This window comes from Manis pentadactyla (assembly GCF_030020395.1).
Source record: "Manis pentadactyla isolate mManPen7 chromosome 15 unlocalized genomic scaffold, mManPen7.hap1 SUPER_15_unloc_1, whole genome shotgun sequence".
In the NCBI taxonomy this organism is placed as follows: domain Eukaryota; kingdom Metazoa; phylum Chordata; class Mammalia; order Pholidota; family Manidae; genus Manis; species Manis pentadactyla.
The window spans coordinates 3445039-3701593 of NW_026644588.1; the positions used below are offsets into that span (position 1 = coordinate 3445039).

The following is a 256555-nucleotide window of genomic DNA, read 5'->3' on the forward strand; positions in this document are numbered from 1 at the left end:
ACTCGCTGGGCAAGGTGTCCAGCCTCGGCGTGAAGCTGGAAGACGGGCTGTGTTGGTTATGGGTGCACAGACACACAGACTGAACGTTAGAACAGGAGAGAGGCTAATAGCAGGCACATACAATGTCGTGCAATGGGACGCAGGACACGGGACACCCCGGCGCAGTGGGGAAAGGGTGCGCTTTCCAATAAATTGTGCTGTATTAATCAGGTTTCCACTTGAAGAAAGCATCTGAGCCCTTAGCATGTGCACACACATGCCCACACCACGTTATTTCCCCAGAACTGAAGCTACAAATCTGAAAAGTGCATGTACAGCTTTGGGAGGAATCCAGAGAACTTCAGACTTTGTGGCAGGCAGGTCCTTCTCACTTGGCACACACACAGAAAGCACTAAACACAACACAAAAATACAGATAAATTGGACTCTAGCAAGATTCAGAAATTCTATTCTATACCAAGATATCAATAAGAGAGTGAAATCTCAAGTGGAGCAGGAATAGATATTCACAATGAACACATCTGACCAGGGACTTGTACTTATGAAAAAGACAGAAAGCTTCCTACTGTTTTGTAAAAAAAAAATAGTCAACCCAAGTTTTTTTTTAATCAACCCAAGTTTTTTTTAAAATGAGGAAATGAGAAAAAATATTCAAACAGACATGCAAAAATAAAAGGATATCCAAATGACCAAAACCGTATGAAAATATTCTCAACTGCGTTAGTGTCCGAGAAATGCAAACTAAAACCACAAGAAGATACCCGTAAGAACACGCCTGAAATAGAAGGGAGGAGCTTGGAGGGCGGGTGGGGGTGTAGAGTGCTGGGTGTAAGTGGGCATGATCACTTTGCAGAATGCTGGGCAGTGCCCACTCAAGTTGAGTAAATGCACAGCACAAAACACAACAGTCATGCTCCTAGGTTTATACCAACAGAGATGCACATACATATGCTCATCAATAAGCGTACTGTGATACACAAAGCCATACTACCTATCATAGTCCAAGCGCAGGGGTAACACGTGCCTGTGAGCCCTGGAATGGATAAACACATTGCGGCTACTCACACGAAGGAACATTCTACAGCAGTGAGAACTGGTGGTGTACGCGTCCATGCATTACTGTGCATACATCTTAACAACATGTGGTCAAACGGAAGAAGCCAGACACCCACAGACAGTAGAGTGTATTTACATCTATGGAAAGAATGCAAACAAGCACATTGAACCTACACTGATATGAGTGAGGATAGACATTACTTTTGGAAAAGCGTCGCTGGGAAGCCGAAGAAAGGGGCTTATATGGAGCCAGTAATGCTGCTTATGAATCAGGGTAGCAGTGGCAGATGTGTGCTCCATTTGTGAAAATCCATTGCACTGTGCACGGCACACGGGCACTTTGTCTGTGGTACTTCAATAAAAATGAACACACACACACACACACACACACACACACAAGACACATCATAGAAAAACTACTGAAACACAAAGACAAAATCTTCAGAACTTTGGAAGAAAAAGGACGCATTATTTTCAAAAGAGCCATGGTAAGATTCACAGTTCGTCTGCAGCAGAAATGATTAATGGCGGCAGCAATGGGTACCATATTTAAGGGCGCAGGAGGGAAATGATGGCCAGCCTGGGACTCGAGGGCAAGAAACGCCCTTCAGAATGGGAGGTGGAAAACAAGACACGTCTTGCTATGAACAACGTTTCGTCCCCAATAGATGGGTACCAAAAGAATAAGACGTTCGTGCAAAAGGAAAATAAATCGTCCTTCCCAGTGGAAACAGATGCATGTATGCAGGAAGGGAGAGCAACAGACAGGGTAAATATTCGAACAAAGAGGAATTCTGAGCAATGATTTCATCATTACTGAATTAATAAATATCAACACATGCTCGCTCTGTATCTGATGAGGTTTCAAAACTCATTGTATTTCCCCATGAAGTTAAAAGTGACATCCACACAGGTCATGCATATGCGATGACACTTGTATCTACCAAAATGCAGGGGAATCTGAACATGAGATTCCAGGTGTCGTTACTTTAGGTGGGGAAGGAATGGGGCAGGACGGGTACACCACAGGGGTGGATACGGTTTGATTGATTTTCTAGGTTTCCTGCAGGATGTTGATTTCTGGGGCTTTTCTTTACGTGGTCTGCTTAATTTTCTTTAAATTGGCCTCTGGACGTTAACTGGGAGGATGGTAGTAAATGTTTACAATCAGCTCTCAGAGAGAAAATACCTGATTTGTAGCAGTTGCCAATTTCTGCCAGGTGTCAAATGTCACACCTTGGCTACCATTTGGTTTCACGTCACCAATGTGGCATCCATGAACTGTGAAACTGGGGAGAGATGTTGGCAGCCAGGTGTCAGGAACTGGTTTGAGCCGGGCTGGCCCCAGCGTGCCACTGAATACAGCATTACGTGAACAGTGCATGTGCCCAAGGGCCCGGGGCTGTAGGGCTGTCTTTAAGGAAAATACAGATTAGAGAGTAGAGAGGGGGAAGCCTGAGCAATCAGAAGGCAGGCGGGGAAGGGGGAGAGGGAGGGAGAGAGAAATCTTACTTGGTCCATGAATAAGAGGATTTTAGATAGCATCCTCTAGCAAGAACCGGTTTTTACAAATATTGTGCTTTGCCAGTTCTATCGACCTTCAAGATACATTCAGTAACCCACTGACCTTCATGAAAGAAAATTAATGGTTTTATAAGTGGTATTGAGTCAAAATTCTAGGGGGAAGAATCATCTGAATGTGTGTTTCAGTTTTTCTTGTAAGAATAATATACTTTCACATGCAATTGGTAAAGGAGTGTTGTATATTCCAATAGTAATTAGAGCTTCTAGTGAAGGAAAAGGAGAAAAGAAAAATATTTTTAGAAAGCTTTGATATGAGTTTAGCTCTTGGGAATGGTGAACTGTGACCACTTCAGACATAGGTCTTGAGGCAGCGATGAGATTCATGTCCAGCACTCATCAGGGGAGAGGTTTGCCTAAGACGGCCCTGGGTCTTGTGTAGGAAGTGTTCAGGGAGGTATGCTCTTTGCTCAGCCCCAGCCTGGGGAAAATCATAGACCTATACCGAGTAGAAAGAAACCGCACATCCTTACGTTCCGCTGCCAACTTGCAGACTATTTGAGCTGTGGTGTGGCGCCCGGCACACCACAGCCTGTGCAGCTTTCGGTTCTGTGCAGCTCCTGCCTCAAGGGCAGCAGAAGTATTTTTGCAAGCACACGTTCATCACCTGTGGTCTTGGTAAGTCCTGCAAGAGCCCGGAGGAGAGGGCTGGTGGAAAATTCTGTCCACAGCTGGGGCGGGAGCCCGTGGGAAGCTGTGTGTGTCCCACGCCCCATCCCAGGCCCAGCAGCCAGGGCTGGTAGCCTGGACAACACAGTTACAAGGAGGCCAGGATTCCTATGGAGGAGGGTCATCCATCAAGAAGCCTTCCTTCCAGGGTTCCAACAGAGGATCCAGTGCAGATGGGTGAGTCACCCCCATCCACAGGTTGCTTTCTTGCCTGAATTGGAAGGGGATCCCCAGGCAGGAGGGTGGAGCACAGAGGGGTGAGCTAATGCGGGTGACCTGGGAGGGCTTTGCAGTTCTGCCTCCTGGAAACAGCAAAAAGCAGAGACCCCTGGGCTTCCAGGCTCCGATTCTGTTCCATGGACCCCGCTGCTGACACTCCCATTTGGCCGGGCCAAGCTGGGGACGCTTAGAAATGGAGGTCTCTGAGATTCGATCAGCTGTTCTGTGTGTGGAGGGCGAGACCCAGGGCTGGAAGATGCAGCACGCTCTGAGCACCAGGACCCAGCTTGGGAGCCCGGGTCTGCCCACGGGAGTGGACGGTGGGTCATGGCTCATCGGAGTCCCAGGGGGAGAGCTGGTCAGCGGGAGGGACTGTGCCTCCAGCATTCTGGGACTAGTTGGATTAGTCAGGTGCAAACACCATTTTTTTAAATTGAGTACAACTGACATATATCATGCAATTTTAAAATGTACAACACTATGTCATTGTAGCGTTAGCTAACACCTCTGTCATGCCACATAATTATAATTTCTTCTGATGGTGGGGACAATCAAGATCTAGTCTCTTAGCAGGTTTAATGCCTAGAATACAGTTTTATAATCTGTAATTACCATACCACGCATTAGGACTCCAGGGTTTACCTACAAGTCACAAATATGTACACTTAAACATTTCCCCAATCACCCCTCCTCTGGCTCCAGGTAATGACCGTTCCAATCTGTTTTTTCATCTAACTCATCTTTTGATAACATTTCATGTTGCGTCTCATGTCATTTTATTGGTATAGATGCTGGCTTTGCACCTGACATTCAGGTTACATTTAATTTGCAAACGCTGTGTGTAGACCTGAATCTATGAATGGCATCATCCTTCAATATTTGTGCAACACTCCAAGTAAAGGTTTTGTTTGAGGAAGATGCACGATGCTTGTCCTGTAGTGAGCCTTGGACATAAATATTCTCCAGTTGTTGGGGATCAAAACTGTAGGAGAATGCCAAGGTTGAGGGCCTTTTGAGAGTGGGGAAGGATGACAGCTCTGAATTGCCTCCTTAAGGAAAAACCCGGAATAACCGCCCTGTGGCCCCTGTGATGTTCGTATGTGGAGGAACCACAGATGTTGGTACTTTCAGCCGTTCCTGTCCTAAGTGGTCAGCCCATCCCCACATTCTCCCCGAGCATGATTAGGACCTAACCAGGAAAACAAACTCTTCTAGGTATTTAAAAGTATTTAAAAAACCGTCCTCTGAATTGGGTCCTGGCACAAGAAAAGAACATTAGTGAAAAAAACGGATACAATCCAAATGAGCTCGTGGTTTAGAGATTTGTTGCATCGGTGTTAACTGCTTGGTTTTGACCGATGTGGACATTAGGGGAAAGTGGACAGGGGGTTTACAAGGGTTCTCGGCATCTTTGCAACTTTTCTGCAAATCGAACATGATTTCAAGTTAAGAAGCTGGTTTAAAAAATGTTACCAACCATACATTTTCCCAAAAGAAAAAAAGAAAGAAGATCAGTGGTCCCCTGGGGGCAAAGGGGCGGGAATCTTTTGGGGGTGACGGAAATCTATGAAGGTGGTTTCACACCTGCCGGACTCATGGACTCTCACATACTTACAATTTGTTGTATGTAGATTATTCCTCAATGAAGCTGATTAAAAATCACTAATGAAGATGGAAGAAAGGTCGGAAGGGGAATTTAATGCATAGAAGCCACTGGCCACTGGAGTCAGAGCTGAGAGGCAGAACGGGGTGAACGAGGCAAGCCTGAGGTTTGCGGGGTGGAGCTGGTGTCTGGGGAGCGGGCAGGGCTGCTGTGGCCAAGAGCCTGTGGCCGCCCCGCAGAAACTGGGCTGTGTCTGCCAGGAGCAGGAGCTCTAGGAGGGTGCCCGCATCTGCTTCCTGGGTGTCTCAGAAGGATGAGAAATAGCCCGGCCAGCTTCTGAGAGCCGACCAGAAAGGCAGCCTTTAGGGGTCCGCCCTTCCTTGACACACAGCTTGGGGGGTGCGTCCTGTTGTAAAGGACCAAGGGGCATGGCTGGCAGGGCTGGGGCCCTAGACTCCTTAGAGATGGGAGAGCAGAGAAAAGAGAGGAAGAGATACCGAGAGGCAGACAGACAGACAGACAGACAAAGACACACACAGAAAGAAAAGACCAGAAAGTCACAGACACACAGGGCTGGCTGCTGTGTTAGTCATTTCCCAGGAACAGCATTTTTGGGCCTCCTGTTTGCTGTTAAGCTTCAAACCCTGTGTTCTTGGGCAGCTCTCAGAAATGGATGAATAATTTTGATCCACTCTTACAACGAAAGCTTTTGAATTCTGGTTTAGCAAAGGGAGAGTCTCCCCAGACTCCTTAACTAGGGTGACCCCTGGGCTTTTATCCTTTAGTCCCTACGGTCTGCAAGGCCATGAAAATAGAACCTCACTTATCGCTGTCAAGGCAAGAGCCTCATTCAACATTCAGCCTGACTCTGCGGAATCCCCCCTTCCTTTAATTTCTGATTGCATAGCCCTCATGTAGTTTTCATTTCTATGGGGCATTTACGAAGGTCTTTAGAATATTGTATTAAGCTGTTTTGGGTTTTTTAAAAAATAATTATATTTTGAGATGGAGTGTTGGTCCATAGACTTACTCCAACATTCTGACAGACAACCTAGGGTATTTATTGTATACCTTTTAAGAATTCCAGGAATAGGCAGTCCCAGGGTTGGTTTAGCAACTTCTAAGAACCCTGGATCTGTGTTCTTCCACCTCAGGCTGCTCAGTGTTCTCACCGCTGTGTTCAGGCCTGGCGCCTCACGGTCGTGAGATGGCTGCTGCAGCTCCAGACACCACATCACCACGATTTAGCTGCCTGTGAAGGATGGGAGTAAAGGGGACAAGGTTTTCATGAGACCGTCTGTTCCTCAGGGAGAAATAGGATTCCCTGAAATCCGGCTATAGCCTGCTTTAGGTATCGTCGGCCATACCTGGTCATATGCCCCCCTCTAACCAGTCACTGCAAATAGGATTGCTAGATTGCCTTAACCCAAACTTTACCCTCTCCCCCAAGACCCAGGCTGTAAGCTTAGTAGGATATTTTAATGCACTCAATACCTTGCTGGGAATTTAACAAGTATTATAATATTGAAGGCTTAGAAGAGGATTTTAGACTTTCCATTTTAAATATTTGGAAATGTTGGCATAAACTGACGTACGGTCTTGCCCAAGAACAGATGGCTGTTTTGTGGAGCTGGGGCTGACATGCGAGTCCTACTGTTGGGCACAAATCCATGTTCTGCTTTGTCTCCTAGATGGAGAAAGTGGTTTACACCTCACGGGTTCATCGGAGATGAGTTCAGCCTCCTCAGAGCTCTGGGGGAGAAGCATCTTACGGAAGCCAAGGCCCTCCCCTGTCTCTGTCTTGGGAAAAGCAGGAAGGACAGGAGAAATGGCTCTTCCCCTTTTGGGGAAGTGGTTGTTGTGGAAACCCCTGACAGTCCCGGCCAGCACATCCTGTCTCCTGTGTCAGCTGCAGGCTCTGCCCCTCTGCTGTGGCTCCGGGACTGCCCGGGCTGCAGGGCTCTGGGCCATGACCCCCCATCTCCCCACCTTCCTGGGCCTCGGTGAGTCCTAGCACAGAGGTGGAGGGCTGAGGGACAGAGGAGGCTGGGGGGAGACTTGGGGAGGGAGGCTTGCTTCCTTGCCCCGTCCTGACTGCAGTCCTGGAGCAAAGAGGCCCCCCTAGGGTCAGCCCTTGCCTTTTGCCTTGAACCTAAGTCTGACCACAGAAGCTTCAGTCCTAGGAATGGGCTCCGGGGTATTTAGGACTTCACGTGTTCAGGCCCAAGAGGGGTCCCGGGAAGGAAGCGCCTGTTAGAAAGGAGGAATTGGGGATTTGCCTGGAGACTATTTTTGAGCAGAAGGAGGGACGGTAGCAGGACGCGATTTGGGGGCAGGGGGGTTTGGAGTTATGGAGGCTGATTGCTGGCTCCAGCAGCCCAGTGAGAGCAGCCCCCCAGGAAGGGAGGGTGGGCGCTCTCTCACTGGGGCTTCTCTTCCAGCTCTCTGCATGGGCCAGGTGATCCGGACGCAGGAGGGTGAGTCTCTTCTCCCCACCCTCTGCACCCCAGAGGCAGCTCTACACAGGAGTGGTGCCAATCCTGGGGGCTGGGGGAGGCCCTGAGATGCACCCCAAATTGCAAACAACCCCAAATGTGTAACCCTTGCTGGGCCTCTCTGCCTTCTCCACCTGTGCCCTCAAAGACCGACCCACCCACCAGACCCCACAGAGCCAGGCTGGCCCACGAGCGCCCCCCACACAAGCCCAGACCCGCTCAGCGCCCACTGGGCAGAGAACGCCACCCTTGTTGGGGCGAAATCTGAGTTCAGACTTGATCCCATCTTCCTCACTCCCTACAGACAAACATATCACCCAGGGCAGGTGGGTGATTTAGAAGGGTTTAGGTCTTGGTTACATTTTTCATTTATTTTTCGTATACATTTTATTTTCAGGGGAAATATTAATTTTGTGTGGAGTGCCTTGAAAGTACTTCCCCAATTTGAAAGATTTCACAGTTTATCCTCAGATAGAGTAAGATCGCTCAGGCCTGGCTCTGCCCTGCCCCAGGGCCGCCGCGCCGCCTTACCCCCAGGCCTCCCCACGCCCCGAGGCCTCGCACGCCCGCCCCCTCTGTCCGCTCAGCTTGGGACATTCACACGAGCTCGGCTCAGATGCCTCTTCCCTTGACCTCCGGGAAGGGCAGCACGCGGGCAGCTCTGCTTCCCCTGGGCCGCCCGAGTCCCGCACTCACCCCACTGAGTTATGGGCCCGTTGGCAGCTGTGGATTTGGACAATTATTTGACCAGTGTGTGTCCTCCTCTGGACTTCCCAAAAGGGCAGGGGTCACGTGTGTGTCTCCCAGGCTCGGAGAACTCGCGGACACGATGGGCACCCACAAAGGGACAGATAGGTGCTAAGATGTGGTTGAAAGAGTTCACAGGAGCTGCCTGCCAGCTCCCTGCTCCATCCGGGGCTGGGGAGCCCTGAGACCTCCCCCCCCCTCGTCCAGGGCTGCAGACCCCCTCTCCCCACCCTCTCTCCCCACCCTCTCGTCCCAGATGCGGGTTTTCAAGAACCTTAACAAGATGGAAATAAGGCAGAGACAGAGGTAGAAAAAACAGAGGAAACCCAGATATGAGGGACCCGCGGAGGACTTGCCTTGCGCAGGGGCCTCCTCCCCTGGGGTCTGCGTGGCCAGATCTGTGGGCACCACCACATGCTCCCCCCACCCCCCACCCCTGCCGGACTTCCCGGAGCTTTGCGGACCGGCCCCTCAGCCCCCCGCAATCTCACCCCAGACTGGCCAGAGCCGTTCCGATCGACCCCAGACTCCTGTGTCCCCACCAGTCACCTGGCCATGCTCACCCTGCACCTCCCTCCCTCCTGGCCCTTTCTGTCCCCCAGAAAGTGGCTCTGAGCAGGTAGGGAGACACTCTCTGCAGCAAATACGCTTGGGCCCCTCGCCCCCGCTGACACCTCCCCTGTCACCCTGAGTGAAGCTCAAGATATGACCAAGTCTCAGGGTCCTTACGTCAAGTGGGAGGAACAGCTCTGCCCTGATGAGGATTCACATCCGCCTAGAAGGGGCAGAGGCGGCAGCGGGGGTGGGGCTGTTTTGTGGGAGATGGAAATGTTCTAAAATTGGACTGTGGTCATGGTTGCACAGCTCTGGAAATCTGCTAAAAAGAAAATTGAATTGAGCATCTGAAACAGGTGAATTGTCCTAACAAGGACCTGAGAGCGGCTCCGCTTCCCTCCTAGGGGCCCTGCCCAGGCCCTCCATCCGGGCCGACCCGAGCTCTGTCATCCCCCGGGGGCAGCCTGTGACCATCGAGTGTCACAGCCCCGCTGGGTTTGATACATTTCGCCTGGAGAAGGAGGGAACCGGCAGTCATTCAGACATGGAGAACCCACTGCACGAGACGGTGGCCAGATTCCCCGTCCCTGCAGACGAGGACATTGCTGGGCACTATTACTGCATCTACCTTAAAGGGTCCTGGTCCGGGCGCAGCGAGCTTCTGGAGCTGCGGGTGACAGGTGAGGACGCCTCCCTTGCGCCCCAGGTCTGTCTGGGAGTGCGTGACGGCCAGACTCGGCCCTCGGAAGGCTGCGCAGGGTGCAGAGGGCATGGGCCGGGACCCAGGCAGCCCCCACGGAAGCTTCGGCCGTTGCCATGCCCCTGGGCACAGGAAGCCCCAGAGAGGTCAGCTCCTCGTCCCCAGCTGGCGAGCCGCCCGCCTCCTCCTGAAGGGGCTTCTGGGGCGCCCTGCGCTGGGAGTCGGTCTCCAGGGCCCAGCCTCTGCCCTGGGCCCGGACTGGGGAGTGGTAACACTGCTGTTGGGGGCTGCCGCCCAGAGGCCCTGGGGGCTTGTCACAGGGTCCACGCTGACGGCACAGACCCGGGAGTCAGTTTCGGGGGCCACAGCCCAGGTGGGTGGGGCTCCTCTGACCCCCTCAGCCCCTCTTTCCTGGGCTGAAAAGATAAAAGTTGCTTGCCCAGAGCACCAGGCTCTGAGGGGTGCAGCCTGCGCAGGGCGGCCAGACCCCTGACCTCATGCCTGGGCGATGACGCCTGGACACAGGCCAAGGGCACCTGGAGGAAGACGCCCCTCTCCCCGGAGGGCCCTGAGCCCCTGGGCGGGGCGCGCACGGGGCAGTGCCCCCGCCCGCTCCCTGCCTTCTGCCTCCCCGGCAGCGGGACCGCGGGGATCAGGGTTCCAGCTCCAGGCCGGCCCTCCCCAGGGGGCGCGCGCGGTGCGGGGCGGGCAGTGCTGCGGCCGGAAGAGCGCCCTCGGGGGGGGGCTTGCGCGCCGTGGGTGCCCGCAGCGGTCCTCGCCGTCGGGCTTTGCTGAGGAGGGCCTGTCGGAATGAGTGGAGACGCACGTCGGTGTGTAGGTGCATGTACAAAATACAAACACATAATTTGCGAGGTAAAACTTCAGCTCTGTAATTTAAATACATTAGAATACGTGTTTACATTACGTATTGCAACATGTACCTAATAGAATCAACATGCATTAATATACGTATTAAGTGTATTAAAATGTAACCATTAAAAATACATTGATGTTATTACATATAAGTGTTCAGAATTACATAGTATTATAGATGGTTATAACATTATAATGTATTACTATATATATGTGAATGCCAATACAAGTACATATTATATATATTAAATATGTATAATTGATATACAGCTTACATTTCAAATATTTTAAAAATACAATTAAAATATTTCTATAAATTATACATAATGTCATAACTTTAAGTATATTTATGTTTGCTAATAAATATATTTTTATATGGAATATGTTATAAATATAAAAATGTGTTGTGATATATATTTCTATGTATATAGCATATATATAACTTTAAATTGTAGTAAATGTCTGGAAGGAAAGTCCAGACGGCCACGGCATTAGAAGGGCGGGTGGGGTCCTGGCTCTGCGGCCAGGGACGCAGTGTTGAGGGGACGTCACTCCGAGGGGGGGTTTCCTGCCTTTCGTAAAGGATACTGAGGACTCAGCCTTCCGGAGCAGCCGGAGGGAGGGGCGCTGTCCAGAAGAGGGGACACGGGGTTCCCCACACGTGGAGCCCAGTGATCCCTGGCCCAGGGGTCACCTGTTAAACGGGTGATGCGGCGCCCTGCAGAGCGGGTGCACGGAACGGAGCCGGTGGGTACCCCGCATGCCCCCGTGGGGCCCTGGCTGGTGGGATGCCGCCTGCCCCACAACGGCGGAGCTTCAGGCAGCTGGGCCTCTGCACATTGGATGGGTTCCAACCCTGTCTGGGGGTGCTGAGAGAAAGGAGGAATCTGAGACGGGGAGTCTTGCGCTCGGGTGGGAGGTCAGGAGGGGGTGAGAAAGGAAGGGTTCCCACTCTATTCCTGAAGGGGGCCTGTCTCTGTAAGGGGGGGAGCCCAGCAGGGCCAGGCCACCTCCTGCAGGCAGACGCTGGATATCTGTGCCACCCAGTCAGCCAGGTGTGGCCACTGAGCCCTTGAAACATGGCTACTGCATCTGTGGATCTGACTTTTACATTTATTTAACTTAAATGTCAAGAGGAATAGTCGCGTATGGTCACCCTATTGGACAGCACAGATGTGGAGCGGTTCTGTTCTCGTTGAAAGTTTCAGGGGGAGCAGGCGAGGGTCCAGGCAGTGAGGGAGGCCCTGGCGAGGGCCTGGGAAGGCTCAGAGCCTTCTCTCTCCAGCTCAGGCCTCTGACCTGTGTCTCCTGATCCCTCCTTCCAGGAGACACGCAGACACATGCAGAGGACAGTAACGATGGCGGTGAGTGACGGGGACAGAGCAGCACGGGCCTGGAGTGTGCTTCCTGCAGCAGGGGGACGAGAACGGGCCTTGGTATCGCCAAGGCCGGTGCTCTGTGCGCGGAGGCTTCAGCACTCAGGACCCCGGGTCTGTAACAGTCTCAGGACTGTTAAGCATGAGAGAGATCTGGTGTATGAATGTGCACATGACAGTCCCCCAGTGCATGCATGGTACGCAGTAGGCCTCGGTAGGTGCGCGCCGCTGGTAACCGGTCCTGCCTCCCCTGCTCCACCAGGCCTGTTGGCAGAGCACATATATATTCTCGCTGGGGTTTCTGTGGCCTTTCTCCTTTGTCTCCTTCTCCTGATTGTCTTCCTCCTGCGCCAGCATCAGAGAAAACACAGTAGGTCTCAGGAAGAGGGTGGGGTGACCTGGGCAGGCTATTTGGGGTGCTGGGAAGAGGGCCGGTCTTAATTCACACTCCTGACTGTCTTTAGGGCCCCTCAGCAGCACAGGCAAGGAGCAGATGCCCCAGGAGAGGTGAGGACCCTGGGATGACCCCCAGCCCCCCTGCCATCCTCTGATTCCTGGGGGGCCCAGCACTCACCTGTTCTTTCCTCTCAGGGCCTGCCCAGCTGTGGACGCCTTGGAGAGGACACCAGGTAAAGGCTCAAGGAGATTGGACAGGCCAGAGGGAGGGGAAGTGGGGGTTCAGCACTGTTCAAGGAGCAATGAGTGGAGGACAAACACCTGGGAACATTCTAGAATGTTCTAGATGGGAAGCAAGAGCAAGTCTGAAGCTCTGAGTTTTCAGGCAAATGTGCCTGCTGAGGTCCACCCCAGAGAACTGACCCCTTGTCCTCTCCCCTCCAGATCTGGCCACAGTGGACAGGCTTCCTGAGAAGGACAGGGAGATATGCACCTCAGTAAGTTTGTGTATCAGCCATCCGTTGCTGCATAACAAATGACCCCGATTTTAGCAGTATAACAAAATTATCTCAGTTACTTGGATTAGGAACTTAGGAGCAGATTAGCTGGGTGGTTCTGGCTTACAGTCCTCATATCATGTCAAGGTGGACCAGGGCCATAGGCACATCACACAAAGGCTTGGCTGTGCCCAAAACACCCACTTCTGGGATGTTGTACCACGTGGGCTTCTCCACAGCAGCCGGCCTCCTCCAGAGGGAGGGGGTCACAGAGAGGGAAGGGCCTTCCCTGGGAGGGGGCATGACCTCATTCTGCCATGCTGGTCACACAGACCAACCCTGCTTCTGTGTGGGAAGGGACCCCACACTGGTGATTCCAGGGGGAGGGATCATAGGGGCCACTTGGAGGCCGGCTGCCACAGTGTTCCCTTCCCACAGCCCCCTACCCTCTCAGGGCTACCCCGGGTCACCCCTGCTCACCCTGGGTCTCTCCCTCAGACCCCCGCTGCAGGAGACCCCCAGGAGGTGACGTATGCTCGGCTGGACCATCGGATGCTCGCACAGAGGGTGGCCCGAGCTGCATCCCCACAGTCCGCAGAGCCCACGGCCGAGTCCAGCACATACGCAGCCCTCGCCAGACACTGACTCGAGGCTGCCTGGTCCCTGCTCCTAGAGATGCAGGAAGGCACTCTCGCCAAAGCCTGAAGTGGTCATTTGGGGGGCTTCCCTATGGAATCATCTGCCTCTGGGAAGTCATCCAGTCGTCTCTCCTGGAGGCAACAGCTGAGTCTGGAGGTCCCCGACCAACACTGAGGAGATTTATTAGCCATATGGTCCCTCCTAAAATCAACTGGCTCTTTGGAGGGACATGTAGCACTTGTTTCCAGAAACCCAGCTAGACACTTGGTTGTTTCCAGGCACCCAGCTACAATCACATGGCTGTTTCCAGAGACCCAGCTACAAATCACTTGGCTGTTTCCAGAGACCCAGCTATAGTCCTACAGTCACCCAGATGACTCCAGATATATCCTGTGCGTCCCCAGCTGCCCCAGAGACTGTTTCAATTGTCTGCTTGGCTGACTCTCAAGATCTTCCTAGAGTTCAGCTGTTGATCTTGAACCTGCTGTCCTAACGCAGCAGACGGCGGAAACCCCCTTTTCTGGATCATGCTTCCCTTTGTTCATCAATAAATGTCTGCACAGGACCAGCCCACAGCGGCTCTGCACAAGCCCCTGGGACACACAGGTAACCCGGTCTCCGTCTCTGCTCCAGTCGCTCAAAGCTTAGCGAACAAGCCGAAGGGGGCATCAGCGTTTTCTGACAAGGGGTGAATAACAGAGACGTCTGAGGGGACGTGTGGCCGAGTGACAGCACAGATAACACACACATCCCCACATGCTCACATGTACACACACACACAGGCACTGCACAAATGCATGCACGCACAAGCACCCATGAATGCTTGCACACACGTATGCACACGGTATAAATGCACATGCACAGACACATGCCCACACACATGGACATGTGTGCATTGGATGAGGGCGATGGTGGGACTGACTGCACAGGGAGGGTCCCCGAGGCTTTTGGTGCATGCAGAGGAATGTGGCAGTTTGGGGTTTCCTATGCCTACTCCAGGCTCACCCACACTGGGCACCATGCAATCCCAGACACAACAGGACCCCTCCAGCTCTAGGACACTGTCCTTCACCTGGCCTCACCCTCAAGTTTGGGACCGGACGCTCTTCTTCCCAATAGGCATGCAGCCATTCCTCTACCCTCAGTGACAGGGTTAGTTTCCTGAAGCCGCTGTAACAAACTACCACATACCCAGTGGCTTCAAACAACAGTTCATCTCACAGTCTGGAGGTCAGAAGCCCACGCTGGGTCTCACCAGCTAGCAGCATGGTGTCTCAGGGCTGGCTGCCTTCCCCAGGCTCCAGGGCAGAACTGTGTCCTTAAGCTGTGCAGCTTCTAGAGGCGCCTGTGTCCCTTGCTCGGGGCCCTTCCTGTCTTCAAGGAGCACTGTGGCATCTTCCGGTCCAGCCCTCAGATCGGACTCCTGCACTTCTGTCCTACTGTTTCTGTCCCCCTGTCTCTGACCCTCCCCCCTCCCTCTCACGAGGACCCTGGTGATGTCATGCGGTCCACTGATAACCCAAGGTCATCTGCTCATCTCAAGACTGTTAACCCCGTCGCACCTGGGCAGTCCCTTGAAAGGATGGACGCTTGGGAGTCTGACTAGATCCTCACTGTGGAGCAGGTCAGGCAGGACACATCCGAGATTGGGAGCGGGCTGTCCGGTGACCCCAGGGGCCTGAAGTGACTTGGGGGTGGCTGTGTGATGCCAACTCTATGTCCTCCCTCCCGGGGCTCCCAGCTAGGGTGTCCTGGGGTGAAGGCGGGCCACGGCACGTGAGCAGGAATGATGGGAGCTGTTTCCAGGGTCCCCTGCTCTTCTGTTTGCTGGTGGCTTCTGATGCCCAGGGTGGCCCCAGATGCCCCTTGTTGAAGGTGGCAGGTGTTGGTCACCCTGGCCCCCAGAGCCTGCTGTACCCCTTGTATCAGCTGTGCCCCAGGTGTGTGTAAACTGGATGCTTTGACATCTGTCATGCATGCATGTGCTGGACACACCTTGTCCTCCACACCCAATACTATGCCTGTGTCACCTGCACTGGCCCCCTGCCTCCCTCCCTGCCCTGCTCCCCGGGCAAGAATCCTCAGCCACCCCCACCACCAAGCTCTCACTCTCCGGGCCACCGTCCACGTGCCCTCATCCCCCCCGGGCTGGGTCCCAGACCACAAAGGTATCCCCTCCACCCCCGAGGCCGTGGAAACCATGGAAACCATGCAGTCCAGCTGGTCCTCAGCCTGCTCGTCCCGCCTCATCCATGCCTTCTGGTGTAAACCGTGATCCCGGCCCCCAGCCACGTTTCCCCTTCAGCCCCTCCTCCTGACCACCCCTGGTGCAGCTCTAGGCGGCCCTGCCACGGGGCGTGGCCCTTCTCCTGGAACTGAGACTGACACACGGCCTTTTCCCTGGCCGTGGTCTCCTGCTTATGGTGAGCAGAAAGCAGGCACCCCTTTCCTTGAATCCGCTCCTCACTCCGTGGTGTCAGCCCCCAGCACTGAGCTCCACTCCCGGACACACCCTCACACCTCCTCTCCCTGACCCCCAGGGGCCTTGTGGGCGCCCTCCTGCCTCTCCCACGTCCTATTTGCTAATGCTGCTCACATCCCATCTGCAGCTGCCCCTGGCCTGGCTAGCACTGTTGCTGACACTGCAATCCATGCAAACAAGGCGGCCCCACCCTTCTCTACAAAGAAGCATTTGGGATCTGCCTGGCCATGGCCCCAAAGCAGGACCAGCTATGCAGCCAGAGGATGGAGGGTCACAGGCACCCGCTGCCTGGACAGCCCTGAGCCACTGGGAGTGGGACATGTCCCTGTCTGCACCCTGAGTATAGCGTCAGACCCAGAGACCCACTCAGATTAAAACAGAAGGGACTCTACTAACTGCCCAGGAGGCATGAGTGGCTCATTCTGATGAACTTTATTTATTTTCTCCAGTAGAAAAGATAAGAAACCTACATGCCTGTCACAGACCTGATACGAGTATTTTATTATGCATTTAAAGGATATTTTAGAAAATTCACCCTTAGCTCAGCCAACTCTTAATATGATGCCGTTGCTATTTTAGCTCCATGCAAACAATAAACACGTTTAATCTTCATTCCAGTCCTCGCCTGCACAGCCCATCCTTTTCCCATTTGTCCTGAAGAAATAAGGGTCGGGTCATTAATTCACTGGCCCGAAGTGGGGAGGCTCAAGCGGGGGGCTGAGGACCGGCGTCGGGGGGCCGGGCTTGGCGCCCTCACTGGCAGGGAGGCGCCCGTCCAGGCTGGAGAGGACGGCTGCCCGGCCCTCCAGCTCGAGTGCAGCTTTAATTTCTGTTTGCACGTGAGGTTGATTTCCTTCAGGGGGCTTCTTCTTACCCGTTTATCAGTGTTTATTCTGTTCCTTCTATTCTGTACTAGATTACTCTGCTTCGTGTGGGACACGTTAGTTAACTCTCTTCTTTCTCTCAGCTGTTAGTGCATTCGTCAGGGTTCCCCAGATAAACTTGAGAGATAATCTAGAGCCCCCTTTCGGCTGTTTTTTCCCCTTAAAAATCCATCGGACGCACCCTTGCACACACACACAGCCGTCGTGGGCTGGTGGCACGGTGCACGGAGCACACGCCCGCTCCCAAGGTTTGGTCTGTCCAGAGCGGGCCCTCTGCTCCCTCTGGCCGCCAGTCCCCCCAGGGCAGGGGTCCTAAGCGCAGTGACGGGTGGGCAGGATCCGCCACCGCCTGTCTGCTGCGCTGGGAGTCTGCAGAGGGCGGCGTGTCCAGAGAGCCCTGCAGCTCTTCCCTCTGCTGCCCCGGGAATCCAGGGTGCTGGTTTTCTCTTAGAAGGAGAAGGGCTCTCCTCGGGCAGTGGCTCTGCCCGCAGACCCCAGATTCCCTGCAGCACGTGGGACGCCCTCTGCTGATACCTGGCAGCCCCCTGAATCTGCAGGGAATCCGGGGAAGAGCCCAGGGGTCTGACCTTCTGCTTCTCGGAGGTGCTGGGCCAGCTGCTCTGGGCACCTGGAGGTCTGGGCAGGGTGGGGGGTCAGCCAAGAATCGTAAAGCACGTGGGCCTCGACGTCGGGAGGGAGGGCCGACCCCGAGAGCTTGATTCTCTCCTTGACAAACAGTGACCACGGGGGCTGGGTCTGCCCCGGGCTTGAGCACAAGGTCTGGGGAGCACAGCAGGCCTGCGCCCCTGAGAGGCTGAGCCCACCAGTCCAGGAGGCACAGCAGGCCCCTCCTCTGCCTCTATGGGACCCCACCTTGCTAACCCGCACCTGGGACAGACCCTTCCCAGGGACTCCGGCTCTGCCTGGGAGCCTGCCCGGTGACCGTGGCTCAGCTGGAGGTCCCTCGGGCTGTGACCCTGAGAAGTGTCAGGTCTTCCCCTCCACACCCCCATTCCAGGCTAGGCTCTGCCTCATGTGACGTTACTGCAGGCCTAGGAAGCCCCCAGCACACCCAGTCCTCAGCCTTCCCCCCCAGTGTGAGCAGGTGACGGGCAGCGGCGGCGAGGCCTCTGCACACCGCAGAATCCATGGGTGCTCCTAGCTCCCTGGAGGAGCCTGGCTCCCGCTTTGCTGTCTGGTGCTGCGGCCGCCGCAGGCCCTCCTTGGACTCGGCAGCTGCGTGCACACCCTGGGCTCGTCGGCTCCAGAACCGCTGAGCCAGCCCCCTCCCTGAATCCCTTCTCCCTCCAGTGCTTCCTGCCGCTCTGTTTCTCTGCAGCCTCCTGACTCACACAGGCTTGGGGGACACAAGCGAAGGAGATTTGGGGTCCCTGCCGCGCACCGCAGGAGCTGAAATGGAAGCCTTGAAGGTCAAGGAAAGACAGAGCCCTGGGGCCCGGTGTAGCCGGGGAGCGAGGTGCAGACTGCCTGACACAGGAGGAGGAAAGGACAGCGACTGACCACCCTGCCGAGTCACGGCCCCTGGCTTCTGTGCCATAAATGGAGCGAGAGGGGCACCACTCCAGACGGGACTCCACCCACCATCCCAGACCCACCCGGCTCCTACGAGGCTCCTGGGTCCAAGAAGGCAGCCCTCCAGCCACACTGGGCTGTTCCTTCAGTGCCTCTGCACCTGGAGCCCCGGAAGCTCCCCTTACAACTGGGAGCTTTGAGAGTGTGAAATGCCTCCGGTCCCGCCCCCGCCAGCCCTGCAGCCCCCCAGCCCCCTCGTCGGGGGGCCTCTCTGGACCAGCTGGGAGGCCGCCCGTGTGCGGAGCGCAGCCCAGAGCCACAGGGCGCAGAGGGTGGAGACGGGAGCACCTACCCACCCACCCGACCTGGTGCCCTGACCTGCAGAGCGCGGGGAGGAGGGCTGGGCGCCCCTCCAACCAGCATGGGCCTCTCTGTGCGCCTGCCAGGATGGGGAGGTGAAGTCCTCGGGGATGTTGACGCTCCCCCTTTGCATGTGGGAAACGGAAATGGGGAAATGCGTGGTCTGAGAGCAGTCAGCCTGCAGGACCAGACGCTAAACCGGGAGCTCCCGCCTGCTTCTACTCCGTCTGTGTGTCACGTCTCCACGATGTATCTGCCACCTACATGTGGGCGCCTGTATCTACTGGTTTTGTACCACTTACCACCTGTCACCTATCTCTGTGCTCGGTCATAACCCATCTTAGTCCATTAACTATCCGCCCTTCTACCCATCACCCCGCCTCGCCACCCGTCACCGGTCTTACGTGTGCCGGCATCTATTACCCTTACCTACCACCCGTCACCTCTCTGAATCTCTACCTGCACGTTATCTCTCTGTGCTGCCCAGTCAACACTGTGGGGCTCGGCTGCACATGGATTCAGCCTGGTGATCACATTCCTTCCCCAGAAACACCTTCCGGAAGCCGAGGCCTCTCTGCGCCTCGAAAAGGGGAAGGCGGGCTGGGCCTGAGAGCTGCCCTTCTCCCCTCCTGTGTGACCACAAACCCAAGCCCCAGGCTGAGGCCCCTCGTCTCCCACCTCCACCTGCCTAAGGACCCTCATCTCTCACCTCCACCCTGCCTGAGGCCCCTCGTCTCCCACCTCCACCCCCCCTGAGGCCCCTCATCTCCCACCTCCACCCCCCCTGAGGCCCCTCATCTCTCACCTCCACCCCCCCTGAGGCCCCTCATCTCCCACCTCCACCCGCCTGAGGCCCCTCATCTCCCACCTCCACCCCCCCTGAGGCCCCTCATCTCCCACCTCCACCCCCCCTGAGGCCCCTCGTCTCCCACCTCCACCCCCCCTGAGGCCCCTCGTCTCTCACCTCCACCTGCCTGAGGCCCCTCATCTCCCACCTCCACCTGCCTGAGGCCCCTCATCTCCCACCTCCACTTGCCTGAGGCCCCTCATCTCCCACCTCCACCCCCCCTGAGGCCCCTCGTCTCCCACCTCCACCCCCCCTGAGGCCCCTCATCTCCCACCTCCACCCCCCCTGAGGCCCCTCGTCTCCCACCTCCACCTGCCTGAGGCCCCTCATCTCCCGCCTCCACCCCCCCTGAGGCCCCTCGTCTCTCACCTCCACCTGCCTGAGGCCCCTCATCTCCCACCTCCACCTGCCTGAGGCCCCTCATCTCCCACCTCCACCTGCCTGAGGCCCCTCGTCTCCCACCTCCACCCCCCCTGAGGCCCCTCGTCTCCCACCTCCACCCCCCCTGAGGCCCCTCGTCTCCCACCTCCACCTGCCTGAGGCCCCTCATCTCCCACCTCCACTTGCCTGACGCCCCTCATCTCCCACCTCCACCCCCCCTGAGGCCCCTCGTCTCCCACCTCCACCTGCCTGAGGCCCCTCATCTCCCACCTCCACTTGCCTGACGCCCCTCATCTCCCACCTCCACCCCACCTGACGCCCCTCATCTCCCACCTCCACTTGCCTGAGGCCCCTCGTCTCTCACCTCCACCTACCTGTCCACTCTCTCCCTGCAGGTGGATTTAGAGAACGCCGCATGATGACCTCCCGGCTCACCCGCTTCAGTAGCTGAATGCTGGTCACTCCGGGTCCCTTACAGAGACTCCCGTCCGACCCTGTCTCTCCAGCCACACCCTGACGCTCTTATCACCAGACCCTTCATCCTCTCTCCATTCCTCAAACACGCCGTCCTCACCGCGGACCCAGCACTGCTCACACGCTGAGTCCTCGCCTCCGCCTCCCGGCCTCCCCTTACCTGCTCAGCTGGGGCGGCTCCTGCCGGGTCTCAGACCTCAGCTCGCACATCACCCCTCCTCGTCAGATCTCCCGTCCCTCCAGGTGAGGAAGGGTCTCCTTGCTGGGTGCCCTTCTCACGCCAGAGGGCGCTGGCCACAGGTCTGCCTGGCATGGGGCCTTTCTTGTCGCACCTCCCAGTGTGCCGCATGTCATGAGAGCTTCCTGCCAGTTTATGTCTCTCTCACAGTGACACAGTCTCTGCAGAGTTGGGCCAGAGGTCAAGCGGCAGCCCAGCGTGTCACCAGGGATGCAGGCTCCCTTTCTGCTCCACAGCTCAGTTCATGCCCATCAGGGTTAAGGTCACCTCTTGATGCAAAATGGCTGCTGGAGCTCCGGCCACTGCATATGCCTACGCTCTGGAAGGCAGAGAAAGGCAGAACTAAGAAAAACACCTTCCAGGATTAATCGCCACCATTTAAACTGCCTTCCTGGAAATCTCATGAGCAAGACCCCTTCCATCTCATTGAGACAGACATGGTCACGGGGTGGCACAGAATGGATCTTGGTTGCAAGTGATGTCTTTTGTCCGTGAGGCACTGTGCCCACCCAAAAAGTGATGCTTTGTTTTAAACAAGGGTGTTAAGTGCCGGTGTTGTGGAGGTAGTTGCTGTGTGTGCTTGATGGCCCTCCTGTCCACCCAGGTACTTCCTCATTATGGACCCTGACAGCGGCTGAGCTTGCGTCCTCGGGGCCCTGGCCAGGCCCCCTATCAGGGTGGAGTCAGGCTCTGTGACCCCCGGGGCTGGCTGTGACCTTCGTGTGCCGGGGCTCTGCTGGGTTTGATACGTTCCACCTGGAGGAGGGAAGCTTCCTATATCCAGGTGTGCAGAGCCCTCTGCAGAAGGTGGCAGAGGCCAGGTTCCCCTCACCGCGGCGAGCCAGGGCCCTGCCGGGAGGTGTCGCTGCCTCTACTCTTAGAGGTCCTTCTGGTCAGAGCGCACTGAGCTCCTGGAACTGCGGGTGACGGGTGAGGACGCCTCCCCTCCGCCTCAGGTGTGCCCCCGAGGCCTGGACACTGTCCCCAGCTGCACCCTCTGTCCACAGGCCCCCTGCCTTCCTGCTGGCCCCCAAGCCCACTGGCTCCCTGGCTCCCTGGGCACACATGTCCCTCTGCCTTCGCACCCAGCTTTGGTCCCTGGAGTCTGTTCCCATCTGGACACACAGATGCCTGGACACTCGGCCACAGCCTCGGGGGGCATGGGGCTGCCCTGCGGGGCTGGGGGTGGGGTACACTTCCAGAGACCGGGTGCAGGACAGGCCCCCCTCCAGGGAACCAGCGTGCTCCCACCCAGGATGGTGCTAAGCCGTCCTTCCACTGGACCACCACCTGTGGGGCCCCAGGCCACACTCCCCTGTGAGTAGCCCGCCCTCCACGGTGCAGGGGCCCAAGCAGGGTGGACGGCACTTGGGGAGCCTTTGAGATGACCCTGTCTTTGCCCCTCTGTGGTCAGCCCCGGACGTCGGGGAATCAGGGCCCACTGGGGACATTTGGACCCCCCTCCCGGGGATGGAGGGCTGCTGGGGGCATGGTGCACGCTTCCTTTAAAGCCCAGCAACTTCTCTCCTGCACCCATCCCGTGGGTCAGATGCACGGTGTCCCTGGTGGCTCCCATCGTCCAGGCCCAGGGGGTCTCCAGCGGGTTTACCCCGAGCTGTGACACCACGCACTGCCCTGGGGACCATGGGTAGCATAGTGGCCCCACCAGGTGGGTCACCCCTGGGCCCTGCTGAGTGGGTCAGACCCCGGGCCTGGGCCAGCACCTCTCCAGCGGGTTCAGGAGGCCCTGCAGACCTCAGCTCCCCTGAGGCTGAGCCCCTCCTGCGTTGGGGAGTAGCCGGCCTCGGCCTAGGCATCCAGCCCAGGGCTGTGCCAGGAGTACGTGTGGGGGGGCCCCTCAGCCCTGCCCTGCTTGCAGGAGGGCCTGGGCTCCAGTGGGGAGGGGGCGGCATTCTGAGCACTGGGCCCCCCACATCCTCCCAGCTCCTGACAGCAACACCAAGGCCTATGGGGGTCCGTGCCGGGCACTGGGGTCTCGTCTTTCTGATGGACTGAGACACTATCACCCCCATGCTGGGTGAAGGAAACAAGGTAAGGGTTCTGAATGTCCCACAGCTCCTGGGGCGGTCACCAGGGCTCAGCCTGCAGCCACCTGTCCCCACTGTAGTCAGCAGAGCAGGACCCAAAGTCTGGCACTTGGACAGTAAGACGGGAGGGTGACATTAGCCATACCGGGAAAGCGCATGCACCGTGTCTGTCCTGGGCTGGACAGCATGTGTGTGCCCCCCAGGGAGGGGTCCTCTGCGGAGAGACCCAGTGAGGGTGACAGAGAGAGAAGAGGGAGGGGGAGGCCCCCAGGGGAATGCATGCCCCCAGCACACCCTTCCAGGGGACGTTGCCTCAGCCGGGGGCAGTGGCTCCTGAGGATTAGAATGGCCAGGCTGGGTCCCGCCTGGCTGTCTGACTGTCCCTGCCACCTCCCTGCCGCCCGTGAGGGACAGGCCCAGCGGCCCCAGTGTCTGGCCGTGTTTGTCCTGCTGCCTGAGTGGATTCCTCGCTCATCTGCTCCATCTGGTACGGAGGGGAGCCTCCCAGGAGGCAGAGATCCTGCAGGTACCCGGAGGCCCAGCCCCTGTCCCAGCTCCGCCAGCATCTGTGAGGCTGGGGGCTCTGACCCCAGCAGAGGGGACCCCCATTGCCTTTTCCCCTGAGGTCTTGGAGGGTCTCTGGAGCCTGGAGGTGTGACGACCACCATCCTTGTGGGAAGTCAGTTCCCAGGGACCCACTGGACCTGGGGGTCCCAGCGCAGACCCCACCCAGCCCCATAAGCCTGCAGGGTCCTTCCCTCTGTGCCCTGGGGCCTCGGCCCCAGGGGACCCCGTTGGTTGGAGGAGGCTGGTGGCCAGGGCAGGGAGCGGAATCACCACCTGTCTTGGGCCGAATCGCCCAGGGTGCCCTCACTTCACCTGCTCCCCAGATGCTCAGATGCTGGGGAGGAGGCCCAGGGGAGGCTTGGGGGATGGGCATGTGACCAGGGGACATGGGGTGGGTGGGGGTGGAATGGAGGCCGCCCCACCCTCCTGCCCAGGCTCAGGGGCCCTGGAAGTCCCAGCACTCCCAGAGCCAGGCGACAAGCTCAGGACTGGAAGGTGGGAGGGGCGGTGGTCCAGCCAGCTCCCCGCCTCAGGCCCAGCAGGGAGGGACTGGCCCTGCCTCCCTAGTGGGTTCCTGGCGGCTGGGCGGGCAGGGGTGTCTCCTGCCCCTCTCACAGCAGAGGCCCGTGTACTGCTGGGACTGGCAACCCCGGTAGGGGACTCGCCCTGGATCCGAGCCAGTGTGGTCAGGGCAGGCCTTAAGTTTCCCAGCCGGGCCCTCCTGGGGTCCTCCGGTTGGCTGGTCGTGGGGCCTGCAGCTGTGGACCCAGGGGCCTGGGGGACCAGGGGAGGCGGGGTGTGGGTGTTCCCAATGAAGGGGGCGTCTGGGAGCTCAGGATGCAGCCCGAGAAGGGCAGAGGCTGCCCCAGGCATTCATCAGCCTTTCCTGACCCCTACCAGACCCCCACCCCCAGAAGCAGCCCCCAGGCAGTAAGGCACCTGGGAATGTGCCGGGGAGGTGCCGGCGGGGTCGGGGCCTGGCTCCTGATGGGGCACGGGCTCCTGTCTCTGGTGCTGGGAGGGCTCTGTTCCCCTGGCAGTGACCCTGCCTGCTTCCAGCCCGCACCCCCAGGCTGACATGGTGAGCTCTGTCCGCGTGGGCCTGCTGATCCTGGAAGCAGTGCTGGCAGAAGCCTGGCACAGCAGGAGCAGCTTACACACGGGCCGCAGGGACGGACACAAGGTTTTGCCCAGCAGAGGGACTAGACCCCAGAGTCCGGAGGGACACCCCAGGCCCTGAGGCTCAGCGGGAGCCCAAGGAGAGGGGTGCCTCCAGTCTGCAGGCTCGCAGGCGTCCAGGCGACTGCCCCGCCCTCCGGACTTAGCCCGCGGGCCTCTCCTGGGCTTGATGTCTCCCACTCCGAGGGTTTACCTCCAGGTCTGACCAGCAGCCACGGCCCAGCCCCTGTCCCCTGGGCCTGCCTTCCCTGCAGAGGAGGCTCTGCTGGGCTGGTTCCTCAGTGTGGGCGCCCCTCCCTTTGGCGACGTGGGCGTGGGGGCATGCACCATGGCAGGGCTTATTATCTGGTTGTGTGTGTCCACTTGTTTCCTTACGTTTAAAACCCCAATTCCTAGTAAGTTAATATAGTTACTTTCTCTTTGCTTTACCCTGAAGTCTTCTTGTTAACTGAATATAAGCTATCTTTGTTTTCATTTGCTTATATTTATGTTAGGGTGTGCTTTCCCTTCTTTTGTGATTTAATTGTGTGTTTTGGAATATGTAGAATACTAACAGCCTTCAAAAACTGAAACTACATAAAACACTACATTCAGGAGTGGCCCGCTTCGTCTTGTCCCCTTGTGCTATGTCCCCACATATTGGAGGTAACGGTTTTTGCTAGTTCCTGGTTTTCAGAATGAGAGAATGATATGTGGAAAGTAAGTCAACGGACACATAATCTTATGTAAGTATTTCCTTAGAGAGAAGTCAGCCCGCGGTAGCTATTGTCCTGTAGCTTGCTCGCTCTGTTTCTAACTTCCTGTTGCTCCTGCAACAAATTGCTACCAAGTTCATGCTTAAAACCACACGCTCTTCTGATCCCTCAGCTCTGTAACTTAGAAGTCCCCCTCGAGTCCCCTGGGCCACACGGACAGTGTCTGCAGGGCTGTGCTCTGTGCTGGAGGCTCTGTGCTGAGCCCCGGTCCGCGCCTTCCCCAGCACCCATGAGCCGCCGCGCCCCTCAGCTCACGGCCTCCAAGGCGGCCACGGTGGGTCGAGTCTTTCTCACGTCTCGTCTTGCTGACCCCGTGTTCATGACCACGTTTTTCTCTGACTTTCACCTTTCTGCCTCTTTCTTTCACTTCTAAGGACCCTGGTGGATGACATTTAGAAATTCTGGAGTGGGAGAATTTGTTGAATGAGTTGAAAAATGCAGTAGAGAGCGTCCGCAGTGGATGATGGTGGATGGAAACCATGATGAGTGAGTCAGAGGATAGGGATTTTGAAATAATCATGAAGAGATGAGAGAACTTCAAAAAGAAAAAAGCCTGTGTGATCTGTGGAAAATCATCAAAAGACCAAATATTAGAATAATTGGTTTTGTAGAAGAAAAATGGAAAAAAAAGGGAGAAGAAAATTTATTTAAGGTGATAAAAGCCAAGAACTTCCCAAAGCTGGGGAAAGACTTAGACATCCAAGTCCACAGAGCTAATAGGTCACCCTAGGATCTTAGTGCAAGACCTTTGCTAATACACATGACACAGAAACTGTCAAAAATCGAAAAGAAAGAAAGAATCCTAAGGGCATCCTTGGAAAAGGAGTTTAAGCTACAGAGGAATCCCCCCAAGGCTCTCAGTGGATTTCACAGCAGAAGCCCTCCAGGACAGGAAAGGGCAGAATGACATATTGAAGGAAAAAGTTGCCAGTTATATTTTACATATGAAGGAGAAATAAAGACTCTCCCAGGCAAACGGGAGCTGAAGGAGCTCATCCCTGAACCTGCCTTACGAGAAATGTTGAAAGTTGCTCCTCAGGCGAAATGATAAAGACGCCAATCGGTGACATGAAACCGCACAAGCGTGCACAATACCCAGGCACTGGTGAAAAGCACAAGGTCAGACTGAGGAAACTGATTCTACCGTAGGCTGGTGTGTTAGCCTCCCAACTACAGTATGAGGCTTGAGGGCAAAGAGTACTGAAAATAACTACAGTTAATCTAATTTGCTACAAGACCACTACATAAAATGATGGAGACATTTTTTTCCATCAAAAAATAAAAGGACGATTACTAGGGTGGAGCTATGAAGATAAGTTATGAGCTGACAGTTTTCTGCGAATCAGGCATTTACAGGCAATCAGGCTCTCAGTCCTTAAGATGTTTAATTTCTCAGGACACATACATGATCTTCTCCGTTTCACACTGTCTGATTCCATTTCAGATGGAAATCTTTTTCTAATAAATATTAAGTAGACCTCAGGAAGAACTTCATCCAATTTAGATAAGATGGAATAATATCTTTTTAAAAAATCCAGTTCAGGTTCAAGATTAATACAAAATCTGAATCATCTTTGAGCTATTAAATAAGTGACATCTGAAAATTTAAATGATTCCACAAAAGAAACTCCAGGTGCAGCAAGTTTCCCTAGTGAGCTCTCCAAACAATCATGGAAGACAAAACATGCATCTTATACGACACTGACGGAGCGAACGCACGTCACAGGCGGGCAGGGAAACCTGAAAGGCCGTCTCAGCCGAGGAAAATCACACTTCTGTCTCCCACACACACCTAGATGGAAACTGATTTTTAAAAAGGGGGTAAATATCTCATCTTGACATGACTGCTCAATTCACATGGGCTGTGGGTGGGAGACAAGTATTTTAATAAAGATCAGTTTAGCTGCAGAAATCAGAGTATGAACCACGCACTGTTCCCTAAAGCTGAGGCGGGACCCTGTGGGGGGCAGAGCCCTGCCCCAGGAACAAGGGGCCCCTCCCAGGGAGGTGGGGGGACGCCGTGCTCAGCAACAAGGGAAGCCCCTAAGGGGCAGGGGTGCGGAGCCCCCAACCCAGGGCTGAGGCGGCCAGTTCCCTGCCCTGCTCCCCGCGTCCCCCCGGGGCTCGCGGCCTCGGCACCCCGGCCCTGAATGCGCAATGACCCGTCAGACGCGGGTCTGCGGCCCTGGGCTCTGAGGGCAGCTGGACGGCGTGGCCCCTGAAGCACCCCCAGGGCTGGGGGACCCCGTCCCGGGCGAGGCCCCGCTGGACGTGCTGGTGGGCGGGCTGTGTGAGGGAGACCCCCGGGGAGGCCCTGGGAGGAGGGCCGTGGCTGGTCCCCCTCCCCTGAAGGGGCGTCTCGGGAGGCCTGGGGCTGCTGGCTGCTCCGCAGGGACCCAGGGCCGGGCTCGGGTGGGGCGCCCTTACTGCCGATTTGGAAGACAGACCGGGATGGCTAAGCAAGAATACAGGCGGCTTGTGGAAGCTGAAGGCAAGGGGGTGATGCACCCCGGAGCCTGCAGAAAGGACACAGCCTCTATTTTAACTCAGTGCGGGGGTTACGGTTTGAACTTCTGACCTCAGAACTGTAGGATGGTACATCTGAGTGGCTTTAAGCCATTAGTTTGTAGTGATTTGTTATGGCAGCAACAGAAACCAAATACTCCTATTTGTTTTATATTTGTGGGTGGTTTTTTTCGTCTAATGTCAGTATTATAAACTCGGAGTCTGAATCTTCTTGTCCACAGATGCATTTCTGGGACAGACACATTGCAAATGTGCACAAAACATGTGTGGATGCTCGGATCACTGAGGAGCTCCGGGCCAGGAGGTCAGGACATCCCAGGTGAGGGGAGCCCACAGCTACGGTGAGACCAGGAGCAGAAGCCCACACAGCCCCGGGGAAGCACAGCCGGGCTCCGGGAGGCTGGTTCCCCTTCCTGCTGATGTGACCTCCCACTGCCACGCCCTGTGGTCGGCCTGTCCCGCGGGCACCGTGGCCGCAGGGAGCAGCCGCCATGACGCCCACCCTCACGGCCCTGCTCTGCCTCGGTGAGCGCCGGGGGCGCCCTGGTCAGGGAGGGACGAGGGACCCGCCCCCCAGCCCAGCCTGGTCTGTCGGGAGACCCCGGGGCTCAGCAGCCCCACCGGGAGGGGGGCTCTGCTCAGGCTCCAATGCAGGGACCTCACCGGACTCTCTCCCAGGGCTGAATGTGGGCCCGAGGACCCGCGTGCAGGCCGGTGAGTCTGTCCCCAGGGGCCCAGCCCCCTCCTCCTCACGGGGATGAGGGCCACCCCCCTGGGCAGCTGGGGATGGAGACCTGCAGGTCTGGGCTGAGTGGTGGGGTGCCTGGGACGTTTGGGGCTGAGCTGGGGACCAGGGGTGGAAGGGCTTGGGACCCAGCCTCTGGTTTACTTTCAGGGACCCTCCCCAAACCCACCATCTGGGCTGAGCCAGGCTCTGTGGTCCCCCGGGGGAGCCCTGTGAACATCTGGTGTCAGGGCACCCTGGGGGCCCAGTGGTACCGTCTGCAAAAACATGGAAGTTCAGTACCTGGGGACACACAGAGCCCACTGGGACCCGGGGACAAGGCCACGTTCTCCATCCCAGCCATGACAAGACAGCGCACAGGGATGTATCGCTGTTCCTATCACAGCCCCACTGGCTGGTCAGAGCTCAGTGACCCCCTGGAGCTGGTGATGACAGGTGAGACCCACTCAGGGCCCCAGCCCCAGGCTCTGCCCTCAGGAAGGGGGTCTGCTCTCGGGTGTCCCCTCTCCCAGCCCAGCCCTGGGGGTATGTGGGGACGTGAGCCCCATTTATCGCTGCCGCCTCCCCTCTCCTAGGAGCCTACAGCAAACCCAGCCTCTCAGCCCTGCCCAGCCCTGTAGTGACCGCAGGAGGGAACGTCACCCTTCAGTGTCACTCATGGCAGGGACTCAAACAGTTCGTTCTGATGGAGGATGGAGAACACAAGCCCTCCAGGACCCTGGATGCACAGCGACTCCCTAGTGGGCAGCCCCAGTCCCTGTTCCCTGTGGGCCCCGTGACCCGCAGCCGCAGGTGGACGTTCAGATGCTACGGGTATTTGAGGAAGAGCCCCCAGGTGTGGTCGGAGCCCAGTGACCCCCTGGACCTCCTGGTCTCAGGTGAGGACCAGCCCTGCTCCCTCTGGGTTTGGAGGCACCAGACAGGTTAGGGGGTTCTGCTCCCAGGGGAGCCCAGAGCAGGGGGTGGGCTGAGGGGAGCTCAGAGCTCCTGGGCCAGAGACACAGGGGGTGGGAGTCAGTGAGACCCGGGTAGTGACAGGATGTGGCTTGGGGAGCATCCCCCGCCATGCCCGCTGGTCTTTCCCCAGGTGTGTCCGGGAAGCCCTTCCTCCTGAGCCAGCAGGGCCCTGTCGTGACCCCTGGGCAGAACCTGACCCTCCGGTGTCACTCTGACGTCGGCCATGACAGGTTCGCTCTGACCCAGGATGGGGGACGAGGCCTCCCTGAGAGCCTTGTGCGGCAGCCCCAAGCCCACATTCCCCTGGGCCCTGTGAGACCCTCACACGGGGGCCGGTACAGGTGCTACGGGGGACACAGCCTCCCCTCCGAGTGGTCGGCCCCCAGCGACCCCCTGGACGTCCTGGTGGCAGGTGAGGAGCCGGCAGGTCAGTCGGGGGCCCAGACTCTGCACAGGGCCTGCCGGGGGCCCTGGTGGTGATGTCCAGATATGAGGGTGTGAGTAACCCAGGGAGGGAGGGAGGCAGGAAGGCTGGTGGCTCCGTCAGAACAGGGTGGCAGCACCCCTCACCCACCTTCCTCTCCCTAGGACAGCTCCCGGACAGACCCTCCCTCTCGGTGCAGCCGGGCCCCACGGTGGCCTCAGGGGAGAAGGTGACCCTGCTGTGCCAGTCGGGGAGCCCAAGGGACACTTTCCTTCTGTCCAAGGAGGGGGCAGCCCAGCCCCCCCTGCGTCTCAGATCAAAGAACGGGGCACAGCAGAGCCAGGCCGAATTCCCCATGAGCCCTGTGACCTCAGCCCACGGGGGCACCTACAGGTGCTACAGCTCAAACAGCAGCGCCCCCTACCTGCTGTCACACCCCAGTGACCCCCTGGAGCTCCGGGTCTCAGGTGAGGACCCCTGATCTGTCCTGTCTGAGCTCGGTCAGCTCCGGTCCCAATCCTCAGGAAGGCCTGGGAACTGGAATGAACGAGGGGTGCAGGGGGTCCTCAGAGGAAGCCTAGCCCAGGAGGGATGGAAGAGAGGCGTCCCTCTGGGCCCCGATCCCAGAGTGTCAGCACAGATGGGGTGGGGACAGGTGGAGGGAGGTGGGGGTGACCCAGGAGGTCGTGAACAGACACAGTGGGAAGTCAGGGGGCCCTGCTCACCCCTTAGGGTCCAGATCAGAAGGGGAGGCCCTGGGTGGGCAGCCCGACCTGATACCATCCTACAGAGAAGCAGCCGTGGGTCCCTCCGTGCAGGGCTCTCTCTGCACCCCTGGGCCTCCCAGCTCAGGGCTCCCCTGAGACCGAAGAGGGCAGGGGTGGCTCTCCAGGTAACCTCGCTACTTGTGTGATTTCTTTATGGTTTTTACTTAATTTTATTTTCATTTACCTCGCTTTATTTATTTTACATTTTTATTTGATATAACATTCCTTTGTATTTTACCTTCATAAGAAATCAGTTGGGCTTTTCCATTTAAGAAAACTCGAAGAGTAGTTAATGTGATATTATAGTGGTTACAGGTTTACGGCGTGGGGATTTGACATTCATGTGCATTATAAACGCTCACTTGCTATCCGTCACCACACGCAATGATTCCCGGATTACTGACCGTGTTCCCCATCCTGTACCTTTCATCCCCGTGACATATTTCATGACTAGAAGGTTCTCCCTCTTTATCCCCTGCACGTATTTCGCCAGTCCCCACACCCTCCTCCCCTCTGGCCACCCCCCGATCGTTCTCTGTACGTCTAAGTCTGTTTAGGGCTTTTATTTGTTAGCTTATTAGTCTTGTGCTTTGATTCTACATATCTGGGGTCAGTCCCACACACAGTGTTTTCATTATCACAGGCCTTTCGTAGAGTTTGCGACAGGGAGCGTGGTCCCTCCAGCTCTGCTCTGCCTCCTCGGGATTGCTCTGCCCCCAGGGTGCTCTGTGGCTGCACGCATGGTGGGGACTATGTGCCCCAGCTCCGTGTTCAATGCCGTTGGCATCTGGATAGGGATTGCACTGTGTGTGTAGATTGTGGGGTGGCATGGCCATTTATAGTGTGTCATATATTGCATCTTACATATTTTATGTATCATACACAGCATCGTCTATATTAGGTTGAGGTTCGTTACGTTTGAACACATTCTGCAAGCAGTACCCTAATATTATTCATCCCCCTCTTTATCTATATGATGCCATGACTTACATCTTTTTATTTTGTATATCCCTTGCCTACTGTATGGAAGTTATTTTACTACTTTTTCCTTAGAACTTCATCCTAGCTGGTAACTGATGGATCTGTGACCTTTCTGTAGTGTTTCCACCAGTGATTTTTTCCCTTTACTGATTTTCCTAGGTCTCCTTATGGCCTCTTCCCCTCCCCTCCCATAAAGCAGTCCATTTAACATCTCTGTAAGGCCAGTGTAGCGGTGGTGAACCCCTCTGACTGTTGCCTGTCTGGGAGACTCTCTCTCACCTTCCAATCCGAACGATGACCTTCCAGGCAGGGGATTCCTGGCTGTCGGTTTTGTCCTTCTAGTCCTGTGAGTGTGTCAAGCCCCTCCGCCCTGGCCTGCTGAGTCTGCTCATAATCAGCTGACGGCCTTATGGGGCTCCCCTGGCCCAGAACTGTCTCCTCTCCTATTGGTGCTTTGAAGGTGCTTTTCCATCTTTAATCTTTGCCTTTTTAGTTTTCTTGTGTCCTGGTGAGGATCCTTGGCTTCATCTTGTTCGGGGCTCTCTGTGCCTCCTGGACCTGGACGCCTGTTTCTTTCCCCAGGTGGGGGAGTTTCAGCTATAATTTCATCAAATACGTCCCCCGCCCTTCTCTCCTCTTACCCTCCTGGGACGCCCATAATGCCGGAGTCAGGGTCCTTGCTGTGGCCCATGGGTGGTCCTTACGTGCCCCTCAGGTTTTTGAATTCTTCTGTCCATTTGCTCTCCTGCCTGGGTGCCTCCCACTGCCCCGTGTCCCCAATCACTGCCCCGATCTTCTGCACCTTCAGACCTGCTGCGGGGTCCCTCCTCTGTGCTGTTCATTTCAGTTGTGTTCTTGAGCTCTGAGCGGCTCACTTTTACATTTCTATCTCTTCCCTGAAGTCTTGTCTGAGCTCATTCACTCCTCTCCCCACCTTTGTGACCAGCACTTTGAGCTTATTATCGGGTAGATCGCTTATCTCCACCTCATTTAGCAATTCTTCTAGCATTTTCTTCTCCTCTCACTTGGCCCGGGTTCCTCTGCCTCCTCACGCTGTCTGGCTCTCTGCATGTGTTTCCATGTATCAGGGAGGTGGGCAGTGTCTCCCGGTCTTCAAAGCAGTGGTCTGATGTGATAGGCATCCTGTGTTGCCCAGAAGGGCAATATCCCTGCCATGAGGACCAGGTGCCCCAGGGGCGTCCCCTGCCAGGCTCTTTCCACCCTCCCGTGTGTCTGAGCCCTGACTCTGCGAGTGGGCTGTGGGGAGCCCGCCTCTCTGCCCGGCTGGCGGCACTGGCGGCCCGACCACTGCAGCTGCACTTTGAGGAGGGCTTCTTCCTGGCCAGGTGCCCGGGGGGCCTGGTTGGATCTCCTACAGGTGTGCTGGTGAGTGGGGCCACCTCCTCCCCTCCTCGGGGCTGGGGACGCTCTGGGGGCTCCGTCAGGGTGGGGCTGGTCCCCGGGTGTGCCGGGTGGGAGTCGCTTGTAGAGGTGCCTGCACAGGGGAAGGCTGGGGCGCAGGGAAGCCCGCGGGCTGAAGCCTGGTGTTGTAGGAGCTCATCTTCCCAGGGCGGCTCTCAAGGGCCAGGCAAAGCGTTTCCTGGGCTTGATCCCTCCTCCCCTCTGTGCCTCGCTCCCTCCAGCTACTGGGCTGGACTGGGCTTGGAGCCCAAGCAGCTCTGCCCCTTTTACACTGTCAGTGTGGCCTCCTCTGCGGCATCAGCTGGGGAAGGTCCGTTCTGCGGGGCCTCAGGTCGTTTTCTGAGTGAGTTTCGTGATGTGTGGTTGCTGCCTGCGTGTGTGCTGGGAGGGGGCTGTCACAGTGGCCTCCTGTCTGCCATCTGCCCAGACCCCTCGGAAATCAGTCACTTTCCAATTGATCACTGATTTACTGATAACACTTATACCAACCCCAAGGAAACTGAAATTTCACTCGTCATTGTGCACCAAATTCACTGACATCAAATACCTCTTGATAATGACGACAATGTAAAATGCTAAATGTAACAGTGTCATTTTAAGGAAACATCCCATGGTTAGCCCCAGTCACCCTGTGGCAAACACACTGAAAAATCTCTGTTTTCTGCAACAGCACGATGGACTTACCATTTCTCTTCATTTCTCTGTTTCGGCAGGGTTTCCTTAGGGAAAAACTTTTTGGAAAACTAAATTGTGAATTTCTTTTCCAGACAATTGTATGTCTCCTGAACAATTACATTTTCTCTGATTTATAATCGTGGTGAGATATATTTAAAAGTCTTTTGGTATCAAATACTAGGATGCTAATCCTACAAGGTTATGTCTGTCACTCATTCATAGCTTCTGAAAAGTATAAGCCTATTTCAGTGCTTCATGTGGAGATCTGTAAGAAGACTGACTTATAATTTGTTTCTTCATGTCCAAACAGTACAGTGGGTTTGAAGGATTCCCTATTTTTTTGTGCCCACCCAGTTTTACAACAGCTCTGATTTTCTCTGTTCCTTAACGATTTGAAGACGAGAACTGCACCCTCCTCTTTCTGGACATTATGTATGGGAAAGGTAGATAGTCTTTTAAGGTGTAAGACAAGTGATTAGTCTTCTCTCCTTGAATATGTGCAGCAGTTTCCAAAGTTTCGTGGAGCGAGAAAGAGGTGAGGCGGAGGAGGAGGAGGGTGGGCTCCCTCCTCTGACCTGCGCCCCCGCCTGACTCACGTGCCCCAAGCGCCCAGCACCCTGCGCCCGTCTCTCCTCTGCACCCTCCCTCCACCCCACAGACATGACTTCACTCCTTCCCCAAGAACATGCTTAGACCCGTCTGGGGACCTGCTCTTCCTGTAGCCTGTGATGTGCCTTGTCTGGGTCTTCATGTGGCCCTCTAGGGCACCGTGTCCGTGTCTGATTCAGGAATCAGCTTAAATGTCATGTCAAGTGTGACTGTGTCTGTGGCACTGCTCACAACAGGCCTGCCTTGGTTGACGCACACAGGACCACACTCACAAAGCAGAAATTCACTTTGCACGTCCCTCTGAATTAACACCACCCTTCAGAAAATGCATCTTTGTCTCTGTGTGTCCCCTGCAAGTAGGCCTGACTCTGTAAAGTGTGATTTAATGACAGAATAAGTAGATGGGCAACTCCAGGTGGTGATTAAAATGCAGCCCTGAAAGGGAGGAAACGGGGTGGGGGTGCCGCGGGGGACCCGGGGCAGAGCCTAACCCTCTGTGCTCCTGCACTCAGGCGACCCCGAGGCCAGCCCCTCAGCCTAGGATCTGGGTCCCCAGCCGCTGAGTGAAGGGAAGTTCTCACATCCAGAAGAGAGAGCTCACATGGTGCCCGACCCAAGGATAAACAGGACAAGAGCTCAGTTATTTCTGTATGAGACCGTTTTTCCCCTGAGGCCTGAGCTCTCGGGGCCACATCTGCTCCAAACAGACTCAGAAGCAAAGCATGAATTGGAAAGACAGGGAGACTGAAAGCATCCAATGGGAGCAGAGGGGGTCCTCCTGCAGCAGAGGGAGGGCTGGTCAGGCGGCTTGACGGGCATCTCGCAAGAAACGGGGGGGTTGGAAGGCCACGGAGCCCAGGCTCCTCAACTCCTCATCCAGCCCCGCTTTTTACTGTCCTCAGGGGCAGCTGACCCCATCAGCCCATCCCAGAACCAGTCGGTCCCCAAGAAAGGTGAACAGGAGCAATTCTCAGCCATGGGGCCGGGCCGAGGGTCCTATCCTGTCAGGGGAATGTGGGTGTCCAGGGTATACATCCAGGATCCTGGGGTGATTGCGGTCGGTGCTGACCTCTGTGACCTCTTTGCCCACAATTCCCAGCCCCCCACCCCCAGGATTACACGGTGGGGAATCTCGTCCGGATGGGCGTGGCTGGTGTGGTCCTGGTGGTCCTCGGGGTGCTGCTGTTCCAGGCTCGACACGGCCCTGCAAACCACCAAGGTGCAGCCAGGAGGCCCACGCAGGGGAACAAGCCAAGGATCCCGGGGGCAGAGCCTGGGAAGTGACCTTGGCTGCCCCGGGGGTTCTGGAGAAGCGTCTGGGGCGCAGGCTGTGCGAGCCGTGTGCAGGCCACGGTGGGGCGGAGGAGGCGGTGCTCACGTGCAGCGACGATGCCTGGACTCCTCTGCCAGTAAGCTGCAGGATGTTCCCTCCCGGCCACAGCTGCGGGTCTTGACTGGCTCCTGTCTCTCCCCACTTCTGTGAAATCTGCTTATGCCCTGCATGCTGGTTGGGTCCCCACCGCCAGACACATCTGCTCTGGTACGTGTTTGTGTAATAAATTGTTATTTATTGCTAGTTAATACATACCTTGAAGGACACCAAAGAATCTCCATCTCTCCACTGCAGAGCACGCAATCTCTTTTAATAAATTGTCACAACAATAATAACGACAATCCAGCCTGATAAAGATAAATCCAAGTGATGCCCTAACACCCTCTCCGGGCCCCGCAAGCCTTCCACTTGTCATCAGATGCCGCTGTGCAGTCTGCTCAGAAATATCCTCCTGGAGCCAAGACATCCTTTGAAGGGAGAGCTGGACTGACCTGCTGTTAAAAACGCTGACTCACGGCATTTGCCCGTTTCTCTGGTGTATATGCTCCCTTCACGGCCAAGTTTAAGGACCCACGTGAGGCCCTGGTGCAGTCGGGAAGCAATGCACAGAATTGACTTTCCCAACCCCTAAAGCCAGAGGGGGACCCCTCTTCTTGCACCCTGAGAGCCCCAGCCTGTGCTGGAGTTTCCTTGCATTTGATGTGTGGGTCTCATCCCTACTCAGTGGTGTGGCACAGTTTCCCTGAATATCAATCGTGGGAGAGAGTAGTGGACACACAGAATTCCAATAGGCTCCCTGTAGGAGTGCTAATTACATGAATCAATTTAGAGAGAAGACTGACTTACCCAGTAAAGTAAGAGATACCCAGCGATGATCATAAGTATATACTTTAGAGGAAATGTGTGCATGTGCACCGGGACCTATTCATAAGAATACTGACAATAGAGTTATTCATATTAGCCAAAACCATTTTAAGATCACATGCACCAAGAAGGAAAGAGAAAATTTGGTGTTTTGTGTAAAAATTTGTATATTATACATCAGTGAAAATTCCCAAACTGAACTTCCAAATGGTCATGTATATCCATCTTCAAATATGATAGGGAATGAAAGATCATAAAAACTACGTGTTTAGGATTATTCCAGTCACCTCAAGTTAAAAAGGAGACATCATGTATTACTTAGGAATTTATACCTGGGATAAACCCTAGAAATAAAGGAAAGAAAGAATTCCTTGAAATCCATGGTGGCCGTTACCAGTGGATGTTTGGGATGGAGACCACAAAATCTTCTAGAAGACTGGCAGTGTGTTCCTCACTTGCACCGGATGACTCAGAAGTCCACTTGCCATTACTGGTCGATTAGAGATTCCTGTTCTGTGACTGTCTCCGCTTTGCAGACAGTTAGTGAGGAGGGGTTGAAGCAGGTGGCAGAGGCCACACCCTCCACCAGACACTAATTTCAACAATGTGGCTGTTGATCTGTTACAGCAAATACTTCACAGGTTGGCACTGGGATTTTCTCAAAACAGAATCCCCACCTGCCTAATGAGCCTCTCAAAAGTCTAATCAGACAAGGAGCCCCTCTCCAGGGGAGAAACCAGGCGTCTGAACAAAACACCTTGCCCACAACCAGATGAAATGCAGTTAAGAATTTAAAGTGAGTTCCAGAGCCCACGGCCTGAGTATCTAAACTGGGCTTGAGCCACCAATACGGGCTCCGGGGGGGCTTTCAGAGCCTGGGTTCAAGCCCATCAGGTGGTGGTTTTAGGCCACACCTTGGAGTCGGATCCACAACAGAGCTACACTCAGGATGTCTGGTCTTTTTCTTGGACCACGAGAACAGCAGAGCCCTGACCGAGCGGGAGCCCGGGGGGATCGCTCTGCTCAGCACCCACGAGGCGGCTGTGCAGGGAGCCCTGGGAAACGTGGCTCTCGCACACTGCAGGGCAGACCAGCATTTTCCAAGTGCCTCCTGTGTGCAGGGCCTGCACACAGCCCGACACTGAGTTTCACCACATAACCCTTAGGTGGGGGCATCTCCTCCTTTGTAAACATAATCTCAGCTCATGAAGTAATTGGCCTAAAGCATGCTGGATTAGGGCGACCCTCTTTCTCTACACATGGATGGTCCAATGCTCATTGCCATGGAAATAAGGCCAGCAAATCTGGGGTCTCAGGGCAGGGACAGCCCTGGATGAGTGGGTCTCCATTCAGGGACCCACTTTCTTCTCTTCTCCAGAAAGAAGGTTTGTAAGGAAACAAACTACTATTTCTGGGGTATCAATTACCAAGATCTGTCACTGGGGGTTTCCTTCTCCTGGAAACTGTTCACAACCAAATGTCATCTCTACTTTACATGACACACCACGGCTAAGGGATCCTGCGTCTGCCCTTCAGGGTCAAGCCTCCAGTTTGTTTCCATCTGGGAACGGCATGGAGAGAACCATGACCCCAGGGGCCGGCACCCCCTGTACACAGCCGCCTCCCATGTAATTGCAGAGATGGGGTGAGGTAGGGACCAGGATGATGCTGGGAGGGAGGGTCCTGCCAGCTGCTCAGCAACACTTGGGCAGGACCGGGTTGGGAGGCAGGGAGGGGAAGACGGCAGATTCTGGGAGACAGATCAATTTTCAACAAGGGTGCCAAGACACACCACGGGGAATGAGTTGTCTTATCAACAAGTGGTGTTAGGAAAAATGGATATCCGGGTGCAAAAGAATGAAGTTGAACCCTTGCATATACCATAGAAAAACACTGGCCCCAAATAGGTCAGTGTAAGAGCTAACATTCTAAGCATCTTGGAGGAAAACACGGAGTAAATCTTCAAGACCCTGGACTTGTCAATCGTTCCTTATATATGACACCAAAAGAACAAAGAACAACATACAAAATAAATAAATCAAGCTTTATCAGACTTTAAAATTAATGTTCATCAAAGGACACCATCAAGAGAGTAAAGAGACAACCTACAGAACTGGAAAAAAATATTTGCAAGTCATGTATCTAGTAAGGGTCAAGAATGCAAAGTTATAAAGAACACCTCTATGGCAACACAGAAGACAAACAACCCACTTTAAAAATGGTCAAATGTCTTGAATAGACATTTCTGGAAAGAGGATCTACAAATAGACAGCCTAAGGAAAAATGCTCCAGTCAGGAGCCTTTAGGGAAATGCTAATAAAGCAACTGGAGCTACCCCTTCTCACTCTTTGTTTGGCCTCAGTGTGAAAACAAAAGTATGGCCAGGATTTGGAGAAACTGGAACGAACATACACTGCTGTAGGGACTGTGAAGTGGGTCAAGCATTTTGACAGTTCCTTTAAATGTTAAACTAGAGTGGCCACCATGACCTAGAAATTCCATCTCCAGGTCTTCGTTTCAGCTATTCCAGATGAACCTGTGTTCTAGAGATCTGCCGTTCAACGGTGCGCCTCCAGTTAACAAGAGAGTGCTGTGCTGGTAAAATTTGTAAAGAGCATAGTCGCACGTAAGTGTTCTGACTGCAGTGAATAGAAAACAGAAAGAACTGAATACAGGTATTCCCACAAACACTTGTGCACGCATGTTCATAGAAGCACGCTTCACAACAGACAGAAGGTGTCAACAACCCAGGGTCCACCGGCTGATGGACGTCTCCATAACCTTGGAATTGTATTCAGCCTTAAAAGGAAAGAAGTGCTGATACCTGCTACCATGGGGATGTAGGACAAAAACATATGAGTGAATAAGCCAGCGGAAAGGAGTCAGGCCCAAGCGGTCACATGTTGTAGGATTCCGTGACGTGGAACAGACAGAAGAAGGAAACCCACTGAGGAGAAACCAGACTTGTGTTTGCCAGAGGCTGAGCTGGAGGAGGGAATGGAGGCTGACTGCCTCGTGTTGGTTTGGGGGAGTAAGTCTCTTAGGACTAGTTACAGGTGGTGGCAACTTTGTGAATTGACTGAATTTCAGGGAATTCTATACTTGAACATGGTCAGTGTTGTGTGAACTCACATCAATCAAATGAAAATCAAGTAAAAATGTCATGCCTCCCTATGGATCCCTTACACCTTAAGGAGTTGCACGGCGTTCCTACCGAGTTTATCCAAGGAGGGACTCTCCCAAGGTCAGAATGCCAAGAGCCAGAGGGCTTGGAGACGATCCCACTGGTGGCCCCTTGACTCTTGAGCTTGGTGGAGGTGGAATCCAGGATGAGCATCCTGTACCTGAGGTCCTTCATGCATCCTGCACCCGGGGCCCTTCCTGCATCTTTTACCCATGGTCCTTCCTGCATCCTGTACCCGGGGCCCTTCCTGCATCCTGTACCCGTGGTCCTTCCTGCATCCTGTACCCGGGGCCCTTCCTGCATCTTTTACCCGTGGTCCTTCCTGCATCCTGTACCCGTGGTCCTTCCTGCATCCTGTACCCGGGGTCCTTCCTGCATCCTTTACCCATGCTCATTCGCCATTCAGCCAAGGAGATGGTATGGCTTCTGACGTCCCTTGTTGGCAGGGACGACAGGTGTAGGACTTCCAGGTAGCCCTTCTTACCCAAAGGGCTCCTGTACCACGTGTCTAATCTGATCACAGAGATTTCTCCAGCCTGAGACCTTTCCATGTCTCAGGAAACTACTGACGCTCATGACAGTCCAGTGAGGCCCGTAACAGTGAGGCTTTTAACATTCTCCTACAAGGGCAAAACTGAGCGAGGGCATGTTACTTGCCCAAAGTAGACGGTCAGTAAGGGCTTCCTCTGAGCAGCACTGTCTCTAGCTCCTTCTGTGGTCCAGGCCTCGGAGGGACAGAGGTGGTGAGGAGGCGCAGGGCACGCGGAGGCCGCGTGGACAGCTGTGGGGACAGCTGCGGCTGTTGTGGAAACAGGCAAGTCAGAGGAAGTGCCCGGAGGAACAGAAGCACAAACCCAGGCCGGGAGGCAGGGGCGGCCCCCCGGCGAGTCAGAACAGGGCGTGAACACCTCTCCGAGCCCCCTTGCCCGGGGGCGCCCGTCCTGTGACGGCCCGGGAAGGGCAGGGACTGGGGGGCCCGTGCTCTCCCGTCTCGCCCACCCACACAAACCCAGCGGCCCCTCCTCCAGGACCCCGACGGCCCCCACGGGGCTCGGGGCAGCCTCCCCGCCACCCCGGGCTCGCCTGTCAGGGCCCCCGCCCCGCACAGACCCCTCCGCAGGCCCCCGCCTTCCTCCCCTGACGCCCCCGGGCTCCGCCCGACAGTCCGGGGAGACCAGGCGGGGCCGAACTCTCCCCGCAGACACCCCCCCACCCCCCAGCCGACCGCCTCCTCCCCGGACACACGCGCGCCCTGCGTTGCACGCACACGTGTGTCTCCCCGAGCGCCTCCTGACCGGCTGGGCACGCAGGCTCCCTGCAGACGTCCTGGACCGCGGCGGCTGCAGGGGCCCAGCTGCAGGGGCGCTTCCCGCCCCCTCCCGCTCGCCGGGGAACGTGCTCGCGGTCTCGGGACGGTGGCGGGGCTGCCCGGGAGACCCGCACGGCCACGGAGAGCAGGGCTCCTCACGAGCGGTGGGGAGGCCGGAGGCGACCGGTTCCTCACGAGCGCGGACCCCCCACGCTGCACCCTGCAGGGTGGCGACCTTCCCACACGGCCACCTGCTCACACGCCCCTGGACTGACACCAGTCCTGTTGCCTGAAGGATGAGACCCGAGGACCCCTGCAGGGGCGCAGACCCTCTGAGACTCACGTGTCTCAGGGGAGGTCACACCCCTGCTGGCCAAGAACATCGTCCCCTCACCGCACCCGGACGGACCCCCGTCCTGTCCTGGCCTCTCCTTCTCCAGAAGGTCCCCACAATCCCGTGTCTATGGCTGCTCGATGTCCACCTGCCATTGAGTCCCTCTGTCCCCTGTTCTCCCTTCTCTGCCACTCACCACCCACGCAGCCAAAGCGTCACTGTCCCCACGTGTGTGTTCTCTGTGGTCACCGACCAGCCCCGTGCGCCCGGGGAAGGGACTGGTCACCTTCACCAATGAATCGCATGCCAGGACAGGGTCACTGCTCAATAGACGTTGGCTCATTGCCTGGATGGTGGAAGGAAGGAAGCACAGCTGCATTTACGGAGCCTCAGGAGGGGAAGTGACTTGCTCAAGGTCACACGGGCTCTAAAAGGCAGAGTCACCACTGGAGCAGAAGTCGGGCTGGTCTCCCTGCCCTCTGCGGGTGGTGGAGCTTGTGGGGTCTGGAGACAGCTCTGCTCTGAAGGGTCCCAGAGCCTGCTGCGGCCTCGGCCCCGTCCTTCAGGGAGCAGAGCCGGGCGCTGGGGGCTGTTCCCTCCGGAGAGGCCCCTGGAGAGGAACCCGACACGAGGCACAGGGAGCTGTCCTTGTCAGCACGCCCCGTGTCCGTCTGTCTGGCCTCGGGGACATGGGGGGCAGCGCCTCGACCACGACCCTCGCTGCCCTTCTCTGCCTCGGTGAGCTATGGGGGGACAGAGGAGGGATGGGGCTGCCCTGCCCTCCCAGGCCTGGGCCTGACCCCGCGGTGCTCGGGGGCTCAGTGGGGCAGGACCTCTGGGGTAAGAGGGGAGAGCACGCTCAGCCCCAGAAGGGACCCCAGCGCTCGGGGTCCAGCCAGGCTGAGCTTCCGGGTGGGCCGCTCAGAGGGGGGCTCTCTTCCAGGGCTGTGTCGGGGCCCCAGGGACCGCGTGCAGGCGGGTGAGTCCTCCCCGGGCCTCCCACTTCACGGCCCCTGGGCAGCTGGGAGCACAGGGGCTCTGGGCCCGCGGCGACCCTCCGGGGGGCCTCGGAGTGACAGCCGGGGACAGGGGAAGGGCTCCCCCGGACTCCAGGTCTGATTCCTTTCCAGGGACCCTCCCCAAGCCCTCCATCTGGGCTGACCCAGGCTCCGTGGTCACCAACGGCAGCCCTGTGACCATCCACTGTCAGGGGCCTCAGGAGGCTGTCACGTACAGTCTGTATAAAGAGTACCCCGGACGCTGGACCCCGATAGTCCAGGATGAGTTCAGGGACAAGGCCAGTTTCCCCGTCGGGCCCATGAGCGCACACCGCGCAGGACGGTACCAGTGTGCGTTTCACAGCAGGAGCAACGGTTCAGAGTGGAGTGACCCCCTGGCCCTGGTGGTGACAGGGGAGGGGAGGTGCCAGACCCTCCCCCGGAGACCCCTCCCCATGGAGGCCCCTCCCCCAGGGGACCTGCCCCCCTCGCCCTCCGCACCTCTAACCCGGCTCCGCTCTCTCCCTCAGGAGTGTACGACCCACCCGCCCTCTTGGCTGACCCAAGCCCTGTGGTGGCGTCAGGAGGGACGGTGTCCCTCAGGTGTAGGTCACGGTTCACAGGGGGCACTTTCCACCTGCTGAAGGAGGGAGGAGCTGACGGGCCCCAACACGTGGCTGCGCAGCCCTCTGCTGGGGGGTGGCAGGCCCTCTTCCGCATGGACCCCATCACCACCTCCCATGGCGGGACCTACCGATGCTACAGCTCTCCCATGGCTTACCCCTACGTGTGGTCACTCCCCAGCGGCCCTCTGGCCCTGGAGGTCACAGGTGAGGGAGGTTGGCTCAGCCCTGGCTATTTCCTGACCCCAGAGTGACTGGCCCATGGAGGCCTGGGTGGGGGAGGGCTGGGGACGCTGGCCCCCGGGGGCCAGAACCATTGGAGATCCGAGAAGGGATTCCTCCAGCGCTCCTGTGTCCCCCCGAGGAACTTTGTTCTGAGGAGGAACTAATATCATCCCATCACAAACAAGTCAGGCTCAGGAGGGATGAGTGGGAGGGATTCTCAGTTACGAGTCTGGGCTCAGAGGGTCACATCCCATCAGCGGGAAGCAGGGGCCCTTGACCGCCATGCAGGAGTCCTGGGTGATTTGGGGTGTCTCTGCCTCTGTGACCTCACCGTCCACCATTTCTAGCCGCACACCCCCAGGACTACACGCTGGGGAACCTCATCCGGTTGGGCATCGCCGCCTTCATCCTGCTGGTCCTCGGGGTGCTGCTGGTCCAGGCCGGACACTGCTTGGACACGACCCAAGGCGAAGGCAGGAGTCAGACACAGGCGGCAGCCCCTCACCCCTGAGGGATCTAGAACCTTGGACTTGGTCTGATGGTACCAAGAGGTTCTGGAGGAAAACCTGGGGCACAAGCCAGGGACCTGTGTGCTGACAATGTCGGGGGTATACACATGGTCTGGGTGCGGGACAGCTTCTGGGCTGCCTCTGTGGAAGCTCTTCTGCAATTACTGTGGTGATTCCGCACCCTCCTTGATTGTCCCATCCCCACGGCTAATTTATATTATAATTGGAAGTTTGTGCTACCTTAGCCCCTTCACCTATTTAACCCACCCCCACAAGTCTGCTCTGTTTTGTTTGGTCGTTTCTCTTGTTTTACAGATTCCATGTATAAGTGAAATCACATGGTATTTGTCATTCTTCTCCTGGCTTATTTCACTGAGCATAATACTCTCTAGTTCCATCCATGTTATCACAAATGGCAAAATTCCTCTCTTCTTTATGGCTGAGTAATATTCCATTGTGTATAAGCACCACATCTTTACGCATTCATCCCTCGATGGACACTTAGGTTGCTTCCATATCTTGGCTACTGTAAACAGTGTTGCAATAAACATAGGGGTGCATGTATCCTTTCAAATTTGTGATTTTGTTTTCTTCAGGCAAATTCCCAGAGATGGAATTGTGGATCACATGGTATTTCTGATTAATAGCAACTCCAGTTTGGAACAGATACATAAAAAATCATTCTGTAAAACACTCTTGGGGCTCCTTGAGCCATTCTCTTACGAGATGTCACGCGGTACAGTCTCTCCAGAAATGACATCTGTTTGAAAGAGCACACTCATGTTTGGAGTGACAGCCAGATGGTGTGTTGGTAAACCGGCTCTAAGGAAATATCATTTTTTTTCAAAAGCCCTGAGTTGTGCCTTTTGTCTATTTCTTTGGAGAAAATATAGCATGAACCATAATTAGGATGTCTGGCCTCATTTTTATCTTCAGCGAGGGAGAATTAGAAAAAGCACAAAGGAAGAAGTGGCTTTCTTTTCCTGTGGAATTTCTCCATCAAAAGCCTTTGTACAGGACATTCCAAGAATCTGTTCTCTCTCATCTAAGTAAGAAAGAAAGAAACTACAAAATAGTCCAAAAGCAACTAATAAAATGGCACTAGTAAGTCTTTGCATGCCAGTAGCCATTTTCCATGTAAACAGTTTATCAAAAGACAGAGTGGCCAAACGAATTAAAATAAACAAGATCCAACAATATGCTGTGTACAAGACACTCACTAGATTTCAGACACACCAGGCTGAACGTGAGGGGTGGTTCAGTGGAGTGAATATACCCGTTATAAAGTGTGTAAATCTAAGGTGTGTACAGTGTTGATTTCTGTCCTTTATATATTGCAAAATGATGGCCACCATGGTGTTAGCTACGTCACCATCACATTACACAATTACCTTTCCAGTGTGTGTGTAATGGGAATATTTAAGATCTACTCTTTTAGCAATTTTCAAGTATATAATACAGTATTGTTAACTACAGTCGCCATTGACCAGTGTCTCCTCATGTCCGCCACCCCAGTCCCTGGTATCGACCATTCTACTCTCTGCTTCTATGAGTTTGACTCTTAGATTCCATGTGACATGTATATATGTATAAGTGACATCACAGTGTTTGTCTTCCTCTAATTTATTACACATAGGATAATGCCTCCAAGGTCCATCCTTGTAGCAAATGTCAGAATTGCCTTCTTTCTCATGACTGAATATCGTCCCATTGTGGATTCTTTATTTATTCATCCATGGATGGACACTTAGGTTGTTTCCATGTCTTGGCTATTGTCAATAATGCTGCAATGAACACAAAGTGCAGATATCTCTTTGAGATTCTGTTTTCATTTCCTTTGGATATGTACTCAGCAGTGGAATTGCTGGATCACATATTGGTTCGGTGCTTTTTTTTTTTTGAGGAACCTCCATACTTTTTTCCACAGTGGCTGCACAAATGTACACTCTGGCCAACAGGGCACAAGGGTTGCCTTTTCTCCACATCCTCTCCAGCACTTGTTCCCTCCTGTCTGTTGAGTACCAGCCATTCTGAGAGTGTGAGGCAATACCTCATGGCAGTTCTACTTTCCATTTCTCTGGTGATTAGTGATGTCCCCTGTGTTGCTGACGTTTCCAAAGTGGACTCCAGAGCCCCCGCAGAGCTGTGCTTGTTCATGGAGAGCTGTCCAGCTGCTGATCTGTGCAGAACAGAGGTTGGGGTCTCCCACATCACCATTTGGAAGATGTGTCATTTATTCTTATATAAGTTTTCTTCTCACCCACTAAATCTCTGAAATGTTTGGCTAACTGTCCGGTTATGTATTGACTTACCTTTTATGTAGTTCAAAGCTGTGTGATTAGATACATTTGAGTTTATGAGTGCTATACCTTGTATGTGAATGGATCATTTAAACATGAAACAAGTGTTCCTTATAAAAACATTTTTGTTTTATATTCAACTTTGTTGAATACTTGTATAGGTAACAGCTCCTTCCATTAAATAATAATAATAGGACATGCTTGATTTAGAAAACGTTTAATGATTTTATTTCAGATGAGATTTTATTGTGAGTACACAAGTGGGTTTTCCTTTTCTGGGGTGGGAGTGCTTTGATCTAACCCTTGGCTAGATCAATTAATCTTTTAATGGATGGTAAGAAATTAGTAATTTTGAATTATTACTGCAACTTTAAGTTCTGGTTCATTACGTATCAAGATATCCTACATTCTCTTAGCTTCCTTTGCGACCTACCAGGCTCCTTGTTGTTTGACTGACACTTAATTGTTTTGTATAATTATACCAATCATTTTGGAAGGTTTAGATTGTATTGTTAATTTTAGAGAGTTACCTACATCGTTGTTTTGGGAATTTACATTTATAATTTTGAACAATGTCTCACTTCATCCTCTCTTTCAGTAAGAAAAGAGCACAATTACACATTAGCCTAACTCCTAGTCCTTAATATTTTTGAAAGCACTGTCTCACACACACACAAATATTTCCTATACTTTGGTTCAGCTAATATCTTGATTTGGCCTCCTTGAATATATATGCAAATCTGCATGTGTGTAACTACATATAAATGTAACTTCCCAATGCTTCTCTGCTTCCCGTTTCCTTCTCACCGTCTCACATCCCTCCTTTCGTTTGGGTTCATTGCTCGTCCACCTGAACTGCATCATTTTGTGCTGCTTTCAGTGAGCACAAAGGCAGCAAAACAGCTAACAACTTGCAGCTCCTGAAATACCTTATTTCACTCTCTCCCTCTCTGCCAAGACACTTCTTCATATTTTCTTATCTCAAGTGAAGAATGAGATCCAACTCCCTTGGGGAGAAATCCAGCTGATCCTCAGGGATCCTCCTTCCTCTCTCCTCACACCTCCTGGAGGCACAGCCTGGAGATGCGAGGCCTGGGGTGGCGGGGCCGCCCTCGTGCCCTGGAGCTCAGGGGTTTCCCTGTTGACCCTTCCACATTTGCCCCGCAGGACAAATTCGGCTCGGTACAGAATCCTGTGCCAACAGTCATGCCCCAGGGCAGTGGTTCAGTCTTCTGGGCATCTGTTCTTGCCACTGGGAAGTGCGCTCCCCGTGAGAATGTCATTCTATTGACAGTACCTGACTTTTCCCTAGGAAGGGATTGTAGGATTTTTAATCAGACCAGTCCTCACCGCGCACTTTTGCAACTGATGTGGAATTCGTGAAGAATAAAATCAGCCGTTTTAAAATATGCAATTCAGAGTACCATGGGTTTTTTTCCCCCCGATTTACCCTGGATTTCTTCATTTTACCATAAAGGATCAAGATACAGGTTTTATTTTTAAATGCGTGCATGTTACCATTTAAGTGACTTTCCTCTCTGTGACACGCTCAGCTCTTCACCTCTTGGGCTGTTGGTGGACGCCGTTCTCACGCCTTTCCTTCAGACACACTAGCTATGGCGCTGGCCATCCCCGTTCCGTTCCCAGGGAACTTGAATTTTCCATTTGTGGTCTCTCTTTTCTGCATTCTGGAAAATTTCCTCAATATTGTGTTTCCAGTTCCACACCTACCTCTTCAGCTGTGTCTTGTCCTTGATGGAATGGAAATTTTGAGTGTGTTCATTCACTTGGATTTCTCACCAGTAAGATTTCTGACTTCCTTCTGTAATTGCCCCTTCCTCTGTGGTATAAACCATATTCTTGTCTCAAAACTTTGATTTTCTCCTTTGTTTTCAGATTCTCAAACACCTGCTTGATTTACAATAAGCCTCACATGTTCCTAGCATTCTATTTCTGTGGCTATAATCATGAACATTATTAATGAGCATTAAGATTGTCTTCTGCAGCACCGCTGATTACTGAAAGGATTCCTCTTTGCTGTCCATTCCCGTTGGAAGCTTAGTTTCCATACACCTTATTTCCCATAGAGGCTTTCTCCTGAGGCTGTCCCAGCAGTCAGGCATGATGATGAGGACTAGCGCAACTGCTCCTGCCCTGTGGCATCCACTCTCCCAAACTTAGCATCCCCTCAGGGCTGTCCAGAAGGGACAGGACCAGTGCAAGCCTCACACTCCCCCAAAGACGGGTACCCAGGCTGCCTGTCCTGCAGTGAATCTGTTTCATGTCCATGCAAAGCACGGGGCTCAGTGCTGACCACGGGCCAGTCAGTGGGCAGAGACATCCCAGTGTCCCTCCACAAAAACGGGGAAGGGAGGAACACAGCTTCCTAACTCACACAGACCCTGGGCCCCTCCCGCCCTGAGGACCTAGGGTCCCTCTCCTGTTTGACAGAGGGGAAACCTCCACTCTGATGACTCCTGGCTGTTCCCAGGCACAGGTGGCCTCTCAGCTTTGGCCTTTTTTATCTGTTGTGCCCCTCCCACTGTTGGGAACTTTTGTTTCCCTTTTCCTGCATTTGGCAGTGTCTACACACTGCAGAAACATTATACACAGCATTTCTCAGCATTGGGGGCTCTCAAGTGAGCACATCCATCATCCACCTGGACTGCAGAGTGGACGCCACGATCTTCTCTTGTACCAAATCCCATACGTCTCCATTTGATCTGGAAAATAACCATGACTGAGCCCCACCCACGGCCCTGGTGGCCCTGACCATACATGCACACCGAGGAACTGCTCCCAGTGAGGAGACGGGGGCTCAGGGATGGGGCGGCATTGCCACACAGGCTGTGGATGGTAGATGAATGCTTACATGAATTCGGCTTCCCCCCAGATTCAGAGCAGCAGCCCAGCTCCAGTACCCCTGGTGCTGCAGGTAGGACCTCAGGATGAGAAGGAGGTGTCTGAGACAGAAGACAAAGGGCACTGTGGAGGCAGAAATGACTTAGAACTTTATTTCTAGGAAGTTGGGTGGATTCTGCTGCAGGAGTGAAAGGCAGCCCATAAAGCGAGAGGCGAGAAACAACATCTATGCTGGGGGGCCAAGAGTCGTGTCTGCTCACCATATGCCCTGTTTTCCGCCTCTGTGCTCACTGGCACAGTGGCACTGAGCTTGACCATAGGGTCAGGCATGTGTCTGCTGCTCTGGGCAGGGGTGAAGCGCGGTGCGCGCTGTGTGTCCCTGTTGGTGGGAGCAGCCAGCCAGTCCAGACGCACACGTGCGCAACCTGTGACTAACACACCTTTTCCTAATGTCTATTTGGGTAAAAGATCACTTTTTTTTTTTGTATCATTAATTTACAATTACATGAAGAACATTATGCTTACTAGGCTCCCCCCTTCACCAAGTCCCCCCCACATACCCCTTCACAGTCACTGTCCATCTGCGTAGTAAGATGCTGTAGAATCACTACTTGTCTTCTCTGTGTTGCACAGCCCTCCCTCTGACCCCCCCACATTATACATACTAATCGTAATGCCCCCTTTCTTTTTCCTCACCTTTATCTCTCCCTTCCCACCCATCCTCCCCAGTCCCTTTCCTTTTGGTAACTGTTAGTCCATTCTTGGGTTCTGTGAGTCTGCTGCTGTTTTGTTCCTTCAGTTTTTTCTTTGTTCTTATACTCCGCATATGAGTGAAATCATTTGGCACTTGTCTTTCTCTGCCTGGCTTATTTCACTGAGCATAATACCCTCCAGCTCCATCCATGTTGTTGCAAATTGCAGGATTTGTTTTCTTCTTATGGCTGAGTAATATTCCATTGTGTATATGTACCACATCTTCTTTATCCATTCAAAAAGATCACTTTTTAAAAAGGTAAAACAGTTGGTCTTTTACAGGTATAAAATAAACATGAGTGGACATTTTTACCTGAATCGTTATTGATAAGGGCACCAGCAAGGTCTTACAACCTTTTTACAGTAGAATCCAAACAGCACGCCTACTCAGAGGACAGGAATAGGGGACGGAATTCCCAGGCGGAGTGCAAGGTCTCTTCCACGTGCTGTGGCCTAGTCCTGGAATTCTCTAAGGCTCTCAAGCTTCAGCTCTGCCCTCAAAGGTCACTTCATCCAGCCTAGATCTTCCTGCATATCCCAGACTTCTCTCCATCGCCTGACATCCCATCTCCAAGGTCCAAGAGGCTGTGCCTCCAAGCACATAACTACGTGTGCTTCCATACTTGTTAATTGTGTGGTTACTATCTGAGTCGTCCCCAGGACTCATGATTCCCAGAGGGCCAGACCTCTACTATTTTATCACCTAGTTCTGACTTTTTAGAAGTATGTGATTGTGTTAAAGACACTTAACATGAGGTCTAACCTTTTAACAAAATACTAAGTGCACAATCCAGCGTTCGCTAACTAAACACACGATGTTGTAGTGCAGAGCTCCAGAAATGGTTTGTTTTGCATAACTGAAACTTTATGCCCATTGATTCAGCATATTCCAGCTTTTTATTCTCAGCAAGTATGTGAAATATAGTCGCTTTTCTTTGGAGAACATATGGAGGTTGGATGAGTGGATGGATAGATGGGTGCCTGGGCAAGTGGGTAAATGGACAGACAAATGTATTAATCTATTATTCATTGAAAACACTCCACAATACCTTGAGGTGAGCCACCAATCCCTTAGAATGTCTGTAAATTTGACGAGAATCTCTTTGCCTGGTAGAAATCCCTTTCCTGTTTTCTTTCTCTACACATCTGGGACATTTCTAAGATATGAAAGGTTAATATCAGAAAATAAGATACAGAACACAATTCTGGATAATTGGGAACTTTAGGTGTTTCACACGCAGGATTGAGTTGGTGGTTGCTGATCATTTTCTGTCCACCAGGCTCTATTATTGACCAACACCAACCCATGTATTCTCACACACCTAAGGAAGGGAGCACCTTCTGCTTTTAAAGGTGAGGATTCCGAGGGACAGGGAGATGAAGGCATTTTCCCATCTCCACGCTTTGTAAAGACAGAGTCACAATCCCAATTCAGCTATGTGCTTGGCTCCAAAATCCATTCCCTTCCATCTCACTCACCTCATAATGCTAAGTGAGGAAAGTCAGAAACAAATAGCGTGTGATTTCACTTCCGTGCAGAATCTAAAATGGTTGAACTCATAGAAACAGAGAGTAGATGTGGGGAGATGTTGGTCAAAGGGCACCAACTTCCAGTTATAAGGTAAGTTCTGGGACCTAGTTGTACAGCGTGGGGATTGTAGTTAACATACTGTATTACATAGCTGAAAGTTGCTAAGAGAGAAGATCTTAAATGTTTCCACCATACACAAAATAACATGTAGCAACTAGGTGAGGTGATGGAGGTGTAAACTAACAGTGTGGTCACACTTTGCAATATACATGTATCAAACTGTCGCCTGTACACGTAAACATATACAATGTCATAGGTCAATTATACCTCAATAGGGTATAATAGGCACCAATTTTACCTCTGCAATAATAGTTCATCACTGCAGGAAAAAGACACGGAAATATATCCTTTAATACAAACTTGAAATGTAAAATTTCCCAGTTTCATTGACTGTTTAGAAATCAAGGTACATGTAAACCTCAAGAGCCAGAACTTTTTTTATTAGTATTCAAATTTTCCTTCCTCAAAGGCCACTCTACTATCTATTTCACTGCCTTACCGGCCCAGTTCTGTTTGTAGTAAGTAAAAATGGAAATGAAAATCAATTCGCTCCACGGATTTCTTGGCTTTATCCCAATGTGCAGACACTTTTAGCCTGTCTCCTTGGCAAGAATCCCACACACACCTTCAAGCACTCCCAAACAAAGTCCATGGCCATGACTTCCTGTCATGATTAACCAATAAGATATCATAATTTTAAACAGTTATTTCCTAAGTGTTTTTGTTCGGAGGATGACTTTCCATTATGAGACCTTGGCTCTCTGCTTCCCACTTCTATGACACCTTTTGTGAATCACGGCACTAATTTCTTTTTATTTATGAAACACTGTTATTTTTGCAATTACTTTTTGTATAAAAATACCATCTCATGGAGGGTACAGTCACTTACAGTTATAGATATTTAAATAACAGCATTGATTTACTGTCTCTTCATAGAGTGCAATTATTTAACCAAACATTAACATAGAATTTATCCTCTCAAAATAATCAGGCAGTTGCTGGGAAGCAGGAAAATCAGCACAAAGGGTGCCATCCATACGGAAGTAACCACGCGCTGCTCTCTGGTTGATGCGTATCTCGACATGCCCCCCGCCCCACAATTTTACCCTTGGCTGTATGCTCTGAGAGCTCTATAGCTCCTACACTCCAGCGGATATAGGCCAGAACCTTCAGGGCAGCTTTGCTCTTAAAAGGAAATGCGTGGTAAAAACAGGTGTCAGAGTGAGCAAGAAAGATAAATGCACTGGGGAATATTCTGGCAGTGGAGAACTATACACCGACCAGGAAATAAACCGGAGCTCAGCAAAACAGTGTGTGCACCGCAATATAGTCTCAGACATAAAGGTGCCTAAGTACCTTATCCTTTTCTTCTGAATTGAAACATAAATAATTATATATATGCAGACACAAATATTGCATATGATAGCACGATGGTGGGGGAGAACCATACTGACAAGAACAACTCTGAAGAAATAAACAAAAGACCCAGGGCAGTGGTCACATCAGATTATAGGAAGGGCAGGGACGCAGGAGGCACAGCCCGAGCCACACTGGTGTTCCCTTGAGTATCCTGGTTGCTGGGTCAGCTTGATTTCACACCTTTTTTCTTGATAGAACTTATTTTTTCTGACACTGTTGGCTGTTTGAAGTACCTTCATCATTATATACATATATGTATGTGTATGTTTATTATGATTTGTATATATTTGTTTATGTATTTTGTATCGATACAATATAGATCATTTTTTATTAAAATGTTATATAAAATAAAAGTATATATATATGTGTGTATGTATGTATATTACATATATCTTCAACATGAATGTATATATCTATTCATACTTATATATATATGAGTGTCTACATATGTTGCTGGGGCTGAGGGAGGGATATCAGAGTTTTGGCTGATAAGTAAAGAATGGATCTCAAGTAGACCTTTCATGGCCGGAATTGGCAGATTCTGATCTGTGCTAATGCTGCAGAATCAGATTTCCTCAACACTCAGCAGGAAAATTAAAAAATTTGTCACTATTTCTCCATTTGCAATTAGTAAGTATCGAAAATAAGAGAACTGTTTTTTTCTAAAATCCATTTTATCACATGAACGATAAACACACACTAATTTGGTAGCAGAACATCACACGTGGTTATACATTGAATCGTACGTATATCTCAGAAAAGACAGCCAAGATATGTTAAATCCCTTTGTAGGGTTTTGGAGGTAGGGAAATCTGATTCAAGACCTGGGTGCGAGGGATCGGTCAGCCAAGGGTTGGAGCAGGGCCTTCCTCAGGGCTGTGCTCAGCCATGACTGTTATCTGTAAGTTTTCCACAACACCTCCCATATTTAGAGTGAGAAACAGCCGGTCATCTTCCTGTGTGGTGGGCAGCCTGTAAACTGCAGGCGGTGAAGTTCAGCCTCTGGTAACCACATTCTGTTGGTTTTCCAGTTTTGCTCAGCTCCTGCAGCCCATCCGACAGAAGCAGCACCATGTCCTCCGCACTCATCAGCCTCTTGTGTCTCGGTAAGTTCTGGAAGGGGTGGGGGGAGAGGGTTATGGGGGAAAAATCCGAGTTCAGGCTGGGCGCCAAAACAGGGCACTCTTGCAAGAGGGTGAGGTTCCCAGGGTGTCAGTCATCTCTGATGTGGCTTTCCCCCCAGGAGCCTGTCTGGTCCAGAGGACCTGGGCACCCATGGGTGAGTCCCCCAGCAGTGCCAGTTTGGTGGGACACAGATGGGTGTCCCTGGCGGGAGATGGGAGCTCAGAAGTGGGTGACGAGGCTGGCTTGGGCAGGGAGCCCCCCAAGAGCACAAGAAGTGGGGCTACCTGGCAACCCTGGGCTTCTAGTTCTTCTGAGACACTCCCCAGACACCCGCCTGGGGGCCGAGCCATCTCCTGAAGGAGCCTGTGATGAGCAGAAGCTGGCCTCTCTGCAGATGGGTTAGAATAATCTTGGTGAGGAGGGAAGGACCCAGTGCTGGGCCCCCCGGAGCCCTCTGAGGACCCGGAAGTGACTCGGGGCCTCCAGCCCAGGCCTGCTGACCCCATCTTGCATGTGTATTTCTGTTCTTGTAGAAAAAATTTTAAGAGACCTTTGTTCAAGATGTTACCAACACTCTAAGTAAACCTCTTGCTCTGAGAAGACCTGTGGTGACCAAGCGGGGCTGGGCTGAGTCCCTGGCCCCCACCAGGCTTCCCTGGGCCTGGGGCCGGTGTGGGGGGAAGCCTCCGAAGGCCACGCGGGAGGGAGAGCCCCTGAGGCTGGCGACGGGGCGGCTCCCACCTTCCCCTCCACGGCCGTGCCCCTCTCCCCAGGTGGACGCCACAAGCCCTCCCTGTCGGTCTGGCCGAGCCCTGTGGTTCCCCTAGGCGGACACGTGACTCTGAAGTGTCAGTTCCCCCTTCCCTTTGCCACATTCAAACTATTCAGAAGAAAGGGGACCCGCGGCCGTGAGCTCCAGAGACGTCGTTCCAAAAGCTTCACGATAGACCCCGTGAGCGTGGCACACGCGGGGTTCTATGCCTGTTCCGTGGCTCTCTGCCACAGCTGCGAGTGGTCAGCACGCAGCGACCCCCTGCAGATCGTGGTCACAGGTAGGTGTCCGGCCCCACCCGTGACAGCCCTGCGTGCGGACGGCCCTGCCAGAGCCCGGGAGCCCAGGAGCGGGGGCAGGACTGAAGGTCACAGAGCTTAGAAGGAACCTGGAGGAAGAGGGGCTGGTAGCTGAGACGGACAGAGAGCAGACGGAGGCGAGCAGAGGCCCAGGCGGCAAAGGTCACGAGCAGGGGAGGCTCCGCAGCAACAAAGGTGCAGGAAGAATCAGGCCGCTTCGGGCTTGAGGGGTCAGGAAATGCGCTCTGAAATGCCAGGGGAGGGGTGGGGAGGGGTACTTACACCCTGTTTCTCCCTAGGTGTGCTCAGGCGTCCCTCCATCTCGGCCCAGCCCAGCTCCCTTGTGCACGCAGGGGCGAGTGTGACCCTGTGCTGTCACTCACGGCTGATTTTTGACACGTTTATCCTGCACAGAGAGGGGGGCACACAGTATTCTCAGCAACACAGAGAGAAGTTTCCTGGGGGGCACAGCCAAGCTCGCTTCTCCATGGGCCCCCTTACGCCTGCGCATGGGGGGACCTACAGATGCTACGGCGCCCTCAGCCACGCCCCCCAGGAGTGGTCGGCCCCCAGTGACCCCGTGGATGTCACGGTCACAGGTGAGCGTGGTCGCCCAGCCCCCGTTCTCCTTGTCCCCGGGAGCCTCTGGGGTGATGGGGTGTTGCAGGGTCAGTGCAGGGATAGACAGACAGACAGACGGGCAGACAGAGGGAGCAGCAGGCCCAGGAGAGAGGCAGAGACAGAGAAGAGCCGGGAGAGAGAGAGGGGGCAGGCGGAGCATGGAGGGAAAAGGAGCAAAACACTTTGCAACAGGGGAAGCCCAGCCTGGGGCAGGGCAGCTGAAGGGGCCCTGAAAGAGGGATGGGAAGCAGGCGGCAGCTGAGGGGTGAGGGGGCCTGACTGGGGCACCAGGGAGGCTGGGCGTGACCCCCACTGCATCATGTCCCCTCCTCTGCCCTGAGAACAGCCACACAGCAGACATTCTCGGCCAGGCCCCCAGATGATCCGAAGGGAGCTGGCACCCTGAGGTGGCTCGACTCTGTGGTGTCATGCGTCCTTCTGCACAAAGAGGGGGGGTTCCTTCCTGCCCCGTGGGCGCCAGGCCGCACTGGCCACTCCCTGCAGAGCGAGCGTCCCCAGGGCGGACGGGGGCTCCGGCTCTAACGCCCGGTGGTTGCGGGCCAGGGACCTGAGGCCAGCACCATGTGTTCTGAGGGTCCCGCAGCAGCTAGCGGGTCCGTTGCTCGAGAGAACCCCCCTCCCTGTTGGCCTCTAGGGGCAGTAAGACAGAGAGATGCCTGCAGAGGGCAAAGGAGCCAGGGCAAAGCGGAGCTGGCAAAGGGCACACACACTGCCGAGATGAGTGGGAATGGGGGGCATTGATGACACACTGTGGGCCCCTAGGATGGGGACAGAGACCCCTCCGCTCTCGCCCAAGGACAGTGGGAGTAATTTGTGCTGTAAGGTCGAGGCCTGCTTTCCTCCTAGGAAAACACAAGAAGCCACATCTCTCGGCCCTGCTGGGCTCCGCGGTGCGGTCAGCAGGGAACGTGACCTTGCTCTGTGGCTCCGAGAGCTCCTTTGACGTGTACCACCTGTGCAGGGCTGGGCAGGCCTGCCCACGCCGGCTGGCTGCAGGGCGGAGCCACAGCGGGGCCTCCCAGGCCGCCTTCCCCCTGGGCCCCAGGACTCCGGTCCAGGAAGGGGCCTACACGTGCTACGGCTCTTTCAACCACTCCCCCCATGAGTGGTCAGCCCCTAGTGACCCAGTGCACCTCTCTGTCCCAGGTGAGGAATCCTGAACCTGCCCCATGTCTCTGATACACTAGACCACGGAGCTCTATCTGAAGGGTGCCCTGTTGGTGACAGGGGGTCCGGGGCTTCTGCAGAAACAGAAGCAGTGAGAAATACAGAGAGGCTGGGACACAGGCCCCTGCACGCCCCCCACCCTTCCTGGGTGGAAGCCCACGCTGGGGGCCTCTGGGTCCAGGTGAACGAAGAAAAAGGCCAGGGCAGACCCAGGAGGTCCTCGCTCCTTAGGCCGCACTCAGGCCGGAGACTGGCGGCAGCGGCAGCCCCTCACCCTCACTCGCTTCCCAGAGGCCCTCCTGATGCACAGGTAGACCCCAGATGAGGAGCTTAGATACTTACCATCGTAGGGAGGCATATCCCGGGAGGAAGTCACACACCCAGGCACTCAGGCAGAGGGACCAGAATGGCCATCAGCCCTTAGGGGATGACAGAGCTGGGGCACTCAGGGGCCCCCCTTCCAGATGAGTGGTCCTGCTCCGGAGGGGCAAGACAGGACGCTTGCTCACCCCTTCTCTGTCCTTCCTCCTAGAAACCACTGAAAGCACTTGCACATCACCTGGTGAGCCAAGCCCCACAGACGGTGAGCAAGGAGGCCTCTGAGCTCAGCTCATGAGCCTCCAGGGACGCAGGGCTCTGGTGTCCCCAACTCTATGACCTTGTCTCATTTCCTTCCCTCTCTGATCCCCAAATTCTCCACTGGCATTTGAGACTGCATACAGCATGGGAATCAGGGGGGCATTCGCCCCCTCGTGCTCCTGGACTGAGGCCTTTTCCTAGTTGGACAGAGGGGTCAAAGGGACCAGGGTGGGTGGGGATGGGGGCGGTTATATCATCCAACTGTTAATCGTCTATGAGCTGAACATTCAGCCGTTAAGAAGGAAAGGGATCATGCCTTTATGAGGGTTGCATTCCAGGAGGAGAAATTCCATTAAGATTCTTTAATCCCTATACACTGAGCTGGGGTCATGCGATGCAGAAAGGGTACGTAGACACTAATGTAGAGTGCGTGGTACCCGGCTCAGGGTGACAGCCCAGGTGTGCTTCCGTTTCAAAGAGACCCAGTCTTGAGAAGGTTGGTGGAGGGATCTGAGTGCCAGGAATCCAAGGCGGCAATGAGCTCGGACTGCGGAGCCAGTGCACCTGCCGTGCGGTGGGGAGGTGACCTGGAGAGGTGGCCAGAAGCCTGCTTAGCTACAGGTGGACGAGTCGTGACAAGGAGTGTGGATTTTATTCTGGCTGCAATGGGAAGCCATTTAGTACTGACATCAGCAAAGCATCACACTGTGCAAAGTTTAGAAGGAGACAGTTGGCAGGGGAGAACAGATTTGCACAAGGGGGCCTAGAAGCCATGAGATGGTTGGGAGGCCGTGCAGGCCCTTGTGCAGAAAAATCATGGTGACTTAGCCAGAGGTGCTGGGGGAGGCGCAGGGTGGGTGGATTCGGAGCACGCTCCAAGGTAAGGCCCTGGGAAGGGGCTCTGAGAGGGAAATACTCCTATTTCTTAGCTGAGTAGCCGTAGGCTTGTTCGTGCCTCTTAGAGCTTCCGGGTCTCTGTGTGGAAACTTGGAGTTGGAGTTCAGTTTTTAGAGAAAAGGACCACAGGGCAGGGAGCCTGGTGGGGGAGAATGGCATAGCCCTTGAAAGCCAAAAGGTTGGAGTCAGATTTGTGGGCCCTGCTCGAAGCTCTGACAGATCTAGGAACTGAACCCCCATAGCATCAATCTCCCCAACTAACAGTGCCTCCCTCCACGGCGTGCACTGAGGAAAAGAGGCATTCACCACAATGTGGGAGCTCCCCAACCCGCAGACGGAGCCCAGCCGCAGAGAAGGGTCTCAAGATGCGGTACATCCCTGGCCGCCTCCCCTCCCGTTCCAGCGAATGTCTCCCTGCCCCACGTGTGGTCATTCCTGGGAAGGACATCAAGGCTCTTAGAAGTGACTTCATGTCCCGGCACCCTGACCCAGAGGCATCCCCTGCTCTCTAGCCCCCTCCTTCTCGGTTTTCAGAGTGTGCGGCCGTGGTGGGGTTAGGAGGAATGGGAGGGAGGGGTGGTCAGCCAGGGCCCTTTCATGCAAAGCCTCATGTCTTGGCCTATGGGGCAGCCCGGAAAAGCCTGGGACCCTGGGTCCGGCCTCCGTCTGCCTCCCAGGACTCTGCTTTGAACGACCATCATGACGGCCCTGGGGTTTTGTTGGGAAATGGAGAGAGTAAACCGGTCAGATGTAGGCATGCTGGGAGGGTTTGAGGTAAAGTGTGTAAAGACTCCAGCAGCCACTGGTGTAAAGAGACAACCGATAAACGGAGCTCCTACCGTCTGGTTATTGGCAGAAGCCTATCATCCTCAAGGGGACGCCGACAAGTGGTACATTCTCACTGGACTCTCTGCGACCTTCATCTCCACTGGCATTTTCCTGGCCGTTCTTGTTTGCCTCTGGTGTTCTACCAAAAAGCGTAAGTCTGAAGGAGAAAGGACCATGTCATCCGAGCAGACACGGGGTGTGATTGGGGCCCAGAGCTGCATGCTCACCTCCTGAGGGCTGGTCTGTGGTTTGGGTGTTCAGATCCCTGGTGGAGGGTCTTCCAGGGAGACCCATGGGCCCCCTGGCCTTTCCCACAACTCGCCCACCACCCTTTTTCTCCTCAATCTCTTCCTCAGCTCTTGGGAGCCCACCGACCTGCAGAAGGAGGTGGTCTGCAGGGGAGGGAAATGGGAGGGGATGGGCCCCTGGGGCAGGCAGCGCACGCTTGGGGCTGTAGGTGGGATGGTTCTTTGGACTGGAGAGGTGGACAGGCTGAGCAACTCGGGCACACCACAGCCTCCCCCTGGCCCTGATGTCCTCCTCTGTGACTGAAGGGCCTGGAAGAGCGCTCCCCGGAGTCTCAACTGCCTCTCCCACTCACAGGTGCTGCCATGAAGAGCACAGGGCCCGAGGAAGACCCAGCAATGGACGGCGAGGTGAGCTCCCCAAATGCCCGCCACAGCGTCTGCCCCGCCGCATGTCCAGCGACCCCACCTTCAGTGACCGTGTCTCAGCCCAGGATTCTTACCTTTCTCCTTGCAGGACCCAGAAGACACACAGGATGTGATCTATGCCCAGCTGGACCAGTGGATCCTCTCCCAGGGATTCCGTGCCACCTCCCTGAGGCCCACGGGCCCCTCCGTGAACCCAGCATCCACATGACGCTCAACGACACCAAGCCTGCGGAGGCCGGACCCGGCTCCAGGCCTGAGCCTTTCCTAGCGAGGACCCGGGTATCTTCCGAGGAGGAGTTCCCTCACGGGCCCCCTTCCTCCTCCTCCAAACCATCGCTACCTCTCCACGGTGACAGCAGCAGAGCCTCACGACGTTCAGGATCGTCTTTAGAGCCCAGAACCCCTACCTAACCGCTCAGCTCCACTGTCACTCTATTACGTCATACTGAGAATCCTATTATAGGACTCTGTTATGAATATCAGCCGTTGCCAGAGATTCTTCTGTGCCCACCTGCACATACTGGAAATCCAATCATTATCATCCTCCTTTTTCTGAAATTCTACTAAAGCAAACTTAAAAAGTCTGATGTATATCCTCTGTCAGTTAATTCTTCGATTAGTCAATAAAATGTTACAGAGATTCTGAGCTGTCTAATATGGTAACCAGTAGCCATATATGGCTATTTACATTGAAATTAGAATAGGTTAAATTAAATAAAATTTAAAATAAAGTGCCTTGGCAACAGTAGCCAAAATACAAGTGCTCAGATTTACGATGCAAACTTGAAGACTTGGTGCCCGTGTTCTCAGGGTTCCCCACCCAACGGGAGGGTCCGCCGGGCGATGAGAATATTCAGCATCTTTTATGAGATGCTGTGTCTAATGGAACATGAGTCCCAAGCAGAATCTTCTAGGATGTCTTATCACCTCTCAACTCCACAAAAATTTCTGCCAGATGCATTTCCACCCACACCCTGTGGATGGCACCGCCTGATTACATATTATCTGGGTCCCCACTGTTGTCCCCAAGGAACCCACACGTCTGTTCTTAGCACACGATGTTCTCCGGGCCATTCCGTCTCACCCTTTATTCTTCTGCTTTCGAACTGAATTGGTATCTACACAAAACAACGCGCACACTGCCACACGCAGTAAACTCATTCAGCTCTTGGACCGGGAGCGTGCCGTTCCTCCACCCGGCAAACTCCTCGATTTCCTGAGTATCTCAGTGTAGGCATCATCTTCATCACACGGCCTCAATTATGGGGGCCTTTTGTCCCAGTCAAGCCTGTGCCACACCCCACCTTAACCAACAGGCTGAGTTATAATTAGAGCTTCTCTCTGGCCCGCCACACTGGGACATGAGCTTCCTGGAGTAAAGCAGAGTGTGACGACTCCCTGGGACCCCAGTGCCCAGCCGAGATACTGCCCAGTAGGAGGGCTCAGGAAACACATTCGTGCCGGATATGAGGACACCCAACACCCCACCAGACACAGGAAGGTGGTGCAAACTTCTGAAAACATCTCATGGGACCCAAGAATAGTCCATCTGCCTCCCTGGGTCAGACAGAGGATTACGTTCTTCTGGTTTCTGAGATATGTGGGGCTGGTGGCAAGCGCTGGTCAGGGGAGGTGAGTGTAAATGGCTGGCAGGCACAGCCAGGCCAGGCGATTTCATGTGTCTATTCCACTGCAAGGTTTGTCCCGGAGGAATCCTGTTTGGAAAAGAGATGGAAAAATATAAGACTGGAAGCACCTTCTTCCCTCTGAAAAATCACACAAGCACAGCTACCCTACAGAGTCAACTGGGGCTCACAAGAAGCTACACAGGAAATAAATACATTTTATTTTGCTTCCATGACATAAGCGGTGCACTCAAGATATAACAGAGCATGAGAATTATTTTTAAAGACAGAGTGGTTTATGACACATTAAAGTGAGACCCGAAATGGAATTTCCTGTGTTCAGTGTGCAGTACCCACGGCAGGCGACCCATGGTGTGCCATTGGGACGTGCATATTGTTTGAGAGCTGAAGACCGTCAAGGCCCAAGAGACCCTGGAAGATACCTGACTCCCCGACGAAAGACTTTAGATGCAGGCATTGCTCCAGGAGGAGAGCCAGCACTATAAATAAATACATTAAAATGTAAGGGGAGGGATGTGGCTGTCTGTTAAAATCCCCTCTGTGTTTGTTTCTCGCAGCCCATCAAACATTTGTTTGTCACACATTTACTCTTTTCATATTGCTGTGAATTGCTTCCCTTTTCCTTTGGCGTTTCAGACCCCTGCCCCATTCTGCCGGGTTCAGGATGACATCTACGCCCCGTTCTCCCTGACTGTCTTTGGAACCCACATCTGTGTCTTCCCCATACATATGAAATTAAATTTTGTTTCTTTTTTCTCCCGCTAATGTGTCTCCTGTCAATTTGATTCTTAGACCAGCTAGAAGAACCTTGATGGGTTGAGGAAATTTCTTCTTCCCCAACAGATGCTCCTATGCTTTGATCATACTGAAGTGTGGCTTCTATTTTTATCAGGTCAGAGAATAAATTCAAAGATTTCCACTCATAAAACTGTTCCGCTTCTGTATTTTCCATCATACGAGGAAGCATGTACTACCTTATGTAACTCGAGAAATGAAAAGTTCCTTAGTTACTTAGAAAGGGATTTGTTGGCACAATTTTTCCATTCTTCTGTGTTGCTCACTGATCCCAGTGTTTTTTTTGGTGTGTGTCTTGTTTTGATTTTATTTTCACCCTATTTACTCAGAAATTTTTGAACAAATCAAAGTGTTGAGAAGCACGCAGAAGGTTTACATTTTAGGTAACAAAAAAATCATTAGCCCCTGCAAACTCTGATATTCTGTTCATGTGGGGAGGTGAGCATTTATGAGCAGAACCCCGGAACATTCTTAAGCCAAGCAGGCTTGTCTTGACTGTGGGACAACCGAGGCGTAGCGCCAGGTTAGCTGCACACACTCATGAGGACCTCTACGCCTCTCTCATTCATGCTCAAACCACCGGGGCATCTTTGTGTCTAAGCCATTTAAGACCTGGAGCAGCAGCAGTCCCAGCCCGCCTTTATGCTGCCGAAAGAGAAACGACAAGGAGACCTGAGCTAGCAGCCCCACATTTCCGTGTTCTGTAGAATGGCATCAGTGCCCTTGGAGGGGGCCAAAGGCAGACTGCCCCCAAATGTACTGCTTTGGCGTGTTAATAATAACTTCGAGTTAAAGTTTCTGGGCAACAGCTGGCGCGAGAGGGGCGCTGGGACCCCCCCCTCTGTCCCCTGAAACCAGGAAGTGCATCTCCCAGCGCAAAGGCGCCCTCCTGCCCCGGGCGGGTAGACGGCGTCCTTGTCTGCAGAGACGGGGGACCCGGAGGGAGCCCGGGGCTGAGATGTCTGCCTGAACAAGCCTCTGACGTGTTTACTGATTTACTGCCCCAGCCCAAAGGCTGTTTAGATGTCCTTGCTAACTGAAGCTCCCAAACAGAAGAATTCTTTGTCCTGTCAATTGCTCACGGATTCATTGTCTCTTTGTATAAAATGTGTAAAAGCTGCCTGGTCACCTCTTTGGGTCTCAGTCTCCTTACTGGGCCTTCGCACATACGGAATAAAACTGGCTTTTCCTCCCGTTGGTTGATCTATCCCACGGGGACTCGTCGCGGGCCGAATCCGCTCTTCTCACCCTCGTCCCGCAGCAGCAAAGAGCAGAAGGGCCGGGACCCCGGGGCGCAGCCAAGCGGACGCTGTGTTTGAAGCCCCTCCCAGCGAGGGGCGGGCCCGAACCTTTAGTGGCTGCCGGCTGTTCACCTGCCCTTTGAGTGGCAGGGTGGGGTCACGTGACGGGCAGCTCTAGTTCTGCGTCCGCTCCTCCTGGCGCGAGCGACTCTTCCCGAAAGGCGCCCAGACAAGCCCAGGGGTCGCCGAGAAAGCGAAACCCCCATTTTATTTTGATGAGATTTAAGGGGGTGTGGTTTGGGGGGTCCTTAGTTTTGTTCTATTGCGCCCGTGTTGGGGCCGGTATGGCCTTGTCCCCAGGGGTCCCTGCAGAGCCGTGGGACCCCCTTCCTGACCGGTTTGCTTGGTTATTTCCTTGAACCTCATCTTCCCCGTCCCCGGCTGCTCAGGTCTTTCTTTCTACCTAACAGACCGGATCCCTAGACCAGCTGGAAGAACCGTAAGGGGTAGAAGGCAGTTTCTCCTTCCTCCCCAGCGCCCTGTGGAGCAGGCCTCTGAAGTATCCTTCTGGGAAATGAGTCCATTACCTTATTTCTGGGTCGTGGACCTGGGGATGTGGAGGGAGGGGCTGCATTGCGTCTGTTGACTGAAATAGACGCGCCCTTGCATTTTAAGGCAAAGTTTATTCAGCGGCTTGCTGAGGACGGCGGCCCCACAGCAGCCCACCTCGCGTCCCGATCAACTGCCCCAAAACACCTACGTTTGGGGACATCTTAAATACTTAACCACTGGGGGCGGGTGCCGGGAAGACGTCACGGCCATCCACACCTCAGGACAGTGTGGTAAGGAGCCGACACGAGGGCTCTGATGCCCTCCGCGAGTGAGGAGGCGTGAGGCTGCGAATGTCCCTGCATTCTTAGAGATAAGTCCTAGGAGTGGAATTCCTGGGTAAAATGGTATTTCTAGTTTGAGTTTTTTAAGGAACCTCCATACTGCTTTCCACAATGGTTGAACTAATTTACATTCTCACCAGCAGTGTAGTTGTATCCTGCAACTTTGCTGAATTCAGATATTAGTTCTAGTAGTTTTGCAGTGGAGTCTTTAGGGTTTTTTATGTACAATATCATGTCATCTGCAAATAGTGACAGTTTGACTTCTTCTTTACCAATCTGGATTCCTTGTATTTCTTTGTTTTGTCTGATTGCCGTGGCTAGGACCTCCAGTACTATGTTGAATAACAGTGGGGGGAGAGGGCATCCCTGTCGTGTTCCCAATCTTAGAGGAAAAGCTTTCAGCTTCTCGCTGTTAAGTATGATGTTGGCTGTGGGTTTGTCATATATGGCCTTTATTATGTTGAGGTACTTGCCCTTTATACCCATTTTGTTGAGAGTTTTTATCATGAATGGATGTTGAATTTTGTCGAATGCTTTTTCAGCATCTATGGAGATGATCATGTGGTTTTTTATCTTGTTTTTGTTGATGTGGTGGATGATGTTGATGGGTTTTCGAATGTTGTACCATCCTTGCATCCCTGGGATGAATCCCACTTGGTCATGGTGTATGATCCTCTTGATGTATGTTTGAATTCGGTTTGCTAATATTTTGTTGAGTATTTTTGCATCTACATTCATCAGGGTTATTGGTCTGTAATTTTCTTTTTTTGTGGGGTCTTTGCCTGGTTTTGGTATTAGGGTGATACTGGCCTCATAGAATGAGTTTGGGAGTATTCCCTCCTCTTCTGTTTCTTGGCAACTCCCTGGTTTTTAAAATGAAATCTTAGACTTAGGACGGAGTCCCTCCTGTTCTTACTATACTGTTTATATCTTAGCATTTTTTATCATAGGCAGAAAAAATTAATCCTGATGCTTGCCCCATGTCCTGCTCTATCTCACAGGGACATGGCTAAATTCTGGCTTATCCCTCAACTCAGCAATTCTGTGTCCCAGTGGCTACTTTAGGAATGGTATTTCACTTTTTATTTTGGTAATCAGCCCATTTTCTAGAAAAAGCTCTTGGCTTGTGTTTTTGGCAAAGCTGGCCTTGCCATCCTTTCCCTCCCTCATCTACAAAGCCAGAGACAGCACCGTGTGCAGGATTGACCTAGTTCCTCTGTGGGGCTGGGGTATGGCCAGAGCCCAATGCTTAAGCTGGAGCACATGTGCCCCGGGAGATCACCCCACCCACGTCTGGGGCCCGTGCCCTACATGGCTGCACACCCTGCTGCCGTCGAGGTGAGGGCACCCAGCTCTGGGGCCTGAGTAACGTCCATTACCAGAAGCAGATTTGGGGACATACCTCAGGGGCAGTGCACCCTCAAGTACCTTGTCTTTGGTGAAAGACATGCTCAGAAATTACAGCACCCCTTGGGAGGGCGCAGCAGCTTAGACTCTGTGTGTGAAACCACACGTCCCTGAGGTTAATCAGTTGAAACCAGTGATGCAAAGGGCCTTTTAAATAAGCCAAAAGTCATTTCCTGCCCATTTCTGCACCGTTAAAATCCATGAACACTTTCTGGGCCATCCTTTCTAAGGCAAAGACGGCCCAATGGTTTTCTCAGGACCCCTGGAGCCCAACAGTCCAGGCTGGTTGCAGAACTGATTTCAGGCCACCTGAAGTTAGGTAACTACACTACCCTGTTGTCCATCGCCCCACTAAATCCCAGCGTCTGCGGGCTTCAGCCACCGTCTGTGAGCATACAGCGCATGTGGTATGGCTCAGGAGGCAAGCGAGAAAAGTCCTGCCCACTCTGCCAAATATCCCTGTACCTCCATGTAGGTTCTGTCCTCCGAGGTGGGCGAGGCACGTGGGGGCCCTGCCTGCTGCCCCGTCGCTGGGCTACCTGCTGCAAAAGACCCGTGCCTCTGTGATTGATTTTTCAGATGCACAAGGGCAAATGTAACGACTTGGCTCGGCGGCGTGTGTGTGCACGTGACACCCACAGAGAGAGCTCCCCACAGACACCTCGTTATCTACTGTACAGGGTAATACCACTTCTAAAGTGAGCCTGCACTCTACCAGTACTGGGGAGAAAGAATTTTCCTGTACCCTTGAAAGTTCGTCTAGCTGGTCTAAGAACTGAACTGACACGAGGCAGATTCACAGGAGAAAAAAACAAATTTGATCCAGGGAATCCACACAGACGAGAGAGTCCAAAGACAGGTGGTCAAAATGAGGCCTGTGGGTCACCCTGAACCCAGGAGAACAGGGGAGGGGTGTGAGACTGCCAAGGAAAAGGGAAGCACTTCACAGGAGCATGAAGAGAGCAGATGTTTGATGGTCACATACCCCTGGGCCACACACAGCAACGGGGAGCTCAGAGAAATGTCACGGGCTTAGCCACATCCCTCCCAGTCGGCCACCCTGGTCACGTTATAGTGTAGTTACCTAAGGGGGCAGCTCTCTCCCTGGAGTGGGCCCTCCAGCTAAATTCTTCTTAGGCAGCCGTGGAGAGGAAGGGAGGCCCGGGTATCTTCCTGAGTCTTTGGGCCTTGATGGTTTTCAGATCTGAACTGATCTGCTTGTCAAAGAGGCATATCTTGGGGTGGCCTGCCCTAGGGCCCTACAGGGTCAGTCCATCTACCTGATGCAGCCACAGACAATGCCAACAACCTGTCCCCTAGGACCCTGAGGGAGGGAGAGGTACCCTAAAAATCAATACCATGACTTTAGACCTCTTGGAGGTCTCCTCCCCAGAACTCTGGGAGGATACGTTTCTGTTTTCCTAGGTCAGCGAGTATATAGTGCTTTGTTATAGAATCCTAGGAACCTCTATCATCCATCTACCTGTCAGTCGCCTATCAATCACGTGTCTATTAACCACCTTTATACTGATCCCCTATCTATCTTTCAGTCTGTGTGGATTCATACTTTATCAACTTATGTGCATTTGTGTATGCATGTGGTCCTTGGATTGGAGAGAATCCAAGAGTGAAGTTTTGACTCATAATCGAGAAACAATTTCAGATAAGCAACAAGAGCCAGAATTTGCATGTTTCTTTCTCTATTATGAATGCAGAATCAAAGTCTCTATCAATTGTCTTTTGTTTAGCAAGAGAAACAAAGAATTTGCAACCAGTTCTCAGTCAAAACTATGAGGCAGGACATATGTTTGGTATCTGTTCTGCAAAGAGTTTTATAAAGTTCATGAGATTCATGTATTTGCTCAGGAAGGGAGTATTGCATGATATAAATGGAATCAGAGTTAGGGATTTCAAAAGGCAGAAAGATGTGTTAAAATCCTTACATAATTGGAGACTTTAGCAAAAGGAAGTGCGATCCCTTAGGCAGGAGACGTGTTTCTAGCAGACTAAGGCAGGTCCTGGGCAGGAAGTGCTGAGCATCTTCCTGTGTGGCAGCCACTGGGGTGGGGGACCTGCCCCCAACATCCTGCAAGTTGGTAATTTTGCTCAGCTTCTGCCGGACGGAAGCAATGCCAAGTCTGCCAAATTCCTCCACCTCCTGGGTGTTGGTGAGTCCTGAAGGCAAGGGCGGAGGGGATGGTGGTGCAAACAGGGCTTCCCGGCCAAGACCAGGCCCCAACCAGGATGGATGGATGGAAGCCTGGATTCATCAGGGATAAGTCATCTCAGACGCGGGTCTCTGTCCAAGGCTCTATGAGGGCCGGAGGGTCCAGGCATGCGTGGCCGAGTCCTCTGTCCCCTCACACCCACTGGGCCTCAGCAGCAGCGCTGGGGGCACGGAAGCTGGGGCTGACCCGCAGCAAGACCGGGAGCTGGCGAGCCCCATGTGTCCCAGGTTCCCATTTATTCCTGGGGACTCTTTCCAGATGTCCGCAGGTTGAGCCCAGCTCCAACGCCGCCTGGGGGACACTGCGCAGCTCCGCAGCTGGGGTCTGGCTCGGGGATGAGTGCAGCCTCTATAGTGATGGAGTAAAGGGACAGGAGGACCTGCAGGCCCCCCACGGGGCTGGGGAAGGGACTGGTCTGCGGCAGGCCACCTGGACTGGCGGCGCCTCCCGGTGCAGGCCCACGACCAAGGCTCCATCACCTTATTTTCATCAAGGAGAATTTGCTCTTCTTTTCCACATGTAATGGTTGTTTTGTGTTTAAGAAAACCTCTGTTCAAGATGTAAGCAACACTCTAAGTAAACCTCTTGCTCTGGGAAGACCTGTGGTGACCATGCGGGGCTGGGCTGAGTCCCTGGCCCCCACCAGGCTTCCCTGGGCCTGGGGCCGGTGTGGGGGGAAGCCTCCGAAGGCCACGCGGGAGGGAGAGCCCCTGAGGTTGGCGACGGGGCGGCTCCCACCTTCCCCTCCACGGCCGTGCCCCTCTCCCCAGGTGGACACCACAAGCCCTCCCTGTCGGCCTGGCCGAGCCCTGTGGTTCCCCTAGGCGGACATGTGGCTCTGCAGGGTCAGTGCCCCCTTCCCTTTGCCACATTCAAGCTATTCAGAAGAGAGGGGACCCGCGGCCGTGAGCTTCCTGATAGACCCGTGAGCGCAGCACACGTCCCGGGGCTCTGGGCCAGGCCAGTCAGCACACAGTGACTCTGGCAGGTCTGGCCACAGGCAGGTGTCCGGCCCCACCCGTGACAGCCCTGCGTGCAGAGGACCCTGCCAGAGCCCAGGGAGCCCAGGAGCGGGGGCAGGACTCCCAGTCAGGAGGCAGCCACACAGGGAGATCCCGCCTGGGGATTTAAAGACAGGGTGTGTCGTCTGGGGAGTGGGGGGTCTGGGGAAGAAGGGGAGCCGAGCAGGGCGGAGAAGAGTCCCCTGTGCGCGGCACCAGTGCCCCCTGGGAAGGAGCTGGAGCCTCAGGGAAGACAGGGCGCCTCAGGAAATATCCTTTCTTCTCCTTGCCAGTCTCCCCCCATCACCCCCATGGCTCTGGAGGACAGTGAGAAGGGGACCAGGAAATGCATCCTGCAGGGCCCACACGCCCACCATGCAGGTCAGGGAGACGATGGCAGGAGAGGGTCTGACAGCCAAAGAACCAAGAATAACGCAAATAGTCATTAGTCCCCCCACCCCTCAAGATGAGCCTGTCCTGGAACCAGGAGAGAAGGAAATGCATGTAAAGGTGAGGTGTGGCCTGGCCCCGGGTGGCTGGGATGCAACGCTGAGGTGCGGAAGGAAGTGCGAGGAGGGAGAAAGGAAGGTGAGTCAGTCCTGGGAAGGGAGGGGCCTCACTCCTGCAGTTCTCAGAGGCCAGGGTGAGGAGGGCGACTCCTGTACACCCACACCCGCCCATCTCCCTAGGTGGGCTCACAAACCCTCCACCCAGGCCACCTTGGGTCACCTTGCAATTGTCACACTCATTCTGCACAAGGAGGGGGTCACATGGCATTCCGAGCAATGCACAGAGATGCCTCCTGGTGGGCACAGCCAGGCTCGCTTCTCCATGGGCCCCCTTACACCTGCACGTGGGGGACCGACAGATGCTACGGCTCCCTCAGCCACGCCCCCTGGGTGTGGTCAGCCCCCAGTGACCCCCTGGATGTCATGGTCACAGGTGAGCGTGGCCGCCCAGCCCCTGTCCTCCTTGTCCCCAGGAGCCTCTGGGGTGATGTGGTGTTGAGTACAAGGTCAGAGCAGGGATTGAAAGACAGACAGACAGAGGAAGCAACAGGCTCAGGAGGGAGCCAGTCGGGGTAGGGAAATGGAAAAACAGATAAGACGTATGGTCCACAGAGAAACCAAGTAGACAGTGACAGAGAGACACACAGAGAAGGAGGGAATGACACAGACACGTGTGCAGCAGGAGGGGGGCTCCGGCTCAGGCACCAGGGGAGCTGGGCATGGGCCCCGCTTCCCCACCTCCGCCCTGAGAACACAGCCACACAGCAGACATCCTCGGCCAGGCGCCTGGTGATCCCAAGGGAGATGGGTCCCTGCCCGCGGATCCACCTTGTGGTTTGCCGTGAGGGATGCCCTGGTGCCGGGCTAAGGCCTGGTCATAATGAAAGAGGAGGAGGGGAAGGGATACCCATGTGGAGAAACATGACACGTAACTAGAAGGGAAGGGACAAAAAATGCAAGATCTCATAAAGAACTGGGCATAGTCTCATGTGGGTTCTGCAGCAATGGAGCCGAGCTTGCCTGGTCCTCCCCCTCCTGTCTCTTGATTTTCGGGAAAGGGTGTCCATTCTGCCACATGCCCTGTCCATCCCACCTGGGCTCAAGCAAGTTCCCTGCATTTCCTCCTGGTTCTGCTGGGCCTTGGCCTGCACCGCAGCAGAGCCAGGAGGACCAGCCCCAAAACGGTTGTTGTGTCGGGCCTCCCCACCGTGTATTCTTGGAGCACGGTTGGCCTGGCCAACGATGTGCTTGGGAATCTAGAGTGTGCTCCTTAAGCCCGTGCCCCAGCACCATCTCTCCTCACTACCTCTCACCTGGTAGGGGAAGCCTGATAGGATAAGGTGGGTTCAGCACTGGGTCCTGGAGAGCTCCCCAGGCTGGCACCCAGACCAGACTCTTATCCAGGGACCCCTGAGTTTTATATACAAGAAGATGTATCAACATGACTATATGATTTACACGTTTCTGAGCAGAAGATTTTATATGTATATATTTTCTTAAATTGCCCGCATGCCATATATCTACATGTTTAGTATGGAAATCTTATCTTAGTTGTTGAACAGGGTGAAAACTGGGTCTTGTTTCAAAAGGAATTGCAGGCATTTACAGTTCACTTGAGGTCAAGCACAAAGGCCCTGGGAAATAAAGAGAATTCAAGCTGAAGACAAACCTTCAGATCAATGGATCTTGTCCAGGGAGTGGCAATTTCTCTTCCACCCTTTCACGTTCCTTAAACAAGAAAGATGCATGAATGACAAGAGACAGTTCTTCATTGACGTCTCCCAAACCTAGCGGGAGGATTTCAGTCATGGCATGAAAAGCTAAGTAGTCTTATGTCAGACTCAGTGTCCTGTTAGAAAGGGCGTAAAATGCTTCTGCACTGGATGCAATATGTTGGTAGGTGAGCCTGAGAAACACGCACAACCGAATAGTCCTGAACTTTCTAGGACAAAGGAGCAGCCACTCCACATCTACTTTCTAGCAAAGCAACTTCTTATGTGGAGACATTCTCAAAGCATCCCCTAGGAGGAAGCACCACGAGATAATGCCTTACCTGTATTCCACCTGCTGATCTTAAACACGAATTTTTTTTTTTTTACCAGCAAAGATGGGTTTCTTTGGGAAGAGCCCAGAATCACAGTTTGTGACAAACAAGCTACAGAGAAAACCACAGGCTAGCCTCACAAAGGAGAAGAAACTTACTTTACCAAGGAAGAAGTTGTGGGAGGTTGTTTTGAACAAAATTGCCCTGGAGAAATGCAGCTCAGGGCGAAGGCCATGTCTCATTGTCTGCGTTTCTGGGGTCCTGGATTCTGTACAGTGGATGCGATGCACACCTTTCCTTGTCGGGTCCTGGAGCCCATGATTCCCTCCTGGCCAGGATTCTTCTCTTGGGGTCCTTAACTGACAGCTCTTCCTGGGGTGACCTCCAGTGGTACCAAATGACAGTTCCCCCTGCTGGCCTCCCAACTCCATTTTAGTGAGATTTCTCTCCACTTCTACACTGCTGACCCGGCTCTACAATTCACATAACAGTGAATAGAGGACTTATTATCTCCCTATTACCTAAAAGGAAACTGAAGTGCCCACTCAGGGGCTCTTGTCTGAAAATACCAACATGAAATATAATATGCAAAATACCCAAACACCCAAATACCAGAGCAGATTCCTTTCCACATGTCCATACTCTGCTATCCCCAGGGAGTTTGTTCCCAGACCCATAAGTGACTCCTTGTTTGAAAATCCTTCGTGGATCTCCATTTAGGTCTCACGACATGGCCCCCAAGCTTCCGAGACAGGCCTTCAAGGCTCCTCACAATGGAGCCCTGCTAACCTCTCCCGCCTTATTTCCACCAGAATCTTGTCCCTGCTCCAATCATCAATTAGTTATTTTCTCCATTACAAACATTCACAAAAATTCTGTTGGCATATAATAGTAAGCATATTTTGCTCATGTATCTGGGGTGAACTGGTGCTGGGGATTCTGCTGAACTATCTGGGGCTCATCCAGACGTCTGGTAAGTTTGCTCCCAGATCATCTAGGCTGCTTTCGATCTGCATTGCTAGGGCGACAAGGCTCTGCATCATGAATCCTGGGCCGTTCGGAAGTCTATTCCTGCAATATCGTCAAGGTGACGGAGAACACAGGGCAGAATGAGCGAACACGTGACATGTCTCCTCGCCTGGGTTCTCAGCTGCCGACTCACCACTTCCCGCTTGTTATTTGCCATATCACATGACAGGGGTGACTTTAGAGTGGGGAATTAAGCTTCACCAAGGTGCAAGGGCACTGAAGCCACTCACTTCCAAAGAACGGAGCGCAGAATGGGGAAAGACTCTGGCTTCACAGCGGAGAACTCCGGGAGACGCCACGGCAGCCTAACTGACTAACAGCAACGTCGCGATCAGCACCCCTAATGGGAGGACAGGAGGGACACTTCACACTGTGATATTCTTCCCAAAGCTCATGATCCCAGTCTGGTCGTGTGAAAGCATCAGAGAAACCTGAACTACAGGACATTCCAACGACCTGGAAGAGCACTACTCAGAACTCTCAAGGTCACGAAAAATAGTGAAAGGCTAAGACATTGTGATCTGAAACAGGAGTACACAAGTCACGACTCAAAAAAGAAAATTAGGCGTATCATATCCACCCTGATGACAGCACAGGTAAAGATAAAGTGAAGGTACCCAGAGAAAAGAAACAGTTTATCTGCAGAGGAACGAGGGTAAGAACTACAGCAGACTTACCAAAACTGAGATAACATGAACGTGCCTAAAGGAAAACAAACTATCCAATGAGAACCCTATTTCCAGGGGATATACACTTCCTAAGTGGTGAATTTATGAGCTATAATGTATTTTTGCTCTGCAAGCATTGTTAAGGAGGTTCTTGTCTAAGCAGAGGACTTGGATTTCAGTCAGGAACTCGGCTCTACGTAAGGAATGAGGAGCATGAGAAACTAAACTAGGTAAGGTAAATAAACTTGATTTCTAACTTTCTTTCCTAAAACCCAATTGATTGGTACATGCAAAAAGAGCGACAGTGTATTGTGTGTTTAGCACAAAGAACAGGAAGGACAAAATAAGAATATACAACAGTTAGGCCCTTATAGTACAGATGCAGTCATATAGCTGAGGCAGAACCTGTGTGATAAAAAATGAATATTGTGAAATCTTAGCAATCGCTGGAGAAAAAAGAAAACAGCATGTCAATACTTTGTCTATAGGGAATATAAACTGGAATCATAAAAATGTTCAACTAAATTAAAGTAGACAACACAAGATGAAGTAAATAAATAGAATGGGACCCCCAGCATAAATAAAAAAGGGAGCAAGATGGCAGAACTCATTCCAGCCACAGCAATTATCACTTCAAACGTGAATGGTATAATATACACTGGTTTAAGGGCAGAGATTGTAGCTTGGATAAAAAAGAGAGACCCAACCAGAGTCGTCCATAAGAAACACTCTTTAAATACATTATATATACTGCCATGTAAATAATAATCCTTATAAATTATAATAAACAGTGGATATAAATGTCTGGAGGAGGATACATATATACAAATACTAACCCATGAAATCTTGAGCATCTCTGTGAACATCAGACAAGATATATATTTCAGAGCAAAACAATATTATCAAAGACAGAGTAGCATTGCATGAAAAAAAGGTCTATTCTCCAAGAAAACATAATTCTAAAGGTGCATTCAACTAGACACAAGTTTCACCACACAAGAGGCAGCCTGCTTGAGCTGAAGAGAAATAGGCAGTTGCACATTCTAACTGGGGACGTTCACACCCTTCTCTTCCAGCTGTCCTTAAACCTGAACGTGACACAGCCATTTCCTGGACGGGCGGGTGCTCTTTAGAAGGCTGCCTCCTCTCGTGGCCTCCCTTTCCATTGCTCTGTGGAGAAATGGAAATATATGTTCATTACTGTCCTCAGAAGGGAGCTTCCTGAGAGCCATCCTTGTCTGAACCCTGTAGCGTCTCCACAGGTTGAAGTGCAGAGCCTTGCAGGGTGTTCTGAGAGGCAGAAATGACGCAAGTGATTTGCCCCAAGGAGCAGAGAAGGGGACGTGCTGGTCACAGAAACCGGCGCATCAGGAGGAATCTGTGTGAGAAGAACCACCCGGGTGCGGGGCCGCGAGGACCTGCGCTTTCCTGGGCGAGCAGAAGAGGGTGGCACAAACCCCAGGCCGCAGCCCCCTACGCCGGTTCCCTGAGGTCACCCTTGACCCCTCCAGGACACCCAGGCAGGGGGTGACGGTCGCCCTCAGCCCCGGCTCTTGCCCCCGCAGCCGTTCACGCAATGACCACGCAGCCCCCAGCGCCCCTCCGCCCTGTGTCGCCTCCGTCCCGCAGTCCCGCCCCCGTCCTCCCGGGGTCCTCGCTGGCCTCGTGTCCACCCACACTCCCCTCTGACCGCAAGGCTGCCCGGGATCAGCCCCCATATGACCTCCCCCCAGTCTCGCTTCTGCTTTCCTCCGTCCAGATGGGCGCGGTTCCCGGGTCCGCAGCCCACGCCCACCCTCGGGAACATCCCCCAGCGGGCCGCTGAGCATGTCTGCCACTCCCAGGTGGGCCTTCGTAGAGCCCTTGGGACCAGGCGGGTCCCTTCCCAAGCCCCAGCTGACCACAGAGGCCGAGGGGGGCCCTGAGGGGACGTCTTCCCATCTCTCTGCTCTAGACGCGTCTGTGGCGCTGGGGGGTGCAGGGGTGTGGGGTGACAGCCCCCTAACACGGCTCAGCTCTCCCGCTCAGGGGTGTGCAGCCCACCCTCCCTCTCGTCTGACCCAAGCCCACTGTGGCGCCAGGAGGGACCGTGTCTCCGTGTCTGATAGAGGTCAGAGGTCACAGGGGGCACTGGACTGGGGTGGGAGGAAAGGAGGCACCGTGAGGTCAGCCACTGGGGACCCCACCCCGTGGAGTGATGGAAGGTGGGGAGCCCCATGCTCTGTCTGTACCCCACCTCACAGACACACAGAGGCAGGGCTGGGCTGTGTGGGGCAGAGACTGAGGGTGTAAAGAGCTGACTTTTGAGGCAAAGCTCTGGGGTAAGATACATGAAGATGGGCCACAGCCCCACAGCCTCCCCTGCCCTGTTCCCACAGCATTTGGGGTGCAGACCCTCACCCTCACGGAGGAACCTCATGTCTGCTGGGTAACAAGGCCTCCATGCCCAGAGGTTCAGGTTCCACCAGGCTTTGCCAGATTCTCAGGTCAACATGCCAGACGCACACAGAAGGCGCTGTTTCCCGCAGGGGCAGGGGAGGAAGGCGGGGTCTGCGGAGGGGCCTCCGGTCTCAGGCAGCCTCGAGGTCACTGACCCCTGCCAGGTGGTCAGTGTGGAGCGTAGCCATAAAGAGGAAGGAGCCCCCTGAGGCGGGCGAGGCGGGCAGAGAGACCCCAGGCCCGGCCCCTGTCCTTGGTGCTGATCCCAGGATCCCGGCCCCACCGGGGCTCCGAGGGTCTCAGCCCGCGCAGGAAGAGCCGGGGCGCCTCTCAGCTTCGGGTAGGACGGTTGGGGGCCTAAGCCGAGCCCTGGTTGGCTCAGCCACTCTTGGACTGACCCACTGACAAACCCCATCCGTATCTGGGACATTGTTCTGCCAGCCGGCATAGGCAGAAGCTGTTCCAGTCAGTTCTGACTCCAGGGCCAGTGAATTTCTGTGCACAGAATCCGTGTTTGGTGGCTGCATAAATGGGTGAAAATTGGGTCCAGCACAGAAGAGGTAAATCCAGACCCACTTCCTAAATCCCCCTCGGGACTCACCAGGTGCTTCTCTCTCCATCAGATGACAGACGCAGTGCCGTGCTGGCAAACCAACTCTGAAAAGTAATTTTTCCCAAGGCCCTGATTCATGGCATTTGCCTGTTCCTTTGGTGTGAATACTCCCTCATGGCCAACTTCAAGACGCCAGTGTACGTGCAGCTGGGGTGGAATGCATAAGACGCCTCTCGCGAGTGTGTACCGTCCAGCCGGAGCCCAGCTCACCAGGGACCCTGAGCTGCACGCGTATTTCTTCTGTTTTAAAGGCCATGGTGATTTCTGCCTCAAGGTTATGCCACAGTTTCAGTGAGATTGTGATGCCCAAATCCCAGTACATCCATATGACAGGCAAAAGGAGAAAACGAGCCATTGCAGGAGAAATAGGGAGTGCCTAGAATCCCAACACAACTGGGAGGACTGAAAGCTGCTTCCGTCAGTTTGAGGAAGACACGCAGCTCCGGCCCGTAACCGCACACAGGAACGTGTGTGGGCAAGCGTGTGGCACTTCCAAAAGAATATTGACAGGCATGTCGTTCAACGTAGACAAATACCACAGAAATGATACCACAGCCAGTGCATGTTGTGTTATATATGTGGAATGAAATATTTTACATCGGGAAAAGCACACACTGAAACTGTAAACAGGAATACAGATCACTTTTCAAGCACGACAGCGAAGGGAAATACTAAGCACGATGTTATTCCATTGTGTGCATTAAGTTCAAAGGAGAAACATTCATTATTTGGGGGACATAATTCTGTTTAGACCTATAAATATTTGAAGGGAAACCTTCCCATGTAATTCAGTGTAAAGAACAAGGAGACTTTGGAAGTTTTGTTGAAGATGCAAGCTGCTACCTGGACCTGCTGATGTTCTTATGGACTTTTATTTGTCGAGTGGCAAGTCTTTTGTTGTTAGTGGTAAATAACACCTTTCTATTCATAACCTATGCTTATTTTCCATAAAATTTAGTGCAATGGGGTTGAAGTAGGATGGAGGGGGCCATAGCCTTCCCTAGACACTGAGTACCAACCAAAGTTGCTCCTGATCTGGTAAAACAAACACTTCCCATGTCAGCACTAAGGTTCCCCCAAAACATGACCACCGTCCACCTGTTCAGCCTCACCTGAATCTACTCAGAGCCACTTTCCAGGTGAGACACTGGTCTCTGGACAAACCCACTGCCCAACATCACAGGATATGTAGTGAGGAATAGAAAATGGGTCCATATGAGCTTCCAGGCTCATCATGTCCCTGAATCTGAATGGGATGCAGGTCAGCAACATGGCCTTGGGGGCATTTGAGAGATGGGGTTCACCTGCCTCCAGCTTTGGTTGCCAAACCAATTATTTTTGGAGCTTAATGGTAGGAACTCGTATTATGCCATTCTGCTGACATCTCTGTGAATCTGATGTCTTGCTGAATCTGCTTTTTTGATTCTAACATTCTCCAAGTTTTGATATAATGTAATGTCATCACCCTTTTTTCTTAGTATTTCAGAGATTTAAACAAACATTCCATGTTGAAGTATTTTACTAACATCATGAAGTATTAGATTTTTTTAGTAATATCTTCTTACTGTTATTGCTATAATTAAATTGCACCATACATACTCAAGAAGAGAATGTACACACTAGCAATACGGAAGAATTAGGGATGTCTGGATTTTGACTAATAAATACTCAACATTTTAGGGACAATAGGACTTTTAATATGTGCTATATATATCACAAAATATTTTCCTTATTTACTTGATTTATATACATATATCACAAACCATTTTATACATATTATATAATATGTGTATTACATACATACCATATATATGGTGCTGACACAAGAACAGATACACAGGCTAATGAAACAGAATAAAGAGTCCAGAAATAAGCCCTATTGTAAGACCCAACGGCCTTATTCCGGTCTGCGCTTCCCCCCAGTGAGGAGACGAAGGCCACGGCAGATCGATGCAACAAGCAAGAGGTTTATTGTTATTCCAGCTAGCTGGGGTCCAAGTGTCTGCCCAGCGCAGCGGGTTTCAACAAGGACCCCGAGCACTCAGAGCCAAGGGTTTATATGGCATTTTCAAAACACTTAACTCTTAGTAATTTTCCACAGCTGCACATTATTTTTGCAAGTCATACATCCTGAGGTTAAGCGAGAGCAAGATAAGACCACTCCTCAATTGTTAGGGAGGTTCTGCACGATAAGCTTGGTATGTAAGATTAGCTGACCAAGGTTAGCTGACCGAAGGCCACAGCTGCCCCCAACCCGGTGTTCATGATTAGCTTGTTTTTCAAGGCCTTACCCAGTTCCAGTTTTTTTTCTAAGTCACATACTCAGAAAATGTCTTCTAGGCCCTTAAGATGGCTATGCTTATGCTAACTTATTTCCATTCTTACACTATCTGGTCAATTAATATGTGACAAAGGAGGCAAGAATAGACAAATAGGGAAAAGACAGTCTCTTCAGTAAATGATGTTGGGAATACCAGACAGCTGCATACAGGAGAATGAAACTGGATCACTCTTACTCCAGGCAGAAAAACAAACTTGAAATGGATTAAACGCCTAAATATAAGACCTGAAACCATAAAACTCCTGGGAGAAAACAGAGACAGTGAACTCCTGAACATCAGTATTTGTCATTTTTTTTCTGGATCTGTCTCCCCAGGCAAGGGAAACAAAAGCAAAAATGAACAAGTGGGACTACACCAAACTAGCAAGCTTCTGGACAGCAAAGAACACCATCAGCAAAATGAAAAGGCAACCTACTGAATGGGAGAAGATATTCACAAACTATATATCTGATAAGGGGCTAATATTAATATTCCTAATAAGGGGTTAATATCCAAAATATGTAAAGAACTCATACAACGCAACACCAGATTTAAAAATGGACAGAGGACCAAATAGACATTTTTTTAAAGAAGACATACAGATGGCCAACAGGCACATGAAAAGTTGTGCCACGTCACTAATCATCAGAGACATGAAAATCAAAACTACAGTGAGATATCACCTCACACTAGCCAGAATGGCTACTATCAAAGGCAAGAAATAACAAGTGTTGGCAAGGATGTGGAGAAAGGGAACCCTCCTACACTGTTGGTGGGAATGTCAATTGGTGAGGCCACTGTACAAAGCAGTATGGAGGTTGTTCAAAAAAGTAAAAGTAGAAATACCATTCAACCCAGTAACTCCACTTCTAGGAATTTACCTGAAGAAAACAAAATCCCTGATATGAAAAAATATAGACACCCCTATGTTTATTGCCACATTATTCACAATAACCAAGATAAGGAAACAACCTAGATGTCCACTGACAGATGATTGGATAAAGAAGTGGTACATGTATGCAATGGAATATTACTCAGCCATAAAAAGAAGGAAATCTTGCTATCTGCAACAATGTGGATGGACATTGAGGGCGCTATGCTCAGTGAAATAAGCCAGGTGGAGAAAGACAAATACAGTAAGATTTCACTTATATGCGGGATCTAAAAAATGAAACAAATGAACAACAAAACGGAAATAGGCTCATAAACACAGAAAACTGACTGGTGGTTGCCACAGGGGCATAGAGGATGGATGAAATAGGTGAAAGGGAAAAAAATTAGTAAGAATGTCTGATACCTTAGCAGACATTACATGGGTGTACACCCATGTCAAAACCCATCAAGCTCTACGCTAGGATTTGTGCATTTTATTGTGTGTACCTCAATACAAACATTTTTTAAGTAAAAATAAAACATGACCGAATTTGCAAATGGAAATCCTCTCAAATCAGAGTGAAATGAGCATGCATTTAGGGAGGAAAGCAAATACCAGGGGCATCGGCTGCTCTGGGAGCATTGACTAACCCCAGGTGGCCTAGAATTCTAGTTTTAAAATGGCAAAACAGGGGTTCAGGAGCAAATCTGTGAGCTCAAATACGGGTTGGGTTGGAGACTCCCTAAAACCAGGAACCACAAAGAACTGGGCCCTGAGAGAAAGGGCGGGTCACAAAAATAATTTTTACTTGAAAAAGCAGAGAGCAGAAAAAGTTGTGCGACTTGCCTTGGCTCCGGCTGAAGGGAAGAAGGTCGCCTCTGGGAACACACGTCTGCGGGCCCGCCCTCACACCGCTGCGTGGCCCGAGTTCATAGCACCCGCGTGTCTGGAAACACTACAGATCTTCACTTACCGGATGATGAGGATTTAACATTTATGGAGGCTGGTAGTGCCCCAGGGGCCTGGAGGAAGTAAAACCAAGTCGGGGAGAGGAAGTAGGTTTCCCCAGCACAAGCCACAAAAATCCCCACAAAGTTCCAGGGAATGTGAACTACAAGCAAAAAGGTCACGATACGCACAGAACATCTGGAGCAAGAGGCAGCCCGAACCGTAAGCAGAACCAGCCCCACAGAGAACGCAGGCCCTGGCAGGATTCTTAGCCAGAATATACACAAAATGAGACGGAAGTCTAAAGGTAAGTCACGTGTCCACAGCCTACACCCGATGTTCTCTATTCCATGTATAGAATCTTGGGACAGAGATGACTTAGGAAAATTGTCTGCATCTCCAGAGACCTTGTGATGAACGTCAGAATCAGTTCTCAGCGGGTTGGGAAATCCAGGCTATAGGATCCATGGCACCTTTAAATGACGTGGGGAAGCATGTATCTTTGGCTGCGGACCTGGGTCTTAAGAACCGTATTTGAGGTGCCTGAAATGGTCACTTCCAGAGTGGTTCTGAAGTGGACTTTTATTGACGTCCCTTCTAACAAATCTAACCTCCTAGTCTGTCACGCTGGTGATGGTGGGGGCACAATATGTCTGATCAACTGCCTTTCAGAAATACAGCTTGTATGTTGGGCAGACGACTACATGAAATTCATTTTGAAAAAATAAATGTAACGGTTGCAACATGCCAGGGACGGTCTGTTACACGATGACACAAGAGGCTTCATGGTGACTTTCTGTAACGGTTTTACATGGGAGCTTAGGGAGATATTTTTTTTAAGGTAAATTACAGTATCAATAGCCTGGGCATAAAATCAGAACAAGGGAAAATTCAGTCTAACCAGAGAAGTTTTAGCTGCTAATTAAAAGTACTTAAAGGGTTAGGGTTTGGTCAACTGAATTTATCCATTTGTAAATGTGCAAATGGTCTTTCATTCGGGGATTTCTTCATTTTTTCTGGGTTATGGGTTATAATCGAAATGAGTAAAATTAAAACCAAAATATTATTTAATGATTTTTATCAGATAAGAGCTTTCTGTTAGTATAAACTCCTTTCTGGGAGACATACATTCTTCTAACCCTTAAGTAGGTCACTTAATCTTTTAGTGTTTGGAGACAAATGAATAAATTTGTCCTTGAATATCAAGCTACAGATTTCGTGTTCATACTTAGGCACCCTGGCACCGACGTGTATTTCTGCATCTGTGGGAAATGCCCAGCCACTGGCCTCCTGGGCTGTTCCCAGACATCATCTCACACTTCCCTTCAACTCTCACAATATCCACTGGCCTCTCTCTTTCTGTTTCCCATGGATCTTAATTTTATAATTCCAGACTCTGTGTTGCATCGTAAAAGATGCCCTCTAAGTTGTATTCCAATTTCATACTATGATCTTCTCCCTGATGGAAAGATTATTTTGACTGTATTATAAGAGAGTATTATATTTCTCTCTAAGATATTTTTCTAATTCATTTATAAAATTCTGTACTCTTCTGTAATATAAACCCTGATGTTGTTCCAAGAAGCCGATTCCCTCCTTCATGTTCAGACACTTAAACATGCGTCAATTACAGTGAGTCGCATACGCCCTCGGGGCCTCTGTCCTCCGTAGGCAGAGCCCGTGCACGGGGCTGCAGACCCTCTTCCGCAGCACGACTCCCCACTACTGGGGTCACCCCTCCGCGCCCACCTGGGCGGACACTCCCCTCCCCCCGCCCTGCAGGAGCTTCTCCGGGGCTCCCCGAGGGGCGGGGCGCAGGCGCGGGTGGGGGCAGCGGTCCCGGCCCTTGGCGCCCACTTTCCCCACGTGGCATCTGACCAGGGCTGTGCCCGCAGGGACGGCCCCAAGGGGACCTCACACTCACCCGGGGACGCGCGCTCCCGTCAGACTCCCCTGGACAGACCCTGCTTCCCCCCCCCACGGGGGCGGGGACAGTGCTGGGCCGGGGGCGGGGGGGCAGAGGGGTGCCAGCGCCCGTCCCAAACCAGGGTGGGGGGACATCCCCTCTATTCACCCGGAGCCCGGAGCCTCCCTCCTGAGGAAACGGGCCCCCTCTCCTGTCCCCCCAGAAGGACACCTTCCCTCTGATGACCGAGGGCTGCGCCCGGCACCAGAGGCCACTCAGTCTGGCCTCTCCCGCTGTGGTTCCCTCTCAATTTCGGTTCCCTTTTTTTGCATAACTGTGGCTGCATATTTCAGAAATACAGAGACCATTTCTCGGCTTTACGGGCACATGGGGCTCTGGAGTGGGGACACCCATCTCCCACCTGCCCTGTGGGGCCGACACCACGACCTCTCCCGCCGCAGACGCCACACGCATCACCAGGCCTGCAGGTTCACAATGACTGACCGTCCCTGGGCACCACTGACCCGCGGCCACCCCGGGAGCGGGGTCGGGACAGCACGCGGCCCAGGAGGAGCCTGAGGCTCAGAGACGAGGCAGTGACACCCACGGACACACGGGCAGTGGGCGGCGAGGAACACTTACCCAGGAATCAGCTCTGTCCCGACCAGCCCTAACCACGCACTGCCCCCCCAAAGCTGAGGCGGACCCTGTGGGGGGCAGAGCCCTGCCCCAGGAACAAGGGGTGTGAGGAGGCAGGAAGGACCCAGGAGGTGGGGGGGGACTCCGTGCTCAGCAACTAGGGAAGCCCCTGAGGGGCGGGGGTGAGGAGCCCCCAGCCCAGCCCTGAGGTGGCCGGTTCCCTGCCCTGCTCCCCGTGTCCCCCCGAGGCTCACGGCCTCGGCGCCCCGGCCCTGAACGCACAGTGACCCAGCAGACGTGGGTCTGCAGCCCTGGGCTCTGAGGGCAGCTGGACACCGTGGCCCCTGAAGCATCCCCAGGGCTGGGGGACCCCGTCCGGGGCGAGGCCCCGCGGGATGTGCTGGTGGGGTGAGGGAGACCCCTGGGAGGAGGGCCGTGGCTGGTACCCCTCCCTTGGAGGGGCATCTCGGGGAGGCCTGGGGCTGCTGGCTGCTCCGCAGGGACCCAGGGCCGGGCTCCAGGAGGCTGTTCCCCTTCCTGCGGGCTGCAGACACATGGGCCCCGTGACACAGAGCCCTCCCCCCAGTGCCACGCCCTGTGGTCTGCCTGTCCTCCGGGCACCGTGGCCACAGGGAGCAGCCGCCATGACGCCCACCCTCACGGCACTGCTCTGCCTCGGTGAGTGCCCGGGGCGCCCTGGTCAGGGAGGGACCTGCCCCCCACCCTGGCCTGGTCTGTAGGGGGAGACCCCGGGGCTCAGCAGCCTCACGGGGAGGGGGGCTCTACTCAGGCTCCAGGGCAGGGACCTCACCGGACTCTCTCCCAGGGCTGAGTGTGGGCCCGAGGACCCGCGTGCAGGCCGGTGAGTCTGTCCCCAGGGGCCCAGCCCCTTCCTCCTCATGGGGACGATGGCCACCCCCCGGGCACCTGGGGATGGAGACCTGCAGGTCTGGGCTGAGCCGTTGGGCGCCTGGGAGGTTTGGGGCTGAGCTGGGGACCCGGGGTGGGAGGGCTTGGGACCCAGCCTCTGGTTTCCTTCCAGGGACCCTCCCCAAACCCATCATCTGGGCTGAGCCAGGCTCTGTGGTCCCCAAGGGGAGCCCCGTGACCATCTGGTGTCAGGGCACCCTGGGGGCACAGGAGTACCATCTGGAGAAAGAAGGAAGCTTACTACCCTGGAACATGCAGAGGCCACTGGGGCCTGGGGACAAGGCCACGTTCTCCATCCGAACCACGACAAAACCGCTCACAGGGACGTATCGCTGTTCCTATGACAGCCTCCCTGGCTGGTCAGAGCGTAGTGACCCCCTGGAGCTGGTGGTGACAGGTGAGACCCACTCAGGGCCCCAGCCCCAGGCTCTGCCCTCAGGAAGGGGGTCTGCTCTCGGGTGTCCCCTCTCCAAGCCCAGCCCTGGGGGTATGTGGGGATGTGAGCCCCATTTATCACGGCCGCCTCCCCTCTCCTAGGAGCCTACAGCAAACCCAGCCTCTCAGCCCTGCCCAGCCCTGTCGTGACCTCAGGAGGGAACGTCACCCTTCAGTGTCACTCATGGCAAGGATTCAAACAGTTCATTCTGACGGAGGAAGGACAACACAAGCCCTCCAGGACCCTGGTTGCACAGCAACTCCCTGGTGGGCAGCGCGAGGCCTTGTTCCCTGTGGGCCCCGTGACCCCCAGCCGCAGGTGGACGTTCAGATGCTACGGGTATTTCAGGAACAGCCCCCAGGTGTGGTCAGAGCCCAGTGACCCCCTGGACCTCCTGGTCTCAGGTGAGGACCAGCCCTGCCCCCTCTGGGTTTGGAGGCACCAGACAGGTTAGGGGGCTCTGCTCCCCGGGGACCCCAGAGCAGGGGGTGGGCTGAGGGGAGCCTGGGGCTCCTGGGCCAGAGACACAGGGGGTGGGAGTCAGTGAGACCCGGGTCAGGACGGGAGGGGGCTTGGGGAGCAGTCCCTGCCATGCCCGCTGGTCTTTCCCCCAGGTGTGTCCGGGAAGCCCTCCCTCCTGAGCCAGCAGGGCCCTGTCGTGACCCCTGGGCAGAACCTGACCCTCCAGTGTCACTCTGACGTCGGCTATGACAGGTTTGCTCTGACCCAGGATGGGGGACAAGGCCTCCCCCAGAGCCTTGTGTGGCAGCCCCAGGCCCACATCCCCCTGGGCCCTGTGAGACCCTCACACGGGGGCCGGTACAGGTGCTACGGGGGACACAGCCTCTCCTCCGAGTGGTCGGCCCCCAGCGACCCCCTGGACGTCCTGGTGGCAGGTGAGGAGCCGGTGGGTCAGTCAGGAGCCCAGACTCTGCACAGGGCCTGCCGGGGGCCCTGGTGGTGATGTTCAGATACGGGTGTGTGGGGACCCCAGGGAGGGAGAGAGGCAGAGAGGCTGGTGGCTACGTCAGAACAGGGCGGTGGCACCCCTCACCCACCTTCCTCTCCCTAGGACAGCTCCCGGACAGACCCTCCCTCTCGGTGCAGCCGGGCCCCACGGTGGCCTCAGGGGAGAAGGTGACCCTGCTGTGCCAGTCGGGGAGCCCGGGGGACACTTTCCTTCTGTTCAAGGAGGGGGCAGTCCAGCCCCCCCTGCGTCTCAGATCAAAGAACGGAACACAGCAGAGCCAGGCCGAATTCCCCATGAGCCCTGTGACCCCAGCCCACGGGGGCACCTACAGGTGCTACAGTGCAAACAGCAGCGCCCCCTACGTGCTGTCACACCCCAGTGACCCCCTGGAGCTCCAGGTCTCAGGTGAGGAAGGGGCTGCTGAGATGTCCTGAGCTGTGAGCTCAGGGCCTGTCCCGTCTGCACAGTGAGGGGAACACTGCTCAGGGTGGGGAGGCAGGGCGAGGTCCGGGGTTCAGGTAACAAGATGGTCAGGACGGACTCTCGGCCCAGATGGGGACTCTGGTTCAGGGGTCCTGCTGATGGGGTCCCGGAGCCCGAACCCGGGTCCCCCCGGGGCCAGGAGGGGAGCACAGGGAGCCAGTCCCGGGTCCCTCCCGCCCCCGCTCCCCACCTGTAACGTGGGTGGTGGGCGGCCTGCGGGCAGAGATGGAGGGACACCCTGCCTGGCCCCCAGCGGGCGCCCCTGAACGGCCCTGCGCCCCGCCCCGCCGCAGGCCCGAAGTGGCCGGTGCTGGTCCTCGTCGGGGTCTCCGCGGCCTGCGCCCTCCTGCTGGCCGTCCTGCTGCTGCTCCTGCTCTGCCGCCAGCGGCTGCGCAGGCGCAGGAAGCCGGGTGAGTGGGGACGGGGGAGCCGGGGCGCAGGGGGGGCTCCCGGGGCCCAGCCAGGGGGAACCAGGGCTGGGAAAGGTCAGCTTAGAAAAAGACCCTCCGGAATCTCAAACCCCACAGTCCAGGCAGGAAACACCCCGTGTCAGGGCACGCTTGCAAGTTTAAGGCACTTTTTCATCTTTCCGATCTCATCAAACACTGAAAGGTCAGGCAGGGATGCGCCCCCACTTTCTGGTTTCCTCTGGGATCCACGTGGAGGGGCGTCCTGACCCCCAGCCCGGAAGAGGCTGACTCCCCCTCCTGCAGGTGCTGCGGACGCCGAGCCCAGGGACAGAGGCCCGCGGCGCAGGTCAGTTTGTCCCCGCGGCCCCGGGGCCCACCCCGCACGCAGCCCCCGGCCCCTAACGCCCCGTCTCCCCCTCAGCTCCGGCCCCGCTGCTGACGCCCAGGAGACCCTCTGTGAGCAGGAGCGGGGCCCTGGGGACGGACTGGGCGGACTGGGGCCCCACACTGCGCGACTCCCACAGCACCTCACCCGGGGTCAGGGCGGCCTCTGCGGAGCAGGGCGGGGCCTGCAGCCTCACAGTCGCAGGGACTCTGAGCAAGAGCCACCTCTCTGTGCCCACAGATGCCACCGTGACGGACGCACAGCCGGAGGGGGTGGAGCCGGACCCCCAGGTGAGGCCCCTGCTTCCCCGGGGCCCGCCCGCTGCCGCACTTCACCCAGTGGACACTCTGTCCTCGCGTCCCTCAGCACAGCGTGCCCCACGGCTCGCCTCTCCCTCTTTGGGCACCTGGGGCGCGCTGCTGGGAACTCAGTCCTCCTGGACGCTGTGCCCTCAGCCCTCCTGGCTCCCCGTCCTCTGTCTGACCGGCTGGCTATCGGACGCGCCCCAGGGCCCGGGAGGGTGCCGCTGCAAAGAAACCACCCCGAGGTCCCTGGGGCCCTGCGTTCCTCCCCGACAGGGCTGCACGGGTTCACCCTTCCCCCACATCTGTAGGTGCAGCGGTGACCCCTGCCTCACCTGCCTCACCTTGAGGTGGGAGACATGTGGGGACGGGGTTAGGGTCCTGGGTGCTCTGCTGTGAAGGAAAAGGGAGCAAAAGGGGAGAGTGTAGGGGTGGGGCGGAGGGAGCAGCAGGTGCCAAGTTCCTGGGGCAGAGACCCGCTTTTTCAGGAAGGCAAAGTGTGGCTGCAGCCAAATGAGCAGAAGATCGTGCCGGGGTGGGAGTCAGAACCTTGGACAGCATCCCAATGGCCCGAGCCTAGGAAGCCCCTGAGGAGCCCATGGGGAGGGACCGGATCTGACTGGAAGTCCTGAAGCATCTCCCTGGCAGCCGTGTGGAAAACTGGCTGAGGGAGGGTGAGCGGGATCCAGACCAACCTCCCCACTGTCTCTCCAGCAGAGCACGCAGGACGAAGACGCCCCGGGGGGCACGCATACCCAGGTGAGCCGCTCCAGGTCAAGACTCAGCAGGGGAGCGGCCACCTCTCAGGGGATGTTGCTGGACCCGGACAGTCAAGCAGAGGAGGACAGGCGCATGGACAGTCAGGTGGGTCCCCTCCTCTCTGGGTCCCAGGCATCCCCACCCCAACCACATGCCTGCCCTCTCCCCCTCCCCCACTGCAGGCTGCTGCACCTGACTCCCCCCAGGAGGTGACCTACGCCCAGCTGAACCACCTGACCCTCAGACGGGAGACCCCAGCGTCCCCTCCCTCCCAGGCAGGGCAGCCCCCAGCAGAGCCCAGCGTGTATGCGGCTCTGGCCACCCGCTAGCCAGGAGGGCCTGACCCGCACGCCAGGGGGAGACTGCCGGCACCCCAAACCTGCCCCCTGGACACTACCTAACGACCCGCCAGCCTGGACTCCTCACGTGGACCCCCAGGAGCTCCTGGGACCCTCTGGGAGCCTCTGATCCTGCCGCAAGGACAGCCGATACTTTTATGTTTGGGAAATAAAGCCTCAGACGTCTCAGTAATCCCCAGGTGAAATGGGAAAACCACACGGGAGTGAGAGGGGGTTTTACATTGAGTCAGAAGGGACGTGGACACGGCAGATCCATGAAACGGAAAGTCAGGAACCGCGGGTGAATGTATCAGGATATAGTAGGAATGTAGGAAAACAGTCAGCGACCTAAGGTACTGTATCAGGCGTGTGGGAAAAGCGTCACGTTGCTCCAGACGAAGGCGGAAGGAGGGGAATACTGCCGAGAGCGGCACTAAGGGGGCCCAGCGAACCTAGAGAAAAGTCAGCAGAGCCAGAGAACCTCGTTCTTGAAAACTTTAATCACATTTATCAATCCCAGCCACACGGCCAAGGAAAACGAGAGAGAAGGCCCCCCCGCCCCTCATCAGGACAGCAGGGCAGGTGCCACAGACTGTGCGGAACAGACCGTTGTGAACCACTGCAGGCCAGCAAGGGAGAGACTGCAGGCGAAATGGACAAAATCCTCAAAAATATAATTTACCAAAATGATGGAGATAAAAATAAATGGAAGATACCTATCCCCTTATGTATACCTTGATGTTAGAATCAAAACTTGTCCCAGAACTGAACTGTGGAATCTAAATACATGACTGAGAGAAACAGAGAGTAGAGGGCGGTTCCCGGGATGGGGGTGGGCAGGAAATGGGGAGCTGCTGGCCTGGAGCACACGCTTCCTGTTGAAAGATAAATGCGTTCTGGGGATCTGATGGGCAGCTTAGCGATTATAGCTGATAATACTGTATCCTGTTCTTGAGTGATTCTAAGAGAGCGGACCTTAAATGTACCCACCACAGAAAAGAAACGGCAACTCGTGCAGGCACGGAGCTGTGAGCTGACAGTAAGACGGTGATCGTGTTGCAATATGTCGATGTGTCAGCTCAGGAGGCCGCCCTGGCCACTTCCCCCAAACGCTTATGCACTTGTGAAACACACACACCCCAACCTTGCAAAACCTTTCCTGTGACTAGAAAAAGAGGAAACACACCCAACACATTTTCTCAGTCAAGGAAAAAATTGACATCAAAACCGGACAAGGAAATTGTAAAACGGGGAAATCACAGGATGCCTCCTCACATGGACCTAGGCGTAGATCCCTAAACAAAACATCACAAACGATTCGGTCATGTATGAAAAGGACACCTCATGGCCACCGGGGTCTCTTAAGTTTTTCAAAATCAACCCATATAAACCAACACATTAGCAGAATACGTAAAAAATGATCATCTCCACAGATGTGAACAAAGCCCTTGACAAAATGCACCAATAATTCATAATGAAAATAAAAACTCATCAGAAACAACAGGGAAATTTTCTGTAACCTGTAAAGGCACATGTAGCCATGGACACTAGACGTCATTTGTAAAGGTGGGACCTTGGGCTCCTTCCCTCTGTGACTGAGAATATCCAAATGTTTCCTATGATCAGTTCTGTTAGCTTGGTACCATGTTAGCATGATTAAATAACAAAATACAATTTATTTTATTAAATATTACATAAATTATTGCATTAAAGCAAAACAAAGTGAAAGCACTGAAACGGATAAAAATATTATTGTATTATGCAGAGATGACACAGTCATGTGCACAGGAAACCCACAATAATAAAAAGACGTATTACAAATGAAAAGGGAGTTTTGCAGTATCTCTGGTACATGGTCAATATACAGAAACCCATTGCATTTTAGATTTCCGGTTCTGGACCAAGATGGAGTACACGAATGTCTCCCTATTCCTTGACTTGATACCAGTGAGACTGGTTTTGGACTTCTGAGCCCTAGGATTGTACAATAATATGTCTGTGTTGTTTTAAGCCATGAAGTCTGTGGGGATTTGTGACAGCAGCAATTGGAATCTAATACCACCAATTACATTTTCTTTGGATTAATGTTTGTATAGTATGTTTCTCATCCTTCTATTTTTTTGATGTGACAAAATATACATACCATAAACTTCATGTTTTTAGCCATTGTTCAAGTGTACAATTCAGCGACATAAGTACATTTGCCTGTTGGGCAATCGTGGCCGCTGTCCGTCTCCAGGACATGTTCATTATCTGAAACAGAAACTCTCTGCCCATTAAACAGCAGGGCCCCTGGTCCTCTGCCACCAGGCCCCGGGCCTCTCTGCTCTAATTCCCGTCCCAGCAATTTGCCTGCTCTGAGAAGTTCATGGAAGTGGGGTCACACACTCCCTGGCCTTTTTCACTTAGCATAATATTCTCAAGATTCATCCACAGTGTTCATTTCTTTACTTCACTAGTTACATCACTATATATATTATACGTATATAAATATATTATATATGTGTGTGTGTTGCAATAAGCTGAGCAGCAAGAAGGTTTTATTTAAGGCAAAGTACACACTTGAAGAACGGGGAGCGCAGGCAGTCTCAGAGGAGAGGTGCCACATCGCTACATTTGACGTCAATTTCTTAGAACTGCATATGGTAGGGTCTTGTTTGTAGTTGCTTTTTCTTAAACCCATCTTGTAATCTTTGTCTTTTAATTACTGTGTTTAGACCATTTATATGTAGTGTAGTCACTGATAAGGTTGTATTTAGGTTTATCATTTATTTTTCCTATTGGTCCCCTCCATTGTTTGTTTTTCTATTTTCCCTTTCCTACCTTTTCTTACCTTTAAAAATATTTTTGGTATTCTCATTTCCCTATTGGTGCTTTAACTATAACTCTAAGAACGCTGTTTAGGTGGCTGCATAGATATTATCATATACATACCTGACTCTACACAGCCAAGTTCGAGTTAGTATTTTACCTCTTCAAGTGAAATGTAGAAGCCTTGCAAACCTCTAGGTCCCTTTAGCCTCTTGCCTCCGTGTAGCAGTTGTTGTATGTATTATATCTACATACATGTCCAGGGCTGTGTCGGGGCCCCTGGGACCATGTGCAGGCAGGTGAGTATTCCCCAGGTCTCCTGCTTCACAACCACTGGGCAGCTGGGAGCACAGAGGGTCTGGGCTGATGGGGCCCCACTGGGGACCTTGGAGTGACAGCCGGGTATGGGGGAAGGGCACCCCTGGACTCCAGGTCTGATTCCTTTCCAGGGGCCCTCCCCAAACCCTCCATCTGGGCTGACCCAGGCCCCGTGGTCACCAAGGGGTCCTGGGACCATCTGGTGTTAGGGGTCTCTGCAGGCTGCTGTCTAATGTCTGTATGAAGAGATATTCCTTCTGCCTTTGGATACAAAGGCCCTAAAGGACTCAATAAGACCAGTTATTCCACCAAATGCACAAGCTTGCACATGCCAGGGCTGCATCACAGTGTGGGTCAAAGCTTGAAGGGCTGGTCAGACTAGAGTGCTACCCTATTAGGTGTGGAGGGCCAGATGTGATGTCACCCCAGAAGTGACATCACCAGATCCAGGCACCAGGGAGTGATATCGCCAGAAGTTAGATCACCAGAAATGGAAACGACATCATTATGAGCTTTTATATATAAGTGGTGCTCAGAAAATAAACAGTGTCACTTGTCCACCATCCGTGGGCAATGAACCTCCTGATCCCAGCTTTGGTTTCTGTGTCTTTTTTGTATCTTTTTCTGTATTTTCCTCATGCTCCTTATCCACTCCACTCAGGTTCAGCTGGTTTGTGATCTCTGCAGTTAGGGGTCTGTGCAGGCTGCTGTCCATCATCTGTATAAAGGGACAGTCCCTGGATCCTGAACCCTGGTGGCCCAGCAGGAGTCCAGGGACAAGGCCAGTTTCTCTGCTGGAACCACGAGCTCACACTGCGCAGGACGATACCAGTGTGGATATCAGGAGGAGCAGCAGCTCCGAGCACAGTGACACCCTGACCCTGGTGGTGACAGGCGAGAGGAGGAGCTGGGACCCCTCCCAGGGGAAGGATCCATGTGGCCTCAGGGGACCTCACCCCTCACAGTCCACACCTGGGGCGTGGGGGGCCATGGTCCCTCCTTAACCAGGCTCCCTGTCTCCCTCAGGAGAGTACCGCCCACCTCTTCTTGCTGTGTCTTATCAGTAACCCTAGTAGACAACAAAATGAATGAGTGATTGGAGTTTATGCTAATTGTGGTGATACTTGCTCCTGGAAGATTGCCTGGTGTGTTGCAGATATTCCATCCTGTATTCTTAAAAAGGATAGTTTGCTAGTTAGAAGAATAGAAAGTGGCTTGGAAATACATCAGACGGAGTCAGAGACTAAAGTTGCTGGCTGAGGTTCCAGCCTTTCACCCCTTCCTGCCCTGACTCTCAGGACAAACTGAAGCCCCAGATGTTCATCTTTGCCCACTAATTAAATGCAGGATAATCCAGCAGGGATGCCCACCTCATGACAGACTGGCATTACTGGTTGTATGTATACCGGAACACTGGCTATGTTCTCATAGACTCGTTTGTCAGCGCCTAAGGCTGCTTGTTACTGGTAAACAAGACATTTCTATCTAAAACTTATACTTAGTTCCATACAGTTTAGTGAGGTGGGTTTGAATTAGGGTGCAGAAACTGAGTACCAACCAAAGGTGTTGCTGAACTGATACCGCATTGGCATTGAGGTTCCCTCAGATCGTGACAACCGTCTACCTGTTTGGTCACACCTGAGCCTAATCAGACAGGAGGCACCCCCAGGTGAGCAGCTGAGGCCCTGAACAGATGCTCTGCCCAACATCACAGGACGTGTAGGGACGAATGGGACATGGGCTCCTGTGAGTTCCTGAGCCCCTCGTGTCTTGGGAATCTGAATGGGATGGAGGTCAGCAGTATGATTTGGGGGTATTTCAGAGATGGGGTTCACCTGCTGTCTTTGATTTTGGTTGTCAAAAATCATTGTTCTGTGAGGCCTGATGGTTGGCACCCCCAGGCCATCCTGATGACATCTCTGTGTGTCTGCTTTCTTGATTCAGGCTTTCTCCCAGCTTTAATATGATGGAATTTCATCATACCTTTTTATTAATATTTCATAAAGGTAAACAAATACTCCATGTGTTTGTTTTAACTTATTTATACAGTTTTGTTGTTCTTTCACAATATCTTCTTATTATTGACTAATTAAATATAATAGATAGTGACTAGATGAGTAGTGTTTATGAGTGCTATATCATTGAAATTAAATATTATTTAAGATGATAAAGTATTTTAATTTGTGTCTTACATTCAGCTTTGTTGAATATTTATATAGCTTCCAGCTCATTTTATTAAATAACAATAAGGCATCCTCTATTGAAATAAAGTATTCTTTAATGACTTTGTTTTATTTGAGATTCTATTCATATCATGATTCTGTTTTTCCTGAGGGGTGTACTATGATCTCGTCCTTGTATGGGTCAATTAAACTTGCAATGTTTTAAATAAAAGAATAATTTTGCATTAGTACAACCATTTTGTTGAAGTATTAGTTCATTATACATTAAGATACACCAGTTTATATTAGCTTTCTTGTCAAATTTCCAGACCACTTTTGGTTTGATTGAGATTTATTTGTTTTATATAATTACATCAACTTGTTTGGAGGTTATGCATTGTATTTAGAATTCTTGGTAGTTATGGCCATTGTTAATATTGGTATTAACATTTATACTTTAGAACAATTTTTAAATTTCCCCTTTAGATAAAAAGATTTCCCATAAGCTAAGCTCTTAGCACTTACCTTCCTCCAAAAGCTCCCTCCCCCCCCCTTACACAGACACAAATATTTGGATTCGGCTCCCTTAAATATAAGTGTACATGTGATGTATATACAAACATAGTTCCAATGTTAGTTGTTTTGCCATTTTTTCTCATTTTTGCGTCTCCCTTTATTTAGCATAGATTGCTTTTAACTTATTACACATTTCACTTTTGTGTTTAGTGAGTATTTAAAGAGGAAAATGTCTAAGAACTTGCATATTTCAAATGCCTTACTTTCTCTCTCCATTTCTATTTAGATACTTGAAAGCATTTTTTAAATTTCAAGTAAAAGATATGTTACAGTGACCAGGAGGGCAAATCCATGTGACGGCAGGGCTCCAACCCCAAAGCCCTCACCTCCAGAGGAGGAGCCCCAACGCGTGGGCTCAGTGTGGGAGACATGAGTCCCAAGAGATCAGATGTGCCACCGACATGTCCTTGTACCACGATTTCTCCCCTAATGACCGTCCACCTTTGCCGTTTATAAATATCGGGCTGTGTTTAGATTGCTTCACTGACAATGAATTCCTGGAATTTTGTGTTCCCATATTTTTAGGTATTTTTCTTCTGTTTGAAAATCAGATCCCATTAATTTCCTTCACTTTGCCATGAAATATCAGGACTCAGATTTCATGTTCATATTTATGCACAGTGGCACCTACGTGTATTTCTGCATCTATGGGAAATGCGCAGCCACTGGCCCCCTGGGCTGTTTGTTCCTCACATCCTCTCACACCTTCCTTCCAACTCTCACAATATCTACTGGCCTCTCTCGTTCTGTTCCCCATGGATCTTAATTTTCTAATTTCAGACTCTCCACGTTGCATCGCAAAAGATGCCCTTAACACTTTATTCCAATTTCATACTATGATCTTCAGCTGTATCTTCTCCTTCATGGAAAGATTACTTTGAATATGTTAAATGGAAGCATTATATTTTTCTCTAAGATTGTTTCTAATTCATTTATAAAATTCTGTACTCCTCTGTAATACAAACCCCGATGTTGTTCCAAGAAGCCGATTCCCTCCTTCATGTTCAGACACTTAAACGTGCGTCAATTACAGTGAGTCGCATACGCCCTCGGGGCCTCTGTCCTCCGTACGCAGAGGCCGTGCAGGGGGCTGCAGACCCTCTTCCGCAGCACGACTCCCCATTATCGGGGTCACCCTTCCGCGCCCACCTGGGCGGACACTCCCCTCCCCCCGCCCTGCAGGGGCTTCTCCGGGGCTCCCCGAGGGGCGGGGCGCAGACGCGAGTGGTGGCAGCGGCCCCGGCCCTTGGCACCCACTCTCCCCACGTGGCATCTGACCAGGGCTGTGCCCGCAGGGACGGCCCCAAGGGGACCTCACACTCACCAGGGGACGCGCTCCCGTCAGACTCCCCTGGACAGACCCTGCTCCCCCCCCACACGGGGGCGGGGTCAGTGCTGGGCCGGGGGCGGGGGGCAGAGGGGTGCCAGCGCCCGTCCCAAACCTGGGTGGGGGGACATCCCCTCTATTCACCCGGAGCCTCCCTCCTGAGGAAACGGGCCCCCTCTCCTGTCCCCCCAGAAGGACACCTCCCCTCTGATGACCCCGGGCTGCGCCCGGCTCCAGAGGCCACTCAGTCTGGCCTCTCCTGCTGTGGTTCCCTCTCAATATCAGGAAATTTAGTTTCCCCTTTTTGCATAACTGTGGCTGCATATTTCAGAAATACTACAGAGACCATTTCTCGGCTTTAGAGGTGTTGCTGACACGTGGGCCCCGGGACACAGAGCCCTCCCCCCAGTGCCACGCCCTGTGGTCGGCCTGTCCCCTGGGCACCGTTGCCGCAGGGAGCAGCCGCCATGACGCCCACCTTCACGGCCCTGCTCTGCCTCGGTGAGCGCCGGGGGCGCCCTGGTCAGGGAGGGACCCGCTCCCCAGCCCAGCCTGGTCTGTCGGGGGACCCCGGGGCTCAGCAACCTCATGGGGAGGGGGGCTCTGCTCAGGCTCCAGGGCAGGGACCTCACCGGACTCTCTCCCAGGGCTGAGTGTGGGCCCGAGGACCCGCGTGCAGGCCGGTGAGTCTGTCCCCAGGGGCCCAGCCCCTTCCTCCTCACGGGGATGAGGGCCACCCCCTGGGCAGCTGGGCATGGAAACCTGCAGGTCTGGGCTGAGCGGTGGGGCGTCCGGGAGGTTTGGGGCTGAGCTGGGGACCCGGGGTGGGAGGGCTTGGGACCCAGCCTCTGGTTTCCTTCCAGGGATCCCCCCCAAACCCACCATCTGGGCTGAGCCAGGCTCTGTGGTCCCCTGGGGCAGCCCTGTGACCATCTGGTGTCAGGGCACCCTGGGGGCCCAGGAGTACCATCTGGAGAAAGAGGGAAGCTCAGAGTCCTGGGACACACAAAAACCACTGGAGCCCAGCGCCAAGGCCACGTTCTCCATCCAAACCATGACAAAGCAGCGCACAGGGATGTATCGCTGTTCCTATTACAGCCCCACTGGCCGGTCAGAGCTCAGTGACCCCCTGGAGCTGGTGGTGACAGGTGAGACCCACTCAGGGCCCCAGCCCCAGGCTCTGCCCTCAGGAAGGGGGTCTGCTCTCGGGTGTCCCCTCTCCCAGCCCAGCCCTGGGGGTATGTGGGGTCGTGAGCCCCATTTATCGCGGCCGCCTCCCCTCTCCTAGGAGCCTACAGCAAACCCAGCCTCTCAGCCCTGCCCAGCCCTGTCGTGACCTCAGGAGGGAACGTCACCCTTCAGTGTCACTCATGGCAGGGATTCAGTGGGTACATTCTGATGGAGGATGAAGAACACAAGCCTTCCAGGACCCTGGACGCACAGCGACTCCCTGGTGGGCAGCGCCAGGCCCTGTTCCCCGTGGGCCCCGTGACCCGCAGCCGCAGGTGGACTTTCAGATGCTACGGCTATTTCAGCAACAGCCCCCAGGTGTGGTCAGAGCCCAGTGACCCCCTGGACCTCCTGGTCTCAGGTGAGGACCAGCCCTGTCCCCTCTGGGTTTGGAGGCACCAGACAAGTTAGGAGGCTCTGCTCCCAGGGGAGCCCAGAGTAGGGGGTGGGCTGAGGGGAGCCCGGGGCTCCTGGGCCAAAGACAGGGAGTGGGAGACAGTGAGACCTGGGTCGGGACGGGAGGGGGCTTGGGGAGCATCCCCCGCCATGCCCGCTGGTCTTTCCCCAGGTGTGTCCGGGAAGCCCTTCCTCCTGAGCCAGCAGGGCCCTGTCGTGACCCCTGGGCAGAACCTGACCCTCCAGTGTCACTCTGACGTTGGCCATGACAGGTTCGCTCTGACCCAGGATGGGGGACAAGGCCTCCCCCAGAGCCTTGTGCGGCAGCCCCAGGCCCACATTCCCCTGGGCCCTGTGAGACCCTCACACGGGGGCCGGTACAGGTGCTACGGGGGACACAGCCTCTCCTCCAAGTGGTCGGCCCCCAGCGACCCCCTGGACGTCCTGGTGGCAGGTGAGGAGCCAGCGGGTCAGTCGGGGGCCCAGACTCTGCACAGGGCCTGCTGGGGGCCCCGGTGGTGATGTCCAGATATGGGGGTGTGGGTAACCCAGGGAGGGAGGGAGGCAGAAAGGCTGGTGGCTCCGTCAGAACAGGGTGGCAGCACCCCTCACCCACCTTCCTCTCCCTAGGACAGCTCCCGGACAGACCCTCCCTCTCGGTGCAGCCGGGCCCCACGGTGGCCTCAGGGGAGAAGGTGACCCTGCTGTGCCAGTCGGGGAGCCCGAGGGACACTTTCCTTCTGTCCAAGGAGGGGGCAGTCCAGCCCCCCCTGCATCTCAGATCAAAGAACTGGGCACAGCAGAGCCAGGCCGAATTCCCCATGAGCCCTGTGACCTCAGCCCACGGGGGCACCTACAGGTGCTACAGCTCAAACAGCAGCGCCCCCTACGTGCTGTCACACGCCAGTGACCCCCTGGAGCTCCGGGTCTCAGGTGAGGACCCCTGATCTGTCCTGTCTGAGCTGGGTCAGCTCTGGTCCCCATCCTCAGGAAGGCCTGGGACAGGAGTGAATGAGGGGTGCAGGCGGTCCTCAGAGGAAGCCTAGCCCAGGAGGGATGGAAGAGAGGCATCCCCCTGGGTCTCTATCCCACAGTGTCAGCACAGATGGGGTGGGGACAGGTGGAGGGAGGTGCAGGTGACCCAGGAGGTCGTGAGCAGACACAATGGAAAGTCAGGGGACCCTGCTCACCCCTTAGTGTCCAGATCAGAAGGGTAGGCCCTGGGTGGGCAGCCCGACCTGACACCTTCCCTCAGAGAAGCAGCCATGGGTCCCTCCCTGCAGGGCTCCCTCTGCGCCCCTGGGCCTCCCAGCTCAGGGCTCCCCTGAGACTGAGGAGGGTGGAACCAGCTCACTGGGTGACTAGAGGGTTAGAGCAGACGTCCACGTGCAATCATGTCCACTTCGTGCCTGTGCGTGCGTCTCCATCTGTGCCGTGACGTCATCTGAGAACTTCCAAAGCAGGTTGCATTTGTAAATTTGCAAACTGAAATTCTAAGAACCCATGATTTAAAAATAGGTGATTCTATCCCTATTTTCCCTGGGACAAGGTGAAATTCATTATTCATTATGGAGAATAGCTTCTTGTTAATATCAAGTCTCATCAGGTAGATTTTTATAGGCAGGTTACATGTAAACTGAGAGGCACTTGAATTTTGTTCATAAAAATAGTGGGATTCACAGCCTATTTTAAGAGTTGTTCAACTGCTTAATAGTTTATTAAATAAGTTCTTTGAATTCTTTATATTTTCTAATTACAGTTAAGTATGCCCAAAAAGCACCTGGTTTGGCCACATTAATTTTATGTGCTATTGACTGACTACAGAGTCTCCCTCTTTTCAAATTTTTCAGCTGCTCTCTTCTGGTAGAATGTTAAATATTATAATAACCACAGTAAAATAACCAAGGAAATGGACATTTCACTTCCTCATTTCCAAATTGTATATTTTTCTTGCTTCATATACCATATGATATGAGGACAAAGTAAAATGCTCTGAAGCTTCATCTCAGGAAAGCACCTTAACTAACACTCCAAACTATTTTAAAGCAAACCCATTCAAAATCTGTAGTTTACATCTCAAGAGTATGGACCTAGCCGTTTGTCCTGTTTCATCGGGGTTTTACTGCTAACGCTCTCTTTTCCTGGCAAGTGTGCGTCTCCTGAACCACTGTCTTCTCTCCTTAAAGTCTAACATGGGAGACTCATGACAGAGGCTTCTTTTCAAATACGTGGTGTTGACCCAAGTGAATGACATTAATCATTCATCACATGTTCTGATTCGTATAACCTAAGATTCATTTAGACATTTTGCATAGATCTTCATAATTAAGATCACTCTGTAATTTGTTTCACTTCTTTTTTTTTTTGACATTTTGATTTTTATATCAAAACTAAGTAACGGATTTACATGACTCCCTAATCTTTGTGCTCAGTCAACAGTATAATTCCACTGATTTTCTCTGTTCGTTAAGGTTTTAAAACCAGGACCGTGGGCCTCCTGGGTCCTGGACATTTAATGTAGTGGGGGGAGAGGTTGTCTTTTAAGGTAGAATTACAATCGTGAGCCATCACTGCTTGATCGCCATCAGCCTTTGTAGAGTTTGTCCAAAAAGAGGAAGTGAGGATGGAGCCCCCACGCCCTCTGCATAGTCCCTGACCTTCTCCGATTTGCCAAGGCCCGAATCTCAGGCCCCTTCTCCCCCGCCCCCAAGACCCCACAAGCACACTCTGCCTGGTGGAGAACAGGTGAGACCCTGTCTGTCTCTATCTCTGCCTCGCTCTCTCGATAAATAGGTATACATACATAAATAATCGTGTGTCTATACTTATTCATATATCCACTATTATGTAAATATGCAGTTATATATATTTATGCATCTATATCTATGATCATGTAACATGTACACATATATACCTGCAAATACTCATCCACATGCTCTGCTCCTCATGGGGTGTTTTCCCATGCTTGTTTTTGGGCTCCCCACCTAGACCCACACTGCAGGCAAAAATAATAGTGTTCTTATGCCCCAGAGACTAAACATCAGCTTTAGGAAATGGGTGAGTGTGTGTGTAGGTCTTTCTGACTATCTGCCTACCATGCTATGTGTTTTTAACTAGATGAAAAATGAATTAGTGAGAGAATAAATGGATGAAAATCAAGACTTCAATGCACACCCAGAACAGGGAGGAAACTGGGGGTGAGGTGAAGTAGGGGACGCAGCCAGACCCACACCCTCTGGGCTCTTGACACGCAGGAGCCCCTGAGACGGACCCTCACCCACGAATCTGGGTCCTGAGCTATTGAGTAAGTGGGACTCTCAAGCACTTGGGGTCTGTGTCCCAGCTGAACAGCCGGGACACAATTGCTTCCGGATGGAGAGGCTTTTCCCTCCAGGCCTGGGGTTTGGGGTCCCAGCTGAACTCTGCTCCAAGTGACTCTGAAGCAAGGTCTGATTCAAAGAGAACAAGGAGCCTGGAAGGATGCAATGAGGAGACCAGAGGGGACCCAGAGGACAGGCTGGACTGGATCTCCAACTACTCACCTGTCTGCTCCTTTTTTCCCCTCGGGAGCAGCTGATCCCATCGGCCCATCACAGAACCAGTCAGACCCCAAGAGAGGTGAGTAGGAGAAATGCTCAGTTTGGGGCTGGGCTGAGGTGGGTTCCCTGGGTGCATATCCAGGATCCTGGGTGACTGTGGTTGGCGCTGACCTCTCTGACCTCTTTGCCCACAATTTCCAGCCCCCCACCCCCAGGACTACATGGTGGGGAATCTTGTCCGGGTGAGCGTGGCTGGTGTGGTCCTGGTGGTCCTCGGGGTGCTGCTGTTCCAGGCCAGACACGGCCCAGGAAGACCCTAGAAGGTAAACACAGAGGGAACACGCCCACCGGTCAGAGGGGCAGAGCCTGGGAAGTGAGTCTGATGACAGCTGGAGGTACTGAAAGAAAATGCAGACCATCAGCTGGGGACTCTCTGCTGAGCGCACCGAGGCGGGGACCACGGCTGGGTGCAGGACGGTGCCTGGGGTGCTCCCTGCCCAGCTCCGCCTCCCTTAGATGTGATCCTGCTCTCCCCGCCACGGCCGACTCCCTGGGACAGGATCCCCGCCCTTTCCCAACCTGTCGCATGAGGGTGCATCCCACGTGGCCGGGGGTCCACACACCTGAAACCTCATGCTCTCATCCTTTTCTGCAACAGGAGCTTCTTTATTGCTACACCACATCACCAGGTGGACGTTGTTGAGGCTCCACCTCTTCAGCTCACAGAACTTAACCTGGTGTCAGTCACTGAACAAACGGGCAACATCAGATGCAAGCTGGGAAAGATAAATCCAGAATGACACTTGCCAGCCTCTCTGGATCCCCAAATCCCTTCTCTCTTCATCGGCTGCCATCTGTGTCCTTTGTCCAGAAATGGCATCTCTTGGAAGCAACACACTGCTGTTGGAAGGCTCAGCCTGGCGGTGTGCTGCCCTGAGGAAATACTGCTCAGCAGGCTCTGATTTGGGGCAGCTTCCAGTTTCTGCGGTGTGAGTCCTCCCTTCACGGCCAACCTGAAGGCACTGATGAGACCCACTTAATGCAGAACTGGAGGAGATGGGCAGGACCTCCTCACACTGAGTAAGACCCCAAAGCAAAAATCAACTGCATCAGAGTAAAAGACTTCTGCACGACAAAGGAAATCATCCATGAAATGAAAAGGGAACCTAGAGAATGGGAGAAAATAGCTGCAAGTCATATGTCTGATAAAGGGTTAATATCCACTATATTACAATTCTAAAAAAATGATAAATCATAAAAACAAAAAGAAACCACTTTAAGCTTTAATTAAAAAGTAGGAAGTGGGCCTTTAAAAATGCATTAATACCCCAAATATAAAAAGAACTCACACACGTCAATAGAAAAAAAAATCTGATCTGAGTTTTTTCCAGAGATGACTTTCAGATGGCCAGCAGACACATGAAAAGGTGCTCCATATCATTACTCATCAGGGAAATGTGATTCAAAACCACAATGAGACATCACCTCACGCCTGTTAAAAAGACAAGAAATGACAAGTGTTGGTGAGAAAGGGGAACCTTGTGTGCTGTTGGGGGGAATGTAAATTGGTGCAGCCACTATGGAAAATGGTATGGGTGTTCCCCAAACTAGAAAAATAGAACTATATTATGATCTAGCAGTTCTACCTCTGGATATTCATCCAAAGAAAACAAAAACACTGACCTTTGTTCACTGGAGCATTATTTACAATAGCCATGATATGGAAACAGCCTAAGTGTCCATAAGATGAATGAGAATGAAGATGTGGTGTATATATACAATGGAATATCATCATTCACTCATAAAAAAGAATAAAATTTTACCATGTGCAACAACATGGATGGACCTTGAGGACATTATACTCAGTGAAATAAGTCAGACAGGGACAAAGACTGTATGATCTCACTTTTATAGGAAATGTTAAAAAAAACAAGCTTGTAGATACAGAGAAAAAAATAGTGGTTGCCAGAAACAGGGGGTTGGGCAAAATGGGTGAAGGGATGCAAAAGGTACAAACATTCAACTGAAAAATACATAAGACATGGAGATGTAATATTCATTATGGATTCTATAGTTGATAATATTGTATTGAATATTTGAAAGTTGCTAAGAGAGTAAATTTTAAAAGAGTTCTTATCACAAGAAAAAGTGGTTAACTCTGTATGATGACCAGTGTTAACTAGGTTTTTGCAATAATCGTTTTGCAATATAATATGTACAAGTATTGAATCATTATGTTGTATCCCTGAATTAATATAATGTTGTATCAATTATACCTCAATACTTTAAAAATTCTTTCATAAAAGGTTTCCAGTGGAAGTTTAGTATTTCCAAGACTGATGAACATCACTAACCTGATATTGCAAAGTAAAGTAAATTTTCAATCACAGAATCCAGAAGTCAAGGCAGCGCATCTAGTTTGAGGAAAGATTGCTAACCAAGGCCTGGCCCAGCCTTTACCAGAAATGCGTATATGCATCTACAAAGTTTTCCTCAGGACCATGGACAGCCACCGTCCCCCCACCCCCACAGACCCCACGCCATCCCCCCAACCCCCAACTACCTCTCATTTGGTATGGGAATGCCAAGGGTGAGGGTGGATTCAGCACTGGGTAGTGGACAGCTCCATCTCGTGTATTCCAAGTAAGTACCTTCTCTCCACTGGCCCTTGAATTTTATATGAAAGAAGGTGTGTAGATATGAATATATGATTTACTTGTGTTCTATGTAGAACATTTTATATGTATTTTCTTAAATTGTTTACATGGGCTACAACTATATTTGAAGCATATATAGACTTTTTTCCTCTACTGGTGTGTTCACATTTCATAGGAGAACATACTATCTTATTAGAAAAGAGATAACAGGAATTTAGAGTTCATCTGGGGTCTGAGGACAGAGACTCTTAGAAATAGGGGTAGTAATCAAACTGAAGACATTATGAACATGGACTAACCTTGTCCAAGAGCTGAGATTTCCCCTTGCCCTCACTCATTTTCACCAGAGAAATGTATGCACAAATGGCTTGTGCTGAATCTTTGTTAAATTCTCCCAAACACATCAAGAGGTTTGGTCATAACCTAAAAATGTTAAATATTCCTCTGCCAAAAGCAGTGTCCTGTTAGAAGGATGTATACTCTCTGGAGAAGGATGGGATATCTGGTGGATGACCAGAGAGACAAGAATGCCCAAATAATCCCAAGAAAAAGCCAGCCACTGAATCCCTGCTTTCTACAGTAAATATCTTCCTAGTCAGAGACATTTTCAAAAACTTCACCAAGGATGAAACATCACAAGATTATGCTTTAACTATTAATAGGCTGATTGTACAATCTATACGGAAATGAGAAAGGAGTGTAAGAGCCAAAAAGTTCCAAAGGAATTGTGTGAAAGCCTCACACTATCCAGTTTCCAACCTTACTATGAAGCTACGGTAAGAAGGGTAGAACGGTATTAGAATAAGCATAGACACACCGACAACTGGAACAAAACAGGGATGAAGAAATAGATCCACACCAGTAGAGTCAATGGATTTTTACGATGGGTCCAAGACGAATCAATGGAGAAAGGATGTTCTTCCCATCAAATGTTGCTGGAGCAACGGGCTATGCCACCGGGGCTGTTGGAGTGTGTCCATCTCTACCAGATGCTCTAATCGGCGTTGCAGGGTGGCCACACCACGTGCAGTCCCATCAGCAGTGTGTGAGGGGCCTGGCAGGGCCACAGCCACGTCAGCCCTGGGTTTTCTGCCTTTGCACCTGAGCCTCCCTGTGCATGTACTGGTACTACATGGGACTAATGTCCATGTTCCTGATGAATTATGGTTCAGCAACTTTTCAAAATACTGATGTACACTGGATTTCAAGTTTTGGAAGTGCTGTCAATGTTTTTGGCTTGATTTTTTAGCATTCTCTGCTGTCCTCTTACAGATCTGCATGTTTTTCATAAATGTTCTGAGTACCAGTCCAGGGTCTCACTTGGGCATTGCAAAGACTTCTCCCCTTATGTCCCTCTGGGGGGTTTCCTCTTCACTCTTGCTGGCATCTAAGAGGAAAACAAGTCCTTAATTTTAGTGTATTCCAATGTATACATTTTTCCACTAAGTTCATGATTTGATGTCATTTGAAGAAATCTGTGCCTCCCACAAAACTATAAGAATAGTTTCATGTATTTTACACAAGAAAAAGTAATGATTTACTTTTCACATATTGATCTGCAATCCGCCTGGCATAATTATTGTATATGGTGGGACGCAGCGTGGTTACCACAGGCGGTGGGGTGTGGGCGTGGTTACCGTAGGGGGTGGGCGGGGCGTGGTTACGGTAGGGGGCCGGGCGTGGCTGTGGTTATCTCAGGGGGTGGGACGCGGGCGTGGTTGCCGTGGGGGTGGGACGCGGGCGTGGTTACCGTAGGGGGCGGGACGCAGGTATGAAAGTGCCTTTTGCTCCACAGGGTCCCCAGCTGGCCCAGCAGCAGGTGTTGGCCCTGACCTCCCCTTGCACCGCAGGAACCTCTCGTCGTGATGCAGGCGACCCGACCCAGGTGCCCTGCGTCCGCATCCTTCCCTCTGCTCTCCTGGACGACTGTCTCCTTGTCAATTCTCCCCAACCCCCCAGTCTCCGTCTGGCTCTGGGAATGATGGGTTTTGTCGCCTCCAGGTCGCAGGCACTGTGAATCCTCACACTCATGCCGGCTGGGGTGCTACCGCTATGCTGCACTGAGGCAGGGGAGGCCACGAGAGGAGGCACCTGCTCGTGTCACTCACCCTTCCGGAGGGGTGGTGCCACGTTTACACTGAGGTGCGTGCGTGCGTGCGTGTGTGTGACTGTCCTAGAATGAGAGAAATGACACGAGTGATTTTCCCAAGGAGCAGAGAGGGGGGACGTGCTGGTCACAGAAACCGGCGCGTCACGAGGAATCTGTGTGAGAAGAACCACCCGGGTGCGGGGCCGCGAACACCTGCGCTTTCCTGGGGGAGCAGAAGAGGATGGCACAAACCCCAGGCCGCAGCCCCCTACGCCGGTTCCCTGAGGTCACCCTTGACCCCTCCAGGACACCCAGGCAGGGGGTGACGGTCGCCCTCAGCCCCGGCTCTTGCCCCCGCAGCCGTTCACGCAATGACCACGCAGCCCCCAGCGCCCCTCCGCCCTGTGTCGCCTCCGTCCCGCAGTCCCGCCCCCGTCCTCCCGGGGTCCTCGCTGGCCTCGTGTCCACCCACACTCCCCTCTGACCGCAAGGCTGCCCGGGATCAGCCCCCATATGACCTCCCCCCAGTCTCGCTTCTGCTTTCCTCCGTCCAGATGGGCGCGGTTCCCGGGTCCGCAGCCCACGCCCACCCTCGGGAACATCCCCCAGCGGGCCGCTGAGCATGTCTGCCACTCCCAGGTGGGCCTTCGTAGAGCCCTTGGGACCAGGCGGGTCCCTTCCCAAGCCCCAGCTGACCACAGAGGCCGAGGCGGGCCCTGAGGGGACGTCTTCCCATCTCTCTGCTCTAGACGCGTCTGTGGCGCTGGGGGGTGCAGGCACCACACGCTGCCTGCAGGCACGGCGTCCGTGTACCGTGGGGACACACGCTATCAGAGCTCCATTCGGGTTGATATTGTGTTTCATGCGCTAATACTGCGTGTCTGGGGGTAATCAGGGCACGTGTGATCCTCACAACACACACTGACCACAACGGCCCCTCCCCGATAAATTCCCTGTCTTCACATCACCCAGCGTCTGTGCGTGCTGCACGGCACCTGCGTGACCACCACCACCTCCCCCTCCTCCCTCTCAGACGGTCTCTGTGTCTCTAGAGCTCTCTAGAATGTCCTTTCCTCTCCAGAACGTTCTCAGGGCCCCTCACTAAGCCCCCTGCTCTGGGCTGTGTCCCAGGGCCTAGTGTTCCTGAGCACACCCTGCAGTGGGCGCAGAGCTGCAGGAGCCCAGATGGATGGTCGCAGCCCTGCCCCTCACATCCTGGCATGTGTCTCTCCCCAGCCCTGCAGTGGGCGCAGAGCTGCAGGAGCCCAGATGGTCACAGCCCTGCTCCCCACATCCTGGTATCTGTCCCTCCCCAGCTGTGGCTCCTTCCCCTGCAGGCGGGAGCTCCCAGCCCTGTGCCTTGATGTCCATTCTCTCTGCTCTTCTCTGCCTCAGTCAGTGTGACAGCGGGCACGGGGCAGGGGGTGGGAGGCCACCCAAGCCTAGTTCCTGGGAGAACTCAGGGTTCGGGGCTGGGGTGGCCTCTGGGGCCCTGACGGAAAGAGTAGACTCAGACCCGGGCACAGCTCTCACAGGGACTCCCTTCCAGGGCTGAGTGTGGGCCCGAGGACTGGCGTGCAGGCAGGTGAGCCCTCCCAGGTGTCCCACGTCCCCACCTCTCACTTCAACCCCTGCTCTCAGGGGGGAGCATAGAGGTTCTGGGACGAGGATGGAAAGCCAGGAGGATCTCGGCGGAGCTGGGGACCCGGGGTGGGAGGGCTTGGGACCCAGCCTCTGGTTTCCTTCCAGGGACCCTCCCCAAACCCACCATCTGGGCTGAGCCAGGCTCTGTGGTCCCCCAGGGGAGCCCCATGACCATCTGGTGTCAGGGCACCCTGGGGGCCCAGTGGTACCATCTGGAGAAAGAGGGAAGCTCAGAGCCCTGGGACATACAGAAACCACTGGGGTCCGGGGACAAGGCCACGTTCTCCATCCCGGACATGACAAGGCAGCGCACAGGGATGTATCGCTGTTCCTATCACAGCCCCACTGGCTGCTCAGAGTGCAGTGACCGCCTGGAGCTCTGGGTCTCAGGTGAGTGGCCCCTGACCTGTCCTGTCTGAGCTCCGTCAGCTCAGGGCCTGCCCCAGCTCTGGGCTGGAAGGACGGTCATGTGAGGGGTCATTCAGGTCCCAGGTCCTCCACTGTTCCCCCAAATGTCTTCCATGGCCACCTTTAGGTAAACCTGTACTCTCTCCACTTACCCTTTCTTATGTCTGTGCATTTTCTCCATTATACATAATTGAGTTGTTTCTTAACTTACAGTCCCTCCCCTCTGCCTCCTGGCGACTGTGAGCTGCACGAGGGCAATTTTCCCGGCTTCCCTTGCTGTGTCTGACTTTCACTGAGCTAAGTAAGTGTTTGCTGACTGAAGATGCTCCCTGGAATTCCCCCCGGTCCCCACCCATCATTCCAACAGACAGCTCTTCAGGCAGGGCTGCTATTTACCCAGCTCTATTTGGTGTTAAGTCAGACAATGACGAACACAATGTCTGTCCTCAGTGTCGTCACTTCCTCCTGGGGGAGACACGATGATGAACAAGCACAGACACGCAGACACAGGATCGGACAGTGCCAAGTGCTGTGAATGAACAAAATAAGTGAGGGGCGGAGCATGTGCTGGAAGAGCAGGCACGTTAAACTGAACCGCTGGCAAAGGGTTCTCTGAGCAGGTGACACGTGAACAGAGGCTTCAATGTAGTGGGGAGAAAATGCTGTGTAATATTAAACAGAAGAGCAGTCCTGGTAGAAGGAACAGAAAGTGCAGAGGCTCAGAGGTGGGCATGTGCCTACCTTGTTCCAGGAACAACACATGTGGCTGGAGGTGCCTGGGTCAGGAGGAAAAGTGTCAGCCCTGAGGGTGGAGAGCTTGGCAGGGGCTTGATCATGCAAATCCCTTAGGCTTGTTGGGGCTGGTGAGGGCCCCGGAAGGTTTTGTTCGGGAAGGGACATGGTTTGATTGACAGTTTACAACGTACAGTCTGGTTTCAACGTGAGAAGATGTCACGATGTGTGTGAGAGTGAGATCAAGGACACACCCTGCCCTCGCTGTCCGTCCGCAGCAGTCACCTGAAGATGACAGTGCCCAGGGGAACCACACTCAGGAAGGGAGTGGCCACCCCTCCACGGGAATGTGGGACCAGAAGGACAGGCAGCTGGACAGCCAGGGGAGCCGTTTCCTCTCCAGGCCCCCAGCTTCCCCGACCCCAAGCACATGCCTGTGTCCCACTCTCCCCCTGCTCCAGGCTGCTGCATCGGAAGCCCCCCGGGATGTGGCCTGCACCCAGCTGAACATCTTCATGCTCAGACAGAAAACAACACCCCCTTCCCAGCAGATTCCAAGCCCAGCGTGTATGCTGCTCCGGCCACCCGCTAGCCCAGCAAGGACCCAGACCCACACTCCAGGGAGGAGACTGCAGCGACCCCAGAAGGATCCCGGAAGAGCTGCCCGCAGGGACTCTTGGCTAAAGACCCTCAGCCAACCTGGAGACCCGACAGACCACCAGGAGCTCCTGCGACCTTCAAAGTCACCTGATCCTGCAAAGAAAATTGATGCCAGCATATCTGGCATTACAAATATACACATTACTTCCAAATAACTGATGGATTAAAGAAGAAAAGCATCAAGTGAAAAATGTTTCAATTTACGATAATATAAAATTACACATCAGGTGGATGAAGTGCAAGAAATTCTGACACAGGCTGAAACATGGATGAATGCTGACGACGTGATGCCAAGTGAAAGAAGCCAGACACAAAAGCACAAATATTGTATGATCCCAGTTATTTCCTGAGGGGTGAGGGGAGGCAGAGCACGGGGAGTGAGGGTTTAATGGGTGGAGTTTCAGGTTCTGATGATGAAAGAGGTTTGCAGGTGGACAATGGCAGTGGTTTCACGACAGTGTGAATATACGTAACGCTGCCACCCGTACATGTTAAAATGGCTAAAACAGTAAATTCACGTCACAGATATTTTACCACGGTCATGTTTCCCAAGGTGGCTGTAGCATTTGCATCACCACCAGAAAAGGATGAGTTCCTGTTACTCCTCATCCTTCAATACACACAGAGTTGTCAGCCTTTTAAAAAGTATCAATTTCGCTGCATGCATCACGGGACCTCTTGGGTGGATTTAATTTGTGGCTCCCTCATGATGATGGAGCTGTGCATATTTCATGTGTTTATTGGCCATTCATTGATCTTCTTGGGTAAATTTATCTCTGGAGGCTCAACGGAGAAGGCTTTTCCTTGCTCACCCAGATTATTAGCAGAATTATGTATACCTGCAAATATGCATAGATGCAGAGACATAACAAGTGCTTACTAATCTTTTCCATGTTTTGTCAACTTCTCCTGTTCACAGTAGCATCTCCTCTTCTCCATTTTGGGTTTATTGATCTTCTCCCTTTTTTACATCATTTAGCATCGCCTTCAGAGAGGGTGCTGATGCAAACATACATACATCCCTGCATCTCTAAAAATGCCTGATTCATATTCACATGAGTGAATAGAGTGGAAGACATCTAGTATTTAAGAGCTCAGCTCACCGATGCCCTCCTCATCCTTCATAAAGACACAACCTGACATGGGAAGGAGGTTAATATGAGACACCAGTTCCCATATGCCAGAGGTTCCCCAAGTGTCTTTGTATTTGAGGATTTGTCCACTCCTCTCAATTCAGCTTTGCCCCTTATAACAACCAGGTCCCATATAGAATTCTCTGCTCACAGTTAAATCCTTGATGGTATTGCTCCAGAATTTTCTACCACCTGTTTTTGCTCTGGAGAGAACCAGTCCCAATGAGTTTGTCTTCCAAGGGTCATTTGCATTTTCTCCAGTAGTTTTAGGATTATTTTTTTAAATTTACTCTCATTGTTCTTTATTAGGGTCAAATATAATTCTCATTTTTTAATGCATGCACTTAAATTCATGTCCTTTCTTCATTTCGGTAAAAATTTCAGCTCTTACATCTTTTCAAGTATTGCTTAATGTCATTCTCCATCTTTCATTCTGAAACTGATAGACTCCTATTCACACTTCCCCATCTATTTCCTGTGTCTACTAATTATCTTTTCTACTGTTTCATTTCTGGTCTCACTCTGATACATCCTAGAAATTTTAATCCATATTTTATTCCAGTGACGTCAATAGGATGGCAGAATAGGAAGTACCAGTTCTTATTCCCCACCAGGAACACATAAAACAACACTACTTGGGCCAATATACCTTTATGAGGACCCCCAAGACTCCAGTTAAGAAGTTGCAGCACCTACCTCAGATGAGCCTAACACCGAGAAGAGCCACTTTGAAAGGGATGAAAAGCCCAGTTCACTTTGCTGAAGCCAGTGCCCCTCAGCACTAAGAGACACGTGGGTCCAGAATGCCCTCCCGGGAGAGAGGGTGAGCAGGGCATACGTGTGCCCTCCGCAGCCTGTGGGACGGTCTACTGTGTTATCAGACTCGGAGTGCTGGGGCAGCAAAGGAAAGGAGGGGCAGGGGTCCCAGCAGCCTGCACGATGCTGGGGGATTGACAGGGGTACACAGCGTGAGCCCTCTTTCCCCAGGGCGGACGGCAGGAGGCGAGTCAGTTTGCAGCACAGAAATCTCCAGCAGGTGCCCAGAATCTCTAACTGGGCTAACTGGTGGTCTTCCCCTGGCAAAACCAGACCATCAGAATGGAAAGAGGTGGCTGCCTAGTCGAATCTGCAGACCCCACAGCAAAGCAACAGGAAACACAAACAATCAGGGGACTGACAGGACCAAGGGAGAAAAAGAACTCGGCGTTATATAAACCATGAAAATAGAGATCTGTGCACTGCCTGACAAGTCCTTCAAAATCGGTGTCTTAAAGGGGCTCAGCCAACTGCTCTTCCACAAGGGCACCAAGAAAACATAAATGGGAAAGGGTAGTCTCTTCAGTGCATGGTGAGGGGAAACTGGCTATCCACCTGCAGAAGCATGAAACTGGACCCTCCACCCACACCATATTGTGTACATCAATTCCAAACATATTAAAGACATACACGTAAGACCCGAAGCCATAAAACTACTCAAAGAAAGCAGAAGAAAAGCGTGACATCAGTTTGGGTAATGATCTTTTCTTTTCTGTTCTTTTTTCAGCTCTGACACCAAAACCATGGGCAACAAAGGCAAAAATGGACAAGTGGGACCACCTCAAACAAAAAGGTTTCTGCACAGCCAGGGACACCACCACCAGACAGGAAAGGCGACCTGCAGAATGGGAGGATTTATTTGAAAACCATGTATCTGACTAGGGGTTCATTTCCCAAGTATATAAGCAACTCCTACAACAGAAAGAAACATAAAAATAATAATAACTCAATTAAAAATGGGCAACAGACTCGAGCAGGCGTTTCTCAACAGAAGACATCCAAATGGCCAATCTGTCTGTGAAAAGATGCTCCCCATCACTGATCATCCTTTCTTGTTTTTTCTTTAGGATCCTGCCAGTCCTTGAATTTTTTTTTTTTTTAGTTGTAATGCACATAAAACAAAATTAACCACTTTAAAGTGTACAATTCGGTACAATTTTTTTTTAACTCATCCTTCATTATCGTCTCTTACCAGGAGGGGTCAAGATACAGATTTGCTTTTGCATGTAGGCCTCCTGACCTTTGGTTGGTCTTGCCCCCTCTGTGCAAAACATCCAGATTTATCTCTTGAGGTGTCGTTAGACCTCATTCTCACTTCTTCCCTCCTCACACAGCACATGTGACCTTCTATTCACTAAGGACCTTGAATGTCCGTTTGTGTTCTTTGAGGCTGCCTTCTGGAAATGTCCTTAATCATTTTCCAGGGTCACAGGGGGTCCTTCAAGGACAAGACATGATCCTTGGTGGAATGAATTTCTTTTCTTTTTTTTTCTTGCTACCCACCAACCCCTATCGTGGAATGAAGCTATTGCCTGTTCTTCTATAAAATGATCCATATTCTTGCCTCCAAATGGCAATTTCTCTCTTCATTTTTCAGACCTGTGAACATGCTCTATGTAAAATCACTCTGATGTTTTCCTATTGACTCCACGCCTTGTATATGACCATCTCCATTAATCAGGAGCCTGACGTCCTTAGCCATTCTTGGGGTGAATCTTTGACGTCCATCCTTGTTGGACGCTTACCTCCCAGACGCCTGACTTTTCCCAGGGAGTTTCTCCCAGGGCTGTCCTGGGGTCAAGCTGATTGCCAGGGGTCCTGGCGGCTTCTCCTGCTGCATGGTATCCTCCCCTCACACTTACTTAGCATCTGTTCGGGGTTGTGCCCAGTAAGAAGTGTCACACACAAGGGATAGATGCCATGGATGAAAATGTTGGATCCAATCTGTGTGGTCTCAGGCCACCCAAGGGAGGTTGCCCGATGCTGACCAGGGGCTGAGGTCAATGGGCAGACACTCCAGTGCTGGCCGGAAACACAGGGAGGGGCCACGCTTCCAGCCTCCGCCTGAGCCCTCACCCCTCGCTTCCCGTGAGCACGCAGGCCTCTCTGTGTCCAGGCAGGTGGACACCTCCCCCGTCGGACTGCTCCACGGGCCCGGGCACCAGGGTCCACTCTGCTTTGTTCCCCTTTCTTTACTGGAGGCCTTGCTCCAGGTTGGGACTTTCGTTTCTCCTTTTCTGCATTTGTCCGTAGCCTGTCACCGCCTATCACAGAAATATTTTAAGTAGCCATTCTTGGTATTCAGAGCACACAAGATTGCTTAAGTGCACACAAGTTATCCGTGTGGCTGTGGAGCCCAGGACGCCCTCATGTCCAAACTCCCATCCCTGAACCTGCTCTGAGAACCAACATTGATGACGCCTCCGTGAACCCACACCACTGACCCGCGGCCACCCCGGGAGCGGCATCGGGACGGCACGCGGCCCTGAGGCTCAGAGATGAGGTGGGGAAGCCCACGGGCTCACGGTGCCCAGCAAGGAACACTTACACAGGAATCAGCTCTGTCCCGACCAGCCCTAACCACGCACTGCCCCCTGAAGCTGAGACGGAACTCTGTGGGGGGCAGAGCCCTGCCCCAGGAACAAGGGGCGTGAGGAGGCAGGAAGGACCCAGGAGGTGGGGGGGACGCCGTGCTCAGCAACTAGGGAAGCCCCTGAGGGGCGGGGGCGAGTAGCCCCCAGCCCAGGGCTGAGGCGGCCGGTTCCCTGCCCTGCTCCCCGCGTCCCCCCGGGGCTCACGGCCTCGGCGCCCCAGCCCTGAACGCGCAGTGACCCGGCAGACGCGGGTCTGCGGCCCTGGGCTCTGAGGGCAGCTGGACAGCGTGACCCCTGAAGCACCCCCAGGGCCGGGGGACCCCATCCCGGGCGAGGCCCCGCAGGATGTGCTGGCAGGCGGGCTGAGTGAGGGAGACCCCCGGGGAGGCCCTGGTAGGAGGGCCGTGGCTGGCCCCCCTCCCCTGAAGGGGAGTCTCCAGGAGGCCTGGGGCTGCCGGCTGCTCCGCAGGGACCCAGGGCCGGGCTCCGGGAGGCTGTTCCCCTTCCTGCGGGCTGCGGACACGTGGGCCCCGTGACACAGAGCCCTCCCCCCAGTGCCACGCCCTGTGGTCGGCCTGTCCTTCAGGCACCGAGGCCACAAGAAGCAGCCGCCATGACCCCCACCCTCACGGTCCTGCTCTGCCTCGGTGAGTGCTGGGGGCGCCCTGGTCAGGGGGGGACCCGCTCCCCAGCCTGGCCTGGTCTGTCAGGAGACCCCGGGGCTCAGCAACCTCATGGGGAGGGGGGTCTCTGCTCAGGCTCCAGGGCAGGGACCTCACCGGACTCTCTCCCAGGGCTGAGTGTGGGCCTGAGGACCCGCGTGCAGGCCGGTGAGTCTGTCCCCAGGGGCCCAGCCCCTTCCTCCTCACGGGGACGATGGCCACCCCCTGGGCACCTGGGGATGGAGACCTGCAGGTTTGGGCTGAGCGGTGGGGTGTCCGGGAGGTTTGGGGCTGAGCTGGGGACCAGGGGTGGGAGGGCTTGGGACCCAGCCTCTGGTTTCCTTCCAGGGACACCCCCCAAACCCACCATCTGGGCTGAGCCAGGCTCTGTGGTCCCCTGGGGCAGCCCTGTGACCATCTGGTGTCAGGGCACCCTGGGGGCCCAGTGGTACCGTCTGGAGAAAGAGGGAAGCTCAGTAATCTTGGACACACAGAGCCCACTGGGGCCCGGGGACAAGGCCACCATGAATGGGTTCTCCATCCCATTCATGACAAGACAGCGCACAGGGACGTATAGCTGTTCCTATCACAGCCCCACTGGCTGGTCAGAGCTCAGTGACCCCCTGGAGCTGGTGGTGACAGGTGAGACCCACTCAGGGCCCCAGCCCCAGGCTCTGCCCTCAGGAAGGGGGTCTGCTCTCGGGTGTCCCCTCTCCCAGCCCAGCCCTTGGGGGTATGTGTATGTGGGGATGTGAGCCCCATTTATTGCGGCCACCTCCCCTCTCCTAGGATTACACAGCAAACCCAGCCTCTCAGCCCTGCCCAGCCCTGTCATGACCTCAGGAGGGAACGTCACCCTTCAGTGTCACTCATGGCAGGGATTCAGTGGGTACATTCTGATGGAGGATGGAGAACACAAGCCCTCCAGGACCCTGGACGCACAGCGACTCCCTGGTGGGCAGCACCAGGCCCTGTTCCCTTTGCACCCCGTGACCCCCAGGCACAGGTGGACGTTCCGATGCTACGGGTATTTCAGGAACAGCCCCCAGGTGTGGTCGGAGCCCAGTGACACCCTGGAGCTCCTGGTCTCAGGTGAGGACCAGCCCTGCCCCCTCTGGGCCCTGACAATCTATTCAGGACCCTGTCCTGGAGTGACATCTGCACTGGGACCACAGAGATGGGACTCGAGGGTGGATCACTCGGGGGGCATCTGCCTCCCAGATCTAAATAGACCAACAAAGGCCCTCCCAGCCCTCCCACTCCCCTGGGTCCAGAAGGTGCCAAGTGGGCAGCAGGAGGGTCTTGGGGAGGCCACAGGGCAGATGCATAATGGGGGGACTTCAAGGTCAGCCCAGGCCCCTACCACAGGGCCCAATTCACCATCTGTGAGTCACTGGGGCCTCCTTGTACAGGGGGAGTAGAGAGATCCCAGGACAGTCTGAGCATCTCCCAGAGCACCTAATGCCCCCACACACTCAAGGGTGGATTGTGCCCCAGGGGGGCCAGGAGTCTGCAGAGATGGGACCACCTGGCTCCAGGGGTTCTGAGGCAGCACCTGATGGGCAGGGATCTCGCAGAGGGAGAACTTGGGGTCCCTGGGGAGGAGGAGGCAGGCTGAAGTGGGAGGAGCGGCCCCTGCCTCGGCCCCCACCGTGATCTCCAGGAGGCTCTGAGGTTCAGCCCCTCAGCCCCATGAAGTCCAGCCTGGGGAGGGGAACGTGGGGGTCTGTCGGGGAAGGTGGGTCCACGGGGGGCAGGGGCTGAGTTCTGCCCTCGGTTCAGGCACGTCTGCGACGCTGACTGGACTCACCCTTCCCCTGCTGGGCCTCAGTTTCTCCAAGTGAAGGACGGGTTTGGGGCCCAGACCTGAGATGTGCTTCCGGTTCTGACCGTGGCTCCGCCCTCTCGGGAGAGGAGGGCTCACAGGGAGCCCCCCCTCCATGTGGTTCCGGGGGGCCTGTCCCATCTGCACAGTGAGGGGGACACTGCTCAGGGTGGGGAGGCAGGGCGAGGTCCAGGGTTCAGCTAACAAGGTGGTGAGGACGGACTCTCGGCCGAGATGGGGACTCTGGTTCAGGGGTCCTTCTGATGGGGCTCCGGAGCCCAAAGCCGGGTCCCCCCGGGGTCAGGAGGGGGGCACAGGGAGCCAATCCGGGTCCCTCCCGCCCCCGCTCCCCGCCTGTAACGTGGGTGGTGGGCGGCCTGGGGGCAGAGATGGAGGGACACCCTGCCTGGCCCCCAGCGGGCGCCCCTGAACGGCCCTGCGCCCCGCCCCGCCCAGGCCCGAAGTGGCCGGTGCTGGTCCTCGCCGGGGTCTCCGCGGCCTGCGCCCTCCTGCTGGCCGTCCTGCTGCTGCTCCTGCTCCGCCGCCAGCGGCTGCGCAGGCGCAGGAAGCCGGGTGAGTGGGGACGGGGGAGCCGGGGCGCAGGGGGGGTTCCCGGGGCCCAGCGGGGGGGGGGAACAAGGGCGGGGAAAGGTCAGTTCAGGAAAAGACCTTCCGGAATCTCAAACCCGACAGCCTAGGCAGGAAACACTCCGTGTCAGGGCACGCTTGCAAATTTAAGGCACTTTTTCATCTTTCCGATCTCATCAAACACTGAAAATACAGGCAGGGATGCGCCCCCACTTTCTGGTTTCCTCTGGGACCCACGTGGAGGGGCGTCCTGACCCCCAGCCCGGAAGAGGCTGACTCCCCCTCCTGCAGGTGCTGCGGACGCCGAGCCCGGGGACAGAGGCCCGCGGCGCAGGTCAGCCTGTCCACGAGCCCCGGGGCCCACCCCGCCCGCAGCCCCCGGCCCCTAACGCCCCGTCTCCCCCTCAGCTCCGGCCCCGCTGCTGACGCCCAGGAGACCCTCTGTGAGCAGGAGCGGGGCCCTGGGGACGGACTGGGCGGGCTGGGGCCCCACACTGCGCGACTCCCACAGCACCTCACCCGGGGTCAGGGCGGCCCCTGGGGAGCAGGGCGGGGCCTGCAGCCTCACAGTCGCAGGGACTCTGAGCAAGAGCCACCTCTCTGTGCCCACAGATGCCACCGTGACGGACGCACAGCCGGAGGGGGTGGAGCCGGACCCCCAGGTGAGGCCCCTGCTTCCCCGGGGCCCGCCCGCTGCCGCACTTCACCCAGTGGACACTCTGTCCTCGCGTCCCTCAGCTCAGCGCACCCCACGGCTGGCCTCTCCCTCCTTGGGCACCTGGGTTGCGCTGCTGGGACCTCAGCCCTCCTGGTCGCTGTGCCCTCAGCCCTCCTGGCTCCCCGTCCTCTGTCTGACCGGCTGGCTATCGGACGCGCCCCAGGGCCCGGGAGGGTGCCGCTGCAAAGGAACCACCCCGAGGTCCCTGGGGCCCTGCGTTCCTCCCCGACAGGGCTGCACGGGCTCACCCTTCCCCCGCATCTGTAGGTGCAGCGGTAACCCCTGTGCTCTCTCCTGCCTCACCTTGAGGTGGGAGACATGTGGGGACGGGGTTAGGGTCCTGGGTGCTCTGCTGTGAAGGAAAAGGGAGCAAAAGGGGAGAGTGTAGGGGTGGGGCAGAGGGAGCAGCAGGTGCCAAGGTCCTGGGGCAGAGACCCACTTTTTCAGGAAGGCAAAGTGTGGCTGCAGCCAAATGAGCAGGAGATCGTGCCGGGGTGGGAGTCAGAACCTTGGACAGCATCCCAATGGCCCGAGCCTAGGAAGGCCCTGAGGAGCCCATGGGGAGGGACCGGATCTGACTGGAAGTCCTGAAGCATCTCCCTGGCAGCCGTGTGGAAAACTGGCTGAGGGAGGGTGAGCGGGATCCAGACCAACCTCCCCACTGTCTCTCCAGCAGAGCACGCAGGACGAAGACGCCCTGGGGGGCACGTATGCCCAGGTGAGCCACTCCAGGTCAAGACTCAGCAGGGGAGTGGCCACCTCTCAGGGGATGTTGCTGGACCCGGACAGTCAAGCAGAGGAGGACAGGCGCATGGACAGTCAGGTGGGTCCCCTCCTCTCTGGGTCCCAGGCATCCCTACCCCAACCACATGCCTGCCCTCTCCCCTTCCCCCACTGCAGGCTGCTGCACCTGACGCCCCCCAGGAGGTGACCTACGCCCAGCTGAACCACCCGACCCTCAGACAGGAGACCCCAGCGTCCCCTCCCTCCCAGGCAGGGCAGCCCCCAGCAGAGCCCAGCGTCTATGCGGCTCTGGCCACCCGCTAGCCAGGAGGGCCTGACCCGCACGGCAGGGGCAGACTGGCGGCACCCCAAACCTGCCCCCGTGGACAGTACCTAACGACCCACCAGCCTGGACTCCTCAAGTGGACCCCCAGGAGCTCCTGGGACCCTCTGGGAGCCCCTGATCCTGCAGCAAGGACAGCCAATACTTTTATGTTTGGGAAATAAAGCCACAGATGTCTCAGTAATCCCCGGGTGAAATGGGAAAACCACGCGGGAGTGAGAGAGGGTTTTACATTGAGTCAGAAGGGACGTGGACACGGCAGACCCGTGAAATGGAAAGTTAGGAACCGCGGGTGAATGTATCAGGATATAGTAGGAATGTAGGAAAACAGTCAGCAACCTAAGGTACTGTATCAGGCGTGTGGGAAAAGCGTCACGTTCTTCCAAACGAAGGCAGAAGGAGGGGAATACTGCTGGGAGCGGCACTAAGGGGACCCAGCGAACCTAGAGAAAAGTCAACATTCCAGAGAACCTCGTTCTTGAAAACTTTAATCACATTTATCAATCCCAGCCGCACGGCCAAGGAAAAAAAGAGAGAAGGCCCCCACACCCCTCATCAGGACAGCAGGGCAGGTGCCACAGACTGTGGGGAACAGACCGTTGTGAACCACTGCAGGCCAGCAAGGGACAGACTGCAGGCAAAATGAACAAAATCCTCAAAAATATAATTTACCAAAATGATGGTGTGTAAGGATACACACAAAAGCCTGAATTGTCCTCATTATTAAATATGTTGAACCTGAAATTTAAAATTGTCATGCAATGTGAACTTCAGAAAGCTTAAATGGTGAATGCATGTAAACACTTATACATTTATGAAATGCACACACATACACACACACACAGGAACACATACACCAAAGTCCCACAAGCCCCTCCTGACAATAGGGAAGGAAGGAAGACTCCCCCCAGCACATTTTATGAGGCCAGAAGAACATTGACAGCAAACCAAACAGGAAACTACAATGTGGGAACATCACAGGAAGCCCTCTTTGTGAGCCAGATGTGGACCCCTAAGCAAAAGAGCCGCATAGAAGATGCAGTGATGTACGAAATGGATGTAGATATCACATCATGACCATGCTGGTTATGTTTTTTTTTCAGGAATGTGTGGTTAGTTTCATATTCAAAAATCAATTGATACAATTCAAACATTATTAAAAGAAAAAAATAGAAAAAACAGGATTTATATATAAATGGATGCAAAGCTTTTCATAAAATACATCCCCAACTTGAAATGGAAAAAAAATAAAAGACACCTCAGACATGAAAGGGAGTTCCCTAACATCTATCAGAGTATCATTAAAAATCTACAAGGGAAATAACTTGGAAAAGTAAAAGCTTGAAGTTTTTCTGCTTGCGATTAAGACTGAGACAAGGATATTCACTATTCTGTAGGGCACTTGAAGATCCAAACAATTAAAATTTTTTTAAGCTGATACATATTGAATGGGCTAAAGCTGTTTTATTCACAGATTACAAAATTCTGTGCATGGAAAATCCAAAATAATACTAAGATGTATTACTTTTATTTGAAAAAGATCGCTCCGATGTCACCAGATACATCAGCAATATATGAAAATGTATTGCATGGCAGACTTCCAGTTTTGGACGAAGAGAAAGTAGGTATGTCTTCCCAACGCTACTACAAAGTACATCTGAAACTCCTACAGGCTATACAACAAAAAGAGGAGGCAGCAGATAGGCTAAGACTGTTAAGATCCCAGGAATGACACGGAGGGTGTCCCAGGAGGCCAGCTGGGGTGGCTGGACTGCCTCCGTCCACCTCAGTCCATACTGAGCCCCATACTCCAGCAGTGTCAGCAAAGGCCTTCTGCAACCAAAGATTTAAATAAAAGTCCAAATTCTCACAACGCTATGTCAAAAACGCCCAGGTTTCCTTTAAAAAAAAAACATTCCTAAGAAGACAGGAAAGTCTCATCTCGAGTTGAGCACCCTTGTCAGCAGAGGCTACAATGGATATGATACAATGTTGGAACTCTCTAGCAAGGATTGTAAAGCTGCCACAGGAAAATGCTTTGATGGGCAATTACTCTCACGTTTACATTACATCTAAAAACATAGAAAGCCTTGGCACAGAATAGAAGGCATAAAGGAGAACACAATAAAAATTTAAGATCTGAAAAATACAATGATTCAGATGCAAGGCTCTTTAGATGGCGGGGCTGAGCGGCAGAAATGGGGGGAGGGAACAGAAGAAATAATGAACGACATGACAGAAGAATAGAAATGGCTCCATCTGAGCAGCCGGAAGCAAACAATCTGGAAAGGAAAATGAGCAGAGCCTCAGGGACCTGTGGGACTGCAACGGAAGAGTGAACCACGGTGGGAGCAGAGTCCTAGCAGCAGAGGAGAAAGAGGATGATACTGAAAAACTGTTCAAGAAGTAATGCTGAAATTTCTCCAGATTTGGCAATAGCCATAAACCCACATGGTCATGAAACTCAATGAGCCCCAAGTAGGATAAGGACAAAAGAAATCTGTGCAGAGATGCATCAGAATCCAACGAAGGAAAACAAAAGAAGAAGTTCCTGGAGTGCCCTGACACAGAAATGCGACCTCCCCTGTGGAGGAAAAGCCCATTCAAATGGCAACAGGCTTCTTTCTCATCAGAGACCTGAAGGCAGAAGGAGGGGCCTCAGCATCCTTCCAGTGTAGGAGGAAAAGAACTGGCAACCCTAAATTCTACAGATGGTTGGGGAATCAGAACTTTGTCAGGTGAAAGGGGACTAGGAGGGTTTATCACAAGCCGACCTGCCCTAAATGAACAGCCAAAGGAAGTTCTTGACCAGAAAAGGAAGTGATACAAAGGAATCTTGGAGGCTCAGGAACAAGAAAGCAGAAGGGGGGACACCCAGTGCCCAGGATGGAAAGTCACAACCATTCAGCTACTTTTCCTCCATAGCACTTGCCTGACCTTATTTTCAAATTTTCAGGCACAGAAACACTCATGCATGATCTTCAATGATGTTGGCACATTTTGTTAATCTACTAAAGTTTTAAGGAATAAGGATAAATTAAAGCTTTTCTTTAATTCCCAGAGCATGCACAGCAATGAGAGATGCTTGAATTTCATGCACTACAGACAGACACTGTTTCACTGCTCCTTGCTTTATTGTACTTAGCAGATTCTGCATTTTATACAAATTGAAGGTTTGTGCCAACTCTCCACCCTGGGAGACTATCAGTGCCATTTTTCCAACAGCGTTTGCTCGCTTCCTGTCTCTGTGTTATATTTAGTAACTCTCATGATATTTCGAGCTTTTTCATTACCATATAATGTTCCTCCCGGTGATCTTTGATGTCACTATTGTCATTGTTTTGGGGCTCCATGAACCCCAACCATACACGATGATGAACTTAATAAATGTGTTCTGACTGCTCCACTGACCTGCTATTCTCATCTCTCTCTCTCTCTCCTTGGACCTCTCTATTCCCTGAGACTCAACACTATTAGAATTAGGCCAATTAATAACCCTACAATGGCCTCTAAGTATTCAAGTGAAAGGGTCTTTCACTTTAAATCAAAAGCTAGACAAAATTGAGAAAGGCATGTCAAAAGCTAAGATAGTCCAAAAGCTGGGCCTCTTGCACCATAGTTATTTACACTGTGATGCAAAGGAAAAGTTCTTGGAGGAAATGAAAAGTACTTGCTGCTCGTGAACACACGAATGATAAAACAGCAAAACAGCCTGATTGGAGAAGGTTTCAGTGGCCTGGATAGAAGATCAAACCAGCCACAATATTCCCTTAAATCAAAGCCTAATCCAGAACAAGGCCCTCTCTTCAATTCTATGAAGGCTGAGAGAGGGGAGGAAGCCGTAGAAGGAAAGTGGGAAGCTAACAGAGGTTGGTTGATGAGGTTTAAGGAATGAAGCCATCTCCTTAACAGAAAAGTGCAGGGGGAGCAGCAGGTGCTGATGGAGAAGCTGTAGCAAGGTATCCAGCAGATCCAACTCAGAGAAAGAATGAAGTGGCTACACTAAACAGTGGACTTCCAGCCTAGATGAAACAGCTTTCTATTGGAAGACAATGTCATCTAGAACTTTCATAGCTAGCGAGAAGTCAGTGCCTGACTCCAAAGCTTCAAAAGATAGGCTGACTCTTTTATTAGGGGCTAATGCAGCTGGTAACTTTAAGAAAGCAGTGCCCATTGATTATCCCCAAAATCCTAGGGCCCTAAAGGATATGCTAAATCTACTCTGCTTGTGTTCTATAAATGGAACAACAAAGCCTGGATGACCGCATGATTGTTTACATGCTTTACCGAATATCTTAAGGCCCCTGTTGGAATCTACTCCTCAGAAAAGAGGGTTCCTTCAAAATATTACTGCTCATTGACAATGTACCTGGTCATCCAAAAGCTCTGATGGAGATGGACAATGAAATTATGGTGTTTTTAAGCCCATTAACAACATCCATTCCACAGCCCATGAATCAAGGAGTAATTTTGACATTCAAGTCTTATTATTTAAGAAATACATTTTGTAAGGCTGTACTGCCATAGCTAGTGATTCCTCTGCTGAATCTGGGCAAAGTCAATGGAAAACCTTCTGGAGAGGATTCACCATGCTAGATGCCATTTAGAACATTCATGATTCATGGGAGAAGAGGTCAAAGTATCAACATTAACCGGAGTTTGGAAGAAGTTGATTCCAACCGTGAAGATGACTCTGGGAGGTTCGAGACTCCAGTGGAGGAAGTTACTGCAGATGTGGTGGAAACAGCAAGAGAGCTGGAATTAGAAGTGGACCCTGAAGATGGGACTGAATGGCCGCAACCTCGTGATCAAACTTGAATGCGTTAGGAGTTTCTTCTTATGAATGAGCAAAGACAGTGGTTTCCTGAGAGGGTATATGTTCCTGGTGAAGATGCTAAGATGCTGTGAAGATTGTTGAACTGACCACAAAGGATTTAGAATATTACATAAACCTAGTTGATAAAGCAACAACAGGTTTTGAGAGGATTGGCTCCAATTTTGAAAGAAGTTCAACTGTGGGTTAAATGTTATCAAACAGCATCCCATGTTAGAGAGCAATTGTTCAAAAGGAAGAGTCGATCGATGTGGCAAACTTCACTGTTGCCTTATTTCAAGAAATTGCCACAGCCACCCCAGTCTCTGGCAGCCACCACCCTGATCAGTCAGCAGCCATCAACATAGAGCAAGACCCTCCACCAGCAAAAAGATTATGACTCACTGAAAGTCAGATGATGGTCATCAATTTTTAGCAATAAAATATTTTTTAATTAGGGTGTATACTTTGCCTTTAGACATAATGCTATTGCACAATTAATAGACTATGGTATAGTGTAAAACTAACCTTTATGTGCACTCGGAAACCAATAAATTCATTTGCGGTAGTCTGGAACCAAAGCCACAGTATCTCCTAGGGGCTGTCGGAGGATAAAATAGTGACAAAGGAGATCAAAAAACGGTGTGTAAGTTCCTCCGGGTGATAAATGGCACCAAGGTGGAGCAGAATATATAGCAAGAGATTCCAGAACATTTTCCCTGTTCTGGAAATCTTAGGCTATAAGCTGCTGTTCTTGATAAAGGGGCATAAAGCCTTTTTATCATTGTACCTCAAGTTAAGAAAAAAAAAAAGGAACTTTCTTAGAGACCTTCCCTGACCATCCTATCTGAAGTACCATCCTCCCTTGCCATTTTCAGTTATTTTTTTCAAAGCACCACACTCTGAAATAATATACACTTGTTTGACATTATTATCATTTTCCTGTTCCCCTCATTAAGACTTGTGAAAATAAAGGGAAACCTCACTAAAATAGAGTCCTGAGGCTAGAAGGAGGCGCCTTACCACACAAAGCCAATTACAGGATGAAATGTCAATGACAGATGCCAACAGAAGAACCCTCAACAGGAAAGAATGAGCAATTACAGGTCCCAAGAGGAGATGTACGGGACATGACCTATGAAATCGGGTACCCCTGACACTCGGCCAATGAGTAGCTGTCATCACCCTGAACTCTGGCAGCTCTACAGTAGAACTTCACTTAAAACAACCCCTCCCAACTTCCTCCAGCTCCATAAAATAACATTCCTTGGGCTGCACTATGGTTGTACTGGATCCTGTTTCCTTGTCCCGGATTGCAATTGTCTACTATAAATAAGAAAGAATAAACCCAATTCTGCTGGTAAAATAACTGACGGTTTTATTTTTGAGGTCAGTAGCCTCTAATCTCCGTGAGTAGTGGGGCTGTTTGATCTATTCCATTTCTCCATGTAGAACTATTCCTTGTGCTGCTCAGTTAATCCCTGTTGCATAAAGGAATTAAGGAGGCCCACGTGGGGGGCACCCCCCAGAGGGACAAAACGACCTAGGTGAAAGTATGGCCCGGAGCTAGTTACAAGTGGAGCCTGAAGAATTTTTTTCCCCTTATCTACAAAAAAGCAAGCAAGGCAAAAAAGGAATCACATTGTTACAGAAAACCAGAAAACCTGGACTGGATCTGTTGCATCCAGGACTGAAGGAAAGTGTAAGATAAATTCTAACTGAAATAAGCAGGCAACAAAGGGCCAGGCAGTTTATTTGAGCGCAATCCCGGGCAAGGTTCACCAGTCTGTGCAAATACAGGCTGCTGAAGTCGTGCCCAGCAGGGCAGGCAGCGAGTTTTTAAAGAAGGTAGGGGGAGGCAGAGCTTAGATTTACAGGGGTGCGAGGATTGGCTAGCCTAAGGCAGATTTTTCAGGTTGGGAGGGGGCAGCAGCCGGGGGCTTTGGCACGTCATCAGTGTTCAACGTGCTCACCCCTCCCTCCGTGCCTCCAACCTTACAGAAAGGACTCGGCTTGGTGTTGCAGGTAAGTCAGATATAGTGAGACGAGAGACCAAAGTCAAGAAAACAAAGTAAGTTTTAATACACTCTGCATAGAGTAGCAGAGCGGGCCTGCCTAAGATAGGACAGGCAGGCGTGGATGCTCATTCTGAGGCTTCTTTTATGTGGTTTTGGCAGGGCAGAGAGGTCCTTGATTGACAGCTGTCAGCTCTCTAGGCTTGTTCTGATTTGGTGAAGTGGGGACAGGGGCTGTCCTGTGCTTGCTCCTCTGATATTTCTTATCTGGGGGACACTGAACATTTCCTGAGTCATCCCTGGACCCTGTGGCTTCATCTGATTAACTCTGAGTCATTTCTGGCTTTCTGGTTCCACCTGATCAACTCTCTGAGTCATCTTTGGAGGGCCCTTTCTCCTTTCCATCCAGCTCATTTCTGTCTTTCTGCCTAACAGATCGCTGAGGGGAAAAACCAAGGGGCACTTGAAGGTCTTGGGAGGCAGAGGTTTATTTTACCACGGCGGGCTCAGAGGAGAGTGATCTCCAAAGGCCATGCCTTTTATACATGTACTACAAAGTTAAGGGGAGAGTCAGCACCCAGAACCTTGCAGTAGGAGCTATTAGGTCACTAAAGGTGTATTCAGGATGCTAGTTATATTTTAATCCATTTCTGTAGAGGTTACCCTGATACCGTATTATAAACTAATGGGCTTCCATGACTATGATTAACAAGCTGTTCCATACCACTGAGTCAAGGTTGGGGTGTGGAAAACATTGTTACATCGTTTCAATCTCAAGCACCCAAGCACCTTGTGATTCCTTTATATTCTGGAAGCCTTAACAGAAACTTTGTTTCCTTGACTTTCTTAGCTTTCCTGGCTTCCTACCAAACCCGGATGGGGGGATGGGATTTGAGAACTGAGTGTTTCCTCGTCAATATCAGGATGTGAAAGTGAGCTGTGTCCCCGTAGGCTGACTCGCAGAATTGCCATTTCCGTGAATAAATACCTCTCTCCTCAGACAGGTCTGTGGCCAAGGTTCGAAAGGGCAGGCTGGCTTCCCGCTCTGCTTCAGGGTGACATTATTCTAATTTCATTATTCATGGGATTAACGGAGCATCTTCTGGAAGGAGTGCCAGCCCTCTGGGAGCCTTTTCTCGTAGCCAGGCGGGCTAAGGTCTAGAAGGTGGCGGTGCCTTAACTTCCCCAACTTCGCGTCGCGCCTCAGGCTGGCCGGCGGGACCCAGGGGCGGAGGAGGGGTCCCACCGCTCAGGGTGCGCGCCGGACTCACTGAGGAAGACACGCAGGCACCTTTCTTAGCACGCCGCTCTAACCCAACCTCCCGTTTCGGCTGCTTTTCTGCCCGCCAACGCGTTTTCTGATTGGTGCGGGTGTGCGCCGTGCGTGCTGACGTCGAGGCGGCAGCGTTGCTATAAGACTGCGGCTGAGGCACGTGAGCTCCTCTTTCTCAGTCACCGGGGGTTCGTGTGAGGTGAGCTCTGCTGCCGTACTTTTTAGCCCGGGTGTGGGTGTAAAAGCGTGTGGGCTTCCGGAGCTTTAATGAGTACACTAAAGAGGTCGCAAGTGATGAGGGTGGCTGGACAACACTGCAATACGGCTGTGCGGCTGCTAGCGGGTATAAAAGCCTCAGGGACAGCTCTCGCGAGAGTTTGGGGTGCTACGAGGTTTCAGTGCAGTGGGTGTGCGCAGGCGCCGCCAGGCGTTCTCACGCTCATCTTGTATTCTCGCGCAGGCGCAGACGGAGAAGTGGGGCCAACATGCCAGTGGCCCGGAGCTGGGTTTGTCGCAAAACATATGTGACCCCGCGGAGACCCTTCGAGAAATCTCGCCTCGACCAAGAGTTGAAGCTGATCGGTGAGTGACCGGAACGAGTTTTTGCTTCTCGGTTCGGGGAAGGCTAGCAGGTTGGTGAGGTCGCCCACGTGCTCGGTCTGTTCAAATCCTCCGGCGTGAGCCCGCCTACCTCTTCCTCAAGGTCAGGAATGGTGGTGGCTTAGAAAGGCTGTGTTCCGAAGCCACCACACCCGCTTTGGCGCGAGGCCGTGGGACTCAGCCTGTTGGCGCTCAGCCATACCCCTGTGTTTGCAGGCGAATACGGGCTCCGGAACAAACGTGAGGTCTGGAGGGTCAAATTTACCCTGGCCAAGATCCGCAAGGCGGCCCGGGAGCTGCTGACACTGGACGAGAAAGACCCACGGCGTCTGTTTGAAGGTGTGTGCGCGCGCGCGCTGCCCACAGGGAGGGATGAGGTGCGCCTGTCCACTGATCGGAGTGAACATGGAACAGTTGCATCAGATGTTAGTGGGAACAGCGCGTCTGGATCCAAGTCTCTTTCGTTGTGTGCATGGCTGATTTACACGAACGCTGGTGCCCCCGTTCTTGACTAGAACTGATAATGCCAAGCAGGCTTGGGCACTAGGCTGTAGCTGTGTATAATGTGGCAGAGATTCTTACTGATCTCGCTTGCTAGTGGTGGGAATAGGCCCGCGCGTCTGGCACTGACAGCCGGAGGGGGAAGGGGCTTGGCCTGTGTCCTTCCTCATCCCTTCAGGTCAGGGAGGGATGTACAGCAGAGGCCTAACCGGGGAGAGGACCTGTGAGTGTCGCTGGGAAGGACGTCTCAGGTGATAATCTGGGGAGGGGTTGCAAGTACACAGGAGCTGGAGATTTTTTTTTAACTGCGGAAAGATGAAGAACGAAATTTATCATATTGACCATATTATAGATTCCTTTGCTTAAGGTGTTAGATTTCCACTTGAGATGATGAGTTAGTGGAGGGCTCTCCAGAGCAAAGGTTGACATATCACACAATTTTACCAACTCCCCTCAGACTAAGGAGATGACAACGTTAAAGTAGTTGATACCTTCTTATAGACTAAGTGCCCTTTTTAAGCCTTTCCTACATGTTAATTACATGAGAGCTTTTTAGAGGAATCCTAGGGACTCTAACTCCAAAATAATAATCTTATCTGTTAACTGTTATGTATGCTTACGTTGTACCTCTGGTATGTGAACGTATGTGATTGTAATGATGAGGAAATACACAGAAAGTTCTCAAATCCGCCCCATCCCACCCCCCCTCCGGGTTTGGTAGGAAGCCAGGAAAGCTAAGAAAGTAAAGGAAACAAGGTTTCTCTTCAGGCTTCCAGAATGTAAAGGAATCATAAGGTGCTTGGGTGCTTGAGATTGAAACGATGTAACAGTGTATTCCCCCCACTCCCACCCCAACCGTGACTCTGGTATGAAACAGCTTATTAATCATAGTCATGGAAGCCCATTCGTTTATAATACGGTATCAGGGTAACCTTTACAGAAATGGATTAAAATATAACTAGCATCCTGAATACACCTATAGTCACCTAATAGCTCCTACTGCAAGTTTCTGGGTGCTGACTTCCCCCTTAGTTTTGTAATAAATGTATAAAATGCATGGCCCTGCTATACTCAGGGCTCAGACCTTTGGAGATCACTCTCCTCTGAGCCTACGGGTGTAAAATAGACCTCCGCCTTCCAAGACCACCTAGTGCTGCTTGGTTCTTCCGTCAATGATCCAGTCCAGGTTTTCTGTAACAGTAACAGATTTGAAGTCTGGCTGTACATATTTCTGTGACTTGTTTACAACAGCTTTTATTGCCATGTGTCCTTAGTGTCCCCTAAAGTCTGTCACCTTGTTGCCTTCGTCTGGGTAGTGCTTTTGGCCTGCGCTTGGGGGAATCTTGATCTGCGGTGGAAAGTGGGAGGGGCTGGGAGTCGAGCCTGGCTCTTGCAGTTTCAAGCAGTGGGTTGCCTTTTCTCCCTGCCTGGGACCAAGGAGGGAGCTGCGTGTACACGTGGGCCCTCACTGGTGAGAATGCTCATTTGCCCAAGAGCTTGGGATGGGAGCTGCTATAACCATTCTGATTTTATGACACTTAAGTCTCTCCCCACTACCCGAAACCAGAGGTTTTCATTCTTATCCTGTTACTTCATAAACCCTTTTGATGATACCATGGAAATTCAGGGATCCCCTCCCCCATGGCAGCTGCTCTTTGGTGGGACTTTATCCCTGACGCTGGGGACCAGGCCACAGCTAGTGCTGGTCTCCGGGAGGACTGTAAACGCACTGGAGCCCGAGGTTGGGGCAGGTGAGCGGCAGGAGGCCATGGTTTCTGGTGGTTTTTCCAGGGCAGAAGTGGGGGCTGCAAGGGAAGGCCACCGGCAGGGGAAGGGCTCTCTCCTGATCCTGACTGAAGCCTTTCCGCCACGAACAGGCAGGAGGAGCCTGTGGGCTCTGCCTCTGTCTCTGGAGGCTTTTGCTCACTGGCACAGCCTGATGCTTCACGGTGTGGGGCTTTGGGCAAGAAGGTTCTCTGAGTCTCCCCTGCTAGAAAGGCTTCAGCTCTTAGCAGCAGCCAACATTTGGCTGGCAGTTCATTGAGACATAGGCATGAACTCCATCCTCACAGCAGCTTAAAAGTGTATTACATCTATTCTTCAGGTCAGAAACTAAGCCACTTTAATGCTTGCCTTGTATCATAATTACAAGGGAGGGTCTCTGCCTACTGGGTTGCATTTGTAAAACATTCTGTTAATGGTGCCCACGGAGGTTTCATCTGCATTGACAGTTCCTGTCACACCTGGTGAGAATTCTGTGTTGGTGGAATGGCTGGCCCTCCCCGTTGGTGTCTTTTCTTTAAGATGTAGATGTTTTAATAGTATACCTGAAATATCATTATGATGGTGGTTTTATCTTATCTGAAAGTCTCTGAGATTTTAACCTTGGGATTGTGAAATGTTGCTGACCTGATAGCTTCCTGTGCAGGGATCGTTCTTACAAGTGAGGCCACAGTTCTGTCTCTGACCTCCTCACTCAGCAGAGTGCCCCTAGGGCTCTTGCAGATGGCCTGGTTAGGGCTGAGTAGCCCTCTGTTGTATACACGTCACCACAGAGTCTCCATTTACCCATCAGTCGGCGCTTTGGTTGTTCCGTGTCTCAGCCGTTGTTAAATAATCCTGCAGGGAACACGGGGGTGCAGATGCCTTTGGTTTGTTTTTTGTTTTTTCTTTACAGATAAATACCCAGAAGTGGAATTGCTGGGTCGCACAGTAGATCTGCTTTTCATTTCTTGATGAACCTCCGTACTGCTCTCCGCGGTAGCTGCAGCATGTCCGTCCCCACCAGTGGTGCTTGAGGTCCCTGTGCCCCCATCCTCCAGCTCGCGTTACCTCACAGGTGTGAGCTGACAGCTCTTGGTTTGGGTTTGCGTTTCCCTGATGGAAGCACTCAGCACTTTTCTGTGTGCCTGCTGACCACCTGTACGGCTTTGGGGAAATGTCTGTTCACATCCTCTGCTCATTTTTTAACTGCATTGCTTGTTCGGCTGTTGAAGTGTGTGAGGTCTTTGTCCATTCTGGGTGTTGACCCCCAACCCCTTTTCAGATAGTATGGTTTGCAGGCACTCCTGTCCCATGGGCTACCTTGTTGTTTTGTGTATAGTGTCCTGTGCTGTGCAGAGGCTTTACTTTGATGCGGTTCCACTTCATAATTGTCGCTTGTGATTTGGTGTCATATCATACTGCCAAGACCCATGTCGGGGAGCTTACGTCTATGTTTGCATAGGAGTTTCATGATTCAGGTCTTAGTGTCAGGTCTTTAATCTGCTTCGCTTATGTTTTGTGTGTCAGAGGTCCAGTGTCACTCTGAACAATGCCGTTGGAATTTTGACAGGGATCGCACTTGAACCTGTGGACTGCTTTGGGCGGCATGGCCATTTTGACCGTATTCTTCCAGTCCATCAGCACAGGGTTCGCACTTACCCATGTCTTCAGTCTCTTTCTTCTGTGTACAGGCGCTTCATCTTTTTAAGGAAATGAAGTTTGGGGCTTTTACCCCAGTGCCGAGATGTTAGCTAGCTTTAAGCCTGTGTGGTGACCACGGCTGGGCTGGGAAGGGGCGTGGCCCCAGGGTCTCAAGGGCAGTCCGGAGTAGTGGTCTCCTGCGGCCAGGTACCGAGGCCTCTGAGCCCGGAGTGGTTGGAAGAAGGGTGGAAGCTGACCTCAAGGTCACTTCATGCTGGGCATCATTAGGTTACAGCCACACCATCTTTTTTTAGTGGAGAATCATACGTATAAAGCGAATGGCACAACTCAGGTTGAACACATTCTGTCTTAGACTTTTCACAGGCCCAAAAGTGAGGTTCCAATTCTACAGATGAGGAAGATGGCTTCCCACAGTGCTTCCTTAGGGCAGTGGTGGTTTACCAGCAGCACCTGGTGTTTCCAGATGATTCAAGGCCTCTTACAGGAGTTGTCTCGTTCTCTGCCCTAACGGCTCTGAGGAGGGTGGTGCTCCTGTTCTCAGATGAAAACCGGTGGCATGGTGGCCTGCCTTTGGGTGTGAGGGTCCCATGAGTCACACGGGCTGGTGCGCGGGCCCTGTGTCAGGGTTCCCTCTGACCTACTTGTGCCCCCATCACAGCACAGCTACCAGGGCATGGGTCTGAACCCAGGACGTCTGCAGTCAGCTGCAACCCACATCAGGTGTCCTTCCTCTCTTCTCAGGCAATGCCCTGCTGCGGCGACTCGTCCGCATCGGGGTGCTGGATGAGGGCAAGATGAAGCTGGATTACATCCTGGGCCTGAAGATCGAGGACTTCCTGGAGAGGCGCCTGCAGACCCAGGTCTTCAAGCTGGGCTTGGCCAAGTCCATCCATCATGCCCGTGTGCTGATCCGCCAGCGCCACATCAGGTAGCCCCTCTGGGCTCCCCTAGTCTTGTCCCTGCGCTGTCCCCTCTCATGGTTGCCCCTCAGTAAGCCTGCTGTTGCTGTCTCCTGTGCAGCCCTCGGAGGTGACAAAGAAATGAGCTCACCTTGAGGGTGCAGACTGACCCCCTGCAAACAGCTCATTGGGGGTTCTGGGGACAGCCTCATCCCCCCCCATAGCCCAGCGCAAGGGTCACTGCGGCCTGAGCCGTACACCTTGTGAAGGCGCCTGCTGGGCACGCAGGCAGCTGGACAGGTAACAGCTCCTGGAGCCCCCACTGAAATCACTGGGCTGCTTCTGGGCCCGCTTGTGAAGTCTGTCCAGAACCTGGTCACCACCACATCCTCACAGTCCAGGGTCATGCTGTGTGCCAGGGACTCAGCTGGCTGGCTCGGGTGGCAGGTGGTGCAAAGCAGACCAGTCAGAGGGTATGTGGGTCTTTACCTGGGTTCTCAGTTTGCCTTCCTGCGCAATGGGCACCACTGCGGGGAAGCTGCAGTAAGTGGGTGACATACTTGGCCCCTGAATCTTCCCCAGCCATTCATTATCCCTGTGACCCCTGGGCAAGAGCCTCACTACACTTATTTGTGAAGTCACCTCCCAGAACCTAGCCTCACATGTCTGCCCAGTTAGAGTATTTGAAAATCCGGCCTGGGGTCCATATGCTCAGACCTCAGCTCATCCCTGTGGTCGTATGGGCTGCTTCCGAGTTTCCCTCCACTTCCGTGAGATGCAAGTGTGGATGAAACCCGTCTGGGCCTTTGTGTGTATTAGGGGGTGCCCTTAGGTGCTGTGCTGCTTCAGGGTTGGTGCCGCTGTGGCCCCAGCCTGGAGTCTGGGCTCACCAGGGCCCTAATCCCCCGGCCCCTCACCTGTCACCCCCGCCCCATGCAGGGTCCGAAAGCAGGTGGTGAACATCCCGTCCTTCATCGTCCGCCTGGACTCCCAGAAGCACATTGACTTCTCCCTGCGCTCTCCCTACGGCGGCGGCCGCCCTGGCCGCGTGAAGAGGAAGAATGCCAAGAAGGGCCAGGGAGGGGCTGGAGCAGGTGATGACGAGGAGGAGGATTAAGCCCACCCTCTCCCCCTTGGGCTGCGGGTTGTCTGGTTTCCCAGGCAGATAATAAAGCAGGACTCACACCTTACAACGTGTTTATTGGTGTGCCTCTCACCCCCTCTGAGCCACAGCCTCGTGTAGTGGGAAGGGCACGGACCAGGTTGCGCTTGCATTAGAGTGCCTGGTCAGCTGTGTGGCTCCCTGCTCGTCCTCTTGGGGAGGGGCTACAGCAGTGAGCAGGACCAGCACCTTCCCACACCGCTGTCACAGGGTCAGGGAGCGTCCTGGGGGACAGAGCCGGCCGTTAATGCATGGGGTGCAGTGGGAAGGAGTCACTTCCAGGCAGAGCAGGTGGCAAGTGGAGGTCAGGGTCAGGCACACTGGGGCAAGGAGCCGAGAGCTGATCCCATGCAGACACCACCTGGGGTTGCTGGTGATGAACAGACTGGTTTTTGGTGGGGAACACTAGACAGAATCACAGCTGCTTTCGAAGCTTATTAAGGTCAAGACTGGTGGCAAGTTCCCAACTGTGGGTCTTAAGATACAGATTTGGGGAAGTGGAAGTCCTCCGCATCAGTGGCCTGTGGGAAACGGGCATCTAAGGACACCTGGGGGTGGGACGGCAGGCTTCCCTTTTTCTCTTTGGTGAGCTGCCCTGGCCCAGGAAGGGAAGGGGCTTGGTCTCAGGAAATGAGAAAATGAGAAGCATTTGGAGTTGAGCAACCCCCTCACAGGCTGCAGCGGGTCCCTGTCTGGGGGCTTTTGGACTCAGGTCAGCCAAGTGCACGGCTTCACAGTGACCCTTGGGGTGCTCGGGCCCTGCTGAGTGGCTGTGGGGCCTGCAGGAGATTCCCCAAGTCCTTGGCCCTGCCCTCCCCTCCACAGGCCAGGGTTGCTTGCCACTTGACACAGGTTCCTGGTGGCAGCTCTGAGGGATCTTTGCAGTCCGCAGGTTGCCTTGGCTGGGGCTGTAAGGTGGGCTTTGATCCTGGGAAGCAGGCGGCTCCTGAAAGGCCCTGGGAGCTCCTGGTGGTCCGTGTCCGGTATCCAGGCTGGCCGCAGTCTCTCCCTGGTGTGGGAGTCTGGTCCTTCCTGGGCTAGTGGGTGGCCAGAGCCGCATACACGCCGGGCTCTGCTGGGGGCTGCCCTGCTTGGGAGGGAGGAGGCGCCCGTGTCTCCTGTCCAAGGGTCAGGTGATTCAGCTCCGCATCGGTCACCTGGGGCTCTTCAGATGCTCTGGCCTGAGGGGAAGGGGGGGAAGCCTGAGGCGTGAGGAAAGGGTGCACTCGCTGGGGGTCTTGGGTCTTTGGGGCTGTGCTAGGGACCAGGTCTCCTTGCCTCCTTGCCCTCCAGGCTGCCTGGGAAGAAGGTACGAAGGTGGGGGGTGTGACGGGGACATGGGGAGCTGGCATGTGGTGCAGGAAGAGGTGGGGCCTGAGGCGGGATGGGGCATGGAGAAGCGGCCATTCGCTGGGGTGAGCTGGTGGTGGCCCGTGTTGCCTTCAAGGCAACACAGCCATTGGGCAGATGGGACACTGCGGTAGGCTTTAGGTCCCCTTGCGCAGGCATAGGACGTTCAGCCTTTACACCAGGCTGCCTGCTTGAAGGTCACACTAGACCGACGTAAGAGAATGAGGGGAAGGGTCACCGCAGCCCGGAGTGGCGTGCTGGAAGGGAGAGGCTGGGAGGGTGCTGCCCGCCGGGTCTGCACCACGACAAGCAGGCGTGTGGCCTGGCCAGGACCAGCGGGAGCTCACCTGACTCTCCAGCTGCCTGTCGTCCTCAGGCTGTGTGTCTTTCACGACTTCATCTGTTGGGAACAGAACTAAGTCCCCATCTTTTGCCAAGATACCACACGTGGCAGAGGCTCGGAGAGGGTCGGCCGGGGCTAAGGCTGCCCAGCACCAGATCTCGCCAAGTCGCCCCCAGACCAGAGCATTTTCCACCCAGTCTCCATCCCCGCTGCCTGCTCGCGGCCCGGGGCGGCCCCCTCTCCTGCTCACAGAGGGTCTCCTCCTGGTCATCCGCAGTGGGGCCAGAGCTGGGGAGGAGATGGACGGTCGGGGGCCAAGGGGCCATGGGTGGGGTTTTGGGGGTCTCTGGGAGAGGTCTCACCTCTGCGGGCCTCTGTCCTTCGGTACTATCGTTGAGGCTCCTGCGGGGGCAGAGGGGGAAGGGAGTCAGCCTCCGGCCCAGCCCAAACCCTCCCCTGGGGTTGCATTAAGATCCACAGGGGATCTAGGGGCTGAAAAGACTGAGTCCATCTCCAGGTGGACTTCAAGAAAAAGCTACCGTCAAACCACAAAACCCATAGGTTCTCAAATATTTTGTATGTTTGAAAAGGCAGAAGATCCTCTGAAACACGTGTTCTCACATTTGATCCCTTCACGTTTTCTCATGGGAGGTAAATGCTGGAGTTTTCCTAAGCTGACCTTTCCCTGCCCTGGTCCCCCCCACACACCCCGACCCCGGCTGGGCCCCGGGAGCCCCCCCTGCGCCCCGGCTCCCCCGTCCCCACTCATCCGGCTTCCTGCGCCTGCGCAGCCGCTGGCGGCGGAGCAGGAGCAGCAGCAGGACGGCCAGCAGGAGGGCGCAGGCCGCGGAGACCCCGGCGAGGACCAGCACCGGCCACTTCGGGCCTGAGGCTGGGCGGGGTGCAGGGCCGTTCAGGGGCGCCCGCAGGGGGCCAGGCAGGGTGTCCCTCCACCTCTGCCCGCAGGCCGCCCACCACCCACGTTACAGGCGGGGAGCGGGGGCGGGAGGGGCCCGGGACTGGCTCCCTGTGCCCCCCTCCTGCCCCTGGGGGGTACGGGAGACAAGCTGAGGGTCTGTCCTTATCACCTTGCACCTGAACACCCGACATCGCCCTACTTCCCCACCCTGAGCAATGTCACCTTCACTGTGCAGACGGGACAGGCCCTGGGCGACCGAGCTCAGACAGGACAGGACAGGGCCCCTCACCTGAGACCCGGAGCTCCAGGGGGTCACTGGGGTGTGACAGCAGGAAGGGGGAGCTGCTGTTTGAGCTGTAGCACCTGTAGGTCCCCTCCTGGTCTGAGGTGACAGGGCTCAAGGTGAAGCTGGCCCGGAAGGGTGCAGCTGTGTCTCTCCCTCGAAGGTGCTGGGGAGGAGCAGGTGACCCCTCCTTGGACAGATGGAAGGAGTCCCCCCAGAGCTCAGAGAGGCACTGCAGGGTTACTGTCTCTCCCCAGGACACAGAGGGCCCCGGCTGGACCGAGAGGGAGGGTTTCTCGGACATTCCTGTGGAGGGGAAGGGCTTGGTGTGTAGAGAGCTGCCCCTCCCCACACACCGTGCACCCGGAGCTGAGGGTCCCCGTCCTCTCTGCAGAAACTCTGACCCCTCTCAGCTGCCCTCAGTCTCTGGGGAGGGGTCTCTGTCTCCGAGCCCCTCGGTGCCCCTTTCTCACTCCCTCCCCTCGGACCCCTGGCCCACCTCAGCCTCTGCTCCAAGATCCTTCCCTGGCCCCCATCACCACCTGGGCCACCCGGGGCCCAGCGCCTGAGCAGACAGGACCCAGGCAGGGAGGGGACCTCACCCGTGACCAGGACGTCCAGGGGAGCGCTGGGGGCCGACCACGCATGGGACACATTGTGTGCCCCGTAGCATCTGTACCGGCCCCCGTGGGTGCCATTTGCTTGGCCCAGGGGGAAGTCGGGGCTGGGCTGCCCACCCAGAGGCTGGGGGGTCGGGAGCCCCTCCTTGGTCAGGGTGAATCTGTCAAAGCCGGCCTCCGAGCGACACTGCAGGGTCAGGCTGTGTCCAGACGGCACCAGCGCACCAGGCCGGGCTGAGAGGGAGGGCTCCTTGTACACGCCTGGAGGGGGACAGGCCCCTGGGGCTGCAGTGGCCATGCCCACTGGTCCCTCCCCAGCCTCCCGCCTGGGCTGCTGGCCCCAGGCCGCCAGCGTCACTGGCCCTCCCCCGCCCAGGCTTCCACAGGCTGGTCACTTTGGGGTCAGGAAATAGCCAGGGCTGAGCCAACCTCCCTCACCTGTGACCTCCAGGGTCAGAGGGCCGCTGGGGAGTGACCACACGTAGGGGTAAGCCATGGGAGAGCTGTAGCATCGGTAGGTCCCGCCATGGGAGGTGGTGATGGGGTCCACGCGAAGCGGGCCTGCCACCCCCCAGCAGAGGGCTGCGCAGCCACGTGTTGGGGCCCGTCAGCTCCTCCCTCCTTCAGCAGGTGGAAAGTGTCCCCTGTGAACCGTGACCTACACCTGAGGGACACCGTCCCTCCTGACGCCACCACAGGGCTTGGGTCAGCCAAGAGGGCGGGTGGGTCGTACACTCCTGAGGGAGAGAGCGGAGCCGGGTTAGAGGTGCGGAGGGCGAGGGGGGCAGGTCCCCTGGGGGAGGGGCCTCCATGGGGAGGGGTCTCCGGGGGGAGGGTCTGGCACCTCCCCTCACCTGTCACCACCAGGGCCAGGGGGTCACTCCACTCTGAGCCACTCCTGCTGTGAAACGCACACTGGTACCGTCCTGCGCGGTGTGAGCTCATGGGCCCGACGGGGAAACTGGCCTCGTCCCTGAACTCATCCTGGACTATCGGGGTCCAGCGTCCGGGGTACTCTTTATACAGACTGTACGTGACAGCCTCCTGAGGCCCCTGACAGTGGATGGTCACAGGGCTGCCATTGGTGACCACGGAGCCTGGGTCAGCCCAGATGGAGGGCTTGGGGAGGGTCCCTGGAAAGGAATCAGACCTGGAGTCCGGGGGCACCCTTCCCCCGTGTCTGGCTGTCACTCCGAGGCCCCCCGGGGGGTCCCCGCGGGCCCAGAGCCCCTGTGCTCCCAGCTGCCCAGGGGCCCTGAAGCTGGAGGCCCAGGGAGGACTCACCCACCTGCACGCGGTCCCGGGGGCCCCGACACAGCCCTGGAAGAGAGGCCCCCTCTGAGCGGCCCACCCGGAAGCTCAGCCTGGCTGGGCCCCGAGCGCTGGGGTCCCTTCTGGGGCTGAGTGCTTTCTCCCCTCCCATCCCAGAGGTCCTGCCGCACTGAGCCCCCGCACCCCGGGGGTTCAGGCCCAGGCCTGGGAGGGCAGGGCGGCCCCATCCCTTCTCTGTCCCCCCGTAGCTCACCAAGGCAGAGAAGGGCAGCGAGGGTCGTGGTCGAGGCGCTGCCCCCCATGTCCCCGAGGCCAGACAGACGGACACGGGGCGTGCTGACAAGGACAGCTCCCTGTGCCTCGTGTCGGGTTCCTCTCCAGGGGCCTCTCCGGAGGGAACAGCCCCCAGCGCCCGGCTCTGCTCCCTGAAGGACGGGGCCGAGGCCGCAGCAGGCTCTGGGACCCTTCAGAGCAGAGCTGTCTCCAGACCCCACAAGCTCCACCACCCGCAGAGGGCAGGGCGCTCAGCCCGACTTCTGACTTCTGCTTCAGTTGTGCCCTCAGAGCCTGTGTGGTCTGGGCAAGTCACTTCCCCTCCTGAGGCTCCGTAAATGCAAATTTCTTCCTTCCTTCCACCATTCAGGCAATCAGCCGACTACTGGGCAGTTACCCTGTCTGGGCTCGGGGCCAGCCCCTGGGGATTCACTGGTGGAGCCAGTTTAGGTGGCGAACAATGCTGGCGTAGTCCTGTAAGCCTCCCAAGTTGGAAGAACACGAGATTCAGTAAGAGGTGGCCTGGGTCCTGAGTGATGGAGTGGCCCTCGGTGTGAGCAGGGATTAGCCCCTCGGTGGCCCTGCCTCCCATCCGGCAGAAGATGTGAGCTGTTCTCAGAACGGAGAGCCGTCAGGAGGAGGCTGGGGCCTGGTCACACAGGATCGTAGTAAGCACCAGTCTAGCATTTGGGCTTTTATTTAAGGCAGTGGAAGATTTTAAGCACCAGAGCATATGAACAGATTTCTGTTTTAAATAAACCACCATATAGAAAACGTAATACAGGAGGGCCCCATAGATAATTAACTCTTATGAGTAGTGAGAGTCCAACATTCATCTGGCGCCTGGATGACCACTATTTTACCAGCATTCATGTGGTTTTTGTGTGTAACTGCTACACAAAGCTGTCACGCAGAAGGCATCGCTGAGAGTGGAATGAGACAGACTGACTACATGGTGCAGAAGGCTGGAAAGGAGCTGGCTGGGCTCAGGGTGGCTGAGAGGGCCGCCCGAGAGAAGGCACAGAACTGACAGACAGCTGGCTGTGTGTGTGCCTGGGGAGGTGGGGTTGACTTGGTGAGCTTGGTGGTGGAGGGAGCATTGTGCCCCTGGCAGGTGGCTTTTGCTCTGGCCTGACCATCCCCAGCCTTGAATACGAGATGGTGCAGCTTGAACCTCTTTGAAGGGGGAAAGCGTTGGAGGGTTTTGAGTGGGCAGAGCAGACGGGTTAGTAGGAGAGCACTTTGGGGCTGGAAGGCGGCAGATGTGAGGGCCCAGTCAGGACAAGGGGCCGGAAGGGCTGGGGGACTTGCTGAGGAGGGCCTGGCCCAGCCGAGCGGATTTGATGATGGGTGTGAGTGCCAGCGAGCACCTGGCACTGACCACATCCATCCATCATTCCTGGTGCCCAGAGCGGCCAGTGGGGCGGGGAAGGAGGGCCCAGGGCAGGGGGAGGCATCCGGAGATGCTTCCAAGACTGGAGGTCATTGCTCAGAATGCTTGGCCCTCTCTGGCCCTGGGATTGCAGGTTTTCTAGCCCAGCGCTTCCCTGCGCAGACTCACCAGTTCCTGTAAGTTAGCACCCGCTTTCCCTCACTGACCTCCTTCATAAGTGAAGCCCTGTTCTCCTTCCTGGGCAGAGCTCTTCATCCCACACTGAATTCCTCCTCCAGGCCCTGGGTAAGAGCACAGAGCATGCATTGGAGGCAATTCAGGGATTCTCACTGAAATTAGAGCCTGAACATTTACTGGGTGTCCATCTTGAGCAGGCACCTCACCTTCCCAAGCTCCTTTTCCCCACAGTGGGGTGACAACCTCTCTTCTCAGGACTGTGGTGGTGTCCGAGACATGCAGGGGCTCATTCTGTCTGGTCTCGTGGAGGCCGTGACAGCGCCCACAGAATATAGGCCCTGGCATGGTTACAGTGCCACCATTCATACCAAGGGCCTGATGGAAGGCCACAGCCAGCTTTCAACGCCAAGTGCTGGATAAATGTCTGCATGGCCACAGTGAAAACAAGTTTCTGTCACCGAAGTGTCAGAAACACAGAGTGAATCTAGAGGCAGGCATAGCCCAGAGCTGGCGGCCTGCCTGCTGTGGTGCCAAGGATGGGCCCAGGACCTGCTTGCTGTGCTGTGTAGAGACCCGGAGGCGGTAGTGGGTTCCTGGGGGGAAGCTGGGACTCCGAGCCTGGGACTTGCTGGCGATGGGTGGTGCGACATCTCCACTCACACACCTGAGGTCATGCCCAGAGTTCAGTCCTTTCTCTAGGAGTGGGTGGAGAATATCTCCCAGGGTGGGCAGATACCAGTGTACACCCCCACCTAGTGTGGGGCTCAGCTTCGAATAATCCATTCATTGCCAAAACCCTGAGCAGAACATTGAGTTTGGAGCACATTCGAACTGTTGAGTCTGAAGCAACTGCAAACTGGTCACTTGTTTAGGACTTTACAACCCAGGCAAATATAGATTACAACTTCGTGAAGGATTATCTCAATGGTAAAATGACAAAGCGTATGAGATCACGTGGTGCCATGAAAAATAGACTACAGACCCAATCATTATGGGACTTCCCAATCAGGCAAGGAAGATAAAATAGACAATTGGAAAGAGATTTAAAAATAAGCATGCTTTAAATCCTCAGTCACTTAGAGGAAGATGTGACATCCATGATACAAGAGTTGTTTAATAAAAAAAGGTGTTATTGAAATTTCATAAGTAAAAAGTCACCTACTGAATGAAAGACTTCGTAGATCTATTCCATAACAGACAGTAGATAGTCAGAAAATTGGGGAATTGGAAAATGAAGCTCAGAAAGTACCACACAGTGCAGCTGATATAAAAATATAAACCAAAAGATAAAATCTGAGTCATGGAGAACCAAATAAGGAGGTCCCAAAACATTTGTCATTCATTGTAAGTGGAGGAAAATGAAAGAATGATGAAGTGGTAGGAAACAGAAAGAATTGTTAAGGGTTTTTAAGAAATGAAACAAGAGAAATGGTCAGCTAGGCTTTGAAAACTGAACTGTTACTGGGAAATAATCCCTCGAAAGCAGGTCAGAACTTCCAGGTGGTACCTAACCAGGGTGATAACCTGCTCAAGCAAAAATCCACATTCTCCAGGTGTTACCAGAACCCAGTGGCTTATGACATAATATTCAAGGAAGCAGGAAAAGCTTACAACTTTCAAATGAAAGAACAATCAACAGACACCCACCCTGAGTTGGCCAACAGTTTAATGCCAGTTTTATAACCAAGCTTCATGAAATAAGGACAGACACTTTTGAAATGAGTGAAAAACAGGCATTCTCAGCATAGAAATATAAAGTATAAAACAGAAGAAAAAGGAAATTTTAGAACTAAAAAAATACAGAAACTCAAGTCATTGTGCCTAATGGCAGAATGAAGATGACAGAGGCAAGAGTTATTGAACTTGCAGGCAGACAAGCGAAAATACAATCTGAACAGTAGAGGACAAAAGAAATAAAAAAAAACGAACACAGACTCAGAGATCTGTGAGACAATTTATAGAATTGATCTCCTAGCAGCAGAATAATAATCTCAATGAAGAAAACAAAATTGAAGAAATAGCAGACCATTTCACAGAGTTGTTGGAAGTCATACACTTACATGTCCAAGATGATCAGCAAATACAAAGTTGGATAAGCTTTACAAACCATGCGTAAAGAGCAAAAATGACTTGAATGGCTACAGTTCCACATCAGACACTATCACGGTCAGAAAATTTTAAAGTTCTGAGAGACAAGAGCCAATCTAGAATTCTGGATATACTCTCATGGAATGAAAACTAAATGAAGTCATTCTTCAAGGAAGGAACTCAGAATTTGTTGCCAGTAGACCTGACCTACAAGAAATGGTCAGGTAAGTTCTTTGGGCAGGAAGGAAATATTCTAGAAGGAAACTGGGGGATTCAAGTGTAAAAGGAAGAGCAAAAAATGTTATAGCCTATTTTTCTCCTGCTAAGTCCTTTAAAATATTAATGGATGTTGAAAACAAAATGAGAACATTATCTGGTGGGGTTTCTAATGTAGTCAGGTGTAATATATACACCACCACTGCCAAGGGGTGAGGGTAACGGGGCCCCCTGTGGGTGTAAGGCTCCTCCCTTCTCTTGAGGAAGTAAACTGAACTCTCCAGAGACCCTGTGAAATAAGGGGAGGATATTGTGCTGCCTACAACAGCCACTCAAAAACAGGCCAACATGAAGGCGTAAAGAACACGGATAAACACTCCGTCACAGAAGTCGGCCACCTCTGCCAGCTGTAGGAGGGCAAGGAGACAGGTTCTTGCTGCAGAGCTCCCGGAAGCCATCAGCCCTCCTGCAACCCCGCCCTAGGTGTGTGGGCACTGGTCACAGCAGCAGGAAGCTGCCACAGCCACAGCCACTTCTTGCATTATTTTTTGTGTGTGCTTTGTATGCATCTGAAACACTGCATAAAAGTTTTTTCCAAAGGGAATTCAGTGTGGTGGGAAGAGCTCAGACTTCTGAGAAAGACCAGGTTGTGATCCCAGCTCTGCCACCTACTAGATGGGTGACCTGAGGCACGTCGTTTCTCCTCCAGGCCTTGCCCTGCTCTGTGAGAGCAGATGTAAATGCCCACACTTCCCAGGACCGTCCCTAATGGCTCAAATCACAAACTCCACATTTATTCGACAAGTTTATTGAGACCTCTTGGGACTTAGGCCCTGTAGAAAACAGAGATGAATCAAACCCAGTCTGTGGTAACTATGAAAACAACACAGCCAGTAAGTGCTTTGAAACAGAAAGGGACATAATAAGGATGTAGTGTTTATAATTCTGGAATCAAAAACTAACGAGAGAGAGAGGCACGAGGGTGTTCTAGCCTCCCACACACAGATGAGCTTGGGACCATCTAGAAAGGCTTTTGCCACAGATGCAGCCACATCCCTGTAGGTCTGTGGTGTTCACTGAAGGCTGGCCCACTGCAGGGAAGTGTAGACCACCTTACCATCAGGCTGTGGAGAACAGAGGAGCAGTGTCTTTCTGACGCTGGTTCCAAGACGGCCGGCAGAAACCAGGTCCTGCAGTGGGATGGGGTCCCCAGGAGCCCAGCACTGAGCGATGTAGTGGGCATGGAAACGAAGGGGGTCACCTGGGTAAGGCAGAGAGGCATGTGGCAGTCTCCTGGCAGAGGGCGTGACACTGGCCTGCCCATGGATAGGAGCCTGGGATCACTTTAGGAATCCCAACGAACATTTTTAATCAGACACCCTTGGACCCAGGCTTACAATAATAGAGGCACTAAATTATACCTACAAAGATGTTCACTTTGTTACCATTTACAACTGCTAAGAAATGGAAAATGACCAAACCAGACTGGTCAAATCCACGGTATACCTGTAATGCCAGACATTATGCAACTGTTAATACTAAAACAATGTTCCAACTTAGAAAACAGTGATAATACTGAGTAGGGAAGCAAGTTGTCACATTATAGCATATTCTTATTTATTAAAAGAAGTAAATAACTGAGTATACTGTCATGACCAATAACGAGGACCACAAATCAGCTGAAGCCATGAGGAGCTCAAGAGAATATCATGTACATATCCAGGGAAAAGTGACTCTAACAGACTAAAAGTAGGAAAAGAATTTACAACGGGATGGAGTGACAGATAGACAGGATGAGGGTGTCAACAAAAGTCTTCAGACAAGGGCCTAATAGTAAATAGTTCAGTGGGTCATGTTGTAAATATCCCACTCCGCACAACAGCAGCCATATACCTTATGTAAACAAGCGGACAGGGCTGTGCTCCAATAAAACTTTATGTCAGAAAAAAAAAAAACAGTGGGCCTGATTTGACCTGGGGGTAGTTTGCCTCTGGATTAGATCAATCCGATCAGTCAAGTAGAATGGGACTCAAGTGAGGCACTACTCAGAAGACTAAGCAATATGTGATGTAAATTTAAAAAAGCAAAGCTACTGAGATGTTTCATCTGAGGGGACGGTCATAGCAATAATAAGACAAGGCTCCGCCTGGCAGCTGGACTTTCAGCAAGAACCTAGCCTGGAGCCAGACACCTCTGGTTGTTATGGTACCTCAGCCAGCTGAGAAGGGAGCATCAAATGCTTGAGAAGTTACCCCAAAACTGTTTTCTTAGAGGCTTAGCATCTTTTAGCCTCAGGTAGACTTAGAAATATTTAAGGAATTAAAACCTTGAACCCTAATCTTCAGGGAATAAGGATTCTACACAGACTCATATATTAAGTATTTATTGTTTTAGAAACATTGACCTATGAGAACAGGTCAGCCTTGTGGTTGTTTCAAATGTACGACTGAGTGACTAATTTAAATTTATTTTAACCTGAAGTCCATCCACAGCATTAGAACGTATAAACTTAAAAGTCACCTCACTTATAATTGCTTAGATTTAAATTACTGGCAAGGTCCATAACCAGAAAACCAAAGGACTTAAAAAGGGAAATAAATACATTAAAATTTAAAATGCAGCTTACAATGTTTAGAACTACTTAACCCCTCTTACAAATGGGATCAAACATGAACTAACAATCCCCTTAAAATCTGTTAGATTGGAAAAAACTAAGATTTGTAAGTAGGACTGAAATCAGCAAAGAACATTAACGTTTGTGTATTTAATACATTGAGTATTCACTTTCAAAACCATATCTCTTTTACATGCAAAAGTCACCAAAAAAAAAGTAGCAAACTAATTGAACTGTGATTATCTGTAGAGACTGGTAAAACATAGGGGCGGGTAAAATGTTCTATGGGGGCAGGTGAAATGTTCTCAGCTCCTAAATCGGGCATTTAGTTGCACTTCTAGGCTGAGAAGAGAAGAAGGCTCTCAGCTTACTTGCAGATGGTTTAGTGGACAGTCTCCAATGAATAAGATCTGCCTGACTCCTTACCAGGTGGTTCTAGCTGGATTCCTGGGGGAGTAAAAAGGGTCATTTCCCACATACTTAAAAAAAAAAACCTTTCAGTTACACAGTAAGGGCATGCTTAATGCAGATTCAAAAGTTAACTGAATCATCAAAACAAAGGTCACCTTTATGTATACCTGATGCAAATTCCCTCCCAGAGGAAACCACCGTAGTTGGGCTGGAGCACATCCTTTCACGCCTTTTTCTACTTGCTTGACAGAATTCTCTCAGCCTACTTAGCGCTCCATTTTAAGTCCTTCTCATATTCTTTCAATACAGATAGGTTTTTAAGGCTACTTAAGTAATGTATATATAGCTGCATAACCATGTAAATTGATTTACTTTTCACTGAACGTATGTTCTATAAGCGGTTTTTTGGGTCATTTTTTCACATATGTACACAGACCTACGTCAGTCCCTGGTAACTAGTGTTTTGTTTTTCTGACAACTAACAGTGACGTTTAACCACTAACCTATTAATAATCATTCTGTTTCTCCCAGTTTTCAGTGAAGAATCCTGCAATGAGTATTTCTTGTATGTTCTGTGCACATATATGTAAGTACTTTTATGTGGAACTTCTGCATTTAAGTAAGCATTCAGCCAAATGTACCACATGGCCCTCCAGAGGGGTTTGAGTCCCCAAATGCTTCCATCCTTGCATGGGTTTTGCAGGCTGGGAAAAACAGGGCAAAAGGAAAAATGCAGGATGTGGTGCGAGTGTGAAGACAGGAGTAGGGAGCAGAGGTCCCAACCCAAACTCACCAGGATAGACCAGGAAATCGCCCCCGAACTTGCCAGCTGCGCTCAGGAAGAAGCCGCGCTCCCACAGGTCTCTGTAAATGCTGTAGCGGAGCTCATGGGCAGGGCGGCCAGCATGCGGCCAGTCCTTGGACTGGACACGCCAATCCAGGGGCCTAGCCTTGGCGGGTCGTGGCCTAGCGGTGGCCAGCTGGACGAGCAGAGCGGACCTGGGTAAGGGGGCCACCCCATTTGAAGGCCCCGGCTGGGGAGAGGCAGATCCTGGGGAGAGAGTTCTCTCTTCACCAAGAAGGTTTGGTGAATCCAAGGAGCAATGTCTTCCCCCCATCCCTCAGGGTGACAGAGGCCCTAGATTCTTGGCCCAAATTGCACAAAGACCTCTCCCCTCCTTCCCCTGGTCCCTGGACTTCAACTCCCACCTCCACCTGCGTGCTCGTGCTCTCCAGAAGCCTGGCTCGTGTTGGCCTCATTCTCTCCTTCAGCTGGGTTCCCGCTGTCCTCCTGGCTCTCGCTGGTCCCTGATTCCTGCTCCAGCCTCTGCTTCTTCGCAGCCTGACCCTCTGCAATCTTCTCTAGGAGCTCCTGACGACGAGTCTGCCGGGCCTCAGCTGCCAGGGCGCTTTGCTCTCGGAAGCCCTCCTCTTGCTGGCGCTTGAAGGATGCCAGAGCCTGAGAAGTACGCGGAATCCCAGCATCCAGGCATGCCCCCGCCAGGAAGCCAGGAGTCCCGACGTCCTGGCCCTCCGACCTCAGAGCCCGAACCCGGGGATCCCAGTCGCCCACTATCATAGAATCCCGGACTCCCAAGCCCCCTCCCACCTCTGGACCCGGAGCCCAGTCTCCAGCCTCTTCTTCCCCCGGTCCACGGAGTGTGCACACGCAGCCTGCCCCTTACCAGGCTGTGTTGGCGCGGATCCGGGAGCGGGGCACTGACTAGGGTCACGGCGCCGATCTCGGCCAGGAGCCGCGCCTCTTCGGGCATGAGCAGCAGCGGAAGGCCCAGGCGTGAGTTCTGGCGGGGCCCGCGGGGCAGGGCGCCCACTGTGCGGCCCCCCACGCCCAGGCGCTCCCGTAGCGCCTGCACGGCCTCGGCCCCCCACACCAGGGAGCGGCCGTTCGCCACCTCCACCACCAGCATCCTCCTGCGGGAGCGGAATGCGCCGGGGTCACCCACACCACTCCCCGCAGCCCGCCACAGATCCCGCGTCCGGAGGAGGCGGGGTCTGGGACACGGAGGCGGAGCCTCGCCCGGCGCCGAGGGTCACCACCTACCCGGCCAGAGAGCCAGGCCCCGCCCCTGGGTGCCAAGCTCCGCCCCCGGACGGTCCCGCCAGGTCCCGGGGTCGCCGGAGGCGAGGTCCCAACCCTCACCGAGTCGGGGCCCCGCCCGGCCCTGCGGATGCAGCGCTCAGCGTTCGGCTCCAGCCAGCAAGCCACACCAGTCCTTGAGCCTTCGCGCCTCAGACATGCCCCCACGGAAGCGAATTTTGGCACCGCCTCTCGCAAAGCGAGCACCTCCCACCTGAGAACTGGGCCCCGCGGAGACCACGCCCCCTCGGCGTGCTGGGAATTTGGCCCGCCCCTTTCCAAGCCTTGAAGTTCAGCAACTGGGCCTTCTAGCTGAGTAGTACTCCTACACTCCGAAGTCCCGTCCCCCACCTGAGAGCAGGCGGTCGGCGTTCGGGCACTCTCAGCTGTCGTCAACCCCGTCGCCGGAGGCCCCGCCCCCTCAGGCCGCCGGCGCTCCCTCAATTGGGGAGTTCCCGCCCCAAGACCGAACCCCACAGCCGGGGGCCACGCCCCCTGAGCAGCTGCCCCCGGCTCTCCGCTCTGACCGGCTCACCCCTCTTGTGAGCGCTCCCTTCGGAGTGCAACACTATCCTCTCACAGAACCAGCGGGTCACCTCGTAAACACCAGCTCGTACTCCCGGTGGAGCCAACTCCTACGTAGCGCGCCACGCGCGTCTTCCTCCCCCCTCACACCTTCCCCTTGCGTCAATTTCGTCACGCCGCCACCTCAGCAACGCGAGAAGCCTGAGGCCCGCCCCGGGCAGAGCCGTGGCCCCGCCTCCCAGTCCCAGGGAGCACTTTAGCCCCGCCCCTCGGAGCACACCTCCCTCCGCCGCGGGGCCTCAGCCACCTACGGTAACAGACAGCTCACTCGCCTGGCCCCACCCTCTCGGCCGGCGCAGTCCGGGCCCCACCCCCTCTGCTGCTCCAAGTCCCCGCCTCTTCGCGTGGCCGACCTGCGGCCCCGCCTCCCTCCTAAAACACGAGCCTCCGCCTATTCGCATACCAGACTCACTCGCACCCGAAGGTCTCCGAAGGGCTTCGACGCCGTGGTCCCGCCCACATCCGGCCACAGATCTTGGCCCCTCCTCCATCTTAACCGAGACATCTTAGTACTCGACTGTGCCCGAAGTACGCCGAAGCTTGTGGCCCCGCCTCCAAACTGCGTCCCTACTCTGCCCGAAGGAAGCCGAAGCGGAGGCCCCGCTGCCTTCCCGGGCCACCGCCTTCCTCCGAGCCCGAGGCTCCTGGACCCGCTCCTTCCGAGCCCGAGGCCCCGCCCCTGGGCGTTCGCGCGGCTGGGCAGCTGCGGGTCCCCGCGCGGCCGCTGGCTTGGGCTGCCGGGCGCCCGGTTCCGGCTGCTTCCGCGCGCTGCCCCGAGCCTGACGGGCCGCGGACGCGGCCCCGGACGGAGCAGCTCTGAGGGAGGCGTGGGCGTCCTGGGCGGGGAGGCGTGGTCGGACCGCGGACCTGCCCGGAGGGCGGGAGCCGGTAGCAGGTGGGCCTGGGTCTGGGCGCTGAGGCCCGGCTGCAAGCGGCGACGGCGGCGCCGGGAGCGCGGCCGAACCAGGGGTGGCGTAGCCGCCCGTGGCTTTGCTGTGGCGGTTCCGACCTGCGCGGGGTGCGCGCAGCTAGGGTGGCTGAGGCTGGGAGGGGGCCAGCAGGATGGGGCCCGCCCTCCGGGTTTTGGGTAAAGAGCCTACGCTCCGATAGAGGCGCACGGTGGAGGCCTGGGCTCCTCTGAATCCTCCCCAAGAGGAGCTGGGGGTCTGGATCCTGCAAGACGGGCGGAGCTGAGAGGTCTGGAATTCTGGGCTCTCCTAGGAAAGGCCCGGGAGAGGGGTTATTTCTGGGTTCTCGACGGAGCGATGTTTAGGGACCTGGGTCCTCAAGAATACGGGGGTGGGGGAGTAGCTTTGATTTCTGCGTTCGCAAAGAGCGGGGCTGGATTACTGGGTCCTCGAAGGAGGCGGGGGCTGGGCAGTCTGGTATTCTGGGTTCTCAACAGAGGGGCCTAGGGGTGGGTTGGATTTCTCTATCCGCAAAGGAGGAAGGACCCGGAGGTCCCCATCCCTCTGTTCCGAGGGGAGAAACAGAGCGGAGGACTCCAGGATCCTCCACAGCTGGAGGCCGAGGGGCAGATTCCCTAATCCTCGACGGGGGAGGGGCTGGCCGCCCCCGTTCCTGGGCTCTCACTACGAACCAACGCCCTCCCCCAGGCCATGTCGCCCGAAGAGTGGACGTATCTAGTGGTTCTTCTTATCTCTATCCCCATCGGCTTCCTCTTTAAGAAAGCTGGTGAGTCAAGTTCCCTCCCCAGTGGAAAATAACGGGGTGGTTGGGGCGGCAGGGGATCCCCCCCCCCAGGAAGGTTCCAGGCTTATGTGGACCCTCCTTCCTGCAGGACCTGGGCTGAAGAGATGGGGATCCGCAGCTGTGGGCCTGGGGCTCACCCTGTTCACCTGTGGCCCGCACACTTTGCATTCTCTGATCACCATCCTTGGGACCTGGGCGCTCATTCAGGCCCAGCCCTGGTGAGGATTGGGGGTGGCGGAGGCAGCGACCTGTTTCCTCTTCGGGTCTTACTCGTTCCTGCCTCCGTCTTTGGGTGTCTCTCACTTATTTCTGATTCTCTGTGTCATCTGCTGTTTTTCCTCCTCTTCTGCCTTTTCCTGGGTCTTGTCCCTGTGTGTCTGTCCTGGTCCTTAACACACAGGTCATGGATTCAGGAGAGAAGAGGAGGATGCCTGGCTGTTGGGCCTGCCGCCATTCTTATCCGTATTCTCTCTCTCTCCCTTCTCCCCTCTCCCAGAAAAAATGCGGATTGCAGGGCTTCACCCTGAAGCTTCTCTTTACCCTCCCCTCCCTCTTTGCTGTTTGGGGGCATTTCCATGTGGCTGTGTCCCCTCTCCTGCTGTTTCCCATCACGCTCATTCTGCCCCCCTCCCCGCATTTTCTGTCTCTGAACGTGGGGGAGGGTTTGTAGCTAGAATTTGGGGGAGGTGGGGACCTCGAGGCTGGGTCCCCGCACCCCGCACAGCCGGCCTCTTGCCTTCGCCCCCAGCTCCTGCCATGCCCTGGCCCTAGCCTGGACCTTCTCCTACCTCCTGTTCTTCCGTGCGCTCAGCCTGCTGGGCCTGCCCACTCCCACGCCCTTCACCAATGCCGTCCAGCTGCTGCTCACACTGAAGGTCAGCCTCCGCTCCGGCCCTCCCTGTGTGCCAGCGGACCTCCCCAGCTTCACCTCCTCCCAGCCACTCCCACGGGGGCTGGGGACATGGGACTTTTTCTCCCACAAGTCCACAGGCTTTGCCCTGGGGCCGGTCTTCCCCGCTCAGCAGCAACCTGGGGTAAGGAAGTACGCAAAGTAATGTAACTGTAGGTGTTTGGAGTTTGTGGTGTGCTAAAGGCCACGCTAAGCGCTTACCAGCATTTCTCCTTGCATCTTTGTAGCAAGCCACTTTGCACAAGAGGAAAACCAGCTTTGGGGGGAAGGCACTTATCTGAGGGCACAAAACCAGGACACCCACTTCTGGCTCTAAATTCCCCAGGAAGATGGGTGGAAACATTCCCAGGTCCCACCCCAGACCAAAGTCATGAGTTGCTACTGTGTGCTGGGATCTGGTGACATGTCTGTGGGCAGAATGGTCCTGCAAGGTAGCAAACCGGGTCTCTTCAGTGTCCTGTGTCCCCAGTGGGGTTCAGGAAGAGGCAGGAGTTGGTTCGCTAAGGGAAGAGTGGGAGAAAGCCTTTCAGAAGATGTAGGGAGAGTGTGTACGGGAGCAGGCTGGGCCTTATGACTTGGCACCAGCCACGGCGCCTCTCGCCGAGAGGAGGAAAGTGAACAGGCATCAGGGGCCAGACCATGGGGCCTGTGGGCCAAGGTGAGGAGTTTGGACTTCTTCCTGTAGGGCTCGCAATCCACTGAAGAGGGTTTTTGGTTTGTTGCCAGAAGAGGTAATGTGACCAGATTTACATGTTTAAAAATACTCGCTCTGGAGGCTGAGAGAATTGCAGCCGAAGGGGCAGGGTGGGTTGTGGTAGATCTCCTTGGTCAAAGTCCAGCTGATAAATGGACGGGTGACACAGGCTGTCAGTAGGCCACTGGGAGCCCCCGCAGGAAGCACTGCATTGAGGATAATGTGAGGAGTGCTTTAGAACAATGTGAGCAGGATTTGCAGGAGCCACAGGGAAGTGCAGGAATCCTGGGCCAGCTGCACGGGAGCCAGGGCCCAAGGGATGAGAGGGGGCCAGGCAATGGCGCCTGGAAGGAAACGTTGTGTAGAGCTATGTGCCTTGAGATCCATCAGGGGTCACAGCCCAAGGTGGTCTCAGGGGAATGAAAGCCCAGCCCTCGCCCTGCCTTCCTTCCACTTGCGCCTGGGGCACCCTGTCAACTGACCCGGGAGGAAGCTGGGTGTGTGTGGGAAGGGCTGGAGGCAGAATGTAAAGGACAGACTCGGGAGACCTAAGGGATTAGGCTTGGGGAGCAAGAAAGGTCTCCAGCCTGAGCAATTGGTTGGGGGGGGGTGGCATTTGCCTAGGGTAGGACCCCCTCGGGGGAGTGGGTAAATTCATGTTCCACTTTGAATGTATTAAATTGGGGGTGCTGGCAGACAGCTGGGTTTTGATGACTAGAGGCAACTCGATGAATAGATTCGGGGCTGCAGGGAGAAGTCGAGACCAGGGTATGAGTGTGGAGTCTTGGGAGCCAGGAACACACAGAGGAGGATGATCAAGGCCCAGAAGTGGGCCCTGGGGAGGCCGGCCAGTGGGAGGCACAGAGCGGCCATTACTCAGGACCCTAGACGCTCAGAACTGCCCTGGAATTGAACCTCGCTCCTAACTGCGCACAGCAGCATCTGGGCAGCCCAGAGGGGGAGTGTGAGGGCAGTGGGTGTGCAGAAGGTGCCAGGGGCTGACCTGTCCTCTGCCCGCCCCTTCCTCCAGCTGGTGAGTCTGGCCAGTGAAGTACAGGACCTGCACATGGCCCAGAGGAAGGAAATGGCCACGGGCTTCAGCAAGGGGCCCAGCCTGGGGCTGCTGCCCGACGTGCCTTCCCTGATGGAGACACTCAGCTACAGCTACTGCTACGTGGGGATCATGACAGGTGAGCAGCTGCCCAGGCCTGCCCCGTGACGGTCCCTGGGCTCTTGAGGAGTGGAGAGCAACCGTTCTCAGCCCAAGCACCTCCTCGTAGCATAGGGGGAATGAAGAGGAGATAAAGGAGAAAAGTCGGGTATAGACCTGTTGTTCTGTTACCTAGGGGCATAGGTAAGGGCTGCTCCAGCCAATCCAGCTCCGTGCAGCTTGTGGTCCCTTTCTGGTGTTGGAAAATACCTTTCATTAACGTTGAGCTCAGGGAAGATTCTCATTTTTACGACCACTTTATTGAGCTGTAATTGGCATTCACCCACTCAGAGCCGCCTCCGGCGCCCCAGTGCTCAGTAGTCACAGTTGTGCAGCCATCTCACCCTGAGGTTATATGATTTCCCCACCCCTAGGAGAAACCCTGGCCCTTTAGTCATCCATCCCCCCACCTGCAAAACCTCCATGCCCCCAGCCCAGGAAACTACTGATCGGCTTTCGATCTCTATGGATTTGCCTATTCTGAGCAGTTGGGAATGGCGTCACGCACTGTGCGGTCTTTTTGGGACACAAGGGCCTGTAACACCTGTCACTTCTGCCCCTCCCCACTGCCCCCTCCTCAGCCAGGCCATGATTTCATACAAAGTGCTGTCCTGTCGCCTGAGAGTCTGCCCCCGTCTCTCTGGGGTCTGTCCCCTCCCTCTGGCTTTCACACCTCCCATCGCTGCCTCCCCGTGCCCCCAAGTCTGACCCGCTGCCCCGCATTCCGCCACAGGTCCCTTCTTCCGCTACCGCACGTACCTGGATTGGCTGGAGCAGCCCTTCCCGGAGGCCGTGCCCAGCCTGCGGCCCCTGCTGCGCCGCGCCTGGCCGGCCCCGCTCTTTGGGCTGCTCTTCCTGCTGTCATCGCACCTCTTCCCGCTGGAGGCCGTGCGTGAGGACGCCTTCTACGCCCGCCCGCTGCCCGCCCGCCTCTTCTACATGATCCCCGTCTTCTTCGCCTTCCGCATGCGCTTCTACGTGGCCTGGATTGCCGCCGAGTGCGGCTGCATTGCCGCTGGCTTCGGGGCCTACCCCGTGGCCGCCAAAGCCCGGGCCGGGGGCGGCCCCACCCTCCAATGCCCACCCCCCAGCAGGTCAGGCAGCGCGAGGGAGGCTGCCCAAGACCCGGCAGGCCCCATCACCGTGGGCTGGCCCTGCCCTTAGCAGGCAGGGGAGTGGGGAGCAGGGGGGCAGGCCTGTTCTTTGTAGAGTGTTCCCCTTGGCCAGTGCAGCCCGCCCCCTCACCCCCGTCCTCAGGAGTACTGATACCTGCGGACTCCCCCTTGCTGATAGCACCCATCACCCCATGGATGGTGAATTGTTCTCTGTCGCTGGAAAAGGGAAGGAGGTACCTTAGCAACCATGTGCTGCCCCTCTGTTGCCGTGGAAGTGTCACCCCACTAACCCGATTGTTCCTGGTTGCTTGGGATACCATCTTTGGGCTGTGATGGGTAGCCCCTTGTTACTAGGGAAACGGTTCTCTAGCAACTGGACCACCTCTCTTTGCTAGGGAAGCAGGTTCCCTAGGAACTATGAGCTGCCCCTTCCTGCCGCAGGCCCGCTCTTAGTTGCTATGGAAACGGCAGCTTGGAAACTCCCTCTCTCTAGGAGCCATCGCCCTGCCCACAGCGCCCCCCATGGGATGTCATCACAGCCTGCAGGTGCCCTCTGTTTCTAAGGAAATGGCATTCCTGACCCTGCTGTCCTCTAAAGGAGGGGGCACTGCCCCTGGCAAGCTCAGGCTGCCTTCCTCCTGCTGCCAAGGAAACCCCTGGTCCCTGTGGGTGGACCTTGTTGCTAGTAATGTGGTCCCCCTTGCTCCTTCATTGTGAGGTAAGTGGCACTGCCAGTAACCATGGGCTGTCCTGTTGCTAAGGAAGAATTGCTCATGTGGCTAGGGAAATGACACCCCTAGCAACCAGGAGTGGCCTGCCCCTCTGTTGCAGCGGCCGTGGTGCGCCTTCCTCCTGGGCTGGATCTGGGCTGGGGGAGCAGCCCAACGATGTAAATTATGAATCGCTTCTACCTGCTAGGGCTGGGCCATCCCCTAGTGTCATAAGCTGCCATGGGTCAGGGGGGAAGTGGTGCCCCCACGAGAATTTAAGGCAGTGCCCTATGAACTATGGGCAGGCTCCAGTTCCTAGAGGGGACATCCCACAGACAGTGACGAGCAGGAATCGAAGGCTTTTCCAAGCCTGCTGGGCCCACTCCTGATGGATGGCTGCTCTCCCGTTACCAGAAGCCACAACGGTTCATGCGGGCCGAGGTGGTTACCTGATGCTGGGGGGTGTTGGCACCAGGGACCCAGGAACCATCGAATTGCTGGAGATGGCACTTCTTGAACAATCATAAGTACTAGTAGCACGGAAGGCCCTTTCCGGAAGCTTTTCCAAACATCCTAGGCCTTGTTGCTAAGGAATGCCCTTTCTCTAGCAACAGAGACCATCCAGGTGTCCTGTGGGCCTAGGGCTCCTCCCTAGCAACTGCAGTGTCTGGCCGCTTAGAAGGGGCCACACTCCGAATATCCTGAGCCTGTTTGCTGAGGAACGGCCTTTCCCCAGAATCCAAAACCAGTGCAGGGCCCGGCTGCTGAGGACTCGAGCTTAGCAACTGTAACCCTTCAGGGCTCTCTGGCTCTTCTGGGCCCATTACTAAGGGCAGACCCCCAGTCTTGCTGAACTGTACACCTGTCCCACAAAGGCAAGGCTCCCTCGGGGCTACTCTGCCCTGTTACCCAGCAGACGTGACAGCCAGAGGGCTGCTGCCTGGCCACCCTCCCTCCTTAGCGTCCGGGGCTGGGACAGTTGCGGCGTCGGGAGGGGCCTGGCTGAGCTGCGTGTCTGTCCCCCATCCTCACCCTCCACCCCCCAGTCCGGAGAAGGCGGCTTCCCTGGAGTACGACTATGAGACCGTCCGCAACATCGACTGCTACGGCACGGACTTCTGCGTGCGCGTGCGCGATGGCATGCGACACTGGAACATGACGGTGCAGTGGTGGCTGGCGCAGTACATCTACAGGAGCGCGCCCGCCCGCTCCTACGTCCTCAGGTGAGCCCGGCCGGGGCGCCGCCCAACCGCGTCTCCCAGGGGCCGGCCTGGCTGGGGCTGCGGTCCTCGGGGCTGCAGCGCTGCGTCAGTGCCTCCGGGCGGGCGGGCGGCTCACTGGCAGAAAGCAGTGCGCGAGACCAGGTGTGAGGTGTTCTCGTGACACCTGGCAGGCGAGCGCTGGCCACACGGTAGCATTATTGTTCTTCGCTTGCCCGATATTCTCCAGTGGAGGCTTTGTGCCAGGCGTCATTATTGTTACAGCCTGAGGAGGGGGGATCTCACACCCTCATCCGACCAAGGCTCAGGGAGGTTAGTTGCCGGAGCCACCAGACCCAGGTCAGGACGCATCCTGACAATGAAGCTGGCGGTGATGGCAGCTCCAGAGCCAGGCTTAGCAGAGGCAGGATGTCATTTATGACTCGTAGGTCCGCTGTGGTGGGAGGGGGCAGGACAGAAAGCAGGGGGCAGATTTGGGGGCTGACCCAGTGGGAGGTGATGGGCCAGGTGGGCATAGGGAGCAGCAGCCCGGGAATGGAGGGACCTCAGAGGTGAGTCAGGGCTTGGCACACACCCGATGTGGGGTGTGGGAGACAAAATGAAAAGTGATGCCCAGGGCATGAGGGCTGAGGGCACGGAAGGGCCATTTCCCTAGAAGGGGATAAGTGGCAGGAAGAAGTTTTGGGAGTGGGTGGGTTGAGGAAGGAAGACTTGGGTTTAGCCTCAATGACTGTGGGGTGACATCAGATTTCCAGTGGGCCACTGGGTAGCAGTTAGTCGTGTGCCCCAGGCACGATGGATAAGGCTGCGGTCAGAAGCAGACACTTGACCATCATCAGGTGCAGACGATACTTAATGCATCAGGTTGAAGCATAGGGGTGTTTGGCGGGGGGGGTGCCCACATCCAGATGGGAACCCAGGGTGGTTGTGCTGCACCCTCAGGGCTTTTAGCAACACTGGCAATGGTTTGGGGCATAACCGGGGCATGTTCCGGCATCTGCATCCTCACCCTTGCGCGATGCACGGGTCAGCCCCCCCCCCCCCCCCCAGAATGATCCAGCCCCAGTGTCGGTAGTGCTGAGATTGAGGAACCCTGGTGTAGACCAGGGACGACGACGAGGAGCAGCACAGACACACGCAGCCAGTGAGCTGCAAGGGCAGTCGGGAGGGTGTTCCTTCCCGGAGGGGGCCAGGTGCTTCGAGGAGGCATCCTTTGTGGCAGGCAGTGCCGTGCGCTTCCCTGTGATGGAAGGTCTTTGGCAGCTGACTGGAGCAGCCTGAGTGTTGGCGGGGAGTCGGCTCCCATGGACAAGGAAGACCCCCCACTCCCAGGCCACAGTCCTTGGCCAAGCCTGCTGTGATTCCTGTGTCCTCTGTGGAAAGTGGGGGTCCGAGCCTGAATCTGTGGGTCTTCAAGAGATAGCATTTTGGGGTCCATAAGGAGATGGGTCTGTGGTTGGAGAGTTCTGAGTGTTCATGGATGAGGATTTATAGTCCTGGATCCCCAGAAGAGGAAGTGTCTGAGGGCTTGGCTTTATGGGTTCTGAGGGAAAGGGGTACCAGAGGGGTTAACTGGGTTCCCGAAAAGGAAAAATTCCCAGGTCTGCAGGAGGAGGGCTGGGGGCCTGGGCCTCCGGGTCCTGATCCGCAGCCCCTCCCCCAGGAGCGCCTGGACCATGCTGCTGAGTGCCTACTGGCATGGCCTCCACCCTGGCTACTACCTGAGCTTCCTGACCATCCCGCTGTGCCTGGCCGCTGAGGGCCGGTTGGAGTCGGCCCTGCGGAGGCGGCTCGGTCCTGGGGGCCAGAAGGCCTGGGACTGGGCACACTGGTTCCTGAAGATGCGCGCCTACGACTACATGTGCATGGGCTTCGTGCTGCTCTCGCTGGGCGACACCCTCCGGTATTGGGCCTCCATCTACTTCTGCATCCACATTGTGGCCCTGGTGGCCCTGGGGCTGGGGCTGGCTTTGGGTGGGGGCGGCCCCAGCCGGCGAAAGGCAGCGTCCCAGGCCACTGGCCTCCCCCCAGAAAGTCTGCGAGAGGAGTAAGCGCCACAGCACCCCTTCCACCGGCCAACGCCCCCTCGTCCCCCCACCCCCTGCCGGCTTCTGCCCGGGAATTCTGTGAAGCAGGCTGCTGTCTCCTTCCCCAGAAAGAGTCCTTAGCTTGGCGAGGGGCCTGGAGAGGATTCCCACGTGCCCAGCTCAGCACCCTGCCGCTGGTGAAGTAAGGCTAGGGCGTCCCCTGCCTGCAGGCTCCAGAAAGTCACCTTTCCCTCCTGTAATCAGGATGTCCAGGCAAGAATCTCCCTCTGTCCCTGTCCCAGCCTCCAGGTATTCAGAGACAGCTTCACTAACCCCCAAAATGCTGTGGTTTCTTGGGCAAATCCCCTTTCTTTGGCCCAGGGTGTTGGGGGAGGCACTGCAAGTCAGGTTCTGGGAGCGGGGAACCTCTTCTTTGTGGCTTTTGCACCACTTTTATCTCAGTGTTTCAAACGTGACCCTCCCATTTCATAAAGAGGAAACAGGTGCCGGTGAGCAGGCCTCTGGACTGTGGTCTTGCTGATTCCGTCTGAGCCACTGCTGGGTCCCAGCGCTCCTGCCACACACTTGTCACCTGAGACAGAGTTGAAATGTATAAATTTCTCTCAATAAAGTGTTGCTCAAAGACTTGTGTGTGGGTGACCAAGCCGTGTGCCCCTGCTCCGCTCCCAGGAATCATACTGCCATCTGTGAACTTCAGCTGCTGGGACACCTTTCAGGGCAGCTGCCCCAACAGACAGCCGGGAAAGCACCGACCTGGCTGCCAGGTCCCCGCCTGGCCCCGCCCCTCCCTTACCTGGGGCAGGCCCCGCCCTGCTGGCCGCTGGACACGGAAACGGTCGCGACACAGCCGCGCCTGGGGCCATGGAAGAGACCCCGAAGTGGGAACCAGAGGCCTGGAGCCCCTCTGAAGGGTGGCCAGCTTCTCGGGAGACCAGGGCAGGTGGGGAAGCCTGGCGGTTGGGCCCAACCCCCAGGCTGGCGGAAGTGGTGGGCGAGGTGGAGAGGGGAACCCTGAACGGGGGGCAGTGGGTTCGATTCCTGGGCTGGAACACACGGGAGGCAGAGACGGGGCCTCGGTGGGAGTGGAGACCCACGCTCATCTGGGGGACAGGGCTACAGGCTGGGCTCGGGTATCTGGGGAGCGCGAGGGGCCGGGCTCGGAAACTCCTGAAGTGGAGGAGTGGGCTCCTCACCCCGGGGGCCCTCACCCGGCTGCTTCCAGCCCCTGCCCTCCTGCCCCAGGCCCGTCCCTCTCTTCCGTGCTGAATGAGCTCCCCAGCGTGGCCACCCTTCGCTACCGAGGCCCCGGGGTGCTGCCCTGGGGGGCACTGGAGGACGAGGATGGAGAGAGGCGCACCCAAGCGTTCGCCGAGGGCGCCCAAAGGGAGCTGCAGGACCCCCACCCCTCCCGGGAGCTGCCCTGGCCCATGCAGGCTCGACGCGCGCACAGGTGAGGCCCCGCCCCCGCCAGGTGAGGCCGCGCGCCGCCCGCCGGGCTGTCGGCTCCTGTCCTGGGCGCTCTCCGTCTGTGTCCGCTCCGACGCCAAGGAGGCCCGCTGTCATGGCTCCGGGACACACTCACTTTCTCCACTTCTCCGCGTCTGAAATCTGTTCGTTGTTTTCTCCTCTCTGCTCTGTGTCTGTCTCCGCCTCCTCTGCAAAGCCGGTCGCTTTTTACCTCTTCCCCTGTCCCACCACGTGATTTGTAGGACTTGTGGAGGACGCACATTCTGGGCCTTTTGCTCAACGATTACAGGTTCCCCTGCTACCCGAGCACAGAGCGTTCCCATGAAAACTTCCATAAGCCCAAGTGTTGTACAGCTTTTCCCTGCTCTCTGGAAGTTCGCACCAGGATACGTCGCTTTTACAGAAGACCTGCGTTAGTGGGGTCACGGCCTTTTCCGAAGAAGTGAATCCTCTCCGGATTTCTTTGGGTTACTGAAAACAGGTGCTAACGTAGGTCTTTCATGAAAAAGAGGTGACAAAATGCCAACTTCCAGAAAGCGGCCGTTACCTGTATCCCGCAGTTCTAGCCGGCACAGCAGAACCTCAGAAGCCAGCCCAAGGCCCTTCCCAGAATGGGGCCCTTGTGATGCGCAGGCAGCCCTGGAAACCCACCCTCGTTTCCTCCTACAATCTTGACACCAATCTTGGGGGGGGGGCGGTTCCCCCCACACCACCAAGCTGGGCTCCCGCACCGGCGGGGTGCCCTTCAGTTACTCCGTTTGGGCACTGTGTGCCTGCCCGCAGGGTAAGGGCTCACCCACCCCACGAGGCTGCCTTTTCGCCACCGCCTGCTTCGGATGCCGCCGCGGGCCCAGGGGGGCATCTGTGTATCTCATAGGTCAGAGGGCCCCACGAACCCCTTTGGGTTCAACTAACTTGCTAGACCGGCCCACAGAGCTCAGAGAAGCATTACCCATAGATCGCTGGTTTGTTACAAAAGGATGGAACTCAGGACAGCCAGATGGCAGCAGTGCACAGGCCCGGGGACAGGGAGAGGGCGCGGGGCCCTCGTGCTCTCTGGGCCGCTCACCCCGCATCTCCGCATGCTCACCACCCTGGCAGCTCTCCGAACCCCATCCTTTCGGGTTTTTATGGAGGCTTCACGACACAGGCGTGATTGATTCACTCACTGGCCATTGGCAAGAGAGCCCACCTCCAGCCCCTCTGCTCCCCAGGTCAGGGGGTGGGACCGAAAATCCCCGCCCGCCAAGCTCCGGGTTGGTGCCCCTGGCAACCAGCCCCGTCCTCAGGGGCTTTCCGGGCGTCACCTCAGTAACATAAACTCAGGTGCGGTTGAAAGGGGTTTGTGCTGAATTATCAAGACACCTTTCTTGCCCTTACCTGTTAAGGAAATTCCACAGGTTTTAGGATCTCTGTGCCGGGAGCAGAGGCGAAGACCAAACACACATGTCTTCTTATAAATCACGATGCCACACCTTCTTTTCCCGTTTCTTTTTTCACCTTTACTCTGTGATGGTATCTGCCTACAGCAGGTGCGCCAACCGTGCGGTAGAGTCACGGGGCTTTCCCACAGCGAGAGACCGGGCAAGCTGCGCAGCGCCGCGGCCCCAGGGGCTCCCGCGGCCCAGCCCTGGCACCCTTCTCCCCCAGCCCCTTCCCAGCCTTTCACGAGGATCGCTTCCTCGCTTTTCTGGATGATTTTCCACCCGTGCGGGCATCCCCCCAAGAGCAGACGGAACGCGCTGGCTCGGGACCTTTGCGTAAACCATTGCGCCGTGTTCACGTGGTGCCTGGCCTCACGTGCCCAGCCCTTGCTGCCTCCCCTGGTCGCTAGCGAGTATTCCGACTTAGGGACGTACCGCGGTCTACCTCCTGGCCCTGCTGTCGAGTTGTTTCCGCATTTGGGTGGGTTCCATTTGGGGTTGCCGGGCCCCTCATTCTCTGTCTCTGACTCTGTTTCGCTCCCAGGCAGGGCCAAGCTAGGGACCAAGCGGCTCATGGCTCGGGATCCAGGGCGGCCCACTGGGCCCTGCCGCTTCGGCGGTCCAGGCAGAAGATGCGGGAAGGCTTGCGCGCCTTGCAGCCCTGGGCGTGGACGCTGAAGAGGATTGGGGGTGGGCTGGGCCTGGGGCTGGGGTTTGGGGGCTGCTGGCCTCCCCAGTCTGAGGGAGGAGGGCTGAGAGCCTGGACCCCTGGGTCTGAGGGAGGAGGGCCCGGCTCAGACTAACCCCGCCCTCTGCCGCCCCCTGCAGGCCAGTTCGGCGCCGGCACCGCGTCCTACTTCTCGCTGCTGCGCTTCCTGCTGCTCCTGGAAGTTCTGGCCTCGGTGCTGAAGGCCTGCATGACGCTGCTGCCCGCCTGGCTGGAGGGGGCACCCCCGGGGCTCCCGGCCCCAAACACCTCCTCGCCCTGCGGCTCCTACAGCCCCGGCGCCCAGGGCCTGGTCACCTTCCCCACCCGTCTCTTCAACTTGCTCTCGGGAGAGGTGCGTGCCCTGTCCCTGGGGGACGTCCCCTGGGCCCCGGGGCCCTCGGTGCCCCCCGATCCAGGCTGCCCAGCCCCATGGCCACCCTGCGCCTCCTTTGTCTCCGCAGGGATTTCTAGAATGGTCTCCTCTCTTCTACGGGTTCTACCCGCCCCGCCCGCACCTGGCCGTCTCCTACCTGTGCTCCGTCTTCGCCGTCGGCCTCCTCTCCCTGGGGCTCATCCTGCATCGGTCAGTGACACCGACACCCGGACCCGCTCTGGGATCCCTTTCTCTCTTTGAGTTGAAATGGAATTGTAAAAGGCTTCATCAGTGCTAAACACCAGAGAAAAAAGATGGGTAGATTCTCCCTCCTTAGAGTCTAGGGGGGAAGGTAAGATGTTAAACGAGAGAGTGAATTGATTACACTTTTTCTGAGTAGGGGGGAGAGTGCTTTATGGGGCACAAGCAGGTGATTCGTTCAACCCACAGATATTTCTTGAGCAGCTGCTGTGTGCTGGGCATTGTTCTAGGCAGTTGGCCAAACTGATAGAACAAACAGAAAGCTGACAGTGTCCTGGCCTGGAGGAGCTGACACTTGATCAGGGGAGACAGGTGATCAACAACACACTTGATCAGGGGAGACAGGTGATCAACAACACACTTGATCAGGGGAGACAGGTGATCAACAACACGCTGTAAGTGAGTCAGTTACGTGGTGTGTTAGAAGGTATCCAGGCCCCTGGATACAAGCGGAGCAGGTGAAGTACTGGGTCAAACAGATAACCGGGGAAAGAGTTTTCCAAGCAGAGGTCACAGAAAGCAAGGCAGTAGCTGGCCTGGCATGCTGGTGGGGGCACACAGGGACCCAGCAGGGGTGCGGCAGAGGGAGGGGGAGCAGCAGGAGCGAGGCCCACACTCTGTAAAGAATTTGGCCCTCCTGAGGGACATGGGACTCATGGCACGTTCTTGAGCAGATCACCCTGATCTGATTTAGGCTTTAAAAGGAGTCCTCTTAGCTCTGTGGAAGAGAGAGGAGTCCGGGGAGGGAAGGAGAGCGGGTGCAGGAGAAAGGGAGACAGGAGGGGAAGGAGGGAGGGGGCTTAAGAGGCGAGCAAGGCAGCAGAGGTAGGGGTGTGGAGGCTGTTGCAATAAGGCAAGTGAGAAACCGTGGTGGCTTGGACCAGGGTGGAGACAAGTGGTCAGTTTGGGATTTATTATTATTTTTTTTAACATTGAATTTCTCACCACCACCCTGCTTTATTAAGATATAATTGATACACATAATGTTGTGTAAGTCTGAGATGAGCAAGATGTTGATTTGATGTATTTCTCTGTCAGCTCGCAGTTACCATTCCTTTAGTGGCAGGAACATTTAAGATCTCTGAGCAACTCTCAGGTGTACTATACAGTATTGTTAAGTGTTTTCAGAATGCTGTACATTAGATCCCAGGAATGATTCATCTTATAACCGGAAGTGGGTGCCCTTTGGACAGCATCTCCCCATTCCCTACCCCCAGCTCCTGGTAACCACCATTCTCTGTTCCTATGAGTTGAACATTTTTTGATTCCACATATAAGTGAGATCATACAGTATTTGCCTTTGTATTTGATTTATCTCACTTAGAATAATGTTCTCAAGGTCCATCCATGGTGTGCAACTGGCAGGATTTCCTCTTTTCTCGTGGCTGAATAACATTCCGTGGTGTATATGTACCACATCTTTAAGCATTCACCTGTTTACACACACAAGTTGTTTCCATATCTTGGCTATTGAAAATAATGCTGCAGTGAACATGGGTGTGCAGCTGCTCTTCGGGATACTGTTTTCATTTTCTTTGGATAATTACTCAGAAGTGGAATTGCTGGATCATGTGGTAGATCTGCTTTTAATTTCTTGAGGAACCTCCCTGCTGCCTTCCACAATGGCTGCATCCATGTACATTCCCACCAGCAGAGCAGAGATTCCCTTCTCTCCGCATCTGCTCCGACACTTCTCTCCTTGATGATGGACATTCTAATTGGTGTGAGGTGTTATCTTACTGTGGTTTTGATCTGCGTGTCGCTGATGATCAGTGATGTTGAGTGCCTTTCCATGTACCTGTTGGCCATCTGTATGTCTTTGGAAAAATGTCAATTCGATTCCTTTGCCCATTTCTTTATTATTTTGTTTGCATTGAATTGTATGAGTTCTTTATATTTTTTGGATATTAACCCCTTGTCAGATATATGATTTGCAAATATCTTCTCCCATTCAGTATGTTGCTTTTGCATTTTGTGGATGGCTTTTTGCTGTGCAGAAGCTTTTTGGTTTGATGTGGTCCTGCTTGTTTATTTTTGCTTTTCTTGTGCCTTTTGTGTCATATCACAGAATTGTTGCCAAGACCAGTGTCAAGGGGCTTTTCTCTTAAGTTTTCTTCTATGAGTTTTTCAGTTTGAGTATTTATCCATTTAGAGTTAATGTTTGTGAGTGGTGTAAAATTGGCGTCCAATTTCATGCTCCTGCAGGTGGCTATCCAATTTTCCCAGCACCATTTATTGAAGAGATTCTCTTTTCCCCATTGGGTATGTAGGTTTCCTCATCAAATATTAGTTGACCATATATATTTTTATTTTTAAAATATCACATCCAGAAAAATGCACAAACCAAAGGGTACAGCTTGCTGCGTTCCCACCTATATCAAGAAATGGAACATGTCCAGCCTCCAGAATATATTTTGAGTGGAGCCTGCGGGATTCCCTAATAATTGGATGTGGGGCGTGGTGCAGATGGCAGTTAAGGATGGCCCCAGGGCTTTGGCCTGAGCAACTGGAAGGGCAGCGTTGCCATCTGCTGGGATGAGGAGAGCTTGAAAAGAGGTTTGGCAGGGATCCGGGAAGTGCACTTGGTTGGGAACACTTGATGTCGCCCTGCCTTGGACCTGGGAAGGGAATGTTGAGCAGATGGGTTCTGAAGAGGTGTCTGGACTGGAAACACAAATGTGGGACTTGCTGGCACTCAGGCAAGACTGGGAAGAGACTGCAGTCAGGAAGGGAACCAAAGACTTAAACAAAAAAAGTACAGTGTCTCCTAAATGCCAGGCACTGGGCCCAGGGATACCAGACTGGGGACCACCCCCCCGACTTGTGCAGCTTACAGTCCAGTAGGGGAGGTAAATGTGAGGAGGCTGAGAAGCCACGTCATCGGTCACAGTTTGGGAGCAGTACTACGGAGAGAGCACACAAGGTCGTATGGTCGAGATGGCAGAGCAGGGACCAGCGCTTTTCTTTTTTTTTCTGATAAAATAGTAAAGGCTGAGTAGGAAATATTTTAATCTCTTCTGACCATACCGTCTCTGTCTCAACCAACCCCTGCTGATGTAGGGCAAAAGCAGTGTAGACAGTTTGAAAGCCAGAGCATATGGCTGTGATCCAATAAAACTTTATTTACAAAACAAGATTTGGTCCTTGGGCTGTGGTTTGCTGCCCTCTGTGATAGAGGATAATGGATGGAGATCCTCATTAGGTGGAGTGGTCAGTAAAGGACTCTGAGGTGACCTGCAGGGGGAGACCAGAGATGAGAAGGAGCCGCCCAGGTGAACAGCCCAGAAACTGGCATTCCAGGCAGAAGGAACTGCAAGTGCAAAGGCCCTGTGGTGGGAAGAGATCTGGGGTGGTCTGGGAAGTGAAAGGCCAGAATGAGGAGCAAGAGGGATAGGATTCGAGCTTTGAGAAGTGGGCGGGGGCCGGATCAGGTGGGCCCGGCTGGCTGCGCTGTGGAGGAGCCCAGACTTCAAGAACATGGAGTAGCTGTGGAGTCCGTTTTAAACGGGAATACCATCCAGTCTGCATTAAGTAGAAGGCTCCACCAGCTCCAGGGCAGAAAGGATTCCGAGAGGGCATGGGTGGAAGCAAGGAGACCAGGTGGGAGTCCTCTGGGGGCGCCCGTGAGGGAGACGGCGGGCCTGGCGTCAGGGCGGCGCGCTGGCCGTGGAGGCTCCGCCCCGACGCTGCCCTTCCCCTCCCTCGGGCTCCCCGTCCCTCCTTGGGTCCTTGCCCCCCTCTCTCGAGTCCCTTTACAGCGCCCCCTCCCCGCCCGTCTCCGAGCCTCTGTGCTCCTTTCTCTGGGTCTTTCTACCAGAGACCTGCTCTGCGTGTCTGTCCTTCCCTTCTGCCCTGCATCTCTGATTTCCTCCTCTAAGATCTCTTGTCCCTTGTCTCACGGAGCCCTTGTCCCCCTTTCTCTGAGTCTCTGTCCCTTTGGGGGTCTGTCCATCTCCCCAGGGTCCCTGTCCCCTGGGTTTGTCCGTCTGCCGGGTGTCTGTCCCCCTGGGTCTGCCTCTGCGCCTCTTGGTCTTTCGCTCCAGAGACTGAATGAATGTGTTTCCACCTGTTTCACTCTCCCCCAGGGAGCAGGTCTCCAAATGCCCAAGGTCTTAGGGTGCCTTTTCCCTGTTCGCCCCATAAAAGTGCTGCCCCTGTGCTCCTGACTGCCCTGCTACACCCCGTCTCCCCTCTCTTAGCTCGGTGTCCGGACTGAAGCAGACGCTGTTGGCCGAGTCGGGGGCCCTGACCAGCTACAGCCACCGGGTGTTCTCCGCCTGGGACTTCGGCCTCTGCGGGGACGTCCACGTGCGGCTCCGCCAACGCATCATACTTTACGAGTTGCAGGTGCGCTTAGGGGCGCGGCGGGCGACCACGGAGGGACCAGGGGGCGGGGCTGAGGGGCGGGGCCTGGAGCAGGGATGGGATGGAGAGATGCTGGTGGAGCTTTCTTCTAAGGAGGCGGGACTTGGGCAATGAGAGGCCTGGGAGGCAACAATAGGGATACCTGAGGTCAAAGGGTACAGTAACTAACAGAAGGAAGGGGCGGGGCCTGAAGGTCCCGGATTCACTGGTTCAAAGAGATGGGTATGGAGGGATTGGGCTTGGTAAAGTAGAAAGGGTCTCAGGGGGTGGGGCTTGGGGGGGGCCTGAAGGGGGGCGGGGTGTGGAGTGCTGGGCGGGGCCTTGGAGGGATGTGGCCAGGAGACAAGTGGTCACCTGGAGGGCCCTGGCGGGGTAGGGACAGGATTGTAGAAGTCCGTGGGTGGTGCTGTATCAGGTCAAGTTAAGCGGGGACTCTGGACCACCACCGGGCCTGGGGGAATGGAGCCCAAGGACTCCTCTCCGGCGTCAGGTGGAGCTGGAGGAAGCCGTGGTGCGGCGCCGGGCCGCGGTGCAGACCCTCGGCCAGCAAGCCAAGGTGTGGTCGGTGCGGGTCCTGCTCAACCTGCTGGTGGTCGCTCTCCTTGGGGCAGCCTTCTACGGCGTCTACTGGGCTACAGGGGCCACCGTGGAGCTGCAGGTGTGGAGGGGCCCGGAACCTACATTTGGAAGGGTTGGGGGGACGCAGTCTGTGATTCCTGGGATCTTAGGAGGGGTGGGGAGATATGCGGGACCGCGGCCTTTGCGGCGCTGGGGAGCACGTTTAGCACGGCCCTCCAGGACCCCACAACCTCTTTGCGCCACCCTCCCTCCCAGGTGATGCCCATTGTCCAGAACATGCCACTGCTGAAGCTCGGGGTGGATTACCTTCCGTCCATCTTCATCTCAGGGGTCAACTTCGTGCTGCCAGCCGTGTTCAAGCTCATTGCCCCGTTGGAGGGCTACACTAGGAGCCGCCAGATCGTTTTCATCCTGCTCAGGTTCCAGCCTTCAGGGCGGGGGTGGGGGTGTTGGCCGGGCGGTATGAAGGACATGGGTTCTACACAAGACCCAGAAATCCCCAGGATATGGGATCCAGTGAGATCTGGTTTCAAATGCAGACTCCGTCACGGAGCTTCAGCACCTTCTGTGAAATGGGCAGAACTGTGAGCGTGTCCCACGCAGGAGAGGCCTGGCGCGTCGGGGACGCTTGGTCAGTACTGATTCCCTTCCTGTCCCTTCCGCTTGCCAGGACCGTGTTTCTCCGCCTGGCCTCCCTTCTGGTCCTGCTCTTCTCTCTCTGGAACCAGATCACTTGTGGGGGCGACGCCGAGGCTGAGGAGTGCAAAACCTGTGGCTACAACTACAAAGAACTTCCGGTGAGGACAGCCACAAACCCTGGGCCCCTGTAGGAAGGAGGAGCTGGCCCTACCTAGACTCCCGGCTTAGGAGGAAGGAGTAGCTCAGGTTGCTAGAACACCTTCCCCTTTGAGGACAGGGCTGTGGATGTTTGTAAAAACTGGGGACCCCCAAAGTACCGACAAGGTCTCATACGCTCGCGGCTTGGAGACTCGATGCTTTGAGCCTCCGGTTGCCTGGGTCCTTCCTGAGGTCTTCCCGACCCCGGTCTTCCTTCCGCAGTGCTGGGAGACTCGGCTGGGGCAGGAGATGTACAAACTCCTGCTCTTTGACCTGCTGACTGGCGTGGCCGTCATGCTGCTCATCCAGTTTCCACGCAAGTGAGAGCTTCGCCCCTTGACACGGCCCCGCCCCTCTCCTTCCCAGGCCCGCAGACCCCGCCCCCTCCGTTAAGTAGCTACTTCCCGCCAACCCCGCCCTGCCACCCATCACTTCCGCCCCTCTGGCCCTCAGGCCCCACCCCCGGGCACGCCCCCTCCGAATCCACGCCGGCTTTCCCGCGTCTCTGATACAGACTTCTTACTGGTGGGCGGGGCGGTGGGGGCGGGAAGCTGACTCGGCCCGCCCCGCCCGCAGGCTTCTGTGTGGCCTCTGTCCCGGGGCACTGGGTCGTACGTTGGGGACCCAGGAGTTCCAGGTGCCCGACGAGGTGCTGGGGCTCATCTACGCGCAGACGGTGGTCTGGGTGGGGAGTTTTTTTTGTCCTTTACTGCCTCTGCTTAACACGGCCAAGTTCCTGCTGCTTTTCTATTTGAAGAAGGTAAGTGCGGAGGGTTTCTGGATCCTGGGGGAGGGTCCCGGGCTACTGGATTCTGAGAGAGGTGGGGTCTGGAGGATTGGCTCCTGGATGTGGAGAAAGGGCATAGGGATCTAACCTTTAGGTCAGAGGCCAGAGGGGATCCGGACCCCTGGGTCTCGTGGCGGGATGGGACTGGGCACTCCTGGATCCTGAGGGGCTGGGGCCAGGACTTCGCAGTGGCGAAAAAGGGCAGGCTGTGTGGCTCGGCCTCTCGAATCAGATTCCGCCCTTCCCCCACCAGCTCACCCTCTTCTTCACCTGCTCCCCGGCCTCCCGCACCTTTCGGGCCTCCACAGTGAATTTCTTTTTCCCCTTGGTCCTCCTCCTGGGTCTGGCCATCTCCGCTGTTCCTGTGCTTTACAGCATCTTTCTGTAAGTGTGAGAGACGCCTGCCTCCTTTCTCCCCCTCCCTGCGCCCTCATCCAGGGTGTGACTCTGTGTGACTCTTGGCAATCTTTGAGCTCTGCCTGCCTCTGAATTCTTTAGGATCCCGCCTTCTAAGCTGTGTGGTCCATTCCGTGGACAGTTGTCCATCTGGGCCCAGATCCCCGAGTCTATTTCCAGCCTCCCTCAGACCACTCAGAATTTTCTCTTCTTCCTGGGAACCCAGGCTTTTGCTGTACCCCTTTTGCTGATCTCCAGGTGAGGAGGCGCAGACTCCTGGTTCTGAGTTTGAATGTGTGTGATCTGGGGGCCCTGCTGCCTGTGTCAGAGAATGGAGGGGCTGGGGGCCTGGACTCCTGAGTCTGAGGGAGGAGGGTCTAGGAGTCTGGCTCCTGGAGCTGAGGGAGGAAAGCCTTGGGGGTCCAGACCCCTGATTTCTAAGGAGCCATAAGTTGAACGTGTTCTAAGAGTGTTGGGGTGTGGCTTCCATTCCTGTTTCTAGCATACTAATGGTGTATACCGTGACCCTGGCTAACTCCTATGGACGCCTCATCTCTGAGCTCAAACGCCAGATAGAGACGGTAATTCAGGCCGCGTACCTGGGAAGGGCCCTGGGGAATATGGAAGGCACATGCGGGAGAAGGTCTCTCTCACCTCCGCCTCTCTTTACCCTTTCCTGCAGGAGACCCAGAACAAAGTCTTCCTGGCCCAGCGAGCTGTGGCGCTAAGCTCGGGCAACGGGGCTTTTTGAGCGCCCGGCCTCACTCAGACCTAGATCTGCATCGGACCCTTTGTAAGCCTCGGCCACATCATCAGAAAAGTGGGACAACTGGAGGAGACCCCACGCCCTTCCCGTCTCAGGACTGGGAGGGTTCCAGGGCTCCGACTCCCCAGGGAACCCTGCCTAGTATCAATAAACGCAGCTGAATCTGTTGAGCGCTCTTCCAAACTGTGTCCGGAAGCCGCGAGCAAGGCTTCTGTGAGACACAAGCCAATCAAAACATGAGTCTCCAGTGGATGTGACGGGCGTGCTAGCCAACCGGTGGCCACGTCCGGTAGTGTTGGGGCGGGGACATCTGTGAATGGCTCCGAGCCACGTTAAGGGGCGGTCGTTAGGTGATAGCAAATACAATTCGATTTTAGATGACGGGACGTGGGCCGCCTAGCCAATCAGCTCTCGCTACAGCCCTGGGGGGCGTGTCAGCCCAGGACCAATCCGTGGCCAAGGAAGGTAGAGCAGGGAGGGGTATCCGCGCTAGTCCGTGGAAGGTAACGGCGCCATGAATATCTTGCCCAAGAAGAGCTGGCACGTCAGGAATAAGGATAATGTCGCCCGCGTGAGACGTGACGAGGCCCAGGCCCGGGAGGAGGAGAAAGAGCGTGAGCGGAGGGTACTTCTCGCTCAGCAAGAGGTAAGCTCAGCGCGGCCGGCCGGGGCTCCCTGGCCGAGCGCGCAGGCGCCTCGGGAGGGGCCGGAAGTGGGCGGTGCGCAGGCGCCTTATGTCCAGTGCAGATGAAGTGCGGGTGCGATGTAAACCGGCGCCATCCTTCCCCGGTCCTCCTCGGCCTGGGCCTCGGCGTTGTCTTGGTCTGCGCTGCTCCTAAGCTTTGCAAGGCCAGAGCGGAGCCTGGCACAGAGTAGGAAGCTTAGGAATAAATGAAACTCTGCTAGTAGTTCAAGGAAGCTTTTGACCACTTTTTAGTTTGCCTGCACAGCTTGCCTACTTACTGAGCACCTACTGTATGGTCCCCGTGCAGAGCGCTTGACAAGCACCATTCGTTCTTAAGAGGGGCGCTGTCTGTCAACGCAACTGAGCAGAGGACTGAGGTGGCTCCAGAGAGGAAGCCACAGCCAAGTGATGGGAACAAGACGGTCCTGCGCCGCTCCCCACCCGCACCCCAGAGGCCGCCTTTATAGCTCCAAATTTCTGCTTACTCCTAGTCCTAGGTGTCAGTCCTTTAGCTAACTTGGTCCTCAACACTGGTTGGGAGGTGATCTGGGTTTTTTAAATTCACATTTATTGGTAGAAATTGCAAATCGACTGGGGGTAGTGACTTGGAGCCCTGTTTGGAATTGAGATCTGTCCTAACGCAGCAGGTGCTGTCTGTCTTCATAGCTGTTCTTATTGTGTCACCCGAGATTGGGAACCCCTCTGGTTTACTGTTTGAAAGGCAGTTTACACATCCGGCTGTCACCTCATCCCCACCCTCCCCCCCAGGCCAGGCTTCCTTCCTCATAGCCCCCTGGCATTGTGGACTGGGATTCAGGGAACAGTTCCCTGAGTCACATCTAGGTTCTAAATATTTTCCCTATACCTTTCTTTTCCCCCAGGCCCGCACAGAATTCCTGCGTAAGAAAGCCAGGCATCAGAACTTGCTACCTGAGCTGGAAGTAGCAGAGGCAGGAGACCCAGGTTCTGGCCCTGTGGACCTGTTTCGGGAGCTGCTGGAGGAAGGGAAAGGGGTGACCAGAGGCAATAAAGACTACGAGGAAGAAAAGCGACAGGAGAAAGTAAGCTGGCCTGGCCTCCTCAGAGTCAAGGACACAGCGGGGAAGGGGCCACTTGCCCTCACGTGTGGTGGGAACAGGAGTGTAGGAACATGGTGGGGATTAAAGAGCTAATCCAGAGAGCTCAGCATGAACTCAAGTGTTTTTTCTTTGCCAACCAGGCCCACAGGGGCTTGCAGATGGGTGCTGGAGCCCCCTAGCTGTTAGGTACAGACCCACCAGATCTCCAACCTATGTTAAGACCCAGTAGAGATTTGGGAAGTGTTACGGTCGATCCGATTTTAAAGGTGAATCCACTCTCAGGGTTTTTCCATCAGATCCTGAACTTGCCTCCATCATCCTGCCTTGATTGCTTCTTTCAGATTTTACTTCCCAAATATCTCCCCAAAGATGCCTTTGAACCTTAAAGCAGTTCCACCTACCCTCCCTTTCCCGAAACTGCTTGTGTGTCCCTGAGCCTGCCACCAAGCCCCAGGGTGGAGGCCCCCCTGCGCTGGTCTGTCATATCTCCAGCACCAGGCAGTTGGCCCGTGAAGGCCCTCACCGCCTGGTGGGTGCGTGACTGGTTCTGCCTCCCCAGGAGCCTGTGTTTCCTGCCATCATGTGAGTTTCACTTCTGTCCCTTCTGGCCCTCAGGAGAGGCAGGAGAAAGCTCTGGGCATCCTGACGTACCTGGGGCAGAGTGCCGCGGAAGCCCAGACGCAGCCCCCTTGGTACCAAATCCCCCCGGAGCGAGGGAGCCCCTTACCTGGGCCAGGTCCGGACAGAAAGCTCAAGGACCGCCTGGACCCTCTGCGGGAGCTTCAGAGGCACTTAGGGAAGAAGAGAAGGCACAGCGGTGGTGACAGCAGCCACGGCAGAAGGAAGCAGCAGGAGCGGCCCCAGGAGTAAGTGGGCCCGCGTGGGCCCTGCCGGAGCTGTGGTCAGACCTGGTTGGGGGAGCCCCACACCCCGGGGTCCTGACCCCTTCCGGGCAGTCTGCAGTCAAGCCTATTCCCCCAGCGCCACTGGGCCTTCCCACCTCCCCAAGTGCACCCTACTTGCGGCACGCCCTGAGGCTGCTGCCCCGACAGCCGGGGCATAGTGGACCCCTGCTGCCGAGCTGTTTCTGTCTCCCAATGCTGAATGGTACCAAACGAGCGCTCCACGTCCTCGATGTTTGAGACCAGAGTTTGAGAACCATGGGGTCAGAGTAAAAGCAGGTTTGTGGCCCTACTATGCCAGGCCCTGAGCACGGAGGCGAACTGACTGCAGCCTCTCTTCTACAGAAAGGGAAGCTGAGGCCCAAGAGGCCAGTGTTCAGGGTCACATGGGCACCACAGGCCTCACTGAGCTGGGTGCCCGTCGGAGGCAGGGAGGTGCCAGGTAGCAGCTCCCTCCCCGGGGTGGATGGGGCCTCCCAGCTTCCTGACACAGCTTCCCTCCCCCAGGCCGCCATCCCTGGACCAGCTTCGAGCTGAGCGCCTTCGGCGGGAAGCAGCCGAGCGCGCTCGGGCAGAGGCCTTGCTGGCCCGGGCCCGGGGGGGCGGCCCCCCGGAGGAGCAGCCCGGAGAGAGCGAGCTGGATGAGCGCCGGAGGCGGTACAACTCCCAGTTCAATCCCCAGTGGGCCCGGCGCCCTGCAGCGGGACCCCCACCCGCTCGCTGACTCCAGGGGCACGGGAGAGGGTGCAGCTGCCAGCCGTCATATAAAACTATTTATTCATAAATATTTTCCAAAATGAAAATAGGTTTACCAAAAAAGTCCCTCACTGGGGAGGGGAGGGGCAGCCCTGGCCCTGGCCCCCAGGGTGGGGCTGCTTCCTGTGGGGGCTGCCCTGAGGCTGCGGCCCCCTCTTCCAGGGCTGGGCCCTCACCTGGGCAGGGGATAAGCATGCGGGGGAAGGGGGGCGGGGGGGCCGGTGTCACTGGAGGTCCCGGTCCTCCAGGTAGCGGTACTCAAAGGTGAAGCCTTCTTTCTTCCGCTGGCCCCACTTCTCGTAGTCAAAGTAGATGTAGGTGCCCTGGCCGGGGGAGAAGTGGTCAGTGAGTGGGTTGGGGGGGGTGGCTGGGCTCTGGCCAGATGTGCCAGGCACAGGGCTGACTGCCCTGCACACATGCTCCATCTCGGATAAGAACTGGCATCCTGCCCACTGAAGGTTGGGAGCAGGAAGTGGGCCTGAGCCTGGCAGGTCAGCAAGGCCTCCCAGTGTACGGCGCTGTGGCTTTGGAGCACCAATGCGGTGCTGAGCATGAGGTGTCTGTCCTAGCACTGTCTTCACAAAAGCCAGGCCGGTACCCTGTCTTGAGAGCAGAGGCTGTCTACATCCAGGCACGCAGTCAGGACAGACATTTTATTGGTGATGCTGGTGTGGGAATTTCTGAAGGACTGATGCCGTGAAAACGCTGACGCGGAGGATTTCTTTGGACCAAACGGACGGGTCAGGAAGTCTGGTACACAGTGTAGGGAAGGGGGCAGGGTTCTGAATGAATATCTGAAACACTTCAAAGAACCGAGAGGAGAAGGGACCCCGTTCAGTATTTGGCATCAGGTAAACATTTGGAAAAAAACCTTTGTGGAACACGCCAACTAACAGTAACTTGAAACAAAATACAGTACGCCAGGACAGGCACCAGTGAGGACTTACGTGTCATCAACTCATTTAATCCTCGTAACAACTGCTAAGGTGGGTCCTGGTACCCCGCTTTTACACATAAGGAAATGGGGAGGGGTTCAAGGAACTTGCCCAAGGTCACCCAGCTAGAGCTGGGTTCAAACCCAGAAGTCTGGCTCCGGGGTGTTTAGCAAGAAAGGGAGGGGGCTTCAGTTATCAGAACAGAAGGTCACTTAAACCCAGCTTCGCATTTGTGTGAACCCATTCTGCTGGGTGCTGGGGACACACAGGACCTGTGCAGACCAGCCCCAGGACAGGCACAGGCTGGGAAGGGGCATTTAGGCTGGGGTCTATGGGCTGGCTAGGAGTTGGCCAGATGAAGGACACAGATGAAGGACAAAGACAGCATCCCAGGTGGAGCCAGTGGCTGAGGGGCGGAGCTGGTTCCCCGTGGCAGGGGCTGGAGGGGCAGCAGGGGTGCCAGCCTGCTGGGGGACTCCACCCCAGCTCCTCGGGGGGCACAGGAGGGGCCTCACCTGCTCGAACTCGTCGGTGATGGTCTTGGGCTCCTCGTGCCTCTGGAACCACATCATGTACTTGGTGTGGAACCGCCACGACTGCTTCTTCAGGGCCTTGGCTGCCAGGTACTGTGCCTTTGTGCCCTAGGGGAGGTGGCCGGGGTCAGGGCTGGCTGCCCTCAGCCCCAGGGTGGGCCGGACCATCCCACTGGAGAGAGCCGGGGCCCCGCAGGAGAGGACGCAGAGACGCTGCCTCACCGCAGCTGGTGTGTGAGCAGAGCCAAGAAGCAACTCGGCTTCCCAGGCAGGACAAGGGTGGAGGCTACTGGTCAGCACCGGGGTCAGCACAGGCGGGGCAGTTCCCCGGTGGTCTCCAGGGGTCTGGGTACACAGTGACAGCCGCAGTGCCCGGGGATGGTGGTGGGCCACAGCAGGGGTGGCCGGCTGCTCCAGGGGCCGACCCAGCCCTCAACCCCACCAGTCCTGACGTGGCTGTGCTGGAACAGGCTTAGCTGGGGGCCCCAGACCTGGGGGGTGGGGGGGAGTGGTCTGGTGGCTGCAGTGCAGCACCCACCTCACCATCCAGCCCAAAAGGGGACAGCGGCAGTGGTGGTAAAACTGGGCGCCCAAGGCTGCCCCGGGGCCCCTGCTGTACCTCCAGATAATAGAAGATGAAGAAGAGAGTCTCAGTTGATAGGCGCTGGTAGAACTCCACAGTGTCCGAGTGTGGGGGCGGCATCTGGTGGTGGTAGGGGGGCGTCGGGCAAGGGTTCCGGGGCAGGTACTGCCTGTGGGGTGAGCGCAGGGTTGGTCCCCTTACCCACAGCCCTGCAGTCTGCAGTGTGGGCCGAGTCGCACCTCTGCCTCACCAGCTTCCCTGATAGACAGGCAGGATCTAGTCTCCCAGGTCTGTGGAGCTCCCCAGGCACCCAGTCCCAACAGTTAATTCCTCAGCCCCTGCCTCTGGGGAGCCCCAAGTCAGGCTCAACAGGTACTACCCAGCCTCTCAGGACTGGGGGCCTGGTGCCCAGCACCGCCTCCCTCACACTCTGGGTCCCTGGGGCCCTCACCGGATTCGCTCGGAGTCCGAGGGGTGGGGCATATGGTGCCAGGCAGCCTCCTCCATGGCCTGCTGGTAGAGCTGCTCCTTGGTGAGGGGCACAGGCCCCAGTGGACACACACCCAGGGACAGCGGGATGTTCACCTCTGACAGTTGCAGGGGCGGCTGGGCTGAGGCTGGGGGAGCCGATGTGCTGCTCAGGATGATGTCTGGTGGGGGTGGGGCAGGGCCCGCAGTGAGGCTGGGCTGGGGCCAGTGCCCCCGTGCTGGGCAGCCCCACCACACCAGGACCCTCACCTCGCTCGGTCAGGTGCAGCGTGGGTACCGGGTCCTCGATGCCAGAGCTGATGGCTGCTCGCTCTGCCATGGACTTCAAAGAGCTCAGAGGCTCGGGGGCCTGGGGGAGCGGGAGGGCAGCTGAGCAGAGGCCCTCGGTGTGTAAATGTGCCCCAGCACCATCCCGGTGGAGGTACCCCCAGAGGGGCACCCCGGAGGCAGGCCTGTGGCACACAAGCCATGCTGCAGAGGGCACCCAGCCACAGCGAACGCGCCAACATGCAACAGCACAGTACCCCAAGAGCCCACGCCTGGCAGGGCTCTCAACTACCAGCCGCACTGCAGGGCACCACTGGGGGGCAGGGTACCGATCCACCCCACTGCCCAGGGTGCCACCTCCCGGCCTCCAGCTCCAAGGCTGGCCCCCCGCCGGGCCCCCACACCCTTTGCCTGCCAGCTCTCCTGCCCCTGAATCTCCCGCAGGCACTGCTCTCATCCCTGACCTGTCCCCCGCCCAGCCCCTCACAGCCCCCACTCCTATCCGCAGTGGCTCCGGAGGGACGTCCCTTCGGCCCTTTCTCCACTCACAACCTCCCCAAGGCCCAGTGATTTTTTTCTTCAATGTTAGGGACTCTTGAGAAGCTGAATTTCCTAACCCTTGTATGACTAAAATCTGAGTGCTTACTCTGTGCCAGAAACCGTTCCAGAGCTTTACGAGGGCCAGTTAGCCTCCCCGGAGCCCCCCATGTCTGCCTTTGAGTGAGAGGTGTGACTGCTCACTCCCATTTTTCAAGCAGGCGCCAGCGAGTGTTTTGACTCAGATGGTTTCTTAGAGGCCAGGTGCCATGTGAAGTGGGAAGTGCGATTATGAGAAACTGGGATGGAGACCGAGGGCTGGAGGACAGACGAGGGGAATGGCCACAACAGACGAGGGCCAAGGTGGGAGGGAGGGGGAGGGACGGGGCCACAGGCCAGCGAGGGGGCGGGGGTAGCAGAGGCCCGGAGGGGACAGCCAAGGCCTGGCATGAAGCTGGCAGGGCCGGGGGGGACTTGGGGCCCACCTTGATCTCCGGGGCAGTGCTGAACTGCGGAGGCCCATTGAGCAGGGCGCCAGCTGCCTTGGCCTCGCTGAAGCTGGGTGTCGGGGAGCTGGGAGGGTTCACAGGAAGTGGCACCAAGAGGCTGGGTCCCCCGGAGTTGTTCCCTGAGCCTGGGGTCACACCCCCAGCCCCAGCAGGGGCAGCAGCGCTGGGTTCCTTCCTGGGGAGGGGAGAGAAAGGAGGGGGCTTGGGAAGGGCACACAGAATGGACTGGGGGTGGGGACAGGGGCTCCGGTGACGGGGGGGCGGGTCAAGAGGGAGTGCAGGGAGAGGGCCCTGCAAGGGGCAGGCTGGGGGCACCCAGCGGGGTGGGGCTGGCCTGCGCAGAGGCAAGGCAGAGCCCCATCTGGGGTTGGGTGGTTTCCCGGGGGAAGGAGAGCTCCGGCTTCTCAGGAGGCTCCAGGCGACCGCAGAGTGCCGGTCAGTGGGAACAGGCAGCCTTGCACTGGCCTGTGGGAAGAGAATGCGCCAACCAAACGGGACGCCTCCCAGAGCGCCTGAGTGAGGTGGGTTCAGGGAGCAGGGCTCCCCTCCGACCCCAGGGGGTCAAGCTAAGCTCTTTTCAGGTACTCTGGGAAATGACCTAAGATGTAGGAGGTCGGCTGGGGAGAGGAGAACCCCTAGTTCTCCAACAGGGTCAGGCAGGCCTGGGGTAGGTCACAAAAGGGGGTTGGGGGCCAGAAGAGCTCCTCCAGGAAGGGAAGGTCAGAATGTTCTGACATGTCACCATGGGGGTGTGGGAGGTGAGGAATGGTTTAGAGTTGGGGGACCGAGGTACACGTGTCCTGGCAGAAAAGAAGTGGGAGCAGACATAACCGGGCGGGAGACAGCTCATGGGGACATCCCCACCTGCAAGGGCAGGGCTGCTAGAGCCGGACACTCACGAGGTGCTGGGAGGTGGGTTGTGGGGGCCAGATGGGGGGCCCAGCGCCTGGCTGCTGGCACTGCTGCCTCCACTGCTGCTGAGAGCCACCTCTGCTGGGCTGTCTGCCACTACCGAGCTGTAACCTGGGAGGAGGGAGAGTGAGTGAAAAGGGGCTACCCCAGGAGCCCCCGGCCCCGCACAGCCTCCCCACTTACTGGTGGCGCCGTTCTGCTTGCCTGCGCCTCCACCTCCACCACTGTTGCTGCCGCCCCCACCTCCTCCCCCGCCGGGCTGGGCGCTGGGGGGCCGTGGCTGGGCGGAGCTGGGCCCGCTGGAGGCCGGCGGGGCCACAGCCTGTGCGTAGGGAGCAGGGGTGCCCGAGCCGTGGCTGGGGGCTGGGCTGGCCTTGGAGCCCAGGGCGCTTGGGGGTGCTGCTGAGGCGGGGACCCCGTTGTTGCCAGGGGTGGTGCTCAGGGCAGAGGTGGCAGGTGGGGGTCCAGAGGGGTAGCTGGGTGGCACAGCCGGGGACTGAGGGTGCTGGTTGCTGTGGACAGGCTTGGAGCCATTTTTGGCCGGAGACTGCAAGTGGGAGAGAGAAGAGGGTCAGGACTCCGTGGGCCAGCAGGTCAGCCAAACCTACTACACACCCTCCCGGGGCTGGGCTCCCTCACGCACACTCCTGACTGTGGTCCCCAGCTTCGTGCTTAAACACTCACATCCCAGCCCATACCAAGACTTCCACGTCCAGCCTGGGGGTCTCCCCACCCTGTCCCACAGGGACTGGCTCCCCCACCTGGGGGTCATAGGAACCAGTGGCAGGGAGGACGTGGGAAACGCCTCAGTGCCCTCGGCGCCAGGTTGGCTGCGGCTAGCCCAAGTGCACGAGGAGGGGTGCAGCCGAAACCACACAGCAGGTCCGAGCAACACAAGAGCAGTCTTGGGGCCGCTAATGACCGACATCCCGGAAAGCAGAGGCCAGCAGTATGCCCATAGCATGCCCACTGGCGGCCAAGCTTCTGAAGGCCAGTAGGTCCTCTCAGCCAACTGAGGCAGCTGTCCCGCCTGCCCAGCGGCCATCCTGCTAGCTCAACCAGGTCACACTGGCCACATCTCCACCCACCCTGGGCCAGGCCCCCTTCGGCCCACTGAGGGGCTGTGGGCCAGCCGGCTCCCATGTGACCACATGGCTTTCGAGCACAGGGTTTCCTGACATGGCCCCTGGCCTGGGAGTGGTTTGATTCACTAGGGAGAATTAGGTAGGGTTCATTCACAGGGTTCACTAGGGGAGAAGGAACTGCAAGAATAGATTCCCCCTCTCGGAAACTCTCGACAGCCATCTCCTGCCCACCCAGGTGCCCACCTGTTTACGTGCTTACCCACACCCGCCCAATAAGGTACCACAGGCCTCCCTCAGGTACCATCGTATCTAACCCAGCCGTGTCCCAAAGCCCAGCACTACGGCTGCACTCAGGCCTTAGTAAGCTAAGCCTTTGGGAACTAAGGAATGGGTGAATGACAGGCCTGTCGATATCATGCTCGTCAGACCCACCTGGCTGACCTCGCTGTCTGTCGAGCGTCCCCTCTTCTTGTCATCTTCAGAGTTTTCCTGAGGTGGGAGAGGCTTGGTCAGACACCCATGATACCTCTAGGTCCCTACCAGAGATGACAATCTCTGAACCTCCCGGGAACCTGGGCCCCAGTGACCAACCCTCCAGCCCCAGGGCTATTCAAGTACCTATGACTCTAAACTCACTGGAGGACCTACTGAAGTCCTGCTTCCAGGATCTCAGCCAGCATCACCTGCCGGCCTCTTAAAAGAGATCCAGGAACCATTGATCCCGGCTCCTTCAGAAGCCCTCCCACTGCACCCCTAGGGCAGCCCGAACCGCCGACAGCTCTCACAGCTCAGGCCCTCAACATAGACACCCCTTGGTTCCCTTCCCGCAGGCCATCCTGAGACCCAGCCCCCTCCCCTCCCTGGTGGGGGGGCCCCAGGCCTCACCGTGGTGCAGTTGGCCGGGCTGGGCGGGATGGGGGAACTGGAAGTGGTTGAGGTGGGTGTGCTGCTCGACTGGTTGAAGATCTCATCCTCCATGTGGCTGTGGCTGGGGGGGGAGGTGGCGACCAGCGCCTGTGCTGTGGGGGCAGGGGGGGCGTGCTGAGCCGGCCGGGCGCCCTCCGCCGGGGCCTCGCCGCCCCGTGCCCGCAGGCCACCCCGGCTCACGAATGTCCTCGAGGTCCAGGTCGTCGTAGAGGAACTCGTTTTCCTCGAAGTCGGGGTCCTGGGACGAGTCGACGTAGTACTCGACGTCGTCCTTGATCTTGCGGATGGCGTCCACCAGGATGGAGTCATTGTCCAGCATGCGCAGGATGGTCTCCAGCATGCGCACGTGGTAGCGGTGCTTCTCTAGGTGCCGCTTCAGGCCCTCGATCCGGTCCTGCTTCTGCTGGCGAGCCCAGCGCCAGGCTTAGGGCTGCAGGGCACCACCCCACCCTGCCCCCAGCGAGCCCTGTGCCCTCCTGCCCCCGAGCAGTGCCCCACCTCTCTGGCCGCCTTCTGGAACACAGGCACCTGGCCAGTCTCCCTCTGCCAGTAACAAGATGACCCCGAGGGGCTCGCTGTTGACCATCACTGCAGTCCTTCATCACACGACACCCCCGCCCTGTCCATGTCCCCTGTGGGAGCCTGGGCCCCTCCTGACTTAACACGAGCCCAGCCTCAAAGCCCCGTTTCTGCAAGGACCCACTGCACCTCCCCTCCAAGCCCCTGGCCCCCAGCCCCCTCAGAACCTCAGACATCCCGCTTGGGCATATCTTCCACTTCCCAGGCCACCCACCCATAGGCTGCCCTGAGACCTGGCTCTCTGCTTCTGCACTTCCTGTACCAACAAGGAGACACAGCGGGTATCCCACTGCACTCACACCCAGCGCCCAGCGCTGCCCCAGACAACTCCTCTTAGGCCGGAGAAGCCATCTGTGTCCCGCCGTGTCCGTGTCTGCGGTCCTCCCCTTGGACCTGGGCCCTCTAGGTGCTGGGAGGCCACAGCTTCAGCTCACCCCCCACAGTATCCTCAACCCCGTGACCCCAGTGGGACCCAGCTCTTGCCCCAAGTGGCTCCTCTGTTCAATGGCCCAGTGAGGACCCAAACATGCCTCCTACCCCGTGACCCTGGCTGCCTGCCCTGTCCGCCCCAGCAGTCCAGGAGAGCTGGTCTCTCCAGCCTGCCACTCGGGAGCACAGGGCCCCCCACTCACATCCTTATCTCCCTTCTTCTTGCGTGTCTGCACCGACAGTGACTCCACTTCGCTCTCAAACTGGTCCACCTGCATGTTCAGGGTGTCGATGGTATTCTGGGGGAGAGCGAGGGGAAAGGCAGGGTCAGCCAGTCCCCCTGGACACCAGGGGCTCAGGCCCCAGAGGCACCTCCTCTCCGCTACCTGACCCACCGTGAGCCACTGGCCGACCTCCTCCTTCTCCTTCTGGGCGGGGTCCACCTTTTGCGCCAGGCCCAGGCCTTCCTTGCTATAGGCTTTGGTCTTGGTCTCTCGCTCCACAACTTTGAACCGTTCCATTTGCTGTGGAGAGCGCAGTTGGCAGGGGGCTCCCAAGGGCGGGAGAGGAGTGGACTAGGGGCCAACAGACACTCCGACCTGAGTTTTGGGAGTCAGACCCAGTTCCTGGGCCCCCGGACCTCACTCCGCCTCTTGCTCTGGGGAGGGCCCGCACTGTCCCCAGGATGTCAGGGTGGGGACCAGGAGCCCAGCCACCCCGCCCAGGTGCCAGGCCTTGGCGCCTACCGTCTCAATGAGCTTGCGGTTGTCTATGAGCTGCCTCTTGTCCTTGATCTCGTTGGATGCCACCCATGTCTTGATCTGGTCCCTCAGACGCTGCCGGTGGGAACAGCAAGGCCTCAGGCCCTGGGTTCGCTCAGACCCCCAGCCCCAGCTCCCTGGCCCTCCACTCCCAGCCCCCTCACTTGAAGCTTCTTAATCTCCTTCTTTAGGTCAGCCTCATACTTTTCTTTCTGGTTTGCGTTGGCCGCATTGTGGAGCTGAAGGATGGAGAGAACCCAGACGTCAGTGCGGGACGGCCGCCCATCCAGCAGTACAGCTCCAGTCCTTCCCTCTGCGGCCTGGGGGCTCTGGGGACCTCCCCCAAGTCCATCTCAGGAGCTCCTCTCTCAGTCCTTCCCATCTGGACATGCAAACCCTCTCCCTGGCTGACACCCAGAAGTCCTGAACCTCTCCCTGTGCCCTCTTCCCTCAGACGACGTGCTAGAGCCCCAGCCCGCGTACCTTCTGCCAGATATCCTCAAACTGCTCCACGCCCTCGGACACCTTCTTGAGGCAGCGGTCGATCTCACCTGCCAGGGGAGAAGGGCGGTCAGCACCCCGCCAAGGCAGGGGCCCGGAGCGGAGTCCCGAGGCGCGCGGCCCGCGGCCCCAGTACCTTGCAGTTTGCGCTTGTCTGCCATCTTCCCTGCCCTACAGGCGCACTCTCCTCATACTCCCCTGGAGGTGGGCGCTGCTGAGACTGGGAAGGAACACGGATTTACTCCCCGGCCGGTCCAGACCCAGAGACACAGATGGGGTCAGGGGTAGGAGGGTGAAGGGAAGATGCATTTACTAGCGGTTTGCAGAGACCAGGCCCAGTTCTCCTTACACTGCCTCGGTTGCCCAGCACATGGTCTGGCCCACAAGAACACTTGCAAGTTTACTGAAATAAACAGATGTACTTTTTGTGTACCTCTGATCCAGGAAGTAGAGAACTCCTAGAGCATGGGGTACCTCCTCCCCAAACGACACTGCAAAGGGTGTTTTCAAGCAGGAGAAAGTCACGGCACACAGCTGGGTGCTAGGGATGAAGGCATTAGCCTCACTCCCACAGGGGACAGGCACCCAAAGACCAGACTGAGACCACACCTGTGCCCAACACTGACACACACCCGTCAGGACGAGTCAGGACAGCGCACCTCTCAGCAAGGGGCCTGCTGCTGCGGCAGGAGCTGTAGGGGACGCGGGGCATGTCTGTAACCAGGAAGACCTGACCCACCCAGACCGACAGGCTGAATTCCGGAAAGAAGAGGGTCTTGGACTGTGAGGCAGACTATCCCAGCGCAGGATCCTTAAACCAGAGAAGCTAGCACTCCTAACCCGAAGGGGCTGACACCAAGGACTAAGAGATGCCCGTGAGTGGGCTGGAAGGAGAGGCTGCAAGGGGAGCAAGACATGAGGTGGCGGCCTGCACACAAGGAGCCACACACAGGCGCTGGCAATGCAGATGTCAGGGTGAGCGCCTGGCACTTGAGTGTGGCATCTTCACACTGAAGCAAGTGGCGTGCAACCCAGAGGGGACTGAGGTCAAAGGGGAGTCCCCAGGAGCTCTTGCCCAGGGAGAAGCTGCATCGCAGGGTCCAACACCAAGACCAGGGGAGACCCATAAGCCTCGGGAAGCGAGAGTTCTGCCAGGACTCCGGCCATGCCCCCAAACACCTGCACTGAAAAACAGGGCCCTGAGGTGGGGACTCCCATCTAGGCCAGGGACTCCCATCTAGATCAGGCCCAACTGCCAACGCAGCAAGGGCCCTACGTGGAGGAACGTGGGCCTCCGCGCAGAGGGAAGCCATGCCAAGGCCCCACCCGTGGGGAACGGAGGTCTCAGGAGCGGTCCTGTCCAACACACTGCCTGCAATGACAGGAACGCTCTGCACCTGTGCAACGAGCACCCCCGAACATTCGAGATGCAATTAGTACAACAAAGAACAAAGTTCCTAATTTTCATCTTAACTAGTTAAAATTTGAATCACGCAGTGGCTAGTAGCTACCGGTGGGACAGTGTATCGGGCAGCATCTGTGAGCTGCCCCACGGGGACAGCGCAGGTGCCCCAGCCTCAGGGAGAGTGTGCCAGCACCCCCACGGGGACCCACTCTGGACGGCAGTAGCTGCGTGTGGTGCCTTAGACTCCAGGGCAGCCAAGACAACAGCACCACCCTTGGCCTGGGGCCAGATGCCACACCAGGTGGGGCCCAGTTCTGGCACAGGGACCCTCAGGCCAGGCGGGTGGAGCAGGAAATAGCTGCAGAGGGGCCACAGAGGGACGAGTGCCTCAGGCCTGGACCCCAATACTGAGCTGTGTGGGGATGAGGTTTGGCTCCAGCAGCCACACCAGAAGGCCCCCGTAATCATGCCTGGTGGCGGTGGCGGGGGAGGGTCTCCACTACTAACCAAGGCATTGCGCTTCTTGAGTGAGGGTGCTCTCTCCAAGGACGCCCCCAAGGGGTGGACACCTCCCCCAAGGAAGGAGCCAATACTCCCCCCCACCTGCCAAGAGGGGCACAGACATGGCAGCAAGAAGCCCTGAAGGGGTTGGAAGCAAGGTGCCAGGGGAACATGAGCCCCAGCCCAGGGAGGTGATGTTTCAGACCCTCAACGTGGGCAAAAAGCAGAGACAAGGGGCGGACAGCACCTGGTCTGGGGGAGGCAGCTCCTCCACAGAGAAGGGCAAATGGCCCAGCCAGGCTGGGACTACAGTGGGAAGGAGCCTTAGCCACAGGGGCCTCAGCCCTCCCTGCAAAGAAAAGCCCCACACCCAGAGTGCGCCCCCAGCAAAGAGCCAGACAAAGGAAGTTGGAGCTTGAGTCTTGAAGCGGAGATGCCATCCTGCTCTGGAGAAATGCCCCACGTTCCTCCAGAGAAAGATAATCATGGCAGGCCCCCTCTGAGATGGGCACCTAGGCTCACAAGGGCCTGCGTTCCCATGGAGAGCGGTCTCAAACGGCACCAAGGTGCCTGGGAACCTTGGCCCAGGAGACCTGACCAAAAGTCCTTTGCCCAAAGGGAAGGCATACCCCCAAATAAGAGTCCGTACTCAGGGGGCAGGTGGGGTGAGCAGAGCGCCAGCACCAAGGGAGCCCCCACCATGAAACAAGGCCCAGAGGACTGAGGGAGCCCCCAGGACTCCATCCCATGGAGAGGACTGAGAGGTCCAGGGCAGGAGCAGCAGGTACTAATATCCCGCAGTCCCTAATCTTGGGGCTGTCCCGCACCCATGCAGAGGCCTTGGGCCATGTGTGAGAAGGATGGCCTCCACGGAAGCCATGCGGGAAGACGATCCTAACCAGGGGGGGTGCTGCTGATGCTGCCACACAGCATCTGGGACTGGAAGGCCCAAAGCCAAGGTGGGGCACTGGGAATCCCACCCAGGGAAGGTCACACGAGAGGAACCCAGTCCCAGGGCGGGTGACGACATTGGGGCCTTTCAAGCCTCAGGCACCCCACCCCCCACAGCAAGGAACCTGTGCCCCAGGACAGAGGGCAGAGCCCCACACAGCAAGTCACCACAGAAGGAGGCAGAAGCACTAGCCCTGGGCACCCACACCCAAAAAGGTCCTTAGTCTCACAGGGGCAGACACCCCTCAAATCCAAGCGTGGCCAGTACCAGTAGCAAGGAAGGCAAGAGCCCTCTCCTGGGGAAGCAGAGTGAGAAAGGTTCCTCCCCTCGGAGAAAAAGCAACCCAGCAGAAAGGCCCAACCCTCCCAGTCCAGGAACCTCGGATCCCGGAGGCCTCACACTCCTGGGGGCTGCAGCCGGGTGGGTGTGGGTAGCCGGGGGCCAGGCTCTGCGGCTGCTCACACCATGAGGGTCTTCAGGGCTGGGTGCTTCCACCGCCACAGCAAGGTACCCCACGCTAACACCGAGGGGGTGGGATCCGTGGCCGGGAGGGGTGACGCCCCAGTGGAGGGACTGCCGGGGACAGGGGTGGAAGCCTCAGCCTCGGGGCAGTGACAGCCTACCAGGCGAGGGCAGTAGGGGGAGGTGCCAAAAAACCCGACCCACGAAGCAGGGGCACCAGGCTTGGGGGAGGGGGCAGCCCCTGAACTGAGACTGGCACTGAAGAAAAGGGGCGCTTGCACGGCCCACAGCGGGGGATAGTTAACCACAGGAGAAGGCGGGCTTGGCAGTATCATCAAGACAGGACCAGGGACCTGAGACCCAGGGGGGCTAAAGAGCGCCAGCATACGGACCCCGAGGAGGGGGCGACACCACGAGGAAGCCCACACCGAGCGGCGGGCAGTTTGGACCCAGGAGGGCTCACATCCACAAAGCCAACGGCGGACACACAGCCCGAAGGTAAGAGCCGAGGACAGCCCCGACTCCCCAAAAGGGGGCAGGCCCGGGCTGGGATGGGGTTGCCTCCGACCTGGGGGGCTTCTCGCTCTGAGCGGGGAGGGCGACATACTGAAGAGGTGCAAAGTTTGGCCGGGACTCCAACTCCCGGAGCCGGCATCTCGCTCCAGGCAGTTACTCCCGGCCGGTCTCCCCACAGGAGCGTGGGGGCCGCCGGCCCAGATAGGCTGCCCTCGGCCGGGGCCCCGGTCCCGAGGGCCCGGAACCCACGTGAAGACGGCAGCCCCGCTGGGCCACGGGGTAGGAGGGACGCCGCCGAGGGGCGGGCCGGCGCCTCCACCGCGGCAAGGAGCCAGCAGGCACGGGGGCGCGGCTCGCCCCTCACCCACTGGGGCGCCGGGCCGCGCGCGGAGGGGAGCGGGGCGGGGCGGCCGTGTCGCGACAGGCGGTCGTGTCGCGGGGCGGCAGTCTGGCACTGGGGAAGGGGGTAGGGGTCCGGCCCAGTCGAGCCCGACGCTCTCACCACAGGAGCTGGCGCCGCCGCTGAGGAGCGTATCGCGACAGGCGGGGGAGGCGAGCGCCCGCCGCCTTTTTCTCGTGTCCCGGGCCCGGGCGCTATCGCGATAGCGGCGCGAGGCGAAAGTGGGATGGGGGGAAGTGGGCCCGGGGTTGTTCTGACGACGGGGTCGGGGCTCAAGGGAGGCCGCGGCGTCTGCCGATGGGTCCACGGAAGCTGACCGGGCCCGGTCCAAGATGGCGGCGGCGGAGGAGCCCTCCCCTCCTCTCTTCTCGTCTCTGGCGCCGACCCACCCCCGGGTCCCGAACATAGGCCTATCATTGCTTCTGCGGCACGTCGCTCTTGCCCCTCACGCGCTTCCTATTGGTCCTTGCAGGGATGCGGCCGGTCCTCTCTTGCCGATTGGGGAATCGCTCCAAGGCGCAGCGTTCGATTGGCCTCCCTCGCAGGCTGCTAAGATTGGTTCACATTTTCTTCCCTGCTCCGCCTTCCCCTCCGGCCTCAGGGCACAACACGCCAGCGCGAGGGAAAGTGCGTCAATCAAGAGGCCTGTGTCTAGGTGATTGGGTATACCCGCTAACCCCGTCTCAAACCAATTGGTCGGGAGGAGAAGTTAAGCTGATCAGGGGCGGGAAGGCGTCCGTCAAGTTTAGAGCCATTTTTTATTGGTTGTGAGGGGATATTCTGCCCTGAAGCCATTGGTTGGTCCTGGAAGTGGGTGGGGGAAGCGGAGGAAGGCATGGCGAGTGGGCGTTAAAGGCCGCGTACCTAATGGGAAACAGGTGCCTTAGAGGCGGGGGCCCAGGTGAAGTCATCTGCCAATCAAAACAGCCCCTGGGCGAGAGGACCCACCGCTCGCCCCTGGTTGGCCTCGACTATAGTCAGTCATCGCAGCTTGTCCAACAGCGCGGCTAGTAGGCGGCACCCGCTCCTGGAGCGTGTGAAACGGGGCGTAGCAGGCAGATTTGCGGCTGGGGCGCAACCCTCCCGTTTACCTGCGAGACGGGACAGTCTCGTCCCTCAGTTGCATTGTCTTTCCCCGGATGCTTGTCTTGGGCACATCTCCGAGACTCAGTATATTGAATGAAGAAGCAGGGAGATAGTGCCCCAAGTCCCTGGCCCCTTGCGTGGCCCGGTTGGTCGCGAAGCGCCACGGAGGAGTGTTTTTTGTCCTTTGGCGGGTTCCCTGGCTGTGGGACAGTGACTCGCTCTCCTCTGCACCTCCGTTTCCTCGGTGTTGTGAGGACGCTCGTTTGCAGAAGGTACAGATTTCCCGCCGCACGGTTGCTTCCTGATGCCCACTCAGATCTCAGCGCCGGCTCTTCTCTTGGGGGAAAATGTTCCTGATTCCCCCACCCCAACCCCCCGGTTGTGAGTGCGCACGTGTGTTCATTCGGATATACTTAGGCACGGCTACCGTCACGTTCGTAATGATCCGGGGCTGCCCCTCCGGACTTCGCACCCCCAGGAAATAGCGACTGTTGAATGAATGAACGGCAGGGATGCTTGTGGCTGAGGACTTGCTGGGCACTGGAGCTTCCCTGAACCACGAGGCGTTTGCCCAGGGTCACACACAGGCGGGATGGGAAGTCAGATCCGCCCGTCTCCTCTTCGCGGAGGAAAGAAGCACAGATGCAAGGAAGCTGAAGTGAGAGTGCATGGGAATCGCCTGTGACAAGGGAGGGAAGACGCTTGTGTATAGGATGTGTCCTTAGGTCCACGCAGACCTGGGAGTGAAGCCTGGGGCTCTGAACTTTAAACTTCCCCCGGGAGCCCTGTGTTCATTAGAGTTTTGAGAATTCTTCATCTCCAGCCTTGCTATTCAAAGTGTGGTCTCTGGATGGAGCAGTGCCTTACACTTCTCAGGAATCATTTGAGGATTTATTTAAATGCCTAATGATTCAGGAAGCAGCCGATTGTTTTTTCTGACAGCTTCCCACGTGATTGGCTGCTTGAGTAGCCAGGGTCCAGAGCAGTGGGTCTCAAACTTGGTCGCACATTAGAATCACCTGGGTGGCTTTTTTTTTTTTTTATTAAGGTATCATTGATATTCACTCTTATGAAGGTTTCACAAGAAAAACAATGTGGTTACTACATTCACCCTTATTATCGAGTCCTCCCCCCGTACCCCATTGCAATCACTGTCCATCAGTGTAGTAAGATGCCACAGAGTCCCTACTTGTCTTCTCTGAGCTACACCCTCTTCCCCGTGACCCCACACACACCATGTGCACCAATCATGATACCCCACAGTCCCGTTCTCCCTTCCCACCCGCCCTCCCACACCCCTCCCCTTTGGTCCCTTCTTGGAGTCTGTGAATCTATTTTGTTACCTGGGTGGCTTTTTTAAAGTAGGTACTCAGACCTTACTCTAGACCAATGAAATCAGAATTTCTGGGGATGGGAACCACATATCAGTAATTTTTTAAATTTCTGAGATGATTCCAACATGCAGCTAATCTGATGTAGATAATCTTCTAGAGCAGTGATTCTCAAAGTGTGGTCCCTGGATCTGCTGCATGAGGTCAACAGGGAACTTACCAGACATGCACATTTTTGAGCCCCGCTATGGACCAATTGAATCAGAAACTCTGGGCCCTGCAACCCTATTTTAATGAGCCTTCCAGGTAATTCTGAAGCCTACTGACGTTTCAGGTGACTGTCCTAAGAGTAGGCAGGACCCCTGAGCCAGGTTCCCAGATTCTTCTGAGAGCCCTGCCCCTCCCATTCCCTCTGGTCAGGGGAGGTGAGTATTCTGAGGAGTTGGAGACAGAAAGTCCTTCCCACACAGACCCCTAGCAGTGATGAGCAAAGATTGTTGCTTTCAAGCAGGGCTGATCTAAAGACTTAGGAGTAAATCTGGGCAAACAGTTATGGGGCATATGGGGTAATTTGGCCGGTATAAGGAACCTCGCAAGTGCAGGCTGTGATGTGAGGAAGCAGATTTAGAGCTGGTGAGGTTGGGACAGAGTCCTGGATTGAGGGAGGGACTGGGTTCCAGGGACACACAAAGCCCCGAGTGGTGACAAGGGGAGGCCAGGAGAGGAACACGAACACAACAAGAGATCTCAGCAGGCCCGAGCAAGCCAGAGAGACGCAGGGAGAAAGTGTGAGCTGGAGCGAGTGGGAGGTGGGCAGGGATGGGGGACGGCGCCTTCCCACGGGCTCCTCCTCCTATACGCGTCTCCTGGGTAACCTGCCCTCACAGGTCTGTAACCAGGACTCCCTCCTCACGGCCACCATGAAGCCCAGATCCAGAGTAGAGCAGGCAGGCCCCAGCACACTCTTCCTTCTTAGCCCTTGCAGGGTAACCAGCCTTGTGTCAGGTGCTGGGACCAGATGGGCTTTCCCCCACTGCAGCCCACAGGCCCCCCAAGCCTGCACCTTTCAGCCAAGGTGAGGCAGCTTCAGCTGAGCCCCAGTTCCGAGACAGATTAGGGGTGCCTCTCACGTGGCAGGAATCCGGACAGCCCTGCATCCCTGTCAGGGCAGGGAGCCTGTCTGCCCAACCCGTCAGGGCTTGGTACAGCAGGCTGGGAGGGGAACAGTGGTAACAGGGCCTGGCCACCGGGCCCTGCTGGCGAGCCCAGGGTCAGGTACCTCCTGGGTACCTTGCATGTCCTCAGGGGCGCCTCGTGGTGTTAATGTGGAGGCCTGGAAACGGGAGGCCACTTGCTCAAGATGCCAGGAGCACCCAGGTTGGCCTGTGTTCAAAGCCACATCATGTGGGTGTCAGAATGACTGATGCTCTCCAAGGGAGAGACACAGGAGTGACAGGCGGGGCTGGGCCTGGGCACCGCCTGGTCCAGGCACCTGAGTCTTGTCCCCAACCCTGACAGCTCCACCAGTCACCAAAGGACTGACAAACAATCACTCCTCAAGGACGTATTCTAATACAAAGTGCTTTTAATTGCACTTTTTACAGTTTTTGCTTTCCCTCTTACAATAAAAAAGATGAGACATGGCAAGGCCTGGCTCGGCTCCCTCGACAGGATGGCGACCTCAACCACGCCTTCCCGGACAGTCCTGGCACTGGGCCGACGGCAGGGCACCTGCCTCTACTGAACCTCCCAGCCCCATCCTGACCCCAGTCCCTTCAGAAAGGCAGGGCCCACGTCCCCGCGGTGGACAGCCACCAGGACGTGGCCCCTCAGGTGGACATGACACCGCTCTTCTCGCCCTTGACCTTGAGGAACTCAGCCATGCTGGAGAAATACTTCTGGCTGGCCTCGGCCACCTTCTTCTCGGCTGCCTGCGGGTTCACGATCTCCAGGCCCTGGGCAGGGGAGGACGGCGGGACGATGGAGGGTGGGCTCCTAACAAGGCCCCCGCCCCAGGAAGAGGGCCGTGAAATGTCAGGGCCCTGCAGGCCCTTCCCGGTGCTCCTTGGGCTCTGGGTAGACATGGCAACAGTTTACCAGCCCCCAGACCTCCCCCGCTTGAGAGGTTCTGACTTCGTGGGTAGAGAGGGACTCGGGAGAACCCAGGCACCTGAATTTTTAACAAGTTCCCCAGGGGTTCTTAGAAATACCAACATTTCCAGCCAACTCTGTTTGGTTCTTGAATAAGGAAAAGCAAGTGCCAGAGGTACGTGGCTTGCCCCCAGTCCCAGGGCCAGTCACACCAGCCCTACAGCCCCCACACTGACCGCACCTCTCAGCGTCTCACCCGTGGGCACCAGGCTCTCGTGGGGCCTCCCTGCCATGTATCCGCCTCCCTCCTTTTCTCCCCCGGCACTTTCCGCCTTCCAACCACTGTGTATCGCACCACTCGCCTGATCCCTGCTGCCCCATAGGCTCCGTAAGGGGAGACTCACTGTCTCTGGTTTGTGGCTCTAGCCCCGGAGTCTGCGGCTGTGCCCAGAGCCCAGCAAGTGCTCGGCAGATACCTGCCAGCCGAGCAAATGCGCCTCATCTGTTATTCCTCATGACGCCGGGGACACACACGATCCTGGGGGCCATGTTAGCCCTATTTTGTGAGTGAACCCAGACAGACAGAGGTAGTGGCTTGCCCTGCCTCCCTTTTGTACCCTGGTCATCGGGCAGGAACCTTAACTTCCGAGGCCACCTGCCTAGAGCTTTCTTGCACAGGCCAAGGTCGCCCCAAGCACCCAGACACTTCAAAGGAGCGCACCCGGGGCTTCTGGGCGGGGCGGGGCCTGCTCGGGGCCAGAGTACCAGCACCAGACAGGGTCCCAGGCTGATTCTAAAGCCACCCGGGCTTGCAGTCACAGCCGTTTGCCGCCTGACCCTGCCAGCCTCCAGGGGTGCCCGGAACTGCACTGTGCCTTTCAGGGACGCGTGAGGTGCCAGCCACACCGGCCCCCGAGGGGCTCTGCGTGCCTGTCCCACGCGCACAGACACTGAAGCCCAGGGAGGCGACAGGCCTTTCGCAGGGCCGTTCACGGCAGAGGGCAGAGCCACCCAGGAGCTGGGCTGACCACAGAGCAGGTACCTGGAGGGGGGTGAAGGCCACACTGGAGGCCGTCCCCGACGAGCGGTCACGGATAGTGGACTTCCCGCCATACACGACACTCTGCTTCTGCAGGGTCCGCTGCGGAGGGGCGCCGAGGGCAGGGGTGAGGGCTGTGACCGTGCTCTCCCTCCGTGTCCGCCCCACCCCGCCCGGGCCCAGCACGCACCTGCAGTGTCTTGGAGATCCTGGCTTTGGTGGCCTCGTTCACCTGTGTCTGCCGCACACGCCCGCTGCCCGACTTGCCCAGGTGGCCTAGGCTGAAGCCCAGGTCCTCCTGGTAGGCGTCCTCCTCGATCTGGTGGAACAGGAAGCGTCCTGCAGTCAGCCACCCCTTGATCAGCTGACTGGCCAGCCCTGCGGGAGCCTCGACAGGGCCCCACTGAGGCAGAGCCCTGGGTCCTGTCACTGCGGAGCTGCAAGCCGGAGGGCTGAGCACATGCATGTGCTGGGCAGGGGTCAAGAGAAACCGGGTTCCCCACTGAACTGGGGAGCCAGCTCCCTGGTTTCTACAGCTCCCGCAGGGGTGAAGCCTGGGGAGTGCGTGTTCAGCTGACGGAAGGGGTGAGCAGGAGGGATGGGGCACCTCGGGGTGAGGGGTTGGTGCCGGGAGCTCCACGGGTCCCTCTGGGGTGGAGGGATGGGGAGGAGAGAACCGGAGGCCGGCGGGGCCCAGGCGGGGGACCGACCTCTCCGAAGCTCATGCGGTTGGCCTGCTTCCGGATCTCCGTCAGCCCCAGCCGCTCCTTCATCTTGCGGTACCTGGGGATGGGCGCCCGGGGTCAGCTGGGGGCGTGCCCGGCCTCTGCCTGCCCACCCGCCGGCCTGCCCAGCCCACCTGCGACCCCCTCGCTTCTTGCGCTGCCCATCCAGGGGCGCAGGCAGCGGCTTCACTTGCTTCACGGGCGGGGGCTCCTGCCATTTGTCGAACTTGCGCTCGATCTCGTCCTTCAGCTCGTAGCCCACCTGCAGAGGCGAGGGTGCCCGGCCGGGACTCAGCTCCAGGGCGCGCCTGCCATGCTGCACACAGCCCCAGCCACTCCCTCCTCTGGGCACCCCCTGCCCAGGGTCTGGGGGTCAGTCCCACCTGTGACCTTAGGACTCACTCGTGCCTTGTGGCCAGCCCTCCTCTGTACCCGGTACCCGCACACAGCGGTGTCCTTGATGTTGGAGACCCCCCAGTCTCTCCCCAGGTCAGTGAGGGGCCACCGGAGTCAGCCAGCCTCAGGACCACTACTTCTGTCCCACCAAACACCCACCGGGCTCTTCCTTCAGGGAAGACCCACACTGGCCCCTGCAGCACCTCCCCTTCCCTGAGGCCCCCAGGCTCCACCTGAGTGGCCTGGGGCTCAATGGGCTCAGGGCCTTTGCACTGACTGCTCCCTGCACAGGACAGGTCCCCCCAGGGCCCAGGTGACTCGCTTGCTGGCTTCGCTCAGGTGCCTGGTACACCTGCACCTCAGAGACCTCCCTGGGTCCTGGTGACATCTCACCCAGCCTCCCATGCCACCCCAGGGCTCTTCCTCTTCCAAGGGCATTTATATGGCACTACCGGACACCCGGATTCACATAAAGGCCATGGAGGCAGGTTTTTGTCCAAGCGGTTCCCTGCTGTACACCCGGCATCTGGAACAGTGGCCAAGGGGAGAAGGGGAGGGAGCGAGGCACTAAGCCCAAACACTGCCGGCTGGGTGCTTAGGCAACAACCATGAGACAGAAAACATGTCGACTTTCACGGGTAAGTCCACCAAGGATGATGAGGGAAATCGAATGATTACCTGGCAGAGGGGAGAGATTCCCAAGACAGCAGGTAAAATCATTCCCCAGCCCCCCACGGGTGACCATGCCTTCTCCTCCTCTCTGGCCCCTGTGAGCGTGTCCCTGATTTGAAAAGGGACTCTGCAGGTGTGACTAGGTGAAGGGTCTCAAGGAGGGGAGACTGTCGTAGGCGGCCAGGGTGGGCCCGATGTCATCACCAGGGCCTGGAGGAGTCGGGGCGACGTGCAGACAGAAGCACAGAGGGATGACGCGGCACTGACGACTCTGAAGACAGGGAGGGGCCGTGCGCCACGGGACGCAGGCAGCCCTGGAGCTGGAAAAGCCACGGGACTGGATCCCCGGCTCTCAGAGCCCCCAGGGGAACAAATGCTGCCCACACGCCGCTGTCACCTACTGTGCCCCTCAGACCTCCAGGACTGATGCGACGAGCCTGTGATGCCCTAAGCCACCAAGTTTGTGGCAATGAGGTACCACGTGCAGCAGCAATGGGACACGGTGGGGCCTGACACCCCCGCCTTGGCCGTGAGGACCGTGCTCGCATGCTAGGTCCCCGATGACAGCCCCCCAGGACCCGGCTCAGACCCACGCGGACGTGCCCCTCACCTTCCCCTCTGTGCTCTCATGGAAACTGTCCACGCGGGCCGCCAGTGTGCACTTGGCAGCTACCAGGCGGGCTGCCTTCCGCCGGAGATCCTGGAGTGGTAGGAAGGGAAGTGGGGTGGCGTGAGGGCGCGGTGGGAGCGGCAGACGGGTCCGGAGCTCAGCTGCCCCCGGCCCGTGTCGGCCTGCCAGCATTTCACCACCACTACCATGCGTCACAGCCGTGGACCATCAGCCTCAGTGTCTCCTTCCCACCTACCTCGAAACCATCTGCGCAGGCAACTGTACTAATAGATGGGGGAGTAATACTGACAAAGCCACTACAGCAAAATACCCATCTGTCTGTCACCGAGACTCCCGTCCAGTGCCACGACAGGAAGGCCGCCTGTGTTTTGAGAACCACCAAGGGGCACACGGAACACCCTCCGCCACGAGTCTCAGTGGCGACAGCGGCGGTTGTGAAGGTAGCAGCTGCTGGGCACAGCCACGCACTTAACCTCGCCCTGAGAGGTCAGCACTGGGCCTGGCTCCTGGGGGCTCGGATGGGCCAGAGGGCAAGCGTGTGATTTCGGGTGGGGTCTCTGGGTCGAGGGGCCTCAGTCAACCCGGAACCCAGCGAGGTGAGACCCAGCCGTGTGTACGCAGCCGAGCCCCAATAAGGGCTGAACCACGAGGCCCAGCGACTTCCTGCTGTGGTGGCGACTGCTGCCAGGAGTCAGCTGCCTGCTCACGGGACGGCCCCACTGGGAGGGCGCTGTGGGGACTGCTGGTCCCCCGGGCTGAGGCGACTCTGCCCCTCCACTGCAAAACCGCAACCCCAGGGGATCAGCTCTGTGAGTTCTGCGAGGCTTCGCGTGGGTCACTGAGCCGGAGGGTGGCTGGGAACCCCCTGAACTCGCAAGCTAACACGCACGTCGCTCCACACGTGAGCCCTCCTCACGCGTCCACGAGGCAGGCTCTGGTCTCCCCCTTTATAGATGGGGAGACTGAGGCACACAGCCCATGCCGCTCGCCCAGCCGGTAAGCGCCTCTGCTCCAGGTCCTTGTTCTACCGCCTGGGCCACCCTTCCTCCAGGTCCCACCCACCGCGTCAGGGGCAGGACGGCGACCTGCTCAGCTCACGGCCCCGGGCTCACCGGCGGCAGGGACTGCACGATGTCGCTGTGGTAGATGTAGCCGGTGTGGGGCAGCACGGAGGTGGACGAGAAGCCGGACAGCGTCTTGCGCTGGGCCCCAAGCAGCATGATGTTGCAGGCGGGCATCTTGGACAGGTTGGTCAGGCCGCCAGCCACTCCTGAAGCAGGAAGCGGGGGCGGTCAGAGCCACGGGCACTGGGCTGGGGGCTCACGGTGCGCCGCACGCCTTTCGGTGAGTTTCTGCTTGGACGTCTGAGGCGGCCCCGCCAGGGCGAGCTGACAGATCCCATTTCAGGGCGGAGGGGGCTCAGAGAGGTGAAGCACTTCCCTGAGGGTGCACAGCGAGGATGTGGCCCAACGGCCCCCTCACCCCCGAGTCCGCGAAGCCACACGGCCCCAGCTGTGTGTCCTAGGGCGGCCCTCACTGGGAGCAGGGCCCGGGCGGGAATCACCTGAGTTCCCGTGAGCTTGTCTGCAGGTACCGGGGGGAGGGGGGCGGACGAGGGCCTCTAGGTAGACATTTGCCTCTAATGGCAGCCTGCTAGGTGCCAGGCCCAGAGCAAGAATTAGGTGAATTATCTCATCAAACAAGCTGCCAGCACAGGCTGGGTGACCTGTGTGGGGGAACAGCCCCCCTCGGACACTGACATCACGCTGCTGGGAGCCCGCAACCGTGGCGCCTCATGTGGCCAAAGGCACTCTGCAGACGCGACTGGGGTAAGGACCTCGAGCACGGGTGGGTACGTCCAGTGTAACCACGGTTGTGACGGAGGGGGAGGCAGCCCGTCACAGACGTGAGGGGGCTTTACGGGGGAAAGGCCACGAGCCGAGGGACACGGGCGCCTCCGGAAGCTGGAAAAGGCAAGGATTCCTCCCTAGAATCCGCGAGGGGCGCGGCCTGTCTGCACCGTGACGTCAGCCCTGCCGAGCCCACGGGGGGCACCATCCCCAGAACTGCCGGGTGACGAGTTGTGCTGTGGAAGCTGCTTGCTCGCCGTCCCCCACCGCAGCCGTTGGGGGTGAGCACTCTCCCAGGCACCGCTGGGGAGGCCGAGGCATGGCATCACCTGCCCAGGGACGTAAGGCCCCTGAGGAGGGCAAGCAGGGTCCACCCCCCACCGGGCCTCACCCATGATCTTGGCGGCCGTGGACGCCCCGATGATGATGGAGAGATTGGGCGCAATGAAGGACATCCGGGACTCCACGTACTCGTAGATGCGATGCTTGGAGGCGTTCAGCTCCAGGGCCATGTGGCAGGCCTCCTCCAGCCGCTCCAGCTCCTCCTCCGACAGCTGCTGCCTGCGGGGTAGGGACGTGCTGGGCCAGCCGGGGGAGACCCGCCGGCCGGGGGAGCTGCCACCCCCCGCCGCCGCCGCCGTGCAAGCGTGCCAGCCTCAGGACAGCGCAGTCGCCGGTCCCGCCAGCCCCGGGGAGCCCTCGGCGGGCACCACCCTCGCTGGCCTGCCCATTCTGGTCTCTGCCAAGCCTGAGCTGGCACATGGCCCCTCGCCCTGAAGTGCTCCCCCTCGACCGCCGAGGCCCTCTGCCCTGACAATGTCCCGCGGAGCACTGTCACCAGCTGTGATCGACCGCACCTATTTCCACCTCCCTGCTTTCCGCCGACTCCCTGCTCTAGGCGGCCAGCCCAGGAGAGGGCCCAGCACACCCGGCACCCTAGTGCTGGCTGAGTACTTGTTGAAGGAGAGCACAGAGCGCCGACTGCTCTCACCGCCATCGTACAGGGGGCACCCGAGGGCTGGAGGGGAAGGGCCGGGCCTGAGGCCCCACAGCCGGCACCCGGTCCTGGTCTCCTGTGTTCCAAAGCCAAGCGCTGTATGGCGCACAGGAGGCCATGAAGCCCGCCGCAGGGTCCTCCCACCGAGGACCAGAAGGGCTGGGGCGCTCCAGGTCACCCCAGGTCACCCCTAAGCAGTGGCGAGCCGAGCCAGCTGGTTCTCCTGCTGGAGAGCTTGGTTCCTGCCTGAAGCTGGGTCGTCAGCAACTCCAGGAAGCCACCCTGATCCAGTCCCAGCAAGTGCCACTCCTCTGGGCCTCCGCCCTGCCCCCCAGTCTTTGTGTGAGCCCCCGTTCCTTCCCAGACAGGACCCTGGCAGGCCGGGGCCACCCCCACTTTGCTAAGTTCTGTGATTCCGTCCCCAGAGCGGCACCCGACACCCAGTCGGTGTTTGCTCAGTGGCCAGGACAGTCCAAGGGCTCATCCCACAGGACTCTGCTGTGGTCGGGCACGTCCTCCTCTGTGCGCACAGAGGCTCCCGCAGCGCGGCCGGAGGCCTGGGGAGCCAAGCCAAGTCCCCGCCTCCATCCCTGTGACGGGGAGGCAGGCCGGGGACAGACGCTTCCGACTGTGGGTCTGCCTCTGCCCCACGCCAACAGGGCACGCTGGCCTCTCACCGATGGGGACCCCCGAGCCTGGCACAATGCCTGGCTGCAGGGGCTGCTCGTTAAACACGTGTGGAATTGAAATGAACCGTCCTGAGACCGAGTCCACCAGGACCCCCAGGCCCCGGCCTGCTGTTGCGCGGGCCCGTGGCAGGCCCTGGCGCCCTTCCCACGCTGTGCTCGCACCCCTGGGTGGTGGAGGCAGTAACGCTGACGACCATGATGGTGGCGTTGGTCAGGATCTGCTGCAGGTTCTCGTTGTTCTTGCACTTGTCCAGGCTGTTACCCAGCTCCTGGGGGTGAGGGGGCAGGCGCAGGACTCAGGAAAACTCTAGAACCTCTTGCTCGGCACCCGTCAGTCTTCTGGGGGTGCCAGGCAAGTTGGGGGCTGCATACAAGCTGCTTCTCCTGCCTCCTCCCAGTCCCAAGAGCCCCACGGCTCGAAGCCTCGGCTCCGCGTGCCCTGCAGTGGCTGGTCCGGAAGGGCCCAGACACAGTGGCCCCCGCACGGGGCCCGCCGCCCCGCCACAGAGCGCAAATCCGACACGCCCTTCCCTGTGTGGCTGTGCCCTGCTGCCACCCCTGCGTGCTGGACCCACGGGGAGCCTCCTTGCTGAGCCCCACCTTCCCCGGAGCCTGGCCCTTGCGCAGCTTTCCCAGAAGGCCCAAAGACCTGGAAGTCAGGGGTCACCAACTTCGCTTCCTCACTTCCTCCTCCCTCCTTTCCTGAACGTGCCAGGGTTACCCTCGAGGGGTCCTGGCCCTGCGACAGCCTCCCCCATCTCTGTGAGGCCACCCCTTTGTCAGCCTTCAGATCTTGACTCAAATGACTGGCTCAGACGGCCACTTGACAAGTGCTGGCAGGAAGGGGGCACCCCTCCTCACCCTGCCAGCTCCCAGCCCCTCGGAGACCTCCTGGGCAAGGAGCAGAGAACAGAGGGTGGGCGGGGAGCCCAGAACATTCTCTGCAGGCCCCACCCCTCCACTGCTGGGCAGCTGGGGTAGCACCCCCACTCCAGCTCACCGCTGCCAGCTCCCATCCCCGTCTTTGGCCACAGCTGAGCAGGGAGGCTTTTCCCCTTGACTGGGGACCCAGGACTGGGGCCCTGCTCCCCCTACGCTAGGGGCAGAGGGGAAGCCTCAGTTCCTCCTGAGCCCGCACTTCCCTCCACTCACCTTGACCGTGCGGATGTAATCCAGCGCATTGGGGACCAGGGACTCGAGTTCGGGGAACCGCTTGGAGTACTTGTCCCGGATGAACTTATGGATGATGTCTAAGGGGCAGGGAGGGGGGTCTGAGGAGGACACCGGGCCCAACACCCGTTTCCTCTGCTTGAAGCCCCGGGTGTTCACTGGGCTCACGACACCCAGCAAAACGGCTTAGCGCCGGATGTGGCCCCACGGACTAGTTCTGGTCTACCAGATGTGAACAGAAGCACCATGTGCAACTTCCAGGTCACCCCTTTAAGGAAAAGAATTGTGCCCTCCTTTTCTCTCCTGTTTTGCTGGTGGGGATGTTGAGGTGATGGCTGGAGGTGGGGCAGTCACCTTGTACCATGAAACAGATGGCAGACCAACAAGACAGAGCCTAGCACCAGGCCAGGCCTCCTCGTTCAGACTTCCTTTCCACGTGAGAGGAAAATACCTTCCCTCTTACTGAAGTCACCCTAGTACAGCAGCTGCGCCTCGATCCGTGCCAATACGAGGGGCCTGGGCGCAGGACCCCGGGAGGGCTAGCAGAGGCTGTGGCCTAGGATCCTGCCCACCCCGCTCGGGCACAGGCAGGCAGTGGGCAGGCCCTCCCAGCACTCACTCAGCTCGTTCTCGATCTCCACCGTCAGGTTGTTGGCGTCCACGATGACGCGGTATTCGGGGGCTGCCTCCACAGGGCCCATCACTGTGAGGAGGAGAACGCACCTGGGGCGTGTGTCTCGGCACCCATGCCTCCCGGACCCCAGCTCAGGGAAGCAACTGCGGCGGGGCAGGAGGAGGGGCGGTGGGTGAACCGGGGCACGGGCTCACCTGCCTGCAAGCCTCGCCCCTCTCCCTCCAGCCTGGACTTGACCCAGTCTCACCCTGGAACTGAACCCCCCTGGCTGACGGTCAGGCCTCCCAGACTGACCTTCAAAGTCTCCTGAAAGACTGGAAGCCCTGTGAGGACAAGTACTGTCTCCTTCCTGCGGCCACAACTGGACACCTGCTGGATGCCCCCCTCGGCAGCCTGGTCCCAGGCCCATCCCCTCACCGCCCCATCTCTTGACACTCCAGCCGTAAGACCTGCTTACGGGGACTGACACTTGGGGTTGCGTCTCTCCCCTCTCGGGCGTTTCCTATGCCACTCCCTCTCCCTGGTACATCCCTTCCTCACGTATGCTCCTAGAAAACTCCTTTGGGTTTTAATAACAGTGGCGACAGGACCACCACAAGCAGCAGTCAGTCACGGCAGCTGACACGTACAGGGCTCACCAGGCCTCTACCACTGTTCCAAGTGTCTTACACGCTAGACTTCACCCAGGGCCACCCAGAGAGCTTGGCATTCAAACAGGCCAATGTTGCAGAGAAAGAAAAGGTGGGACATGGTCTGATGTCACAGAGCCAGCAGCGCGCAGAGCTGAGTTCAGATCCCAGCACCCACCTTCCTGACCTGAGGCTGAAGGGCCTCTGTGTCCTGAAGGCCCAGGAGGCACCCAAGAGCCCTCCCTCCCGCCCCAGGGGCCTCAGTGCCTCCTCCGTGCCTCCACACAAGCCCGCCACGCCCACCAGACACGACTGCCACCCCATTCTGAGATGTGTTGTGTCCACCTCCCCGGTGTGACCGGGTCTGCCCTGATCCCCGAGCCTGGCCTAAACCAGGAAACGCCACTTATGGAGCCCCCACAGTGGTCTGGGATGAGCCCTCGGGCCCGGCATCCAAAACCCCGCAGTGTCTGGCGCCTCTCCAGATGTTCCGAGCTTTGCACACACAGCTTCTCCCTGGTACAAGCCCCTCTGAGTTCTCTTGTTTCCAAGCCCAGTTCAGGTATCAGTTCTTCCCTGACTCTGCAGGCAGGGCCAGCCGGCGCCTCTGAGGCTCCCCGGTGTCTGAGCTCCCTCAGTCTCCACAGGTACCCCCACCAATAAGTGCCTGCGACCTGGTCTGTCGGCTCTGCCAGACCCTGATCTTCGGGGAGCAGAGGCCCGCACAGCCGGCCCCGGGGAGCCTCAGGAGGACTTTAAAGGAAGGGAAGAGTGAGTCTCCCCGCAGCTGCTCTCTGACTACAACATGCCTGTGCCCAACCACGTCCGGACAGGAGCCCCCCGTGAAAAGAAGAAATGGGGGTATCATGAGCTGGGCAGAGTATGCAGTAGATACCCCAGCGCTTCCCAAAGCTGGAGTGGGAAGAGGTCGTAGGTGGTGCTTTAATAAGGGTTTGATGGTTACTTTCTTTTCCATTCACAGAAAGGACAATTTTCCCTCTCGGGTAAATTTAAGAAAAAAAATAAATCGATGTAAAGAAAAAGTGAAGTAAATCATAAGAGAAGCAGTTTCCAAGTGTGGCCAAACCCTTTAAGTGGCAGCGTGAATCACTGAAGTCCGGGACACCTTGAGGCGAGTCCCGGCGTGATCAGTACGTGCTCAGCACAGAGGAGAAGTGCAGGAGCGCCAGCCTGAGACGTGCTGGTTCTCGGGAGCAGGGCTGGGTGGGGACGGGAGAGGAGAGGGGGGGCTCCGGAAGAGGCTGAGACGGACGCACACACAGCAGGGTCAAGGGGCCTGGCCGGGGAGGAGCAGGCTGGGAGCGGGCAGGCGGGAGGGAGAAGGTACCTTCCGAAGCCTTAGCCTGCTTGCTGATATATTCCTCGATCTTCATCATGATCTCAGCGAACTGAGGAGGGGGGGACAGGAGAGTCAGCACCCGGGACGCCCCAGGAGGCAGCGCGCCTGCTACGTCACCCATATCGGGAGCCCCTCTTCACAGCCCACTGACCATCCTGCTGTCCCACAGCTTGGCTATGCTCTTGACCGAGTCCCCGGAGAGGTCCAGCTGTGTCTCCTCCTGCACATCCTCGATCGCTGGCTCCTCTTCTTCCTCCCCATAGCTTCCTCCTTCCTCCTCCTCTGCCGCCTCCTCGAGATCAGCCAGGAGCTCATCTGCCAGAGACATCCCGAGGCCTGTGGGGAGGGAGGGCGAGGACCCCCTCATTACCCCCAGAAGGCCCTGGTCCTGCTCCATCAACCCGCTAGCACGCAGGCTCCGCAGGACAGGTATGTGCTTTGTTCCCCAGCTTCTAACTGTGCCCAGGACAGGTGCTCAATCAATACCTGCTGAGTTACTCCATGAACACACCTCCCGGAACCTCGGGTCAGAGCTCACACCACCCACCCTGCCCTCCCACTTCACTGAGCCAGACATAGCCCACCCTCCTTGCCACCACCTCTTGCCCTAAAAGACACGTCCTCCCCGCGATGAGATGTGACCTCTCCTCGCAACTCATTTCTTCAAACCAAGGCCCCTCCCCCCCAATTGTTGGGCCCCAGATGGGTGACAAATACCCTAAAATACTATCTCCTCAACCATCAGGGCCACCAGGCGGAGCCTAAAATGCCTACAGCCCCCAGCCAATCACCGTGCACCACGAGCATTCTCATCTTCCCCAGCTGCTGGACAAATATTTGTATTTTGTGAGTCCCATGAAGTGAAAGTGGATGGGAAGCACTACTCAACAAGACACAGCCCCAGCACTTTTCTGAAAAAATAAGAAACTTCCTCTCTTCCGTTTCCTTTCTCTTTCCATAAAACATGCCCTTCCTCATTCCCTTGCCTTCTGCATACCCTCCTCTAAAGTATAAAGACAGAGGTTGCAAACTCCAACGCCCACAGGGGCTGAGGGGGTGACTTAGTGAGCGAAGCTCGTTGGGGGCTGGGCAACAGGGAGGAGCAGAGCCTGCAGAAACAGTGCTCGTGCCCATCGCAAACGTGCCACCATGCGCAGCTGCACACATGCATTGCCAGTGGGAGCATGGGCTCCATGTTGCCAGGTTGCCTGGTTTTGTTTTGTTTTTCAAGAGAAGTAAGAAATTCATGATTTTACGTGTAATCTCCCAGTTTGAAAAGTTTCATTTTTATTATCTGAATGGATAATTTAAATCAAACCAACCACCCAGGCACAGGCCAAACCAAACAGATTACAGGACACAGCCGGCCCAGAGAGCCAGTTTGGGAGCCCCGCATGTCCAGCTGTCTATGAGCTCTGTCCCTTTCAGATTCCCCCCCTCTTCCCCTAAGGTTCAGTGTCCCCTTTGCACTCACCTCTCTAAGACACAGCTCTTCCTCGTGAATGCACCTGTGTGACCTCACGGGTGCCGTTCCCTAAACTTCCTCCCCCTCTCACCTTCTCTGAACAAGAGGGCCTCTTCCCTTCTTTATGGAATGCAATCTCCCTCCCCACATATCAGACAAGTCCCTCTGCTTATCCTCCCTTCTGTTTCCCCACTAAACTGTAAGCCAAATTAGGGGCCATATCTGTCTGTTCACTGCTATATTCCCATCATCTGGCAGAATGTCTAGCACAGAGTAAGCATTTAAGAAAAATGTGACAAATGAATGAACACTTTTATTTATCCCTTATACCCAGCATATTCTTGTCTTCTTTCTCCAGTTCTCCAAATATGTTATCTTTTTGTCCCTCAGGTAGGGGCACAAACGTTATTTCTTGCAGTGCAGATCTCTGACTCCCGGTCTGGATCCTATCCCGCTATTATACAACTTACTCACCTCTATGCTTAAGATTTTCTAAATTTCTCCTATTTTGTTTTATTTCCCCATTAAGCGAAACTTTCTGCGAGAACAGAGACCGTGTCCATTTTGTTCACCGGCCACTATCCCCAACGCCCAGCACAGCCCCTGGCGCACAGTAGGCACGATGAGCTCGCTTGAGTCCGGCCAACCTCTGGGGCTGCACCTCCGCCAACTGTCCCCCTCGCCCACAAGTCCTTGTCACATTTCTTTCGCTTCCCAGCTTCTTCCCGCTCAGGGCCTTCCTCCCCTCGCGTTTTACTGGCCCACCACCTCCTCAGCTCCTTAACCCATGCACCCCACTGCGGACCAGATCAGCTGCCTGGCGATGCACACCCCGAGCGCCCTGTGTGCACCCGAGGCGCTTCACGTATTTTCTCGATGAAGCCTGTCTCCGCAGGCACCAAGCAAAGCGCTAGGAGGGGCGGGGAACAATGCTTGCTCTCGCCGGAGCGCCCGAGCATCGCAGGAGCACAAGTCCGTTAAGGCCCGCCTTACACTCGCCCTGCCCCAGACCCCGGCACCTGGCCTGGCGGCCTCCCCTCGGCTCCACCACACTCACCTCTTCCCTCCTCGCACCGCCGTTCCTAGAAAAGCAGCTTCCCAGCCGTGGCCGACGCACACTGATGCCGTCTCACCCTCGCGCCGTCGCGGAGGCAGAGCTGCTCTCTGATTGGTCCCCGCCCCGGGTCGCTCCTCGCGCCGTTTGGAACAAAAACTTTATTAGCAGCGGCCTCCAGGCAAAGACGGGGTGAGCGGGAGAGGAGAGGGGAGTGATGGGGCTCGCGGCCCGTCCAGGACTGAGCCTGCCAAGCGGAAAATCGCCGTAGTTGGACGAGAGGGTGTCCAGATAAGAAGAAAGACGGGGACAACTCGGACGACTGGCGGAGGCACTGGACCAGGACGTAAAGCCTTTAAGCCAGGTCTCGGGGTGAAGGCGGAATGGATAAGGAGTGGTGTCGGAAGTAGGGAACTACGACTCCCAAAGGGCGTAGCGGCCAAGCGCCAGAAGTTGTGGCCGGAAGGCCGGACGGGACTGGTAGTTTTGCGAACCCCTTACGCCGAGGTTTACGAGGTCGGAAGCCCCAAGGCCTGGGGCTCCCAGGCAGGAAAGAGATGGAACTGGAGCAGAGAGAAGGGTAAGTGGCGTTGGGGGAAACTACGAATCCCAAGAGACACTGCGGTTGCCTAGGGCGCGGCCCTATGTGCTTTTACCCGAAGGGCTGATGGGCATTGTAGTTCCTATAGCTGTTTTGGCTTCTTAGGAACTGGGGTCTGTACTCGAGCACCTGGGGGAGAAGGCTGCGGGCCCGAGGCTCCTGGATCTGAGACGAAGAGGTTGGAGGCCTGGACTCCTGGGTCTGAATGGGGCGTTAGCGGCTTGACTATCCGGGGCCCTCTGGGAGGAAAAGTCTGGAGGTCTTAACTAATGGATCCTGGGAAAGAGGCGCTGGGAGCCTGGACTTCTGGGTCTGAGGGCGGAGGGGCTGGGGGCCGGGGATTCAGGGTCCCTGAGCCCCCCGACCTTACAGGACCATGGCAGCCGTGGGCTTTGAAGAGTTCTCAGCACCACCAGGCTCAGACTTGGCGCTGCCCCCGCTGTTCGGTGGCCACATCCTCGAGAGCGAGCTTGAGACCGAGGTGGAGTTCGTGTCCGGGGGTCTGGGCGGCTCGGGGCTTCGGGAGCGAGATGAAGAGGAAGAGGCAGCCCGGGGCCAGCGGCGGCGCCAGCGGGAATTAAATCGCAGGAAGTACCAGGCGCTAGGCCGGCGCTGCCGGGAGATCGAGCAGGTATGTGAGTGCGGGTTCCGCCCCCTGGCGCCCCCGGACCTAGAGGACCACCCCCTCCACTCCGCCTGTCACACGCCCAGCCTGCCTTGCTAAACCGAGTGGAGCTTCTGTTCATTTACTCGTCGCTATTCATTTGTTCTGTGCCGCTTCTGCGCTGGGCACCATGCAAGGCACTGGAGGGCTGCCTCCTCCAGGAGCCTCCTGGCACCCAGTCAGCCTGCGGATACGTAGCAGCCTCTCACGTTCTCCACTGATCACGCTCGGCCTTCGTTTTCCGTCCCCTGAGCTCAGCGGCTTTCTGCGCCCTGAGTGTCCCTTGGGTCCTCTGCCCTCGCTTCCCATGGTGGAGGCCCCAGACTCGGACTCCGACTCTGCCATAGCCTCTGTTGAGAATGAGGCAGGAACCTCGTCTTGAAGGGCCTCCAACGCGGGACCTGAAGTTTGGATTTCTCTTTGGTTTAGTGAGGGGAAGGCCTGGGAAGGTTTCAGACAAGGGAGGGCGGGGTCAGGTGTGGGCGGTTCAGATTCCTAGGCCTGCGGTAACCAAGAACCCCAAACTGGGTGGCTCCGTAATAGGAAGGTACTTCTCCCGGTTCTGGGGGCCAGCGATCCGAGATGAAGGTGCGGGCAGGCCCGGCTCCTCCTGAGACCGGGAGGGGAGCTGCTCTGTGCCACTCCCTCGCTGGGGGTGGGGGTGATCAGCAGTTGGTGCTCCCAGGCTGACCGGTCTTTGCCTTCATCTGCACGTGGCATTCTCCCTGTGTGTCCCAGTTTCCCCTTTCTGTAAAGACACCATCCTATCCGATTGGAATCCACCCTAATCACTACACTTGATTACCTCCGTGAAGACCCTGTGTCCAAATCAGGTCACATCCTGAGGTCCTGGGGTCAGGAATCCAATACAGCTTTGTTGAGGGGCACCATTTGACCCCCAAGGGGTAAGCTGACGGAAGGGTCCAGGCAGGAAAAGGTGAGGCCTGGGGTGGAAGTCAGGATGGAGGGGAGGGGACAAGTGCGTGGCCTAATAGGGAAGACGCAGGGTGGGTGGGAGCCGGCCACTGGCAGGAGAGAGACAGGCTGGGGAAAGGTTTCAGCGTGGCTCAGGGTCTACCAGGGCCTGGGGAGGCTGCATGGGAAACAGCCTCGGATGTGGGGGTGAGGGCAGCATGAGCCTGGGGGTGCCTGGGGCAGGCTTGGCCCCAAGGATTAAGACCTATTCCCCAGCAACTGCGCTAAGGCTTGAACGTGTGTATCTTGTGGCCAACAAATGGGTGCGCGCGCCTGGTGACAGCTGCCTGGGTGCTGGCGGCACCACTACACGTGTGTAGATACAAAGCAGTGGCAGACAGGCCCAAGGGGACCACATGAATCGGGTACTGCGCGCCTGTCACCCCAGCTCCAGCACACCCGTCTCTCTTCTCTCTGCGGTCACTCCTGTCTCTCCTCCCTGGTGTTTGCAGGACTCACGGGGATCCCTTCCTTCCCCCAGTAGCAGTGACACCTCCCCGCCTGCATCCTGCGGTCACAGGGCTGTCTGTGCGGGGTGTGCTGTTGGAGCAGCTCTGACCTGTGAGCACCCCGGTGCCGGGCCTGCCCTGGGGGCTTCAGCACGGGGCTTCCAGGACGCTCCGCCCTGCTCCCTGTGCTCTCCACCCCTTAGCAGCAGCGCCTGTTTAACAGATGGGAGCTGGTATCCAAAGGGACCCAGTCATTTGCTCACATGGAACATGTGAACTTCTGCTCTTAGTATTCCCACCCAGGAATAGGTCTTGTTATTATGACCGTTCTACATATGCGGAAAGCTGAGGGTCAGGGTGCCCAAGGTCACACAGCGAAGCAGCAGCAGGCCAGGACTGGAACCCGGGGGTGTCTGACCCAGGGGCAGCACACTCCTGTCCCCTGCGGCTCAGCCTGCGTGGTGCCCTTTGTCGCTAAGCAAACTCACGCAGTCAGCAGATGTTTTGGGAGCATCCACTCTGCCAGGCTTTGCTCAAGGCACAGGGGACCCGGGCACAAATCCCCACCCTGTGGAGCTCATGTTCTGGTGGGGGAGACAGACGGGAGCGGCTTGAACGGTCAGGACGCCGGGCGAGGCGGGGAGGAGGAAGCCGGGAGCTGAGAGGAGGGGATGCTGGTGGGGTTCAGGCGGGAGGAGGGGGCTCGCGGTTCACTGGGGGTTGGGATAACTCCCTGAGCTGCGAACACACGGAAAGCCCCTGGGGGCAGGACAGGGCTGGGGGCCCAGGTCAGCTCGCAGTCCCGGGTAGGCGAGGAGCGGACCTGCCTGGGAGGCTCCCGGGGCGCGGCAGGGGCTCACTGTCCGCCCAGTAAATGACAGTGAGGTCCGGCCGACCCAGCGTTCTCCCCTCCCTGCAGGTGAACGAGCGCGTCCTGAACAGGCTCCATCAGGTCCAAAGGATAACGCGGAGGCTCCAGCAGGAGCGCAGGTAAGCCTTGCACGCCCCTGCCCGTCTGCCGGGCCCTCAGGCCAGGAGTGGGACTGGGCCTTGCCGGACAGAGCTGCACCGGGCCTGGGGATGGCGGCTGTGCTCCCTCTAAGTGGACAGCGAGCAAGACGACAACAGAGCCCAGGCTCCGTTTCAAGCACTTGTGCTGTGTGACCCTGAGCAAGCAACATCCTCTCTGAGCCCAGGTGCCTGTCAACTGAGAGTAATGCCCAAATCACCAGGCTGCTGAGGGTGAACCGGAGTTCACAGGGGATGAGCCCAGCCCATCCATGCTCCAGAAACATCTGCTCACTGCCCCACAGGGTCACCATGACAGGGGGGCTCTGGGGCCAGCCCACCGCGCACCACATGCCCACCTCCGTGAAGTGGAGAAGGGGCCTCGTGGTGACAGCCCCGGGACACCAAGCCCCAGGCCAGGCGTCAGCCTTCCGCTCACCTGAGCCATCAGTGCACCTTCTCTGAGGTCCTTTCCCAGCATCCGGGTCACTCGCCCGCTGGGGTTCCTGCCTCCTGGCCATTCCTTTTTGGCCGCTTTCCTGGTTCATCCTCCCATCCCTTGACCCGCAGTAGCCAGGGCCCGACGCCTGTGTCCCCACCTCTCCACACTGTGCTGTCCAGTATGGTGGTCACACTTTCACTGAAACTTGTTAGAACTGGAAGTTGAACATTCATCAAACTATCTTAGTTTGTTAAAATGAATCGAAATTTCACTTCTTCAGTGTCTCTAGCCACTCAAGTGCTCAACAGCCACAAAAGTAAAATGAGGTGACACGGGAAGCTCAGTCCCGCCATGGCACTCACCGCATTCCACGCACTCCGTAGCCGACATAGCAAGTCATCTTAACTGATCAAAATTAAATGAAACACAAAACTTCAGTTGCACGTCATGCTTGCCGCATGCAGGGTGCTCAGTAGCACACTTGGCAACCTACACTGAAATTGAGGATAAATGACATCACAAACCCAGTTGTCACTCATGCCACATACCAGGTGGCTGGTGGCCGCCATGGTGGACAGCATGGGCCAGGGCATTCTGTCTGGGGAGGTTCACTGGACGCTGCCGCCCCACGTGCTCCCCCAGGCGCCCGTAGCTCCCGGTGAAGAGGCCACCTGAACACTGCCCCCTCCCCAGCCCTGCCGACAGCTCTCCTGAACGCCGAGCCCTTTGCCAGCGGCCTGCTGGGTGCTGGTGGCTTCTGGCTCTCTCACCTGCCAGAAGGTGATCTTCCCCTCCAGGCCGCCCCACGTGAGCGACCAAACCCTCCCATCTGACCCACCACAGCTTCTGGCACCCCCACCCTCAAAATACTGCCAGGGGCTGACATCTTCTCAGGCCCCTTGCCTGCCTCCTGCTGGGCCCTGACCATCCCCGTGTACCTCCCGACCCCCAAGCCTGTCACAACCGCTTGGGCAAACCCTTTTCCTGATTGGTTCCAACAGCTGAACTTTGATTTGAGGGTGGGACCGAGAGAGTTTATGGGGGTGAGGTGGCCTTTGTGGCTAAAACATCAAAGATATGGGAGTGTAAGGATCTGCAGGTGCCGGGCTGCCCCTAGTGACTGACTGCAGCCCGGTCAGGGTGATTCCGCTTCCTGAACCTCCACCTGGAGCCCAGCCCGTGGTTCCCCAAGTCAGGGGCCCCTGGACCCGTGGCCTCAGCACCACCTGGGAGTTGTCACAAATCCATGTTCTCAGGCCTCATCCCAGACCCACTGTTCTAACAAATCCGAGGGGTGGTGGCCCAGAGGCCCTTTGAAAATGGAGGACATGTCACTGTGGAAAACGGTACGGCACTTCCCCGGAACTTAAAAAGGGAGTTACCGTGGACCCAGCAAATCCTTTTCTGGGGCTCCACCCAGGAACTGAAAGCAGGGACACTCACAGATCCCCAGGCCCCACGTCATCAGCTGCGTGACCCTGACGGCCCGAAGGTGGAGGCACGCAGGCGTCCACCTGTGAACACGTACCCAGGCGTGCTGCGTGCACTGGGATCGTCACCAGCCTCAAAGGGAGGGAAAATCCGACGCCTGCTAGAGCGTGGCCGAGCTGTGAGGGCGGCGCGCTCGGTGAAACGGGCCAGCCGCCAAAGGCAGGTACAGCCCGACCCCGCTGATGTGGGGCGCTTAGACTCAGAGACAGAAGGGACACGGCGGGCACCAGGCAGCGGCCGGGGCGTTGGTGGTTAACGGGGACAGTTCGCTGGGGAAGTCAGAAGGACTCCTGGAGGCGGACGCAGCCATGGTCGCACAACAGCATGAATGTACTTAATGCCATTAACCCGTGTTCTTAAAAATGGTCCAATTGGTACATTTTGCATTGGATCTATCTTACCACAACTTTTAAAAGTAATTTTTTTCAAAAGTAAAAGATACAACAAAACAACACATTAGATCAAGTCACTCCTCCACTCAAAACCTCAGGGTCCCACCTGCCTCAGTGAGAGTTAATACCCCACGACAGTCCGTAAGGACCCCCAGGCGGGTGGCCTGTCAGGCCCTCCTGCCTCTTGATCTACCAGGAGCACCGACTCCCTGCCCCCGGGCCTTGGCACATACTGTTCCTCCTGCCAGAAACGTTTCCCTGCCATTGCCCAGCCCCAGAAGGGCCACCCCCACCGCCTTGTGAGGCTTCAGCCCCTCGCCCTTTCTGCCCTGCAGGCTGGGCTCAGTAAGCACAGGGGTCTTTGCCTGGCTGCCGGGAATTCTCGCACCCACAGGGTGGCCTGGCCTGGAGCAGGGGCTGACTTGGGCTCACAGAACAGAGGACACGCAGGGCAAGGGCCCCGGCCGGGAGCTGGCTCACAGGCAGCCTTCACACCCTTAAACACCCAAAAGCTCATAGAAGCCAGGTCAGCAGGCAGAGGGCAGCAGCCGCCGCAGGGCCCGCGCCCACCTCGCCCTTGCCCTTCTGTCCCTGGTTGAACAGCTGACCTTGGGCGCCCCGCCCCCCGAGCCCTGGAGAGGGAGTGCCAGCCAGTTGTGGTGACCCCCTCCCGGCAGCCCACCTCTTCGGAATCGTCATCTCCTGCTGACAGCTGCTGGGGTGCAGAGCCACCTGTCTGGCCCTTAGTCCCACTGGCTGCCCAAGTGCGTGGCACCCAGGGCTCTCAGACTCAGAGATCGGAACATTCTGAGTCCAGGACAGCCCTGGCTTCAGCCAGAGCTGGGCTGCCGGGTGCCCCTTGCCCCAACCACTGGAGGCTCAAGCTATGCCCCTGGTGGCCTGTCTCTGGGCACAGGTTCCTCATGAAAGTGCTGGACTCCTACGGCGATGACTACCGCGCCAGCCAGTTCACCATCGTGCTGGAGGTGAGCACAGGGTCTGGGCGGGCGGCCTGGGAGCCCAGGACAGGCCCACACCCACCTCCCCTCACCCCGCCTTTCACCCCGCCAGGATGAGGGCAGCCAGGGCACAGAGGCCCCCACCCCAGGCAATGCTGAGAACGAACCTCCAGAGAAAGAGGGGCTATCCCCGCCCAGAAGGATGCCCGCACCCCCTGAACCCAGCAGCCCGGCCCCTGCTGAGGGGCCCAGTGGGCGGCGGCGGCGGCGCGTGCCCCGGGACGGACGCCGGACGGGAGCTGCGCAGACTCCAGAACTGGCCCCAGTGCAGGTGGGAGGCCAGGCCTGGCGGCCCCGGGTATCGTGGCTGAGCCCCGCTGCAAGGGGGTCTGACCCTGCAGTGCACCCAGGCTCAGGGCAGGGTGGGTGGAGAGAGGAGGCGAGGCAGGAAGGGCAGGGCAGGAGAGAGCTGCGAAGGCTGGGCGAGCGCTTGGGTGGGAAAGGGAGACCCGGAGGAGGCCGTGGGGACGGCAGGCTGGCTGCGGAGAGCAGGGAGCACTCGAGGAGCAGAGAGCAAGGGTGGAAGGGCGAGGGGAGGGCGCGGGCACACTAGGGCTTTCCTCAGGGGCCGCGGAGGACAGTGTCTCGGAGGGCAGAGAGGTGAGCCCGACGGGCCTCCTCTGGGTTCCCGGCCTCTCACGCCTGCTCCTTCCCTCCCCCAGATCAAGGTCGAGGACGACTTTGGCTTCGAAGCAGATGAGACCCTGGACTCCAGCTGGGTTTCTCGGGGGCCAGACAAACTGCTGCCCTACCCGACCCTAGCCAGCCCTCCCTTTGACTGATTCCCCACCTACCCAGTAAACTTGACCCGACTCCCCTGGGCAGCCGTCTACTGTTCCTGCTTCCGACCACACACACGCACGTGGACTGGGGTCAGCTTTCACAGGTTTATTGGCCACAGGAGAGGGGGCCTCCGCCTGTCACTGGACGTGCTCACAGTTTCTTCAGCCACTCCAAGCTTGGGCCCTGTGGGTCCTGGGGGTGGCTGGGCACATCGGGCATGCTCCCGTCATCTCGGAGGGGCACTGCGGGGCAGGGAGGTGGGCTGCTGAGGCCAGATCTCCGGGGCCCCCAGGAAAGGGCTAACCTGTCACTTACATTCAAAGAGGGAAACGGGACCCCAGGGGAGAGGCGAGAGGAGTGGTTAGAGTCGGGGATGCAGAGGAGAGCAAGGGGAGAGACCTAGGGGCGTGGGGACCAGGGTCCGACTCGGGACACGGAGAGACAGAAGTCCGAGAGAGATGAGGACACAGGACAGAGACCGAGATGGAGAACCGGATGGACAAAAGCCCCAAGGGCCAAGACGGACAGGACGTGGATTTCACAGCATGTGGATTATATTTCAGATAAGATGAGAGAAAGCACAGACTACAGTGCACCCCCTCGGGTCCCTGCCCCTAAGTGTTCCTCCCCCAGCACAGGGAGGTCCCAGCCAGCCCCCACCCAGCTCCCACTCACCCGGGTAGTTGTAGGGTGTGGCCTGGTTGATCATGACCGAGTACTTGGTGAAGGGGCTGATGAGGGGCAGAATTATAGCTGTGGAGAGAAGAGGCCCAGGGGTGAGGCCCAGGGGAAGGTGGCTGACAGGGAGCAGGGGAAGGGGGCAGAAGCCGAACCTTGGCCAAGTGAGGGGTCAAGGCATGGGGGGCTGAGCAGGGAGGTCCGCACCCCCAGGAGGCCCCTTTGCTGTGCAGGGCCCCTTGGCACCCAGGAGTCCTCCTTTATCAGCAGGGTTTATAGATGTTTTGGAGGAGAGGCTGCGAGCCAAAAACTCAGGGGTACATGGGACCTAGAGGGCAGAGTGGGCTGATCATGGAATGGGTCCCCTGAGTTTGGAGTGGTTGTGGAGCATGGAGGGAAAGGGGAGCATCTTGGGAATGTTCCAGAGGACTTACGAACTGCTACAAACAGGGACGGGGCTGTACAAGGTACAGTCACTGAGAAATTAGAGTCCATCTAGAGTGGGTGCCAGGAGTCCTGCATGTGGGCTAGGGCGCATAAAGGAATATTCTAGGCCAGCACTGCCCAGCAGAAATGTATGAGCACCTACGTCATTTTACACGTTCTAATAGCCACTTTAAAAACAAAGCTAAAAAATACAAATTAATTTTTAAAACGTATTTCCCTTGGTATCTCCAAACATTTCTAGAGGCCTGCACCTCCAGGAGGCCTCAATCGGGGTAGGATACTAGAATCACTGGGGGATTTTACAAGAAACAGATTCCCCAGCCCCTGTTCCGCCGCACCCAGCTCAATCCACCATCCGGGCCGGAGCAGCGCAGAAGCGGGGGAGGATGTGGACATTTTATTTTTCCCGCTCAGGCGTTTTAAATGCACAGCCAGGGTTGAGAATCTCTCCATTACGGAGGATTGTGGATCTCTGGGGTGGGGAGGAATGGTGGCGGTGACGGGGTCGTAACATTAGGGATGGAGGGACGCAAAGGGGACGTCGTGGGGGTGTTGACACAGCGGTAGGGATACAGACGTTCAAGGCGGAGAAGGGGCCTCGGGGGCAGGAAGCTAGCGGGGGCCGACGGGACCCTTGGGGCGGGGAGGGAAATATAGCGGGGACCCCGGGTGGGGATGATGCACGCACCGAGGCCCGCGATGGTGAAGGACGCGACCAGCACCGGCTCCTTGGCCCAGGTGTTCTTGAGGAAGGCGGCGAGTCCTGGAGGGGCGGGAGGGAGGGTCACCCCTGCAGGGGATGCCCCGTGACCTCTAACCCTCTTGCGGCACCCCCTCCCCGTCGGAGTCCTCTCGTGACCTCTGCGCCCCCCGCCGGCCCGGACCCCACCGGCTCCGCGCGGGCTCAGCCGTGCTCCATCCTTGGCACCGCCCCGGGATCCCCAGAACTACCCGCGCCCCGCCAGCACGAGACGCTGGCACTTACTCCCGGCCATCTTCGTCCTGACGGCGGCGACGGCGCAGGGCACTCTGGGAGTTGTGGTCCCTGCGGGAGAGCTGCGTCGACTCGAGCCGCGCGTGCGCACTGCGCAGAGCAGGTGTCCAATGCGCTGGCGAGGACGTGGAGCCCTCTAGGAGTTGTGGTCCCTGCGGAAGAGCCGCCGCTCCGTGAGTCGCGCGTGCGCAGTGCCGCAGAACAGGTGTACACGGCGGCTGCTGGAAAGGAGCGGGCGTTGCAGGTGGATGTACAAACAAACCTGCCTGCCCTCTTGAGGCCGCTGTTCTTTCTCTCTCAGCCTAGGAATCGCCCTGTTGCAGTAATGCCCAGTCCTCCGGCTACGACCTACTTATGGCGGAATGCAATACTCGTCATTTTGTAGTTTTTGCACATGGAGAAACGGAGACTGGGAGAGGAAGAATTACTGATCCATCATAATTTGGGGTCGCAGCTCAAAAATCAGTTGTCCTGGAAGCCGTAACTCTCATCCCAGGAGGGATGGGGGCCTTCTGTGGGCTCTCACAGTGCCCTCGCTATGTGACCTCTATTACAGCTCAGATCACTTTTTCTTTTAACTGACCCAGCCTGCGTCAGTCTTTCCTTCAGCTGCTTGAGGGAAAATGGGGTCTGACTCCTCTCTCTGCCCGCAGAATCACACACCTCCGGATCTGGCCATGACTGGTGCTATTTTTTTTTTTTTTAGGCTTCATTAATGAATACAAGCAGTTCTGATGACCACCTCTCAACTTTTTCCACAGCACCATGGGGCTGTGACACAGTCACCCAAAGGCCCCACCTCACTCCTCCCTTCCCTAAACAAGGCTCTGGTTCTAGCTTTCTGACGTTGCTTCATTTCCTGGGAGGGGGGAGGGTATGGGTGAGCCCAGTTCCTGTTCCCTCTGCAGCCGACATCTGCTCAGCATGGCCATGGTGCTGGCCCTCCAGCTGCTGACCCTCTGTGAGCCACTCCAGCACCTTCTCTCTGGGTCCCTGGCCAAGCTGGTGCAGACAGCCAGCCTCTGGGCACCTAGACACCTGAGTGGGGAGAGAGCAAGGGACAAGACTATCGGGTCTCCCTGGGGGCAGGTGCAGGGTGATTAGGCTGCACTGGCTGAAGGTTTGGAATTCACGACCAGAATAAGTGGACAGGACTGGGGCCCAGACCCTTGGGTCCTAAAGCAAGAGGACGCAGGACACTGGGTTCCTGGGAAAGGCAGGAGTGGAGGCAGAAGTCTCTGGATCTTGAGGTGGGAGGGGCTAGGGACCTGAACTCCTGCGGACAGGGAGTATCCTAGATTCTGCTATGGGAGTGGGGTGGAAGCCTGGGTCTCTGGGAAGGGAGGGAGCTGGAACTCCTGAACCACAGGGAAGAGAAGCTTGGGTCAGATTATTGTCCCTTGCAAACGTGGGGTCCAGGGGCCTGAATTCTTTGGGTTAGAGACAAGAGAGGGCTGGGGCCGGACTTCTAGTTTCTTAAGTAGCTGGGGATTGGAAGTGTGGATTTATGGCTAGTGAGAGAGAGGAAGACATATGGGTAAGATTCCTGTTTCCCAGAGGAAAGAGGGCCTGGGGACCCAGATTCCTGGATTCCCAAGGACGTGGGGCTGGGGGCAGCCTAGGGCTTTGAAAACACCTAGGCCCCCTCAACTTTCTACAGGGCCTCTGTGTTGTGCAGACAGGACTCTGACTGGTGAGTAACATCTCCCCACTGTTCTGTATGCCGCCATACCATTTCCAACTGCCCAGATTTTATTTTGGTGCCCAACCTCATCTCAGATTTCCTTGTTTTTCTCTCTCCGTGCCCTCCTTCCTTTCTTTTTTCTTTCCTTCCTTCCTCCCTCACTCCCTTTAGTGACCAGTATAAGTGAGTAGTGAAGACCATGGATTTTGGGGGCTAAAGGAACCTAAGAGGGAAGCTGAGACTCATCTGGGGAATCACTGATACCTTAGCTATCAAGTTATTTTTATTGTTATGTATAAATGATAAAGCTAACATATATTCATGGTTTTAAAAATGAATTATAACCAAAGGATATATAACAGCCTCTTTCTTCCCCTTCCTCCTCTTCCTTAAATCATCTCTGAATCCTTACAAAAAGTTTCCATGCATTCAAACATATATACATACTCATATACTTCTTTATTTTCTTGCCAAAGCAAAACTGACATTTCATGACTCACACTGATCTGCAGCTTGTTTTTATCACTTTACCCTCTCTCTTGGAGATGTTCCTGTGTCACTATAACTAGCTTTACGTTTGCTGCTACTATTACCATTGCATTGGGCTCTCGATGTGTATTTAGGTTGTTTCCAGGTTTTCCCCTCACGTACTGCGGTGAGTTCTCCTGTGTGAGTTTTTTGAGCTCCTGTAGGTGCACTGGTCTGGGGTAGAACGGTGGAGTCACTGGGTTGTCGGTCATGTCCTTTGTGTGTCTTGATAGAAACTGACAAACTGCCTTCTCTAAAGGTGCCCTCTAGCGTACCAAGTGCCTGTTTCATAACATCTTCACTCAAACGGAATACTGGCCATTGTTTTAATTTTTTGACAACCTGATAGGCAAAAAAAAGTCTTCCTGGTGTTTCAATTTTTTTAACGATTACTACTAAGGTTGAGTAACTTTCACCCCTGCCTCAATGTGTTTTGCTCAACTGGACTTCATCTGTGAATTGCCTCTTCGTATGTTTTGCCCAGCTTCCGACTGGGTTGGCTCTCGGGTTTCTCCCTGTACTCTTAATCTACGTGATTTATGAGTAAGTCATTTCTGCCAGTGCTGGCGCTTGTCTTCTAGCTGCGTTTATTTTGCCTTTTCTCATACACAACTTTAAAATTTTGAAGTGGTCAAATGTATCAACTTCGTCCTTTTTGAAGGTTTCATTTTATATTTTACGAACTACTTCTCTAACTCCAAGACAAATATATTATCCTATATTTTCTTCTAATACCTTTATAGTTTTAATTAATTATACTTTAATTGAAGTATGTGTTTCATTTATCTGGAATTGGTTTGGGGGAATGGTATGAGTTAAGGATCAAATATTTTTTTATTCTTCCAAATAGACAGCGAGTTTTGGCATATATTGAAATATTTTGAATATGATACAAATATTCTGGAGAGCAATTTAAAGTAGCAGATTTCTGGGACCCAACCCTTTGACACTATGTTTAAAAGCTGTGGAGTAAAGTTGAGGAGCTGATGCCCGGTGCTTCTGATTTGCATCTGTTCTTGACAAACCTTGCTTGTGATTCAGCGCCTCCCCTGTTTTACAAACAGGGAACTGAGGCTGAGAATGAGGCCGTGATTGCCCCCAAGTAATTCTCTCCTTAGCCTAGCTTCCCTTTCATCCCCCTGGGCTCCCAGGAGGTCCGAAGACCCAGGCAGCCCCATTTCTTCAGCACCCCCAGCCTCATACCGCAAGCCCTTGCTGGGGGCTCAGCCAGCTGAAGTTGTGACCCCTGGGGTCAACGTGACCTTGAGGTGTCTGGCGCCCCAACCTGCCTGGAAGTTTGTGCTCTTCAAGTCTGGAGAGATCCCCCGAGTGCTGGAGCAGAATGTGTCCGTGGAGCTGGCAGAGTTCTTCCTGGAGGAGGTGACCCCTGCCCAGGGGGGCAGTTACCGCTGCTGCTACCAGAGGCCCGGATGGGAGCTGGGTGTCTGGTCCCTCCCCAGCAATACCGTGGAACTACTGGTGACAGGTGAGGTCCTGCGGGCCAGGAAGGAGAGGGGGCATAGGGGTGGGCGGGGTGTGGGAGGGACAGAGGGACACAGGGAGAGATATACACAGACTGGCACAGCGACACAGAAAAAAAAAATTTACAGAGAGAGAGAGAATGAACCAGAGAAGCAGGTGTGAGTCTCCCAGGGCCCACCGTGCCCACGAGGTGATCTCCAGCGATATCTCCGGACATTTTTGGTTGTCACAACTGAAGAAGGGCTGCTGGCATCCAATAGGTACAGGCCAGAGATCCTGAGAAAACATCCTATAATGCACAGGACGGACCCTGCTCCCACCCCACGTAACAAATAATTTCCCAGATTTATCCCAAATGTCCCTGCCGCCAAAGCTGGGAAGTCCTGGGAGAGACACCTTAGCACAAGGAGAAGAACTGAGAGGACGCTGCCTGTGGGATCCAGGGGCAGATGAAAACAGAGACAGGAGTTCAGCGCGGGAGGCACAGGGCGGGGCCACAGGGACACAGACGGAGAAGCCGAGGGGGGTGCGCAGAGAAGGGGGGCGGCACGGACCCACTGCTCGGGAGAGGAGGGGGGTCAGCGGGAGGGACGGAGGGGCGCGGGCCGGGGGCAGCGGGAGGCGCGGGCAGCCCAGCCCCCGCGTCCCCGCAGACGAGCTGCCGCAGCCCGGGCTGGAGGCTCTGCCCGGCGCCCCGCTCGCGCTGCGCTGCTCAGGCGGCCCGCGGGGCTTGAGCTCCGCGCTGTACCTCGAGGGCCGGGCGACGCCGCTGCAGGACCGCCGCTCGGCGCAGCCCTGGGCCGACTTCGCGCTGGGCGCCCGCGCCGCCGGCACCTACAGCCGCTACTACCGCACGCCCTCGGCGCCCTCCGTGCTGTCCCCGCGCAGCGAGCCCCTGGCCGTCCGCCCCGACGGTGAGGCCGGCGTGCAGCCGGAACCGGGGTCCAGGCCGCGGCCCGCAGCCCCCTCCCCCAGACCCAGGCCCGCAGCCCCTCCCCCAGACCCAGGTCCCCAGTCTCCTCCCCCAGACCCAGGCCCCCAGCCCCCCCCCTCCCCCAGACCCAGGGCCCCAGCCCCCCCCTGCCCCAGACCCAGGGCCCCAGCCCCCCCCTCCCCCAGACCCAGGGCCCCAGCCCTCCTCCCCCAGACGCCGGCCCGCAGCCCCCTCCCTCAGACCCAGGCCCCCAGCCCCTCCCTCGGACCCAGAGCTCAGGCCCCCAGCCCTCAGCCCTCTTCCCTCAGACCCGGGCCCCCAGCCCCTCCGTCAGACCCAGAGCTCAGGACCCCAGCCCTCCTCCCCGAGACCCAGGCCCCTAGCCCCCTCCCTCTGACCCAGGTCCCAGGCCGCCAGCCCTTCTCCCTCTGACCCAGGCCCCCAGCCCCTCCATCAGACCCAGGCCCCCAGACCCCTCCCCCAGACCCAGGCCCCCAGCCTCCTCCCCCAGACCCAGGCCCCCAGACCCCTCCCCCAGACCCAGGCCCCCAGCCCCCTCTCTCAGACCCAGGCCCCCAGTCTCCTCCCCCAGACCCAGGGCCCCAGACCCAGGCCCCCAGCCTCCTCCCCCAGACCCAGGCCCCCAGCCCCCCCTCCCCAGACCCAGGGCCCCAGCCCCTCCCCCAGACCCAGGGCCCCAGCCGCTCCCTCAGACCCAGGCCCCCAGTCTCCTCCACCAGACCCAGGGCCCCAGCCCCCTCCCCCAGACCCAGGCCCCCAGCCCCCCCTCCCCCAGACCCAGGGCCCCAGCCCTCCTCCCCCAGACCCAGGGCCCCAGGCCCCCAGCCCCTTCCTCGGACCCCGGCCCGCAGCCCTCTCCCTGAGACCCAGGGCCCCAGACCCTCCCCCAGACCCAGGCCCCCAGCCTCCTCCCCCAGACCCAGGCCCTCAGCCCCTCCCTCGGACCCGGGTCCCAGGTCCCTAGCCTCCTCCCTCGGACCCAGAGCTCAGGCCCCCAGCCCCCTCCCCCAGACCCAAGCCCCCAGCCCCCTCCCCCAGACCCAGGCCCCCAGCCACCCCCCTGAGACCCAGGCCCCCAGCCCCCTCCCTCAGACCCAAGCCCGCAGCCCCCTCCCCCAGACCCAGGGCCCCAGCCCCTCCCCCAGACCCAGGCCCCCAGCCCCTCCCTCGGACCCCGGCCCGCAGCCCCCTCCCTGAGACCCAGGGCCCCAGACCCTCCCCCAGACCCAGGCCCCCAGCCTCCTCCCCCAGACCCAGGCCCCCAGCCCCTCCCTCGGACCCGGGTCCCAGGTCCCTAGCCTCCTCCCTCGGACCCAGAGCTCAGGCCCCCAGCCCCCTCCCCCAGACCCAAGCCCCCAGACCCTCCCTCAGACCCAGGCCCGCAGCCCCCTCCCCCAGACCCAGGCCCCCAGCCCCTCCCTCGGACCCGGGTCCCAGGTCCCTAGCCTCCTCCCTCGGACCCAGAGCTCAGGACCCCAGCCCCCAGCCCCCTCCCCGAGACCCAGGCCCCCAGACCCCTCCCCCAGCGCCAGGCCCCCAGCCCTCCTCCCCCAGACCCAGGGCCCCAGCCCCTCCTCCCCCAGACCCAGGCCCCCAGCCCTCCTCCCCCAGACCCAGGCCCCCAGCCCTCCTCCCCCAGACCCAGGCCCCCAGCCCCCTCCCCGAGACCCAGGCCCCCAGCCCTCCTCCCCCAGACCCAGGCCCCCAGCCCTCCTCCCCCAGACCCAGGCCCCCAGCCCCCTCCCTCAGACCCAGGCCCCCAGCCCTCCTCCCCCAGACCCAGGCCCCCAGCCCTCCTCCCCCAGACCCAGGCCCCCAGCCCTCCTCCCCCAGACCCAGGCCCCCAGCCCCCTCCCTCAGACCCAGGCCCCCAGCCCTCCTCCCCCAGACCCAGGCCCCCAGCCCTCCTCCCCCAGACCCAGGCCCCCAGCCCCCTCCCTCAGACCCAGGCCCCCAGCCCTCCTCCCCCAGACCCAGGCCCCCAGCCCTCCTTCCCCAGACCCAGGCCCCCAGCCCTCCTCCCCCAGACCCAGACCCCCAGCCCCCTCCCTCAGACCCAGGCCCCCAGCCCCCTCCCCGAGACCCAGGCCCCAGCCCCCCTCCCTTCGCCCCTAGCCCTGCTACCTCAGACCCCGAGTCCTGGCCGGGGATGAGTTCTCCTGCCCCCCAGCCGGCTTCGAGGGAGTCAGCTCCACCCTGATGGCCTCTCCCTCTCTGCCTCATAGGCTCCCCTGACTACACCCTTGGCAACCTCATCCGCCTTGGGCTGGCCGGCCTAGTCCTCCTCTCCCTGGCCATGCTGGTCGTTGTCGACTGGCGCAGCCAGACTGGCGCTCCTGGTCGCATCCAGCCCTGAGCCCCAGAGGGCTTGCAGCACGAGACTTCGCCACGTAACGTAAGTGAGAAGAGAGGGCAGAGGAGCAGGGGTCCCTTGGGCTGGACTGGCCCTTCCCGGCACCCCACAGCCCTCCTGGCTGGACCCAGCTCCCCAAGTAGCAATAACCTTACACCGTGTGCTCTAGCTTTCCTCTGGGGCATCCCTCCAGGACCTTTCCCAAGCCTCAAATGCCCTGACGGTAAGGTGGGTACACTGATAAGACCCACCTCATGGGATTGTTGTCGGGTGAAGGGGACAATACTCATGAAGCATTTGAAACCGACAGGCCCATAATAAATGCTCCATGAATGTGAGCTATTGTGTAACCACCATTTCTGCCAGGACCAGAATTCACAGGAGCGGAGTGAAGTTTTCGTCTTTTAACATTGCCCATGCTCTGGCTCAAGTTTTAGGCAACTTATCATCATTCCCTGCATGGTATCATTCTTGGTCACCAAGCAAACCTCTTTGGAATTCCTCCCGCGACCTTCCCCAGAGGTAGACCAAGAGCAGACCAAGTAGAACTTCTTTCCCAAGTGCAGCTTCACGGGCTGTTTCCCTTGAACCGCGTGATCAGTAAGCAGGGGGCTGTCACCAAGGCAGGCCGAGCGTGGGCAGCACAGCTTTGACTGGACGTCTACTTTCCTGTGTGCTCGTGGCCACCCTCACAGCAGTGGGGAAAATAAGGCAGACCATTGCACCTCGCAGGCTCCGTGCTCTTCCTGGCTCGCCTCTCCGCCTCCCCGAGACCTGGCTGCTTGCACAGGTTCTCCGGGATTTATTAACTGAACTTCTGTTTTTATCTCGCTCACCTCAATGCCTTTTTCATCCTCATGCACACAGTTTCCATGTCTGACCACTTTCCAGTTCTGACCACTCCACACTCATGTGTTCCTTTCTTGATTTATGCCTACTTTTGCTGCAGCACTGTCTCTTCTATTTTTATTAAATTTCCAACTTTCCCTTCCCCTTTTCCCACTTTATGGAAAGGAAGATGACTTCCATTTCTTGAACAGCCCCAGCTCTGCCACTCAACTAGGTGCGTAGCCTTGAGCAGCCTATGGAGGCATCTGAGATTTCATCTGTGCAGGGTAAACTAGAAATATCTACCGTGTCCATCCTAAAGAGGGAGGCCACATAACTTGTCCCCTACACACAGAGAGGGATTGCAAAATCTTAAATCGGCACTTTTAACAACCCCCCACCCTTTCTGGGAACAATCCCCACACTCACACACACGTGCACATGTGATTTGAGGAAGAATGAGCCATATTTACTGGTGTGTTGTATTGTTTCAGAATCTGACCTAAACCGGGTCTTACACAAAGATTAGGACATTTTAAATGTTGGTAAATAGTATAAGGTGGTGTTATTTCAATACCCAATTCTCTTGTTTGAGATTAAGATACTCAGATGTAAGATTCAGCGAAACTGAGTTCTGAAGTCAAATTATCTGCCTGCAATGCACTGCCTTGCTGAGAAGGTGGGAGGAGAGGCTCCAGGCAGAACATTCTGGGGCCCTGAGGGAGTGTCTCCGGGGCAATCCCCCTGGCATATGTGGATCAAGGGAGAAGGAGGGACCCAGACCTGGATGGGGCTGTGAAGCCATCAAAGCCCATCTCCCCATTTTGCAGATGGGAATGTGGTGAAAGGGACAGGTGCCGTGAAGCCCCCCAGAGTCGCACAGGAAGGCAGTGGCTCCCCAGGGGAGCTGGCCAAGAGTTTGCACTTCAAGTGGGCTCCCTCTGGTCACTTACTCACTTGGCCACTCATTCATTTAGTCACTCACTCATTCTGCTATCCATCCATCCAGGTGTTGGTTGACTTTCATCCTATTTCTTCCTTTTCATCCGTCCCCTTCTCACTGGCTCTTACCTGCCATCCACCTGTTCTTCGGTTTATCCTGTCCATCACACATTCACTCTTAGATCCACCCTTCCCTCCATTAGTCTTTAGTCAATTTATTAATCCACTCACCAATTCAGTATCCATCAGCCTAGCCGTGCACTTATCTGTCCAAAATATCCACAAATAGTAATTTACCCAAGGACTAGCACAAGTTTTCACAGAGATCACGTGTTCAATGAATGTTTATTGGGTGAACAGTAGTCATTAATTTCACTTCCTTCCATTGGTCATGTCTCTACACCGTCATTTTGCCAAGTGGGCCACCTATGTTATCCCTCATCATCACGGCAGCCCTCTAAGGCACAGACAGGTGCTTGACCTGGGACCTTAGAGCATCTGTGTGGTCAGACTTGTTTTGTTTCCCTTCTGGGGCTGCCTCTTAAAAACAATAACAAACTACATCTCTTCCAGTTTGTTGAGTCAAGACTTCTGGGTATTACTGGCTATGGTCTCCTATTCACTGTTTAATGAGAAAGTGCAAATGGAACATTATCACCTTAACAACTGCAAAGCAATTTATGGTTTCTGAGGCAGTGGCTGCTTATATTTGTCCCTCACAAATGAGCAGTGTGTCCAAGATGTTCATAATGAAACTGATGCATCTGCTGTCTCTTCTTTCTGTTCCCTCTTTCCTGCTTAACTCAGGGCTCAGATTAGAGGCTGTTTCCTCTGCAATTTTATGCTTGAGCCCTCTGTGTTCCCAGTGCCCTATTATCCCTAATTGCGCGCTAATACTAAATTCTGGTTCTCTTTCTCTCTCCCAGGCTAGACCACACACTCCTCCCCAGAGGGACCAGATTGTTTTACCTCTGTATCCCCACACTCTGGCACAGAGGTCTTAGGGGACTTGCACGGCATGACTGAGTGAGCTCACCATGCTGAAGATTACGTAAGCTGGTCCTGTCCTCTCGCCATCTACCTCATGCAGAAGAATGGTGCCCCCACCACGTGACATCCTAATTCCTAGAAGGTGTTATTCATGGCAAAAGGGACATCACACGTGTGATTAAATTAAGAATCATGAGATGGGGAGATTATTTGCATGGGTTCAATGTAATCACAAGGGTCCTTATAAGAGGAAGGCAGTGGGTCAGGGCCAGAGAAGGTGATGTGAAGATGACAGCAGATGTCAGCGTGATGAGGGGCCACAAGCCAAGGAATGCAGGTGCCTCTAGAAGCTGGAGAAAAAGGAACTTGGTTCCTCTTTATTGCCTCCAGAAGGAATGCAGCCTGCAGAACCATTTTGGATGGACCTTTCAGGGCTAAAAGGTTAAAAATGAATGTTGTTTTAGGCTACTCAATTTGTGACAATCTGTTATAATAGCAATAGAGAAACAAATACTATTAGCTTCAATCGCATGCCCTTTCTTGTTTCACAACCCAGGCACCTTCACCCTTAGGACTTCCGCTTGAGTCCCCGTGTACCTGCTTGCCCCACACTCCCATTCCCTTGTCACATGTTTACTCAACAACTACCATGTGTAAGGTGCTGGGCTAGTGCTGGGGGCACAGTGGGGAGTCACAGCAGACAAGCACCCCGGTCGGTCTCACGAAGCTCACAGAGAAAAGCATCAACCAAATTGCTACTCACTGTACTGGTTAGGGACCACTTTACACTGCCTCACAAAAAGAATCCCCACCCTCCAAAACAAAAACCTACATGTAATTTTATTTCTGTCTCACTTAACAGGACACAATTGAACAGTCAAAGACGGTATCAACTGCTTAGCTTTTATCAACATGTAGCTTCCATGTCTGTTTCTGAGCCAGTGGGCAAGGAGGGAGAGAGAGAGAGAAAGAGGGCTCACACAATTGCTTTTAAGAGCAGGACCCCAAATTTGAACATGTCCCTCTGCTCACATCCCCTTGGCCAGAACTCACCACATGGGCAGATCTGGCTGCAAATATGGGCTCCGCTGTGTGCCCTTCTAGAAATGGTAGAGGTGGGGCGCTGTTATTTAAAGGAAGGGAGGAATTTGGGTGTGGGGAAACCCTTACGCATCTCCACCACTACAGCTATAGCAGAGAAGAGGGAGATTTGAAAACCTGTAGTGGGACGATTTGAGATCATCGTGGAAATCTCTGATGGTTTTGCTGAAGAAGTGATGTGACAGCAGGAAGTTGAGCAGACGAAGAGGGGCTGGAAGAGTGTGCTAAGCCGAGGGAACAGCATGTGCAAAGACCCTGTGGAGGAGGAAGCCAAGCAGTTTGCTGAGTGACTACAGGGGTGTGCTTGTGGTTGCATGGAAATCTGTGTCACTACAGTGACCTACTAGGGTGGCACTTACAAAGGGCGTGGTTGTCGTTTCTGCTGCTGCCTAGGACCTCCAGGTGTTCCCCCTCGGGACACTATTCTGTAAAGGAGCCGAAGATGCCCTACATCATGACCGGCACAGCAGGCTGAAATCCGCTGCCTCAAAAGCCCTAGGCCGCCAAACTCAAATGTTTACACATCCGGTTATTTTAAACAGAGCCCAAACAGACAGCTTTTAAAACTAGACGACCCTGCACACTCCCGTGGCGTTGCACTGGACGTCTGCTAGCCAGAGGTGAGCTCTGGGCCTAGGAAAGAGCCCCTGGCCCTCCGGGGCTCTCTGACCCAGATGCTCCTTGCCCTGCTGCAGAGCAGTGTCGCCCTCACCCTTTCCCCTTGCAGCCCTCTTCTGGTGTGCAGAGATCAGGCCGCCAGGGCCTCCGCCCCATGCAGATCTGTCCAAGCTGCCTCCAGACAAGCTCAACCATGCGCAGCCTGACCGTGCAGCCCCATCATGTCCCCGAGGGGCGCCGAGATCTCGGAACTCACAGCGGGCTCCCCGGAGGACTGCCCTGGGGGCGGCGGCCTACTCCGGCAGGACCCCAGCTGTGAGCCCCCAGGGCGCGTGGCTTCAGGATGGCACTTGGCTGTAACCCGCTTCCACCCCCACCCTGCGCGCTCTTTTCTCCCTGACACAGCGACAGCGATGTCCGAGACGGTGGCTGCCCCTGGGTCCAGGTGCCTGCGTGAGGAGGGTGGACAGACCCCTGCCTCTGACTCTGCTGGGGTCTCCCTGACCACCCCCCGGCTCTGGGGAGCTGATCTGTTACCATCTTTCCGCACGCCTGTCTCAGTCCACTGGGGACTTTGTAACAACATACCACAGACTTCGTGGCTTGAGTAACACTCGTTTCCCACAGTTCCGGGGGCTGGGGGTCTGAGCTCAGAGGGCCAGCAGGGCTCTGGCCAGAGCGCCCTCCCGGCCTGCAGACGGCCTCCTGCCGCCTCCTCACGCGGCAGGGGAGGAAGAGAGGGAGGGAAGGAGGGCCTCTCCATCTCTTCCAGTGAGAGCACCAATCCCATCGTGGGGCCCCACCCTGACCACCTGCCTAAACCGCCCTACCTCCAAGGCCCCACCTCCTAACAGCAGTACATTAGGGGGTTAGGGCTCCAACCTCAGAATCTGGGGGACACACAGTCAGCCCCTAAAAGCATCCTTCTGGAGATCTTGTCTCCATTGCTTATATTTTAAGACCTAAGGAGAGTTCATGCCACTGTAGGGGGCAGACCTGCTATGGCATCAGGAATCCGTGCAATCAGCCTTCAGCTGCAGCTCCCCTGAGCCTCAGCAAGAGGCCCAGACCCTCCTGGGCCATGAGAACGTGAGAGACTTGGGAGAAGCTGCTCGATCTGTCGGGAAGGCCACCGGCTAGGAGACGTGGGGACTGTACGCTTCACCCTTCCAAGTAGTATCAGTTTTAGATTTTGGGGATCTGCTCTGGAGCACCGAAGAGATGACTCATGGCTGACTGTGACACCAGGAATACACTCAGGATATTCTCTCGCAAGAGCAGAAGGAAACATCTCAGGGCAAAGGGCTAAGATTTCAGCAGCCAGATGCCCCTTATAGGATAGGGGTCTCCCCACCTCTTTCCCCCTTTCTTAAATTGATATGGACAGTGCTAGTGCTGTGTGGGGAGTGGGAAGCAACACATGGAAGGGAACTGGGGAGGTCCTCATATTTCTGGAGCGTCAGAAACGTTTGCAAACGTCTCTCCTTCCCTAAGACTTAAACTCAGTCAATCAACACGCATTTATTGAACTTTGGGCAAAATCTAGGCTCTGCTCTGAGCACTGAGGTTGGATTCTCTGCCCTCAAGGGGCTTAAATTCTAGTGACTCCAAACATCCAATGAACCCACAGGCCTCAGTGGTAACAGGGGTCATTAGCACCTAAGTGTTTCTGTTTTGTTTTTCCAGCCAAATGGCTTTTGTCAAAGGGTCTCTCCCACTCTAGGAGCCATGAGATCAGGGCGAGGGTGCCGTGCCCGCCACAGTGTCACCACACTCAGGGGAGACCCTGAGTCACTTAGGTGACAGAGACATCAGGAGACCAGTCTCGTGTCCCTTGTCTTTTCCCCACCATGAAACCTAGGGATGACATCGCCAGATACCGTAGAAGAGTAAGATGCAAAAGGCTGGGTGCTGTGGGGGGTGGAGGGGTTCTGGGGCAACACGGCCAGGGCGTCCACATCCGGGGGCCTTGTGAGACAGACCCCGGGGTGGTGGAGAGGGACAATGGAGAAACGACGGAGACTGTGTGGCAGCCCCCCAGGGATGTCCACAGCCCATTCCTGGAAGCTGTGGGATGTTCCTTATGTGGCAAAGGAGACGTTAGGAGGCAGCTGGAATTAAAGTTGCCAATCAATGGACCTTAAAGCAGGGAGCCATCCTGGGTTAATTATGATGTAATCACAAGGGTCCTTAAGGCGGTAAAGAGGCAGAAGCATAGGTCAGACTCAACCAATCCTCACTGGTTTTACGGACGGAGGAAGAGGCCGTGTGCCACCCGATGCGGGTTCCTCCGGGAGCTGTAAAAGGCCGGGAATGGGTCGCCCCCTCGAGCCCCCAGGAGGAAGGCAGTCCTGCAGACACCTCGGTGTTAGCCGGTGAGGATGGTGCTGCGGGACTTCCTAACCTACAGAACTACAAGATTATAAATTTTTGCTGCAACAGTGACTAAGTTTGTAGAAATTTGTTAACAGCAGCCACAGGAAGACATACACTGCAAATAGACCCTGATAGCAAATGGGTTGTCGGTGGGGAGGCCGGGACCTCTGGGGAACGGGATGGTGAGCCCTTAGGAGGGGCCCTCAGGCATTGGGCAGGGCGGTGACTGGGCCCCAGGCAGGAGCTTCTGTCCCTGGGACGATTCCTTCCCAGCGCTGCGTGTGGCCCAGGAACGGGGGCCACAGAAGGCGAGTCCTTCTTCAATGAAACCCTCTCCTTCACCCAGAGGCCCCCTTCCTTTTCCTGTCCTTAAATGGGCTTCCAGGGAGCAGGTGAGCGAACCCCATCCAGTCCCGGACCCGGCTTCCTCGCAGGCCCCCCAGCCGCCCCTCAGTGCCCGGCCCGGCTCGGTGGGCCCTTGCAAGGACAATGTGACCATGCGCTGCAGGGCTCCTACCAACGATGTGAACTTTGCTCTTAGACAGGGGGGATTGTTTTGGAGTCCTGGCAGTCAGGGGGTTGCCCAGAGGGCCTGGCTGAATCCCACCTCACCGATCTAGAAAACTGTGATGCTGGGAATACATCTGTGAATTCTACAGGCAACGGCCGCCCCACCTGGGTTCACGGCCCAGGGATGTCCTCCTACCGCTGGTGACAGGTGAGCAATGACATGCCCCTCCCTTAGGACAGGGTGAGGGAGGAGCCAGAGGAAGAGAGGGGTCATCTCCGGTGTCCTTGGCGAGGGGGAGACGGAGCAAGACAGGAATGGAACAGTGTACCTGGATTTTATCCTGGGCTCCCGGGAGGAAGGGCTTCCTGGAGTCGGAGTGGCAGGAGGGTGAGCCAGGATCCAGCCTTGCCTGCACTCCAGGAGAGCCTGCCAGGAGGACAGGGAGGCGGGGACCCAAGGCTCCTCGCCTTTCTGGACCTCTGATCTCCCTGCCCTCTGGGTGCTGGGCGACAGTTTGCATGAGTTTCAGGAATTTCTTAAAGGTCCATAAAAGATCGTTGGATCTGTCATTTCTGATTCTCGCTTCTGCAACCTTGCACTACGATCTCCTTTTAAAGTCTTCCTTCCCCAACCTCCACTCCTTTGCCCATTCACGTTCTGCATTCGTGGCTACCTGTCCGACGCTCTTCTTCAGGACAGTCAACCTTGCCATCCTCAGAACTCCTCTTACCCTTGTCTGCATCCCTGAAAGTTTCAGTTTACCTCCGCGATGCTGATTTGATTCCCAACAACTCAGGTTTTGTTTTTGATGGTTTTTTTCTTTCTCAGGAGGTGGGATCCCCACAGCTTCCTGCTCAAGGGTCTAGGGCGCAAATCTTGTCATATCTCAGGGCACTTGCTGTCTGGATTCTTCCGAGGTTATCTTGTTTCCTGCCAGAATTTGCTCCGCCGATGCCGCACTCTCCCTTTTCAGCTTTGGGCAATTCCCTTTCATGCAGCGAATCCGCCCCCACAGTCCCCAAATGCTTGGTAGTCAGACATAAAGGTGAGGTGGTGTCTCTCGCCTGAGGGGGCCTGCCCCCGGGCAAGTTCAGCCTGGAATTGGTGAGACTGAATAACAACGGAAAGTTAGGGATAAAAGGGTTTATTCCAAAATTCATTCTCAGGGTGGCAGGTGGAGGGCTGGAATCATGTCCACCTCGGGAGTGTCTGCAATCCTCTCCATCCCTGCCTCCTGGGTGCAGCGCTGGGGGGAGCTCTCTATACAGTAACACCCACAGTAATGGCTCATTGCCAACAGGTGTGGAGACATTAGCCCAGCAGCAGGACAGTTGCATCATCAAGTAGTTTAGGGTCAGGTGAGGATCCTGGCCAGAGGAACTTAGATTTTCCCTACAGGTGGTCAATGCTCAGAACTGAGGGCATCCTGAGCTCCGTGGCATCGTTACCAATTTCTCCCCATGGCTTTGGTCTTCAGGGAACATTGGTGTTGATGGATTTAGAGATGGACTTTGCACTGATCAGGATGCATGAGATGGGAAGATGCAATTGCAGGCTTCTCTTTAGGAACCAGGGCTGATGCCAAGGGTGGATCCTTCTGAATGAAGTTGAGATAAGAGGCACAGCAGTCAAGATGCTCAGCTGCTAAGCTCAGGTCCTCATGCTTACTGCCTGCATGAATTTCTTACCAATGGGTTTCAGCCCTGGACAAGTTCACTATGGGTTCAATGAGACCAGAGAATGACAATGGAACATTCTTGGGGTAAAAGGATTTATACCTAACTGTATTCCCACAGTGGTAGGTCAGTCACTAGAATTCCCGTCCACTCAGAACAAGTCTGCACGCAGCAAGCCCGTCTCTGCCTCTGGGTCTCTCTGCCCCTGCAGCCGTCTCAGTCTCTGTCCTCGGCGCTGCCACCACTCCAGCCTCTGCCCTCCCGCAGCCTTGCAGCCCTGCCACCGCGTCTTCCAGAGAACTGGGCAGAGCTCTTTATATAGAGTCAGTAACGACGTATTGCCCACAGGTGTGCAGTGAGCTACCGACCAGGGCCAGGTGAGAATCCTGCCCACAGGAACCTTCACTCTGTCCACAATGAAGCTCTGCGCTGTGTGGAGGGATGCAGACACGGCCACTGAATTATTCCAGGGCTCTGTGGAGCTGCTTTTTGTGGTGCTCCTGAGATGAGTTCCTGATAGATGGAGAGAAAAGGGGAAAAGGTAATGTGGGAAGGTGGAAATGAGAGGAGGAGCAAAAGGATGGATGGAGGGAGGTGACAGAGAGAATATCAAGGAAGGAAGAGGACAGAGCCGCTACAGCTCTCTTGAAATCCCACATCTTGTTTTCAGTGATTCAAACATCCGTTGAGGTACAGCTGATCCCTGGCCAGGAATGCGAGGGAGCGCGTGAGAGTCCCATTTGGTGAGTCCGTTTGAAGGTTCCAGTCTTTCAGTCCCCCCACATCCCACATTGGAGATGACACCACGGGTGACCTCGCCCGACTGGGTCTGGCGGCCATTGTGGTTTTTAGGGGAATTCTCCTGGGGAAGCCTGGTGTAGCCAGAACGAGTCTTCACATGGATTCAGGAAAAACAACCGAGCACCCCTCCTCTTCATGGGCTGGGGTGGCGACGCAGGGTTCTTCAAACACCACGTTCCGTGCGGGCCTTTTACATCTCTTGAGGTGGGCCCAGTGGCATTTTTGGTGGGATATTCGTCGGCCATGTGTGACTGCTCTGTTGACTGTGCAGTCATTTAGCATCTTGTTTCCTTTCCCGTTAACCAGCAGTTGAAGCCCCAGTCGTTGTGGAAGAGGGAATAAAAGCAGGGACCGTCAGTCCCCTAGAAACATCCGTAGGCAGGGCGGATGGGGCGGCGCGGTGGGGTTCTTCCTGGGGCAGCACCTGCATGTGGAGGCCAGCAGAAATGCTCTTCGTGCTCCTCCTTCCTCCCCGATCTCTCTCTGCCCCACAGCTGCCCAGGGGGATGAGGACTTGATCGAGTCAGACCCACTCGCCCTGAACAGTCTCCTGTGGGAGCAGCGTTCTCACCTCCATCGAGAGTCCCCCCAGGACAAGATGAAGGCTGCCTCCTCTGTGTGCCTCCTCGTGGGGCAGAAGGCAGTCCTGGACATGAAGATCAGGTCAATGAAATACTGACTTATGCAGCACAGAACAATCTCCCTCTTCCCTACTGATATGATCTGCCATTTCTGTCACAAGCCAAACTCCCACGAGTGTGTGGCTCTGTTTTGAGGATCACTGGTCTATTTATTCGGTCAGTGTGGCCGTATTGTGCATCTTCCTGACGGCCGAAGTTGTCGCACATCTTCTCATGTACTGTTGGACGTACATGCATTCCTGTTCGAGTATCTGATTCAGCACTTGGCCCGTGTTTAAACTGGGTTGTTAATCGTCCTGACATTGAGTTGTAAGAATATATATAATCTGGGTACAAGTCCATTAACAGGCTTAACGTTTTGCAAATATGGCCCTCAGACTGTTACTTGCCTTTTCAAGTTTAACAGAAACTTCTCATCTTCTTAAAAGCCAAACTTTTGAATGTTGGTGAGGCTTATAAATTATGAACGGTTTTCTTTTATGCCAGAGGGCTTTTTTTTTTAATTAAAGTATCATTGATGTACAATGTGCTGAGAGCTTTTACATTTTATTATAGGAAATCTTTGCCAAACCCACAGCCCCATACATTCCATGTCCTTTCCTTCTGAAAACATTACAGTTTTATCCCATTGTAAATTGCAATTTTTGTATATGGCATCAGGTAAGAGTCAAGGCTCATTTTTTTAACATGCAGATACCCAGTTGTTCCTGCCCCATTTCTTGAAATAATTACTCTTTTTCCATTGAATTACTTTGGCATTTTTATTTAAAAATCAATTACTGTAGATTAACGAGTTGATTTCTGAACTCTATGATCTATGTCTTTCTGCTGATACTGCACTGTATTGATTATTGTAGTTTTTAAAAGTCTTGAAAACAGAGGGTGTTGTTGGTGTTTCAGATTTAAACATTTTTCTGGCTATTCTAGATACTTTAGATTTCCATACACATTTTAGAATCAACTTATCTTCAAAGAGGTGGGATATTGATTGGGCTTGACTCTACGTCTGTGGGTGTTGACTCTATGTAATCAGTTGGTACAGAACAGACATAATAATACTGAGTGTTCTAATCTAATTGATCAGTTTAGTCTAGTAAATCAGTTTATCTATTTATTTATTTAGATCTTCTCTGATTTCTCTCAGAGATGTACTGCCATTTTTACTGTACAGTGAAATGTCTGGCTTATGTCAACTAAATTTTATCCTTAAGGTTTTTGTGTTTATTTAAGTCATTTAAATGATATTACTTCCTGAATTATCATTTTCAGTGGTTCAATGTGTGTACATATAAGTATAATTCATTTTTAATTTTGTTATATCCTGCTACCTTGCCAACCTCAAACATTATTTCTTAATTTTTATAGATTCCTTACAAATTTTTACATAGTTCATCACATTTTCTGTGAAAAGAGATGGTTTTACTTCTTCTGTTCCTAATCTGTATGGCTTTTATTTTTTTACTGCTTAATTTCTCTAGCTATAATCTCCAGAACATTGTTGAGGAAATTAGTACGAATGAACATCCTTGCCTTCTGCCTGACCTTCAGGTGAAAGCATTCAGTGGTTCACTATTAAATATGATATTATCTTTAGGTGTCGCCTTGATGCCTTTTACCAGGTTGAGGAAGTTCCCTTTTAATCCTGGATTGCTGAGAAATTTTATCACATACAGATGCTAATTTGGTCAAACGCTTTTTCTGCATCTAACGAAATCAGTTTTTAATAATCCCTAGTTATAGTTCTTGTTCTGAAGCATACTTTAATCTTTGTGTAACCATTCACCTGTCTTTTCATGAGTATCTCATGGTATGTATTATTTTATCCTTTTCCTTTTAACCTGTCTTCTTGTTTATAGAAGTGAGTTTCTGAGAAAGTCCATGTAAAGCGCTTAACAAAATGCCTGCCATATTGCAAGCGACCAATAAATGTTAATTACTATTGTCATTGTTTGTGTTGCTAATGATTGTCATCTCCCAGAGCTGTGTTACTCTCTTCATCATAGTGTCAGGTGCCAGGAAGACCACTGGGCCGGGGGGCATATTGGGAAGATGGGGAAGGACTATAAAAAAATTAAGTGGGTGTCTTATAGAAAACCTACAGTCAGGACTTGCTTTGCTCTCTGATATTATAATCTCTGCCTTTTCATTGAGATATTTAAACCATTTATGTTTAATTGTTCAATCAATTGATATGGTTTAAATCTATTATCTTGAAAACTGTTTTCTATTTGCCCTATGTGTTCTTTTCATCCCCTTTTCCCTCTTCTGTTGGATTCACTTAATATTTTTATGCTTCTGTACCATTGGCTTGCTAGGTATACAAGCTTTGTTTCATTCCTAGCAAGTTCTCTGAGCTTACTATGTATATTTAAGTATCATAGTCTACTTCCTAGTAACATTATGTCTCATCATGAATAGTGTAAGAAACATATAGCAAAATATTTCCATTTTCTCCCTCCTATTTTTGGTGATATTGTTGTTAAACGCTATACTTTTATGTATGCTGTAAACTCCATGATACACTGTTACTATTCTCACTTTAGACAGTCACCCTCATCTCATTCTTTTGTAGGAATCCATATTTTCATATGGCATTGTATTCTTTCTAGCTGAAGAATTTCCTTTAACCATTTTCTAGTGCAGTTTTCTACCAATGAATTCTCTCAGACTGGTTTTCTGCAAAAAAAAAAATCTGTATTCTGCCTTCATTTTTGAAAAGTGTATCCTGAAAACATTAATAAAGAAAAGAGTGGCTATACTGATATCAGGTAAAGTAGACTTCAGAGCAAAGAGAATAACCAGGGACATGACACAATGATAAAGGGTCAATTCCCCAAGAAGACACACCGATCCTCAATGTGGTCACACCAGACAGCAGAGTTTTGAAATAAATGAGGGAAAGGAAGAACTTACAGAGGAGAGAAACAAACCCACAGTTACATCTGGGAATTTCGACACACTTCTCTCAGTAGTTGAGAGAACTTACTGAACAGAAAACAAATGGAGAAACCCAGAGCCACCCATGCTCGGATGCATTACCACCCTGGTGTGTTCAGTTATGTGAGGTAACCAATAGTCCACAAAAGTCGTAATGACTGAGGAAGTGATGAGCAGCTGGGAAGGGAAGATTTCCTCCCTAATTCATCGACATTTCCTCCTTAGCTCCTGGAAAATGGGATTACACTCTTCCCACTTGGGAAAATAATTGAACAGAGGCATTCCGATTTCCTTTGATTGCTTTCTCGTCAAGAAAGCCCATTAACAATCTGACTGTTGGGTGGCCCATTTGTCAAGGTGGGACACGTTTACTCAGCCTCAAAGGCAGAAATACCCATTTATGTTTTCTTACTGACCTACCTGCCTCAGGGGGCAGTGAGTGTCCAGCTCTGACCAGAGATTCTTGCATTTCAGATGTTACCGTGTGCCTGGCCAGTGCATTGTACCAATACCAATTTTCTGGTTTTGATAATGTACTACAGTTTTTTTTAACTGAGGTAAAATTGGTATATAACATTATATAACTTTCAGGTATACAACATTATAATTTGGTATTTGTATGCACTACCCAATCTAGTTTCTATCCATCACCATACATTTGAGCCCCTGCACCCATTTCACCCACCCCCCCAGCCCGCTTGCCCTCTGGTAACCGCCTGTCTGTTGTCTGTACTTATAATGACCTGTAGTTATATCACCATCAGGGGAGGCCGGCTGGTGGCTATGTGGGAACCCTGCAGTATATTTTCTGATACTATAACTATTTCAAAATAAATATTATTTTTTTAAAGAACATGTCTCAGGCAGGACTTCAGGTAAGACGGGATGGACCTCGGGGCCCGTGGAGCGGGAGCTGCACACAGCACATTTTTGGGGAAGACGTTGTCATTGATGGCTTCTTGTTTCCTGAGTAGGTTGCAAGAAGGAAACTACACCACGTGGTGGGGAGCCGAAGTGTGCAGCACAACTTCCCCCCGCTGGGCCTGGGGAGGGAGGGCAGGAGGGAGCTGCAGTCGCCCCAGGCCCCTTCTGCCTTGGAACCGTAAAGCTGGAGTCGAGGTCTGGGTCCAGGCAGAAGGGACGCCATGATCACAGGATTCCTGTCCCTGCTCTGCCTTGGTGAGTCTCCAGGATGGGGACAGATGGGTTTGGGTGGGGGGACTTCCGAGGGGGAGTGGGGGTGACCGTGGGAAGTGCAGACATGGTGGCTTCTGTGTTTGGGATGTATGACACCTGCCAGTTGTGTGGTCTGTGGTCAACATGCCCTCGTCCTGGGGCCCGCCCATCAGAGACGCGTGGTGACACCGTCTTTTACTCAGCCCAGAAACGCAGAGTTTAGTGGGACCTCCAAGCCCACCTGGTCCGCAGTGAATCTCCTGCTGGTGTCTGGGGGGTGGTTTACAGGCGTGGCGCCGTGGGTCTGGGTACAGACCGGGGCTGCAGGGAGGACCCCTGCCTGGGGACAGTGGCTCCAGACAAAATTTCCCGACGGGCCTCGTACCGGCCTGATGTTAACCATCCTCATTGTGAACAGGATGTAATCAAACTGCAGCCTTGTCAAAAGGCAGGCCTAGATCCTAACCTTGGCTTGATGGCTAAGAGTTCCAGCCTTTGAACCAGCAGCCCCACCCGACTAGACGGAGTGACGGACAGTCTGAGTTCCTCCTCCGGGAGCGCGGGAACAGGGGTGGAGCTGGAGGACACGGGGACAGTCCTCTGCCCGGGTTCCTTCCTGCCCCGTGGGCACACAGCTCCCCACACATTAGAGCTTCAGACGCGCCTGTCGGTCACCACACCCCAAGCCTCCACTTCAGGGCTGAGTGAGCCAGGTCGTCACGGGAGTGTTTGACTCCTCCGGCCGCCGTGACGAAGGGCACAGAGTGAGGCGCTTAAAGCCATGGAGTCTGGCCCCTCGCAGCTCTGGAGGCCGGGCGTCCACAGTCATGGTGCCGGCCGGGCCGGTTCCACCGGAGGCCATGAGGGTGCATCTGCCCCAGGGCCCCCTCCGCTCCTGGGGATGCCTGGCGACCTCGGCGCCCCTCGGTCTGGACGCGTCGCCCTCTTTCCTCACACCCTCCGTGGCATCTTCTCTCTGGGTGTCCTGTCTCCGTATCTCTTCTTCCTCTTCTCCAAAGGACATCAGTCCTGTCGGATTAGGGGGCCGGTCTCCCCCAGAATGACCTCCAGTTAACAGACCGTGACTGCAGAGGCCAAATAATGCTATTTCCAAAGAAGGCCATATTCACAGGTGCTGGGGGTTAGCACGTGAACGTATCTTTTGGGGGGACACAAATCAACCCAGAAGACACCCTCCTCCCCTCCTGCCATACTCATGGTTCCAGGGGCGGGTGTTTGATGCCCGGCGAGCCAGTCCAGTTCTGTCAGGAAGCTTCTCAAACCGCGTCGAGGCACAGGTGAACTCTGTGCTCTGTGCGGGTGGCCTCCAAAGATGCAAGGCTGTGCTGCCCTCGGCCCTGCCTCCCGGCCCTTGGTCCCAGACCCATAGTATTTAGAGGAAGGTAGACTCCGGGCTCAGAGAAAAGGGCCTAGCAGCAGGGAGTCCTGGGGCAGGCCGTCCTGGAGGCCCGATCCGCCCTTACACTGACCCACGTCCTTTGCATGAATTAACCCAGCCAATCATTTGTGGCTTTGTCTTATTTCAGGTGTACTTTTGATATTTGAGTCTTTACAGATCTTTAGTCAAGAGGGTAAAACTACCCAACTTACACAAAACATAAGAAATGCATGGAGGAAACATTCACATAAGATTAACCATTTAAAAAGGGTACATTTTGTTCACTGCAGTGCCACCGTCACCTGTAAATAGTTTGAAAGCTGATCATGGCCCTAAGGAACCCTGTGCCCATTAAGCATCACTTCGCCTCGCTTCTCGCCCAGACCCTGGCAGCCGCCTATCTACCTCCCGTCTCTCTAGGTTTAGCTATTCTGGACTTTTCACATGAATGGAATCAGGCAATAGGCACCCTCCATGCCTGACTTCTCTCACTGAGCATGACGTTTTCGAGGTTCATCTGGGATGAAGCACACGCCATCCGTGCTACATTCCTGTCTGTGGCCAAGCCATTTTCAGCACAACCATTTCAAGCTTTCCAGGTGATGCATTCAAAGGATCTGTTAAGTAGTAGATATCCAGTAACCGGTAGTTCCAAATCTGTCACCAGTAATTAGGATTCTGCATCCAATTCCGGTGCACACCTGACACCGCCTGGGTGCTCTGCGATTCAATTCCGAACCTACCTACCTGGAGACGGCATCAGACCCCACGGGCAGTGGTCTCCGCCCTGCAAGACGCCCCCCATCCCGCTTCAGACTCCAGCCACAGCCCAGGTTGTCCCTGTTTCCGAGCAACTGGCTGCAGGAGGGAAGTTTCCAACCACCCCATCGTCAGGTTCAATTAATTTGCTAGAGCGGCCCGCAGAGCTCAGAGGGGCGTTTTACCCATAGATCCCTGGTTTGCCATAAAGGGGTGTAACTCAGGACAGCCTGACGGCGGCGGCGCACAGCCCAGGGGCGGGGAGAGGGCGCGGGGCTGCCCGCATCTCCGCGTGCCCACCACCCTGGCAGCTCTCTGAGGCCCGTCCTTTCGGGTTTCTGGGGAGGCTTCACGACACAGGCGTGCCTGATTCACTCGCTGGCCATTGGCAACTGAGCCCACCTCCAGCCCCGGTCCGCTCCCCAGGTCAGGGGGTGGGACCGAAAATCCCCGCCCGCCAATCACCTGGGGGATTCCTTGGCGACCAGACCCCGTCGTTTCCCACTTTCCAAAAGTCGCCTCGTTAACATAACAAAAGACACCTTTCCGGCTCTCCTCCCCGGGGAATTCCCAGGGGCCTCTGGAGCTCTGTGCCAGCACTGGAGACAAAGAGCAAATATTATCTATGACTTATTATAAATCACAATGTCACAGTCCCTTTTACTGTCCTCTTTTCCAGGGAACTGTGGCTTGTAGTGTCCCCACTTTGTTCCGTCTCGTTTGAAAGAAATGGCATATTAGACCGAAGCTGGGCAGCTCTCCGTTTGGCTTATGTAAAGGCCACACTAAGTGTTAGATGCACAATACCTGGCAGAGGCAGGCAAGGGTACTAGCCGTGTGGTAAATGAGAGCTGTCCAGAGGCCCCACTAAATAATCTAAGTGTGCAAAAGATTGATGGCTGTCTAGAGTCTGCCAAATGATAAGACACTCGATAATTGGTCATTTTTTATTGTTAACTATTTCCTGAGAAATATGTTTACTGTGGTGGCCCATTCCTCCCTTCCACAGAGTCCCATTAATACTCCAAAGAGCTACCCGTAGGCCCATCTTTGTTCTTTGCTTTTTCAAGTTATCCTGCACACCGACCGTCCTCTTCTCCTGGACCACGGTGTCTCCCTCACAGCCGGTTCTGTGCCTGAGTCCGCTGTGGTCCTTTCCCAAGAACGATCCACCGTTCTGAGAATCTAAGGCACAGCACTGTGACCATAATTAACAATTCTGTATCATGCACTTGAAATCTGCTGAGAGAGTAGATCTTAAGCATTGTCACCAAACAAACAAAAAAACAAACAAACAAGAAATGACGGGAGGTGGGGGATGTGTTAACTGGCTTGATTGTGGGAATCATCTTACTATGTGTACCTATACCAGGTCGTCCCGCCGTCCCCTTTAACTATATTACAATTTCATTTGCCAAAAAAAAAATTACAACTTTATTTGTCAAAAAAGTGACACCCTCCCCCTACAATTTTTACAACCTATTCCGCAGTAGAGCTTCATGATGCAAAGCGAACTAAGGGCAACTGTGTGCTTATTTTTTAAAAAAATGGGGCTCTCTATTAAAACAGAAGCTTGGCTGATAGCTGAGACGGTGTAAGTCTAAAAGCAGGATTTGGAGGGGCTGCAAGAAGACCCAGGACCCCTTCACCACAGTGAACCCAATTTCCTGCCTGATGTTGGGAGGACCGTTTTTCTCCACGCACCCAGCTTCCCCTGGGTGGTCTACGAATTTAAAACAAAGTTTAATTGCATGCTCACGGAAGCCCAGTAATAACATTGAGGTCCAAAGAAATGACCAAGGCAGGCAGCTTTTATACATTTTAGACAGAGGAAATAAACCTGAGAGGAACTAACAGGACAAAGAAAACTTAGGTTCAGGAGTTTCAAGCAGTAAGGATTTTAATCAGCATTTGGGCTGGGGTAGTGAATTATGGAAAGAGTGGCAAGGATTAGCTCACACATCCTTCAGACCCTGAATCCCCCGGCCCTGGTGATAAGGATTCTCTCCACCTCCTGGTACTTTCATGTGAGAGATTTATTTTCACGCTTTCTACAGACAAAGGAGGGTCAGGGTGTCCTTCTTGAGCTGGCTGTTTCTTAAGTCACTTTAATTCAAAACAATCCATATGTCACTGTGACATATCTCAGGGAGGCCAGCCCTGGGCCCCAACGCTATGAATCCCAGCCACTGTCACTCTTAATGTAGCCTGAGTCCGTCATCAAACTCCCCCTTCCTTCCTTCTCAGGGAAGCTTGGGTCCGTGTCGTGAGTTGATACGTGAGCTAAAACAAGGGCCAGATGTCCCTCTTGTGTCTAGAGAAATTCTAGCTTTACCCGCCCATATTTCCGTCCGTGGGGTGACATTCCCATCCTAGAATGAAATAAAAAGGACAGAGTGCAGACGGGGGTACAGAGGAGGGCATTTGCATCCAGAGACATCTGGAGTTCCCTGTGCAGAAAAGAACAGCCTTGTTGGGAAGAATCGATGCTCACCACTTGAGTAAGAAGGGAACCCCCAGACACACAGTGGGACAAAGTAAAAGGTTAAAAAAAAAAACATTAAAAATTTTAAAAATAAACCAGGGGAGGTCCTTATGGAACAGGGCAGATCTTGAACAAATTAGGCAAGCGTTCTCTGCCCGACTGGCTCGCAAAGCCAGGCGTGTAATTCATCTCCCATCTCGTCTCCAGGGCTCTGTCTCGGCTCCGAAGAAGAGAAAAACAACGGTGAGTTTTCACCCACGTGAACTCTACGTGTTCCTGCATCCCAAGGGTCAGGACCTTTCCCTGTAATCCCCTGAAGCCCGGCGGGGCGTTTGTGCCCATCACTCAGACGAACTCTGAATTCTTTCCAGAGCATCTTCCCAAACCCTCCCTGAGTGCCTCGCCCAGCACGGCGGCGGAGCCTGGCAGTAACGTGACTCTGAAGTGCCAGTCCCACTTCCAGAACGTGACGTTCATGCTGGGGAAGTGGCAGGACTCTGGGTACAGGCAGGAGCAGAGCTCGGCGGGACCCCAGGCTGAATTCCTCCTCACTGGCCTGGCGCCTCCGGATTCCGGCTCCTACTTTTGTGCCTACAAGAGAGTGGGCTCCCAGGTGTGGTCGGAGAAGAGCGGCCCCCTGCAGCTGGTGGTCGCAGGTGAGAAGGGCATATGCCTTTTCCTGTGACGGGGCCTGGCTGGGGAAGGAGGAACCCAGGAAACAAAGGGACAGACACGCTCCTTGAGTGTAGAAAACTAGGAAATGGAGACTGAGTATGGGAACAGACTCTTATCACGTTCTGATAAAAATCCAGGGTCCCAGTGATGTGGCCGTGGGAGATGGTTTTTGAACATAGAGATTAATAGGAAATTTGAGGTACGGTGAAGCCAAAAGAGACGATGGTCATTGTAAAGGTAGTTTCTTCCAGCTCCCGAGAGGTTGGGGCGCCATGCTGCACAGCACCACACGACGAGGCATGGGGCTCAGCCAAGCAGCAGAGGCAGGGGACGACTGAGGGCAGACCCTCTACTGTGGTTTCTGTGGGAAGGAATAGGCTTAGGATCGGCTCTGGGGTAGAGTGGCTGTCCCTGGTCATCTGGGACCTGATCCTGGGGTGACTAGGGCCAGGGAATAGTGGCCCTGAGTGTGAGAACCGATAAAGGAGGTAGGTGGGGACGTGGGCTCTGGATTGGCTGGTCAGCATTTGAGAGGCGAGCTCAAGGGAGAGTCGTTTCCTGTATCTAGGAACTGGGCAACCCTGGGAGGGGCCTCCTGCAGGGTCGGCAAAGGCCCAAGGTGTCAAAGCATCAAATGCAGAAAATAAAAGACACAGTTAGTGCAGAAATATGGGTGGGAGTGTCCCCAGGTGCAGCGGAAAATGGGACGCCCTGTCCTTCCCTTCACCCCATCGCCTTGTCCTCTTCAGGAGTGGTCCTGAAACCTTCCCTCTCCAGCATCACAGACCCTGAGACGACTCCAGGTCACAGTATGACCCTCAGATGTCTGGTTCCCTAGGACAGAACTGAATGTATCCTTATTGCTCTGCTGAAAGCAGGGACCCCAGAACCATTACAAGTTGAAAAAGTAAAGAAAAAGACAAACTGAGCAGCACAGCAGCCTAAGACTTCCCTCATGTTTGTCCCAGCTTCAACAACAAAAATCTGGCAACCATCCATGAACAAAAGTGCCTCTGTGGGGGCTGCGGGGTCCAGCACCAAACACCCGGGGACCCAGGAGGAGGCCCGCCCGCCTGTGCGTGGGGGAAAGCAGACAGGCCTCTGGGAGCCCTGCAGGGGCCTGGGAACTGGTTCCAGCCGCTCTCGGCTGCAGCTGGGGGAAACCTGAAGAACGTGGATGCCGGAAGTCCATGGACAAGAGAACCTTTGTGGAAGTCTGCAAACCAAGACTGAATCATGAAGAAATAGAAAACCTGAACCGACCCAGAATGGATAAGCAGATTGAATCAGTAATCAAAAACCTCCCAGCAAGGAAATCCAGGACCACAGCGTTTCACTGGTGAATTCCACTAACTATCATTTGGTGGGGGAGCCAGGAATACTCATTTATTCCATGCGGAAAGGGTAGTATTTTCAGTAAATGGTGCTGGGAAAACTGGATAACCACATGCAGGAGAATGAAATTGGACCCCTGTCTTACACCACCCACAAAAATGAACTCAACGTGGATGAAAGACTTAAACATAACACCCAAACCATCCAATCTTAGAAGAAAACGGGAAAAGGAAAAGCTCCTTGACGCGGCCTTGGCAATGATTTTTCTGATGTGACACCTAAAGCACAGGACAAGGAGAAAAAAGTAAACATGTGGGACGACATCAAACTGAAAAAAAACTGCCCAGCAGAAGAAGGCAACCTATAGAATGGGGAAAAAATTTGCAAAATATTTACTTTTTCCTGAAAGAGGGAAAATTGGAAGGAATAGGATTGGAAGGGTGTAAATCAGTGGTGGTGTTCACAAATATTCTTGTCATTAAAAATATCAAACTCGAGGAGCATTAAGAAGAGTAGTCTCATGCACTAGCCCTGGTTTGGGGACCCAGCAACCATGTAGAGAATGGGAAAGACACTCTCTTCTCTGCTTCCCAAAGAGGTTGTAGAGTCTGTCAGTAGAACAGTTATGTCCCCATGCAACCACTGTGATGCCTTTCCCTGCACCCTGTTTTCTAGATTACCACGATGGCCACAGAGCTCTTTCCAGAAAAAAAGGTAAGATAATTAGAGAGGAAATGTGTCTCCAATTATACGCACCTCATGAGGAAAGGGACCCCGTTTGATTAAAAAGCACAAGAAGAATCATGATGATGCCCTTTCTCAGTGTTACTGGGGGACATGACCGCCTCTGGGGGAGAAATGACCTCCAAGCTGCTCGTGGGCTCTGAAAACACCTGGTGACTAAAATAACACAAGATGCACTGTCTGCCATTTTACATAATGAAACGCTTGGCAGAGTTTTGTGCAGGATGGAGGTGAGTTTGTAGGCTGGTCTGGGTAGCAGGACCCGTGGCATCCAGGAACATTGGGAATATGTATGATCAAGGACTTCCTAAAACTTTAAATTTCTCAAAACTAGGTGACTGTCACATCCTTTTTCTCTGTTGTTGCTTTTCCATTGAGGAATTGACCGTGATTCTGGCCTCAGAGATGCTTGTAAAAGTGAGAGCTTTTGGCGTCTTTAGACGGAAACAGGAGCTCATCCAAATTTTAATGGCCGAACGTATAATGTAAATTGGCATTGAGATGCTTAACTACCCTTTCTTTCAGCAGCTCGTAACCTCATGTAATCCACTCCAAAGAGCCAAAATTGTTCAAGGGTGTTGTTAGAATCTATGCTGGTATAATCAGTTTTGTTTTTCTTTTAAGAAAGGTATCCTCCAAAATGCCCTGGCAAAATAAGGAATAGCCTATTAAAATGTGCCTATTTAGTATTAGCTGACTTGGGAAATGACTTCTACTTCAGCACTGTGAACATAATTCGCACAGGGAGTGCTTTCTTGGGGGGATCTAAAATCTGATGGAGTCAAGGCGGGCGGAAGTGTCAGATGGACCAGAAGTTCAGAAGTCTGGTGGTTTGTCTGAGGGACAAGGAAGAGAAGCTTTCATATTTTTAGCTCTTGTGTAATTTATTTCCTTCCTTTTTTATTGAAATACAATTCACATTCTACAAATGCACCCTTTAAAAGTGCACTATTCAGTGCATTTGGTATATTCACAAGGTTGTGCAACCATCACCACTATATAATTCCAGAACATTCTCATTACCCCAAATGAAATCTTTTATCCTCTCGGCTGTGCCTCCCCATTCCTGTATCTCCCACCAGGCTCTGCCAACCTTTCATCTGCTCTTGAATCTATGTTTTCATTTCATGTACATGTATTCACACAATATGTTGTCTTTTGAGACTGGCTTCTGCTGAGCATGTTTTCAAGGTTCATCTACGCTGTAGGCTGTGTGAGCCCTTCATTTCTCTTCATGGCTGAAAAATATTCGGTTGTGGGGTCCAACCCATCAGCTGATGGACACTTGGGTTGTGCCTTTTGACTATTGCGAGCATTGCTGTTCTGAACACCGGTACGTACCTGTTTGAATCCCTGTTTTCAATTCCCCTGGATGCCTACCTAGCAGCAGGATTGCTGGGACATGGTAACTGCATGCTTATCTTTTTTTTTTCTGCCCAATGACTATGTTGCACTTTTTTTCATAAGGTCTCATTGATATACAATCTTATGAAGCATGCATGCTTCACTTTTTGTGGAACTCACCAATTGTTTTCCAATGTGTCTGTACCATTTGACTTTTTACTTTCCCACCAGTAATGTATGTGGGTTCCCATATCTCTACATCCTTGCCAGCACTTGTTAATTTCTAGTTTTATTATATATATATATATATATATATATAGCCTTCCTATGTGTGTTCATAAGCCCTTAAGATGTGCTTTCTGAGCTCAAATTTCTGCCACCACAACTCTAAATAGGATAAAATATTTTTAAGCACAGATCCATTGTCCCAGTCTGTATGCCCATGCCCCCAGAGCTACCAGACAGGACCCTACATGTTCAGTGTCATCATTGAACTTTGACACAGGGCTAGGCCTTCTTTCTGTTGGCTGTGACTTCGTTTATGTCCCGTGTCAGGCTGTGTCCCCTTATTAAGTCTGATTCCTTCAGACCAACTTCACAGACCCTCGTAGTTTATTTTGGCAGTTTGTAAACAGTGATGTGAAATTTGACCAGGATATGTGGACATCTGAGGGTAAACCCAGATCCTTAGGTTGTGGGGCCACCTGACGAGGATAGTTTTGTAATAATTCACTTCTCATTTCTAGAGAACTGCTGTGTGAGAGAAGCTGTAGGCTGCACAAGAGGAGATTGAAGGATAAGGCAGGCTGGTGTTTCTCTGCTTGCATCGGGCCCTGACAGTCCTGCCGTGTTCTTCCGTCCTTGGAGAGGCACTGATAGGGTTGTTGCTTTGGAGGGTCCCTTGGATTCACTGCCAATCCAACATTTGGGAAGTAGATTCCCAAATAAGTGTTTGTGTGCAAGTGGCATTGTAGGGGACAGGGAAGGTCTGAGAAGAAAGGAGACTGAGCCACGGTGGGGTGGTCCTCGGCTGGTGTCTTTTGCTCCACGCTGCGAGGAAGGGCAGGAGACGGGGAAGGTCACAGACGCAGGGTGACCAGGGAGCTTGGGCAGTCGTGCTCCCACAAATGGCAGTCATCAATAAAGGGGTGCTCCGGGATGCATAAATCTCAAGGCATTTCAGATCCCTCCTGGCCATCCCCTGCAAAGTGATGCAAGCATTCCTGTTGGAAAGCAAAAGAAACCGCCACCTCGGGTGCATTTAGGGGATCGTGGGCGGAGTGGCATGCTATCGCCTGTCGCAGAGGGAGATGGCGTGGGGGGGAATATCAGTGAGAAAATAGTGGTTATCCTGCAGTCTCATTATCCTGGACGGTGAGTCAGATTCTAGGCAGGGTGCTTGAAAGCCAGTATTTTCGTCATTACCCGGCTCTTTGAGTTAGGCGTTCTTGTCTTCCTCCCCACCCCACCCCTTTTCCCTCCAGCTTTACTGAGGTGTGATTGACACTTAAAACGTTAAGATATTTAAAATGTACAATGTGGTCACTTTTCATACATATGCACTGTGAGAGGATTGCTCACTGAGTCTATGAACACACCCCTTGCCTCAACTCACACATTTGTCTCTCCATCTTCTTGGGATGCTGAAGATCCACTTCCGTGGTGAATTTCAGTTGTGCAACACGCCATTATCAACTGCTGTGGCCATGTGATACCTTAGATCCCTAGGACTTACTCCTCTTTTCCCTGGAAGTTTGCAGCCTTTGGCCGGCCTCTCCCCATTTCCTCCACCCCCAGCCATCCTAACCACCATTCTACTCTGCAGCTGAGTTTGATTTTTTTTTTAATTCCACATCTAAGTGACATCTAATCAACTAGTATTTGTCTCAGCATGAGGCCCTCCAGGTTCATCCATACTGCTGCAAATGGCAGAATTTCCTTCCCTTTATGGCTGAATAATATTCCATCACATATGAATAGATACTACAGGGAAAGTGCCTCTTAACTGGGTGAGAGTTTGGACCTCTGGTCATCTGTGACTGAGCAGCGTTGCGTCTGTAGCATTACGGTCAGCTGGGCAAACGTGTGTCTCACCGGGTGACGGGTTCAGACTCTCACTTCTGAGGATGAGAAAGAACAGGCATGAAGCTCCCAGCACACAGTGTGCCTCCCCACAAACGACCACGATGATTGCCATGGATGAAACACGCACCGGGACCTTCCCGCACGCAGGTACCCTGCTAGCCCTCTGTACCGGGCCCGACCCACTCCAGTTCCCTGTCCCCTAGTAAGTAGCCACAGGCCTTGTCTTCACTCTGAATGGGGAACACGGACTCAGGCGGATTTTACGGGAATTCCCCGAGACGATGGCGACTCCAGCTCTAAAGTGGCAGCTCCCGCTTTGGAAGCCGGTGTGTCTGGCTCCTCCGAACTGCTCTGCGAAACGCCACCCGCGTGTCTCGGGAGCCGGACTGATTCTCCCGCCTGCTCTCCCCCCGCCAGCCACCAGAATCATCTTCGTCACCACCGTGAGCTGCATGTCCATCCTCCTCCTCTTCCTCTCGGTCTTCTTCATCTACAGATGCTCTCAGCACGGTGGGTTCAGGGGACCACTGGTCGAAAATGCTGGGGAAGGGGAGCGAAGTGGGGGGTTTTCTCATGACATAAATCCCTCCCTGTATTTTTTTTATAGACCCGTCGCATGAAGAGGTAGGTCTCCTTGGCATATCTCGCGCCCAGCTTGACGCCCACGCTGCCCTCCAGAGATGCCCATTGCTCATCAGTGTCCCCACGCCCAGCCTCACCCCGTCCCACCCACCCCAGACCGCACTGGGACCTTCCCCTCCCCTCCCCAAGCCCCTGCTCCTCGCCCCGGAACCTTCAGACCCCAGACTTTCTTGTCTTTCTCTCCCTCAGAACCAGCCATTCCAGATTTCCCAAGAAGGCTACGGGTAAGTGGGGAGGGAAGACACCCTAAAAAAATCGTGGGATAGGAAGACCAAGGTCTGACGCCTGCAATCAGAGAATGGCATGTTGTCCCTCTCAGAGGCAGATTCCAGGCGGGAAAGGACAGCTGTGGGGGTGGGGTCTCCCCTTAGGAATTTCCCCCAAGCTCACCCGCTGCCACCTGCGGGTCCTGCCCACCTCCTGGTTTAGCCTGTGCCCTGGTTATGTGGATGCCCCAACTCACACAATTGCCAGGAGCCAGTCACTGGTGGGCTAAAACACACACTTTGAGAAAACTCCTAGAAACAGAGAGTAGAATGGTTGGTTACCAAGGCAGTAGGGGTGGGGGGGCAGAGATCTGGGGAGATGCTGGTCTAAGGCTACAAACTTGAAACTAGCAGATAAATAAGTCCCAGAGACCTAAGGCACTGCACCCTGGTTATAGTCAGCAGCCCTGTGTTACTCACTTCAGGGCTGCCAAGAGATTAGATCTCAAATGTTCTCACTACAATAAAGAAATGATGGTCATATGATGGGAGGGAGGTGTCAGCTAACACTAAGTTGATATGAATTTGTCAAATCAGCACATTGTACATCTTCAATGTACACATTATACGTCAGTTACATCTCAACTAAAACAAACAAACAAACAAATGGGAATCCAGCTCCCCGTTCCCACTACTTATCACCAGAGTGGTCTTGGACCAATCAGGAAACGCCTGTGATGTGCGCCCTTGGGAATCAGATCCCCATCGAAAAGGCTTGTGTGCATCCAGCAGTGTCATCAACATAAAGGGTTTGCTGGAGTTCCCGACAGATTTTCAATGTCAGATGGATAGCATAGAGGCATCAATCAACAAATGTTAACTTACATCAACCAATTGTTTTTCTATGGAAAATACTGCTTATTTGTGATTTGCCATTAATTAGCATTTCCTCTAAGAACACTATCAGATAACAGTGACACACTGTCCCACAGGACGCAGGTTCATGGCTCATTCTCTACGGCAAAGCAAATAAAGAGAGGCATTCGAGAGAGGTGCAAATAGTTCACTGTCGTGTTTAAAAAGTGTTCACGCACAGTGTGTTCATTGGGGTAGAGATTTTTTTTAAGTTTTGGGAAAGCATAGTTCACAGTTTCACAAATCAAGCATCAATGAACAGATCTTGTCTATGTTAAATATTGGATTAATGACATTCACTAGCAAATTGTTGATAATAATAATAATATAATACTATGATGGGGTACCTCCATTCAATGAAATGCTGTTCAGCTATACAAAAGGAAGCTACTACTGATACGTGTGCCGAACAAATGTACTGCAACAACATTCTGCCAAGTGGAAAAAGCCAGATACAAAAGGCTGTATACAGAATAGTTCCACTTATCATATAAAATCTCCAGAAAAGGCACGCGGGTAGTTGCCTATGGCTGGGGCGGGGTGGGGGTGGGGAGGGTGAGGAGAGCCACGTGTGCGTGCGAACAGGCACAAGGGAACTTTTTCAGGGCGGTGGATGTTCTGAAACTGTATTGTGGTGACGGCCACATCATTCCACAGATGTGCTAGAAGTCACAAAATGGTGCCTTAAAACGGGAAGTTTATAAGATATAAATTGTATCTCAATAAAACTGTTTTTAAAAAATATAATGTTACATCGCCAGGAGGTATTCCTATAGAATGTTAATTCTATTACGTATTTGCACTGATTTTTATTAGCATGACTTATAAACGATTGTTAGTACTGTTTTATTAATACTAGAGTCAAAACCCGCACCTTCCCCGAATTGCGCGGCGCTGTCCAATAGAACTTTCCACGACGATGAGATGTTCTATAGCTGCAGCGTCCGGTGCAACAGCCCCCTGCCACGAGTGGCTATTGCACATTTGAAATGTGTCTGGTGAGAGGTGAGACTGAGGACCCGAATTTTGCATTAGATTTGGGTTTAATTCATTTACATTTAAGCAGCCACGTGTGGCTCGCAGGTGCCATATCGCATAGCTAAGCTCTAATGCCCATCTCGTCTTCCCTAAGACTGAAGGAGTCCCAGGAAGTGACCCGTGCGGAGCTAAACGCCATGGCACCCTCCGAGGCAGCTTCTGTCCCCGCCGAGGAGGCCCCGGATCTCGGGGACATGCAGTCCTGAAGGTGCAGCGGGAGAGCATGGGGCGCCTGGAGGAAAGGCCTTCTCCATGGAGAGGACGGATTGGTCACCTGGAAATTCAGTCACTCTGTGCCCTTGGCTGATAATCCAGATCAGTCAGGTTACGGGTCTGCCTTTCTGCTTCCACAGCTCTCAGAAATTACTGGATGGGTTTTCCCAAGACTTGAAGTGTGACTTGAGTACAGTTTGACTTAAAATATGGGCTAAAAATACGTACTCTATAGATACAGGCTGCTGATAATCATGATACCCACTTAGGGAGCTCTGGAAGGCACCGCATAAGTAGAAAACGGTTCCCCCGGCAGAGCCCGTGGGGTGGCACGCATCTCATCGGCACGGGGCATTGCCAAAAGGAGTGCAACACAAAGGCCCTCAACCGTGAGCGGCCCAGAGCGCCCTGAGCAGCCTGCCCCAGGGGAGCTCCAGCGCTGGGTGGCCATCTGGTCTTAAGGCAAAACCACTTCCCCTCTGCCGTGAATGTCAATGTGTTCTTAGTGTATCGTATTTCTGTTTGCATTTTTTCTTTTTATCTTCATTAAAATCAAAGGATGCAATGAAGTTAAACGTACAGGATATATGCGGATTTTGTCACTTGGTGCCCATAACTAAATTAATTTACGTCAATACATCCCTGTAAGGATGTTTCTGAGTGTGGGCTTTTCTGTGTGACAGTGGCACCCAATGACCACTTACTCATAAACACAAACATATGAGCTTTGCTTCCTGAGTTCTGTTACTTGATCAGGTTTGAAAGTCATTTTTTAATAAATGCATGAATAAAAGGGTAAAAATTTGGCAGGTATATATAAATATTCTTCATGCATAAACATAGGCTGGATAACTTCTCCTTTTAAGTTTTTAATCATGAAATAATTTGATTGTAAAGAAAAACACCAAGTAATATACATGAAATATGCATACTGACCTTATTTTCTAGACATTAATGTTTTGCTGTTTTTATTTCTACCACTCCCAATCTATTTTCCTTTCTGTTTTCCCCAGAGGTAAACATTATTCAAGATACAGTATATTATTCTGTAAAGGTAAACATTATCCAAGATACAGTATATGGATTTTTTTCATACTTTTACTACACAGGCATCTATGGGTACTCAATATGTGGCAATATTTATGTGCTATTAATATATATGGAATCATATTGTTTATCATAATTCTGTGATCTTTTTATTGCCCTCAATGTTATGTTCTTGAATTCATCCAGGTGATTTTGCAGGTCTAGCTCATTGTTTACTGTATAGATTTTATCTGTTAACCATAGCATGGAATATTACTCAGCCATGAAAAGGAATGAAGTGCCTATATGCCATGATATGGATGAACTGTGAAAACATCGTGCTAAGTGAAGGAAGCCGGATGCAAAAAGCTGTATATTGTCAGGTTCCATTTATATGAAATGTCCAGAACAGACAAATCCTTGCTGACAGAACCAATTAAAGGTTGTCAGGGGGTAAGGGAGGGGAGAATGGGGAGTGGCTGCAAGTAGGTAGGGGGTCTCTTTTTGGTTGTGGAATTAGATAGGTGAGGGTAGACACCCTTGTGAATATACCAAAACCCACTGAACATACACTTTGTAAGCATAGATTTTATTGTCTGTGAATTACAAAACAAAAATTTGTAAAAGAGCTTGGCTGTTTGCACAAACCATCCCGTACCTGTCTCCCCATTCATGTAGACAATCTCTCTAGGCTGCACATTTAGAAGGAAAACCTGTCTTCTACAATGTCCACCTCTTTAATCTCACAGAGATAAGCCAATTGACAAGTAAGGTCGCTTTGCCTGTGTATCTGTCCACTGGGGAGGTGCAAGTTTCTATCTCCCCACGTCGTTGCCAATGCATAAATATATTAAAACCTTGTAATTTTTGCTGATTAAAATATGTGAGCTCATAACCCACTTTAAGCTACCTACATAAAGATAACTCATTGTTGCTTTAATTTGCATTTTCCTGATTATGAGTGAGGTTCGTTGACCATTTGGAGTTTCTTGATTGAATTGTGGCTTCTCTCTGCGTTCACTTTTCTGTGGAATTGTCAGTCTTTTTCTTATCAGCTTAAAGGGTGTGTTTACATAGTAGGCACACCTTTCCTCTGTAAGCCGTATGTTATGAATACCTCCTGGGAGTCTGTGACTCATGTTTGCATTTCTTCTGTACCATAATAAATATGTTTAGCATTACCAACTCCAAGTCATTCATCTTTTAATTTACATGTTGTGGGATTTCTTTATGTCTTGAACAGCTTTACGTGAGAAATAGACTCTCCCATATGTTCTTCTAAATTTAAATTTTTAAAATTTTGTCTTTCATATTGAATCCATCTGGCATTAATTTTTGTCTGAAGTGTGAGGAAGAGATCTAATTTTTCTTTTGGGATAATCAATTGGCCCAGTATCCTTTATTGAAGGGTCCATTCTTTTTCCTTGAAGTGGTGTCTTCAGTTTGATGTAATATGATTTTCTATTTCATCAACACTGCCTCCCATCATTAGCACAGTTCCAACTCTTGGATGGAAATGGCAAAAGGGAAAACCTCACTTGGAAAGACTTGAGAACAACAGAGAAAGGAGGAAGGAGGGAGGGGAAATTCAGAGCCAGAGAGATCCTCAGACAAACGCATCCACATCCTTAAATGCCATTTAGACTTTTCTTCTCTCATATCTATTTCTACTTCTGTGGCATGATTATTATTCAGACCATACGTCCCTAGGAGTCTGGGGATGACAGTGACAATCCTAGGCTTACAGGCTCACAGACTTTTAGCCAGAGAGATAAGGGGAGCTTTTACTTACTGGATGCATTTAGGGAATGTTGTATTGGCCACCTTTGGAAGATGCTAGAAACCCAGTTCACAAAGTCTTAAACACAGAGGGAAGAAATCCAGCTTTTATCTTGCCTTTCATTTATAACCTGTACCCCAGGCAATCAAATAACTGGAGAGGCAGGGTTTCCACTCATGCAATTGCTATAGCTAATACATCAAGAAGAAAGCCTCTGGGAATGATCTTTGGCTATGCATGCTGGGTTTAGCTGGAATAACAGCAGAGGATGTGATATAGTCTCTCTCCTTCCAGAAACTCTATCTACATGATAGAATATCCAGAGAAAGTGCAGAAGGGACATCAGATGGTCAGAATCAAAGGGATGCATTTTTCTAAAGTCATACTGATAATAGAGATCTAAAACCCAAGCCTGCAAACTCCTAGACCAAAGGCCAACAAACTTTTCCTGAAAAAGACCAGAGGTAATATTTCCCACCTTTGTGGGCTGTAAGGTCTCTCTGTTGAGGGGACTCATCTCTGCCCTTGCAGTGTGTGTGAAGGCAGCCACAGCTGGTATGTGAACAAATAGGTGTGTCTGTGTTCTAATAAAACTTTATTTACAAACACAAGTGGTGGGCCGTCATTTGCCAACCCCCATCCTAGACCAGTGCTTTTTGAAATCTGAATGAATCACCAGAATAAGAATTGAATTAAGCCAGTAAATACATGTTCTAGAGTGCCAGGGAAGATTTTTTTTTGTCCCTTTCTGACTTTCTGGATAAAAGTGGGAAACAAGCAGGATAGGATGGCTTTTGGGGTCCTTTCCATCCTGATGTTTCCAGGGCTGGCCATCCTACAAGCATGGGTGGTTTTGCCTGAGGGAGGGGCCCAGGCGGCATCTCTTTGCAAAGAGACCCAGATGGTTCTGCAGCTTGTGTGGAACTCGTGGCTTTGCCTTTACAGCCTGAGTCACATCACTGCAAACTACGGTCAAGGAAAGCACGGGGCAGAGAAGAGGGAAGGGGGCCAAGAGCCGAGCAACCTCCTGAATCTCAGGGCCCCGGCCTGTCCCTGATCGCCCCGCCTTCTGTGTTTCTCACTGGGGCGTGTCTGTTTCTCTGCCCTCACTGTGTGTGTGTGTGTGTGTGTGTGTGTGTGTGTGTGTGTGCACATGAGCATGCATGGGTGGCCTCTGGGGGTGACGACAGGAAGTAGAGGAGAGTGAGGGGTCAGGAAACCTGGGGGAAGAGCAAGGGCAGACGCCCTCGGGGCCTACACGGAAGGTGACGGTGATACAAGCTCAGGGTCCGCTGATGAACAGTTTCTCTCTCTCTCTCTCTGACTTGTAAAACAGACCTTTATTTCTCCCAGTTCTGGAGGCTGAAGTCCGAGATCGAGGCTCCGCCAGCTCAGTTCGGTGAGGGCGCCCTTCCTGGCTTGCAGGCAGCCGCCTTCTCGCTGTACCTTCAGTTTTTTGGGTTTTCGTGTTTTGTTTTGTTTTTCAGTTACACGCAAAGGAAAACAATGTTGAGTCGTTGGAGTACCTGCGGCGCACGGCACGGGCCCGGCCAGCTTTTTCTTCACCTCCCTGGAGCCTCTCCCGGTCCTCGCGTCCCACGGCCGCGGTTGTGAACCACGCTCCTCCGGTTGGTCCGGAAGGACGACTTGCTCAGTGTTTGGGGACCCCCCAATCCCCCCAAAACCGACCCCGGGCCCCTCCAGCTTCTCCCTGCAGGGTTCCCGCCTCCGGGTGGCGCTGTGGCAAGGCTGCAACACTCGGCCTGCTCGGTCAGCCTCCTCCCCTCCGCCGTCCGCTCGCCCTGCCGCCCCCCCAGGCTGTCCCCGAGCGTCTCCAGGGCCCTTAGCTACCATCTTGAGCTCCTGGGATGTTTCGGACCCGCGCCAGGTCTCATCCGCTTTACCGAGCACTTCCCTTGAAGCTGGAAGCAGACGCCTTCCCAGCCACCCTCCTTCCTCCGGGAGAGGAGGGGGCCCAGGGCACCAAGAGCTCCCGTAAACAAGCACACGGAATCCAAGCAAAGCCGGCCCTCTAACGCCAGCACCCCTTTTTTAGTACCTCCAGGTGAACATGAGACCAGGGTGGGGAGACTGGGTTTCCCGCACCTTCTCTCGAAGCCGTGCGTGGATGGTCCCGCTTTGGAATCGCGCCTCACTGGCACCGATCGCCTTTGGGTCTGAGCAGAGATGAGACTGCAGTGCTTCTGCTTTAACGTTCTGTTACGTATGTGTGCAAAATCCGTGGGAGTGTCACACATGAGCAAGTTTTGAGGACGAATGAATGGCAGGAGTCCATTTTCATTAAAAGAAAAAGAACCCCACCAGTCCATGAATAGATGCGTGCAAAAAATGTAAGATGACGTTCACCTGGATGTTAACAAGGGCCGGAAACCTGGGTAATGTCGATCGTTCTTTTAATTATGTGGATGTACCATTTCTTGCATGAAAATAGTAACTACATATAATAAAATGCACTGCATATAATAGTTGATAATAGTGTGAAAGGCCCACATATTGATCGTTCCATGAAAGGTCACTTCATGTTGTGGCTTTTGGTTCATTGCAGAGGGACAAGAGGTGGGAACAGTAGAATCTCTTCTGCATCCATTTTATTGCTGCCCAGACCACAGCTGACCCTTGAACAACCGTGAGGTTAGGGGCGCCAAGCCCCCACCCCCGCCCGCAGTCAAAAATCCATGCATAATTTTTGATTCCCCCAAAACTTGATGGCTAATAGCCTATTGTTGACCCGAAGCCTTACCGATAAACGGATGATTAACACGTTTTGTATGTTACATGTATTCTTACAATGAAGTAAGCCAGAGGAAAAAAAAATCTTTCAAATTGTCACAAATCTCCAAAAATGTTTCTAATATATTTGCTGGAAAGATCCACATGCAAATGGATCCACACGGTTCCAACCCTTTTTGTTCAGGATCAACTGTATTTCATCTACTTGCTTCGCACATATTTATTGAGCACCTATGATGGGCCAGGCATTTTTCCCAGAAGGGTTAGTATTTAGAAAAAATAGCCAAGACCCCACATTCATGGAGCTTGCATCCTGCTTGGAAGGATGGGCAAAAACGAGGACACATATGTTTATAGATTGTGATGGGTGGAGGGTGGGTGTTCCCTGCAGGAAGGGAGTCAAGGAAGGCTACACGGGAAATATGTTGAAGCTGAGAATTAGACCTTGAGGTCTCCAGCCATGGGAAACAGAAGGGGAATGACTGGTGGAACGCACAGCCAGTGCAAAGGTCCTGAGGCAAGGCAGCCCTGGGCATGTTCTTGTTCTAAAACCTGACACGAGGCCAGCATGGCTGGAGCAAAGTGGCTGGTCAGAACAGGGCGCTACAAGACAGGAACCAAGGCCAGATGGTGCTGAATTTGGCAAGCCATGGTAAGAAATTTGAATTTTGATCTAAGTGGAAAAAAAGCAGTGTGTGGAAAATGCTGTAAGTTGAGGAAAAGAAAACCAGGGAAAAAATACCTCTAAAAACTGAGGTCAGTCAAAAGGAGAAATAAAGTTTAAAACCCGTTTATTGCTTACAAAGTGCAGTCCAGAGACATCTCTCTCCCCTGCTCCAGAAGAAGCAAGCCAGCAAGCAAGCCAGCCCCTCCCCTTAACCTCTCAGGTTCAGACACGGCCTCCGTTGCCCAGGTAATTACCCATTGACAGGGAGATGAACTTCTCTCCACCACTGAGGATATGCAAATGAACCAAAGCCAGGTGAGATATTCTGGAAATGTTAGTTTTACCCACAATGCCTTCATAACTCCAATAAGGGAGACCAGCAGTTCTTAGCTCTCCCTGTCTAGGGACTTTTCGCAGCTCCCCTCTTGTAGGGGATCCTTGGGTGTCCTTGCATATGAAAAATGAGTAGGCAGGGGGTGGTTTTTACGGCTGATATTGTCAGATTCTGCACTGTCGCTCCCCTCTCTCCCAGTGGACTTACAAAGATTGTGCAATATCGGTTACAGCCCTGGGAGGGATCGGGTGGGTCCTAGGCCTCGATGGCATCCACTTCCCGCCCATCCAGTGCTGAACAATCGTGATTCCTCAGAGTTTCATCACAACAGCCTAGGTGAGCCCACCTCCTCCGCCACCTGGTCTCCACCCAGTGGTCAGAGGGATCCTTGTAAAATAGGATCGCCAGGTTTAGCAAATTGAAATGCAGGATGCTCAGGTCAATTAAATTCCAGATCAACCACAACCACAACAGATTTTTTTTTTAATTCACTGTTTATCTGAAATTCAGAATCAACTGGGCACCCATAATATGCAACTCAAATCAGATCACGCCCCAAACTCGGAAATAGCTCTCCATTTTGCTCAGAATAAAAAGTCGAAGTCCTTAGAATGACTAAAGGTCTCCAAGGGAGCCTCATTCCTCTCTCTTTTCCTCTACAATCTCTTCTCCTACTTCTCTCCAGACCTCTGCCCCAGGTATGCTGGCCTCTTGCGTTATTCCTCACACACACAAGTGCAGTCCTGCTTCTAACCTTTCCATGGACCGCTTCCTCTTTCTAAAGTGCCCCTCCTCTGGGTCTTTGCTCAGAAACCACCTTCTCCTCGCATCCGTACCGCCTGCGGTAGGCAGCATGGTCCCCACCCAGAGAGGTCCATGTCCTAACCACCAGAGCTGGCAAATATATGTCCCGATTGTGGCAGCAGGAACTTGGTGGGGGTGATTGAGTTAAGGATCTTGAGATGAGAAAATGATTCCAGTTTATCCAGTCGGTCCAGTGTAATCACAAAGGTCCTGATAAGAGAAAGGCAGGGCGTCAGAGTCAGAGAAGGAGAAACGGCAATGGAACAAGAGATTAGAGTGTTGTGGTGAGTGGGGAATGCCAGGGGACTCCAGAGGCCGGAACACAGCTTCTTGAGCCTCTGGAGAGGAACGCAGCCCCTTGATTTTAGCCCAGTGAGGCCCATTTCGGACTCCTTCCCCCCAGAAGCATAAGATCATACATTTGTCCTGCTGTAAGCCCCCAAGCTGGTGGCTGTTTGTCACAGTGGCAGTAGCAGACATACTGAAATTTGCAGCACCCTTTGGGACTTCTGATCCTGCCACCCTGGCATCTTTTCTGACCCTTGTCTTACCTCACCTCTCCTAATAGTCCATTTCCCAGCTTCTGTACCAGAGGAATAAAAAGACTTGGGAGTGGGGGTCACATGAACCAGCTTCCAGGTTCTGCTGAAGCGGGGGATT

At 54.8% G+C, this 256555-nt stretch overlaps 16 protein-coding genes across 72 annotated transcripts; 10 read left to right on the forward strand and 6 right to left on the reverse strand.

Moving 5' to 3' along the window:
• Positions 1-6263: 6263 nt before the first annotated feature.
• On the forward strand, positions 6264-13981 carry LAIR1 (leukocyte associated immunoglobulin like receptor 1). 3 transcript variants are annotated; one of them, XM_057496653.1, is made up of 10 exons: positions 6266-6479; positions 6820-7131; positions 7570-7605; positions 9330-9605; positions 11824-11862; positions 12137-12244; positions 12339-12381; positions 12466-12503; positions 12715-12767; positions 13266-13981. In XM_057496653.1, the coding sequence occupies exons 2-10, from the start codon at positions 6858-6860 to the stop codon at positions 13410-13412; spliced, it is 1014 nt and encodes a 337-aa protein (XP_057352636.1). In that variant the 5' UTR covers positions 6266-6479; positions 6820-6857; the 3' UTR covers positions 13413-13981. The 3 variants fall into 3 exon arrangements, with proteins under 3 accessions (XP_057352638.1, XP_057352637.1, XP_057352636.1); XM_057496655.1 differs by lacking the exon at positions 12137-12244 and having other exon boundaries at positions 6264-6479; XM_057496654.1 differs by lacking the exon at positions 7570-7605 and having other exon boundaries at positions 6265-6479.
• A 14130-nt stretch (positions 13982-28111) lies between these two features.
• On the forward strand, positions 28112-119141 carry LOC118910261 (leukocyte immunoglobulin-like receptor subfamily A member 6). 20 transcript variants are annotated; one of them, XM_057496628.1, is made up of 13 exons: positions 28112-28205; positions 28359-28394; positions 28576-28860; positions 29001-29303; positions 29513-29794; positions 29971-30273; positions 85861-85977; positions 86281-86323; positions 86399-86433; positions 86603-86652; positions 87379-87528; positions 87606-87921; positions 117879-119141. In XM_057496628.1, exons 1-12 carry the CDS (start codon positions 28172-28174, stop codon positions 87750-87752), a joined length of 1785 nt encoding a protein of 594 aa, XP_057352611.1. In that variant the 5' UTR covers positions 28112-28171; the 3' UTR covers positions 87753-87921; positions 117879-119141. The 20 variants fall into 20 exon arrangements, with proteins under 20 accessions (XP_057352611.1, XP_057352614.1, XP_057352613.1 ...); XM_057496631.1 differs by having other exon boundaries at positions 87699-87921; XM_057496630.1 differs by having other exon boundaries at positions 87382-87528.
• On the forward strand, positions 95318-117682 carry LOC118910195 (leukocyte immunoglobulin-like receptor subfamily A member 6). 9 transcript variants are annotated; one of them, XM_057496610.1, is made up of 12 exons: positions 95318-95456; positions 95603-95638; positions 95819-96103; positions 96244-96546; positions 96754-97035; positions 97212-97514; positions 115797-115913; positions 116220-116262; positions 116337-116371; positions 116541-116909; positions 117320-117469; positions 117547-117682. In XM_057496610.1, exons 1-12 carry the CDS (start codon positions 95423-95425, stop codon positions 117558-117560), a joined length of 1971 nt encoding a protein of 656 aa, XP_057352593.1. In that variant the 5' UTR covers positions 95318-95422; the 3' UTR covers positions 117561-117682. The 9 variants fall into 9 exon arrangements, with proteins under 9 accessions (XP_057352593.1, XP_057352595.1, XP_036737109.2 ...); XM_057496609.1 differs by having other exon boundaries at positions 95346-95456; positions 95567-95638; XM_057496612.1 differs by lacking the exon at positions 95819-96103 and having other exon boundaries at positions 95319-95456.
• Positions 119142-125862: 6721 nt separating the features above from the next.
• Positions 125863-132429, forward strand: RPS9 (ribosomal protein S9). Of its 2 annotated transcripts, none has more exons than XM_057496658.1 (5): positions 125863-126012; positions 126274-126395; positions 126630-126752; positions 131082-131268; positions 131361-131508. In XM_057496658.1, exons 2-5 carry the CDS (start codon positions 126299-126301, stop codon positions 131371-131373), a joined length of 420 nt encoding a protein of 139 aa, XP_057352641.1. In that variant the 5' UTR covers positions 125863-126012; positions 126274-126298; the 3' UTR covers positions 131374-131508. The 2 variants fall into 2 exon arrangements, with proteins under 2 accessions (XP_057352641.1, XP_036737362.1); XM_036881467.2 differs by lacking the exon at positions 131361-131508 and adding an exon at positions 132179-132429 and having other exon boundaries at positions 125872-126012.
• Positions 132430-132450: 21 nt separating this feature from the next.
• Positions 132451-134767, reverse strand: LOC118910236 (leukocyte immunoglobulin-like receptor subfamily B member 2). 2 transcript variants are annotated; one of them, XM_057496664.1, is made up of 3 exons: positions 134345-134762; positions 134099-134151; positions 132451-133582 (listed from the first exon to the last, which is right to left on the reverse strand). In XM_057496664.1, exons 1-3 carry the CDS (start codon positions 134418-134420, stop codon positions 133439-133441), a joined length of 273 nt encoding a protein of 90 aa, XP_057352647.1. In that variant the 5' UTR covers positions 134421-134762; the 3' UTR covers positions 132451-133438. The 2 variants fall into 2 exon arrangements, with proteins under 2 accessions (XP_057352647.1, XP_057352646.1); XM_057496663.1 differs by having other exon boundaries at positions 134099-134767.
• On the reverse strand, positions 134453-138099 carry LOC130678847 (leukocyte immunoglobulin-like receptor subfamily A member 3). The gene is given in 9 exon segments (XM_057496679.1): positions 134453-134496; positions 134774-134986; positions 135303-135602; positions 135899-136177; positions 136355-136468; positions 136471-136653; positions 136771-137049; positions 137201-137236; positions 137442-138099. Coding segments are annotated over 9 exon segments (1497 nt in total). The 5' UTR covers positions 137491-138099.
• A 4028-nt stretch (positions 138100-142127) lies between these two features.
• TSEN34 (tRNA splicing endonuclease subunit 34) lies at positions 142128-147148 on the reverse strand. Of its 12 annotated transcripts, none has more exons than XM_036881361.2 (6): positions 146994-147148; positions 146423-146609; positions 146046-146292; positions 145570-145819; positions 145154-145411; positions 142128-142596 (listed from the first exon to the last, which is right to left on the reverse strand). In XM_036881361.2, the coding sequence occupies exons 3-6, from the start codon at positions 146286-146288 to the stop codon at positions 142409-142411; spliced, it is 939 nt and encodes a 312-aa protein (XP_036737256.1). In that variant the 5' UTR covers positions 146289-146292; positions 146423-146609; positions 146994-147148; the 3' UTR covers positions 142128-142408. The 12 variants fall into 12 exon arrangements, with proteins under 12 accessions (XP_036737256.1, XP_036737309.1, XP_036737281.1 ...); XM_036881414.2 differs by having other exon boundaries at positions 145576-145819; positions 146986-147147; XM_036881386.2 differs by having other exon boundaries at positions 146423-146543; positions 146994-147146.
• Positions 147149-147624: 476 nt separating this feature from the next.
• Positions 147625-157288, forward strand: MBOAT7 (membrane bound O-acyltransferase domain containing 7). Of its 2 annotated transcripts, XM_036881255.2 has the most exons (8): positions 147625-147938; positions 148660-148738; positions 148845-148974; positions 149505-149631; positions 151391-151550; positions 152304-152664; positions 154442-154618; positions 156279-157288. In XM_036881255.2, the coding sequence occupies exons 2-8, from the start codon at positions 148663-148665 to the stop codon at positions 156664-156666; spliced, it is 1419 nt and encodes a 472-aa protein (XP_036737150.1). In that variant the 5' UTR covers positions 147625-147938; positions 148660-148662; the 3' UTR covers positions 156667-157288. The 2 variants fall into 2 exon arrangements, with proteins under 2 accessions (XP_036737150.1, XP_036737178.1); XM_036881283.1 differs by lacking the exons at positions 147625-147938; positions 148660-148738; positions 149505-149631 and having other exon boundaries at positions 148861-148974.
• A 178-nt stretch (positions 157289-157466) lies between these two features.
• On the forward strand, positions 157467-168795 carry TMC4 (transmembrane channel like 4). Of its 6 annotated transcripts, none has more exons than XM_036881078.2 (15): positions 157467-157603; positions 157906-158113; positions 160099-160244; positions 160383-160615; positions 160725-160846; positions 165097-165244; positions 165753-165920; positions 166097-166260; positions 166512-166638; positions 166901-166998; positions 167255-167438; positions 167719-167849; positions 167964-168119; positions 168364-168442; positions 168544-168795. In XM_036881078.2, the coding sequence occupies exons 1-15, from the start codon at positions 157525-157527 to the stop codon at positions 168610-168612; spliced, it is 2112 nt and encodes a 703-aa protein (XP_036736973.1). In that variant the 5' UTR covers positions 157467-157524; the 3' UTR covers positions 168613-168795. The 6 variants fall into 6 exon arrangements, with proteins under 6 accessions (XP_036736973.1, XP_057352589.1, XP_057352591.1 ...); XM_057496606.1 differs by having other exon boundaries at positions 157479-157603; positions 157886-158113; XM_057496604.1 differs by lacking the exons at positions 157467-157603; positions 157906-158113; positions 160099-160244 and adding an exon at positions 159582-160035.
• Positions 168796-168978: 183 nt separating this feature from the next.
• On the forward strand, positions 168979-172096 carry LENG1 (leukocyte receptor cluster member 1). The gene is made up of 4 exons (XM_036881426.2): positions 168979-169273; positions 170194-170373; positions 171007-171257; positions 171801-172096. The coding sequence occupies exons 1-4, from the start codon at positions 169142-169144 to the stop codon at positions 172015-172017; spliced, it is 780 nt and encodes a 259-aa protein (XP_036737321.2). The 5' UTR covers positions 168979-169141; the 3' UTR covers positions 172018-172096.
• Positions 172054-185694, reverse strand: CNOT3 (CCR4-NOT transcription complex subunit 3). Of its 5 annotated transcripts, none has more exons than XM_036881064.2 (18): positions 185435-185694; positions 181233-181316; positions 181079-181146; positions 180760-180834; positions 180581-180670; positions 180230-180358; positions 180038-180133; positions 179007-179229; positions 178785-178918; positions 178332-178388; positions 177019-177361; positions 176802-176925; positions 175879-176077; positions 174839-174938; positions 174552-174750; positions 174137-174269; positions 173500-173625; positions 172054-172372 (listed from the first exon to the last, which is right to left on the reverse strand). In XM_036881064.2, exons 2-18 carry the CDS (start codon positions 181255-181257, stop codon positions 172274-172276), a joined length of 2220 nt encoding a protein of 739 aa, XP_036736959.2. In that variant the 5' UTR covers positions 181258-181316; positions 185435-185694; the 3' UTR covers positions 172054-172273. The 5 variants fall into 5 exon arrangements, with proteins under 5 accessions (XP_036736959.2, XP_036736921.2, XP_036736930.2 ...); XM_036881026.2 differs by having other exon boundaries at positions 176998-177361; positions 185435-185693; XM_036881035.2 differs by having other exon boundaries at positions 176998-177361; positions 181233-181499; positions 185435-185693.
• Positions 185695-189316: 3622 nt separating this feature from the next.
• PRPF31 (pre-mRNA processing factor 31) lies at positions 189317-203271 on the reverse strand. Its single transcript, XM_036881244.2, has 14 exons — positions 203155-203271; positions 200784-200968; positions 200621-200681; positions 198629-198712; positions 197992-198089; positions 197002-197108; positions 195545-195714; positions 194416-194573; positions 193283-193372; positions 191739-191866; positions 191590-191662; positions 191070-191198; positions 190883-190981; positions 189317-189704 (listed from the first exon to the last, which is right to left on the reverse strand). Exons 2-14 carry the CDS (start codon positions 200958-200960, stop codon positions 189579-189581), a joined length of 1500 nt encoding a protein of 499 aa, XP_036737139.1. The 5' UTR covers positions 200961-200968; positions 203155-203271; the 3' UTR covers positions 189317-189578.
• Positions 203272-203344: 73 nt separating this feature from the next.
• TFPT (TCF3 fusion partner) lies at positions 203345-211014 on the forward strand. 2 transcript variants are annotated; one of them, XM_036881437.2, is made up of 6 exons: positions 203345-203731; positions 204125-204383; positions 206760-206830; positions 210090-210159; positions 210245-210463; positions 210855-211014. In XM_036881437.2, exons 1-6 carry the CDS (start codon positions 203709-203711, stop codon positions 210972-210974), a joined length of 762 nt encoding a protein of 253 aa, XP_036737332.1. In that variant the 5' UTR covers positions 203345-203708; the 3' UTR covers positions 210975-211014. The 2 variants fall into 2 exon arrangements, with proteins under 2 accessions (XP_036737332.1, XP_036737342.1); XM_036881447.2 differs by lacking the exon at positions 203345-203731 and adding an exon at positions 203806-203930.
• A 51-nt stretch (positions 211015-211065) lies between these two features.
• On the reverse strand, positions 211066-213168 carry NDUFA3 (NADH:ubiquinone oxidoreductase subunit A3). The gene is made up of 4 exons (XM_036881523.2): positions 213086-213168; positions 212789-212863; positions 211651-211728; positions 211066-211217 (listed from the first exon to the last, which is right to left on the reverse strand). Exons 1-4 carry the CDS (start codon positions 213093-213095, stop codon positions 211126-211128), a joined length of 255 nt encoding a protein of 84 aa, XP_036737418.1. The 5' UTR covers positions 213096-213168; the 3' UTR covers positions 211066-211125.
• A 749-nt stretch (positions 213169-213917) lies between these two features.
• On the forward strand, positions 213918-223382 carry OSCAR (osteoclast associated Ig-like receptor). 2 transcript variants are annotated; one of them, XM_036881342.2, is made up of 6 exons: positions 213918-214055; positions 214755-214787; positions 216493-216792; positions 217442-217702; positions 219969-220138; positions 222793-223382. In XM_036881342.2, the coding sequence occupies exons 1-5, from the start codon at positions 213971-213973 to the stop codon at positions 220097-220099; spliced, it is 810 nt and encodes a 269-aa protein (XP_036737237.2). In that variant the 5' UTR covers positions 213918-213970; the 3' UTR covers positions 220100-220138; positions 222793-223382. The 2 variants fall into 2 exon arrangements, with proteins under 2 accessions (XP_036737237.2, XP_036737229.2); XM_036881334.2 differs by having other exon boundaries at positions 213983-214167; positions 216458-216792.
• Positions 223383-234544: 11162 nt separating this feature from the next.
• On the forward strand, positions 234545-250738 carry VSTM1 (V-set and transmembrane domain containing 1). Of its 3 annotated transcripts, none has more exons than XM_036881007.2 (8): positions 234545-234696; positions 239544-239579; positions 239708-239992; positions 242022-242060; positions 245937-246029; positions 246127-246143; positions 246351-246385; positions 248415-250738. In XM_036881007.2, exons 1-8 carry the CDS (start codon positions 234663-234665, stop codon positions 248524-248526), a joined length of 651 nt encoding a protein of 216 aa, XP_036736902.1. In that variant the 5' UTR covers positions 234545-234662; the 3' UTR covers positions 248527-250738. The 3 variants fall into 3 exon arrangements, with proteins under 3 accessions (XP_036736902.1, XP_036736910.1, XP_057352440.1); XM_036881015.2 differs by lacking the exon at positions 248415-250738 and adding an exon at positions 247093-247811; XM_057496457.1 differs by lacking the exon at positions 239544-239579.
• Positions 250739-256555: the final 5817 nt, after the last annotated feature.

Excerpts from the sequence above, each read along its gene's own strand:
- TMC4 (XM_057496604.1), top strand. The coding sequence starts at position 159,597 with ATGCCACACCTTCTTTTCCCGTTTCTTTTTTCACCTTTACTCTGTGAT. Across the intron at positions 160,036-160,382 it reads CGAGTTGTTTCCGCATTTGG|GCCAGTTCGGCGCCGGCACC; the intron begins GTGGGTTCCATT and ends CGCCCCCTGCAG. Across the intron at positions 165,921-166,096 it reads GGGCCACCGTGGAGCTGCAG|GTGATGCCCATTGTCCAGAA; the intron begins GTGTGGAGGGGC and ends CCTCCCTCCCAG.
- LOC118910195 (XM_057496609.1), top strand. The coding sequence starts at position 95,423 with ATGACGCCCACCTTCACGGCCCTGCTCTGCCTCG. Across the intron at positions 96,104-96,243 it reads CCTGGAGCTGGTGGTGACAG|GAGCCTACAGCAAACCCAGC; the intron begins GTGAGACCCACT and ends CCCCTCTCCTAG. Across the intron at positions 116,910-117,319 it reads CTCACCCTTCCCCCGCATCT|CAGAGCACGCAGGACGAAGA; the intron begins GTAGGTGCAGCG and ends CTGTCTCTCCAG.
- NDUFA3 (XM_036881523.2), bottom strand. Across the intron at positions 211,729-212,788 it reads CTTCACCATCGCGGGCCTCG|CTATAATTCTGCCCCTCATC; the intron begins GTGCGTGCATCA and ends TTCTCTCCACAG. Across the intron at positions 211,218-211,650 it reads CACACCCTACAACTACCCGG|TGCCCCTCCGAGATGACGGG; the intron begins GTGAGTGGGAGC and ends CCTGCCCCGCAG.
- VSTM1 (XM_036881007.2), top strand. The coding sequence starts at position 234,663 with ATGATCACAGGATTCCTGTCCCTGCTCTGCCTTG. Across the intron at positions 239,580-239,707 it reads CGAAGAAGAGAAAAACAACG|AGCATCTTCCCAAACCCTCC; the intron begins GTGAGTTTTCAC and ends AATTCTTTCCAG. Across the intron at positions 242,061-245,936 it reads AGCTCTTTCCAGAAAAAAAG|CCACCAGAATCATCTTCGTC; the intron begins GTAAGATAATTA and ends TCCCCCCGCCAG.
- MBOAT7 (XM_036881255.2), top strand. The coding sequence starts at position 148,663 with ATGTCGCCCGAAGAGTGGACGTATCTAGTGGTTCTTCTTATCTCTATC. Across the intron at positions 148,975-149,504 it reads CTCATTCAGGCCCAGCCCTG|CTCCTGCCATGCCCTGGCCC; the intron begins GTGAGGATTGGG and ends CTTCGCCCCCAG. Across the intron at positions 154,619-156,278 it reads GCCCGCTCCTACGTCCTCAG|GAGCGCCTGGACCATGCTGC; the intron begins GTGAGCCCGGCC and ends CCCCTCCCCCAG.
- LOC118910261 (XM_057496628.1), top strand. The coding sequence starts at position 28,172 with ATGACGCCCACCCTCACGGCCCTGCTCTGCCTCG. Across the intron at positions 30,274-85,860 it reads CCTGGAGCTCCGGGTCTCAG|GCCCGAAGTGGCCGGTGCTG; the intron begins GTGAGGACCCCT and ends GCCCCGCCGCAG. Across the intron at positions 86,653-87,378 it reads GGGTGGAGCCGGACCCCCAG|CAGAGCACGCAGGACGAAGA; the intron begins GTGAGGCCCCTG and ends CTGTCTCTCCAG.
- PRPF31 (XM_036881244.2), bottom strand. The coding sequence starts at position 200,960 with ATGTCTCTGGCAGATGAGCTCCTGGCTGATCTCGAGGAGGCGGCAGAG. Across the intron at positions 194,574-195,544 it reads CACGGCCGCCAAGATCATGG|GAGTGGCTGGCGGCCTGACC; the intron begins GTGAGGCCCGGT and ends TTCCTGCTTCAG. Across the intron at positions 191,867-193,282 it reads ATGAGAGCACAGAGGGGAAG|GTGGGCTACGAGCTGAAGGA; the intron begins GTGAGGGGCACG and ends TCGCCTCTGCAG.
- RPS9 (XM_036881467.2), top strand. The coding sequence starts at position 126,299 with ATGCCAGTGGCCCGGAGCTGGGTTTGTCGCAAAACATATGTGACCCCG. Across the intron at positions 126,396-126,629 it reads CCAAGAGTTGAAGCTGATCG|GCGAATACGGGCTCCGGAAC; the intron begins GTGAGTGACCGG and ends CTGTGTTTGCAG. Across the intron at positions 126,753-131,081 it reads CCCACGGCGTCTGTTTGAAG|GCAATGCCCTGCTGCGGCGA; the intron begins GTGTGTGCGCGC and ends CTCTCTTCTCAG.
- TSEN34 (XM_036881397.2), bottom strand. The coding sequence starts at position 146,288 with ATGCTGGTGGTGGAGGTGGCGAACGGCCGCTCCCTGGTGTGGGGGGCC. Across the intron at positions 145,820-146,045 it reads ATCCGCGCCAACACAGCCTG|GCTCTGGCATCCTTCAAGCG; the intron begins GTAAGGGGCAGG and ends CGTACTTCTCAG. Across the intron at positions 145,412-145,569 it reads GCACGAGCACGCAGGTGGAG|GATCTGCCTCTCCCCAGCCG; the intron begins GTGGGAGTTGAA and ends CTCTCTCCCCAG.
- LAIR1 (XM_057496653.1), top strand. The coding sequence starts at position 6,858 with ATGAGTTCAGCCTCCTCAGAGCTCTGGGGGAGAAGCATCTTACGGAAG. Across the intron at positions 11,863-12,136 it reads AGAGGACAGTAACGATGGCG|GCCTGTTGGCAGAGCACATA; the intron begins GTGAGTGACGGG and ends CTGCTCCACCAG. Across the intron at positions 12,382-12,465 it reads GAGCAGATGCCCCAGGAGAG|GGCCTGCCCAGCTGTGGACG; the intron begins GTGAGGACCCTG and ends CTTTCCTCTCAG.
- CNOT3 (XM_036881026.2), bottom strand. The coding sequence starts at position 181,257 with ATGGCAGACAAGCGCAAACTGCAAG. Across the intron at positions 180,134-180,229 it reads AGGTCGGCCAGTGGCTCACG|AATACCATCGACACCCTGAA; the intron begins GTGGGTCAGGTA and ends GCTCTCCCCCAG. Across the intron at positions 178,389-178,784 it reads GCCCGGCCAACTGCACCACG|GAAAACTCTGAAGATGACAA; the intron begins GTGAGGCCTGGG and ends CTCCCACCTCAG.
- LENG1 (XM_036881426.2), top strand. The coding sequence starts at position 169,142 with ATGAATATCTTGCCCAAGAAGAGCTGGCACGTCAGGAATAAGGATAAT. Across the intron at positions 169,274-170,193 it reads TACTTCTCGCTCAGCAAGAG|GCCCGCACAGAATTCCTGCG; the intron begins GTAAGCTCAGCG and ends CTTTTCCCCCAG. Across the intron at positions 171,258-171,800 it reads CAGCAGGAGCGGCCCCAGGA|GCCGCCATCCCTGGACCAGC; the intron begins GTAAGTGGGCCC and ends TCCCTCCCCCAG.
- TFPT (XM_036881437.2), top strand. The coding sequence starts at position 203,709 with ATGGAACTGGAGCAGAGAGAAGG. Across the intron at positions 206,831-210,089 it reads AGGCTCCAGCAGGAGCGCAG|GTTCCTCATGAAAGTGCTGG; the intron begins GTAAGCCTTGCA and ends CTCTGGGCACAG. Across the intron at positions 210,464-210,854 it reads CAGAACTGGCCCCAGTGCAG|ATCAAGGTCGAGGACGACTT; the intron begins GTGGGAGGCCAG and ends TCCCTCCCCCAG.
- OSCAR (XM_036881334.2), top strand. The coding sequence starts at position 214,019 with ATGGCCATGGTGCTGGCCCTCCAGCTGCTGACCCTCTGTGAGCCACTC. Across the intron at positions 214,168-214,754 it reads GCAAGGGACAAGACTATCGG|GGCCTCTGTGTTGTGCAGAC; the intron begins GTCTCCCTGGGG and ends AACTTTCTACAG. Across the intron at positions 216,793-217,441 it reads CGTGGAACTACTGGTGACAG|ACGAGCTGCCGCAGCCCGGG; the intron begins GTGAGGTCCTGC and ends GCGTCCCCGCAG.
- LOC118910236 (XM_057496663.1), bottom strand. The coding sequence starts at position 134,365 with ATGACCAGGAGGAGACCCTCTGTGAGCAGGAGAGGGGGCCGCCCCGGG. Across the intron at positions 133,583-134,098 it reads ACAGGCAGCTGGAGAGTCAG|GCCAGAGCATCTGAAGAGCC; the intron begins GTGAGCTCCCGC and ends CCTTCCCCTCAG.